The sequence below is a fragment of the Rhinoderma darwinii genome, chromosome 3 (assembly GCF_050947455.1).
Source record: "Rhinoderma darwinii isolate aRhiDar2 chromosome 3, aRhiDar2.hap1, whole genome shotgun sequence".
Lineage (NCBI taxonomy): Eukaryota > Metazoa > Chordata > Amphibia > Anura > Rhinodermatidae > Rhinoderma > Rhinoderma darwinii.
Genome location: NC_134689.1, coordinates 328,323,414 through 328,611,771, shown reverse-complemented (window position 1 = coordinate 328,611,771; position 288,358 = coordinate 328,323,414). Strand labels below are relative to the sequence as shown.

The 288,358-nt window shown below is 43.5% G+C and overlaps 1 protein-coding gene and 1 long non-coding RNA gene across 9 annotated transcripts; one reads left to right on the top strand and one right to left on the bottom strand.

The window, feature by feature from the left end:
• Positions 1 to 92,124: 92,124 nt before the first annotated feature.
• On the bottom strand, positions 92,125 to 93,343 carry LOC142748177 (uncharacterized). Its single transcript, XR_012882169.1, has 2 exons — positions 93,079 to 93,343; positions 92,125 to 92,963 (listed from the first exon to the last, which is right to left on the bottom strand). It is a non-coding gene; the product is annotated as an uncharacterized LOC142748177 (long non-coding RNA).
• An 8,899-nt stretch (positions 93,344 to 102,242) lies between these two features.
• On the top strand, positions 102,243 to 238,712 carry DENND4A (DENN domain containing 4A). Of its 8 annotated transcripts, none has more exons than XM_075858302.1 (35): positions 123,278 to 123,347; positions 127,665 to 127,806; positions 176,804 to 177,136; positions 179,759 to 180,008; positions 181,156 to 181,225; positions 188,963 to 189,132; positions 191,660 to 191,901; positions 192,193 to 192,259; positions 195,784 to 195,842; positions 198,133 to 198,277; positions 200,478 to 200,653; positions 201,113 to 201,213; positions 201,822 to 202,040; positions 202,356 to 202,501; positions 204,015 to 204,053; positions 211,381 to 211,514; positions 212,171 to 212,300; positions 213,797 to 214,003; positions 215,986 to 216,114; positions 218,785 to 218,929; positions 219,018 to 219,146; positions 219,347 to 219,460; positions 219,934 to 220,074; positions 222,325 to 223,427; positions 224,052 to 224,256; positions 224,338 to 224,432; positions 225,663 to 225,838; positions 225,934 to 226,044; positions 227,258 to 227,462; positions 228,659 to 228,907; positions 230,028 to 230,145; positions 230,334 to 230,360; positions 232,373 to 232,535; positions 235,403 to 235,467; positions 235,842 to 238,712. In XM_075858302.1, exons 3-35 carry the CDS (start codon positions 176,826 to 176,828, stop codon positions 235,976 to 235,978), a joined length of 5,778 nt encoding a protein of 1,925 aa, XP_075714417.1. In that variant the 5' UTR covers positions 123,278 to 123,347; positions 127,665 to 127,806; positions 176,804 to 176,825; the 3' UTR covers positions 235,979 to 238,712. The 8 variants fall into 8 exon arrangements, with proteins under 8 accessions (XP_075714421.1, XP_075714415.1, XP_075714419.1 ...); XM_075858303.1 differs by lacking the exon at positions 123,278 to 123,347 and adding an exon at positions 127,521 to 127,570; XM_075858300.1 differs by lacking the exons at positions 123,278 to 123,347; positions 127,665 to 127,806 and adding an exon at positions 102,245 to 102,305.
• Positions 238,713 to 288,358: the final 49,646 nt, after the last annotated feature.

Here is a 288,358-nt window from a genome sequence, read left to right as displayed (position 1 = left end):
GCAGATGACATACTGCTTTTCATATCGACACCTCTCACATCATTGCCGAATCTCTTTTATATTCTTGATCAGTTTGGCAAGCTGTCTGGGCTTAAGGTCAATCACTCCAAGTCGGTGGCAATGAATCTTACATTGCCAATAGGGGTAGTGAAGCTCCTAAAAATTAACTTTGATTTTCATTGGGATGCACGTAGATTGACGTATTTGGGTATTAAATTGACACCTACCATAGAGTCCCTTTACGAGGACAATTTCCCTCCACTTTTTCAACAAATAGCTACGGATCTCACTAGATGGTCCCCTCTTAATCTTTCATGGTTTGGCCGCATTGCCTCCATCAAAATGACGATATTGCCCAGATTGCTATATTATTTTCGCACGCTCCCTATTGTGGTCCCTCAGAAGGCGCTTAGACAAATCCAAGGGCTCATCATGGGGTTTATTTGGGGTTCTAAAAGACCGAGAATACAGAGACAAACTTTATTCACCCCTAAAACGGCGGGGGGTCTGGGGGTTCCCAATATCCAACAATACTATCACGCAGCACGTCTGGCGCAATTTACAGATATGTATGCGAGACCATACTGTCCCCAGTGGACACAAATTGAGACGGCCGCATGTACCAGTTTCCCGCTGGAAACGCTACTGTGGATGGAGTCCTCGGACAGGCCTCCGGTTCTCTCCCCTGTGCTTTCTCAGATGTTACAGCTGTGGGACTCGCTTAGAAAGAGATTCCATATTAAATCACCCCATAATCCGCTCATGACCATCACGGGTAATTCTGCCTTTCCTCCGGGTCTGCGTAGAATGGAATTCCGGTGGTGGCTCAATAAGGGGTTTTACAGGATTAAGGACTTTTTTGTAGGGGGGGACATCAGAACTCTGGATTACTTTAAGGACTCACACTCGATGCCCCCATCGGAGCATTTTAGATATATCCAGATACACCACTTCTTGTTGAACTGGAAATCCAGGAGGGGGGACATCAGCACATTGACCACTTTTGAACGGCTGTGTTGGCTTTCTGGCTTACGACATAAAATTTCCACGATATATTCCGATCTGGTTACTCCGGAAGGTAAACTCCCTTACATGACACGATGGGAACATGATCTAGGTACGGGAGTGGAATTGGAGCAGTGGCGGGAGATGGCATGTACGACCTCAAAACTATCTATCAACACATCCTTGGTGGAAGCGGGTTATAAAGTATTAATGAGATGGTATATGGTCCCTACTCGTATAGCTCGCTTTAACCCATTGGTGGATAAGCACTGCTTTAGACAATGTGGTGCGGAGGGTACACTAATGCATATTCTATGGGAGTGTCCAGTGGTTGCCACATTTTGGAACCAGGTATACCAGCTTATTAACACAGTGATCCAAGTCAAACCCCCCAGGGATGTGATTACGGCTCTGCTATGCGGTCCTATTCCCGAGGTTCGGGCCCCCGCATGTAAATTTCTCCGATATGTGTTTCTGGCAGCTAAAATAACTATTGCTAGGGCCTGGCGAACACCCACGTTGTCTATGGATATGTTGATCGCTAAGATCTCATGGATAATGGTTAATGACCGCCTAACACATCAGCTGGCGGGTACATTAGACAAATTTGATGCCATTTGGGACCCATGGAGGAATCACACATTTTCGTGAATACATAGAGATGGTTAGGAGACCCTTCTACCCTACACTTTTCCTTCCCCCCCTCCTTATCCTTCTTTTGTTTATTGTGTGTGTTTTGTTTTTCTCTCTTATATTTTTTCCTTAGAGGCCAAGTTAAGGTACTCTATAAAGCAATGTGATGTCAAGATTGGTTACCTATGTTAGTAATGAAGGCATTTATATACTATATATTTGGCAGAAGTGTTGACATCATGAATGATATATAATGTGAGATTTATTGGAGACCATGTTGGTCTAATACTTTGTTTAATTGTATTATTGATATGCAAAAGTTGAGACTCTGCGAGTCTGTGTTATTATTATATTACAAAAAACTGTTTAATAAAAAACTATTGAAAACAAAGCCTTCCTTTCCTTTCTAGACAGATTTGAATTGATCCTAGTATCATGGATTGTACTCTCTTTTAATATCCTTATCTCTTCTAGCACAATCTTGGAGAATGTCTCAATGACTGGGCTAGAGGGAGGTATATATGTGCTAATTGGTCTAAGACCTAATTTGTTAGACTGAAAAATACAATTCGAATCAACTTTATCACAAACAGTAACACTCTCTTTAGAAAACAGCACTTTAAGGTTCAGACGTCTAAAAAAACCTTTGAGGTCCAAATCTAATTGGAACCAATCAACATTAGTATCAAGGCAAAATGAAAGTCCCTTCTGTAATACTTGTAGTTGGTCATTCGTAAGATCAATAGAAGAGATATTTACCACTATGTTTTCGTTCTTGGGGGATTCCTCCTCATCGGGGGTCTCGATCTCGAGCGAAATTGGCCTCTTACGTTGCCGTTGATGTTTCCGTCCCCCCCTCCTAGACCGTCCATGTTTCCAAGTGGGCCTTTGTCTAAAAAAGGTACGTGGTTAGCTTCATCAGTGGAATCGGAATCGCCTGTGGTATACAGAAAATTGCCACTCCCCTGTTTCCTTGATTTTCTGCGTCTCTGGGGAGGACCATATGCATTGGTGCTTTGCCAATTATAGATTTTACCATTTCGATAGTCCTCCAAATCACGATGCCATTTATCTCTCTTCGTTCTCTCTATTTCCATCTTCACTCTATCCAAATTAGTAGAGATTTTCTCCTTTAGAGAACCAAAGATCTGCTCATTAGAGGATTGGACGATCAATGCTTCAACTTCCTTTAATTTATTATCAATCGACACAATTTCCGATTGTAGATACTCCACATTTAGAAGAATCAAATCAAAAGCATATTTGTTAGATATGTGCTCAAACTTCGTACAGAAGTATTCGTTGTTTGGAAAAAGATTCGGGCGTAGATGTGATCTCAAGCCCCTGGGGATCCTCTGTGCCTTGTAGTACTCCAACAATGTAGATAAATGTAACTCAAGTGAAATTCTTCTCTTCGCTTCACTTTCGTATTGCCTTTTGAAGGCATCCATTGATGGTGTGCTCAGGAACGCTGAATCGTACGTTGCACTCTGTACAATCCTCAATGCATCTTCATTGCTGTACGCAAATGTGTTTGACATACCTTGCAAAGGTGGTGCAGTAATATCTCGGGGAATCAGACCCATAGCACTGGGTGGATTCGGATTCATGATCAAAGTGCCTGCTTCTATGGTTTGATATGAAGCAAAAATGAAAGGTTTTGAAGCAGCACAAATCCAGAGTCTGGTGCGGTGCACGCCGTCAAGCCAGGCAAACCCACCCCGGCATGTTGTAGAATTCATAGAAAAATAGTCGAACAACAGCACACGTCTCCAGATAATCAAAGTGGTTTTATTGTCAGAACATCCCGACAAACATGCAACCTTTCGAAAACTAAAAAATACTGACATAATTGCTATTTTTTGGTCACTTTGTCTTCCAAAAATTGAAATAAAAAGTGATCAAAAAGTCGCATGTACCTAAAAATGGTACCTATAAAAATTATAACTCGTCTCGCTAAAAACAAGCCCTCATACAGCTCCGTCGACGAAAAATTTAAAACCGTTATGGCTCTCACAACTTGGCGACAGAAAAAAATCCATTCTCTTTACAAAAGTTATTTCATTGTGCAAAAAGTTGTAAAACATAAAAAGTGCTATAAATTAGGTATCGCCGGAATCGTACTGACCCGCAGAACAACGTGAACATGTCATTTATAATGCGTGGTGAACGCTGTATAAAAAAAAATAAAAAAATATGCCAGAATTTCTGTTTTTTGGTCACCTTGCCTCCCAAAAAAAAAAGGATAACAAGTGATCAAAAAGTCGCATGTACCCCAAAATGGTACCAATAAAAACTACAGCTCGTCACACAAAAAAAAACAGCCCTCATACCACTACGTCTATGAAAAAATAAAATTAGTCAAGGCACCAATAAGCCAGGAAATAAAAATATGCAGTTGTGCCGGCCCGAGGGGAATGTTTCTTCTGTTTCAAGTGGCGAATTATCAAGGCCCCTAAAATTAGGGAACCAGGAAGGGGAGGGCCCAAACATATCTGCTGGAAGTGAGGGTGGCCGTATTATACCAGGACAACACTACCCAGCAAAATTCCCCAAACTTCAAAGGTGTCGAGTGTGGACCAAAAGGGGAATAAGTAAAGACCATTTATTAGTGCGACACCGGCCTGTGCAGAAAGGATTGTGTCACAGCATAACACACACCTATGGATTATTTTATTGTTTTTTTTTACCCCACTATACCACCTGACTATGCCCCTTATATACTCCGCCCGCCTTACATGTACCCCCACATTATAAACGTAAACACCAGTAAGACTCAAAACAAAACTACTACAAGCAAAATCCACGCTCCAAAAGCCAATTGGCGCTACCTCCCTTCTGAACCCTACAGTGTGCCTAAACAACAGTTTACTTCCACATATATGGCATCGCCATACCCGGGAGAACCCTTTTAACAATTTTTAGGGTGTGTGTCTCCAGTGGCACAAGCTGGGCGCCACATATTTGCATATCTATTGAAAAAACATTTTCACTCTGCAACATCGAGTGCACACCAATTTCTGCCAATCAACTGTGGGGTTAATATGCTCACTACACCCCTAGGTGAATACCTTGAGGGGTGTAGTTTCCAAAATGGGGTCACTTCTCGGGGGTTTCCACTGTTTTGGTCCCACAGGGACTTTGCAAATGCGACATAGCGACCGGAAACCAATCCAGCAAAATCTGTACTCCAAAAGCCAAATGGCGCTCCTTCCCTTCTGAGCTCTACTCTGTGCCCAAACAGCAGTTTATGACCACATATGTGGTATTGCCGTACACAGGAGAAGTTGCTTTACAAGTGTTACGGTGCTTTTTTTTCATTTATTTGTTGAGAATATGAAACATTTTCAGCTAAAACTACGTCTTATTGAAGAAAAAGGATTTTTTTTCTTTTCACTGCCCAATTCTAATAAAATCTATGAAACACCTGTGGGGTCAAAATGCTCACTACACCCCTAGATGAATTCCTCAAGGGGTGTATTTTCGTGAATGTAGTCACTTTTGGGGAGTTTTTACTGTACTGGTACCTTAGGAGCTTTGCAAAAGTGACATGGTGTCAAGAAACCAATCCAGCAAAATCTGTGCTCCAAAAGCCAAATGGCGCTCCTTCTCTTCTGATCCTTGCCGTATGCCCAAACAGCAGTTTATGACCACAAATGGGGTATTGCCGTACTCCAGAGAAGTTGCTTTACAAAGGTTGGGGTGCTTTTATTCCTTTATTTGTTGAGAAAATGAAAGATTTTGAGCTAAAGCTACGTCTTATTGGAAAAAAAGGATTTTTTTTATCTTCACTGCCCAATTCTAATAAAATCTATGAAACCCCTGTGGGTTCAAAATGCTCACTACACCCCTAGATGGATTCTTCAAGGGGTGTAGTTTCCTAAATGGAGTCACTTTTTTGGTGTTTACACTGTTTTGGTCCCTCAGGGGCTTTGCAAATGCGACGTGGTCTCCGCAAACCATTCCTGCTAAATTTGAGCTCCAAAAGCCAAATGGCGCTCTTTCCCTTCTAAGCTCCGCCGTGTGTCCAAACAGCCGTTTATGACCACATGCAGGGTATTGTTTTACTCGGGAGAAATTGCTTTACAAAAGTAGTGGTGCATTTTCTCCTTTTAGTCCTTGTGGATATTAGAAAAATTAGCTAAACCTACATTTTCTTTGAAAGAATGTAGATTTTCATTTTCACGGCCTACTTCCAATAATTTCTGCAAAAAACCTGCGGGGTCAAAATGCTCACTATACCCCTAGATAATTTCCTCAAGGGGTATAGTTTCCAAAATCGGGTCACTTTTGGGGGATTTCCACTGTTTTGGCGCCGCAAGAGCCTTTCAGACCCGACATGGAGCCTAAAATATTTTCTAATAAAAAGGAGGCCCCAAAATCCTCTAGGTGCTTCTTTTGTTTCTGAGGCCGGTGCTTCAATCAATAAGTGCACTAGGGCCACATGTGGGGTATTTCTAAAAACTGCAGAATCTGGGCAATAGATATTGAGTTGCGTTTCTCTGGTAAAACTTTCTGTGTTACAAAAAAAATAGATGAAAAATGAATTTCTGCAACAAAAAAAAAGAAATGTGAACATTTCACATCTACTTTGCCTTAATTCCTGTGAAACATCTAAAGGGTTAAGAAACTTTCTAAATGCTGTTTTGAATACTTTGAGGGGTGAAGTTTTTAAAATGGGGTGACTTATCGAGTGTTTCTAATATATAAGGCCCTAAAATCCACTTCACAACTGAACTGGCCCCTGTAAAAATCGCCTTTTGAAATTTTCTTGAAAATGTGAGAAATTGCTGCTAAAGTTCTAAGCCTTGTGATGTCATAGAAAAAAAAAAGGATGTTCAAAAAACGATGCCAATCTAAAGTAGACATATGGGAGATGTTAATTAGCAACAATTTTGTGTGGTATTACTATTTGTCTTACAAGCAGATACATATAAATTTAGAAAAATGCTAATTTTTGCAATTTTTCGCTAAATTTTGGTGTTTTTCACAATTAAATACTTAATGTATCGAGCAAATTTTGCCAGTAACATAAAGTCCAATGTGTCACGAGAAAACAATCTCAGAATCGCTTGGATAGGTAAAAGCATTCCGGAGTTATTACCACATAAAGTGACAAATGTCAGATTTTAAAAAATAGGCTGTGTCCTTAAAGAGGCTCTGTCACCAGATTTTGCAACCCCTATCTGCTATTGCAGCAGATCGGCGCTGCAATGTAGATTACAGTAACGTTTTTATTTTTAAAAAACGAGCATTTTTGGCCAAGTTATGACCATTTTTGTATTTATGCAAATGAGGCTTGCAAAAGTCCAAGTGGGCGTGTTTAAAGTAAAAGTCCAAGTGGGCGTGTATTATGTGCGTACATCGGGGCGTGTTTACTACTTTTACTAGCTGGGCGTTCTGATGAGAAGTATCATCCACTTCTCTTCAGAACGCCCAGCTTCTGGCAGTGCAGATCTGTGACGTCACTCACAGGTCCTGCATCGTGTCGGCACCAGAGGCTACAGTTGATTCTGCAGCAGCATCAGCATTTGCAGGTAAGTAGCTACATGGACTTACCTGCAAACGCCGATGCTGCTGCAGAATCAACTGTAGCCTCTGGTGCCGACACGATGCAGGACCTGTGAGTGACGTCACAGATCTGCACTGCCAGAAGCTGGGCGTTCTGAAGAGAAGTGGATGATACTTCTCATCAGAAAGCCCAGCTAGTAAAAGTAGTAAACACGCCCCGATGTACGCACATAATACACGCCCAGTTGTACTTTTACTTTTCAACACGCCGAGTTGTACTTTTGCAAGCCTCATTTGCATAAATACGAAAATGGTCATAACTTGGCCAAAAATGCTCGTTTTTTAAAAATAAAAACGTTACTGTAATCTACATTGCAGCGCCTATCTGCTGCAATAGCAGATAGGGGTTGCAAAATCTGGTGACAGAGCCTCTTTAAAGGAATAGTGTCACGAAAAATTTTTTTTTAACATCAGTTTGATTTTAGTCTTTTATTAAAAACATTTATATTTATTTGTGTGTTTGTGTTTCACTTTTTTTTATTTTTACACTTTTTCTTCCCTATGGGGGCTGCCATTTTTTACTCCATTTCTGTATGTGTCGATTAACGACACATACAGACATGGAATACGGCAGCTCCAGTCCCATAGTGAATGCGAACGGGGCCCGTTCCATCCACTATGGTGTACGCCGTCTGTGTGGGAACGGCGCATGCGCCGCTCCCACACAGCACAAGTTGAACTGTGCGCCGTCCGGCGCCATTTTCCTGTGGACCGGAAGTCGCGGCCGGACAGTAAAATTACTACTTCCGGTCGCGGCTTCCGGACTTGTGCACATGGAGCAGCAGCAGCAGACGGAGCGGACGGACTGGAGGGAGCGGCGGCGACTGGAGCGAGTGAGTTTTTCCCAATTTTGCAGCATAAAGCAATGTGGTTACTTTACCACATGCAATGCTGCAATTTTGGGAATTACTCCATCTAGTGACCAGCACTGGGAAATATTATAAATTAGAATCTAATTTATAATATTTCCTGACTCGTGAAAAAAATAAAAAAAATTAGAACAATGTTTAATCACCCACACACTAATTGTTTAACAAAAAAAATAAATACATTTTTTGCTAGCAACACATTCCCTTTAAGGCCAAAACAGGCTCAGTCCTTAAGGGGTTAAGCACATTTTAACCCCTTAGTAACCTATCTAATTTTAGCCCAGAGGACCAGTAAACATTATTCCTCTCTATTTAGCTGTAGGATTCCTTGTGGGATGAGTTTTATTTTTTATTTTTTTATAGAAATAATTTTGCGGTATATTTAATGTATTGATTAACTATTTTTGGGGGAGAATTTAAAAAAAAAAAACAGCAATTTCGCTATTGTATTTTGGGATTTATCTTTTACAGTTTCTATTGTGCTGTATAAATGTCATAACTTTATTCTATGGGTCGTTATGATTCTGGCGATACCAAATTTTTTTTTTTTTTTACAGAATCGTTTGTATTTTTGTGTTTCCACATTCAAAGACCGATATCCTCTTTATTTTTCTGTCAAAGGAACTGCGTGAGGGCTTGTTTTTTCTGAATAACTTGTAGTTTTCATTAATACCAATTTGGGGTACATACGACATTTTGATCACTTTTATTTCTGTTTATGGGAGACAAGATGAAGAGAACCGCTATTCTGGCATTATTTTACAGCATTTACCATGCAGGTTTTATATTATACGTCATTCCTGATGCGGCGAGACCAATTATGTATTTTTCTTCATTCTTAATTTTTTTCAATAATAAAACATTTTATAGGTTTTGTGGTTTTTCTTTTTACAAAAATTTTTAAATACTGTTTTACTTATTTGACAGGGTTGAGGAGTTAACAAGTTAATGTTTTAATGTTACCCCACCCGTAGGGTCATCTGAAGCCATACAAGGACAGAAGAAAGATCACAGATTCCCTGCACTGCTGTCCGCACGTCTCCCACTGACTGCTGTTTCCACCTTCTGCTCATCACATAGGTAAAGTGAGAGATGCATTGCAGCTGCCACTTCAACCAGCTCGGGTGCAGGGGTGGCACGAGTGCAGAAGCCATCTTTGTCTAAGGCCTCATGCACACGACCGTAGCCCGACCGTAGCCGTGTGCACGCCCGTGATTTTCGTGTCGGCCGGCTGCGGACTGTCAGCGGACTGTCAGCCGCAAGCCGCCCGCACATGCACATGGCCGGGCCATTGTTTTCAATGAGCCCGGACCGCAACTCCGGACCATAATAGGACATGTCCGTACTTTCTGCGGTCCGGGTTCCCGGGCCGTGCACGGACCGCAAAAACTACGGTCGTGTGCACGGCCCCATAGAAAAGAATGGGTCCGCAATTCTCCCGTGGATTTGCGGGGGAATTGCGGACGCAAAAACACGGTCGTGTGCATGAGGCCTAAGTGTCATATTGTCAGTGTCCTGGCAGTTATACATGGCACAGATCTAACATCCATCTCTCTTCTCTTCATACAGGGACATAATCAATTCCAATATATTAAACCGAAAAGAAAAATCTCGACATAATAATATTATATAAAAATATTTTTATTTTTACTTAATTAAACATCAATAAATACATACAAAATTAACCCCCTCCCAAGTATATACTATAGACATATAAAATATAATTAAAAGAAAGTGTACCAGGTTCACAAAATACAGTATCAAAAATAGTTATATATAGAGAAATAATTCCTCCCAATAGAGAATCACATCCCAGGTAAGTAATAGCTTATATCATGTGTATGAGTATCAGACTGACAGGTCCCTCCAAACAGTAAAGTATAGCAACCATGCTTAAGATAATGGAGACCTAATCAGAAACAAGCTATAGGCAGTTAGAAATAGAACACAATACCTGTTGAGGACATGATACTGGTGGGATAGGACACCTGGACACCAAGCACCTCGACGCGCGTTTCGCAACCTTCGTCAGGAGGTTGACCTGGTCTTCGCTTGACCTGGTCTTCCGTCTCTGCTCAGTTTCTGACTTTATTAACTCTCCTATCCCGCTTTCTGACCACAACCTTCTCTCCTTTACTATCAAATATTCTCTGCCTCCTCAGGTCATGCCTATGTATCAGACATACAGAAATCTACATGCCATCAACACTGGGCAATTCATACAGTCCTCATTGTCCCCCATCAACCCCCTCTCCTGTCCCAATCTGGCTGCCAAACTTTACAATAACACTCTCAAAAATGAATTGGACGAAGCAGCCCCCCCTACACTCCAAACCACCCGACAAAGACTACGACAACCCTGGCACACTCCTCAATCCTGCTTTCTTCAGCGGTGCTTGAGGTGTGGAGAAAATCTCATTTGGCTGCAGACTTCCTCCATTCCAAATTTATGCTCAAAACGAACTACCGACCAGTCTCTAATCTGCCCTTCAGCTCCAAACTCCTGGAACGCTTGGTCTACTCTCGCCTTATATGCAATCTCTCTGCTACCTCCATTCTAGACCCCTTACAATCTGGTTTTCATACTCCACAGAAACTGCACTTACTAAAGTCTCAAATTATCTCTTGTCGGCTAAATCAGTTGATAAATACTCTCTACTGATTCTTCTGGATCTCTCTGCAGCCTTTGACCCTAGACCACCAACTACTACTTAACATGCTCCACTCTATTGGCCTCAAGGACACAGCTCTCTTGGTTTTCCTCCTATCTCTCTGACCGCTCGTTCAGTGTGTCATTTGCTAGTTCTACTTCTCCTCTTCCCTTTGCTATCGGGGTTCCTCAAAGATCAGTCCTAGTTCCGCTCCTCTTTTCTCTCTACACAGCCCCTATTGGACGAACCATCAGCAGATTTGGCTTCCAGTACCATCTCTACACTGACACCCAATTATATGCCTCTTCCGATGACATCACCCCTGCTCTAATACAAAACACCAGTGATTGTCTATCTGCTGTCTCGAACATTATGTATTCTCTATATCTGAAACTGAATCTTTCTAAAACTGACCTCCTCATGTTCCCACCATCTAGTAACCTACCTAAACCAGATGTCTCCATCTCAGTGTGTGGCACTACCATAACTCCTAAGCAGCACGCCCGCTGTTTTGGGCCTATTTTTTACTCCGATCTTTCCTTTACTCCTCACATTCAATCACTTTCACGCTCCTGTCATTTTGACCTCAAACATCTCCAGAATCTGTCCTTTTCTTACTGTGGAAGCAGCCAAAACTCTCATTGTCTCTGATTTAAACTCTTCTTGACTACTGTAACGCATTACTAGTCGGTCTTCCCCCTCCTCCCTAAACTCTCCCCTCTCCAATCTATCCTTAATTCAGCAGCCAGGCTCATTCTGACCAACCGCTACACCAACGCCTCTACCCTGTGCAAATCACTACACTAGTTGCCCATCCCCTTCAGAATTAAATTCAAACGTATTACTCTCACCCACAAAGCTCTCCAGTGCTGCACCTCCTTACATCTCCACCCTCATCTGTCTACCACCCTACTCGTGCTCTATGTTCTGCCAACGACCTTAGATTAAAATCCTCCATAATCCGAACCTCCCACTCCCATCTCCAAGACTTTTCTCGTGCTGCTCCAGTCCTCTGGAATGTGCTACCCCAGACAATCAGATTAATTCCCAATATCCACAGATTTAAACGTGCCCTGAAAACACATCTCTTTAGACAGGCCTGTAACATTCCCTAATCTGACTCCTTTCCATGGCCCCCCTTTTACATTAGTCATCAGAATAAGATTCCCTCACACTCCTTGCACTTCATGTCCATCATACACAGACACTGGCTGGTGACCGGCTCATGCAGCTTTGTGTAACACCCCATGTGTATAAAAGATGGCTGTGCCATTGTACTGAACAAGCACTTTTACATTGTCTTCCTTTTTTCCCTCATAGATTGCTCCAGCAGCACCTAAGTGTGTTTTGGCACTAAAAGCTCTCTGATGTGCGGCTGCTGCGGCGGAGGGGGGGACCCTCCCTAATTTACCACTGTAATGTCAGGACGAAACGAAGTTGCGCGGCCGCACTTCCGGTTTAATCCTGACATCGGCATAATACAAAATGCTATTTAAGCAGGGGTCTGGACCAGTGGCGGACACAGACAGCTGAAGGCCCCTGTGCAAGAACAGTATATAGGCCCCTTGCTCTTCAATGTTTCATCCCTTATGTATCTCTTACAATCTGAGTAATTGTTATCCACAAAATTCATTAGCTCAGGCCTTTACATGCAAGCTAATAGACAGAAACTGCTTTTTAAGGTGACAGTGGGTCCCCTTACCTACTGGGCCCCTATGCAGCTGCACAGGGAATACCAATGGTATGTCCGCCCCTGGCTTGGACAACTGGCCGTGGTCCGGGTTCTAACTGTGGTCCGCGAGTTTAGGACCCCTGGTCTAGACCACCTTTGAACTTAAAAGGGTTGTTTCATAATAGCGCATACAGACCCCTTTAAAACAGCAGCAAAAATATCTCTCCTGTCCTGAACTCTTGGCCGACAATGTGTAGGTGTATATTCTAAATAAATATTCTAAATAAATATATTGCCAAATTTGTCACACTGGTTTTGTTTTTTTGTCTTGATATACAATGTTAACAAAGACATAGGGGACCTGAGTAAACAAAAATGTTTACATTCACGTTGGAGGCTCTGGCCAGAGCCTGTGTCGCAGATTCCATCACACTTGATAGAAAATAAATAAATAAATAGTGCAGCATATAGTGCTATTTTCGGCAAAACAACTTACACTGTGACTGAACCTGACAGACACTTTTATACGTCAAGGGGGTATGATGGGTTCAGTGACAGTATCCATTGCTTTGCGCAATTGGTGCCCATAGTGTAATGAATCCTTCAAAGCTTAAAGAATTTTTTTTCTGTTCCTATAACGTAACAGGTAAAAGGAATTCATAACTCAGATGTGAACTGAGGCTTAAATTAAAGGGGTTTTCTGTTTTATTTTTATTTCTAAAGCTTGATCAATGAATACATGAACAGTTATGCAACTTTCTATTATACTTTGTTTAAATTTCTCACTATTTTGCAGATATTTGTTTGAAAATTATTGAATGAGAACACTCTTATTTACATTCATAGGCAGCAAGACTGGCAGCAGATACAATCACGTGGAAACGAAACCTCCCAAGGACCCTTGACCGCTAAACAAATAACTAAATAAATGTTTAAAAAAAACAGCAATTCTAATTGTGGGTATGTGGGGGTAGGCCACAGATTTATTAAACTAAATAAATTGCCTATGGAGAATCTTGCCCGTGGTTATTTAGAGACTTTGCAACCGCGGTGAACATGTCCTAGCTCATCTGTCAGGTGGCGTCTGCAATTACCTCTTGGCCTGAAAGGGCTAAGGTCTTACCATACGCCTTAAAGGGAATGTGTTGCCAGCAAAACATGTTGTTTTTTTTTTAGTTAAACAATTAGTGTGTAGGTGATTAAACATTGTTCTAATTTTTTTTATTTTTTTCACGAGTCAGGAAATATTATAAATTGGATTCAATTTATAATATTTCCCAGCACTGGTCACTAGATGGAGCAATTCCCAAAATTGCAGCATTGCATGTGGTAAAGCAACCACATTGCTTTATGCTGCAAAATTGGGAAAAAATTCCTCGCTCTAGTGAGCTCTCAGAATCCCCCCCTCCTTTATCCTGGCTAGTGCCGGGAGAAACGAGGGGATTGAACGGTCTAACCTCCTACACTGTGTGTCGCCATTTTTTGAGCTAACACACAGTGTAGAAGGTTTACATACACTAGTAAACACACTCTGAAACACGAACATACATAGAAATCACTTACCTGCTCCAGTCGCCGCCGCTCCCTCCGGTCCGTCCGCTCCGTCTGCTGCCGCTGCTCCATGTGCACAAGTCCGGAAGCCGCGACCGGAAGTAGTAATCTTACTGTCTGGCCGCGACTTCCGGTCCACAGGAAAATGGCGCCGGACGGCGCGCATTTCAAATTGGACTGTGTGGGAGCGGCGCATGCACCGTTCCCACACACACGGCGTACACCATAGTGGATGGAACGGGCCCCGTTCGCAGTCCCTATGGGACTGGAGCTGCCGTATTCCATGTCTGTATGTGTCGTTAATCGACACATACAGAAATGGAAAAAAAAATGGCAGCCCCCATAGGGAAGAAAATGTGTAAAAATAGAAAAAAGTAACACACAAACACACAAATAAATATAAACGTTTTTAATAAAACCCTAACATAAAACTGATATTAAAAAAAAAAAATTGTGACACTGTTCCTTTAAGAGTGCGTGTACCCCTACACAGAGCTCCTACCCCCACCCATCCAAATAAAAATTGCCTTATCTATAGCGTCTTACAGACCCGAAAGAAATATGTCCAAACCTATATCATTTAAATGCGCCCCGTCCTGCAACATGAGACTCCTATTATCTCCTTCGAGCTGGTGATGTCCGATAACTACCCCGCCAAGAGATCTCACATGTCGCGAGACGCGCATATTAAGAATGCGTCTAGCACGTACAATGGAATCATGGTTACGAGCGCCAGACCATCCCACCCTAGGGACAATTTCTGACCATATTACTATTACCTCCTGGAAGAAGGCAGAAAAGCGATTAATATCGGAATGAATGACTGAAATAAATTCAGCCAAATGCGTGGAGCATAAATCATTGCCGCCGGCTTGATTGAGCAGCACCACTGGGTCATGAGTGGTCTTGCTAACTGACACTATCTTGGGTCGCACCTGAAGCCATTTTAAACCACGGACCCCCCACCAGGAGAGATCCGCATTGGTGAAACCCAGATTCAAACCAATGGGCCGTATAGTGGCCCGTTGAGCTGCCCAATACACATATGAGTGCCCGAACAACCAAACCTTCGGGCGATGCAAACCTGAAAGAGAGAATAACAAAGGTAATGTACATAAATAATTAACAGGTCAATAAATTAGGACGAATATATTGTTTAAAATAATCCTATTTCCATCTACCCAAGCATTTTACGTCCGACTCAGACAAGCCCAAAGCATCAACTGCGCCAATGCGGAAAGAGTGAGTCCCAAAATCGGATGCCGGGATGCCCGCTACATAGAAACATGTTTTATAAATGGATTTGAACTGGAATTTCATCAGAGGTAGACCGTTGTTGTGTGCCAAAAAACAAACTGAAGCCGGTTGTATAGTGGAATATTTTGAAACCAAAGCCACAGGGCAAGCAAAGTCATGGATACTATTAACAGTCAACCAGAAACCCCGACCGTATATATCAGTTTTTGACTGACTAATGCGAATCTTGCTGGAAGCTGGGAGAACCACCACATCGTCGGATAAAAGGTCAGAAACCTTAGAGCGCGAAGAAGCTAGCCCGCCGACCCTCAGGGCACAAAAGAAAGCAATGGAGAATGCTCATTGCAATAGGAGGGCTTCATAGTCAGAAACACAGATGACAGCAGTAGCCGCAATGAGACGTCTGAGTAGGGGAAGAGAAATTGGACGTCTGTCATCAACCCTTACTGTCTCTTCTTTCCAAATTCGAACCAAATTCTTTGTGATGTCACCCAACCCCCATAATTTCAACACAAATGAAACCCCAACAAATCGTTTTTGTACCACCGCGGAGGAAGCGCCACTGACTTTCATAGTTACCACATCCAGTACCTGCTCGGCTCAGTCGCAGGCCAACCATTCAGACCAAGCCTTACCGTGACGAGACCATGTCGAAGACACCAGCAAATTCTCCAGCATCGGTGTCAATGAGGCGTTGCCAAATCCCACAGAGAAGGGGGGCAAGGGAACCCCTCTGGGTCCGCCAGTGGATGAAAATCCATGAAACAAGGCAACTGAGAACGAGAGAGCATCAGTTACCACATTAACCACACCTGGCACATGTTTAGCTCTAAAAATGATATTAAACTGTAAACATCTCAACACTGTATTAGCGTTAAAACAGGTAATGAACTCGAGGTAAGATTGTTGATCGCAGAAACTGCTGCTTCATTGTCCGACGAGAACATGATGCATTTATTGGCCATGTCCTGGCCCCACAACTCAATAGCTACGATGATAGGGAACAACTCTAAAAGGGTCACCTTTTTGTGAAAACCCTCAACCAGCCAGCGTTAAGGCCATGGCTCTGCTTACCAATGATGACCAAATATAGCACCGTAACCTACGCAGCCAGCCGCATCTGTAAAAAGCTTGTGATCGTCACTAGTAATCTCCGGCTCTGGGAAACATGATACACCGTCATAGTCTAAAAGAAAAGATTTCCAAACCCACAAGTCTTCCCTCAATATCCTGGTGATACGGATGTAATGGTTAGGACGTTTTACGCCAGCCGTCACCATGGACAACCGCCACGAAAATACTCTGCCCCTAGGAAAAATCTTGCAGGCAAATATTAATTGACCTAATAGTGACTGTAGCTGAAATAAAGTGAGCTTCCTAGATGTAATGCCGACATCCAAATCAGTGCGCAAACGAGACAGTTTGTCACCGGGTAGTCGGAGCAACATACGCTCCGTATCAATCAATATCCCTAAAAATGACAAACATCGAACTGTTCCTTCTGTCTTCTCCTCAGACAAGGGGACACCAAACAATTGAGCAAAATAACGGAACGAATCCAATAAATACTCGCACTGCTGGGAATCGGAGGAGCCTATAAACAGAAAATCATCAAGGTAGTGTATTATTGATGAAAAACCAGTCTCATAACGCACTACCCATTCAAGAAAACAACTGAACATCTTAAAATAATGGCATGAAATGGAGCAGCCCATAGGCAAACACATGTTGAAATAAAAGGAACCTTCTAAATGACAACCCAACAAGTGAAAACAATCGGGATGAACTAGAAGGAGGCGAATAGCAGATTCAACATCAGACTTAGTTGGCATGGCGCCGGCCTCTGCTGCGACTACGATAGACATCGCCCTATCAAAGTATGTATAGTAAACCGCTACATCTTCGCGGGGTATGCCATCATTCACCGACTCACCAGGAGGGTAAGATAGATGGTGAATGAGCCAAAATTTTCCCAACCCTTTTTTAGGGACCAGACCCAATGGGGAAACTCTCAAGTTCAGGTAAGGCTAGCAATTCTGCCCAGCTCAACCTCTTTAACTAATTTTTCCCTAACTACATCACATCTATCAACTGCAGATTTTAAATTACCTGCTAAAAAGAGAGCAGTATGGGGAATATGAGGAATATAAAAACCTGCAGATAAACCGCTAGTTAACATGTCTGCCTCCTGTTTCCTGGGATACAGGTCGAGCCACAGGAGCATCCTTGCTACGCTCACCGGCGTCCTCTGATTTTCCCGTGGAAGCGGCAATTTTCCCCTCTTATAACAGCGAAGGGCTGAATGTGACCCCCCCCCCCCACCAATAGAGCATTAGTGTTTGAACTTACATGAAGCAAAAGGTTTACAGTGCACTTCATTGAAGAGCAAACAGGCCCCCGGACGTCTAGTTCCTTCCGCCGAGGAGGAGGGTCCCACGGAGGCACTAGCATGAAAGGGGTTCTGTTGTTTTTGAACTAGCATAAGCTGTATCCAGACATCTGTGGCTTTAGTAGCCCAACCCACTTCGGGCTTCAGAGCTAACCTACGCCTATACTCCTCGTCTTAACTACACCAGGCTGATTCGCCATGTAACTTATGCACAGAAAAAATAGTATCCAAATAAGTAAACAATTCGTGAGAAATTTTTGGTTTTCGAAGACATAAAATACTTGACATAATGGAAAAGGCTTGTAGCAAATTCCCAAAAGTTTTTGCCACTTTAGGCTTTTTATCATCCGATTTTATTAAAGCGCCTCTCTTTGTCTATGGTTAACTGATCAACAGAAACTAACGACCATGTCCACAAATGCCATTTTTTATATTTTTTCTTGGACATCCTCAGAGATGTGTGTACCCAGCGGGGCCACCCCGCAAATATACGAATCCCTGAATAACATACCTGCGGGATTCGAAACCAACTCAAGCTGCGACGAAGTCGTACCTAGTCGAGATTATACGTTTGCCATATCAATTTTAGCTAAAACAGTTTTTAATACATCTGATATCTCGTTATTGGTATTATCAGAAAAATTAACACATGCGTTCGAACGTGGAGACTCACCACTTGGAAGGACAGGGGATTGCGCAACTGCTGTCGGGAGTGAAGGCAACGGAGGCACCACAGTCACAGAAACTGATGGAACTGGCAGTACAACAGGATCTACACGCCTGCTGGAATGAGTACACCGCCTTAGTCGCCGACCATTGCGGCTCCTCCTTGAATGACAACTAACTCTACTACTCGTAGAAGAAGAGGAATGACGAGAAACAGACTGTCCCCTGCGCAAACTCCTGGATCGCACGCTCATTAGTTTGTGAGCCCTGGCGCTTCTACGGGAATGTCTGCACTCGTATAGACATGAGCGCCAATCTCGGTCGAAGCTAAAATCATCTGGGGATTGGGATCTGGACACCCAAGAATGGGTGTCATAACTAGGCAGGGGCAGCGGGTCACGGGATACGTGACGTGACTGCGAACTCCTTGTGAGAACAGGTGCAGGTGCTATACTCTGCAGAGTTCCGGTATAAACTCCATGTCGAAGAGGTCCTCATTGCTATTATTCCCATCCCCCACTGGTGACCTAGGAGGGGAAATTGTGGGGCCACCAGATCCGGTGGTATGAAGCTCATCAGGGGAAGCTACAGGGGGGGGCAGCAGGTAGGGCCACATTACTCCTACCAAACCACCTGGCAAACCTGCCTGGCGGACTATGGGGAGGCATAACCTCATTATTGGGAGCCTGACTAGCGCTCCCTGCAGCCACAGTAGCCGCCATTACGTGCTGTGCTGATGCAGCCGATACCCTGGGAGAGTGGGCGGAGCTACCGCCCAGCGTGTCTGAAGCTTGCTCCGCCGGAGCAGGCAAGCGGCGAGCGTGTGATGCAGCCGGCCGAGCAGTAGCTGCCTGCTGCGTCCTTGGGAGGGAACTACCAGTGGTGGCAGGGTGGTTAGGACCCTAGTATCGCCGCCTAGCACCTGGGGGGAAGGGCTGAGCCGAACAGGCGGTTGGCCACTGCGCACAGACCGCGCCACAGCGGGAGCTGTGTCAGGGAGTGCTGGGCTCACTAAAGAGCCAACCAAAAGAGGAGTCGGCCATGCTGAACCGTCCCTTGCTAACTTATCTTGTAACAGGGCCATCAAAGCAGCATCAGCCATGGTAAATGCTGGTCAGTGCAGTGTGCAAAAAACTCTTATACAGCTTGCTGTGCAGGGGTCCAAATAGGCAGATACAAGCATGCAGTAAACATTTAGGCTGGGTTCACACGACCTATTTTCAGGCGTAAACGAGGCGTATTATGCCTCGTTTTACGTCTGAAAATAGGGCTACAATACATCGGCAAACATCTGCCCATTCATTTGAATCGGTTTGCCGACGTATTGTGCAGATGACCTGTAATTTACGCGTCGTCGTTTGACAGCTGTCAAACGACGACGCGTAAATGGACTGCCTCGGCAAAGAAGTGCAGGGCACTTCTTTGGCACGTAATTTGAGCTGTTCTTCATTGAACTCAATGAAGCACAGCTCAAGATTTACGAGCGTCTCAGACGGCTCGCAAAATGCGAGGAGGAGCATTTACGTGTGAAACGAGGCAGCTGTTAACAGTCTGTCTTTTCACACGTAAATGCCTCTCATCGTGTGAACATACCCTTATTCAAGAACTTAAGCGACGCCAACCCAACTGTGTGAACCAATACAACGTTTGTCATGTGGAGGGGAGACAAAGGGAGGGGGCCTCCCTGAAATTAATTTAACCCCCGCGCTTCCAGTCAACAGGTCCATGGCTTATACAGCCAAGGAGCCGGGCAACGTGTACTTACCTAATTCTGATTTCAGGAGTGGATACAATTGTTGTTAAGGATCTGCCAGGCACAGCTTCGGGGTTAACTCCCTTAATTAATCAGTCAGCACCTGAATCTACATCCCTGAGACTGACTCCAGCTTCCACCACTCAGGCTGGCAGGCTTAGGAGTGGGAGAGCCTATCGCAGCCTGGCCAGACTGAGCTAGCTCCCGCCCTCTGTCTATTTATACCTGCATTTCCTGTTCCTCCTTGCTTGTTATTCTTTTTCGTGTGGTTTCCTGGCCCAGCTACAGCTCCTTCTATTTTGCTCCTGCTCCATACAGACCCTGGCTTACTGACTACTCTTCTGCTCTTCGTTTGGTACCTCGCACACTCCTGGCTTGACTCGGCTCGTTCACCACTCTGGTTGCTCACGGTGTTGCCGTGGGCAACTGCCCCTTTCCCTTGCTTGTATTCCCTTGTATGTTTGTCGTGTTTGTCGTGCACTTACTGAGTGCAGGGACCGCCGCCCAGTTGTACCCCGTCGCCTAGGGCGGGTCGTTGCAAGTAGGCAGGGACAGAGTGGCGGGTAGATTAGGGCTCACTTGTCCGTTTCCCTACCCCCCGGTCATTACATAATAACAAGCCCATACCTAGTCTACCCTGGTCCCTGACACCACTATGGACCCCCGTGAGACCCTGGCTCAGCAAATGCAGGGTCTCTCCCTACAGGTCCAGGCCCTGGCTCAGAGGGTCAACCAGCCTGATGCTACCTTGGTAGTTCCCCTCACCGCACCTCTTGAACCCCACCTCAAGTTGCCCGACCGGTTCTCAGGGGACCGGAGGGCTTTTCTCTCCTTTCGGGAGAGTTGTAGGCTTTACTTTCGTTTAAAGCCTCATTCCTCAGGTTCTGAGAGCCAGCGGGTGGGTATAATTATGTCCCGGCTCCAGGAAGGGCCCCAAGAGTGGGCCTTCTCCTTGGCTCCTGACGCCCCTGAACTTTCCTCCGTTGATTGTTTCTTTTCTGCTCTCGGACTTATTTATGACGAGACTGACAGGACTGCCTTTGCCGAGAGTCAGCTGGTGACCTTACGTCAGGGTAAGAGACCTGTTGAGGAGTATTGCTCTGACTTTAGGAAGTGGTGCGTAGCTTCTCGGTGGAATGACCCTGCCTTAAGGTGCCAGTTTAGGTTGGGTCTGTCGAATGCCCTGAAAGACCTGCTAGTTAGCTATCCCTCTTCTGACTCCCTAGACCAGGCTATGGCTTTAGCGGTACGACTTGACCGACGTCTCAGGGAACGACAACATGAACGTTTATGTGTTTTCTCCTCCGACTCCCCCATGATGCCTCCCGAAGTTCCGTTGCTTCGTTCCTCCAGGAAAGACTCAGAGATACCTATGCAACTCGAGGCCTCCGTGTCCCCCCAACAACGTAGAGAATTCCGCAGGAAGAATGGTCTCTGCTTCTACTGTGGGGATGACAAGCATCAAGTGAACAACTGTCCTAAGCGTAAGAATGCAGCCAGAGAACTTCCGCGCCTAAGTGATCATCGGGGAGGTCACTTGGGCGCACAGGTATTTCCAGTAAATAGGAAACGTACTAAGATCTTGCTTCCCTTTCAGGTCTCTTTTGGTGGTAGGTCTGCTACCGGCAGTGCCTTCGTGGATTCAGGGTACTCTACTAATATTATGTCTGTGGAATTTGCTATGTCTCTTGCTATGCCTCTGATTGATTTGCCTAAACTTGTCCCGGTAGTGGGTATCGACTCCACTCCTCTTGCTAATGGTTATTTTACACAGCATACCCCTGTTTTTGAACTCCTTGTTGGCTCCATGCATTTGGAGCAATGCTCTGTACTGTTGATGCAGGGATTATCGTACGATTTGGTTCTAGGTCTTCCCTGGTTGCAGTTGCATAATCCCACGTTTGACTGGAATACTGGGGAGCTAACCAAATGGGGTAATGAATGTTGTACGTCATGTTTTTCTGTTAATTCTATTTCTCTCCCTGAGGAGGCGAATACGCTACCCGAGTTTGTTCAGGACTTCGCTGATGTTTTCTCTAGGGAGGCCTCCGAAGTGTTACCTCCTCATAGAGAATACGATTGCGCTATCGAATTGGTACCAGGAGCTAAGCTTCCTAAGGGTAGGATATTTAATCTTTCTTGTCCCGAACGTGAAGCCATGAGAGAGTATATCCAGGAATGCCTGGCCAAGGGTTACATTCGTCCCTCTTCTTCTCCGGTAGGTGCTGGCTTCTTCTTCGTGGGGAAGAAGGATGGTGGTCTTAGGCCATGCATTGACTACCGTAGCCTGAATAAGGTCACGGTAAGGAACCAGTATCCCCTTCCTTTGATTCCTGATCTCTTTAATCAGGTTCAGGGGGCCCAATGGTTCTCTAAATTGGATCTACGGGGGGCGTATAACCTTATGCGCATCAAAGAGCGGGATGAGTGGAAGACTGCGTTTAACACGCCCGAAGGCCATTTCGAATACCTCGTCATGCCCTTTGGGTTGTGTAATGCCCCTGCGGTCTTCCAGAATTTCATAAATGAGATTTTGAGAAATTACCTGGGGATATTTCTTGTAGTGTACCTTGATGACATACTGGTGTTTTCCAAGGACTGGTCCTCCCACATTGAGCATGTCAGGAAGGTGCTCCAGGTCCTTCGGGAAAACAAACTGTTTGCCAAAACCGAAAAATGTGTGTTTGGGGTACAGGAGATACCATTTTTGGGTCAAATCCTCACTCCTCATGAATTCCACATGGACCCCGCCAAGGTTCAGGCTGTGGCGGAATGGGTCCAACCTGCCTCCCTGAAGGCGTTACAGTGTTTTTTGGGGTTCGCTAATTATTACAGGAGATTTATTGCTAACTTCTCGGTCATCGCTAAGCCTCTTACGGACCTCACTCGCAAAGGTGCTGATCTCCTCCACTGGCCTCCTGAGGCTGTCCAGGCTTTTGAGGTCCTTAAGAAGTGCTTTATCTCGGCCCCGGTGCTGGTTCAGCCCAACCAAATGGAGCCATTTATCGTGGAAGTTGACGCATCTGAGGTGGGAGTGGGGGCTGTCTTGTCCCAGGGTACCAGGTCCCTCACCCATCTCCGCCCCTGTGCCTACTTCTCCAGGAAGTTTTCGCCAACTGAGAGTAACTATGATATTGGCAACCGCGAACTCTTAGCCATTAAATGGGCATTTGAAGAGTGGCACCACTTCCTGGAGGGTGCTAGACACCAGGTAACGGTCCTTACCGACCACAAGAATCTGGTTTTCCTAGAATCTGCCCGGAGGCTAAACCCGAGACAAGCTCGATGGGCGTTATTTTTTACCAGATTCAATTTTTTGGTTACCTATAGGGCTGGGTCTAAAAATATTAAGGCTGATGCACTGTCGCGTAGCTTCATGGCCAGCCCTCCTTCGGAGGAAGATCCTGCTTGTATTTTGCCTCCAGGTATAATCATTTCCTCGATCGATTCTGATTTAGTCTCTGAAATTGCTGCTGCTCAAGGTTCAGCTCCCGGGAACCTTCCTGAGAACAAGCTGTTTGTTCCCCTGCAATTCCGGCTAAGGGTACTTAGGGAAAATCATGACTCCGCACTATCTGGTCATCCAGGCATCCTGGGTACCAAACACCTCATTACCAGAAATTATTGGTGGCCTGGGTTGCCTAAAGACGTTAAGGCCTACGTCGCCGCTTGTGAGGTTTGTGCTAGGTCCAAGACTCCCAGGTCCCGACCAGCGGGCTTACTGCGTTCGTTGCCCATTCCCCAGAGACCTTGGACACATATCTCCATGCATTTTATCACCGATTTGCCTCCATCCCAAGGCAAGTCGGTGGTGTGGGTGGTGGTAGACCGCTTCAGTAAGATGTGCCACTTTGTGCCCCTCAAGAAACTACCCAACGCCAAGACGTTGGCTACCTTGTTTGTCAAACACATCCTGCGTCTCCATGGGGTCCCTGTCAATATTGTTTCGGACAGAGGGGTACAATTTGTTTCATTGTTTTGGAGAGCCTTCTGTATGAAGTTGGGGATTGATCTGTCCTTCTCCTCTGCCTTCTATCCTGAAACCAATGGTCAAACGGAGAGGACTAATCAATCTCTAGAACAATACTTAAGGTGTTTTGTCTCTGACTTTCAATATGATTGGGTCTCATTCATTCCCCTCGCCGAATTTTCCCTTAATAACCGGGTCAGTAACTCGTCAGGGGTCTCTCCCTTTTTCTGTAATTTTGGGTTTAATCCACGGTTCTCCTCTGTTTCACCTGGTAGTTCCAACAATCCCGAGGTAGAGGTCGTTCATCGGGAACTGTGCACAGTCTGGGCCCAGGTTCAGAAGAACCTAGAGGCGTCCCAGAGCGTACAAAAAACTCAGGCTGATAGAAAACGTTCTGCTAACCCCCTGTTTATGGTCGGGGATCTGGTGTGGTTGTCGTCTAGGAACTTGCGTCTCAAGGTTCCGTCCAAGAAGTTTGCTCCCCGGTTTATTGGGCCGTATAAGGTCATTGATGTCCTCAATCCTGTCTCCTTCCGGCTGGAGTTACCCCCGTCTTTTCGTATACACGACGTGTTTCATGCCTCCCTCCTTAAACGCTGCTCCCCGTCCTTGGCTCCCTCGAGGAGACCTCCTGTTCCCGTCCTCACCCCTGAGGGGGTGGAATTCGAGGTGGCCAGGATTGTGGACAGCAAGATGGTCCAAGGCTCCCTCCAGTACCTGGTCCATTGGAGAGGTTACGGGCCTGAGGAGAGGACTTGGGTACCCGCCCGGGATGTTCACGCTGGGGTATTGGTCAGGAGGTTCCACCTGCGTTTCCCCAGTAAGCCAGGTCCACTTAGAAAGGGTCCGGTGGCCCCTCATAAAAGGGGGGTACTGTTAAGGATCTGCCAGGCACAGCTTCGGGGTTAACTCCCTTAATTAATCAGTCAGCACCTGAATCTACATCCCTGAGACTGACTCCAGCTTCCACCACTCAGGCTGGCAGGCTTAGGAGTGGGAGAGCCTATCGCAGCCTGGCCAGACTGAGCTAGCTCCCGCCCTCTGTCTATTTATACCTGCATTTCCTGTTCCTCCTTGCTTGTTATTCTTTTTCGTGTGGTTTCCTGGCCCAGCTACAGCTCCTTCTATTTTGCTCCTGCTCCATACAGACCCTGGCTTACTGACTACTCTTCTGCTCTTCGTTTGGTACCTCGCACACTCCTGGCTTGACTCGGCTCGTTCACCACTCTGGTTGCTCACGGTGTTGCCGTGGGCAACTGCCCCTTTCCCTTGCTTGTATTCCCTTGTATGTTTGTCGTGTTTGTCGTGCACTTACTGAGTGCAGGGACCGCCGCCCAGTTGTACCCCGTCGCCTAGGGCGGGTCGTTGCAAGTAGGCAGGGACAGAGTGGCGGGTAGATTAGGGCTCACTTGTCCGTTTCCCTACCCCCCGGTCATTACAATTGTTGTCTAGGTGAGGCCGTATTCATACAAATAGGTGTCAAATCTGCCATGAAAAACTGCCGTTTTTTATGGCCAATTTGTATCCGCGAGGGACCCGTTTTCACGGATCCCTCATAGAGCTAAGTCTATTGAGGGATCCGGGAAAACGGGCAAAAATAGGAAAAAAATCAATCCTATTTTTTCATGGGCCATTCACACAGTCCAGTAAAAAAATGGTCGTGTGAATAGCCCCATAGATGTGCATTAATTTTAATGCAGCTGTGTGATGGCCGTTAAAAAAAAACGTCTGATGCTCTGTGAACTAAACAGCCTGGTCTCCAGACTACTACATTGTAGCAAACTACCAGAGAGATTTGCGCAGGTGCTGCTAAGTCTATTGGAGGGAAAACAGCAATAGGCAAAATTATGCTCACCAGATGCATCTTGTGGTATCTGTAGTTCCTCAATAGTGGAGTGCAACAGAGGGGAGCTTGAAGGCTAACAAGAAACATCCATGAATGGGAAAAGAATAAGAAACGAATTTCTCCAGTACATCCGTAAAAAAGTATACGTTTTTTATTCAATAATCAAATTAAAATCCAGAACAGAACATAAGTTAGGCGTGTAGACGCTTATGCGTTTTGAAAAGAAGTGTTCTTACTCATAGCATACTCACTAATTGAATGCATGTGTTCTAAAACCAGAATTAGCCAATCCTAACTACTCCCAACATTAAATTTCACACGGGTTTGAGACGCAGAAGTGTTCACATTATTTCACATTGATAGTATACATGTGTGAGTGGCCAAAAAATTTACTAGTTTATACAATGTTTTTTCGTAACAGAAAATCACATTTAAATATATATTTTAAATTCATAATATAAATAAAGAAAAAACAGAAAAAACATGTTTGTATTATTTAGCGCTCATTTTACATTTATAAGTTGAATACAAATATATAGACAGAAGCGATTATTAGTTATTATGTTTTTTTCATTGCATAAAAATCTAATTTAACCATATATAATGAATACATAACTTAAATAAAGAAAAATCAAAATAATTACATTATTACGTTCTGTAACAGTACCATTTGAGATGCACATATAGTGAAATTAGAGTTCATTTAATAAAAATATAGTAAATTTCCTTTCCAATTGAAACATTTGGGGAATCTAGTTTCGGAATCCAAAGAGAAAAAGAAAGCAGCACAGCTTCAGTGGTCGGGTGCAAGTCAATCCTCCCAGACTTTGGCTTGGAGGATTAACTTGTCCAAAAAGTCAAAAAAGATTCCAATGGCAAAAAAATAGAGGCAGCACTCCAATAGTGTGGAAAAACTGGTTAATTCACCCCAGTAGCAACGTTTCAATCCGTCTCAGTGGGATCTTGATCAAGCATTTTTTATTTTGTGTTTCAATCATTTTTATTGAAGGATTTCAAGAAATAAAAAAAGTATATTAAACAATACAAGTAGCATCCGGGGGCAGGCCCCATAAATCGAACCATAACAATCAAATATATACCAATTATTGATACATGTGAAAAAAAGGGGGGAAGAATGAAAGAAGGAACAAAAGGGAGGGAGAAATAGAATGGGAATAGGGGGGAAAGGTAGGAGAATGAGGGTCAATTATCTTATAGGCAAAATAAACCTAAGAGATCGTCCCAAGGTATCTGAGCCATGGCTGCGAAACCTGGGAGTCTTGGACCTAGCACAAACCTCGCAAGCGGCGACGTAGGCCTTAACGTCTTTAGGCAACCCAGGCCACCAATAGTTTCTGGCAATGAGATGCTTGGTACCCAGGATGCCTGGATGGCCAGATAGTGCAGAGTCATGATTTTCCCTGAGTACCCTTATCCGGAATTGCAGGGGAACAAACAGCTTGTTCTCAGGAAGGTTCCCGGGAGCTGAACCTTGATCAGCCGCAATTTCGGAGACTAAGTCAGAATCAACAGAGGAAATGATTATACCTGGAGGCAAAACACATGCAGGATCTTCCTCCGAAGGAGGACTGGCCATGAAGCTACGCGACAGTGCATCAGCTTTAATTTTTTAGACCCAGGCCTGTAGGTGACCAAAAAGTTGAATCTAGTAAAAAATAACGCACATCGAGCTTGTCTCGGGTTTAGCCCCCGGGCAGATTCTAAGAAAACCAGATTCTTGTGGTCGGTAAGGACCGTTACCTGGTGCCTAGCCCCCTCCAGGAAGTGGCGCCACTCTTCAAATGCCCATTTAATGGCTAAGAGTTCGCGGTTGCCAATATCATAGTTACTCTCAGTGGGCGAGAACTTCCTGGAGAAGTAGGCACAGGGACGGAGATGGGTGAGGGACCTGGTACCCTGGGACAAGACAGCACCCACTCCCACCTCGGAGGCGTCAACCTCCACGATGAATGGCTCCATTTGGTTAGGCTGAATCAGCACAGGGGCCGAGATAAAGCACTTCTTAAGGACCTCAAAAGCCTGGACCGCCTCTGGAGGCCAGTGGAGGAGGTCAGCACCTTTGCGAGTAAGATCCGTAAGAGGCTTAGCGATGACTGAGAAGTTAGCAATAAATCTCCTGTAATAATTAGCAAACCCCAGGAAGCACTGTAACGCCTTCAGGGAGGCAGGTTGGACCCATTCAGCCACAGCCTGAACCTTGGCAGGGTCCATGCGGAATTCATGAGGAGTGAGGATTTCACCCAAAAATGGTATCTCCTGCACCCCAAACACACATTTTTCGGTTTTAGCAAACAGTTTGTTTTCCTGAAGGGCCTGGAGCACCTTCCTGACATGCTCAATATGGGAGGACCAGTCCTTGGAAAACACAAGTATGTCATCAAGGTACACTACAGGAAATACCGCCAGGTAGTCTCTTAAAATCTCATTTATGAAATTCTCGAAGACCGCGGGAGCATTACACAACCCAAAGGGCATGACGAGGTATTCTAAATGACCTTCGGGCGTGTTAAACGCAGTCTTCCACTCATCCCCCTCTTTGATGCGGATAAGGTTATAAGCCCCCCGTAGATCAAACTTGGAGAACCATTGGGCCCCCTGAACCTGATTGAAGAGATCAGGAATCAAAGGAAGGGGATACTGGTTCCTTACAGTGACCTTATTCAAGTTTCGGTAGTCAATGCACTGCCTAAGACCACCATCCTTCTTCCCTACGAAGAAGAAGCTAGCACCTACCGGAGAAGTAGAGGGGCGAATGTAACCCTTGGCCAGGCATTCCTGGATATACTCTCTCATGGCTTCACGTTCGGGACAAGAGAGATTAAATATCCTACCCTTAGGGAGCTTAGCTCCTGGTACCAAATCGATTGCGCAATCAAATTCTCTATGAGGAGGTAACACTTCGGAGGCCTTTTTAGAAAAAACCATCAGCGAAGTCCTGAATAAACTCAGGTAGAGTGTTCACCTCCTCAGGGAGAGAGATAAAATTAACAGAAAAACATGACGTCATGCATTCATTACCCCATTTGGTAAGATCCCCAGTATTCCAGTTAAACGTGGGATTATGCATCTGCAACCAGGGAAGGCCTAAAACCAAATCGGACGATAATCCCTGCATCACCAGTACAGAGCACTGCTCCAAATGCATGGAGCCAACAAGGAGTTCAAAAACAGGGGTATGCTGTGTAAAATAACCATTAGCAAGAGGAGTGGAGTCGATACCCACTACCGGGACAGGTTTAGGCAAGTCAATCAATGGCATAGCTAGAGACATAGCAAATTCCACAGACATAATATTAGCAGAACACCCTGAATCCATGAAGGCACTGCCAGTGGCAGACCTACCCTCAAAAGAGACCTGAAAGGGAAGCAAGATCTTATTAGGTTTCATATATACGGGAAATACCTGTGCGCCCAAATGACCTCCCCGATGGTCACATAGGCGCGGAAGTTCTTCCGGCTGCTTATTCTTACGCCTAGGACAGTTGTTCACTTGATGCTTGTCATCCCCACAGTAGAAGCAGAGACCATTCTTCCTGCGGAACTCTCTACGTTGTTGGGGAGAGATGGAGGCCCCGAGTTGCATAGGTTCATCCGAGTTTTCCGTGGAAGAATGAAGCAACGGAACCTCGGGAGCCATCATGGGGGGGTCAGAGGGGAAGGCACAAAAACATTCCAGTCGTCGTTCCCTGAGACGTCGGTCAAGATGTACCGCTAAAGCCATAACCTGATCTAGGGAGTCAGAAGAGGGATAGCTAACTAACAGGCCTTTCAGGGCGTTCGACAGACCCAATCTAAACTGGCACCTCAAGGCAGGATCATTCCACCGAGAAGCTACACACCACTTCCTAAAGTCAGAACAGTACTCCTCAACGGGTCTCTTACCCTGACGTAAGGTCACCAGCTGACTCTCGGCAAAGGCAGTCTTGTCAGTCTCGTCATATATGAGCCCGAGAGCAGAAAAAAAAAGATCAACAGAGGAAAGTTCAGGGGCGTCAGGAGCCAAGGAGAAGGCCCATTCTTGGGGCCCGTCCTGGAGCTGGGACATAATTATACCCACTCGCTGGCTCTCAGAACCTGAGGAGTGGGGCTTTAAACGGATATAGAGCCTACAACTCTCCCGAAAGGAGAAAAAAGTCTTCCGGTCCCCTGAGAACCGGTCAGGCAACTTGAGGTGGGGTTCAAGAGGTGAGGTGGGGGGCACTACCAGGGTAGCATCATGCTGGTTGCCCTTCTGAGCCAGGGCTTGGACCTGTAGGGAGAGGCCCTGCATTTGCTGAGCCAGGGTCTCAAGGGGGTCCATAGTTGTGTCAGGGACCAGGGTAGAAAAGGTATATGGGCCTGTGATTATGTAATGACGGGGTAGGGAGACAGACAGATGAGCCCTAATCTACCCGCCACTCAGTCCCTGCCTACTTGCAACGGCCCGTCCTAGGCGACGGCGCACAACTGGGCGACGGTCCCTACGCTCAATAAGTGCACGACAGACAAACAGACAAGGGTACACAGAAGCTAAGAGAAATGGGGCAGCTGCCCACGGCAACACAGCGAGCAACAAGAGTAGTGAACGAGCCGAGTCAAACCAGGAGTGCACGAGGTACAAATCGCAGAGCAGGAGCGTAGTCAGTAAAGCCAGGGTCAAAAATGAAACAAGGTCAATAATCATAGCAGGAGCAGCAGAGCCAGGAAACAGAAAAGAATCACAGGCAAAGGAGGAGCAGGAAATGCAGGTATAAATAGACAGAGGGCGGGTGCTAGCTCCATCTCGCCAGGCTGTGATAGGCTCTCCCACTCCTCAGCCTCCCAGCCTGACTGGTAGAAGATCGTGTCACTCTCTCAGACTTAGGAGCAGGTGCAGACTGATTACCCACGGGCGTCGACACAGAAGCTGTGTCTGGCAGATCCTTTACAGCAATGTAAAATTAAATGTCAATAGTAAGCAGCAAAGGGAACTGTTACGTGGAGAAAGTTCCAATCACAGGATCCTATGAGAGGTGCATCAAGATGTCATCAAGGATATGCGAATTCAGATAGCAGAAGTCGAAGGCTGGGATGAAGATCTGGAGCTCCAGAGTGGTCGAATATGTGCTGTAGAAGAGGAGGAAGCAGGCGGTGGTTATTTCCTCGACGGAGGCGTACCATCTTTTGAAAGAAGACCCAAACGTTCCATAAGGGCCTCTCCTTCTTGGGAGAAGCAAAACTGTATGACCGATTGCGATACGAAAATTTGAGACGACAGGGGAAGGCCCATCTGTATCTAATCTCCTGGCGAATCAGGACTTGGAGGACTGGTTTTAATAAGCGACGCCTCTGGATCATGTGAGGAGCCAAATCAGCGAAGATCTGTATGTCACAGCTACGCAATCACAGCTGTTATGCAGACCTGAAAGCCTTCATGACCTTTTCCTTCACAGAGTAATAATTAGGCTTCACCAACACATCTCTGGGCAGACCATCCGAGCAGGGAGCAGTAAGCGCCCTATGCACTCTGTCAACATCAAAATAGCGTTCAGGTAAATCAGGAAGGAGCTATTTGAAAAGATTGTGTACCGCAGTTTCTAAATCCAGGACATTTTCTGATCTATTTTACATATCTTCCAGCTTAGATTGGGCTTCTTCAAGCTGTTGGTATATGTTGTCAATACAATCAGAGTGCTGATTAACGGTCGTCACTGTATTGTCAATTTTAGTCTCCATTGCTTCCATTCTAGACCCCAGAGCATGAAAGTCAGCTTTAAAGAGGCTCTGTCATCAGATTTTGCAACCCCTATCTGCTATTGCAGCAGATCGGCGCTGCAATGTAGATTACAGTAACGTTTTTATTTTTAAAAAACGAGAATTTTTGGCCAAGTTATGACCATTTTTGTATTTATGCAAATGAGGCTTGCAAAAGTCCAAGTGGGCGTGTTTAAAGTAAAAGTCCAAGTGGGCGTGTATTATGTGCGTACATCGGGGCGTTTTTACTACTTTTACTAGCTGGGCGTTCTGACGAGAAGTATCATCCACTTCTCTTCAGAACGCCCAGCTTCTGGCAGTGCAGACAGCGTGTTCTCGAGAGATCACGCTGTGTCGTCACTCACATGTCTTGCATCGTGTCGGACGAGCGAGGACACATGCACCAGAGGCTACAGTTGATTCTGCAGCAGCATCGGCGTTTGCAGGTAAGTCGATGTAGCTACTTACCTGCAAACGCTGATGCTGCTGCAGAATCAACTGTAGCCTCTGGTGCCGATGTGTCCTCGCTCGTCCGACACGATGCAGGACCTGGGGCAGGAAGTGAGTGACGTCACAGCGTGATCTCTCGAGAACACGCTGTGTGTCTGTGCACTGCCAGAAGCTGGGCGTTGTGAAGAGAAGTGGATGATGCTGATTCGTCAGCATCATACACTTCTATTCACAACGCCCAGCTAGTAAAAGAAGTAAAAACGCCCAGATGTACATACACAATACACGCCCGGTTGTACTTTAACTTTAAACACGCCCAGTTGTACTTTAGAAAGCCTCATTTGCATAAATATAAAAATGGTCATAACTTGGCCAAAAATGCTCGTTTTAAAAAAACAAAAACGTTACTCTTATCTACATTGCAGCGCCGATCTGCTGCAATAGGAGATAGGGGTTGCAAAATCTGGTGACAGAGCCTCTTTAAGTAACGCCTGTGTCGGGGACAGAGTCAAATTAATCTGAGTTATGGAATACAACATATTAAAGATTTTCCGCCAAAATCGGCGTACCTTCGGGCAACCCTACCATACCTGCAGAGGGTCTCCCACACATCCACAGTGTCTGATGCACAACAATGAGGAAAAAGGGAACATCTTGGCCAGTCTAGAGGGAACTAAGTACCATCGTAAAAATACTTTATAATTAGTTTCGACCAGCGAAGCATTAACAGACAATTTCACAGAACGTTCTGCCATATCCTGCCATTCCCTAACAGTAAAGGATGTGTGTAAGTCCCTCTCCCACATAGACAAATATGACAATTTGTCCGATGGAGACACCAAACATGAGTAAATATTAGACAAGCGGTGATGACCACTGGAATTATTCAAGCATACATTTTCAAATACAGACGTACTTTGCAGAACCGAAGCAGGTTTAAATAAGGACATAAAATGGGTGAATCTGGTGAAAGCTAAAAATCTCAGAGTCCGGCATATGGTGGATAGATTGATAAAAATGACAGGGTTTTTACGCCTAGTCTATCAAAAAAAATGTCCAATTCGGTACAGACCTTTGTCCAGCCACCATTGAAATGCTGATGGCTGCATTCCAGGAGCAGAAATAGGCTGAGCAAACAATCTTGCTGCAGGCATGTGTACAGAACAGAGCCGAAACCTGTGACTTAGCCTATCCCACAGCGCCAAGAAAGAAGAGAGGAGTGGACACAATACAGGTGGTCTATGTTTTGGCTTCAACCATAACAACTGGTCTACAGGAACATCAGCGGTAGCTGCCTGTTCAATAGAAATCCTACGTGTTTGGCTACTGCTACTATGGAGTGAGACTAAGGGTGTAAGACGAGCAGCATAATAATATTTAGTGAGGTTCGGTAAACCCAGACCCCTGGAGGATTTAGGAGCATATATACATATATACAGTACTTTGTGGGACTCTACAACGTTTAGGACCCCAAACGAAGGACAATATAAGCCTTTGAGGTCTTTTAAATAGGGGGCAGGGATATCAACTGGTAAAGTGCGGAAGAAATATAAGATTCTGGGAAGAACCGTCATCATAATAGTTGCTATCCTGCCAAACCAGGAAAGAGGCATAGAAGCCCAGTGCAACAGGTCTGCTTTAAATTTTTGCTTAAGAGGGAGGAAATTTGTGCAAAAAAGGGTGGAATAGTAAGGAGTGAAGTGAACTCCCAGATTGGAGATTTTGTCTTCCCTCCATCTCAGCTCAAAGTTCAGTTGTATCAGCTTGGCCATGGAATGTGGAACGTTGATGTTCAAAACCTCAGACCTGTTACTCGGCTATCAATCCTGAGATTTGGGAAAATTGGTCTAGGATGTGATAAGGATTCGGGAGGGTCGTCAGTGGGATGACAACACCACATAGTGAGTATTTATGTGTCTGACCCCTAACCTCAATTCCCTTGATGTCCTTATTCAGCCTGATCAGGTGGGCCAGGGGATCAATTGCCAAAACAAAAAGGATAGGGGAGAGAGGGCACCCCTGTCTCGTCCCCGGGGCTATGAATATATATGATCTGAGAAAAAACCCTTGATCATTACCTAGGCAAATAGAGTTGAGTATAGACTTCTCAAATAGTAATACATTTATCACCAAACCCCCAACGCTGTAATACAAAGAATAAGTAGTCCCAGGTTAGGGAATCAAAAGCAGGTCCAGCGACAGGCACAACGCACCCGTTGTAATGCACAAGTATTTTCATGTCAACATTAATTAGTGATATTAGCCTATAATTTTTACAGGAAGAGGCTTCTTGCCTGGTTTGGGAATCACCGAAATGTATGCCTTGAGGGCTTCAGGTCCAGGAGAGCCCCCATCCTTCAAATCACTAAAAAGTGTGACCGAGTGAGGTGCCAAAACATCCGCATATTTTTTATAGTAAAGATTAGAGGACCCATCTGGTCCTGGGGATTTAGCTGATTTGAGGGATTTAATCGCAGCCAAAACTTCCTGAATCGATATAGGGGACTCCATATTATCCCTGTGAGAGTCCTTCAACACAATCAAGGAGATATCCTAAAATAAAGCATTCACTTTATCTAACTGGGGAGGTGATTTATACAGGGAGGAGTAGAATGCAAAGAAACTATTGAGAACCTCTTTAGGATGTTGAGTGAGATTGCCGTTCGCTAGCCGTAGTTTAGGGACCATAAAGTTACGAGACAATGGAGCAAGTTTGGAAGCTAAAAGGGTGCCTGGTTTGTCACTTTGGGCAAAAGAATCGATATTGCATCCAACGAATGTAATGTTCTACGATAGTCGTAAGACACAAGTTAAGTTCCGTACGGGCATCCTCAAGTTTGGACCGTAAGTCAAGGGTATTGTCTGCCATTTGCCATAAGTCGCTTCCTTAGCCTTAAGAAGTTGTTCTCTAGCTCTCTTTGGACAATGGGCAATCTGAATAAGTTTCCCTCTAGGGGTAACTTTATGGGTCTCCCAATTAATAGCTGGGGAAGTGTTAGTTGCGCAATTAATTTGTAAATAGTGCTCAATTTCGGTTGCAATTTCTTTGAATATTTGGGGATTTGTCAGACGGGACTCATTTAAATGCCATGAGGTAGACCGAGGTTTAAGCCAGAAGCAATCCAATGTAAACAACACAAAGTCATGATCTGACCATAAAATGGGGGGTATTTTGACCCGTAACAAACTATTTAAGAGCTGAGATAGAAGGAAGAGATGGTCTATGCGAGAGTAAGATGAATGGTCATGAGAATAAAAGGTGTAATCCCTGGTGGATAGATTCACAGATCTCCAGGCGTCAACAAAATCATGGGAGTGTAAGAGTTTGGCTAGGTGGAACCCCTGTTTAGGGGCGTGGGCAAAGGGAGGAGGGACCTGCGTTCGTTTTGTCAAGGAGGTTATCCAATGCTACATTAGAATCCTCACCTAAAAACACTTTACCAAAAAAATGAGGAAGTAAATGTCTGAACATGGCAGTAAAAAAAAATATTTGGCCTTCGTTTGGTGCATAATAAGAAATAAATGTGACCTGAGTGACCTGCAATGTACCATTTATGAGCAAATACCTGCCCTCAAGGTCCGCTACCATGGCTTGATGTGTGAAGGGGAGGTTTCTTTTGAAAAAAATGCCCACTCTTCTCTTCTTTTCCGCAGCCACCACTAAGTAATACAAAGGATAATGATTATGCATAAATTTAGGACAAGAGTTAGTGGAGAAATGCATTTCTTGTAGGAACATAACATCACAATGCAAGGATTTATATGTCTGTATGGCTTGCCGCCGTTTAGTCTGCGAGTTGAGGCCTTGAACGTTGTGAGTAACAATCTTAAAGGAAGACGGAGGGTCAGCCATTCCCAAAATGTTCACAGAAAGCAAAATTTCCAAGACACTCGACCATCAGAAGAGGGGGACAGGAAAGAAGGGTAGAGGAGCAAAAGTAAAAAAGAAAAGACAATAGACATAAATTATTTTGGTACAAAGAGTACAATGTAAAGCATCGCCCAAACAGGGCCATGGGGGATGTTGAGAGAGCACCACCCAAGAACAATATAATATCAGTGGTGTCTCTCAAGATCCCAAGGAGGGCATGCCATCACCCAGCGGGAGGGCCAACTCACGATAACTCAGCCCATAGCTAGCTGAAAAACAACAGCATAAAATATCACAGCATTAAAGACATTAGCAATTGTAATGACGGGGTAGGGAGACAGAGAGGTGAGCCCTAATCTACCCGCCACTCAGTCCCTGCCTACTTGCAACGGCCCGTCCTAGGCGACGGCGCACAACTGGGCGACGGTCCCTACGCTCAATAAGTGCACGACAGACAAACAGACAAGGGTACACAGAAGCTAAGGGAAATGGGGCAGCTGCCCACGGCAACACAGCGAGCAACAAAAGTAGTGAACGAACCGAGTCAAACCAGGAGTGCACAAGGTACAAATCGCAGAGCAGGAGCGTAGTCAGTAAAGCCAGGGTCAAAAATAAAGCAAGGTCAATAATCATAGCAGGAGCAGCAGAGCCAGGAAACAGAATAGAATCACAGGCAAAGGAGGAGCAGGAAATGCAGGTATAAATAGACAGATGGCGGGAGCTAGCTCCGTCTGGCCAGACAGTGATAGGCTCTCCCACTCCTCAGCCTCCCAGACTGACTGGTAGAAGATCGTGTCACTCTCTCAGACTTAGGAGCAGGTGCAGACTGATTACCCACGGGCGTCGACACAGAAGCTGTGTCTGGCAGATCCTTTACAGTACCCCCCCTTTTAAGAGGGGCCACTCGACCCTTTCTAGGTGGACCTGGCTTATTGGGGAAGCGAAGATGGAACCTCCTGAGCAATACCCCAGCGTGAACATCCCGGGTGGGTACCCAAGTCCTCTCCTCAGGCCCGTATCCTCTCCAATGGACCAGGTACTGGAGGGAGCCTTGGACCATCCTGCTGTCCACAATCTTGGCCACCTCAAATTCTACCCCTTCAGGGGTGAGAACAGGGACCGGAGGTTTCCTCGAGGGAGCCAAGGACGGGGAGCAGCGTTTAAGGAGGGAGGCATGAAACACGTCGTGTACTCGAAAAGACGGGGGTAACTCCAGTCGGATGGAGACAGGGTTAAGGACTTCAATGACCATTTACGGCCCTATATATCGGGGAGCAAATTTTTTGGACGGGACTTTAAGGCGCAAATTTTTAGAAGATAGCCACACCAGATCCCCGACCACAAACAAGGGGTTAGCAGAACGTCTTCTATCTGCCTGAGTCTTTTGTATGCTCTGGGACGCCTCTAGGTTCTTCTGAACCTGGGCCCAGACTGTGCACAGTTCCTGATGAACGACATCTACCTCGGGATTGTTGGAACTACCAGGTGAAACGGAGGAGAACCGTGGATTAAACCCAAAATTACAGAAAAAGGGGGAGACTCCTAATGAGTTACTGACCCGGTTATTAAGGGAAAATTCGGCGAGGGGAATGAAGGAGACCCAATAATATTGACAGTCAGAGATAAAACACCTTAAATATTGTTCTAGAGACTGATTAGTCCTCTCAGTTTGGCCATTAGTTTCAGGATGGAAGGCCGAGGAGAAGGACAGATCAATCTCCAACTTTTTACAGAAGGCTCTCCAAAACAATGGAACAAATTGTACCCCTTTGTCAGAAACAATATTGACAGGAACCCCATGGAGACGCAGGATGTGTTTGACAAACAAGGTAGCTAACGTCTTAGCATTGGGTAGTTTCTTGAGGGGCACAAAGTGGCACATCTTACTGAAACGGTCTACTACAACCCACACCACCGACTTGCCTTGAGATGGAGGCAAATCGGTGATAAAATCCATGGAGATATGGGTCCAAGGTCTCTGGGGAACGGGCAAAGAACATAGTAAGCCCGCTGGTCGGGACCTGGGAGTCTTGGACCTAGCACAAACCTCACAAGCGGCGACGTAGGCCTTAACGTCTTTAGGCAACCCAGGCCACCAATAGTTTCTGGCAATGAGATGCTTGGTACCCAGGATGCCTGGATGGCCAGATAGTGCAGAGTCATGATTTTCCCTGAGTACCCTTATCCGGAATTGCAGGGGAACAAACAGCTTGTTCTCAGGAAGGTTCCCGGGAGCTGAACCTTGATCAGCCGCAATTTCGGAGACTAAGTCAGAATCAACAGAGGAAATGATTATACCTGGAGGCAAAACACATGCAGGATCTTCCTCCGAAAGAGGACTGGCCATGAAGCTACGCGACAGTGCATCAGCTTTAATTTTTTAGACCCAGGCCTGTAGGTGACCAAAAAGTTGAATCTAGTAAAAAATAACGCACATCGAGCTTGTCTCGGGTTTAGCCCCCGGGCAGATTCTAAGAAAACCAGATTCTTGTGGTCGGTAAGGACCGTTACCTGGTGCCTAGCCCCCTCCAGGAAGTGGCGCCACTCTTCAAATGCCCATTTAATGGCTAAGAGTTCGCGGTTGCCAATATCATAGTTACTCTCAGTGGGCGAGAACTTCCTGGAGAAGTAGGCACAGGGACGGAGATGGGTGAGGGACCTGGTACCCTGGGACAAGACAGCACCCACTCCCACCTCGGAGGCGTCAACCTCCACGATGAATGGCTCCATTTGGTTAGGCTGAATCAGCACAGGGGCCGAGATAAAGCACTTCTTAAGGACCTCAAAAGCCTGGACCGCCTCTGGAGGCCAGTGGAGGAGGTCAGCACCTTTGCGAGTAAGATCCGTAAGAGGCTTAGCGATGACTGAGAAGTTAGCAATAAATCTCCTGTAATAATTAGCAAACCCCAGGAAGCACTGTAACGCCTTCAGGGAGGCAGGTTGGACCCATTCAGCCACAGCCTGAACCTTGGCAGGGTCCATGCGGAATTCATGAGGAGTGAGGATTTCACCCAAAAATGGTATCTCCTGCACCCCAAACACACATTTTTCGGTTTTAGCAAACAGTTTGTTTTCCTGAAGGGCCTGGAGCACCTTCCTGACATGCTCAATATGGGAGGACCAGTCCTTGGAAAACACAAGTATGTCATCAAGGTACACTACAGGAAATACCGCCAGGTAGTCTCTTAAAATCTCATTTATGAAATTCTCGAAGACCGCGGGAGCATTACACAACCCAAAGGGCATGACGAGGTATTCTAAATGACCTTCGGGCGTGTTAAACGCAGTCTTCCACTCATCCCCCTCTTTGATGCGGATAAGGTTATAAGCCCCCCGTAGATCAAACTTGGAGAACCATTGGGCCCCCTGAACCTGATTGAAGAGATCAGGAATCAAAGGAAGGGGATACTGGTTCCTTACAGTGACCTTATTCAAGTTTCGGTAGTCAATGCACTGCCTAAGACCACCATCCTTCTTCCCTACGAAGAAGAAGCTAGCACCTACCGGAGAAGTAGAGGGGCGAATGTAACCCTTGGCCAGGCATTCCTGGATATACTCTCTCATGGCTTCACGTTCGGGACAAGAGAGATTAAATATCCTACCCTTAGGGAGCTTAGCTCCTGGTACCAAATCGATTGCGCAATCAAATTCTCTATGAGGAGGTAACACTTCGGAGGCCTTTTTAGAAAAAACCATCAGCGAAGTCCTGAATAAACTCAGGTAGAGTGTTCACCTCCTCAGGGAGAGAGATAAAATTAACAGAAAAACATGACGTCATGCATTCATTACCCCATTTGGTAAGATCCCCAGTATTCCAGTTAAACGTGGGATTATGCATCTGCAACCAGGGAAGGCCTAAAACCAAATCGGACGATAATCCCTGCATCACCAGTACAGAGCACTGCTCCAAATGCATGGAGCCAACAAGGAGTTCAAAAACAGGGGTATGCTGTGTAAAATAACCATTAGCAAGAGGAGTGGAGTCGATACCCACTACCGGGACAGGTTTAGGCAAGTCAATCAATGGCATAGCTAGAGACATAGCAAATTCCACAGACATAATATTAGCAGAACACCCTGAATCCATGAAGGCACTGCCAGTGGCAGACCTACCCTCAAAAGAGACCTGAAAGGGAAGCAAGATCTTATTAGGTTTCATATATACGGGAAATACCTGTGCGCCCAAATGACCTCCCCGATGGTCACATAGGCGCGGAAGTTCTTCCGGCTGCTTATTCTTACGCCTAGGACAGTTGTTCACTTGATGCTTGTCATCCCCACAGTAGAAGCAGAGACCATTCTTCCTGCGGAACTCTCTACGTTGTTGGGGAGAGATGGAGGCCCCGAGTTGCATAGGTTCATCCGAGTTTTCCGTGGAAGAATGAAGCAACGGAACCTCGGGAGCCATCATGGGGGGGTCAGAGGGGAAGGCACAAAAACATTCCAGTCGTCGTTCCCTGAGACGTCGGTCAAGATGTACCGCTAAAGCCATAACCTGATCTAGGGAGTCAGAAGAGGGATAGCTAACTAACAGGCCTTTCAGGGCGTTCGACAGACCCAATCTAAACTGGCACCTCAAGGCAGGATCATTCCACCGAGAAGCTACACACCACTTCCTAAAGTCAGAACAGTACTCCTCAACGGGTCTCTTACCCTGACGTAAGGTCACCAGCTGACTCTCGGCAAAGGCAGTCTTGTCAGTCTCGTCATATATGAGCCCGAGAGCAGAAAAAAAAAGATCAACAGAGGAAAGTTCAGGGGCGTCAGGAGCCAAGGAGAAGGCCCATTCTTGGGGCCCGTCCTGGAGCTGGGACATAATTATACCCACTCGCTGGCTCTCAGAACCTGAGGAGTGGGGCTTTAAACGGATATAGAGCCTACAACTCTCCCGAAAGGAGAAAAAAGTCTTCCGGTCCCCTGAGAACCGGTCAGGCAACTTGAGGTGGGGTTCAAGAGGTGAGGTGGGGGGCACTACCAGGGTAGCATCATGCTGGTTGCCCTTCTGAGCCAGGGCTTGGACCTGTAGGGAGAGGCCCTGCATTTGCTGAGCCAGGGTCTCAAGGGGGTCCATAGTTGTGTCAGGGACCAGGGTAGAAAAGGTATATGGGCCTGTGATTATGTAATGACGGGGTAGGGAGACAGACAGATGAGCCCTAATCTACCCGCCACTCAGTCCCTGCCTACTTGCAACGGCCCGTCCTAGGCGACGGCGCACAACTGGGCGACGGTCCCTACGCTCAATAAGTGCACGACAGACAAACAGACAAGGGTACACAGAAGCTAAGAGAAATGGGGCAGCTGCCCACGGCAACACAGCGAGCAACAAGAGTAGTGAACGAGCCGAGTCAAACCAGGAGTGCACGAGGTACAAATCGCAGAGCAGGAGCGTAGTCAGTAAAGCCAGGGTCAAAAATGAAACAAGGTCAATAATCATAGCAGGAGCAGCAGAGCCAGGAAACAGAAAAGAATCACAGGCAAAGGAGGAGCAGGAAATGCAGGTATAAATAGACAGAGGGCGGGTGCTAGCTCCGTCTCGCCAGGCTGTGATAGGCTCTCCCACTCCTCAGCCTCCCAGCCTGACTGGTAGAAGATCGTGTCACTCTCTCAGACTTAGGAGCAGGTGCAGACTGATTACCCACGGGCATCGACACAGAAGCTGTGTCTGGCAGATCCTTTACAGCAATGTAAAATTAAATGTCAATAGTAAGCAGCAAAGGGAACTGTTACGTGGAGAAAGTTCCAATCACAGGATCCTATGAGAGGTGCATCAAGATGTCATCAAGGATATGCGAATTCAGATAGCAGAAGTCGAAGGCTGGGATGAAGATCTGGAGCTCCAGAGTGGTCGAATATGTGCTGTAGAAGAGGAGGAAGCAGGCGGTGGTTATTTCCTCGACGGAGGCGTACCATCTTTTGAAAGAAGACCCAAACGTTCCATAAGGGCCTCTCCTTCTTGGGAGAAGCAAAACTGTATGACCGATTGCGATACGAAAATTTGAGACGACAGGGGAAGGCCCATCTGTATCTAATCTCCTGGCGAATCAGGACTTGGAGGACTGGTTTTAATAAGCGACGCCTCTGGATCATGTGAGGAGCCAAATCAGCGAAGATCTGTATGTCACAGCTACGCAATCACAGCTGTTATGCAGACCTGAAAGCCTTCATGACCTTTTCCTTCACAGAGTAATAATTAGGCTTCACCAACACATCTCTGGGCAGACCATCCGAGCAGGGAGCAGTAAGCGCCCTATGCACTCTGTCAACATCAAAATAGCGTTCAGGTAAATCAGGAAGGAGCTATTTGAAAAGATTGTGTACCGCAGTTTCTAAATCCAGGACATTTTCTGATCTATTTTACATATCTTCCAGCTTAGATTGGGCTTCTTCAAGCTGTTGGTATATGTTGTCAATACAATCAGAGTGCTGATTAACGGTCGTCACTGTATTGTCAATTTTAGTCTCCATTGCTTCCATTCTAGACCCCAGAGCATGAAAGTCAGCTTTAAAGAGGCTCTGTCATCAGATTTTGCAACCCCTATCTGCTATTGCAGCAGATCGGCGCTGCAATGTAGATTACAGTAACGTTTTTATTTTTAAAAAACGAGAATTTTTGGCCAAGTTATGACCATTTTTGTATTTATGCAAATGAGGCTTGCAAAAGTCCAAGTGGGCGTGTTTAAAGTAAAAGTCCAAGTGGGCGTGTATTATGTGCGTACATCGGGGCGTTTTTACTACTTTTACTAGCTGGGCGTTCTGACGAGAAGTATCATCCACTTCTCTTCAGAACGCCCAGCTTCTGGCAGTGCAGACAGCGTGTTCTCGAGAGATCACGCTGTGTCGTCACTCACATGTCTTGCATCGTGTCGGACGAGCGAGGACACATGCACCAGAGGCTACAGTTGATTCTGCAGCAGCATCGGCGTTTGCAGGTAAGTCGATGTAGCTACTTACCTGCAAACGCTGATGCTGCTGCAGAATCAACTGTAGCCTCTGGTGCCGATGTGTCCTCGCTCGTCCGACACGATGCAGGACCTGGGGCAGGAAGTGAGTGACGTCACAGTGTGATCTCTCGAGAACACGCTGTGTGTCTGTGCACTGCCAGAAGCTGGGCGTTGTGAAGAGAAGTGGATGATGCTGATTCGTCAGCATCATACACTTCTATTCACAACGCCCAGCTAGTAAAAGAAGTAAAAACGCCCAGATGTACATACACAATACACGCCCAGTTGTACTTTAACTTTAAACACGCCCAGTTGTACTTTAGAAAGCCTCATTTGCATAAATATAAAAATGGTCATAACTTGGCCAAAAATGCTCGTTTTAAAAAAACAAAAACGTTACTCTTATCTACATTGCAGCGCCGATCTGCTGCAATAGGAGATAGGGGTTGCAAAATCTGGTGACAGAGCCTCTTTAAGTAACGCCTGTGTCGGGGACAGAGTCAAATTAATCTGAGTTATGGAATACAACATATTAAAGATTTTCCGCCAAAATCGGCGTACCTTCGGGCAACCCCACCATACCTGCAGAGGGTCTCCCACACATCCACAGTGTCTGATGCACAACAATGAGGAAAAAGGGAACATCTTGGCCAGTCTAGAGGGAACTAAGTACCATCGTAAAAATACTTTATAATTAGTTTCGACCAGCGAAGCATTAACAGACAATTTCACAGAACGTTCTGCCATATCCTGCCATTCCCTAACAGTAAAGGATGTGTGTAAGTCCCTCTCCCACATAGACAAATATGACAATTTGTCCGATGGAGACACCAAACATGAGTAAATATTAGACAAGCGGTGATGACCACTGGAATTATTCAAGCATACATTTTCAAATACAGACGTACTTTGCAGAACCGAAGCAGGTTTAAATAAGGACATAAAATGGGTGAATCTGGTGAAAGCTAAAAATCTCAGAGTCCGGCATATGGTGGATAGATTGATAAAAATGACAGGGTTTTTACGCCTAGTCTATCAAAAAAAATGTCCAATTCGGTACAGACCTTTGTCCAGCCACCATTGAAATGCTGATGGCTGCATTCCAGGAGCAGAAATAGGCTGAGCAAACAATCTTGCTGCAGGCATGTGTACAGAACAGAGCCGAAACCTGTGACTTAGCCTATCCCACAGCGCCAAGAAAGAAGAGAGGAGTGGACACAATACAGGTGGTCTATGTTTTGGCTTCAACCATAACAACTGGTCTACAGGAACATCAGCGGTAGCTGCCTGTTCAATAGAAATCCAACGTGTTTGGCTACTGCTACTATGGAGTGAGACTAAGGGTGTAAGACGAGCAGCATAATAATATTTAGTGAGGTTCGGTAAACCCAGACCCCTGGAGGATTTAGGAGCATATATACAGTACTTTGTGGGACTCTACAACGTTTAGGACCCCAAACGAAGGACAATATAAGCCTTTGAGGTCTTTTAAATAGGGGGCAGGGATATCAACTTGTAAAGTGCGGAAGAAATATAAGATTCTGGGAAGAACCGTCATCATAATAGTTGCTATCCTGCCAAACCAGGAAAGAGGCATAGAAGCCCAGTGCAACAGGTCTGCTTTAAATTTTTGCTTAAGAGGGAGGAAATTTGTGCAAAAAAGGGTGGAATAGTAAGGAGTGAAGTGAACTCCCAGATTGGAGATTTTGTCTTCCCTCCATCTCAGCTCAAAGTTCAGTTGTATCAGCTTGGCCATGGAATGTGGAACGTTGATGTTCAAAACCTCAGACCTGTTACTCGGCTATCAATCCTGAGATTTGGGAAAATTGGTCTAGGATGTGATAAGGATTCGGGAGGGTCGTCAGTGGGATGACAACACCACATAGTGAGTATTTATGTGTCTGACCCCTAACCTCAATTCCCTTGATGTCCTTATTCAGCCTGATCAGGTGGGCCAGGGGATCAATTGCCAAAACAAAAAGGATAGGGGAGAGAGGGCACCCCTGTCTCGTCCCCGGGGCTATGAATATATATGATCTGAGAAAAAACCCTTGATCATTACCTAGGCAAATAGAGTTGAGTATAGACTTCTCAAATAGTAATACATTTATCACCAAACCCCCAACGCTGTAATACAAAGAATAAGTAGTCCCAGGTTAGGGAATCAAAAGCAGGTCCAGCGACAGGCACAACGCACCCGTTGTAATGCACAAGTATTTTCATGTCAACATTAATTAGTGATATTAGCCTATAATTTTTACAGGAAGAGGCTTCTTGCCTGGTTTGGGAATCACCGAAATGTATGCCTTGAGGGCTTCAGGTCCAGGAGAGCCCCCATCCTTCAAATCACTAAAAAGTGTGACCGAGTGAGGTGCCAAAACATCCGCATATTTTTTATAGTAAAGATTAGAGGACCCATCTGGTCCTGGGGATTTAGCTGATTTGAGGGATTTAATCGCAGCCAAAACTTCCTGAATCGATATAGGGGACTCCATATTATCCCTGTGAGAGTCCTTCAACACAATCAAGGAGATATCCTAAAATAAAGCATTCACTTTATCTAACTGGGGAGGTGATTTATACAGGGAGGAGTAGAATGCAAAGAAACTATTGAGAACCTCTTTAGGATGTTGAGTGAGATTGCCGTTCGCTAGCCGTAGTTTAGGGACCATAAAGTTACGAGACAATGGAGCAAGTTTGGAAGCTAAAAGGGTGCCTGGTTTGTCACTTTGGGCAAAAGAATCGATATTGCATCCAACGAATGTAATGTTCTACGATAGTCGTAAGACACAAGTTAAGTTCCGTACGGGCATCCTCAAGTTTGGACCGTAAGTCAAGGGTATTGTCTGCCATTTGCCATAAGTCGCTTCCTTAGCCTTAAGAAGTTGTTCTCTAGCTCTCTTTGGACAATGGGCAATCTGAATAAGTTTCCCTCTAGGGGTAACTTTATGGGTCTCCCAATTAATAGCTGGGGAAGTGTTAGTTGCGCAATTAATTTGTAAATAGTGCTCAATTTCGGTTGCAATTTCTTTGAATATTTGGGGATTTGTCAGACGGGACTCATTTAAATGCCATGAGGTAGACCGAGGTTTAAGCCAGAAGCAATCCAATGTAAACAACACAAAGTCATGATCTGACCATAAAATGGGGGGTATTTTGACCCGTAACAAACTATTTAAGAGCTGAGATAGAAGGAAGAGATGGTCTATGCGAGAGTAAGATGAATGGTCATGAGAATAAAAGGTGTAATCCCTGGTGGATAGATTCACAGATCTCCAGGCGTCAACAAAATCATGGGAGTGTAAGAGTTTGGCTAGGTGGAACCCCTGTTTAGGGGCGTGGGCAAAGGGAGGAGGGACCTGCGTTCGTTTTGTCAAGGAGGTCATCCAATGCTACATTAGAATCCTCACCTAAAAACACTTTACCAAAAAAATGAGGAAGTAAATGTCTGAACATGGCAGTAAAAAAAAATATTTGGCCTTCGTTTGGTGCATAATAAGAAATAAATGTGACCTGAGTGACCTGCAATGTACCATTTATGAGCAAATACCTGCCCTCAAGGTCCGCTACCGTGGCTTGATGTGTGAAGGGGAGGTTTCTTTTGAAAAAAATGCCCACTCTTCTCTTCTTTTCCGCAGCCACCACTAAGTAATACAAAGGATAATGATTATGCATAAATTTAGGACAAGAGTTAGTGGAGAAATGCATTTCTTGTAGGAACATAACATCACAATGCAAGGATTTATATGTCTGTATGGCTTGCCGCCGTTTAGTCTGCGAGTTGAGGCCTTGAACGTTGTGAGTAACAATCTTAAAGGAAGACGGAGGGTCAGCCATTCCCAAAATGTTCACAGAAAGCAAAATTTCCAAGACACTCGACCATCAGAAGAGGGGGACAGGAAAGAAGGGTAGAGGAGCAAAAGTAAAAAAGAAAAGACAATAGACATAAATTATTTTGGTACAAAGAGTACAATGTAAAGCATCGCCCAAACAGGGCCATGGGGGATGTTGAGAGAGCACCACCCAAGAACAATATAATATCAGTGGTGTCTCTCAAGATCCCAAGGAGGGCATGCCATCACCCAGCGGGAGGGCCAACTCACGATAACTCAGCCCATAGCTAGCTGAAAAACAACAGCATAAAATATCACAGCATTAAAGACATTAGCAATTGTAATGACGGGGTAGGGAGACAGAGAGGTGAGCCCTAATCTACCCGCCACTCAGTCCCTGCCTACTTGCAACGGCCCGTCCTAGGCGACGGCGCACAACTGGGCGACGGTCCCTACGCTCAATAAGTGCACGACAGACAAACAGACAAGGGTACACAGAAGCTAAGGGAAATGGGGCAGCTGCCCACGGCAACACAGCGAGCAACAAAAGTAGTGAACGAACCGAGTCAAACCAGGAGTGCACAAGGTACAAATCGCAGAGCAGGAGCGTAGTCAGTAAAGCCAGGGTCAAAAATAAAGCAAGGTCAATAATCATAGCAGGAGCAGCAGAGCCAGGAAACAGAATAGAATCACAGGCAAAGGAGGAGCAGGAAATGCAGGTATAAATAGACAGATGGCGGGAGCTAGCTCCGTCTGGCCAGACTGTGATAGGCTCTCCCACTCCTCAGCCTCCCAGACTGACTGGTAGAAGATCGTGTCACTCTCTCAGACTTAGGAGCAGGTGCAGACTGATTACCCACGGGCGTCGACACAGAAGCTGTGTCTGGCAGATCCTTTACAGTACCCCCCCTTTTAAGAGGGGCCACTCGACCCTTTCTAGGTGGACCTGGCTTATTGGGGAAGCGAAGATGGAACCTCCTGAGCAATACCCCAGCGTGAACATCCCGGGTGGGTACCCAAGTCCTCTCCTCAGGCCCGTATCCTCTCCAATGGACCAGGTACTGGAGGGAGCCTTGGACCATCCTGCTGTCCACAATCTTGGCCACCTCAAATTCTACCCCTTCAGGGGTGAGAACAGGGACCGGAGGTTTCCTCGAGGGAGCCAAGGACGGGGAGCAGCGTTTAAGGAGGGAGGCATGAAACACGTCGTGTACTCGAAAAGACGGGGGTAACTCCAGTCGGATGGAGACAGGGTTAAGGACTTCAATGACCATTTACGGCCCTATATATCGGGGAGCAAATTTTTTGGACGGGACTTTAAGGCGCAAATTTTTAGAAGATAGCCACACCAGATCCCCGACCACAAACAAGGGGTTAGCAGAACGTCTTCTATCTGCCTGAGTCTTTTGTATGCTCTGGGACGCCTCTAGGTTCTTCTGAACCTGGGCCCAGACTGTGCACAGTTCCTGATGAACGACATCTACCTCGGGATTGTTGGAACTACCAGGTGAAACGGAGGAGAACCGTGGATTAAACCCAAAATTACAGAAAAAGGGGGAGACTCCTAATGAGTTACTGACCCGGTTATTAAGGGAAAATTCGGCGAGGGGAATGAAGGAGACCCAATAATATTGACAGTCAGAGATAAAACACCTTAAATATTGTTCTAGAGACTGATTAGTCCTCTCAGTTTGGCCATTAGTTTCAGGATGGAAGGCCGAGGAGAAGGACAGATCAATCTCCAACTTTTTACAGAAGGCTCTCCAAAACAATGGAACAAATTGTACCCCTTTGTCAGAAACAATATTGACAGGAACCCCATGGAGACGCAGGATGTGTTTGACAAACAAGGTAGCTAACGTCTTAGCATTGGGTAGTTTCTTGAGGGGCACAAAGTGGCACATCTTACTGAAACGGTCTACTACAACCCACACCACCGACTTGCCTTGAGATGGAGGCAAATCGGTGATAAAATCCATGGAGATATGGGTCCAAGGTCTCTGGGGAACGGGCAAAGAACATAGTAAGCCCGCTGGTCGGGACCTGGGAGTCTTGGACCTAGCACAAACCTCACAAGCGGCGACGTAGGCCTTAACGTCTTTAGGCAACCCAGGCCACCAATAGTTTCTGGCAATGAGATGCTTGGTACCCAGGATGCCTGGATGGCCAGATAGTGCAGAGTCATGATTTTCCCTGAGTACCCTTATCCGGAATTGCAGGGGAACAAACAGCTTGTTCTCAGGAAGGTTCCCGGGAGCTGAACCTTGATCAGCCGCAATTTCGGAGACTAAGTCAGAATCAACAGAGGAAATGATTATACCTGGAGGCAAAACACATGCAGGATCTTCCTCCGAAGGAGGACTGGCCATGAAGCTACGCGACAGTGCATCAGCTTTAATTTTTTAGACCCAGGCCTGTAGGTGACCAAAAAGTTGAATCTAGTAAAAAATAACGCACATCGAGCTTGTCTCGGGTTTAGCCCCCGGGCAGATTCTAAGAAAACCAGATTCTTGTGGTCGGTAAGGACCGTTACCTGGTGCCTAGCCCCCTCCAGGAAGTGGCGCCACTCTTCAAATGCCCATTTAATGGCTAAGAGTTCGCGGTTGCCAATATCATAGTTACTCTCAGTGGGCGAGAACTTCCTGGAGAAGTAGGCACAGGGACGGAGATGGGTGAGGGACCTGGTACCCTGGGACAAGACAGCACCCACTCCCACCTCGGAGGCGTCAACCTCCACGATGAATGGCTCCATTTGGTTAGGCTGAATCAGCACAGGGGCCGAGATAAAGCACTTCTTAAGGACCTCAAAAGCCTGGACCGCCTCTGGAGGCCAGTGGAGGAGGTCAGCACCTTTGCGAGTAAGATCCGTAAGAGGCTTAGCGATGACTGAGAAGTTAGCAATAAATCTCCTGTAATAATTAGCAAACCCCAGGAAGCACTGTAACGCCTTCAGGGAGGCAGGTTGGACCCATTCAGCCACAGCCTGAACCTTGGCAGGGTCCATGCGGAATTCATGAGGAGTGAGGATTTCACCCAAAAATGGTATCTCCTGCACCCCAAACACACATTTTTCGGTTTTAGCAAACAGTTTGTTTTCCTGAAGGGCCTGGAGCACCTTCCTGACATGCTCAATATGGGAGGACCAGTCCTTGGAAAACACAAGTATGTCATCAAGGTACACTACAGGAAATACCGCCAGGTAGTCTCTTAAAATCTCATTTATGAAATTCTCGAAGACCGCGGGAGCATTACACAACCCAAAGGGCATGACGAGGTATTCTAAATGACCTTCGGGCGTGTTAAACGCAGTCTTCCACTCATCCCCCTCTTTGATGCGGATAAGGTTATAAGCCCCACGTAGATCAAACTTGGAGAACCATTGGGCCCCCTGAACCTGATTGAAGAGATCAGGAATCAAAGGAAGGGGATACTGGTTCCTTACAGTGACCTTATTCAAGTTTCGGTAGTCAATGCACTGCCTAAGACCACCATCCTTCTTCCCTACGAAGAAGAAGCTAGCACCTACCGGAGAAGTAGAGGGGCGAATGTAACCCTTGGCCAGGCATTCCTGGATATACTCTCTCATGGCTTCACGTTCGGGACAAGAGAGATTAAATATCCTATCCTTAGGGAGCTTAGCTCCTGGTACCAAATCGATTGCGCAATCAAATTCTCTATGAGGAGGTAACACTTCGGAGGCCTTTTTAGAAAAAAACATCAGCGAAGTCCTGAATAAACTCAGGTAGAGTGTTCACCTCCTCAGGGAGAGAGATAAAATTAACAGAAAAACATGACGTCATGCATTCATTACCCCATTTGGTAAGATCCCCAGTATTCCAGTTAAACGTGGGATTATGCATCTGCAACCAGGGAAGGCCTAAAACCAAATCGGACGATAATCCCTGCATCACCAGTACAGAGCACTGCTCCAAATGCATGGAGCCAACAAGGAGTTCAAAAACAGGGGTATGCTGTGTAAAATAACCATTAGCAAGAGGAGTGGAGTCGATACCCACTACCGGGACAGGTTTAGGCAAGTCAATCAATGGCATAGCTAGAGACATAGCAAATTCCACAGACATAATATTAGCAGAACACCCTGAATCCATGAAGGCACTGCCAGTGGCAGACCTACCCTCAAAAGAGACCTGAAAGGGAAGCAAGATCTTATTAGGTTTCATATATACGGGAAATACCTGTGCGCCCAAATGACCTCCCCGATGGTCACATAGGCGCGGAAGTTCTTCCGGCTGCTTATTCTTACGCCTAGGACAGTTGTTCACTTGATACTTGTCATCCCCACAGTAGAAGCAGAGACCATTCTTCCTGCAGAACTCTCTACGTTGTTGGGGAGAGATGGAGGCCCCGAGTTGCATAGGTTCATCCGAGTTTTCCGTGGAAGAATGAAGCAACGGAACCTCGGGAGCCATCATGGGGGGGTCAGAGGGGAAGGCACAAAAACATTCCAGTCGTCGTTCCCTGAGACGTCGGTCAAGATGTACCGCTAAAGCCATAACCTGATCTAGGGAGTCAGAAGAGGGATAGCTAACTAACAGGCCTTTCAGGGCGTTCGACAGACCCAATCTAAACTGGCACCTCAAGGCAGGATCATTCCACCGAGAAGCTACACACCACTTCCTAAAGTCAGAACAGTACTCCTCAACGGGTCTCTTACCCTGACGTAAGGTCACCAGCTGACTCTCGGCAAAGGCAGTCTTGTCAGTCTCGTCATATATGAGCCCGAGAGCAGAAAAAAAAAGATCAACAGAGGAAAGTTCAGGGGCGTCAGGAGCCAAGGAGAAGGCCCATTCTTGGGGCCCGTCCTGGAGCTGGGACATAATTATACCCACTCGCTGGCTCTCAGAACCTGAGGAGTGGGGCTTTAAACGGATATAGAGCCTACAACTCTCCCGAAAGGAGAAAAAAGTCTTCCGGTCCCCTGAGAACCGGTCAGGCAACTTGAGGTGGGGTTCAAGAGGTGAGGTGGGGGGCACTACCAGGGTAGCATCATGCTGGTTGCCCTTCTGAGCCAGGGCTTGGACCTGTAGGGAGAGGCCCTGCATTTGCTGAGCCAGGGTCTCAAGGGGGTCCATAGTTGTGTCAGGGACCAGGGTAGAAAAGGTATATGGGCCTGTGATTATGTAATGACGGGGTAGGGAGACAGACAGATGAGCCCTAATCTACCCGCCACTCAGTCCCTGCCTACTTGCAACGGCCCGTCCTAGGCGACGGCGCACAACTGGGCGACGGTCCCTACGCTCAATAAGTGCACGACAGACAAACAGACAAGGGTACACAGAAGCTAAGAGAAATGGGGCAGCTGCCCACGGCAACACAGCGAGCAACAAGAGTAGTGAACGAGCCGAGTCAAACCAGGAGTGCACGAGGTACAAATCGCAGAGCAGGAGCGTAGTCAGTAAAGCCAGGGTCAAAAATGAAACAAGGTCAATAATCATAGCAGGAGCAGCAGAGCCAGGAAACAGAAAAGAATCACAGGCAAAGGAGGAGCAGGAAATGCAGGTATAAATAGACAGAGGGCGGGTGCTAGCTCCGTCTCGCCAGGCTGTGATAGGCTCTCCCACTCCTCAGCCTCCCAGCCTGACTGGTAGAAGATCGTGTCACTCTCTCAGACTTAGGAGCAGGTGCAGACTGATTACCCACGGGCGTCGACACAGAAGCTGTGTCTGGCAGATCCTTTACAGCAATGTAAAATTAAATGTCAATAGTAAGCAGCAAAGGGAACTGTTACGTGGAGAAAGTTCCAATCACAGGATCCTATGAGAGGTGCATCAAGATGTCATCAAGGATATGCGAATTCAGATAGCAGAAGTCGAAGGCTGGGATGAAGATCTGGAGCTCCAGAGTGGTCGAATATGTGCTGTAGAAGAGGAGGAAGCAGGCGGTGGTTATTTCCTCGACGGAGGCGTACCATCTTTTGAAAGAAGACCCAAACGTTCCATAAGGGCCTCTCCTTCTTGGGAGAAGCAAAACTGTATGACCGATTGCGATACGAAAATTTGAGACGACAGGGGAAGGCCCATCTGTATCTAATCTCCTGGCGAATCAGGACTTGGAGGACTGGTTTTAATAAGCGACGCCTCTGGATCATGTGAGGAGCCAAATCAGCGAAGATCTGTATGTCACAGCTACGCAATCACAGCTGTTATGCAGACCTGAAAGCCTTCATGACCTTTTCCTTCACAGAGTAATAATTAGGCTTCACCAACACATCTCTGGGCAGACCATCCGAGCAGGGAGCAGTAAGCGCCCTATGCACTCTGTCAACATCAAAATAGCGTTCAGGTAAATCAGGAAGGAGCTATTTGAAAAGATTGTGTACCGCAGTTTCTAAATCCAGGACATTTTCTGATCTATTTTACATATCTTCCAGCTTAGATTGGGCTTCTTCAAGCTGTTGGTATATGTTGTCAATACAATCAGAGTGCTGATTAACGGTCGTCACTGTATTGTCAATTTTAGTCTCCATTGCTTCCATTCTAGACCCCAGAGCATGAAAGTCAGCTTTAAAGAGGCTCTGTCATCAGATTTTGCAACCCCTATCTGCTATTGCAGCAGATCGGCGCTGCAATGTAGATTACAGTAACGTTTTTATTTTTAAAAAACGAGAATTTTTGGCCAAGTTATGACCATTTTTGTATTTATGCAAATGAGGCTTGCAAAAGTCCAAGTGGGCGTGTTTAAAGTAAAAGTCCAAGTGGGCGTGTATTATGTGCGTACATCGGGGCGTTTTTACTACTTTTACTAGCTGGGCGTTCTGACGAGAAGTATCATCCACTTCTCTTCAGAACGCCCAGCTTCTGGCAGTGCAGACAGCGTGTTCTCGAGAGATCACGCTGTGTCGTCACTCACATGTCTTGCATCGTGTCGGACGAGCGAGGACACATGCACCAGAGGCTACAGTTGATTCTGCAGCAGCATCGGCGTTTGCAGGTAAGTCGATGTAGCTACTTACCTGCAAACGCTGATGCTGCTGCAGAATCAACTGTAGCCTCTGGTGCCGATGTGGCCGACACGATGCAGGACCTGGGGCAGGAAGTGAGTGACGTCACAGCGTGATCTCTCGAGAACACGGCTGTGTCTGCACTGTCAGAAGCTGGGCGTTCTGAAGAGAAGTGGATGATACTTCTCGTCAGAACGCCCAGCTAGTAAAAGTAGTAAAAACGCCCCGATGTACGCACATAATACACGCCCACTTGGACTTTTACTTTAAACACGCCCACTTGGACTTTTGCAAGCCTCATTTGCATAAATACAAAAATGGTCATAACTTGGCCAAAAATGCTCGTTTTTTAAAAATAAAAATGTTACTGTAATCTACATTGCAGCGCCTATCTGCTGGAATAGCAGATAGGGGTTGCAAAATCTGGTGACAGAGCCTCTTTAAGTTTGCGTGCGCAAAAGGCACTTGACAGCTCCGTGTGTCATCCGTGTATGATGCGCGGCTGCGTGATTTTCGCACAGCCGCCATCATAGAGATGAGGCTAGTCGACGTCAGTCACTGTCCATGGTGCTGAAAGAGTGAACTGATCGGCAGTAACTCTTTCAGCACCCTCGACAGTGCATTCCGATCACCATATCGAGTAACCTGTTTAAAAAAAAAGAGGTTCGTACTTACCGAGAACTTCCCGGCCGTTGCCGTGGTGACGCGTCCTTGGTGACGCGTCCTTGGTGACGCGCCTCTCTTGACATCTGGCCCCACCTCCCTGGATGACGCGGCAGTCCATGTGACCGCTGCAGCCTGTGCTTGGCTTGTGATTGGCTGCAGCTGTCACTTGGACTGAATTGTCATCCCGGGAGGTCAGACTGGAGGAAGAAGCCGGGAGTTATCGGTAAGTGAGAACTTTTTTTTTTTTTTACACGTTCACGTATATTGAAATCGGAAGTCACTGTCCAGGGTGCTGAACCAGTTTAAACTCTTTCAGCACCCTGCATAGTGACTGTCTCCTGCCGGGTTCGGTCAAAACGAGTTCGGCCGAACCCGGTAAATTTCGGTTCGCTCATGTCTAAGACACTCCGTTCAGATGTTTGTAAACAGAAAAGCACGTGGTGCTTTTCTGTTTACATTCAGTTTGACAGCTCTTGCGCGAATCACGCAGTTCGCACGGAAATGCTTCCATGCGACCTTCGTGGTTTTCACGCACCCATTGACTTCAATGGGTGCGTGATGCGCGAAAAATGCACGATTATAGAACATGTCGTGAGTTTTACGCAACGCACTCGCGCTGCGCAAAATTCACGCATCGTCTGCACTGCCCCATAGAGTAATATAGGTGCGTATGACACGCGTGAAAAGCACGCGCGTCGCACGCGCGTATATTACGCTCGTGTAAATGAGGCCTTACACACATTTTTTTACGTTTTTGCTGTAAGAGTTGTGAAAAGCATGCAATAAGAACTTTGTCACCAAAATACGCCCCAGTGTCAGATTGTAGCTGCGGGGAGGATAATTGAGAGGCCCCATCTTGCCCGGCCTGGTTGTATGAAAACCCCCTTACCGCACCTTCTGCGGAGGAAGCATTGGAGTCATCGTCCCCGAATAAATCTAAGGCAGGGCTCGGGCTCTGAAAACAAGGGGTACCTCCATCCATATTGTGCATTGGTTCCTGCAAGGTTGCTTGCAACTGAGGAGAGTGAGGCGGGTCCGGCGCCATCATGGCCTGCTCCGCGTGTACAATCTGCAATGGAGGGTCTGACTCAACAGCAGTAGATCTGGTCACGATCCCAGACTTTTTGACGTTCCCTATCGCCATCAAAAGAACCCTGAGAGGAAGCGGAGGAATTCCGGTGGAATGTGAGAGAGGTGAGCGGCTGAAAATCTCTAAAACTAGCTGGATACTCCCGCTAAGGTGCGGAACTCTAGGGAAACAGGTCCACCATTAGCCCCGCGCACATGCGCCTAGCATTTTTTATTATGGCAGCTTTTTTATCATTGCCACTAGTTGTAGAATCCAGTATTCTTCCCTATTTAAAAGATGTTTCCTCCATTCTCCTCCCGTGATAGGCCTTCTCACAAGCTCCAGTCCATGGAATCTAAAAAAATTCCAAAGAACTACCATGTTTCCCTGTAAAAACGTTTTGCAGCACCAGTAGTGTTAGGGCTCATTCAGACGAGTGTAATACTCGTGCATGTGCTGTGCATGGAAATCACTCACAGCGCGGCACTGACCCATGTAATTCAATGGGGCCATTCACACATGCATTGTTTTTCACACAGCGTGTCCGCTGCGTGAAACTCACTGCATGTCCTATATATGTACGTTTTTATGCACCTAGTCGCCTATTGAAGTCTATGGGTGCGTGAAAACCACAGACAGCACACTGACGACATCCATGTGCTGTCCTTGTTTCACGCATCAAATACATTGAAAAGCAGAGAAATAAATAAAAAAAATAAAAAAATGAAGTGCTTGCACGGACGTGAAAAAATGCCTGCCACACGCAAAGCACACTGATGCCAATAGGCAACGCCGGACAAGAAGTGTAGGAAAAACGCTGCATTTTTTTCCGCACGCAAATCGGACACGCTCGGCTGAATGTAGCCCTAGAAGATTTTTTATTTATGTCTGATATAAGTTCCGCTATGCAGATTTTTAATTTTCTAATTGTGCATCCTATATAAATTAAGTTGCAATGAATACATTTGATGGCATAAACTACATGATGCGTATCACAGTTCATAAACGCATCGATTTTATGGCTTCTTTTTTTGGGGACATAAATTCTTTTTTTTAGTGCTATATATGCATACATTGCACTGCTGCCTCCACACTTGAAGAATCCTTTTTGGGACAACCAAATTTTGTTAGTAGTGTTGGAAGAAAAGGCTATGGGAAAGTGTATCACCCAAAGTTCTTCCCCTTTGGGCTACATATCTAGAGCCTTGGTCAATGATGTGTTAGTATCGTATCCTGATTTAACATAGGTTTTCTTTATAGTTGGAACTGTGAGCAGTGGAAAAGACCACAGGGGACGAGACCGGAGGATAACCTTCTTTATTTTTTCGTTCTGATAAAAATGAATCCTGGGTTTATGCTTTATATAATTAGCTCCCTTATTCATCATTCATTTTTTGTAGCCTCTTTGTTAGTTTCCCTTCTATATCCTGACATTGTATGGAGAGGGTGTCATTGTTTGAACAGGCTCTTCTAGCCCTAACAAATTCCCCCTGCGGTATTGACTTAATGGCGTGAATAGGGTGACAGCTAGGTGCATCCAAAATGGTATTGCCAGCTATAGGTTTACGGTAGAAAGAAGTAGTAACACATTTATTTTGAGCATCACCACTCCAAAATATGTCCAAAAAGGAGATATGCAATGTGGACGTAATAAAAGTGAACTTTAAAGTTGTTTTTATTGAAGTGCACAAACTGTGGTATGGACGCTACATCTTTGCCCCATATAATTTTTTTTTCTTTATTATGAATTTATTAAATATATTTAAATGTAATTTTTCTGTAACGAAAAAACAATGTATCAACTAGTGACTTTTTTGGCCACTCACACATGTATACTATAAAATATGAATGAGCGTTAAATAATGTGAACACTTCTGCGTCTCAAACCTGTGTGAAGTTGAACGTTGGGAGTAGTCATGATTGGCTAATTATTCATTAGCTTAGTGTCGTATGCTATGAGTAAGAAAACTTCTGAAACGCGTAAGTGTCTACACGTGTAACCTATGCGCTGTTCTAAATTTTTATTTTATTTGATTATCGAATAAAAATTTATACATTTTTACGGATGTGCTGGAGAAATTTGTTCCTTTTCCCATTCATGCTGCTAAGGCTATGTTTACATCTGTGATGTTATTTCCGTTATTATGTTTCATCATAGGAACAGAATAACGAAAATAACGGAAGTGGAAAATCCGTTACATGACTGATACCAAGGCGCCCGACGGAACCCATTGACTTTAATGGGTTCCATGGGGTTTACATCATGGTGCCCATCATTTTACTGGACAGAATAGCGTGTTGCGCTGTTTTATCTGGGATTTTTGGCGGATTCTGTGATGGATGCTCTTAACGGTGCCTCAAAGGCAGATGTGCAGGTAGCCTAATGTGTTTAACTCACAGCATTAAATAGACTGGATACAAATTCATCCACTTCTCAATTGAGAGCAGGACTTGCTATGTACAGGTTTGCTGCTTCTGAATGCATAAGAGAGCGCACTCATTCACTGACAGCAAACAAATATCCTGAAAAATGGTGAGGAATTGAGACACGAAGTTTATTAAAACATTGTAAAGCTTTTCATTTATACAGGGATTAAGCTTTATTATTCTAAAATCAGAAAACCCCTTTAACGCTAAACTTTAGATTATGTAACTTCAAAGGCCATACAAATGAAAGTTATGCACATGTCAAATTTATAGTATTCCCAATTTAATTCACATCTCCAGTGTTTTTTATTTTTGTTGAAGTGCGTCATCGTATTTGACCGCTGCTGCAGCCAATGACAGTTTGGTGTGGCTTTTCGCCCGGAATTCCCTGCGACACACAAGGCGTATACGCTACGTGATTTTATGCAGCGTATCCGCCTTATATATATATCAGCCTTATACTATACTTCTGCACTGTAGAGCTGTACTGTTAAGGTCTTTTAAGGAAAATATAAAATGGTTTGTTGCTAAGCTGAGGTGGCACAGGCCACAATCTAACTGGTAACTACTGTGTTTAGTTTATTTTTGTTACAACACTTATTTTTTGTGTCCATGGCAATGTTCAGAGTTAAAAGTGTGACGTTTTGGGAAGTGGGCAGGAAGTGACTTATATCCGATTTAAGTCAAGTGATACACTGCACTGCGCGTTTCTGGCCACCACCTTATCACTATCACAACACATGTGCACCAAATACAATTCACTGATGTTTGGTGTTGTAGTACTGTTTATTTTAGTGTCACCATGACACAGTGCTATATAGATTATGTATCCCCTAGAATAAAGTAACAATCTCAATGAATACCTACTTGTGCTCTGTATATGAAAATTGTACTGTAGCTAAACAGATATCAAAAGTATTCATGATCCTAAGGCTGGATTCACACGAGCATGTTCGGTCCGTAATGGACGGAACGTATTTCGGCCGCAAGTCCCGGACCGAACACACTGCAGGGAGCCGGGCTCCTAGCATCATAGTTATGTACGACGCTAGGAGTCCCTGCCTCGCTGCAGGACAACTGTCCCGTACTGTAATCATGTTTTCAGTACGGGACAGCAGTTCCACGGAGAGGCAGGGACTCCTAGCGTCGTACATAACTATGATGCTAGGAGCCCGGCTCCCTGCAGTGTGTTCGGTCTGGGACTTGCGGCCGAAATACTTTCCGACCATTATGGACGTAACATGCTCGTGTGAACCCAGCCTAACAGTGACCCTTCGAACCGAAATGGCGAGGAACAAAAAAATCCTTGATTTATCTTTTAGATGTGACATTAGGGGAAACAAATTACAGACAGTTGTCACATGTACACCTTATAAGCAATGGCTAACTGGACTATATTATATGCAGGACTGCAAAAGATATTAACCCCTTGCTGCCGCAGTCATTTTTCTGATTTTTACTTTTGTTTTTTCCTCCCCACCTTCCAAAACCCGTAACTTTTTTATTTTTCCATCAATATTGCCGTAGGAGGGCTTGTTTTTTGCGGGGACGAGTTGTAGATTTTCATAGCACCATTTATTGTACCATATAATGTAGTGGGAAACAAAATATTTATGGGGTGGAATAGGAAAAAAACAGCGATTCCTGACTACCCTTGGTGATTTACCCCTACAATTTTTGAGTACACTTATACCTGAGTTGGACCTTCTAAATTGGCATGCAGCTGGTTTAGAGAAAATTGGACTCTTATGCTCAGGTTCTTCCTTGAACACTTATGAATATATTTCCCACACTTATTCCCTTCATGCAAGAGACTTTTACAAGTTTCTCCAAATACGTCATGCATTATATAATACCACAATTCATTCACCAACACTCGCATCGATTTATATATCAGGTTTTTTTTCCCTCATGTAGTCTTAATTTACAAGGGATCTCCTTGTTTTACAAACTACTAATGCAACCACAATTGGTACTCAAGCCCTTCTATATATTAAAATGGGAACAAGATTTGAATATAACTATAGATATGGAAGAATGGTATAGTGCTATTGAGGCACTCAAGGGGATATCCAAAAGTGCAAGCTATTGGGAAACATCCTTTAAGATTATGTTGCGCTGGTATCTCACCCCCGCGCATATATTTAGACTGAATCCTTCTTACCCTCACTATTGATCGAGAGGTTGTGGGTTAATCGGTACATACATGCATGTTTGGTCACCATTCCGGCAGATTTCCGTTTTTCTGACGGAATCAATTACGGAGTCGACTCCGCTATTGATTCCGTCGTTAAAACGAAAACCTGCCGGAATGGTGACGGACAGAAACCATTAGCGATGTTTCCGTCACCATTGATATCAATGGTGACTGAAACGGAAGCTGTGGTTTCACTTTCACATTCCGTTGCGGGGTTCACCCGACGGAAACATCCGACGGAAACCCGGAACGGAAATCGAATGGTGATGTGAACAGGCCCTTAATCTGTCACTGGGCTTTCCATTCACATTCAACCTACATTGGCATTGTATTTTATCTGAATATCTGACTTACCTGCAGACATGCGAACTGTAATAGGTCATATCATCCTCGCTGCTAGGTCCATGATTGCGAAAACTTGGAAGTCCAGTACTCCCCTAACTACTAAAGAACTCTGTCAGTCTGTACAATTTGCACATGGTATGGAAAAACTATTAGCTATAACAACTCATTCCACATCCCAGTTTGAGATCATAGATGGGAGATATGGGATTTGTATTATTCGAAACGGGCCCCTCATACCCGCTAATTCTATTACACGATTTCCTATTGCTTCAATCTTTTTTAGGCGTGGTTGGACGGTTCTCCTCTGGTCTAGGGTCCTATTGCTTATGGTCTTTAAAATGCATAACTATTATTATTTTCTAATGCGGTACTTCTTATGTCGACTAACGTGAGTTTCTACATGAGATGTTTTGTTCTCCTACTTATGTACGTACTTTTACATGCAAAGCTATACAGTAGCGCTTTGTAATTTTGGGTTCCTGCGCGAACACCTTATCTTTAGGCTTCTGTATCGCATGTTGATGTATGTTTATTTTCTCTGTACTTTAAAATCAATAAAAATTAAATTCTAAAAGGAACAGCGATTCCTCAATCTTTTGGGTGGTATTTCGGGCATTCACTATGCGGTAAAACGTAATGTTAACTTTATTCTGCAGGTCAATACGATTACAGTGATACAAAATTTATCTAGTTTTTTTTATGTTTTACTACTTTTACAAGGAAAAGACTGATTATTAAAAATAAAATTTGGGGGGCGTGGCCTGGATGCTGACTGTGGCGGACGCTTAGTTCTAAGCCCTGTCTTAAGACCTCCAAGCGACTGATTAATAGCATACTCGCGGCTATTTGCGTGCTCTTCTTCGACTGCCCTGTTCAGGGGGAAGATGATGACCAGAAAGAGGGGTAACAAGTCCGGTCCGAAGCGACTGACGGACTTCTTCTCCAGGCGCAGCATGCGGAGAGACGGGATCCAAGATGGCGTCGACTCCAACTCCTCCGGATACTCCTGTGCTTGTGGCAGGGAATCGGGTCCGTCTTCCCCCTCTGCCTCTCTCGGTGAGTCCTCACATGTTCCTGATTGCCCCAAGCTTACCTCTCCGGATAGTCGGGGAGAGAAGGTGCTTCCTTCTTCTGATTCTCCCCATGCGGCACACGCTTGTCACGCTGTCATGGCGGATGAACGACAGCAAGATATTGGGGATGATCTGCTTGCAGGTAGTCCTGCCAGGCAGAGGCCTAAATTCTCTGCATTAGAGGATTTACAGTCAGAGTCATTTTTGTCTGGGGGCAACCCAATCTCTAGTCTCCCCACCACGGATCAGGTGGCATCGGAAACATTTATTAAAGGCCTTGTAATGGCGCTTAGTGAGTCCCTGCCAGGGGCGTAACTAGGAAAGACTGGGCCCCATAGCAAACTTTTGACTGGGGCCCCCCCTAGAGAGGGGGCTGTATGGCGTTCTCTACAGAGGGGGCTGTATGGCGTTCTCTACAGAGGGGGCTGTATGGCGTTATCTACAAAGGGGGCTGTATGCCGTTATCTACAGGGGGGCTGTGTGGCGTTATCTACAGGGGGGCTGTGTGGCGTTATCTACAGGGGGGACTCTGTATGGCGTTCTCTACAGTGGGGGCTATATGGCGTTATCTACAGAGGGGGGGGCTGTATGGCGTTATCTACAGATGGGGGGGGCTGTATGGCATTATCTACAGAGGGGGGCTGTATGGCATTCCCTACGGGGGGGCTGTATGGCGTTATCTACAGAGGGGGCTGTATGGCGTTATCTACAGGGGGGCTGTATGGCGTTATTTACAGAGGGGGCTGTATGGCGTTCTCTACAGTGGGGGCTGTATGGCGTTATCTACAGAGGGGGCTGTATGGCGTTATCTACAGGGGGCTGTATGGCGTTCTCTACAGGGGGGGCTGTATGGCGTTCTCTACAGGGGGGGTTGTATGGCGTTATCTACAGAGGCGGCTATATGGTGCTAACGCCATACAGCCCCCCCTGTAGAGAACACCATACAGCCCCCACCTGTAGGGAACGCCATACAGCCCCCCCTGTAGGGAACGCCATACAGCCCCCCCTGTAGGGAACGCCATACAGCGTCCCCCGTGTAGGGAACGCCATACAGCGTCCCCCCTCCCAAAAAAATGTGACCTACAGTGTGTCCTACAAAAGACATGTATCCCCTATCCACTGGTCGAAGAAAGCTGATTCACGCTAAGGTACTTTATTTTCTTCCGTGTTACATGAGGTCGAGTCTCATTTGGTCGAACTTTCGTCCCCAGAGCTCTTTACAGGATCGCTGAGTTCTTCTGGATCCTGCTGGAACTATCTCTGCCTTCAGGGAATGTTGTTTTTCCAATACCTCTGTTTGTTACTTTGGCTCTACTTTTCCCTGTTTTTTTTTACCTAAGGTGCTTCACCAAGTGTACTCTTTTCTGTATTTTCCAAGATGTCAGTATGGAAATTATAATATATATTAATTACTTTCCATTGCAGCTCTGTAAATTTGATTATGGCAGTTAAGATTGTCTCGCTTAATGTTAAAGGCTTGAATAGCCCATTTAAAAGGATGTCTGCCTGGAAGGAGGCTCTGACTTCTGGTGCGGATATCTTGTGTTTGCAGGAAACGAATTTTCATCTATCTAAGTGTCCTACCTTTGTGAATGCTAAATTTCCTCATATATTTATGGCCAACTCTGACCGTAAAAGAGCTGGGGTCTTGGTAGCGATTATGGATACTCTGGATTTTAAACTTATTGATTCCTTGGTTGATGAGATTTCTTGCTCTGATATGTTCTATCAATGATACATTACTTACCTTAGTCAATATATATGCTCCCAATGCTTCTCAGATCCGATTTCTAAACAAAACCATGCGGAAAATTCGCAAAATTCAACAAGGCCAACTTATTTTCTGTGGAGATTTTAACATTATTCCGGACAGGGTTCTGGATACTACCAGTAGGAGAAAGAGGTCCCTCCCTACCTTATCGCCATGGGCTCAGCGGGAGGATGTTTATGATGTATTTAGATGTCATAATGTTTCGTCCAGAGAATTCACCTTTTATTCGTACTGTCACCACACCTTTTCTAGGATAGATTTGTTCCTGGTGGATAAATGGTTGCTTCGGGCGGTTGTTAGGGCTGAGGTGGGGGAGATCACCTGGTCAGACAATGCCCCCATTTCCATACAAATAGCGCTGTCGCCCTTGTCTCGTCCTTACAGGTCTTGGCGTAATAATACCTTCTTAATGGCCCTTGCCCGGTATAAAGGGCATATTTCCTCTCAATTGCAGAAATATTTTGATCTGAATGATTCCCCAGACATAGACCGCTTTGTATTGTGGAATGCCCATAAAGCGGTAATGCGAGACCTTTTGATTCAACAGAGTTCCCATTTTAAAAAGCAAAAACAGGCGGATACGGACAGAGTACTGGTCCAGTTTAAGGCCCCGGAGTCCCAAAAACAATCCTCCCCTTCAATCACTTTACATGACGCTTTGACTAAACTCAGACAGGAATTGAGGGAGCTTTTAATAGCAGACTTTGACAAACATTTATCCTCCCTTCGCATGACCTATTACACTTCACATAACAAAGTTCGTAAATTTATGGCAAGAAGAGTTAAACAGAAACAGCAAAAATCCAAGATACCGTTTTTTTTAGCGGAAGGTAGTGATCCAAAAATGTTGAGTCCCCAGGATATTGCAGACCGATTTAGCTTGTTCTATTCCAAACGTTATAATTTAAAGGACGACCCTAATACACCTCACTCCACTTCGGAGGCAATAGAAAATTTTCTAGATCAGATACATTTGCCTAAAATATCTCCTCTTCAACTTGACCAGCTGAACGCTCCTATCCACACTGAAGAGGTGACTAAAGTTATTAGACTAGCCAAAGCACATAAAGCTCCCGGGCCGGATGGGTTCTCCTCCGAATATTTTAAATTTAATGAGTCTATTTTAGCCTCTTATCTGGCCCGTATTTTTAATGTCGCAATGTCCAGAGGTAGTCTTCCCGCTGAGATGCTGCAGGCCACCATTGTGACTATTCCTAAACAGGGGAAGCCTCCTACTCTTCCGGCTAACTTTAGGCCCATATCGTTGCTAAATTGTGATACAAAACTTTATGCAAAAATATTGGCCCAACGTCTCTTGACTATATTGCCTACTGTTATTCATAACGATCAGGTGGGTTTTACTCAGGGGCGACAGACCCCAGATGGTACCAGACGAATTATTAATTTGATTTCTATGGTGGAGGCTAGTTGGACGCCTTCTCTCCTCTTTACCCTGGATGCGGAGGAGGCGTTCGACAGGATACACTGGGAGTTTGCCTTTTTGACTATGAAGAGGTTTGGCTTTCACCGGCTCTATACTTGGGGTGATTGGGGCCCTTTACTCCTCCCCTTCTGCTCGGGTATTAGCGAATGATATGTTGTCTAAGCCGTTCCATATCACTAATGGTATGAGGCAGGGGTGTCCGTTATCCCCCTAACTTTTCATTATGGTAATTGAACCTATGGCAGAGATGATACACATGGATATGGAAGTGCGTGGTATTTCTGTATTTGCTGACGATGGCATATTGACTCCTACGAACCCGTTGGTTTCACTCAGAAGAGTCTCAGAGATTTGGTAGGGTTTCATATTATAAAATTAATGCCTCCAAGTCTCAGATATTGGGTGTATCAATCCCCCTAGCATTGCGCCAGGACATTCAGAGGGAGTTCCCGCTCGGATGGGAGGTGTCGATTCCCTACTTAGGTATTAAATTATGTTCCCCAACTTCTAGGCTAGCTCATCTTAACATTCTCCCCCTACATGCTAAATTGCAAGACGAATTGAAACGCCTATCAGACACTGAGCCTTCCTGGATGGTACTATATAAAATGCTTATCCTCCCTAAGATACTTTACATTTTTAGGACTGTTATGCTATGCCTGGATCCCTACTCCGGAAGTTACAGGATCAATTGATGAGATTTATATGGAATAATGGTTGGCCTCGTATAGCTCGGCATCGACTTTATATACATCGGCAGAGGGGGGGGGGTATGGGTGTGCCAAACCTTGATGCATATCACAAGGCTATAGTGGTGCGTCAGTTGAGATACTGGTGTCTCCCGTTCTCAGGCTCTAGTTGGCCTACGATTGAAAGACATTTGATAGGAGATGTTTCTCTTCCCTTGTTACTTTTGACCCATGCGAAATTTCCTAATAGCTTGATGCAAAAATTTCCTACAGTGCAGGTTTAGCTTCATTGCAATATATCGTGATTCTGACAGTCTTCTATGAAGCCCTGCCAGAGTACAAAGATGGCGGACCTGGGGATCTTCATCAGGCCCCCAGGCTGCCATGCCAACCAACGGCACCCACCGATCGTGCCACGGGGGGCCGTTGTAACATTACAGGGGGTTGCCCCCTGTTTTTAGTCATTTAAATTGCGTGGTCACTATAGACCGCGATATTTAACGGGTTAAACGAGCCGACACGCTCATTCTATGGTGCGGGCTCAGCCTGTGAGCCCGCTCCATACTCCCCCACCCTACGTGCGCCGTATATATACATGGCGGATGTCAGGAAGGGGTTAAAGGTTATGTACACCTTTTGAAATCGTTATTTTTTATGTAAAAATGTCTTATCAGTCTGTTTTGTGCAACTTTTTAAAATACTTTCTATTTATTTATTTTTACAGTTTGATTTACAGCTGCTTTGTATCCTGTGTACAGAGCAGTTGTATCGTGCGCTGAGAGCTGAATCCATCAGGTCAGCGGCACTGATAGGTTCAGTGACAGCGGGTCCTGCATGTCTCTGACTTTAAGAGTTTGCACTCTTATTTTATTTTGAATCCGATGCTGTTATCCTTTGAATGCTCCAGATTTGTTATCTCATGGGGAATACAAGTATTTACTAAAACAGATACACTACCATTCAAAAGTTTAGGGTCACTTAGAAATTTCCTTATTTTTGAAAGAAAAGCACAGTTTTTTTCAATGAAGATAACATTAAATTAATCAGAAAGACACTCTATACATTGTTAATGTGCTAAATGACTATTCTAGCTGCAAACGTCTGGTTTTTAATGCAATATTTACATAGGTGTATAGAGGCCCATTTCCAGCAACCATCACTCCAGTGTTCTAACGGTACATTGTGTTTGCTAACTGTGTTAGAAGGCTAATGGATGATTAGAAAACACTTGAAAACCCTTGTGCAATTATGTTAGCACCGCTGTAAACAGTTTTGCTGTTTAGAGGAGCTATAAAATTGACCTTCCTTTGAGCTAGTTGAGAATCTGGAGCATTACATTTGTGGGTTCGATTAAACTCTCAAAATGGCTAGAAAAAGAGAGCTTTCATGTGAAACTCGACAGTCTATTCTTGTTCTTAGAAATGAAGGCTATTCCATGCGAGAAATTGCCAAGAAACTGAAGATTTCCTACAACGGTGTGTACTACTCCCTTCAGAGGACAGCACACACAGGCTCTAAGCAGAGTAGAAAGAGCAGTGGGAGGCCCTGCTGCACAACTGAGCAACAAGACAAGTACATTAGAGTCTCTAGTTTGAAAAATAGACGCCTCACAGGTCCTCAACTGGCAGCTTCATTAAATAGTACCCGCAAAACGCCAGTGTCAACGTCTACAGTGAAGAGGCGACTCCGGGATGCTGGCCTTCAGGGCAGAGTGGCAAAGAAAAAGCCATATCTGAGACTGGCTAATAAAAGGAAAAGATTAATATGGGCAAAAGCACATAGACATTGGACAGAGGAAGATTGGAATAAAGTAGCAGAGGAAATGTGGTCCAGCGCTTGGGTAGAAGTAAAATAGAAAAATATTTTTCCAAGTTTAATTAAATTGCGTTAAAAAGTCCATTGTAGTATGGTCTCGGTGTGTGGATAGAAGGAAGAATGATCCTGTTAGGTTAGCCTACGCGTTTCGGACGAGGCACCGTCCTTAGTCTTGGCTGTAGTGTAGTTTGAACTTGGCGCTCTGGCTGATTTATACTGTGTCCGGGATTACAGCTGAGCCCTGATTGCGTTTCACGTCTCTTTGTCACTTGGACCGCAATCCGGAAGTAGAGCAATGCCGGTGTTAGGTGTGCCTATTCTGGTGTTACGTAAGTTGTCATTTCGTATGGGCAACTTATCCTATGAAGCAAATATGTGTTACTTAGTTAGACTGTAATATAGGTAGTGTACAGTATGTAACACTGAAGTATATGAGGGTGCTTGTGAGATGGATCTTGATACATGGTCATGTGTGCGTTCCAGATCACATGACCAAATGGAACGCAAACATGCAAGACGGATCAGAGGCATGCAGTCTAGGATGAAACTGTATCATCCCGATTCAACTAAATATGGTAAGTAATTATTTAGATATTTAATTTCTGTATGATTAACAGGGCTTGTACTTGGAAGGTACCATTGAGGAAATATTGATATTTAATGTCTGTACCTATGCCCATAGCTGATTGTCGTTCAGGTCACAGTATCATGTGGTGTTAAAATTAGGACAGAATAGGCCAGATTAGGACATTTTTGCGTATCTAAAGTTCAATTTTTACTAGTTAAGGATGATTGGATCATAAGTGCACTAGTTAGGAAAGTGAAATGAAGAAAACATATAAAACGTGAAAATGTAATGCATAACAGTCAGCATATATTATGTATGCACCACGGGGAGTGATTGGTTAAAATTGTGATTGTATGGAGAAATTCCTGTAAAGACAAGATGTCAATGTATATTAAGTTATATCATGAATTCATGGGACTCTGTATGGGGAGGTGATACGATGATGAATCACTTTATTAAACGGTTTAATATTGGAACATGAGTTCTTTTTTCAAATTTAAGCCGTCTGGAAATCTAGTTTTCAGTCTATAAATCCAAAAGGCTTCTCTTAGGTGGGTTTTGTTTTTTATGTCACCTCCTCTTTTTGGCATGTGAATTTTTTCGATAGCGTAGCATCGGAAAGTTTTGATTGTCCTATTATGTTTGTGTATAAAGTGTTTTGATGCGTTAGAGATGTTCACAATATTTGGATTTCTGACATAACTCAGATGTTCCAGTATTCTGGTTTTTAATTTCCGGTTGGTGCATCCCACATATTTTAAAAGGCACTCTGTGCATTCAATAATATAAATAACAGATTCCGTGTTACAATTTATATAATTTTGAATGGTAAATGTGTCTGATTGAGTAGAGTTACTAAAATTTTTAGTGGGATATGCATAGGAACAAACTTTACAGGGGTTTTGACCACACCTGTAAAAGCCTTTTGTTTCTAACCATGTGGTATTTGTTTTGTCGTGTGAACTGAAATAGGACGGGGATAGGACGCTGCCTAGGGACGGTGCTTTGCGAGCTACTATCCTGATACCTCCTGCCAAAATGGTGCGCAAACTGTCATCCTCCATGAGAATTGGTAAGTATCGATTTACTAGATTTTTAATTTGAGAGAATTGATTACTCTGTTGTAAAATTAATGTGGGCTGACTGTTGGTATTTGGCTTAATAGTGGTCTTATTGTAGTACTCAAGTAATTGTGTTCTGGGTTTTTTGGACATAATGTCACTTGCTCTATTCAGTGTCCATTGTGGATATCCTCTTTTGGAGAGTCTTGATTTTATCTGCTCTTCTTCTAGTAAGAACCGATTGTGTGAACTGCAGTTCCGTTTCGCTCGGTGCATCTCCCCCACCGGTATGGCCCGAATGGTTTGCCTGGAATGGTTACTTCTAGCATGGAGTATATTGTTGGATGCTGTTGGTTTGCGATGTGTTTCGGTACATATTGTTTGACCCACTTTGCCGCTTAGTTTTAGGTCCAGGAAGATAATCTCAGTGGTGTTATGGTTATGAGTGAATTTGAGATTACAGTTGTTATGGTTTAAGCTCTCAACAAAAACTGGGATGATGTTAATGTCTCCCTTCCAGATAAGTAAAATGTCATCAATGTATCTACCGTACCATTCGATACAATTGCCATATATGTTGTTACTGGAAAAAATGTGGGACTGCTCCCACCACGACATGACCAAATTCGCCACTGAGGGGGAAAATTTAGCCCCCATGGATACACCTCTTAATTGGAGATAATATTTTCCATCGAATAAGAAATAATTATTTGTCATTAAAAACACCAAAACTTCCAGTATGTAGACTTGAAATTTCTTGTCGTAGCAACTGTGTGTAGATATATGTTCTTCCAAGGCAGTGTAGGCTATTTGGTGGGGAATTGAGGTGTATAATGAGACCACGTCACAAGTGAGCCATGTGTAATTTTCTTGCCACTTTAGGTTACTTAGTGAGTTTAGGACATTTTTAGTGTCACTAAGAAAGCCGGGTGTTCTTTGTACTAGAGGTTGCAACAAAGTGTCAAGCCATTCCGATAGTCTCTCAAGTATTGAACCTATACCTGAGACTATGGGTCTCATCGGTGGAGGGAAAATTTCTTTGTGTATTTTTGGAAGTGCGTGGATTATTGGAGTGATGGGTTGATCAATATATATAAAATCCAGCTGTTTTTGAGTGATAAAGCCTTGTTGAAGGCCATCAGTAAGTAATTTTTTCATATTGGTTTTGATGTTATCCAATGGATTTTTGTCTAAAATTTTATAGGTTGTATCGTCTGCCAGCATGGTCAGAATGGATGATTTGTAGTCGTGTTTATTCAGGACTGTGACATTGCCTCCTTTATCCGACATTTTAATGATTAATTCTTTATTGACTTGTAACGATTTGGCAGCCTTTTTCTGGCCGGCTGTCATATTGTTATGTGGTTGCTGAGATTTTGTTATGTCTGCCAGATTTTGTAATTCCTTTTCTAACACCATCTGGAATTGGTCCATAGAGTCTGTGCGTGAGCCTATTGGATAGAACTTGGGGTTTGATGTTTCAAAATTTCTAGCAGTCGTGACTGTTTGGTTTGGTTTTTCAGTACACAGATGGTCCAGGCAAACAATGGTCTTTAATTCTTGAAACGAGAAATTGGATGGGATGTAAGATATGTCTACTGGTAAATCTTCGGTACCGTTAATTGTGTTCGATGGAGATATCATGATATCAGTGGCAGTTACTGGTGCTGAGAAATGTCTTTTGACCGTTAAGTTGCGGATGAATTTATTGATATCGAGTATGGTGTTAAACAAGTTGAAATTGTTTTTCGGGGCAAAATTGAGGCCCAATGAAAGAACTTGATTTTGTTCCTTGGTTAACGTGGTAGAAGATAAGTTGGTGACATTAGTTTCTAATAATGCTGAAATTTTCGGGGGCGGAGGCGGCGATTTGGATCTTGATTTGGTCTGTTTGTGTTTCCTACCGCCCCTCCTTCCTCGTTTTTTGACTGATGACCTGGGGCATTATGTCTGTGGTTGGAGTAGGACCGTGTTCTCATATTCTCATCTTCTGAAAAACCCTCTGCTGAGTCTGGCTCAGTGGAGCTGAAGCTTACTCTGTTGGGTAGATCTTTGTACTGTTTTTGTTGATAATTCCGTTTTTTGAGAATAGGTCTTGGTCTATTATAATTTCTTTCTCTCTTGTTCCAGGTGTAAATTTCATTTAATGCATAATCCTTGGTATCTCGTTTGAATTTGCTTTTTTTCGTTTCTGCTATAGATCGATCAAGTTTGTCGATCGCTGATGATGTGCGCAGATGAAGAGAAGAAAAGGAAGGTAAGCTGGAGAATGACTCTATCTGTTTCCTACTGTCCAAAATTTCTGAGTCCAATTCCAATAATTTTAGTTCTTCCTGTTTTGTAATCAATTTCATTAGTTTAATAGAGCAATCAGATAATGTTTCATTCCATTCTTTGAGAAAATCTTCAGTATAGATGAAGGTGGGTGTTTTTCTCAGTCTCAGACCTCTTGGTATCATGTCCTTTGAGATGTAATTTTTGAGAGTGGTGAGGTCCCACCATATTTTGGCTTGTTGGGCCAATTGCTTTTCCAAGCCATGGAAAAGTTCCTCCATATTGGATTCATTTTCAGTGAGGTTGTTGTTACCACCAAAAACTTTCTCTGCTAATTCTGTTCTGGTTAACTGATTTTCATTCGCCATGTGAAAGTGAATTATGCATACAGTCCCGTGTGTCCAACAAGGGTCTCCAAATGTTGGCAAAATAGCCGCAGTGAGTTAAAATCAAAATAGCAGGGATAGCCAACGTATGTAAATTGTTATGCTTCAATTGTTGCAAACTGAAATCCAACGTGAACGTAATGTCACGTGTGCATTTAGGGTATGCTTATTCCTTGATTCGAGCAGACTTTTATCAACACCTCTACCACACACTATCAGGTATAGTGAGAAATGGCAACAGTATGCACATATATTGTGTGGAGCTCACTGTTGTTCAATTATGGACATATTTTGACAGATGGGAGCACGTGAGAAATGCCGATATCACAATAGTAGGAAACAAGGGGAGAGAAATCCTCCAGCTCACCTGACACAAGGATTGGGTGTCGCTGTCAGCGCCTGGATCTTTTTCGTGTCGGCACACGATGCAGGAACAGAAGTAGCAGAGGAAATGTGGTCCAGCGCTTGGGTAGAAGTAAAATAGAAAAATATTTTTCCAAGTTTAATTAAATTGCGTTAAAAAGTCCATTGTAGTATGGTCTCGGTGTGTGGATAGAAGGAAGAATGATCCTGTTAGGTTAGCCTACGTGTTTCGGACGAGGCACCGTCCTTAGTCTTGGCTGTAGTGTAGTTTGAACTTGGCGCTCTGGCTGATTTATACTGTGTCCGGGATTACAGCTGAGCCCTGATTGCGTTTCACGTCTCTTTGTCACTTGGACCGCAATCCGGAAGTAGAGCAATGCCGGTGTTAGGTGTGCCTATTCTGGTGTTACGTAAGTTGTCATTTCGTATGGGCAACTTATCCTATGAAGCAAATATGTGTTACTTAGTTAGACTGTAATATAGGTAGTGTACAGTATGTAACACTGAAGTATATGAGGGTGCTTGTGAGATGGATCTTGATACATGGTCATGTGTGCGTTCCAGATCACATGACCAAATGGAACGCAAACATGCAAGACGGATCAGAGGCATGCAGTCTAGGATGAAACTGTATCATCCCGATTCAACTAAATATGGTAAGTAATTATTTAGATATTTAATTTCTGTATGATTAACAGGGCTTGTACTTGGAAGGTACCATTGAGGAAATATTGATATTTAATGTCTGTACCTATGCCCATAGCTGATTGTCGTTCAGGTCACAGTATCATGTGGTGTTAAAATTAGGACAGAATAGGCCAGATTAGGACATTTTTGCGTATCTAAAGTTCAATTTTTACTAGTTAAGGATGATTGGATCATAAGTGCACTAGTTAGGAAAGTGAAATGAAGAAAACATATAAAACGTGAAAATGTAATGCATAACAGTCAGCATATATTATGTATGCACCACGGGGAGTGATTGGTTAAAATTGTGATTGTATGGAGAAATTCCTGTAAAGACAAGATGTCAATGTATATTAAGTTATATCATGAATTCATGGGACTCTGTATGGGGAGGTGATACGATGATGAATCACTTTATTAAACGGTTTAATATTGGAACATGAGTTCTTTTTTCAAATTTAAGCCGTCTGGAAATCTAGTTTTCAGTCTATAAATCCAAAAGGCTTCTCTTAGGTGGGTTTTGTTTTTTATGTCACCTCCTCTTTTTGGCATGTGAATTTTTTCGATAGCGTAGCATCGGAAAGTTTTGATTGTCCTATTATGTTTGTGTATAAAGTGTTTTGATGCGTTAGAGATGTTCACAATATTTGGATTTCTGACATAACTCAGATGTTCCAGTATTCTGGTTTTTAATTTCCGGTTGGTGCATCCCACATATTTTAAAAGGCACTCTGTGCATTCAATAATATAAATAACAGATTCCGTGTTACAATTTATATAATTTTGAATGGTAAATGTGTCTGATTGAGTAGAGTTACTAAAATTTTTAGTGGGATATGCATAGGAACAAACTTTACAGGGGTTTTGACCACACCTGTAAAAGCCTTTTGTTTCTAACCATGTGGTATTTGTTTTGTCGTGTGAACTGAAATAGGACGGGGATAGGACGCTGCCTAGGGACGGTGCTTTGCGAGCTACTATCCTGATACCTCCTGCCAAAATGGTGCGCAAACTGTCATCCTCCATGAGAATTGGTAAGTATCGATTTACTAGATTTTTAATTTGAGAGAATTGATTACTCTGTTGTAAAATTAATGTGGGCTGACTGTTGGTATTTGGCTTAATAGTGGTCTTATTGTAGTACTCAAGTAATTGTGTTCTGGGTTTTTTGGACATAATGTCACTTGCTCTATTCAGTGTCCATTGTGGATATCCTCTTTTGGAGAGTCTTGATTTTATCTGCTCTTCTTCTAGTAAGAACCGATTGTGTGAACTGCAGTTCCGTTTCGCTCGGTGCATCTCCCCCACCGGTATGGCCCGAATGGTTTGCCTGGAATGGTTACTTCTAGCATGGAGTATATTGTTGGATGCTGTTGGTTTGCGATGTGTTTCGGTACATATTGTTTGACCCACTTTGCCGCTTAGTTTTAGGTCCAGGAAGATAATCTCAGTGGTGTTATGGTTATGAGTGAATTTGAGATTACAGTTGTTATGGTTTAAGCTCTCAACAAAAACTGGGATGATGTTAATGTCTCCCTTCCAGATAAGTAAAATGTCATCAATGTATCTACCGTACCATTCGATACAATTGCCATATATGTTGTTACTGGAAAAAATGTGGGACTGCTCCCACCACGACATGACCAAATTCGCCACTGAGGGGGAAAATTTAGCCCCCATGGATACACCTCTTAATTGGAGATAATATTTTCCATCGAATAAGAAATAATTATTTGTCATTAAAAACACCAAAACTTCCAGTATGTAGACTTGAAATTTCTTGTCGTAGCAACTGTGTGTAGATATATGTTCTTCCAAGGCAGTGTAGGCTATTTGGTGGGGAATTGAGGTGTATAATGAGACCACGTCACAAGTGAGCCATGTGTAATTTTCTTGCCACTTTAGGTTACTTAGTGAGTTTAGGACATTTTTAGTGTCACTAAGAAAGCCGGGTGTTCTTTGTACTAGAGGTTGCAACAAAGTGTCAAGCCATTCCGATAGTCTCTCAAGTATTGAACCTATACCTGAGACTATGGGTCTCATCGGTGGAGGGAAAATTTCTTTGTGTATTTTTGGAAGTGCGTGGATTATTGGAGTGATGGGTTGATCAATATATATAAAATCCAGCTGTTTTTGAGTGATAAAGCCTTGTTGAAGGCCATCAGTAAGTAATTTTTTCATATTGGTTTTGATGTTATCCAATGGATTTTTGTCTAAAATTTTATAGGTTGTATCGTCTGCCAGCATGGTCAGAATGGATGATTTGTAGTCGTGTTTATTCAGGACTGTGACATTGCCTCCTTTATCCGACATTTTAATGATTAATTCTTTATTGACTTGTAACGATTTGGCAGCCTTTTTCTGGCCGGCTGTCATATTGTTATGTGGTTGCTGAGATTTTGTTATGTCTGCCAGATTTTGTAATTCCTTTTCTAACACCATCTGGAATTGGTCCATAGAGTCTGTGCGTGAGCCTATTGGATAGAACTTGGGGTTTGATGTTTCAAAATTTCTAGCAGTCGTGACTGTTTGGTTTGGTTTTTCAGTACACAGATGGTCCAGGCAAACAATGGTCTTTAATTCTTGAAACGAGAAATTGGATGGGATGTAAGATATGTCTACTGGTAAATCTTCGGTACCGTTAATTGTGTTCGATGGAGATATCATGATATCAGTGGCAGTTACTGGTGCTGAGAAATGTCTTTTGACCGTTAAGTTGCGGATGAATTTATTGATATCGAGTATGGTGTTAAACAAGTTGAAATTGTTTTTCGGGGCAAAATTGAGGCCCAATTCACATGGCGAATGAAAATCAGTTAACCAGAACAGAATTAGCACAGAAAGTTTTTGGTGGTAACAACAACCTCACTGAAAATGAATCCAATATGGAGGAACTTTTCCATGGCTTGGAAAAGCAATTGGCCCAACAAGCCAAAATATGGTGGGACCTCACCACTCTCAAAAATTACATCTCAAAGGACATGATACCAAGAGGTCTGAGACTGAGAAAAACACCCACCTTCATCTATACTGAAGATTTTCTCAAAGAATGGAATGAAACATTATCTGATTGCTCTATTAAACTAATGAAATTGATTACAAAACAGGAAGAACTAAAATTATTGGAATTGGACTCAGAAATTTTGGACAGTAGGAAACAGATAGAGTCATTCTCCAGCTTACCTTCCTTTTCTTCTCTTCATCTGCGCACATCATCAGCGATCGACAAACTTGATCGATCTATAGCAGAAACGAAAAAAAGAAAATTCAAACGAGATACCAAGGATTATGCATTAAATGAAATTTACACCTGGAACAAGAGAGAAAGAAATTATAATAGACCAAGACCTATTCTCAAAAAACGGAATTATCAACAAAAACAGTACAAAGATCTACCCAACAGAGTAAGCTTCAGCTCCACTGAGCCAGACTCAGCAGAGGGTTTTTCAGAAGATGAGAATATGAGAACACGGTCCTACTCCAACCACAGACATAATGCCCCAGGTCATCAGTCAAAAAACGAGGAAGGAGGGGCGGTAGGAAACACAAACAGACCAAATCAAGATCCAAATCGCCGCCTCCGCCCCCGAAAATTTCAGCATTATTAGAAACTAATGTCACCAACTTATCTTCTACCACGTTAACCAAGGAACAAAATCAAGTTCTTTCATTGGGCCTCAATTTTGCCCCGAAAAACAATTTCAACTTGTTTAACACCATACTCGATATCAATAAATTCATCCGCAACTTAACGGTCAAAAGACATTTCTCAGCACCAGTAACTGCCACTGATATCATGATATCTCCATCGAACACAATTAACGGTACCGAAGATTTACCAGTAGACATATCTTACATCCCATCCAATTTCTCGTTTCAAGAATTAAAGACCATTGTTTGCCTGGACCATCTGTGTACTGAAAAACCAAACCAAACAGTCACGACTGCTAGAAATTTTGAAACATCAAACCCCAAGTTCTATCCAATAGGCTCACGCACAGACTCTATGGACCAATTCCAGATGGTGTTAGAAAAGGAATTACAAAATCTGGCAGACATAACAAAATCTCAGCAACCACATAACAATATGACAGCCGGCCAGAAAAAGGCTGCCAAATCGTTACAAGTCAATAAAGAATTAATCATTAAAATGTCGGATAAAGGAGGCAATGTCACAGTCCTGAATAAACACGACTACAAATCATCCATTCTGACCATGCTGGCAGACGATACAACCTATAAAATTTTAGACAAAAATCCATTGGATAACATCAAAACCAATATGAAAAAATTACTTACTGATGGCCTTCAACAAGGCTTTATCACTCAAAAACAGCTGGATTTTATATATATTGATCAACCCATCACTCCAATAATCCACGCACTTCCAAAAATACACAAAGAAATTTTCCCTCCACCGATGAGACCCATAGTCTCAGGTATAGGTTCAATACTTGAGAGACTATCGGAATGGCTTGACACTTTGTTGCAACCTCTAGTACAAAGAACACCCGGCTTTCTTAGTGACACTAAAAATGTCCTAAACTCACTAAGTAACCTAAAGTGGCAAGAAAATTACACATGGCTCACTTGTGACGTGGTCTCATTATACACCTCAATTCCCCACCAAATAGCCTACACTGCCTTGGAAGAACATATATCTACACACAGTTGCTACGACAAGAAATTTCAAGTCTACATACTGGAAGTTTTGGTGTTTTTAATGACAAATAATTATTTCTTATTCGATGGAAAATATTATCTCCAATTAAGAGGTGTATCCATGGGGGCTAAATTTTCCCCCTCAGTGGCGAATTTGGTCATGTCGTGGTGGGAGCAGTCCCACATTTTTTCCAGTAACAACATATATGGCAATTGTATCGAATGGTACGGTAGATACATTGATGACATTTTACTTATCTGGAAGGGAGACATTAACATCATCCCAGTTTTTGTTGAGAGCTTAAACCATAACAACTGTAATCTCAAATTCACTCATAACCATAACACCACTGAGATTATCTTCCTGGACCTAAAACTAAGCGGCAAAGTGGGTCAAACAATATGTACCGAAACACATCGCAAACCAACAGCATCCAACAATATACTCCATGCTAGAAGTAACCATTCCAGGCAAACCATTCGGGCCATACCGGTGGGGGAGATGCACCGAGCGAAACGGAACTGCAGTTCACACAATCGGTTCTTACTAGAAGAAGAGCAGATAAAATCAAGACTCTCCAAAAGAGGATATCCACAATGGACACTGAATAGAGCAAGTGACATTATGTCCAAAAAACCCAGAACACAATTACTTGAGTACTACAATAAGACCACTATTAAGCCAAATACCAACAGTCAGCCCACATTAATTTTACAACAGAGTAATCAATTCTCTCAAATTAAAAATCTAGTAAATCGATACTTACCAATTCTCATGGAGGATGACAGTTTGCGCACCATTTTGGCAGGAGGTATCAGGATAGTAGCTCGCAAAGCACCGTCCCTAGGCAGCGTCCTATCCCCGTCCTATTTCAGTTCACACGACAAAACAAATACCACATGGTTAGAAACAAAAGGCTTTTACAGGTGTGGTCAAAACCCCTGTAAAGTTTGTTCCTATGCATATCCCACTAAAAATTTTAGTAACTCTACTCAATCAGACACATTTACCATTCAAAATTATATAAATTGTAACACGGAATCTGTTATTTATATTATTGAATGCACAGAGTGCCTTTTAAAATATGTGGGATGCACCAACCGGAAATTAAAAACCAGAATACTGGAACATCTGAGTTATGTCAGAAATCCAAATATTGTGAACATCTCTAACGCATCAAAACACTTTATACACAAACATAATAGGACAATCAAAACTTTCCGATGCTACGCTATCGAAAAAATTCACATGCCAAAAAGAGGAGGTGACATAAAAAACAAAACCCACCTAAGAGAAGCCTTTTGGATTTATAGACTGAAAACTAGATTTCCAGACGGCTTAAATTTGAAAAAAGAACTCATGTTCCAATATTAAACCGTTTAATAAAGTGATTCATCATCGTATCACCTCCCCATACAGAGTCCCATGAATTCATGATATAACTTAATATACATTGACATCTTGTCTTTACAGGAATTTCTCCATACAATCACAATTTTAACCAATCACTCCCCGTGGTGCATACATAATATATGCTGACTGTTATGCATTACATTTTCACGTTTTATATGTTTTCTTCATTTCACTTTCCTAACTAGTGCACTTATGATCCAATCATCCTTAACTAGTAAAAATTGAACTTTAGATACGCAAAAATGTCCTAATCTGGCCTATTCTGTCCTAATTTTAACACCACATGATACTGTGACCTGAACGACAATCAGCTATGGGCATAGGTACAGACATTAAATATCAATATTTCCTCAATGGTACCTTCCAAGTACAAGCCCTGTTAATCATACAGAAATTAAATATCTAAATAATTACTTACCATATTTAGTTGAATCGGGATGATACAGTTTCATCCTAGACTGCATGCCTCTGATCCGTCTTGCATGTTTGCGTTCCATTTGGTCATGTGATCTGGAACGCACACATGACCATGTATCAAGATCCATCTCACAAGCACCCTCATATACTTCAGTGTTACATACTGTACACTACCTATATTACAGTCTAACTAAGTAACACATATTTGCTTCATAGGATAAGTTGCCCATACGAAATGACAACTTACGTAACACCAGAATAGGCACACCTAACACCGGCATTGCTCTACTTCCGGATTGCGGTCCAAGTGACAAAGAGACGTGAAACGCAATCAGGGCTCAGCTGTAATCCCGGACACAGTATAAATCAGCCAGAGCGCCAAGTTCAAACTACACTACAGCCAAGACTAAGGACGGTGCCTCGTCCGAAACGCGTAGGCTAACCTAACAGGATCATTCTTCCTTCTATCCACACACCGAGACCATACTACAATGGACTTTTTAACGCAATTTAATTAAACTTGGAAAAATATTTTTCTATTTTACTTCTACCCAAGCGCTGGACCACATTTCCTCTGCTACTTCTGTTCCTGCATCGTGTGCCGACACGAAAAAGATCCAGGCGCTGACAGCGACACCCAATCCTTGTGTCAGGTGAGCTGGAGGATTTCTCTCCCCTTGTTTCCTACTATTGTGATATCGGCATTTCTCACGTGCTCCCATCTGTCAAAATATGTCCATAATTGAACAACAGTGAGCTCCACACAATATATGTGCATACTGTTGCCATTTCTCACTATACCTGATAGTGTGTGGTAGAGGTGTTGATAAAAGTCTGCTCGAATCAAGGAATAAGCATACCCTAAATGCACACGTGACATTACGTTCACGTTGGATTTCAGTTTGCAACAATTGAAGCATAACAATTTACATACGTTGGCTATCCCTGCTATTTTGATTTTAACTCACTGCGGCTATTTTGCCAACATTTGGAGACCCTTGTTGGACACACGGGACTGTATGCATAATTCACTTTCACATGGCGAATGAAAATCAGTTAACCAGAACAGAATTAGCAGAGAAAGTTTTTGGTGGTAACAACAACCTCACTGAAAATGAATCCAATATGGAGGAACTTTTCCATGGCTTGGAAAAGCAATTGGCCCAACAAGCCAAAATATGGTGGGACCTCACCACTCTCAAAAATTACATCTCAAAGGACATGATACCAAGAGGTCTGAGACTGAGAAAAACACCCACCTTCATCTATACTGAAGATTTTCTCAAAGAATGGAATGAAACATTATCTGATTGCTCTATTAAACTAATGAAATTGATTACAAAACAGGAAGAACTAAAATTATTGGAATTGGACTCAGAAATTTTGGACAGTAGGAAACAGATAGAGTCATTCTCCAGCTTACCTTCCTTGTCTTCTCTTCATCTGCGCACATCATCAGCGATCGACAAACTTGATCGATCTATAGCAGAAACGAAAAAAAGCAAATTCAAACGAGATACCAAGGATTATGCATTAAATGAAATTTACACCTGGAACAAGAGAGAAAGAAATTATAATAGACCAAGACCTATTCTCAAAAAACGGAATTATCAACAAAAACAGTACAAAGATCTACCCAACAGAGTAAGCTTCAGCTCCACTGAGCCAGACTCAGCAGAGGGTTTTTCAGAAGATGAGAATATGAGAACACGGTCCTACTCCAACCACAGACATAATGCCCCAGGTCATCAGTCAAAAAACGAGGAAGGAGGGGCGGTAGGAAACACAAACAGACCAAATCAAGATCCAAATCGCCGCCTCCGCCCCCGAAAATTTCAGCATTATTAGAAACTAATGTCACCAACTTATCTTCTACCACGTTAACCAAGGAACAAAATCAAGTTCTTTCATTGGGCCTCAATTTTGCCCCGAAAAACAATTTCAACTTGTTTAACACCATACTCGATATCAATAAATTCATCCGCAACTTAACGGTCAAAAGACATTTCTCAGCACCAGTAACTGCCACTGATATCATGATATCTCCATCGAACACAATTAACGGTACCGAAGATTTACCAGTAGACATATCTTACATCCCATCCAATTTCTCGTTTCAAGAATTAAAGACCATTGTTTGCCTGGACCATCTGTGTACTGAAAAACCAAACCAAACAGTCACGACTGCTAGAAATTTTGAAACATCAAACCCCAAGTTCTATCCAATAGGCTCACGCACAGACTCTATGGACCAATTCCAGATGGTGTTAGAAAAGGAATTACAAAATCTGGCAGACATAACAAAATCTCAGCAACCACATAACAATATGACAGCCGGCCAGAAAAAGGCTGCCAAATCGTTACAAGTCAATAAAGAATTAATCATTAAAATGTCGGATAAAGGAGGCAATGTCACAGTCCTGAATAAACACGACTACAAATCATCCATTCTGACCATGCTGGCAGACGATACAACCTATAAAATTTTAGACAAAAATCCATTGGATAACATCAAAACCAATATGAAAAAATTACTTACTGATGGCCTTCAACAAGGCTTTATCACTCAAAAACAGCTGGATTTTATATATATTGATCAACCCATCACTCCAATAATCCACGCACTTCCAAAAATACACAAAGAAATTTTCCCTCCACCGATGAGACCCATAGTCTCAGGTATAGGTTCAATACTTGAGAGACTATCGGAATGGCTTGACACTTTGTTGCAACCTCTAGTACAAAGAACACCCGGCTTTCTTAGTGACACTAAAAATGTCCTAAACTCACTAAGTAACCTAAAGTGGCAAGAAAATTACACATGGCTCACTTGTGACGTGGTCTCATTATACACCTCAATTCCCCACCAAATAGCCTACACTGCCTTGGAAGAACATATATCTACACACAGTTGCTACGACAAGAAATTTCAAGTCTACATACTGGAAGTTTTGGTGTTTTTAATGACAAATAATTATTTCTTATTCGATGGAAAATATTATCTCCAATTAAGAGGTGTATCCATGGGGGCTAAATTTTCCCCCTCAGTGGCGAATTTGGTCATGTCGTGGTGGGAGCAGTCCCACATTTTTTCCAGTAACAACATATATGGCAATTGTATCGAATGGTACGGTAGATACATTGATGACATTTTACTTATCTGGAAGGGAGACATTAACATCATCCCAGTTTTTGTTGAGAGCTTAAACCATAACAACTGTAATCTCAAATTCACTCATAACCATAACACCACTGAGATTATCTTCCTGGACCTAAAACTAAGCGGCAAAGTGGGTCAAACAATATGTACCGAAACACATCGCAAACCAACAGCATCCAACAATATACTCCATGCTAGAAGTAACCATTCCAGGCAAACCATTCGGGCCATACCGGTGGGGGAGATGCACCGAGCGAAACGGAACTGCAGTTCACACAATCGGTTCTTACTAGAAGAAGAGCAGATAAAATCAAGACTCTCCAAAAGAGGATATCCACAATGGACACTGAATAGAGCAAGTGACATTATGTCCAAAAAACCCAGAACACAATTACTTGAGTACTACAATAAGACCACTATTAAGCCAAATACCAACAGTCAGCCCACATTAATTTTACAACAGAGTAATCAATTCTCTCAAATTAAAAATCTAGTAAATCGATACTTACCAATTCTCATGGAGGATGACAGTTTGCGCACCATTTTGGCAGGAGGTATCAGGATAGTAGCTCGCAAAGCACCGTCCCTAGGCAGCGTCCTATCCCCGTCCTATTTCAGTTCACACGACAAAACAAATACCACATGGTTAGAAACAAAAGGCTTTTACAGGTGTGGTCAAAACCCCTGTAAAGTTTGTTCCTATGCATATCCCACTAAAAATTTTAGTAACTCTACTCAATCAGACACATTTACCATTCAAAATTATATAAATTGTAACACGGAATCTGTTATTTATATTATTGAATGCACAGAGTGCCTTTTAAAATATGTGGGATGCACCAACCGGAAATTAAAAACCAGAATACTGGAACATCTGAGTTATGTCAGAAATCCAAATATTGTGAACATCTCTAACGCATCAAAACACTTTATACACAAACATAATAGGACAATCAAAACTTTCCGATGCTACGCTATCGAAAAAATTCACATGCCAAAAAGAGGAGGTGACATAAAAAACAAAACCCACCTAAGAGAAGCCTTTTGGATTTATAGACTGAAAACTAGATTTCCAGACGGCTTAAATTTGAAAAAAGAACTCATGTTCCAATATTAAACCGTTTAATAAAGTGATTCATCATCGTATCACCTCCCCATACAGAGTCCCATGAATTCATGATATAACTTAATATACATTGACATCTTGTCTTTACAGGAATTTCTCCATACAATCACAATTTTAACCAATCACTCCCCGTGGTGCATACATAATATATGCTGACTGTTATGCATTACATTTTCACGTTTTATATGTTTTCTTCATTTCACTTTCCTAACTAGTGCACTTATGATCCAATCATCCTTTACTAGTAAAAATTGAACTTTAGATACGCAAAAATGTCCTAATCTGGCCTATTCTGTCCTAATTTTAACACCACATGATACTGTGACCTGAACGACAATCAGCTATGGGCATAGGTACAGACATTAAATATCAATATTTCCTCAATGGTACCTTCCAAGTACAAGCCCTGTTAATCATACAGAAATTAAATATCTAAATAATTACTTACCATATTTAGTTGAATCGGGATGATACAGTTTCATCCTAGACTGCATGCCTCTGATCCGTCTTGCATGTTTGCGTTCCATTTGGTCATGTGATCTGGAACGCACACATGACCATGTATCAAGATCCATCTCACAAGCACCCTCATATACTTCAGTGTTACATACTGTACACTACCTATATTACAGTCTAACTAAGTAACACATATTTGCTTCATAGGATAAGTTGCCCATACGAAATGACAACTTACGTAACACCAGAATAGGCACACCTAACACCGGCATTGCTCTACTTCCGGATTGCGGTCCAAGTGACAAAGAGACGTGAAACGCAATCAGGGCTCAGCTGTAATCCCGGACACAGTATAAATCAGCCAGAGCGCCAAGTTCAAACTACACTACAGCCAAGACTAAGGACGGTGCCTCGTCCGAAACGCGTAGGCTAACCTAACAGGATCATTCTTCCTTCTATCCACACACCGAGACCATACTACAATGGACTTTTTAACGCAATTTAATTAAACTTGGAAAAATATTTTTCTATTTTACTTCTACCCAAGCGCTGGACCACATTTCCTCTGCTACTTCTGTTCCTGCATCGTGTGCCGACACGAAAAAGATCCAGGCGCTGACAGCGACACCCAATCCTTGTGTCAGGTGAGCTGGAGGATTTCTCTCCCCTTGTTTCCTACTATTGGAATAAAGTGTTATGGACAGACGAATCGAAGTATGAGGTGTTTGGATCACACAGAAGAACATTTGTGAGACGCAGAACAACTGAAAAGATGCTGGAAGAGTGCCTGATGCCATCTATCAAGCATGGTGGAGGTAATGTGATGGTCTGGGGTTGCTTTGGTGCTGGTAAAGTGGGAGATTTGTACAAGGTAAAAGGGATTTTGAATAAGGAAGGCTATCACTCCATTTTGCAACGCCATGCAATACCCTGTGGACAGCGCTTGATTGGAGCCAATTTAATCCTACAACAGGACAATGACCCAAAGCACACCTCCAAATTATGCATGAACTATTTAGGGAAGAAGCAGGCAGCTGGTATTCTATCTGTAATGGTGTGGCCAGCGCAGTCACCAGATCTCAACCCCATAGAGCTGTTGTGGGAGCAGCTTGACCGTATGGTACGCAAGAAGTGCACATCAAGCCAATCCAACTTGTGGGAGGGCCTTCTGGAAGCATGGGGTGAAATTTCTCCCGATTACCTCAGCAAATTAACAGCTAGAATGCCAAAGGTCTGCAATGCTGTAATTGCTGCAAATGGAGCATTCTTTGATGAAAGCAAAGTTTGAAGGAGAAAATTATTATTTCAAATAAAAATCATTATTTCTAACCTTGTCAATGTCTTGACTATATTTTCTAGTCATTTTGCAACTCATTTGATAAATAGAAGTGTGAGTTTTCATGGAAAACACAAAATTGTCTGGGTGACCCCAAACTTTTGAACGGTAGTGTATGTCAGGAAAGGTGACAGGTCCTGTTTATTGAACATTTTCCCTAAATACAAATTCAACAATAGAATCTCCTGACAAGGTCTTACATTTCTTTTTATCCGTTTCTTGGAAGCTGACAGAAAACCATTATGGCTGCCACTGCAGCTCTTACATCGATTGTCACTCAGCTATAGTCCTTAAGCGTGTATTTTTGACTAGATATGTAGGAGTTGCTGATTTTTCTGCTGTACGTTTGCCACTTAGGGAAGCTTAGTGAAAACCCTGTGGGATCTGTAATGGTAGCTATATTTGTTGGCACTCAGATTGTATGGGGAACAGAAACAATTGAGTACAGCGCTTGGCTGTTTCTATCATTCTCATAGACATTAAATGGAGCGGTTGGTGGTGGTCCGAGCGGTGGGGCCCCAAGCGATCTGAAAATTATTACCTATCCTGTGGATAGGTGATAATTTACGATTCTGGGAAAACACCAAGCCTGCCACAGACATTATTGGTGGAAAGATCTGCCAGCCTACAGCTATCTTCCATGTCTGCACCATTAACATGTCTGTGATTCCAGGGAGGAGTGGAGATAAGTGGCTATCAGCCACCTCTGGTACTACTTATTATAAACAAAAATCAGGTAAAAAAAATAAACCTGCCATAATCCTGTTTTATCTGTTGGGAGACATCAAAGAACAAATACGCTGTTGACATAGACATTAGGGCCTGTTCACATCAGCGTTGTTTTTCTGTTGAGGGGTTATATCGGAGGTTTCCATTGGGGGAACCCCTCAATGGAAAGGCAAATGGAAACCTTAGCTTCCATTTGCATCACCATTGATCTCAATGAACACAAAAGTTTGAACAGGACATTCCAACAAAATGTGTATGCAAGTGCAAAAATGCCTGTGACTGCAAATTTATACAGCACACAATGGTGACGGAAACTTTGCTAAAGTTCTTCTTGGGCCCCATCCCCCAACTTCTCATGGCCAACAATGCAGCACAAGCAGCCAGGGGCATCGCAAAGGTCTTAAAAAGTCAGGGGCAATACATATGCCCCCTAGCTTTAAAAGTATAAAAATTTGAAAATAATAATTTGAAAATAAAAATATAAAATTTTAAATTAAACGGTTAAATTTTCATTCCCAATGGGGAATATGAATACTATATGGTGCCAACACATGGATCTATCGGTTTTCCCTATCTTTTCCCTATGGCCTCTTTGAATAAATGGTAATCCCAGTATATTTGAAATATTCTTATTCAAAGGCTACAACTTTATGATGAAAAGGGATATGATGAAAAAGGAAAAGAATCTGTATTTGTATTTGTTTTCCCTACGGTTCCCTTAAACAAATGATAATTCCAGTAGATACCAAATATCTCTATCTAAAGGCTCTAATTTTGGAATATGATGAAAACAAAAATAATCAAAATCAATGGAAAATATTGTTCTTGGAAATATGGAATATTTGTATAGATGGTCCTATTTTGGCCTTTTGAAATTTATATTAAAAGATCATGAAATAATTAGATTGCACCATAATACAAATAATTCCTCCTCTTTATAAGTAGGCACCTGACATATCGATCAGAGAATATCTTATTGGTTTCATATAGAATGGTAATATAAATGAAAATTATGTATTAAGATTGCGTTATTGAAAGAATTTTCTTTCTGATAGATTGGCGGTGGTTTTGCGGACTCTCGGGGTGGGTGGGGACACAGGTTATATTGCCCTTTGGCATGAGACGTGTTTCCCTGCCCTCCCCGAGAGACTGTATGATCTGGTCAATGCATGACGCTAAAAAAGGTGAGAAATTGGCTATATGATTAGAACGGACGCATTGGGGGAAGGGAAGAAATGTTTTCCGTCTTTCCATGATCCGGGAATAAATTATAATCTGGAATATTTCTTTTGTAAAAAAGCATACTGTCCTATGCTATTCGTGTCTGATTAAACAGATTATCTGTACTGATTTTCGAGACATACCACTGATCCCCCATTACTATAAATCAAATATCATATAGATGTGGGTTAACGATAAAAGGAATTATCTATTTATTTATTTGTTCTGATTAAAATGTAAGGTAAAAGTTTTTTCCTTTTTTGAATTGTAAATTACAAATAAATATATTGTGCAAAGATGACATAATATAATCTATACACATCTGTGTTTATATATATATATGAAATAAAGCCTCTTTAAACTTGCAATTGAGGAACCAATGAATAACTGTTGGGACACTATAAATATAAAGCCCTTGGCTACACTTGCTAAAACGGCTCTGAGGAAATCCCGTGTAGGGATGAAACGCGTCAGCTGACTTAATTAAGTTGGGCAGGTAGTGACGTCTATACCTGGCCCTGCGAATCCCTGACCAAACTTGGAGACATGATTTGGAAGGAGACATCATGTGAATTGTAATTCACTTTATTGCCGGCCTATGCTCTTGCCTTCCCGGACCTCGTACCGCCTTGTGCACGGTGTGGAATAAGCGGGTATTCAGAAGAAAACCTAAAGCCATCTGACCTCGCGGTGGAGCTCTCAAGTGGGTTGATAAACAGAGGAATATATAACCTGGAATTTGCCGTTGGAAGATCTTTTCGTCCCACCTGTTAACAGATTGCTCCCGCACATGGATTACAGAGGCTCACCGGAACATTAGAGGTAAAAATACAAGTTATTTTACGAAATCTTGGAAAACTGATTGCCTTTTGAACAAAGAGGATCGAGGGGGATATATTTAAACCTTGCGTCTACTGAATAGACTGCCTATTACTTATTATCCCCAAAATCCAATGCTATATGCAATAGGAGGGAAGAGCTAAATAATATAAGGATCCGCCGTCAAGACAGTTCATGTGCTGTGGGATGAGTATTCTCCCAGGATTGGAATTCCACTATATAGGAGACTATAAAGATAAAAATATTCCCACTTGTTATGAATAGGCATGGTGGCCACCTTGAGCATATAAAATTTATTCTGTTCAAAAACGCAAGTGTGAACACAACCTAGCGATTGTTCCAAATTTATTATCTGTCCCTATGCTTAGGGAGAACAAACGTATTATATGAGCGATTTAATGAATATGTTAAAGGTGTATCAGATTATATGTCATCCTTCATCTTTTGGCCAGGAGATTTTCTTTTAAAACCTTTTGTATGTATATATTAATGTACCTGAAAATATTCGGAGGTTTAAATTAATAAAATTGACTTTATATAAATTATAGTTACCTGAGAGTGCCTTGATAGATTTCTGGATCTTTTTTCTTTTCTTTTTTGGTATATATCTTCTTCAGAAATGGCACCGTGCTATATGTATATTGCATTTTTGGGTATGATTTTTGGGTATGGTTTAGCCATAACCTGTTTCTTTTTTGTGGCAATACATATACCCCCCCAAAAAAGTGTGTGTATGTGCCCGAGAAGGACTTTTACATCGGGGCCCATGGGCCTTTAGCTACACCCCTGCCAAGAAACAGCCAGTGTCCGCCCTCATCTTCTTCTGGCTCCTCCTGCCCCCGCTCCTCCTCAGAGATGCGACGTGCATTTGCATCACTAGAAGGAGGCGGAGCTCCCTTTGTGGCGGGCCGCAACAACGGGAGTCTTTAGTGCTTGCTAATGTCACTTTGTGTCCCCCATAACATTTCACATGGCCCCTGTAACTCTTCCTCCACAGAATGCCTTCCACCTTCTGTGCACCTCTTCCTCACTGCGCTATTGATTCCGTCAAAAACAAAGGAACCCTGTCACAACGGTGACAAACGGAAACCATTAGCAAAGTTTCCATCACCATTGAGATAAATGGTGATGCAAATGGAAGCTATAGTTTCCGTTTCTCAAAAATCTCTTATGATGATTATGTCAATGACATAGGAAACATACAATAGTGCGTGGCTTTATGAGAGGTGACAGACCCAATGAAGACATTTCCTGCAGGTGAGGTAAGGAATTACTACTCCCATAAGTTAACGTATGACATAAACCGACCCTGTATGATAATATGAGGGGACTTAAGGTGGCTATCAGGGAAGTACTAGTGGTACTGCCGTTTGGGGCCCGGAGGCAATTGTATTAAGAATGGATTCGGGGGGCTTTATGGGTGGCAACGGTCACAATTGCGACCGGGGCCCAAAGCCAGGGTGCCCGCGGCCCCCCCGCACCACATCTATAAAAAGTTACTATAGTAACAGGGGCCTATCTAATAAAAGACTACTTCGATGACGGCGTTTTTTTTATTCTCAATAAAATTATTAACGAGGATTGTGTGGGGGTCTTTATTTCAATAAAAAAAAAAATTCTATGTCCTTGTATTTTTTTAAAACTTGATTTTCAGCGACCATTACTAAGGCAGGGCTTAAAGAGGCTCTGTCACTAGATTATAAGTGCCCTAACTCCTACATAATCTGATCGGCGCTGTAATGTAGATAACAACAGTGGTTTTTATTTTGAAAAACGATCATTTTTTACAAAGTTATGAACAATTTTAGATTTATGCTAATTCCTTTCTTAATAGACAACTGGGCGTGTTTTTACTTTTTACCAACTGGGCGTTGTACAGAGGAGTGTATGACGTTGACCAATCAGTGACCAATCAGCGTCATACACTTCTCATTGTTCCAGCCCAGCCTCTTTCACTGCACAATCACTCTGTAACAATTGGCCGGAACAATGAGAAGCGTATGACGCTGATTGGTCACTGATTGGTCACTGATTGGTCAGCGTCATACACTTCTCTTCACAATGCCCACTTGGTAAAAAGAAAAAACACGCCCAGTTGTCTATTAAGAAACGAATTAGCATAAATCTAAAATTGTTTATAACTTGGTCAAAAATGATCGCCAATCAGATTATGTAGGAGATAGGACACTTATAATATGGTGACAGAGCCTCTTTAATATTAGCCGGTGAAAAGGCTAACACTAAGGCCTGATTTACACGAGCGTGTGCGTTTTGCGCGCGCAAAAAACGCTGCGTTTTGCCCGCGTTTGTACTGCGTATGCACTGCGTATACGCAGCGTTGGTGCGTTTTAAATGCGCGCACGACTAGCGTTTGCATCGCGCGTAAAAAACGCAGAGGGGATTAGTGGGACGCCCGCCTACAAATAGGCCAGCTGGCCCAACCCCTGCTTGCTGGTAGAAGTCTGTTTCGAACCTTATTTCCGCCTCTGCAGAAACCACAGTGTGTGTTTTTCCCTTCACGTTGGAATCGCCTTGACACCCAACTATTATGGCTTCGCCAGCGCTGGCGCGTGTGCTTCTTGTCTGGATGATCTCACGTCGGTTTGGCGAGCGCCGACACATGCTGCAGCACCAGTCGCCTGGAAGAAGTCGCATTTGGGTTCATCCACTTGTGGCCCAACGTACAATAAAAGGCCATTTCCATACCCTGTATGAGGACTTACGCCGGCATCCAGACAAATTTCGAGCCTTCTGCCGCATGTCTGTGGCCACATTTGAACTTCTGCTTGAGCAAACTCGCTCTGGTCTCACCTACCAGAATACCAACATGAGACGCTGCATTTCGGCCGAGGAACGGCTGCTTGTGACCTTGAGGTATGTGTGAAGCTGCTAGAACTTAGTCCTGTCTGCTTCACCAGCCCCCCACTAACATGTGTTCTGCCTTTCTTTTTCTTTCTCGTTCTTTTCTAGATTTCTGGCCACAGGCAATAGTTATCATTCGTTGCATTTTGAATTTCTTTTGGGAGTCACCACCATTTCCTTAATTGTCATATCCACCTGTGTCGTGTTGTGGCAGAGGTTAAAGAGCACGGTCATGCCTCAACCCACGACAGAACAGTGGCTAAGTATTTCAGAGGGATTTCTTAGAGCTACTGAATTTCCAAATTGCATTGGTGCCCTTGACGGCAAACACATTCGTGTGAGAAAGCCCCCACGCAGTGGCTCGCAATACTATAACTACAAGCAGTATTTTTCTATGGTATTGTTAGCCTTGGCGGACACTAATTATTGTTTCACTATTGTTGACATTGGCTCGTATGGAAGCTCGGCAGATGCACGCATATTCCGTACATCAAGAATGGGGAAGCGACTCGTGAATAGGCGACTGGCGGTGCCGGAACTATCCATCCTCCCGGGCTCCAGCGGGCCCCCAATCCCGTATGTAATCGTGGCGGATGAGGGGTTTGCACTCACAAGGCAAGTCATGCGTCCCTTTGCAAGAAGGGGCTTGGATGACAGTCGGCGCATGTTCAATCTCCGCCTGGGCCGAGCTCGACGATGTGTGGAATGTGCCTTTGGCATTATGTCAAACAGGTGGCGTGTCTTTCTGTCAACAATGCAATTATCCATGCAGAATGTCACACGTGTTATACAAGCGGGTGTAGTTCTGCATAACTTCTGCCGCATTAATGATGCTAACTTTGATGCAGAATATATCCTAACACATGCAGGCACCACTGACAATGTCCCGGTGATTCCTCTCGGCCGATCTGTCTCCTCCGGCCTTCGAGTGCGTGATACTTTGGCGGCATATTTTGAGTGCCCATCTGGACCAGCACCGTGGGGGGCTGATGACCTTTGAAGGGGTGTATGTTGTTTGGCGGCTTCACTACCCACGTCACATGTGACCATTTTTGAATTTTGTGTTTTTTTGGGGTTGGTGTTGGGTTAGGGACTCGCAAAACATGAGGACCCTTGACGCGGGTTGCGAGCTTACATCTCTCGAGGTTTGAGCAGGACTTTAGACAGTTGCCGACTTACTTTCCCCAGATATCCTGTTGTGCCGACTACAGTTAGGAAAGTCCAATTGCAAGTGTACTTAGTTTGCTTTGGGGCCCATGGCAGGACCTAAACTTTTCCATCGCTTGCAAGCCATGTCAAACCCCGAGAGATTAACTAAAACCTCATATCACGTGGGCATGCATTGGCCCAAAAGGCCAGAAGTGTGTGAGAGTGTAGGCAAAGGAAATGTGTTGTAAACCTTGTGTTGTGTGGTATAAATGAATAACAACACGAATTCAAACCATTAACCATGAAACATTTTATTTATGTCTTAGGACCAAACACAAACTTTTAGTAGCAAAGCATAGACACCAACATGGTGTAAAGTAATCCAAATCAAAAACATGAGCCCACAACAAACGTGGCCAGGCCTGCACCACACACAACTGTGGCGTCCAAATCTATTGGCACCAACACACTCAGAGGTGTTGGTATTGTTGTCCTGGGGAGGCATACGCCTGCATTTCAGCACCACTATGCTGGACCTGGAGCTGGGTAGGTTGTTCCTCGCCAGCATAGTGGTGCTGATGTTGTGGGTGGAATGTTGGCCCTGCGAAGTGGGGAGCCATAGGGCGCATGTACGGATGCGGCCGGCCCATCTGGGGGACAGGGTGGAATTGGGCAGGCACCTGGGGCGTGGATGGCGGCATGTATGCACTGCGCCATTGCTCTATCGCCGTGAAACAGATGTTTGGATTGTGGGGCGGTCTGCAAGCGTCGATCAATGTGACTATCGACGCCTGCAGACGGCCCATACGGTCCATGGGCACCAGGCGTAGGAGGGGGACTATGCTGCGGCCGAAGGCATCATTCCCGTCCTCTTCTGAGGCTCGCCTAAGATAGTCGAGGACCCGAGTATCGACCTGGGCAGCTGTGGAGGGCTGTGGTGCACGAACACGGCGACTGCGGGCACGCACGGGGCGCTCCTGTGCTGGAGAGGCGACGGGCCCTGCAGACTGGCCAGGTGCGGGCTCCTGGGGTGTCGGCTCGGGGCTGGGCGGCAGGACATTGGGAGCAGGAGGTTCTCGCAGAGACTCCCCCACGTCAGTCTCCTCTGCGGTGTCCTCCAAATTGTCGGTGGTTCTACAAGGAGAAAAAAACGTAAGAATACAATATAGAACATTTCCCACACCAACACGTTGGCAAACAGGACATTGCCAAACACACATTAGACACATGCAAAGGCATAAACTCTTACGTGCGCATATCCATGATGTCCTTCAAGAACATGAGCTGCTTGGTGTAAATGTATGGGCGTTTGCGAGATGCCCCATCTCCGCTGCGACCCTTGTCACCCATCTCTCGCCTAAATTGATCACGGCAGCTCCGCCACCGTGTCTTGATATCTTGGACTGTTGGATGTAACAAAAACATAACACGCCATCAGAACTATCACCTCTCACTTCTAAATGAAGGGCCCTGCAGTGCCAATGACGTGGGACACGGGGATGCACCTGCTCCACCTAAGTTTCTCGTGCTAATGAGCGGACTAGACATACAGGGCCCCAGGTCTTCTATAGGGATGACAGGCATTGACAGAAAATGCGTGGTACTCACCCAACCGAGTGCGATCCCGGGTTCGGCCAGTCTCCCACTCTTGCTCAAACAGGTTCTGGGCAACCAACTCCCATGCGTCCTCCTTTACCGTCCTGTTGTGGTACTCCTCTGATCGGGTGTCCCATATTGCAGGATGGTCCTGGACAAACAGGATGAGGCGCTCGACATCCATCCCGCGCGGCATGGCAGTAGAATAGATGACACGCTGAAAGCAACCTTGACAGAGTCTCCAGGCACTGGCTAGGCTTGCCCCCTCGCACTGGAAACGCAGGCACTTCCTGGTTTGGGTTTGCTTTGTCTAGCTTTATAGACTCTTTTGCATGGACATAACAGCTCTTGCGTGATTTTCGCGCATGCAACGCAGGAGCGTCCGTGTGTCATGCGTTGTTTTCACGCACCCATTGACTTCAATAGGTGCGTGTTGCGTGAAAAACGCACGATTATAGAACATGTCGTGAGTTTTACGCAACGCACTCACGCTGCGCAAAATTCACGCATCGTCTAAACTGCCCCATAGAGTAATATAGGTGCGTACGACACGCGTGAAAAGCACGCGCGTCGCACGCGCGTATATTACGCTCGTGTAAATGAGGCCTTAGGCCTCATTATTACCCCGGTATCACACAGGGTATCAGCCTTGCATCTAAGGTAGGCTTAGATACAGGGCCCAGCAGACAGGATCACACCATGTGGGATCCTGCCTGATGGGACCTGTAGCTAAGCCTTCCACATGGTACACCTAAATACAGCAGAGAGTAATGTTTTACTTACCCTCCACTTCGACTCTAGGTGCAGCGGAGGTCCTGACGCCATCCAATGCCGCGACGTCGTGTGTGGCGCACAGTATCGTGAAGTCATGCATGGCACACAGCGTCATGACGTCATGCCATGAAGAGACACTAGGACCGGCGCTGAACTCAGGAACGAGGAGGGTAAGTATATTGTTGTCACTATAGTAACAGGGGCCCGTGTACTTTATTACAAAGGCCCCAGTTACTAATATAACTTCTTATAGTCCTGATGCAGGGGTCCGCGGGCCCCCTGGCTCTGGGGCCCGGTCGCAATTGTGACCCCTATAGCCTGCCGTGCCCCTTATTATATTTGCATCTGAGTCCCAAATGGCAGTACCACTAGTACTGCCCTGATAGCCACCTTAAAGAGGCTCTGTCACCACATTATAAGTGCCCTGTCTCCTACATAAGGAGATCGGCGCTATAATGTAGGTGACAGTAATGCTTTTTATTTAAAAAAACGATCTGTTTTCACCCCTTTATTAGCTATTTTAGTTTTATGCTAATGAGTTGCTTAATGCCCAAGTGGGCGTGTTTTTACTTTAGACCAAGTGGGCGTTGTACAGAGGAGTGTATGACGCTGACCAATCAGCGTCATGCACTCCTCTCCATTCATTTACTCAGCGCATAGGGATCCTGCTAGATCCTTATGTGCTGTCTTATACTAACACATTAACAATACTGAAGTGTTTAGACAGTGAATAGACATTACACGGGATGTCTATTCACAATCTCTGCACTTCGTTACTCTGTCTGTGGTAGTTACAGCAGAGGACGCGTAATCTCGCGAGATTACGCAGTAAATGACAGATTACAATGAGATTACGTGTCCTCTGCTGTAACTACCACAGACAGAGTAACGAAGTGCAGAGATTGTGAATAGACATCCCATGGAATGTCTATTCACTGTCTAAACACTTCAGTATTGTTAATGTGTTAGTATAAGACAGCACATAAGGATCTAGCAGGATCCCTATGTGCTGCCTAAATGAATGGAGAGGAGTGTATGACGCTGATTGGTCAGCGTCATACACTCCTCTGTACAACGCCCACTTGGTCTAAAGTAAAAACACGCCCACTTGGGCATTAATCAACTCATTAGCATAAATCTAAAATTGCTAATAAAGTGGTGAAAATAGATCGTTTTTTCAAATAAAAAGCATTACTGTCACCTACATTATAGCGACCATCTCCTTATGTAGAAGACAGGGCACTTATAATGTGGTGACAGAGCCTCTTTAAGTCCCGCCATATTATCATACAGGATCGGTTTATGCCATACGTTAACTTATGGGAATAGTAATTCCTTACCGCACCTGCAGGAAATGTCTTTCATTAGGTCTGTCACCTCTCACAAAGCCAAGCACTATTATATGTTTCCTACATCATTGACATAATCATCATAAGAGATGTTTGAGAAACGTGTGAGGTGCCATGACATCTTTTTCCTCGGATTCAGCAGAAACGCTGTAAACAATAACATAGTCAGAAAACAATGAACACCATCCACAAGTGTAAAGGAATAAAAGGAAACTGTGGTCACACTGGCAAACATATTCTGCCCTATATTATTTTTCATTTCCTTGTCTTGATATACAGAAATTAATATTTGTAAGCAAAGGTTACTCTTTACGTGTCTGCCAACAAATAACCATATACTATGCAGCTGTGTGACTCTTCTATACTGGTACATTTTGGGTATGAGATCTGTTCATAATTAGTTTGTTATTTTAGGAAGGCCATGGTTTTTGGGGGTGATCATTTCCCCAGGGAAAATTAAACATTATATAGAAAAAGATGTGGTTATAACTAAACCATACCCAATATGAAAACCCAAAAATGCAATGATAATATAGCATGGTGCCATTTCTGATAGGAAATTATGAAAAAGAGAAAGAAAAAAGAAAAGAAAATATTCCAGAAATATGACTAGGCACTCTTGGGTTAATAGAAAATTATCAAAAGTATTTTATTTTGAACTCCAGATATAATCGGAAGTATAAATATACATATACACAAATTTTAAAAGAAAATCTCCTGGCCAGGAAAACCATACAATTGGAACTTCTGTACATAAACCAAGTTCTCTAGGATAAATAACATTCACAATGTATATATATTATTTCGAAAGAATTTCAGTAAAACCGCTGGGTTATATTCACACTTGCGGTTTTTGACAAATATATTTTTTATCCTTGGAATGGCCAGAGTTCCCATTCCATGTGGTTGGTAACAATTTTTTGGAGAGAATCTTGTTATATAGTATGATACTCATCACAGGAAGATAGCCCTCGTATATTAGGGAACCAGATTTTACAGCATGTTTTTTTCCCCTCCATTTCAATAAAAAGATCCTTGATTTTTGTGAGGATCTATAGTAGTAAGCAGTCTATTCATAGACCCATAGGTCAATATATAGCCTTCCGGATTTTTTATATTCAGCAAGCCCAATTTTTATTCCTTATACAGGTTTTACCTCCAAACATCCAGCAAGCTTCAGGGAACCATGCGGAGAGGCAGCCAGCCAGGCAGGTGGGATAGAGGGCCTTCAACGGGTGAGTACCGACATGTATGGCCATATATTTCCTTTGAAGCCTCCAAAACTTCCCAATGGTGGGAATCCTTTACAAACCATCCCATTACTAATCAAACACGGGGATATCAACACACTTAATTCGTCCTTCACCAAATTCATATGGGAAGGGAAGAAAACCGAGAATAGCACTAGCAAAACTTATGCTACGAAAAGAAGAGGGAGGCATCAACTTTCCTAACATCCGGGGATACAACCTGGCATGCTTGAGCAGGCACTTACTGGATTGGCAACATGGCACCGGATGCCATTCCAACATCAACCTAGAAAGGCAGCTAGCGGAACCATGGGATCTTATGGCCCTAGTTCACACAGCCTTTGCATGCCTTCCCACAACCATTAAGAGATTGTCCCTATTACGAGACACCATTATCACATGGAAAGTACTGCGTAAACATTACGGTCTTCCATACCGCATCTCAAAACACATGCCCATATGGAAGCACCCAGATTTGATGGCGGGAAGACATAGTCAGTTACTTCAGAGATGGAGAGAGAGAGAGGGATAGCGACATTGGGAGACATGTTTCAGGAGCAGGAAGGGAGATGGCTGACCTTACAGGAAGTATAGACAAAATACAACTTCGAACATCCCCAACACCTACAGTATTATCAAATACTATCTTCCTGTAAAACTAAACTTGCCGACATCTCCTGCGAGATTCCCCCTAACCTGTTTGACTCATGGTTCTTAGGCACGCATCACAGATCTATATCACAACTGTATAACACTCTGAAACCACTGCTATTAAAGGTAACACCCGCCCAGGCATTTGTGAGATGGGAAAAATTATTTGGCTTGCCAGACATTGCCAAGCATGTGGAAATGGGGTTGGTAGATCTCAGAAAACATATAACGAATGAGAAATGGAGGGAAACTCATCTAAAAATTCTTCATCATGCCATATATGCTTTTACTTTGCCCCCTTCGATAACCAAACCAGATAGAAATACTTCGTGCCCGAGATGCAGTTCACCTCGCACAGACATGTATCATGGGTTCTGGGCATGCAATAACATACAGCCATTCTGGAAAGAAATGGCATCTTTACTGCAACAAGTAAGCAGATTTAAGGGGCTCCTGGGGCCAATGGAAGTTTTTTTACATGTTCAGCATGATGGAGAGTTGGAAGATGCAGAAGTAACCCATTTGCCCCCCATTTCACATGTTGCACTGATGGTGGCAAAACGATGCATACTCCAAAAATGGTTGGTACCGGATATCCCGCAATTGAGCGAGGTTGTTCAGGGGATGAGAAACCTGTTCTATCTGGATAGAATCGATGTTTTAAAACACAAGGACGCCCAAGGGGAAAAAAAATTTGGGAAATGGAAATTGTTCATAACAGAGCATTTCTCAGGGGAGGAGATACGCAAAATGATCGATCCATTCATTGGATCACCCTGGTACTTGATAGAAGACCTCAAAGGCACCTTAGGAGTGTTAAAAATATGTAGAACATAATATCTATGGTTTTGAAATAATATATTGGCCGATTCGGTTAGGGATGTAGCTTCATGTGGCTCCAGTTTATGGTTTTTTTAATGTTTATATTTATATTTATACTTAAAAAAAAAAAAGTTTTGTATGCATTGTTCCTCAGGGATATTCATCAATAACGCTGTTCACCTAATGTTATGGAAATTCTTGTGACGACCTCCAATAACTGCCTCATAATGATGTAAACAATTATGATCTCTATGTCATTGTAAGAATGTGATTTCTGTAACTTCTGCAACATATGATTATATCCCTGTAACAGTTTGCTGTATATTATGTTATGTGAAAACTCTTCAGAAAATTAATAAATATATGTTTTAAAAAAAAAAAAAAAGCTTGGGTGAGTGCTGAGCCGCTTGGTTTCTGATCGGCTTTTTTTGGGCAGCCAATGTAACGGCGTACAGACTCAATAGAAAGTCTATGGGCCCGTACATCTGCTTTCCGAAAAAGTAGTTCAGAAACTAAGTGGCTCAGTACTCATCCGTGCGCTTATGCTGCATCGTTTTAGTGATCGGTGGGGGTCTCAGTGCTCGGACGCCCACCGATCAAAATTTCTGACATGTCACTATGACATGTCAGAAGTTTGTTGAAAGTTTAGTTACCCAGAGTTTAGTTTGCTAGAAACTTAAAGGGGTTATATAAGATCAGAAAAGCATACTTGCTTTTTCCAAAAACAGTCAATGAGCTTTGTTCACACTTGTATATTTCCTCAGTTTTCCATTGCTCTTTGATAGTCAGAGTAGCATGCTGAGCTGTTCTATCCAGTAAAAACTTGAAACCCCTTGTAAGTCAATGTAGGAAAAAAACAGTTCATAACTGATCTGTAAAAAGGACCATAACAAGTCATGATGGATCATAACAGATCAATCATATCCATCATGGATCCTGAAGAGGGACGCCATGATGTCAAAGTGAACAGAGCCTAAATGTATTTTGTGGTTCTTTTTATAGAAAATAATTGAATTACTACCAGTATGCAGAATAATGTATCTCTGAATGTGAATTATAATAATCCTAGAAGCTGAGACATTGACTAGCTCTATGATTATCTGTGATAAGTATATGGCAAGAGGTTGTTATACAGGATATGGAAAACTGTGATAACTATTATATCATCGGTGCCGGACTCCGGCTGAATATCTATCCAAATTAACATTGAACTATTATTTTTTACTGACTATCATTCTTATAAACACTAGAATGAAAACTTCTATTAGCAGAAGCCACTGTTTGTAATGGACTGTTTATAATAAAACAAATGTCGCAGATCTGAATTTGTAGTAAGTTTGAATGCAGGTATACCCTCAGTAAAAAACGCGGACATCATGATGAGATGTGCCAAATCACATAGTCAGCTCACCTACATCTGTATTACACTTTCATCAACCTGCAGTCAATAACTGTCCTCTTGTTGCACTAGTACAGCATTACCGATCATGATGGGGGTTTATAAATAAATAATGACTCTATATATAGTTGTGCACGAGGCTCATTAGAAAGCAGGATTGTTCAGTCCAATCTATTCTTATTTATAGGTAAGCAGTTTTACTAAATCCCAACAGGCAGCACTTGTCGCCTGGAAAGCTCATTAACAGTGGCAGAATACAGACCATCCAACATCATTAGAGAGAAAAACTACCCATCCCCCTTTCCTCCAAAATATTTTGATGTCAACAATGCCTCTGGCTTTTACTCTTCAACAAAGTTTACCTGCATGCCCTTTCCATGTCATTCGTGCCCACCTTTCCATCAGTGCCACTGACTGCTATTTTCCTGACATTACTGAACCTTTCAATCAACTTAATTTGCAACAATGAGGCAATACACATTATAATAATAGTCATTGATTCGACTGGAAAAGATTATATTTAACAATTATCATTATGTTTATGTTTCCAAATCATTTGTTACTGCAGAACTTTACCATTTCTCACAGTTGTAAACACAACAATAGTGCCAGGGTCCGCCTGGCACTATTATAGTCATACCTCCAAACAATGGTCATACTTCCCAACAATCCCACAGGATTGTCCTGCAAAACGGACCTCAAGGGGACATGCAAATGAGCCCTAAAAGGGACGATTTTGTGGGTGTTTCTGGGCAGATCGGTTGGGGATTCAAATGTTGGAGTAAGCCAGCCTAAGGCCCCATGCACACGACCGTAAAAAACGGACCCATTCACTTCCATTGAACGCGGACACCTTTCCGTATCGCTACGGATGAGTGTCCGTTCTGCAGAACTGTGCCGGGAATTATGGAGCATGTCCGTTTTTGGTCACGGACTCCTCCATAGAAGTCTATGGGGGAACCCAAAATTGCGTATGGCTACGGAGGTGCGTCCGCACATACGGATAGCCATCCGCAAATACAGAAGTTTTGCTAAGCGACACAAAGGGGATTTTCCATCAACCAGACCTCTTTTTTTTTGCGGATCCGTATATACGGATGTAATACGGATGCACTACAGACCGTATTTGCGGATACCATTCAGCAGAAATGGGTACATTGCTGATGATTTGCTGATGACTATAAAGCAATACGGAACCGTATTTGCGGTCAGCATTTGCGGATACGGTCGTGTGCATGAGGCCTTAGGCCCCATGCACACGACCGTGCCCGCAATCACGGCCCGCGATTGCGGGCACGGCCGGCCGCTGACTGACAGCCGCATTTTCGGGCCGTGCTCCCATACAAAGTATGGGAGCACGGCCCGCAAAATGCGAAAGAACGGACATGTTCCATAATTCCCGTAACATTTCCACGGCACTGACACCCTTCCGTAGTGCTACGGAAAGGTGTCAGTGTTCAATGAAAGTGAATGGCTCCGTTTTTGCGGACCGCAGTTGCGGTCCGCAAAAACGGAGGTTTTTTGCTGTCGTGTGCATGGGGCCTTAGGTTAGATAATGACCGACGCAGTACCTTCTTATAGAGTACCATATACCTCCTTATAGAGTACTATATACCTCCTTATAGAGTACCATATACTGCAGCACCAGGGCAAAAAAACCAGAACAAAAACAGATCCTAATAAATCATAACAGATCTTTCAAACAAATCAAAATGCATCCCTCATATCTGACATGAATCCTGTTAAAAACGGAAGTCATGTGAATAGAGCCTAAGATATCCAATGTGCCAAGTTCAAATGGCAAATAAAGATGAACTAACGACTTGAACTAAAGTAAACTTGTATAATAGTTTTGTAAAGCCAAGATAGGGGAATGGTCTGGTCCTATAATGGATAGTTAAAGGAGTTGTTCCCTTATGGCACTTTTACCCACACAGCTGAGGGTATATTTAATGGCTACATAAAGATATGTTTCGCACTTACAGTGCCCGTAATCACGGCCGGCCGTCGCGAACGGCCAGCCACGGGCCACATTTTTGTAAAATACAAAAAGTAGGACATGCTCCATAATTCCCGGCACCGTTCTACGGCACGGACACCTATCCGTAGCGATATGGAAAGGTGTCTGCGCCCAATAGAACCGAACAGGTCCGTAATTGCGGACCATATTACGGTCTGCAATTACGGTGATTTTTCACGGTCGTGTGCATGGGGCCTTACTCTTGGTTACAGTGATCCATCACTGTGAATTTCTTCAGCTGTTTGAACCTCTGCCTCTTTCCTCCCAGCAGCCGCCTAAGAGTTTTAGCAGCTGTTCCCTTTTGTTTTCCAAGAAGAACATTCCTGAGCCCTGGGCAGGAACCAGCCCAGCATGGACCTGGACAACATGCCAAGAACATGAGCAGAAAGTGGCAATTCTGTGTGCACTTGAAGACTTCCTCCACCTCCCATCTATAATCTCAGCATGTTACAAAGACCTGGTGCGTGTACAGCTAACCACAGGGTTTCCCCATCACATAGCTGGGCTGTCAGAGAACTGTGACAGACATTTCATTCAGAGCGGAGTCTACAAGGGAGCTGGACTGATCACTGAGGACACAGAGGACCTTTAAGAGACAATTCTTCCAATGAACAGGTAAAACAATGCTAATGCGTCTACTTGAACTAGTTAACTCTTACCTACTATAGCTGTCTGTACATCTTCATTCTTAAAAAAAGGTTCAAATTTCATTTTTTAATTATTAAAAGCCAAAAATAAGGGTCAAACTTTCTTAAAGAGTGTTTTTTTTTTGCCTGTTAAGTTAATTGTAAGTGTTATAATTTAGATAGATGCAATGTAATTGTTCATACAATATTACAATACATATAAAACCTCATATAATAATCATGACCATTCAGTTTCTTTAAGTATCTTTACTTTCTTAATCTGTAGATTTATATGGCTATAACTGTAATAAGAAATCTCGTTTGGTCATTGTCTCCAACTTTATGGGGCATGTTTTGTATATTGGGGATCACAAGTGGTCAGGGCTAGATCAAAGTTGGTGGACGCCTCAGGACAAAGAATTTAGTGGGAGCCCTCCCCAGTAATACAATGTTTGCATAATGTAAGCTGGGCATACACATTGAACATACATACCACATATGTCGAAAGGATCTGCCAACAATGTAATAAGTATAAAGAAGCTGTAATGTTCCCCAATATCTGTTGGGGGAAGAAGAATCGGGCATGATGAATATTAACATACTCAATCCTTTGATCAACCCTGAGATAAGCAGAGCCAGAGGTGTGTGGCAACCACTTATCCCCATCTACCTATGGCATTAAACATGCAAACTCTGCCAAGAAGACGGGACCTCTAACGTTTAGTAATATCAATTAGTAAAAACGTCATAATCACCTCTTCCGCCATATATTAAACTTCTATATTGTGAAAGTACACTTAAAATTTTGTTAAAACTCTCATGTCTTACTGCTTAGTGTCTGGGAAACACTGGAGGGAACTGAATGGAGGAGTCCCTAAGGAAGGTGGAGGGCCCCCTTGGCAATAGCCCCTTTGGGCCTCCCTATAATCTGGGCCTATTAGTGACATGGAACGTATGGTTAATGTGTGTTCATGTTTATTTTGGAGATCGTGAATTAGATAGATCACAATATTATGACCAACCTTGTGGACCTCTTTTGCCCCCATCTCAACTTGAATTTACCATAAAATGGATGTCAATCTGTTGAAATTAACAGGTCGTTGTAAAATGGAAAACTCGCTGACAGTCTGAGACACCATTTGCTTTATAGCATTAAACATGGCCTTTAACATAGGGGGGGAGGGGGGAGAAATTATGACTGGCTGAATCTGGTCCTTTGGTGGTAAATGCTTTGTACTCCTTCCCAAAATTGTTTAATTTATTGTTGTATTTATTGCTGTAATGGATCTAAAATGAAAAAGAAAACAACTTTAAAATGTCTATTGTTTTATGTCTACAGCTCCGATCCATGCTTACAGACAACAAACAAACCAGGCACACTCTGATCTTGCAGTTCCATTCTCTTCCATCTGTCCCCTACTTCTTATTAATCTACAGAATGCATGTCAGGAATAAGTATGCGATAGATGGAAGGGAGTTTGACTGCAAGATTAGACTACACATGGTTTGTTTGTAGTCTGTTACCATGGAAACGCATAGGTCTGTATTTGGAACTGTAGATATTTGTTTAATCAAGACTGTTTGCAAAGTTTCTTCATATTTAATTTCAGATGTTTCATGAGAATAAAAAAAAAATGGGTTGCTAAGGTATGTTCTAACATTAGGACATTGATTTACTGTGACCAAAAGTCTTCTAAGAAAATGTCCAATGCCAGCATGTTGCCTTTCTTATCCAGTAGTGTGGTCACCCAGAAGGATAGGTTAATGACTTCATGCTGTTGTTTTTCCACTACAATCCGCTCCACTCTCCACCTGGTGCATTTTAAAGGAGAATTTATCTGACTCTTCTTTGTTTGGGACTCAATTTATGGGTAGCATAGTATTTCATCAGCCAAATGATCGATGTTAAATCAGCCAATACTCATAGTATACTGAGATAATGTATAGTATATGCAAATCTTGTATTAGTGTTATTCAGATATAAAGAATTTTTACATTACAAAATACTAATTACACAATTAATTCATTCATTCTTGTATATAAAATATATTCTCAAGGCAAATAAGCAATATAGAAATTACTCAGGTTCTATTATAATTTCACAGAAATACAAGCTGACAAGTATATATATAAAATATATATATATATATATATATATATATATATATATATATATATATATGATGTCTTGTGTAGATCTTATAGGAACTAGATAAAGTGCTGACTGTTTTATGATCATATTGCACATCTAAATACTGTTTTGTACTTTCTGATAGTGGAGAGCAGAAAAATTCTTCATTATGGCCAAGAACATTTCAATACACGTGTCCTACACAATTCCTTTTTACATAGCATAGTGAAGCTCTTCATGGGCTCCTAATATAATATACAAACAGACGCCAACTAATTGCACACACAAGTAGTATATATAATACACTCATTTTCTTCCCAAAATCTCTGTGCATATACTAGATTGCTGACTGTCAATATTTCATCCCATTTGACCATTTATTTTGACACTCAGACCAAGTCCTGTATGGTCTCCTTATTTACCATAAGGTCTTATGTCCATAAATGGTGAAAATCTCATCTGAGGTAACAACATTTTCAAGCAGTGCAGAGCAGTGTTTCATTAACTTTCTGAGGTCGGGAGCCACTTTTGGCCAAGACTTTTGTTTGAGACCCCCCACTACCGTACTTAGCCCCATCTCGTCTCTCGTATGCCAACGTTTTTCGTAGCTATATATCCGGTACTTAAATCCATTAGAAAAATAAGTCCATGCAACATTGAAAACAACGATATCTGTGTGGGGCAGAAAGGAGCAGGCCAGGGGCGTAGCTAAAGACTCATGGGCCCCGATGCAAAAGTTCTTATTGGGCCCCCCCCCCCCCGCAAACTCCTCATGGCCGACGGTCTCCCAAGTGACCCAACAATGCAGCACTAGCAGCCGGGGCGTCACTAAGGCTGGGTTCACACACCCTATTTACGGACGTAATTCGGACGTTTTAGCATTGAATTACGTCCAAAAATGCGGCTCAAAAGCGTTGGCAAACATCTGCCCATTCATTTGAATGGGTCTTACGATGTTCTGTGCCGACGGTCATTTTTTTTACGCGCCGCTGTCAAAAGGCGGCGCGTAAAAAAAGACGCCCGCGTCAAAGAAGTGCCTGTCGCTTCTTCAGACGTAAATGGAGCCGTTTTCCATGGACTCCATAGAAAAACAGCTCCAATTACGTCCGTAATGGACGCAGCGAAAGACGCCTGCACATACCATTACGGCTGAAATTACGGTGCTGTTTTCTCCTGAAAACAGCACCGTAATTTCAGCCGTAACGGACGCTGCCGTGTGAACATACCCTCAGGGCTTAAAATGTCAGGGGAAATAGCCCCAATACATATGTGTCTGCCCAAAAAAAAATGTGTGTATAGGAGACAGCATAGCATATCTATAGCACTACGACCCTATAAACTATGGATAGGATTAGATACATTGGCTCAGCAGACAGTATCACACATGTAGGATTAGATACAATGACTCAGCAGACAGTATCACACATGATAGGATTAGATACAGTGGCTCAGCAGACAGTATCACACATGATAGGATTAGATACAATGACTCAGCAGACAGTATCACACATGATAGGATTAGATACAGTGGCTCAGCAGACAGTACCACACATGATAGGATTAGATACAGTGGCTCAGCAGACAGTATCACACATGATAGGATTAGATACAGTGGCTCAGCAGACAGTATCACACATGATAGGATTAGATACAGTGGCTGAGCAGACAGTATCACACATGATAGGATTAGATACAGTGGCTCAGCAGACAGTATCACACATGATAGGATTAGATACAGTGGCTGAGCAGACAGTATCACACATGATCGGATTAGATACAGTGGCTCGGAAGGCAGTATCACACATGATAGGATTAGATACAGCGGCTCAGCAGACAGTATCACACATGATAGGATTAGAGATAGGGCCCAGCAGACAGTATCACACATGATTGGATTAGATATAGGGCCCAGCAGACCGTATCACACATGATAGGATTAGATACAGTGGCTCAGCAGACAGTATCACACATGATAGGATTAGATATAGGGCCCATCAGACAGTATCACACATGATACGATTAGATACAGGGCCCAGCAGACAGCATCACACATGATTGGATTAGATACAGGGCTCAGCTCGCTGACATTGCGGCTCCAGCGTTGGACCCAGGAAAGGTAAGAATAATAATTTAGCTTCTTTATGTGTTACTGATTATTTTTGTGTGTTTGTGTTTTTTTTACAGGTTCGGTTGTTGGACTTCGGATACGAGGACTTCAATGACGGCGTTTTTTTATTCTCAATAAAATGGTTAATGAGGGTTGTTTTTTTATTTCAATAAAATATTTTTTCTATGTGCTTGTATCTTTTTAAAGTTTATTATCACTGCCTTAGTAATGGCCGCTGGCTGATTGACAACCTCCATTACTAAGGCGGGGCTTAATGTTAGCAGGTGCAGAGGCCAACACTAACCCCCATTATTACCCCGGTACCCACCACCACCAGGGGTACTGGGAAGAGCCGGGTACGAACCAGTACCCGACCATCTGTAGCGACGGTTAGGTACCAGGGCGGACGCAGGCTGGTAGTATTAGGCTGGGGAAGGCCAAAAACAGTGGCCCTTCCCACACTGGTAATGCTGCCTGCTGCTGCTCTGTTGTATCTGGCTGGTTATGAAAATTGGGGGGGGGACCCCACATCGTTCTTTCCAATTATTATTATTTTTTTTTTAAATGACGTGGGGTCCCCCCCATTTTTCATAACCAGCCAGATACAATAAAGCAGCAGCAGCAGGCAGTATTACCAGGGTGGGAAGGGCCACTGTATCTGGCCTTTCCCCTCCTGTTACTACCAGCCTGCGGCCGCCCCAGTGCCCGGCCATCACTACAGATGGTCAAGTACTCGATGGTACCCGGCTCTTCCCAGCAGCCCTGGTGGCGGTGGGTACCGGGGCAATAAAGGGGATTAGTGTTAGCCTCTGCACCGGCTAACACTAAGCCCCGCCTTAGCAATGGATGCTGTCAATCAGCCGGCGGCCATTACTAAGGCGGTAGTAATATAGTTTTTTTTAAAAACAGACATAGAAAAAATATTTTATTGAAATTTTAAAAAAAACCACACAACCCTCATTAACCATTTTATTGATAATAAAAAAAAAGCCGTCATCTAAATAGTCCTGGAATCCGACGTAGTCCAACGACCGAACCTGTAAGAAAACACACAAAAAAACGATTAGTAACACATGTGTTAGGCTTAGATACAGGGCCCATGTGTGATACTGTCTGTGGGACCCTGTATCTAAACCTACCACAACGTAGGCTTAGATACAGGGTCCAGCAGACAGTAATCTTATACAGTATAAGTTTACTGTGTGCTGGGGCCCTGTATCTAAGCCTACAGTGTGGTAGGCTTAAATACAGGACCCATCAGACAGGATCACACATGGGCCATGTATCTAAGCCTACTATGTGATTGGCTTAGATACAGGGCCCAGCAGACAGGATCACGCATGGGCCATGTATCTAAGCCTACCATGTGATTGGCTAAGATACAGGGCCCAGCAGACAGGATCACACAATCTGTTGTGCAGTCCCTAAACATTGATGGCCTATCCACAGGATAGGCCATCAATAGCTGATGTGTCTCCCGGGAAACGCAGATCAGCTGTTTTGAAGAGGCCCCAGCACTCGTACGAGAGCTGCTTCCCCTTCATTTCACTACTCGCTCACACTGTGAATCGCCGACACCGATTCACAGTGTGACCGGAATGAAGGGGGGCAGTTCTCGTACGAGTGCTGCGGCCCCTTCAAAAAAGCTGATTGGCGGGTGCCAGGAGTCGGACCCCGCCAGTCAGAGCTACTACTCTTACCTTCCTCTTCAGCCGCGGTGGAAGTTCTGACCACTCTCGATGTTGTGCGCGGAGCATAGCGCTGGGACGTCATGCGCTGCGCACAGCGCTTGACGTCAGGACCTCCGCTGCGATCTGGTACCAGGAAGGTAAGTACAGTCTGTTACTATAGTAACAGGGGCCCGCGGCCCGAGTTACTATAGTAACTTTTTATTGATGTGGTGCGGGGGGCTGTGGGCCCCCCTGGCTTCGGGGCCCGGTCGCAATTGCGACCGCTGCGACCCCTATAGCTACGCCAGTGGAGCAGGCTCAAGGTATCCTGCTGCTGCGCATTGCTAAGGCCTGAATATGGCCGCTGATGGTGGGTCATGTGACCCGACCCGTCCATCAGAGGCGTAGCTAGGTGATTAACACAGGGGGGTGAAACACATTTGAGTGGGCCCCAACCCAGTGGGCCCCCACACAGTATAATGAGCCCTTAGTGGCCCCCATACAGTATAATGTCCTTACAGCTTCCCCCACACAGTATAATGCCCTTACAGCTGCCCCCACACAGTATAATGCACCTATAGTGCCTCCCTACACAGTATAATGCACCTAAAGCTGCCCCCACACAGTATAATGCCCCTACAGTGCCTCCCTACACATTATAATGTCCCTGTAGTGCCTCCCTACACAGAATAATGCTCCTAAAGCTGCCCCACACAGTATAATGCCCCTATAGCTGCCCACAGTATAATGCCCCTATAGTGCCTCACTACAGAGTATAATGTACCTAAACTTGCCCCCATACAGGATAAGGCCCTTATAGTGCCTCCCTACACAGAATAATGCTTCTAAAGCTGCCGCCCACACAGTATAATGCCCCATAGCTGCCCCATACAGTGTAATGATCCCTTAGTGCCCCTCACAGTATAATACCCCTATAGTGCCTCCCCACAGTATAATGCCCCCTTAGCTGCCTCAACACAGGATAATGCCCCGACACAGGATAATGCCTCCTTAGCTGCCCCCAAACAGTACGATGCCCCTACAAAGTATAATGCCACATAGCTGCCCCCACAGTATAATGCTCCGATAGCTGCCCCTACAGTATAATGCGCCTATAGCTACCCACACACATGATAATGCCCCTATGGTGCCTCCCCACACAGTATAATGTCCCTATAGCTGCCCACATGGGATAATGCCTCTAAAGCTGCACCCACACAGTATAATGCCCTTATAGCAGCCCCCAAACAGAATAATGCCCCTATAGCTGCCTCCATTCAGTATATTGGCCCATAGTGCCTAATAGAAAAATAAATAATTACTTACCTATCCCCATTCCCGCCATGAGTGGAGAACCTTTTCTTCCTTTGGTCTGTGCTATGAATGACTCGGCGCAGACAGGCATGATGACGTCACTAGATTGCGCCTGTCTGCGCTAAGCCGCTCACGGCTCACCGCATAGTAAATGATGTAGCACGGAGATGTCAGCTCCTTGCTCCAGCACTGAATTCAACTGTATCTGCGTCCTGAGGATACAGTTACATAGTTACATAGTTACATAGTTAGTACGGCTGAAAAAAGACACATGTCCATCAAGTTCAAACAAGGGAAGGGAAAAGGGAAGGAAAAATTTCTACACATAGGAGCTAATATTTTTTTGTTCTAGGAAATTATCTAACCCTTTTTTAAAGCCATCTACTGTCCCTGCTGTGACCAGCTCCTGCGGTAGGCTATTCCATAAATTCACCGTTCTTACTGTAAAGAAGCCTTGTCGCCTCTGCAGCTTGAACCTTTTTTTCTCCAGACGGAGGGACTGCCCCCTTGTTTTTTGAGCGGGTTTTACAAGGAACAGGATATCACCATATTTTTTGTATGTGCCATTAATATATTTATATAAGTTAATCATGTCCCCCCTTAGTCGTCTTTTTTCAAGGCTAAATAGGTTTCATTCTTTCAATCTTTCCTCATAACTTAAATTCTCCATGCCCCTTATTAGCTTCGTTGCTCTTCTTTGTATTTTTTCCAACTCCAGGGCATCCTTTCTATGAACTGGAGCCCAGAACTGAACTGCATATTCTAGATGAGGCCTCACTAATGCTTTGTAAAGTGGCATTATTACATCCCTGTCCCGCGAGTCCATGCCTCTTTTAATACACGACAATATCCTGCTGGCCTTTGAAGCAGCTGATTGACACTGCATGCTGTTATTGAGTTTATGATTTACAAGTACACCCAGATCCTTCTCAACAAGTGAATCCGCCAGTGTAGCGCCCCCTAGGACATATGATGCATGCAGGTTGTTGGTACCCAGATGCATAACTTTACATTTATCTACATTAAACTTCATTTGCCAAGTGGACGCCCAAACACTTAGTTTGTTTAAATCTGCCTGTAATTCATGAACATCTTCCATAGTCTGAACTATATTACATAGCTTGGTGTCATCTGCAAAAATAGAAATAGTGCTATTAATCCCTTCCTCTATATCATTAATAAATAAGTTGAATAATAGTGGTCCCAGCACTGAACCCTGGGGTACACCACTTATAACCGGTGACCATTCAGAGAAGGAATCATTGACCACAACTCTCTGGATACGGTCCTTGAGCCAATTCTCAATCCAATTACAAACTATATTTTCTAAACCTATAGTCCTTAATTTACCCATTAGGCGTCTATGGGGGACAGTGTCAAATGCCTTTGCAAAGTCCAAAAACACTAAATCCACAGCGGCCCCTCTGTCTAGACTTCTGCTCACCTCTTCATAAAAACAGATTAGGTTAGTTTGACAACTTCTGTCCTTAGTAAAACCGTGCTGGCTGTCACTTATAATGCTATTTATTGTCACATAATCCTGTATATAGTCCCTCAATAGCCCCTCAAACATTTTCCCCACGATGGATGTTAAGCTTACTGGTCTATAATTACCCGGGGAAGACCTAGAGCCCTTTTTGAAAATAGGCACCACATTTGCCCTGCGCCAGTCCCTTGGCACTATACCAGTCACTAGAGATTCTCTGAATATTATGAAAAGGGGGACAGAAATAACTGAACTAAGCTCTTTAAGAATTCTAGGGTGTAACCCATCTGGTCCCGGAGCCTTGTGCACATTTATTTTATTTAATTTAGCTTGGACCATCTCTACATTCATCCAATTCAGTATATCAACTGATATATTAACAGCACTGGCACCGGCTACATCAGCTGCTCTTTCTTCTGTTGTATATACAGAGCTAAAGAACGCATTTAGTAACTCTGCCTTCTCTTGATCCCCTGTGATCAACTCCCCATTACCATTATCTAGGGGTCCTACATGTTCAGACCTTAGCTTTTTTGCATTTATATGCTTGAAGAATTTTTTAGGATTTGTTTTACTATCCTTGGCCACCTGCCTTTCATTTTGTATTTTTGCTAATTTTATTACATTTTTACAGATTTTATTAAGCTCTTTATATTTTACAAAGGCTACAGCTGTACCCTCAGATTTGTATTTTTTAAATGCCCTTTTTTTGTCATGTATTGCCCCTTTCACAGAAGGTGTAAGCCATGTGGGGTTTAATTTGAGTCGTTTATACTTATTACCTGTAGGAATAAATTTTGCACTATAATAACTCAAAGTAGATTTGAAAATCTCCCATTTATCATTTGTTACATTATTTGACATTAGTTCTTCCCAGTCTATATCCTGAATTGCAGCCCTCATCCTGGGGAAATTGGCTTTCTTAAAATTAAATGTTTTTTCCCTCCCAGCCTGCGTTTGTTTTTTACAGTATAGGTAAAATGTAACTATATTGTGATCACTGTTACCGAGGTTTTCACGAACATTGACATTCCCAACAAGATCTGCATTATTAGAAATGACCAGATCCAACAGAGCTTCACCTCTAGTCGGGTCTTCCACAAACTGGCCCATAAAATTTTCCTGCAACAGGTTGAGGAAATGTCTCCCCTTTGCAGTTGAAGCCGAACCATGACACCAATTAATATCCCGGAAATTAAAATCTCCCATTATCACTACAGTACCCGCCTGTGCAGCCCGCTCCATCTGTTTATATATCTGACCTTCCATCTCCTCAGTTATATTGGGGGGTCTATAGATTACACCAAAAGTAATTTTTTCAGTGTTTACCTCCCTTTCTAGTTCCACCCACAAGGTTTCAACCTCCTCACAGTCTTCACCCACTATTGTCTCTTTCACACTCGCCTTCATATCACTTCTCACATACAGACATACACCACCACCTTTCCTATTTGTCCTGTCTTTACGAAAAAGTGTAAAACCCTGTAGATTTACAGCCCAGTCATGTGAAGAGTCCAGCCATGTTTCAGCAACACCAACTATATCTATATTTTCTTCCAGTATTAAGGCCTCCAGCTCCCCCATTTTGCTTGCTAGACTTCTGGCATTTGTGAACATACACTTTAACTTGCCTGTCAGTTTTTCACTTTTATTATCAGAAATGTGATTTGACATTAATCGGGCCTTTTTATTTACACTGATGTTTTGTAACGAAAGGATCTCCTTATCTTGTTGTCTAGTCCTCTCCCCACATTCTGTTTCTCCCCCCACCAATATAGTCTGACCCCTCTCTAACCTGGCTACCCCTTTTTTTTCTATATTGACCTCCCTCCTCAGCCCTAGTTTAAATACTCCGCCACCCCAGCTAGAATTCTCTCCCCCAGCACAGCGGACTCCCTTCCATTTAGGTGCAAATCATCTGCAGAATACAGTTTGTACCCCAATGAAAAGTCAGCCCAGTGCTCTAGGAACCCAAATCCTTCTCCTCTACACCAAGACTTCAGCCATGCATTTAACTCCCTAAGCTCCCGCTGTCTTTCCTGTGATGCGCATGGCACAGGCAGTATTTCTGAGAATACAACCTTGGAGGTCCTTCCCTTCAGCTTGTAGCCTAGTTCTTTAAAATTATTCTTAAGGCTCCTCCACCTACCATTTATTCTGTCGTTGGTACCGACATGGACCACGACAGCGGGATCATCACCAGCCCCTCCCAGCAATTTGTCCACCCGTTCCACCACATGCCGAACCCTGGCACCAGGGAGACAGCAAACCATTCGGTTGAGGTGGTCTTGGCGACAAATAATTCTATCCGTCTTCCTGATTATAGAATCCCCTACGACTATCAATTGTCTTGGCTTACCTGCATTACCATCCCGCCGACTACTAGCTGGGCTGTTCTCCCGGCTGTTAGGGAGATCAGTATCCACTAGGGCTGCCATTTCTGAGACTGACACCCTTGCATCATCACCCAACTTGGCAATTTTGCCTGGAATGTCAGAAACCGGATCGGCCTTCCTTGTCTTTGACCCCTTTCTACTGCCCCTAACTACATTAACACAGCTACTTACCTGATCCTGCTCACCCATGTCTTCACCCTCCAGTTGTAACCCACTAACTGCATGCTCTGTGAGCAGCAAGCTCCATTCAAAATTGTCTATCCTCCTCAGTGTTGCATTCTGCTCCTCCAGATCTCTAATACGAGCTTCCAGGTGAACAATATGCTCACATCTGCCACAGAGATATTCACCCTGGAACTCCGGCTCCAGTCGTGCATACATATGGCAAACTGTGCACTGAAGAAAACCTCCAATCTTGCTGTCCATTATCCCAGTTACAAAAAAAACAGCGAACAGGTGTTAATCAAAAAGATAAAGAAGTAGAAGAGCACTTACTTGGGCTTTAACTCCTCTTTTGAACTCCGGTTTTTGGAACTCCACTTAATATACAAACCACTTGCTATTCAAGCCACAGAGCAGCTGGAACCGGGACATCGGTGAGTGGTTCAAGACCAGTGGGGGCATCATTTAGTCAGTCAGTCGTGAGGTACATAGCACTTGGGATAGTATTTATGGTTAATATTCAAATGTAAATGTGATCTCATTGGTAATGGTGTTTACCTACAGTAAGTGTAAAAGATTTATATCTGTGCTATATTTGTCAATTTATTTTCATGAACTATATGACTGGTAATGGCGTATATTTTGGTTATACAGAGCATGCAGAAAGCCTTTATACCCTTTCACTTTTTGAAATTTTATGTTGAGGCCTTGTGCTAAAATAAAAAAAAAATCACGTTTTTCCCCATCATTCTGCACTTAATACCCCATAATGTCAAAGTGAAAACAGAATTTTCAATTTTTTTCAAATGTATTAAAAATGAAGAACTCTAAATTTCGCATGGACATAAGTATTCAGGCCCTTTTTCTATGACACTTGAAATGTACCTCTGGGGCCTCCTATTTCTCTAGATCATCTTTGAAATGTTTCTACGCCTTGATTGGAGTCCACCTGTGGTAAATTATTATTATTATTATTTTTTTTTATGTATGTATTTTTTATTTTTCCAAACATTACAGACAAGTGAACAAAAATTCAACAATTCAGCAACATGTCCCATGGCAATAACATCTCTGAACACTAATATCATTATGTTGCGTAGATATAATCTTCAATTCGTATACATTACTTCAAAGGGTCCTAGTTGGAACACGGACATAATTAGAGATTTTACCCCAAAGACAAAAAGTGTCAATATTCATAGGACATGTAACACACTAAATAAACCATAAAGCAGGGGGAAGGGAAGGATAGAGGGGAATGGACACATGTATCCCCCATCAGTACCACGATTCCACACTAATGCTTAAAGAGGCTCTGTCACCAGATTATCAAATCCCTATCTCCTATTGAATGTGATCAGCGCTGCAATGTAGATAACAGCAAAGTTGTTTTGTTTTTTTAAAACGGTCATTTTTGCCCAAGTTATGAGCAATTTTATATTTATGCAAATGAGCTTTTCAATGGACAACTGGGCATGTTTTCTCGTTTTACCAACTGGGCGTGTATTGTGTTTTTACCAACTGGGCGTGTATTGTGTTTTTCATAGCTTTGATTAGGGACCCTAGCGGTCTGAAACGCGTAAGCGTGGTCCCGGGATTTTTGTTTTATCCTTGGTTTTAACATGACTTAAATAAAATTGGAATTTTAATATTCGAGTGCTGGATCTGCCTTTTCTACACACCATTTTTTGCTTCAATTGCCTGCAGTCGACACAGGATTAGTCTAGGAGCATCTACAAGCACCCACAGCGTTTGGATTAACTACATATCCTTTTGCATCAGTCAAGCATCATGAAAAACGCATTGGAAAAGGCAACTATAGCGTGGTGGTTATGAGGTTACATAGTTACATAGTTACATAGTTACATAGTTACATAGTTAGTACGGCTGAAAAAAGACACATGTCCATCAAGTTCAACCAAGGGAAGGGAAAAGGGAAGGAAAAATTTCTACACATAGGAGCTAATATTTTTTTGTTCTAGGAAATTATCTAACCCTTTTTTAAAGCCATCTACTGTCCCTGCTGTGACCAGCTCCTGCGGTAGGCTATTCCATAAATTCACAGTTCTCACTGTAAAGAAGCCTTGTCGCCTCTGCAGCTTGAACCTTTTTTTCTCCAGACGGAGGGAGTGCCCCCTTGTTTTTTGAGGGGGTTTTACAAGGAACAGGATTTCACCATATTTTTTGTATGTGCCATTAATATATTTATATAAGTTAATCATGTCCCCCCTTAGTCTTCTTTTTTCAAGGCTAAATAGGTTTAATTCTTTCAATCTTTCCTCATAACTTAAATTCTCCATGCCCCTTATTAGCTTCGTTGCTCTTCTTTGTATTTTTTCCAACTCCAGGGCATCCTTTCTATGAACTGGAGCCCAGAACTGAACTGCATATTCTAGATGGGGCCTCACTAATGCTTTGTAAAGTGGCAATATTACATCTCTGTCCCGCGAGTCCATGCCTCTTTTAATACACGACAATATCCTGCTGGCCTTTGAAGCAGCTGATTGACACTGCATGCTGTTATTGAGTTTATGATTTACAAGTACACCCAGATCCTTCTCAACAAGTGAATCCGCCAGTGTAGCGCCCCCTAGGACATATGATGCATGCAGGTTGTTGGTACCAAGATGCATAACTTTACATTTATCTACATTAAACTTCATTTGCCAAGTGGACGCCCAAACACTTAGTTTGTTTAAATCTGCCTGTAATTCATGAACATCTTCCATAGTCTGAACTATATTACATAGCTTGGTGTCATCTGCAAAAATAGAAATAGTGCTATTAATCCCTTCCTCTATATCATTAATAAATAAGTTGAATAATAGTGGTCCCAGCACTGAACCCTGGGGTACACCACTTATAACCGGGGACCATTCAGAGAAGGAATCATTGACCACAACCCTCTGGATACGGTCCTTGAGCCAATTCTCAATCCAATTACAAACTATGTTTTCTAAACCTATAGTCCTTAATTTACCCATTAGGCGTCTATGGGGGACAGTGTCAAATGCCTTTGCAAAGTCCAAAAACACTAAATCCACAGCGGCCCCTCTGTCTAGACTTCTGCTCACCTCTTCATAAAAACAGATTAGGTTAGTTTGACAACTTCTGTCCTTAGTAACTTTTAGTAAAAATTTTTTTTTTTCATTTTCTCACTTTAAAGGCTAAGTAAACCTTCGAAAGCAATTTTTTTAAAATAAAAGGTCAATGTGTTTTGTGCAACTTTATAATTAGTTTTATTAAAAATAATTTTTAATTTTGAGAAACAGCTGGTTTGTATTCTGTATACAGACAGAGCAGCTGTTATATCGTGCGCTAAGACCTGAATCTATCAGGTCAGCGGGACTGACGGGCTCAGTGTTAGCGGATCCTGCATGTCTCTGACATGCAGGATCCACCTGTAATTCATCACATCAAAGTTATGTACCTAGATGTGATAGATAAGAGGTGGATCCTGTGGACGCGCTGACACTGAACCCATCATTCAAGCGGACCTAAAGGGTACAGGATTCAGCGTAAGATACAGCTGCTCTGTATACAGGATACAGAGCAGCTGTATCTCAAAAAGATTTTAAAAAAATAATAAAAAAAGGAATATTAAGGTGCACAAAATACACTGATTGACCTTTTTGTTAAAAAAAATTGCTTTCAAAGGTTTACATATCCTTCAAGTCTATATAAAGGCATCTAAAGTTGCAGCTGGAGTCCATCACCATTTTTTAGTGTGCCAGGTATACCTAGTATAAAGGTAATAAATTTGCACAATGGCTAATAATTCCACAGCAGTCTATAGTGTCATAGCATGCCCACATGAATATTAGCAATGCCCCCTGGTGATTTCCAATTTCTTTTTACCATTCGCTGTGTAGGAAATATAATTTTATCCAAGCAGGATATTCATTGTAGCAGCATGTTCATTGAAATCTTTTACTCTTTAATACATTCATTTTGTAACAAGCGACATTAAAGCACAGTTTGCTTCAGTGAAGCAGTAGATGCTGCATTTACTTTCTGTAATGATATAATTGTAAAATATTACGCGTTATGACAATGGCAGTAAAAAGCCATAATCTTGTATAGACAAACCCTGCGAAAACAGTTTGTACAAACATACAGGTTAGGCTGTGTTCACACCTGTGTTGTCACATTCCGTTGTTCCGTTTAGTCAGCAGAGCAGAACAAGGGAATAACAAAAGCAACAGTTCTGTTGCACAACAAACACTGTCGGCGGCCAACAGAACCCATTGACTTCAATGGGTTCCTTAGGCTCTCTGTTGGGGTGCCTGTGATTTTACCGGACACTGTCTCAAAGTTTGGGTAGTTGTGGGGGCAATTATACACACGTCTCCCTTCTCTCCCCCCACTATATACTCTTAGACATAATCTGGTTCTAGACATAACTTTTCCCTCAATCATTAAGTCTCAGATGTGACAGCTCATTTTTTTGAAGCATAAGACTTCTGAACATTTTGATCCATTCATAGGTAGATGTCAGTATGTTACAAGCAGTGTGGTACTGAACCACCTGAGTCAGGGCCGCACCGTCCATGAGGCGAGATGAGCTTCTCGCCTCAGTTTCCGTGCCCTACCATTCAGCGCCTTTCAATGATGCAAGCGGCGGAATGATGTCATCATGCCACTTGCATCATTGAAAGGCCCTGGTTGGCAGGGCAGAATGACTTGCCCTGTCATTCATCGCCGCTTGCGTCGTTCAGCCCCAGCAGACCTGCTCAGAAGAGAGCAGGCCTGCATTGCAAGAGGACGGCACGGGAACAGGTTCAGGTGAGTACGTACAGTTTTTGTTTTTTTTCTTAAAAGTGTAAGTGGCATAATCTACAGGGGGGCACTAGCTACACGGGGGCTACATGTGGGGCACTATTCACAGGGGGGGCAATATGTGGGGCACTAGCCACAATGGGCTATATGTGGGGCACTATCTACAGGGGGCTATATGTAGGGCACTATCTTCAGGGGGGCTATATGTAGGGCACTGTCTACATGGGGGCTTTAAGTGGGAAACTATCTGCAGAATGCTATATGTGGGGCACTATCTACAGGGGCAACTATCTACAGGGGATCTATGGGAGCCACTATCTACAGGAGGATCTATGTAGGGCACTATTTACAGGGAGCTCCATGGGGTTACTATTTACAGGGGGATCTATGTAGGGCACTATCTACAGGGGGCTCTATAGGGGTGATATCTACAGGGGGCTCTAATGGGGGCTACTATCTACAGTGTGTGTGTGTGTGTGTGTGTGTGTTTGTGTGTGTGTGTGTGTGTATGTGTGTGACAGTGTAAGGTGCTCTTATAATCAGGGACACAATGTATGGCGCTATTATAATTAGAGGTGCAGTATATCTATTATATTTAGGGGCGTAGTGTGTGGCACTGTGAGAATTTTATCTTCATTTATAGGTGCAGAAATGTTTGGAAAGTGAGCAGCTGAAGATATTGGAGCGGCAAACTGCAGAAATGGGCTGTGGCCGTGAAGAGCCATAATAGAGGTGTCTACCAGATGGAGAAGAAAAGAGAAAAAGAACAACTAGAATCTGGGAAGACGTCACCTGTGAGTCACTTAATGTAAATGTCTATTCTGCCTCTAATCAGCACTGTAGTCACTGTATCATCTGCAGTAAAATAATGGGTGGTATGATTTTTGTTTGTGAAACAGCAACTCCCAGCATATCGTTACCATTGTTCGTGCCATGCTGGGAGCTGTAGTTTTAAGCTGTAGAGCTTTGTTCTAGTACTGTATATATGTACTGAGCTTGGTTCTGGTACTGTATTTATGTACTGAGCTTGGTTCTGGGGCTGTATTTATGTACTGAGCTTGGTTCTGGTGTTGTATTTATGTACTGAGCTTTGTTCTGGTGCTGTATATATGTACTGCGCTTGGTTCTAGTACTGTATTTACAGATAGGTCTCGAATTATTTGGAGAGTGACACAAGTTTTGGCATTTTAGCAGTTTACCTAAACATATTGAATATACAGTTATATAATCAATATGGGCTTAAAGTGCAGACTCTCAGCATTCATTTGAAGGTATTCACATCCTAATTTGAGGAAGGGTTTAGGAATTACAGCTATTTAATAAGGGTCCAAATGTAACAGTCATTGCCTGGTGCTGTATTTATACACTGAGCCTGGTTCTCGTATTGTATATATGTACTGAGCTTAGTTCTGAAGCTGTATTTATGTACTGAGCTTTGTTCTGGTGCTGTATTTATGTACTGAGCTTTATTCTGGTGTTGTATATATGTACTGATCTTGTTTATGGTGCTGTATATATGTATTGAGCTTGGTTGTGGTACTGTATATATGTCAGAGCTTGATTCTAGTGCTGTATATATATCAGAGTTTGGTTCTAGTGCTGTATAAATGTATTGAGCTTGGTTCTGGAGCTGTAATTATATAGGATATATTTATAATAACAAAATTGCAGGGCAGATGGAATTGTTTTCAGTTCATTGTATATTTAATGGGAACCTGTCTGGTAGTTTTAACCCCTTGAACCGCCCCCATGCGGTAATACATGACCTGACAATATTTCCAAACATTCCCTTGTATGTTTTTTCAGATGCAGCAAAATCTATATAATCAGCTTTTAACCCCTTAATGACCAGCCTATTTTAGTAGGCCTTAATGAGCAAGCCATTTTTTAAGTTTTTCCAGCATCTCATTCCAAAAGCTATAACTTTTTTATTATTGCGTAGACATAGCTGTATAAGGTCTTGTTTTTTGCAGGACGTTGTAATTTTTAATAGCACCATTTTGGGGTACATAGATTTTATTGATTAACTTTTATTAACTTTTTTGGGGAGGGAATAGAAAAAAAACTGCAATTTCGCCACACTTTTTTGCGTCCTAAATTTACGCCATTTACCTTGTGGTATAAATAACACAATAACGCTATTCAGCGGGTTGTTGCGATTGCAAAGATACCAAATTTATATAGATTTTGTATGTTTTACTACTTTTACACAGTGAAAATACATTTTTTCAAAATTATTTGTTTTTGCGTCTCCATATTTGAAGAGCCATAACGTTTTTATTTTTTCGCCGATGCGGTTGTATGAGGGCTTTTTTTTTGTGGGACGACTTGTAGTTTTTATCGGTACCATTTTGGAGTAGATGCGACTTTTTGATCACTTTCTATCAAATTTTTTTTTAGGCTAGATTCAAAGAAAACCGCAATTTTTGCATGTTTTTTTTTTTTTTGCGACGTTCACCGTGCGGGTTAAATGATGTAATAACTTTATAGTCGGGGTCGTTACGGACGCGGCGATACCAAATATGTGTAACTTTTTAACTTTATTTTGTTTTTTAATAAAGCAGTATGTAAGGGGAAAAAGTGTGTTTTTAATTTTTTTTTTCACTTTTTATTAAACTTTTTTTTACTAGTCCCACTAGGGGACTTCACTATGCTATTATACGATCGCATTTATAATACACTGCAATACTTCTGTATTGCAGTGTATTATGCCTGTCCGTGTAAAACGGACAGGCATCTGCTAGGTCATGCCTCAAGCATGACCTAGCAGGCATTACACTAGAGGCAGACCTGGGGGCTTTTATTAGGCCCCCGGCTGCCATCGGAGACACTGACACTCAGTGATCTTATCGCCGGGTGTCAGTGGGATGAGTGGGAGCTCCCTCCCTCTCTCCAAAACCACTCAGATGCGGCACACGCTATTGAGCACTGCATCTGAGGGGTTAAACGGGTGAGATCGTTACTAATATCGATCTCACACGTTCAAGCAGGGATGCCCCCAGCCCTCAGCTGCCAGAGGTAGGGAGATTTAACAGCTCCCTGCTCTGTTTATTTATTCCGATGCAGCGCTGTAAAAAGGCTATTGCATCGGAATAAAGCCCATTAGTGGCCGCCGTAAAAACACTATGGGGCGGGTACTAACGGGTTAAACCGGCGACACTATATGCTAATTACTCAGTAAAGGGTCATGGGGTGGTGCCTCTATCCTGAAGAGTCACATACCACCTTTTCATGCTTGATTGACATCCCCCTAGCTGTTATACATCACTACCAGTCTTCTCCAACTTTCTCAGATATGCCATTGCCTTGTTCTACTTGGGCACACACCGTGCAGCGAGGTTTACACTGCCCGGCTTCATCGCTACACCGAGCATGCCAGGGCAGTACAAGGCAACGGCGCATCCACAAGAGTTGGAGGAGGCTGATAGTGATGTAGAACAGCCATGGGGATGTCAATCAAGATCTATGGGGTGCCGTTTCAATTTTCGCATCTATTTGGTGCCAATCACTTAACTCTGGGTCTATTTCTTATGGAATAATTCACAAATAACCTATTAGTCTTTATTTATGATATCTCCTGTCTGTGCAATGATAACAGCAAAGACCACAATGCAATTAAGAGGACCCCTACATTAATTTAGACCCCAAGCAGACCGCTGAGCTCTTCTTCACAAGTCTGACACTGGTGTCAGGATGTAGTGTGTGTTGGCACATACATCATGATGCCAGCATCAGGACGTTATATGCGTCATCGCACATAACGTTGAGGTGCTACCCAGCGTCAGTCTTAATGAAGACCCCAGTGTTAGTGACTTTGGAGAAGGAAACGAGCTCTGCAACATAATGGGGCCCGTTCCTTTCTCTAAATTAACTTTACGTGGCGGCTGACAGTGGTGGCGGGCTCTTCTACTTTCTTTTTTTGTCCGAGCACTTGACAGGAGTACCAGCAGTACTGCCCTGTTGGTGGGCCTGTGTACATGTTTTGTATAGATGGAGGGTGGGCACTCAGAATCATTTCCTCTGGTGGGTCCAAGAAAATTCTAGTCACTACACTGATCCCAAGTCATTTGGTTACCTTAATAAAGTGAACAAAGGACCACCGGCGCTGCTATGGTAAACAATGTAAAGGCTTAGACAGGCATGAAGAGAAAGTATTTAATTGTAAATATCAGAGGCTACGCGTTTCAACGCCGGTTCGGCGTCTTCATCAGTCATTTGGTTGACAGAGTACTGTTATATATCTTCTAGATTTGTTATTTTACTTATGTATACCCTCTAAATCTGCTCTAAAAGTATATAACATTAACTTTTAAGTTGCCCCTGATCATAGAACCCATAAATGTCGCAGGGAAATGTAGACTTACATGAAGCCTAATTAAAAGAATATGAGTAACCACGTAATACACGGTCGTGAAGAATCGTATAGCCTAGTCACCCTTCCCGGTGGCACAACGCTCTGAAAAATAAAAGGGGGTCTCGAGTTGACGACCACTTATCTTCATGACAACAATGTGCCCTAATAGGGTCCTGTAAGCAAGTGCATGAAATGTGAAACCTTCTGAAGCTTATTATCAGAACCCTTCATCATATGATCTGTCCCAAGAATTCACTATAAAGGAGGCAGTATGACATTGGGGTGTCAGCCACATCAAAACTAAAGGAAACCTGTCAGCAGTTTGAAGGTTTCAAAACTGCTGTCAGGGCGATATACGGGAGGGGCTATTGAGGAAATGACTGGTGGTCATGAAGGATCGGGTCATCTATAGGTATTTGGTACAATGTGTCAGGCACTACAGCTGCGCGGTATAGGGAGACGCCGCACAACACACATACAGCCCGGAGAATGACGTCGTGCGGGAAATCGGAGCCACGTGTCGCCAGCCTACTGTCACGTGACGCCGCTGTCCCTCCCACTACTGGTCCAAACACAAGATGGCGTGGAGAGGCAACGGGAGACGCTGATCACCGGGAGAGAACCCGGGAGAGGTGAGAGCGCACTGCATGCCGGGTGAAGAGGGAGGGGTCAGACCTCTGTCCGGTATGTTAGGGGGATGGTTAGCTTTAATAATACTCATATAAGGGGTGAGGGCGGACGAGGCGGCTGCAGATAACGGGATCTGTGCTCACGGCTCTCTGACATGGTTTCCGCCGCGCTCCCGCTTCTCTCTGCGATCATCGGGTCACCGGTCAGAGCTCCAGTTTGCTTTATTTACCGGCGTCGTGACTGCGCAGAATGAGGGATGTGACAGCGATCATCAGTGTCCTGTCCCCGCACTGTCACAGCGGCCGGCGGCAACACTTGTCAACTTGTAATGCAGTGCAGAGGCTGTGCAGTGTGTAATAGGGTTATAGTGATAGCAGTGGTTATTATCGGGGTGACCAGTACGTGTTTCTCTGGCTGACATGTTATCGGGGTGACCAGTACGTGTTTCTCCGGCTGACATAGTGGTGATGCTGTTGAGTGACAGCTCCAGTCATGTGACTTACGTTTATCTTTCATGTGTTTTTGTTCGTGCCGTGTCCTACTGCTGTTTTACTCCATGTATTCCTATAACCATGTCCTGTCTATAGCGCCGGCCTCGTATGTGTGGAATACCACAAATAGCATTTACGTATATAGGGTTTGCTATATGTCTGGCCATTGGACTCAAAACGTGCATGCGCAGTCCTAGCATATGTGGTCTACGTGAATGCGCGGTCCCATTGTATGTGGTCTACGTGAATGCGTTGTATGTGGTCTACGTGAATGCGCGGTCCCATTGTATGTGGTCTACGTGAATGCGCGGTCCAATTGTATGTGGTCTACGTGAATGCGCGGTCCAATTGTATGTGGTCTACGTGAATGCGCGGTCCCATTGTATGTGGTCTACGTGAATGCGCGGTCCCATTGTATGTGGTCTACGTGCATGCGCGGTCCCATTGTATGTGGTCTACGTGCATGCGCGGTCCCGGCGTGTGTGGTCTACGTGAATGCGCGGTCCCGGCGTGTGTGGTCTACGTGAATGCGCGGTCCCATTGTATGTGGTCTACGTGCATGCGCGGTCCCATTGTATGTGGTCTACGTGCATGCGCGGTCCCGGCGTGTGTGGTCTACGTGAATGCGCGGTCCCGGCGTGTGTGGTCTACGTGCATGCGCGGTCCCAGCGTGTGTGGTCTACGTGCATGCGCAGTCCCAGCGTTTGTGGTCTATGCTAGGGAAATAACTGGGTGTGTTTGTACTGGGCACCAAGATTCCCAGTGGTCCTACCCCCCCCATCAGAAATTTTATAGCATATCCTATTGATGTTTTATGGGAAAACCCTCCATGGCACCGCTGTCAAGTATTGTGATGTTGAATAACTTCACTTCATCCATTTGTGATACGTAGCCTAGCTTATGTGCCTCACCCATAGGGTGCAGGGGTAATGTCACGGCCATGTTCAGGAGGTGGTTATTTCATGTATCTGTAACCTTAGGCAAAAGCACAATATACATTAAAGTGGTTGTCTAAACTGGGGACAAAGGATAGGTCATCGGTATATGATTGGTGGGGGTCCAACGCCGCACTGGTCAGATGTTTCAGCTACCTCCGGAAGCTATGTAGGGTCGGCGCAGGGAGCAGAGGGCTCTGACCACTGTATAGCGGCCGTGCTGTAGTACTGCTGCTCAGCCCCTATTCACTTGATTCTTGAGGAAGAGTTGTATGTGATACGGCTGTTGTCTGACACTGTCTTTGTCGTCGTTCCCCCCTCTTTGCTCCATGGGCTGTAAGACCAGGTTCACACAAGCGTGTTCGGTCTGTGATATTTGGTCCGTATGTTGGCCGCATTTCCCGGACCTAACACACTGCTGGGGGCTGGGCTCTTAAGCCTCGTGCACACTTTCAACACCTTTTTCACTGACGTTTTTGACGGATCTGTGTGCCCATTGTAGCGGCCGTGTGCACTTTTTCAGTTTCCCAGCGCCGAGCATGGTACTGTCCAGGGTGCTGAAAGAGCATGGTTCTTCAACACTAGTCACTGTCCAGGGTGCTGAAAGAGTTAATGGGCTGCACTGATCAGCAGTAACTCTTTCAGCACCCTGGACAGTGACTAGTGCTGAAGAACCATGCTCTTTCAGAACCCTGGACAGTACCATGCTCGGAAAATACAATTTTAATTGATCCGGCCTCCAGGGATGACGTTTCATCCCATGTCACCGCTGCAGCCAATCACAGGCTGTAGTGGCGGTCATGCAAGTCAGGATGACGTTAGAAGGCCGGCCTCCAGGGATAACGCTTCATCCCACGTGACCGCCTCTGCAGCCAATCACAGGCTGCAGCGGCCTCTGCAGCCAAACACAGGCTGCCGCGTCATACAGGAAGGTCGGAATGGAGGAAGAAGAGGGATTCGTCACCAAGACAACGACCGGGTACGTATGAACTGCTTTTTATTTTATTTTTAATCAGCAGCCTCTTCTCTCAGTCAATCAGTGATTGATAGAGACAAGTGGCTGCCGATTAGTGTAATATTTCTGTAATGTATTTCTGCCTGCCTGGCCGTTGCTAGGCAACGGCTCCGTCACACACGGACGGCACACGGATGCCTTCCGTGTGCCTTCAGTTTTTTTGATGGCCCCATTGACTTGCATGGGCCGCACGGTCACGGAATCTCGGACCAAAGTAGGACATGCTCTACTTTGGATCGGAGTGGAGCAACGGGACCGTCAAAAAAAACTGAAGTGTGCATGGCCCCATTGAAATGAATGGGTCAGGGTGCTAGCAGTCAGAAAACGGCAAGCACCCTGAAGAAAAAGACTGAAGTGGGCATGAGGCCTAAGCATCATAGTTATCTATGACGCTAGGAGTCAATGCCTCGCTGCGGGAAAACTGTCCCGTACTGTAATCATGTTTTCAATACAGGACAGTTTTCCATGGAGAGGTAGGGACTCCTAGCATCATAAATAACTATGATGCTAGGAGCCCGGCCCCCTGCAGTGTGCTTGGTCCGGGAAATGCGGCCGACATGTGCACCGTATATCACGGACCGAACACGCTCTTATGAATCTGGCCTAAGGGAGCAGTCACGTGTGATGTAAAAATTTGCAAACTATAATTGCTCAGCAAGTTCTGCAGTGGAATTACTGTTTCGGATCTTATGGTGTATTTTCTGCGTACTTGAGTTGCAGATCTCCTGAGATGACGTTTCATCCCAAGTGACTGCGGCAGCCAATCGCAGGCCGCAGCGGTCACATGGACTACAGCATCATCCCAGGAGGCCGGACTGCATGGACAATGGAGGGACACATCACCATGAATACGGCCTGGGCTAAGTATGAATTTTTTTTTTTTTGCAAGCGCTGCTATCTGCAGCCAAAATTCCACCCGAAAAAGCACACCACAATCTGTTTTTTCGGACAAGATTTTCTGCGGGTTCTAGGTCGGATACGCTGCGTACTTTTACTCAGCGTATCCGAGTCGAAGGAACCCAACCTTAAGCCCAGTTCATACTGTTTTTTTTGGCACTGATTTTGGCGTGCAAACCACGTCGAAATCCACGCCAAAGAAAACGTCCGAAACCGCCTCTAATAGATTTCAATCAGAGGCAGGTTTTTTCCATAGCGGCTTTTTAGCCGCTGGCGGTAAAAAAAAAAGCGACATGCTCTTTCTTGCCATGGTTCCACCTCTGACCTCCCATTGAAATCAATGGGAGGCAGAGAAAGTGGATTTTGCCGCAGCGCTCAATGGTTTGCGGCTGAAAAACGACACGTAAGTCGCGGCAAGAAATTGCAGGCAGGTCAAAATCTGCCTCAAAATTCCTGAAGGAGTTTTGAGGCAGATTTTTCTGCCTGAAAATAGAACTCTGTGTGAACAGGGCCTTAGGGTTGTGTCTGATGGCAAGAGTTTCCATTTTCAACCAGTAGAATGGTGAATGCTCTGGACGATAAGGAGAGGTTTAGGCTGTTGTCACATCCACGTTGGAAGGTCTGTTCAGAGCCGCTGTCGCAGATTCTGCTATATTTGTCGCAAACAAATAGCGCAGCGTGGAGCACTATTTTTTTCCGTCAAAACTATGGACGTCGTGGCATTGTTAGTTACTTTGTCCATCGGGCATTGTTAGTTACTTTGCTTTTACTGTATGCATCTTCACTTCACTTTTCCACTGGTGTTGTCTAATGGATCCCGGTATGGCAATGGCGGTAAACATTCTGCACTGCAAAATATAGTAGATGTTTCCATTGAAATATAGAAAGTAAGTATGGCTGACGTCCGAACTGGACTGTCTCTTTATAGAACCGTATGATGGACTTGGTTTGGAATATTGATACGTTTTTATATCCCTGCAGTTTTCAGACTTCCAAACTCATATCTGTCCGCCATTCATTGATGTAACTCGAGGTAACAAGCATGCATTAACCCATAAGATGCCGTAGGCTGCTTTAGGACACTAGGAAGCAGCGGATATTCCCCAGCCTCTATACGCTGCCAGTAAGTGTTATGTGCTCAGAGACCATGAATGATGAAACCCATGAAATCTGACAGTACAGCACAGTTAAGGGGATGCGGTGTTTGCTCATCCCATTCTGTCAAAATGTCTTCTGCTAAAATTTGGGTGTGGGGTTGACCTTTTAATCAGTTTTTGCAAAATGTACAGATGGCCATTACTGAAATATATGCTTTATCTTAGAATCCGCATTCATATGGATTTATGTAATATATGTTATGTTAGACGCTGCTTAATGTGCAATACTAGGTTATAAGCCAAGAGGTGGCTTATCGCAAACCTTTAGATGTTTGCATTCATTCTCTCCTGGACTGCAAATTTTTTTAAAAAACGGGCTAGAATTTGCCGTGGGCAGCATCAATGCTGCTTGTTGTAAATGTCATGGTCTAGCTTGTTGGGTAATGTGATTTGTTATTGAATTATTATATAGAGCTTCGGATGTGTTCCCACTATTTAAAAAGTAGGAGGACGGGTCCTATTCATTTCTTTGGGACTCAATCTGATTGCTAAAGTGCATTCGATGTCATCAGTATCTGCCATTATGAAGTTGTTGTGGTGTTTTTTTTTTGTTTTGTTTTTTTTAGTGATGGATTAAAAAACTGAAGCAAACAAATGTCTATTAATCTACAGGTTTTCAGTCTTGGTTTAGATCAGTTGCTTACAAAAAAAAGAAAAGTAACCAATTAAAATGGGACTGGGTCCAAAACAGAAGAGGTGCAACTCTTTCCATTATATCTTCTCAGCTTATTCTCCACTCCCGGTTATGGCTTCCTAATACTGATGCCATATACTGACCAAAATCACAAAGCCTGTAATAGACTTAAAGGCCACTTGCACACGTCGGTGTCTTGCCATGATCGATATCTATCAGTAGTTGACTAGATAAAACATTCTGTGCCGTCTTTGCTTCCCGCGTCCAGCTTCGGTACCGCGCAATGTGTGGAGAGCCCTATCCGTCGCTGGTTTTCTTTCAGTCAGCATCTTTAATGGTGTCCCACCGTAACATTTTCTAGAAGTTGCTCTTACGCATATAATACATTTCTTTTGGATTACTGGTTTATTAAGTGGGAAAACTGCCAACTGTGTTGCTGGAAAAATACAGTGTATTAATACCAGGTTTATTAACTGTAGCCATGAAAGCGACTTTCTGTCCCTGAAACTGAAGGCATAAACACTAGAGCTCAAGAAAACGACTTTCAAGTAAGGATTCAGGAGCACAGACTAGTTTTGGCTTGTGGTACAATAGAAGGCCGTGGAGCCGGTACGGTGGCGCCCAGAGTCCCTGTGAGTCTGTAATACAGAACTGCTGCTGTAGGGTGCCTGAGTTCCGCATTTCTGCCCGGACTCTTGTGGCGCCTTCTGGCTCAGAGGATTGGGGAATATGTTAAGGGCTGCTTTCCTTTTCGAGAGACCTGTGCAATAGACTGTGCACTTATTTTTCTGTGTGTGCGTGAGCGCGCACAAACACTGGATTAAGTAGACCATAGACCCTGGGCTGTTACCCAAACTTGGGCCCCCCCTTCACCGCCGCCGCCCCTGCCGCGTCGTAATTATTAACACTACCTTTTTGTGCAAGCATTAACAAATGGGTGTTACGATTCCCTTTGTCCCTACTTACTGACAGTCTCCAACCATCGCTGACAGTATCACAAATGTGCAGGGACACATCCTCTTGACAAGGGGAATGGTGGCCTGAGAACGCAAATACAAGTGAATGTGGCTGTTAGCACCAGGGCCCTCTTTGGTGCTAGCGACACCACCGGGCATGAGGGGATCCAACCCAGCCCATAAATGCTTACCCCGAACGGCCCTTAAAAAAACCACACACACACACTTTTTTTGACTGCAAGCAGGCTTTCTAGGGGACAATACCTCTATAATATGGCATGTTGGAGCACGCTCCTTTTTTTTTTTTAAATACAGCTTTTATGTATCCTGTATACAAATGTATATGCAGCTGTATCTTGCACTCAAACCTGAATTTGTCAGATCATTTCATTGGAACTGATGGCATCGGTGACAATGGATTCTGCGTGTCTCTGACACGCAGGATCCAGCTGTTATCAATCACATCTAAGATTATGAACTTAAATGTGATCGATAACCGGTGGATCCTGCGTGTCCGAGCCATGTAAGACCTGCTGTCACTGAAGCTGCCAGTCCTGCTGACCTGACAGAAGCTGTATCTTGTGTATTGTGGTGCGTACTGTGAATTTTCAGCATCCTATATTCATTTAGTCTCTAGTCATGGTGGTTTTGTACTTGACAAGTAAGAACACTCTCCCTGTGACTGGTCAATGAATGCAAATAACTAAATGGAGTTATAAAATATTAAAAAGGAAAATAAAAGCTAAATCTTCAGAAGCAGTGCTCATTTCTGTCAGACTGCGGAATAAAGAAAGTTTTTTTTCTTGGACCAGATATCCCATTCAGCTGTTAACCCTCTCCTTGCCTGTTTAAATCCCTTTATCCATTTAATGTGTTGCCATGTCCACTCGATAATTGTTTGGTTCTGGGTTTTTAATTTTATTTTACAATAATAAAGAAATACATCTAAAAATGAAAATAGTATTTTTAAACTTTGACATTGCATGTTCGTAAAGCTGGTAACGCGCACTGCCCATACAGCGGCTATCTCTGAGACCAGGCCCATGTTATTAAATACAGTAAATTGTAGTTCTATAACATTAGTATCCAAAACCATAGAGCCTCTTTAATACGTCTTCGCAATTACATCTTATGTTCGTTGCCAAGTGTCCTTGTATTGTTTCAAGATGTTAGGTAGAGAGTGAATTTTCTTTTTAAATGTCAGATGTTAAGTGTCAAACTTCCCACCAGCAGCAGTTTCTTTGTTATAACCAGTGATTTATAGAGCCAACCAGCCGGACTTCAATTTACATTTGAGTTTCTATAAACGGTTAACAGTTTCATGAGTACCTCAGGACATATCGCAGATTTATATGCTGTGGTCGTATATTTAGGATTTAAAGGGTTACTAATCGTTCAACAATGTTCTGACATGTCAGAAGTTTTGATCGTCCAAACGCTGAGACCCCCACCAATTGCTAAAACGAAGCTGCAGAATTGCTCGTGTAAGTACTGAGCCGCTTCGTTTCTGATCAACTTTTCTCGGAAAGCCGATGTAGCAGTGTACGGACACAATAGAGGGTCTGTGGGCGTGTACACCTCTACATCCGCTTTCCGAAAGAAGTTGAACAGAAACTAAGCGGTTGAGCGCTCATATGAGCGTTTCTGCCGCTTCGTTTTAGCGATTGGTAGGGGTCTCTGCTCGGACCCCCACCAATCAAAACTTCTGACATGTCAGAAGTTTGAATGTTTCGTTACCCTTTTAAGATTACGTACTGAATGAACAGACCCTGTCTGGCGGAAGCCCCTACAGGTCTGGGTCTGTATTACATCAAATGTAGGAATAGGTCCTAGTACCAAGGCGAAGGAGAAACATTCCAAAATCCTTCCATAGGGTCTGTTTACAGGGTCTGTTTCTATCCATTAAAGAGGGAAAGGGCAATAAAAAAAAACACCTACAATGAGGCTTACCTATCATAGAAAAATAGTATACAAATCATAGACCAGATAAAGTTCGACAAAGCATTAAAAATTGTGTGTGGCTGTGTTGACATCTGTGTCGGAGGCTCAATTCAAAGCCTCTTGTCGCAGATTAGAGCGGAAGATTGCACGACAGACACAGCACTGCACTCTGGTTTCTATTCTAAACAGAAACTAGGACACAGATGTGTGCTGCATTCTATTACCATGGGTAGATAAAGCAGGTGGATGGTTTATACCAGTCCTGTAATAAGCAGATGTAGGCATGGGCCATAGAGAGAATAAACTGGCTGAGGGCAAAGAAAGTTGAAGGCTTTCATCCAAAGAGGGAAATCCCGACATTTCTAATGTTTCTTTGGTAGACATGACCTCTCCTTGAGTCCTGATAGCTGGAGTTGTAAAGTTGTTGGCGCAAGTCCATTATGGGGCGTCAATGCCAGGTAAGTGCACGGCACAGATAATCAGAAAGGTCCATCGGGTTGCAAAGAGCCCAAATATTATCGCCGGTTGTCACTAACCGGACAATAGGGAATTCCCCACAGTAATGTACCCCCTTCTTTAGTAGATAGAGGATTAGTGGATGCAGGGCTCCCTGTTGCTGTAGGGCTGTGCTGCGGGAGATTTCAAGGAGCAAATGTAGTTTAAAGAGCACCTGTCGGGGGCGGGGCTTAGCCATGGCGGAGTGAAGTCGTGCTTTGGGGGAGCTCCGTGCAGCGGTGGAGTAAAGAGCAGTTAGATCCCGTTTTGTACCGGCAGGAGATGCCCGGAAAGCGCCGGGGACTAGGCTCAACACCCTCCCGCTCCTTATCGCGCTCTGACGCGCAGCACAAGCGTGGAGCGCTTCTTTCAAGCGTCGCAAACTACACCGATGCCTCCAGGTGTCATGGCGGATCCCACACAGCAGCCGGCCACGAGGAGAGCAGACGGCACACTGAACATGCCAGCAGGCTCCTGCACGCTGGGACACAGGACCGCATCACAGCATGGAGTCACTTCTATTGAGGTACCGCCTGTGTCCCCTGCCCTCCCTCTCTGTGTGCTACCGACAGCTTCTGTGCCCCTGCCTAACATTGCAGAAGATCTGCCAATATAGCCATCCCTGCATGCGGATTTACATGCACTTAGGGCACTGATTCAGGCTCTCCCCACCAGACAGGACTTAGATACCCTGGTCACAAGAATAGAGCAATCCCACCAACAAGATATCGCTGCTTTAAAACAAGAAGTGGAAAGGGTGGACAGTAGGATTAATACCACTGACCACACGGTTTCTTCTATTGATATCAGAGTGCTAGCTCTGGAGCAGGCGGCCATTTCCAACAGATCACACATGCAGTCCCTAGCACTCCAGTTGGATGATCAGGAAAACAGGGGCCGTAGAAACAATGTACGCTTGAAGGGCCTCCCAGATCTGGGCCTCAGAGATGATCTCTTGACCAGGATTACCGCCATCTTTAATACGGTCACCAATAGACCCCTCGATGCTACATTCTTACTAGACCGTGTTCACAGAGTCTCCCGTCCCGGCCCGCACGACCCTTCAAATCCCCGGGACGTCCTATGCCGCCTACATTACTATTCTGACAAGGATCTAATTGTCAGAGGAGCATGGTCACATGGGCCGGTGTCCATTGATGGCTGCAGGGTTTCGGTCTATCCGGACGTTTCCCCGCGTACACTCTACATGAGACGTCTCCTACACCCATTATTGGAAAAGATCAAAGCGACAGGAGCCACCTATAGATGGGGACACCCGTTCCACGTGGTCGTCAGGAAAGAAGCATCTACTTTTCTTCTTCGCCATTTCTCGGATCTGGATGCACTATTCAGGTTCCTACAGATTGAGCCGTTTCCGGTACCGGATTGGTTGGCATTGGAGCGGCCTGAACCGCCTCAACGTCGGCGCAATAGACGCCCTAGCCTACCCCGCATCAGGCCCCCGTTCCGAGAGACACCGGGGTCTCAACCGGACCTGTCGCTGCCGATACCGCCAGAGGCCTGACGGGATTCCCTTCTGGAGATTTCGCCTTGACCACGTGGCAACGTATTGACTGCACCTAGTATCTTTTTGCCCCCTACAGTGCCTAGTGGTTCTTTTTCTCTGTCACAGGTGCCTTTAACAACCACTCCAAAGAAGGGGTTTTTCTCTTTTAGCGGAACTTTGAGAGCTGCCTCGCTTCTACTACAGCGGAGCGCTGAGACTCCCCTGGGACTCATGATGCAGCAGTTGATTCCACAACTATACTCAAATGTAGATATACACTGGCTTACATTGTAACCTTCCGTTGTTCCTTGTCGTCGCTCCCCTCACCCCCCCCCTCATTTTTATCATGTCTTGTTGCATAATATGTGTCTGGATCCCCTCCCTCTCCCTCCCGCTCTCCTAACGGTGATCGGATGGGGAATGGCACAGTGGTCTGGACCTTGTCGACACTACTTCGCCAGTCTCCATTACTGTATATCGGGCTGTTTTAATGTATTTTCTAGGGCTGAATTCTTTTCCTGTTAACTAATAGGTTATAAGATTGGCTGACGGGTACACTAATGGGGTAAGTGATGTATACGCCTCTATCGACTTTCTCAGCCTTCTTCCGCATCTCCCATTCCTTGTTCCTCCGCTCTCGTCTGTCGCCTAGGTGTACCCCTTTCCCTCCCCCTTTTTACCTATCAAATGTCCCTTTAGCTTTACTGCCCTCATCGTAGGCAACGGTATCTGGTGGATATCACACGTATACGATAATTTTGAATGGGTATTCTTTGTGGTTATTTACTATTGTTCTTGGGGAAAAGGTAATTGGTCATTGTACATAGGGCCCTGCTTGCAGAGCCAGGGTCTATAAAGTGTCGTTACCTCCCTTACTCATCTCTTGGTGGGTATCGGACGAGTTTGAATTTGTTTATGTTATTGTGCTGCCTGCTGCATGGGGCTCCCCCCCCCCCCACTGTGCCTTTGGTTCTCCCTATCCCCGTTCTGTTACTAACTTTTTCTCCACAGGTTTCCACACCGATAAGGAGCCGGCCTTTGGGCCCCTGTTCTATTCCCCCCCTCCTTCCCTTGGTCTTTCGCTTTTACCCTCTTTGCCCTCTCTCCCCTCCCCCTCCCCTCTCCCCGCCAGGGACATGGCAAGTCAATCCCAGAAAGAGCTGCGGATAGGTTCTCTGAATGTCAAGGGTCTGCATGGTCCTGGGAAACGATCCATTCTGTTTAACTTGTTGAAGGCTAGACACTTGCATGTAGCTTTTCTTCAAGAAACGCATCTGAGTGAGCAGAAACCCTTCAAGTTGTCTAATCTATGGTTTCCTCACGCTTATCATAGTTTCTCCCCTGACCCGAAATCCAGGGGGACGAGTATCCTTCTTTCCCGCTCTCTACCATGGGAACTCCTGGACTCTCGCAGTGATGTGATGGGGCGAATGCTCTTAGTCAAGGGGAACATAGACTCCCAGATTTATACCTTTGCGTCCTTCTACATGCCCAATGTGGGACAAGGTTCTGCCTTGATCGGCTTTCTGGATGTGCTGGAGGAGTTTGGAGAGGGTACCATCGTTTTGGGGGGGATTTCAATGTTGCTTTAGAGCCTACCATGGATGTTTCAACGGGACATTCGTCAATTCCACACTCCCAGCTGCGCTGTATTAAACGCACGCTTCACGAACACAACTTCGTGGACACGTGGCGCTTACTACATCCAGCAGACAAAGACTTCTCCTTTTACTCGCCTGTTCATGATGTCTACTCCAGACTGGACTTGTTCTTTGTCAAACACCGGTCTCTTCCAACCGTTCAAGCGGCCGACATTGACTCAATATCTTTCTCTGACCATGCCCTTGTCACATTGTCTTTGACTTTGCAAACTCCTATATTGCATCAATCCCAATGGAGACTCAATCCCTCGCTTCTCCAGGATTCCCTGGCCTCTTCTGACGTGGCGCGCACGCTTGACGACTACTTCGTCACTAATAACTCCTCAGATACGAATCCACGGGTACTATGGGAGGCCCACAAGTGTGTGGTAAGGGGTACCTTCATTAAGCATGGGTCCCGGTTGAAAAAGGAGCGCGCGGTGGCCATTACCCGGCTCCTAACGGAAATTAAGGCACTGGAGTTCACGCATAAACGGTCCCACGAACTGGAATGCAAAGTGGCGCTAATTCAAAAACGGGAGGAGCTACGCACCTTACTCCTTTCCAAGGCGAAGGCAACTCTCGCCAAATGCAAACGGCACTTTTATGAGTACGGAAACAAATGTAGCAAGTCTCTTGCCAGAGCATTGCGCCTCCAACAAGCGCACACGTATGTACCTTTTATTACAACCTCTCCTACCACTCGAGTTAATCTGCCTTTGGACATAGCGTCGCAATTCCGTGACTTTTATGCTTCACTCTATGACACCGACTCTACCAATCCGGCCACGCTCTCGAGAGATTTCCGTGCAAATATTAAGTCCTATATTGCGGAGTCGGGCCTCCCCTCCCTGTCTGAGGAGGTTCTCAATGCACTAGAGGTCCCAATTACCGCGCCAGAACTATCCGACGCTCTCAAGAACTCCGCCTCTGGTAAGGCACCTGGACCTGATGGGTTTACGCTTCCCTATTATAAAAAATTCCTCGCTGTCCTTAGTCCGCATCTCTTAGCGTCCTTGAATTCTTTCTCTTCCGCTGCTCGCATCCCACCTGATGCGCTCAGGGCACATATTGCAGTGATCCCCAAGACAGTGAAAGATCCCTCTCAATGCGCAAGTTATAGGCCGATTTCCCTTCTTAATGCAGACGTCAAACTCTTTGCAAAGATTTTGGCAGGGCGTTTGGCCCCATTACTCAGCGGTGTCATACATCTTGACCAGGCAGGGTTCATGTTGGGCAGAGAGGCCCGGGATAATACAACAAGGGCAATCAATCTCATTCATAAGGCTAAACTATCTCGAGTTCCGCTTATGCTCTTGTCAACAGATGCTGAAAAAGCATTTGACAGAGTCAATTGGACATATATGGAGGAAACCCTTCTCCGGCTTGGTCTTGGTCCACAAATGATGGGATGGATAATGTCGTTATACTCTTGCCCGTCTGCGAGGGTACGCGTGAATGGGATCCTTTCGGAAGAATTCAACATCCACAACGGGACCCGACAGGGTTGCCCCTTATCCCCCTTGATTTTCATCCTGACCTTGGAACCATTCCTACGGCATGTCAGAGCGCACGTTGACATTAAGGGCCTAGAGGTGGGAGCTCGGGTCGACAAGGTTGCAGCGTACGCAGATGACTTGTTGTTTTTCCTGACTAACCCGTCTATCTCCCTCCCGAATCTGATGCAGGAATTTCGTCGCTTTTCCAGTCTATCCAATTTTAAAATAAACTTTTCCAAATCCGAGGCCATGAATGTCTCCATCCCCTCCTCCCTTCTACGCACACTGGAACAATCCTTTAGCTTTAAATGGAACTCGATGGCGCTCAAATACCTGGGAGTGCGCATCCCGGCGGATCTTAAGGAGCTTTTTAATTTGAACTTCCCAGTGTTTCTTACCGAAGTGAAAACGGATTGTGCCAGATGGAGGAGGGGCACATTCACGTGGATGGGTCGCTGCATTATTTTTAAAATGAATATTCTTCCCCGATTACTTTACTTATTCCAAGCGCTGCCTATAGCAATTCCACCCTCGTTCTTCAAAGCAGTCAACTCTTTACAAATTTCCTTTGTATGGAATGGTAAGCCCTTACGCCTTAGTGGAACGCTCTTGTGTCGGACACGGGAGTCGGGGGGACTGGCACTTCCTGACATTCGTTCATACTACATAGCAACTCACCTAGCGCGCGTTGTGGATTGGTGTAGACACGCCCCCTACAAGTCTTGGGTGGGTCTTGAGCAAAGCTTCACGGAGGCCCCTCTTCAGGTGGTTCCGTGGTTGCAAAGCGGACTTCTTAAATCCATTCACCAACATCCCACTATCAGCCCCACATTGCGATGTTGTTCTCTTCATAAGGTCCGATCAAGCCTTTTGCCCATCTGCTCCCCCATGTTTCCGATTCCGGGGAATCCTGCTTTCCCTTCAGGGTTGACAGATTCGGTCTTCCGGGCTTGGTTCACGTCTGGTATATTTAGGGCAGCGCACTTCCTTAAGAATGCGGAGTGGCTCTCCCTTTCGGAGCTGTCTCATCTGCCTGAACTCCAACCTCTAGGCTATTGGCGCATATTTCAGCTCCGCCACTTTTTCTCTTCATTAGCGTCTCTGGCTTTATTTCAAGAGTCTAGATCCCCGTTGGAGGAGATGTGTGTTGGCTCCGAGCCAGCCCGTCACACACTGTCCACGATCTACCATCTCCTTCTAAACCCGCCGGATCTCCCCCCGCCAGGATACATCGCGGAGTGGGAAGCAGACTTGGGCATCATCTTTACCGCAAGTCAATGTACCCGCATCCTTACTTTGGCTCATAAAACCTCGATCAGCTCGCGTTACCAAGAAGCCAGTTTTAAACTGCTCTCGCGATGGTACAGGACCCCGGTCCGTTTATATCGTATTTTCCCGACCGTTTCACCTCTTTGTTGGAGATGCGGGCGGGAAGATGGTACCCTCATCCACACCTTTTTGGTCTTGTCCGCTGCTCGCAGAGTTCTGGGAAGGAGTGAAGAGAGTGATCTCCGAGGTAACAGATACCAGTTCTCGTTTGGACGCGGCCTTCTTCCTCCTACATCACTGCGACATCCCAACAAATATCTACAAAAGCTCGCTGCTTCACTTTTTAGTGATGGCCGCTAGACATTGCATTCCATTAAGATGGAAAAACGTCTCGCCACCTACTCTGTCCCTCTGGGTTTCGAAGGTCAACGACCTAATGCACATGGAGGATCTGACCTCAAGCATTCATGATACTAACGCTAGGTTTTGCCTAACGTGGTCCCCTTGGATAGTGTTCCAGGACACTGACACCTATAAAGACATTCTGGGTGCGTTGGAAGTTGGTTGATAACCCGCAATGGATCTTCTTGGGTGCTGCAGGATCTCCTCGGTGGGGAGTGTTGCCCCTTCCTCCTCCCTTTACCCTTCTCATTTATCTTTCTTTATCTCGCTTAGTCTCTCTTGCTCCTTTCTCTCAGAGGGGAATGTCAATCAGATCAAGTGGGAGATGTTATATGTGGTTATACCTCCCTTGAGGTTTTCAGTATGTGGTTAAACACTATGTATCTTCATTATTGGTTATGTGCTTCATTTTCCTTTCTGTATTTGCTGTAATCTTGTTTTTATTATGTAAAAATATGGTTGTCGGCCATGAAAATAAAGAATTAAAAAAAAAAAAAAAGAGCACCTGTCAGAAGGTTATATAAGTTTAACTGGTTAACTGACCTGAAAAACGAAATTTATTTTTTTTCCCCTGAACCCCCCTCCCCCTGTTGCAGAAATATGGCACGTTGTCTTGGTTCCCTATTTGCTGTGGTTAGCCAATGGGGGGGGGGGGGGGGGCTAGCTTCCCTGCCTCTGATTTGAACCAATCAGCACGTGGCAGCTTGTGGCTAATTTGCACCCGATGTCTAACTGCAGCAAATTGGCATATAGGGAGCCATTACCACAGGGTGCCGTATGTCTGGAATGGGGGTCTGTTGGGAAAAAAATCAAAAACTGCGCTGGAATCAGGGAGACAGCGCTATTCAGGTCAGTAAACCAGTTCAGCTTAGAAGACCTAGTGACCGGTTCTCTTCAAGACCTCCGTGTTCCAGAGATGACCTTCAATGGGACGAATTCAGCATTTATATGAATTCCATTCAGGTTTTGCTCTTCTTTTAAGAGGATTAAAATGTAAAACTGGCCATATATTAGTAAATCAATTGATGTAGCAATTGACAAAAGTTTGATAATTGTTTGTTTTTTGCCCCCTCTTTTTTTTTTTTTGTAGAAGTGACAATGGGAAGTGTATCCATAATTGTTCGATAATATTATTGCAAATGATACATCAGAAAGACTTCTCTAGAAGTTAAACCTATTGCATTACACGTAAAACTATCTGTTTTGAGGACTGATCTTGTGCAGGCAAATAGCAATTGGCCTAGTTAGTAAAAACGATCGTTGTACTGTGCAGGTGCAGGCCCCCTGAGAATATACACCGTATAGATCATATCTGAAATCTATCTGTCAACAATGTGAAGATCGCTGTATCTGTCTAGTGACTACTCTCGTATTCGACGTAACCAGCTCTGTCCTTCGTGATAAAGTCTGGGTGTATGGCTGATTTTTTTTTTTTTTAAAGAAACACACCTGGCAGGAATATTTTTTATTTCTTCCAATACTAATGTAGAGGAGGTAAACAGTAGTGCAGTTCTTTTTACTACCAGCACTTAATTCCTGAGTTATCTGCTCCGTCCTAGTCCTTCCGCTGTCCCACGTGACTGCGCTCCGATGCCTACGTGTCCGTACCGGAAGTCAGTTTCTCTATGCATTCAGACGCTCATTGTGGCTCTCGCTATTTGTTATGTTTTGCCGTAAGCAGGTGGCAGAATTATTTTTAAGACCAATCTGATTAAAACCGCGCTTCTCAGTTTACTTCGTGGCAGATGGCGTAGTTCTAAGAAGTGAAGGGGTTGCTTCGGGTCTATATGGACATGCATTTGTCAATATACAGGTCTCTTTCCTGTAGCTGCGGTCCCCGAGATCTCCACTCATGGACTATATTAGGCTATACAATATGGAAAGGAAATTCCTTAGTGCTGATTTTGGTTATTTATGAAAAAGTATAAAACCCCTTTAATGACGATTTGTGTAAATGGATTGTTTTATTGCTGAGTGATGAAGATTGGACTGGACGTAGAACATTTGAGGGTGATCTATCTGTGGTTTCATAGCTTCTGTTGATGGTGCAGGCGGAGGAGAATAGGCCTCACTTCTTCACTGTCCAGTACGAACATGAGGTAAAGTTTGTTCTAGCACATTGGGGATTTAACTGGCAGATCACGTATTGTTAAAGGATTATACATGTTATACATTCCATACTAGTAATACACCGTCATTAAGCGCTTACAAGTAGGCAACTTGCGGAGCATCAGGTGACCATTTCCACCAATTCCATCACGTCCAATTTACTTTTTTCCTTTATACCACAATACTTTTTATAATTTTTATATTCAATATAAATCATTAATTGGGGTCCAATATAACTAGAAAATTATTTGTAGTGATATTAGAAAGTGTCCTGTTCCTAACCAATCTTCCCAGAAATTATTCTATACATATACTATCATAGCTGAAGCAGCCACCACAACCTGCTCGATACCGGTCGTATGTGGATATTGTTTCCTCTATTGTAAATCTTCACTTCAAAAGGGCCCACAAGTTCTCAATCTGGTATAAATCGGGCGAGAAAGAAGGCTGGGTGATGAATTGGGTGTTGTTTTTTTTAAACCTTTTTCTGTCCGGTCGAATGTGAACTATTTAGGTATGTGAAGGAGAATTGTCCTGTTTAAGGCTAGAGCTGTATGGCAATATGAAACTGCCTGCAAGTGGCGGTAAAATCGCTTACTAAAGTGCCATGGGTGACGCCAGCTGAATTTGCATAGAAATTGTGCCTTCTTGCACTCTACAAAAGGATTTTGGAGGGAGAGAAATTGGCAGGTCAGGATCACCTGCTTTTCTGTTAGGGCCTGTTCAAACATTGCTAATGGTTTCTGTTCGTCACCATTCCGGCATGTTTCCGGTTTTCCGACGGAATCAATAGCGCAGTCGACTCCGCTATTGATTCCGGTGTTAAAACGAAAATCTGCCGGAATGGTGACGAACAGAAACCATTAGCGATGTTTCCGTCACCATTGATATCAATGGTGACTGAAACGGATGCTGTGGTTTCACTTTCCGTTGCGGGGTTCACCCGACGGAAACCTCCGACGGAACCCTGGAACGGGAAAGCGAATGGTGATGTGAACAGACCCTTAGTCATCTCTTCGGTGAAGTGTCACTTTTAAATGTTTCCTTTTTGTACCACATTTTGAAGAAAGCGTCTTCTGGAATCTGCCATCTAATTTCCATCTAGTTTATTGTTAACGATCGCAGCCCATACCAACACCTTTACCCACCTTACTAGATCCTGTCTCAAATAGATGCCTATGTTCTTTAGTGAACCAGCTACAGGCCCATGCAACTGAAGAATTTCTCTCATCTTAACTTTTCATAAGGCCTTTGCACCAGAATCGACAATTATCACCTATCCACAAGATAGTGTTTGTGTTCAAGAAAGGCTATAAGCCAAAACGTGTCTTGTCGAAATAAAAGAAACCGACATCAGATCTAGTGAGTTACGGGATTTTTTTAGTTTTACTATCCACAGGATAGGTGATAATTGTCTGATCACTGTGGGGCCCCACCGCTGGGACCCATAACAATCATTGTCCTGAACCCCCATTCTTACTCACTGCACCTCCTGCAGTGGGAAGGAACTTTAACAGAGTGCGGTCGAGCGTTATTTGTTCAATGCCGCTACATGCAATGTACTCACTTTGTTTGCGCAGTGAGGAGGAGCCACCTGCTTGCGATAATTGTGGGGGTCCCAGTGGTGGGGTATCCAGGGATCAAACCATTATCCCCTATCATGTGGATAGGTGGAAATAGATTCTGTTACAACCCCTTTTAAAGCCTATCTCCATTACCAAAGCCACTTTTCTGTCATTTGTAACAAGAAGTTACCTTGCCATAGGCTTCTCAGCGTGGTCCTCTCAGATCCTCCCTTCTGTATGATCTAATGCCTACTTCTCCCCTGTCGTCAATGACTTCCTGTATAGGCAATTATACACTGTCTAGACATTGATTTAACGTACTGTATGCAAAAATAGTGTCATAGCAGACCACGCGCATCAGTAAAAAAACAAACCATATACCGCATGTGGCGACTTATACCTCCGACAGGAGACTCAAATGTGCTGACCACAAAGCCTAATGGATTTGCGCCTCTCTCTGTAGAAGCAGTCATCTGAAAATGACTACTCACTATTTTGGTTGTTTATCATCGTGGTTGGGAAAAATCTGCTTGGATGTAAGTGATCAGGTCATGTTTAGCTGCTGTTTTTCTTCACAGGTGCATTGCAGATTCCTTGTTTTCCTCTTTCTTCCTCTCAGCAGACACAGCCTTCGTTCTGCTGATAGGAGAAATGTCCCGCCTCTATTATCCGAATTCTCCCAAGTGTAAATCATTTGTATGTTGCATTTTATTTCTTTTTCGTCATTCGAAACTGTGTGACAGATATGCAGTAGTGACCATCTGGAAGGGGGCAGTTATTCTTCTTTCACCGCAATGCATATGGAATTTCCTAATATATAAGTGTAGGTTCACCAAAGGTGATGTCTGTTTGTACAAGTGTTTCAGTGTGTGTTGTCAGACTTTTTGTAGAGGTCGTATCCCTCTACCTTACTGAACTTCACCCTTTTTTTTAACCGCTTGTTTTCCCCATACTTGCATTGGTAGATTTGTCTATTTTGTAATCTGGATTTTCGGTCGGATTGACTTCAGCGTTCAGGTACGGCTGTAATGCTGTCCCTATCATCAAAATGTTGTATTGGCTGTAAGGACGGATGGGATTTAGCAATTCTATTGATTAACTTTGATACAATAGATCCTATAGTGTTTTTTTTAAATAAAAAACAGAAGGCTAAAATGTCAGAGCATGCCTAATTCAATCTTCGTAATTTCATCTGGATTATAATTTGGCGCCTGAAATTTGGTCTCCGACACTGTTGTTGCAGGGAAAGTATGGCCTTTTTATCTACGCTCCCTTACAGTCTTCTCTGGATGTATGGGATGCCTACTTTGCTCTTCCTGTTCCGCATGTTAAACGGGTTATGTGGGGACGGAAAAGTATTACCAATGTGTACACTTGCTAATATACATTCCGGTCCTCCCGTCACACTGATTATGAGATTTTCATTGATTTTTATAACGCTGGTGGGGGACCGAAATTCTAGTGGCGCAGTCTTTCTTCATGACGACAATATTTTAGCCATATTTACAAGTAAAGCTTCTTCAACTATAGAACGCCTTTTATTACTGAACTAAGAAGCAACTTGGTGGAACTGATTTGTTGGCACTTCACTGCCCCTTAAAGGAATCGTCTTATGGCAAGGCAATTCTATGGATATGTGCAGACAGCTACTCAGAGAGCGGCTCTTGCAGACGTAGGCCATCTATACGTGGTCGTAGCTGGGTGCTGCCATGGAAATATATGGCCGGCTGCACCTTTTTTCTCGACAATAACAGCTGGTCACGAGGGGTTTCTGAAGCTGGACCCCCTAGTGATCAGCTGATCGCCGGGATGGCCATAAACGGAAAATGTTTTGTCTTTAAATGATCCCTTCATGTTTATACTGTATTCGTGCAATGTCTGTTAGCGTAGATGGCTACATAAATAATAGGATTTTATTATGGAATTGCTATGCCAGCAGTTTCCTAATACCTTCTAAAAGGGTCAATCACGCTGACCCTTCCATTTTAACATGGTATAGCTTTATAAGTTGTATATTGTCTAGCTAGCTGCAGTCAGATGGAGTAAAACCTAAGCGCCTTTCATCAATGGACAAAACACTTCCGTTTGTATCTTTATAGGGCAGCCCGGGTCTGAAACCTCTGACCCCTGTAACCTATGGAATATTGTGCTATTGGATGTTTCATCCGGCCATGAAAAGGTCTATTATTGTGGTTTGGTTGTTATTTCTGGGGACATTTTCACAGTATTTGTACCATCTGGTCTAGAAGAGTATAAGCAATGCAGAAATGTGGCCACATAAACTGCTTAAATTGCCAGTGGTGCATTTTTTTTTTTGTTAGCTATGTTTATTTTTTATTTTTTAACATGTTACTATTAATACATTGGCAGTCATTTTGCTCATGTGTTTCTATGCTCTGTATTTAAAAGATCTTTAAAACGGAGTCAATTCTGCTATTCACATGGCTGTATTATTTATATATATATATATATATATATATATATATATATATATATATATATTTCATGTTGTATTTGTTATTGTCTCTCCCCTATATGATTATTAGAGTGTCCAGCCTCCTGTAGGCATCTACATTTACATCTGTGTCTTTAATTCATATTTGTGGCTGCGATTTGGGATAAAATATGGCTGGAAAAACTTCACTGACACCGAGCTTTAAAAAGCAACTTGGACAAAGTATGAACATCACTACAAATGTAAATCTGGCAAAAAACAACAACAAATGGATCGTACATGTCCATGTGTAAGTCACGATTTCATCAATATTTCTGCACACTTGGTGAATACGGCCTCTGAATTGCACTTTTGTTGTAGGCTGGAGCTCCATGATGACTCTGGGTAGAGTAAATGCAAGACCAGCTTAAAAAAAATTCTTGCCCCAATGGAGTTTTTTTGTAATCTTATTAGACCATGTTCACATAGGGCGGATACGCTGCGTAATAGAACACCGTGTATCAGTCCTGTAACTCGCAGGAAATTCCGCCCCGAAAAAAAACCGCACCAAATTGTGGTGCCGTCTTTTTGGGTGAAATGTTGGCTGCGAAAAACAGTTGTTGGAAGGAAAAAAAAAAAGTTTATGCTTATCCCGTACTTTGTTGTCAAGGCGACACGTCCCTCTGTTGTGCAGTCTGGCTTCCTGGTATGACGCTGCAGCCTGTGATTGGCTGCAGCAGTGACATGGTACGGAACATCATCCCAGGAGGCCAGCCTGGACGGAGAACAGAAGAAAGCGTCGCTATGACAACGCCCGGGTGGTAAGTATAAACATTTTTTTATTGATTTCAAATCAACAAAGTTTTTTTAATTAATTTTTTCTGAGTAGCGATTTTTGCAGCGGAATCGCAGCGGTGTTACCACAAAAATTGCAACATCTGCTATTTGTTGCAAGTTTTACCTCCCATTAAAATCAATTCAATTGGTGAAACCCACAACAAAAAAGTAGCGATTCCAAAGCAGAAATTGATATGCTGCGGATTAAAAATTTGCATCCGCAGGTCAATTTGTAAAAGTTTTTTCGGCTGATTTTATTATTTCTTTTTTTTTTACAGAGTGGATGAGATTTTTGAAATCTCACCCACGCTGCTGCTACTGTAATGTGCCATTTAAGTAATTTGGGCGATGAAAGAATACAGTACGCTCATAGTTATAAGTTCGCTGCATTCCTTAATCGCTCCTATTACCTAAATGGCACAACGTTTTTTTGTACCCGTTTGGATAACTGGAACACAGACCTGTAGCTGCATTAGGCCTCCCTTACATAGGGCAGCATATTCTGCTGACAGATCCACTTTAATATTGTCATTTTATCTTGTCATTTCAGCTGCTTCCGGTCTGTTTTATTTTCCTCCCCATTTATAATTTCTGGTAGCTGATAAAAAAAAAAAAAAAAAGATAAACTATTAGGAAATCTAGAATTTAGGACATTTAATTAACAATACACATGCTATTAATTATTAATTTTTTTCCGAACCGTGCCCTGTTGAACCAAAAGCCAAAATACAAAGCTCCTACGTATAATTCTGCTACATGCATTGAGTGGATGATAGACATTTCTTAGTTTATATACGACATTGGATGGGTATAGGATGGTTCTTACCCCTCATATAGATATGATTATAGTAAAAGTAAGTCCAACATCTGTACCAAAGCGATACTCAACTTGTTTCCCGAATTGTTGGGCATTGTTTACTGTCTGTTTAGAAAAAAGTCTTTAGTTTTCATGTCCTCTAGAAAAAGGGGGTGCTTGATGGAAGCCCCTGTGAAAACTATGCCATATATTTATAAAAGGGTTGGCTATAGCTCTTCCAAATGTGTTTTAATCAGAAATAAAGGATTTAATAGTAGTGACTGTCACGGGCCTACAGAGGATGGTGTGGACCCACTGTGTTGCCAACGGATTGGGCGTGGGGCTAAACTGGGGAGTGGAGTCTTGGGGATAGGTAGATGTTTACCCTTTAACCCCTGTATGAACCTGTGGTCTTGACTGCTAGTATCCCCAGGTTGCTAACACTTGAGTAGTCTTTGTTGGAAACGGCCGGCATGGACAGACGAGGTATTACAACAGCAGCCAAGATGCAGAGTCTGGTGTACAGTAGGTCGCGGCAGGCTATCGTCACGGTAAACAGACAAATAGGGAGTCGGTAACAGATAATTCAAATACAAGTTTCAGGAGAATACAACTAGAGTATGGAACCTAATTGCTCAGACACTGAGCGATGTGGAAAGTACCCTGGGTGCAATTTGGCACGAGCTGGCCCTTTAGGACGAGAAGGGTCAGCACGCACTAGAGGCAGCAACAGGAGAACTAGGAGGAGAGCGCCTGGAGTGTGGGAGGCCGCGAGCAGAATGATGTTAGAGGAATGAAGAATATCAGTCCAGATGTGGAGCTGGAGTTAACATGGTAAATTGTAAATGCAGTGTATGCCTTTCCTACGAATTAATTCTTAACATGGCGCTGACATAGGATGTCACCTTTGCCACAAGTCTGTTTTAGTCAGTGAAACTTCTGAGACCGAGGCCTGCCTATTTTATGTTACATCACTCACTACGGGATTTCAAACTGCCTCTGGAAGTGACATCCGCACAAGAACTGTGGAGCTTCATGAAATGGGTTTCCATGGTCGAAGAAGAACATTATCTAGCGCAATGCATAGTGCCTACTGTGAAATTTGGTGGAGGAGGAATAATGTTACGCGGTCGCTATTTAGGGTTTGGGCCAGGCCCCTTATTTCCAGTAAAAAGTAATGTTAATGCTACAGCATACAACGACATTATAGACGTATGTGTCTTAATTTGTGGCAACAGTTTAGAGAAGGCCCTTGACAACGTGAGGTCCTTAATGATGTGTTTTGACGAGTTTGATGTGGTGGAACTTGTGTGCCCTGACTTCACCCCATTGAACACCTTTTGAGATGTATTGTAAGGCTGATTGCGAGCCCGGCTTTCTCGTCCAACATCCGTGCCTGACCTCACAAATGCTCTTTTGGCTAAATGGACACACAAATTACCACACACTCCAAAAGAAGCTGTCAAAACTACAAAAGGGGCCTAAATTACATATTCACGTCTATGGTTTTGGACTAGGATCTCCAACAAACACATTCAGCTGTGATGGTCCGGTTTACTCCTTTTTTTGGCTAGATAGTGTATTTTATGGAATCCAGACGCTGTGAAGATAATATAGCACTTGCAATACTTTTAATTGCTTGAGGAATATAATCACTTACATGCCATAGAAATTATTAAAAAAGAACATTTGGCACTAGCCGCCATTTTTGAGAATGTGATCTGGTTGATACCTTTATCTTTGGTTAAAAGATGTGGCATCTGATGATGATGGTGACCATAAGCAGACGCACATGCCTCGCATCATCTGTACTGCACGTTTGTTAGGGACTATTTCTTATCAACTACGATTGAGTGAAAGAATAAGGCTCGAGCAGAATTCAGTAGGGATCATGTGTTCTTCTCTTCCTACCCAAGTGTCATTCACGTGTTCTCTCAAGCACGGCTGGTGTAAGCATATTCTTGTTGAGAAAATGGAAGTAGATTTCCGGACATACTGTAAGAGACTAAGATGTAAGGCAGAAGTTGCAAGGAGGAAATGAGCCGTCCAGGAACATGTGGATTACAGTTCTCCGAATCTGTAGGAAACCAGTACTTGTGTAAAGAGCTTTTGAACTTCTTTCTAGTACAGTATTCTGTGGGGGATAAGCGGAAAACACAAAATCTTCACTTATTATTCGAACCATGTTTTTCCTGAAAAGATCAAAGTAAAAAAATATTAACAGGTTAGCTGTAAATGTTTATAGCTAATGGTATATTTAACTATAGTTTTAATTTAAAATTCCCTTTATACTTCGAGCATATTTCCAGAAATAAGTTGGCGCACTATAAAACATTTTTTTGTCAAAAATACATCTATCTAATCTTCCTTTTTTAATGCAGTTATGTCCACACATGCCAGGTGTATTAATTTCTATTAAAAGTAGGAGGAGATGCTAGCTACTTCCTCAATCACTGCCATGATGTCACCATCAAACTATACTTTTAAGTAGTTGTTTTTTTTGTTTTTTTTTTACTTTTATGTGTTTTAAAAATTTTAAGACACTCTGTATGACGGCGAATGCCCATGATTGCTAATATGGCTGACAATGGTAGCAGTCCTTTAGCTACATCCCAGAAACCGTCCTATAAGATGTAGAAGCGCAATCTTAGATTACACAGTTTATAGTCACAGTTTTAATTTTTGGCTGGAGATATGCTTTAATATTGCGAGTCCCACAATTTATTGGCTATGTTCTCAGCTTCTTTGGGCTATATGTGTCATATATACATTTATATGCTAGAAAAGGTAACGGTATACAAACATATAGGTTTCTATGGAGGAACATTTTACTTTTTGTCATACATTTAACGGATTTGCGCCTGGATAGAATTTGCCCGAATGTACTATTCTCTGCTATATATATATATATATATATATATATATATATATATATATATATATATATCGCACTCCTGGAGAGCTGTCTCTTTGTTTGAATTTTTTATATCTACAAGGGTTCTTAGCCTCAACCCAGGAGGTTTGCACCCACTACTGTAGCTGTGCGGCGTAACTATTTTTAATTTTTTTTAATTATATATATATATATATATATAATGTAAAATCTTTCAAATTGGCCTCTGCACCTTTCCAAATCAGCCTAATTGTTAATTAAGTCACTATCCACAGTTTTTATACATCATTTATTCACATATATTGAGTTTTTTATATCCATCTACTGTGAAATTCATGCACTTTAAATAATTGTCTTTTTATATGGGTTGGAATCCATATCCATATACTCTTTTTATATAAACTGTACATCAAATATGCTTTTGTGAATTGCTGTATGTACGTCCTTTTTTTTTTTTAAGCAATTTATTTTTTGGTCACCTGACCTCCCAAAAAGGCAATAAAAAGCAATCACAATGTTGTAGGTGCCCCAAAATTGGACCAATGAAAACTACAACTTGTTTGGCAAAAAAATAAGTTCTGGCTCTCAGAATGCAGCGAACCAATAACAAATTTATTTAAAACAAATGTTCTTATTGTGCAAAAGTAGTTAAACGTTTATAAAAACCATACATTTGGTATTGGCGCAATCATAATGAGCCGCAAAATAAAAATAAGTAATTTATAGCACAAGGTGAATGCTGTAGTAACAAATTGCAAAAAAAATTGCCCCCCCCCCCCCCCAAAAAAAATTGTGCCTTCGAGAAAATCAAATAATCCTTCCTGAAAAAAAGCCCGCATACAGCTACGTTAATGGAAAAATAAAGTTATGGCTTTCGGAATGCGGCGATGGGAAAAAAAATAACAAAATCACTAGGCTCAAACTAGGCGGTGTCCTTAACACCTTCCTGACATCCGCTGTATATTTACGACAACATCGGAAAGGGATTCACGCAAATTGCAGTATAGTTACGTCGCGGTGACAGTGCAGGCTCAGAAGTGGAGCTCGCACCATCACAGCCGGGTGTCCGCTGTATAATACAGCTGACACCTGCCTATAACGACCAGGACCGTAGCTAGTCTCCGATCCGGTCGATTAACCTCTCAGATGCTGCTCTCAATAGAGAGGGGTGAGGATGGTTGATATGGCAACTGTTGGCATAATAATGGCCTCAGTGTCTGCATTGTTCGGAGGCGGGTCCTCATAGGCTTACTGTCAATGAATAACGAGCAGCTCTAATACACTGTGCTACGTATGTATCGCAGTGTATTAGAATAGCGATTAGGGCTTCAGGCCTTCAAGTCCCCCAGTGGGACAAAAAAAAAGTTGTTAAAAATAAAACTTTCACGTTTGAAAAAACGTAAAAAATAAAAAAAACTATACATAATTGGTATCGCGCCATCCGTAATGACAAACACTATTCCGTAAGTTAACCCGCACGGTGAACGCTGTAAAAAAATTAAAATGAAAAACAACGCCAGAGTTGCTGTTTTTAGGTCACATCTCCTCCCAAAAAATGTAATAAAAAGTGATCAAAATGTCACATTTACCCCCAAACAGTACAAAAGTAAAAAAAAGTTATGGGTCTTAGAATATGGCGACACAGAATTATTATTTTATTAATTTTTTATTGTGCAAAAGCTGCAATACACGAAAAAAACTATATAAAGTTGGTATCGCCGTAATTGTGTAGACCCGCAGAATAAAGTTAATATGTAACTTCTAGTGCACGGTGAATGCCGAAAAATCCCAATTAATAAAAACTCCAGATTTACTTGTTTTTTGGTCATTTCCTCTTCCAAAAACTGAAATAGTGATCAAAAAGTCATATGTGTCAGGGTATGAGCACACGTAACGTTTTTTTAGGCGTATTTCGGGACATCTACGCCTAAAACGCCTACAAATGTCTGGCCATTGACTTCAATGGGAAATACAGCGTTCTGTTCTGACATGGCGTTTTTTTACGCCTCGTTTTCTAAAAACGGCACGTAAAAATTCACCCGCGAAAAAGGAAGTGCATGTCACTTCTTGGGACGTTTTTTTGGCCAGTTTTTCATTCGCTCTATAGAAAAACCGCTCCAAAAACGGCCGTAAAAAAGGCAGCGAAAATCGCGAGTGGCTTAAAAAACGCCGCAAAATCAGGAGCTGTTTTCCCTTTGAAAATACAGAGCGGTTTTCAACGTTTTTGATTTTGTGTGTGCACGTACCCTAACATTCCTTCAGTTTCAGGGCCCTAATATTTGGGAACCAGGAAGGGAAGGGACGTAGCACATATGCTGGAAGCGAGGGTGCCCGTGATATACTAAGGCAACACTTTCCCAGCAAAATGTCCCAAACTACAGAGGAAAAGTCCCCAAAAGGGGGATAAGAAAGGACACCGTTTATTAGTGCGACACTGGCCTGTGCATAAAGGATTGCTTCACAGTGTACCACACATCTATGGATAGTTTTATTATTTACCATATTATTATGCCCTGAAATACTCCGCACAGCTTACATATGGCCCCCACATTATAAACTGAAATACCAGTAATACTCGAACACTACTACCAAGCAAAAATCCACGCTCCACATGGTGCTCCCTCCCTTAAAAGCCCTACTGTCATGAAGGGTCTGTTGACCCACTAGGCCGTACCGCCTTGGCGGTAAGGCAGCTCGCCAACAGGGAGCAGGTGATTGTCTATAGGTACCTGTGGCAGCTCAGACAGCAGCAGGGCAGGCTCGGCTGGGACTTAGGTAGCAGGCGGACGTCAGGCGAGGTGAAGCAGGTCAGACGTGGATGTAGCGCAGCACGACTTTGGCACAGCTCCGTGCTCGACCAGGAAGGTATGGATTGCTAGGAACAGGGACTGGAACAGGGAACACACTAGGAGGCCATCACATAGACAAACTTTAGGGAACACAACAACGCTCAGGCATAGAACTAGGGGGCTGGACCCCTCTTATAGTCCAGGGTACTCACGGGTCAAAGTTCGTCCATGAGGTCCACTGCGCGTGTTGCCCCTTTAAGAGTGGGCACGAGCGTGTGCGCGCACCCTACGGGATCCGGCAGAGGTGAGTGGACATGAGCGCTGGCGTCTCCTGAGGAGGCTGGGGCCAGCTCTTGCCAACTCGCGGCTGTCAGGGGGAGGTTGGAGCTGACAGCCCGCAGCCACGGACATTACACCTACAGTGTACCCAAACAGAAGTTTACGTCCATATATATGGCATCGCCATACCCGGGAGAACCTGCTTAACACTTTATGGGGTAAGGCCTCATGCACACGACCGTAGCCATGTGCACGGCCTTGATTTTCGGGCCAGCCGCGAGCCGCCCGCAAATTGCGGGCCATGCACATGGCCGCGGCCATTATTTTCAATGAGCCCGGACCGCAGAACACGGCCGTAATAAGACATGTTCGTTCTTTCTGCGGTGTGGGCTCCCCGGCCATGCACGGACCGTAAAAACTACGGTCGAGTGCATGGCCCCATAGAAATTAATGGGGCCACAGTTCTCCCGTGGATTTTCGGGGGAATTGCGGCTGCAAAAGCACGTTCGTGTGCATGAGGCCTAAGATTCTCCAGTGGCACAAGTTGGGCACAACATATTGAGCAGTGAAATGGCGGATCAGTGGAAAAAATGAAATTTTCACTTTGCATCATCCACGGCGTATTAATTTCTGAAAAACACCTGTGGGGTCTAAATTCTCACTACACCCCTTGATAAATGTCTTTAGGGGTGTAGTTTCTAAAATGGGGTCACATATTTATTTTTATTTTTTTGGTAGATCAAGGGTTTTGCAAATGCTCAAAGTCAAATTCCACTCCTTTGTGTTCTGAACCCTCCCATTTGTGTAAACAGCAATTTATAACCACATATGGAGTATTACCGTACTCGGGAGAAATAGCTTTACAAATGTTGGGGTCTTTTTTTTTTCTTCTTTATTCCTTGTGAAAATGAAAAATGTTTGTCTACAACTACATCTTATTGGAAAAAAATAAATAAATTTCATTTTCATGGCTTAACGGGGTTTTCCGAGTAAAAACTTTCGCTGGAATGTTTTGTGGAGCCCATGTCGCATTTGCAAAGCCCCTGAGGGTATGTGCACACAAAATCAAAAATGTCTGAAAATACGGAGCTGTTTTCAAGGGAAAACATCTCCTCCTGATTTTCAGGCGTTGTTTTTTTAAGCCACTCGCAATTTTCGCTGCGTTTTTTACGTCCGTTTTTGGAGCTGGTTTTCTATAGAGTCCTAGAAAAACTGCTCCAAAAACATCCCAAGAAGTGACATGCACTTCTTTTTCGCGGGCGTCTTTTTACGTGCCATTTTTGGAAAATGAGGCGTAAAAAAACGCCCCGTGCTTCAGTTTTTTCAGGTGTTTTTCGAGGCGTAAACTCCCCAAAATACGCCTGAAAATGCTACGGGTGCCTCGAGCCTGAAAAGGTTGGGAAACTCTGCTGTAGATAGTACCCACCTTTAGTGCCACACAGCCCAGCTATAGTGCCACCCCCCCATATAGTTCCACAGTGCCCATGTAGATAGTGTCACACCCCTTTGCAGATAGCACCCCCTCACTTGTAGATTGCACCCCCTCCCTTGTAGATCACAGCACCCCCTCCCTTGTAGATCGCACCCCCCTTCTTCCTTGTAGATAAATCTCTGCAAAAAAATGTGTACATTTCACATCCACTTTGCTTTATTACTGTCAAATAGCTAATGAGTTAAACTGTCTAAATTCAGTTTTGAATATTTTGAGGGGTGCAGTTTTTAAAATGGGGTTGTTTGTAAGGTAGGGGGCCCCTCAAAGCCACTTCAGAACTGAACTGGTCCCTGAAAAAATAGCCTTTTGGAATTTTCTTGAAAATGTGAGAAATTGCTGCTAAAGTTCTAAGCCTTGTAACGTTGCCAATCTGAAGTAGACATATGGGAAATGTTAACTAGTAACTATTTTGTGTGGTATTACTATTTGTTTTACAAGCAGATACATTTAAATTTAGAAAACTGCACATTTTTGCAATTTTTCACTACATTTTGCTGTTTTTCACAAATAAATACTGAATGTAACGACCAAATTTTACCACTAACTAAGTCCAATGTGTCATGAGAAAACAATCTCGGAATCGCTTGGACAGGTAAAAGCATTCCAAAGTTATTACCGAAAAAATGTGACACATGTCAGATTTGAAAAATTGGGTTCCGTCAGGAAGGTCAAAACTAGCCGCAGCGGGAAGGGGTTAACTTCTACACATTTTTCAATATTGTTCTGTGAAATTTAACACTATTTACAACCCACGTCTTCATCCTTTTCTCCACCAATACAAAGACAGAGGGAGATTTATCAAAACTAGGGCAAAGTAAATGCAAGTGTTGACTATATCAACCAATCGTTCTGCAGCTTCCACGTTCCTAAGGATCCTGAAAAATCAGTGCTGTAATCTGATTGGTTGCTGTAGGATACTTCTCCGCTGTCCCTTGTATTCGTCTTGATAAATCTTCCTCAATGTCGTTTGTCAACAAAATTTTAGATCTTCAAAACAGAGATAAAGAGGGAAGAGACTTTGGACTTCTTGGACCATGAATATGAAGCATATGGAACTAAAGCCCCATCAATAATAACTTAAAAAGCGCCTGGCTTCTCCAGCTGTCTGAAATATGGAAGCAGTAATGATTAGGATTGCACAATGCATCGAAACTTCGATACTGTTTCGATGCTGTGCACGCTCAAACGGTTCAATACCGTTTTCATGCGGCCGCACAGCTTAACATTGTAACACATGAATGTAGTGAGCCGGCTGCGATTGTGTGATACAGCCATTGCCCCGCTCCTGAGTCCTGACAAGTGCGCGAGCGGTCAGCACGATGTGATGCGACCAGCGCTGCACTAATGAGCGCCGGCACTGAAGACCGAACATGGTGGGCGCACTGCAAAACACCCCCATGTTCTGTCTTTAGTGGCTGCGCCGGCCGCATCACATCATGCTGACCGCGTGCACACTTATTGTCAGGGGCAGGGCAATGGATGTATTACACAGCCGCAGCCCCGTTCTAACGGCGGAGATCAGAGAAATCTCTAATCTCCACCGTTATTACCCTGAATGCTGCGATCAAAGCTGATCGCAGAATTCAAGGGGTAAATGAGAAGGGGATGCCCTTTGGATGACGTCACAGGGAATCCCTGTGGCTCGATCGTGGGGCATACCATATATGGGCAGACAGCCCAGGGTCCACTGAAGGACCCGAGCGCTGTCTAACCATATTTCCTGTTAGGGCATACTTAGGTATGTCCTAACAACTGCCTGTTTATAGCAAAAAGAGGGTTGGATCCAGCGTAATTTAAAGTTAAAATGGAACCTGGTTCCAAGTTTAATTAGTCCAGTTAAAACAGGATCAAAAATAGGAGAGTGAGGTCCTGGAGTATGAGGAGAGGTATTGTAGGTATGAAGAGCCTACGCGTTTCAGACGCTTCCTGCGTCCTTAGTCATGGCACGTCCTGTTTTAACTGGACTAATTAAACTTGGAACCAGGTTCCATTTTAACTTTAAATTACGCTGGATCCAACCCTCTTTTTGCTATTCACACATCGTGTGCCGACACGAGGATCCGTGCGGGATCTTTTTTGCAAGTCTTCATCTAAGGTGAGCTGGGGGTTTCCCTCTAACCATTATCAACTGCCTGTTTACTATCAGTATATGTATATATGACAGTACATTAAAGTTTAAAAACAAAAAGTAAAACTAAAGTAATGTTAAATTTAAAAAAAAGCACACATTTTTTACAATAAACATTAAAATAAGTCTCAACACGTATTCGGTATCGTCGCGATAAGTTTATAGCGTCATTTATGATGTTTACGCTGTTAGAAAATAAAACCTGCTTTCTTTCACTTATTAATGTGAGGCACGAGGTATTATGAATTTTGAACCTGCATGTGCCTCACATTAATAGTAATTAACCCCATTATGTACCTCACACAATAACCCAATGTTGTCCATTATGACTGAGGTACATGATGGGGTTAATTACTATCTGCCCATTGATTTCAGTGGGTAAAACTGCAGTCCGTTCCAGCGGGACGTTTCTTACGCGGCTGTTTTCTAAAGACGGCCACGTAAAAAACCGCCTCGTAAAAAGAAGTGCATGTCACTTCTCGAGTCATTTTTGGAGCCGTTTTCCATTGTTTCAATAGACATAAAAAATCGCTTGATGCTTAATAAACGGCTGAAAATCAGAGGCTGTTTTCCCTTGAAAACAGCTCCGTATTTTCAGCCGTTTTTTGTTAAGGTTGTGAACGTATCCTAAGGCCCTATTCACACGACCGGGTTTCCCGGCCGTAAGACGACCGTTCATAAAACGGTCGTCCCACGGCCACAGTAGGAACAATAGACCTCAAATAGGGCTATTCACACGATTGATTTTCCTGGGCCCTCAAAAAATGAGACATGCCCTATTTTCGGCCGACCGCCCAGCTCCCATAGAATTCTATGGGGCCGGTTAATACACGTCGCTCGCTCTCTCCTCCTCACAGTGGGAAGTGCATGTGAGGAGGAAGAGGGGGAGGAGGAGGAGGAGGGGGGTACTTTTTTTTTCTCCCTTTAGGAGCGCAATCCCCGGCCACAGCTTTGGCAATGCTGTGGCTGGGGATTGGGGATTCCGCTCCAGGAGAAGTGCCTGACTTCACTGTCCATATATGGACACAGTGACGTCAGGGACTTCTGAAGCGAAATCCCCGGCGCTGTGGCCGGTGTTTCCGCCCCAGGAGAAGTCCCTGACTCCACTGTCCATATATGTACATTGAAGTCAGGGACTTCTCCTGGAACGGTGATGCTATCTACAGAAAGCTAGCAGGGGTGCCATCTATAGGGGGTGGGGGTGCTGTGTAGAACTACCTATGGGGGGCTGTGTGGCATTACCTCCAGGGGGGCTGTGTAGCACTACCTACAGGGGGGCTGTGGCAGTATCTACAGAGGGCAGTGTGTGGCAGAAAAAATTAAATTCATCCATTTTTAAATTTGACAGGGAAAAAAGATTCAAAACAGGTCAAAATCGGCCATTTAAAACGGAAACGTGGAACGGAAACGAAACGGATGAGAAAAACTGACTACAACTGCCCTTTTTATCGGCCGACACTCAGATCCTGTCGTGTGAACTCCATTTGGCACTCTGGGCTCGTCTGTGAAACGTACTTTTTTTTCATTAGTAAATCCTGAAGCCGTCTCATACACATGAAAACCATGAGGCGATGTTCTGTGCTCATTAGAATCCTGAGCGCTGGCAGGTCGGTGGAGCACATGAAAGCGCTGTCACCTGCTTATTTTATGTCAGTACCTTGTATTGCTGGCAGCACTTTGAGGTTATTATAATGGGGACTCTTCTTGCTTCGTTTCACAGATATTTATTCTACAGTCTGCACTCTACTTTTTTTTTTTCCTTTTGATATACATGATAAACAACAAATATAGCACGTTGGATTGGAATTTGTTTGCTAGATGATTATGTACATTTATGGTATCTTTTATGCTCAAAGGTAAACTGTCACCAAGAGAGGTTCATCTTACAGCTACAATTGAATCAGGCCCCTCTAAAGTATCATTTAAAGGCTAGTAAAAGTGAACCCCCCCCCCCCCCCATGACTCTTTGTGAACTACATATGGCATGTGCGCAGGTAATACAGAATGTATCCATAGAGGCCCCATTTACCCAGCATATACGTACGCTGATCCGTTCCATCCCTCTTTTGTTATTTTTTTTGGGCTAGAATAGAAAACTACGCTATTCTATATAGAGTAATGCAGTAAGGTAGGGATACAGTGGCATGCATCACAGCCTTCCAGCGGAGGTATATGTTCGGAAATCTTTCTGACGTACAGTATACTCCTGATGACTGCCTCAGATGGTGTGTGAACATGAGTCCTAAGTCAGTTTTACAGAGTGTCATGTTACACTGCCGGCTCTGCTGAATGGCTGAGAGGTCTTAGGCCTTCACACGACAGGGTTTTTCCCGACCGCTTTGCATCCGTTCCGGGCCGTGTTGCCGTTTTTAACGGACGATTTTGACCCGTTTTAAAATCGGATGAATTTCATTTGTAAATTTTTTGCCACACACTTCCTGCTGTAGGTAGTGCCACACAGCCCCGCTGTAGGTAGTGCAACACAGCCCCGCTGTAGGTAGTTCTACACAGCACCCCCCCATAGATGGGCCCCCCCCTCCCTACCTGTTTGTAGATAGCGCCACCGTTCCAGGAGAAGTCCCTGACTTCAATGTCCATATATGGAAAGTGAAGTCAGGGACTTCTGGAGCGGAAACACTGGCCACAGGGTCGGGGATTCTGCTTCAGAAGTGCCTGACGTCGCTATGTCCAGTAACGTCAGGCACTTTTGAAGTGGAATCCCTGACCCTGTGGCCGGTGTTTCTGCTCCTGGAGAAGCCCCTGACTTCCCTGAGTCCATATATGGACACAGTGACGTCAAGCGCTTCTGAAGCGGAATCCCCTGGCCACAGCGTTGCCAAAGCTGTGGCCGGGGATTGGGGATTCCGCTCCTACAGGGAGCAAACAAACTCCCTCCTCCTCCTCGCATGCACTGTGAGAAAGAGAAGAAGTGAGAGCGAGCGACGGAAGACACGGCCGTCACTCGGGACACATTCCAGTGATGGCCGTGTAATACCCGGCCCCATAGACTTCTATAGGGCATGTCCCATTTTTTGACGGCTGGGTTTTCCGGGCCGTCAAAAAATCTGTAGTGTGAATAGCCCCATCAGGGGTCTATTGTTCCTACTGCGGCCGTGTGACGGCCGTTTTATGAACGGCCATCACACGGCCGGGAAACCCTGTCGTGTGAATAAGGTCTTAGACTTACATACTACCATCTAACTATAAGTGGTGATCACCTCTATTTGAAAAGTGTTTTTCTTTATTAAATAACCTCTATAACACTTCATTCACATACTTTGTGTGGTGTTTTTTAGGCTAAAAAAAAAAACGCATCCCCAAAAACTTTTTGCAAAATGGTACGTGCGTTTTTTGCTATTACAGTGTTTATACTACCTGTTTTTTTTTTTTTCAAGTAGTGTTTTTTACATTGCAATGTCTGTAACGCTCGTGAACAAACAGGGCAACGATCAGACGATGAACAAGCAAACGCTCGTTCATCTGCTGATCGTATCGTTTATGCAGCACAAAAAATTATCATTGTCGGCAGCACATCTACCTATGTAAGCAGGGAGATGTGCTGCCGACGTGATGGAAATGCATGGGGAGGAGCGATCGTAGTAACAAACGCTGGTCTTTACTGATCATAGCACCTTGGGGAAGGAGCAAATGAGCGCCGATCAGTGAGTTGTCTCATTGATCAGCGCTTGCTGTTACGGCCAAAATTGGCCTGTATAATATAAAAAGTCCCTTTAGGGTAGGTTCACACAGCATTTTTTGGAAAGCAGGCATAATTCCTTCTGGATTTTTGAGGCAGACTTTGAAATGCAAGCTTTTTTTTTATTTAAGTTTTTATGGTTTTTTTTAAGTTTGTTTTTTTTTTTTTTAAATTAAGCAAATGCAAAAACTTTTTTTTTTTTTTCTTTCTCCCATTGATTTTAGTTTAGGTTTAGAGGTGGAATCCACTCCAAGATAGGGCATGCCACTTTTTTTCTTTTTCTGTGAGCGGTCAAAAACCACCAGGGAAAAAAGAAAACTGCCTCTACCTTCCATTGAAATGAATGGAAGGAGATTTGGGGCATTTTTTGTTTTTTTTTTGGCGCTGATTCAGACAAGGTTTCTATGAAAAGATGCGGTAAACTGAGCATTAATACCACCTTTGATTTGGCTTAGTTTGCAACAGAATTTTGTTCCAGTTTTTTGGGCACACGATGGCACATCTTAAGCCACGCCGCTTTTTCTGAACACTTTTAAAAAGTGAGGTGCAAACTTCTGGTTTAACAAGAAATGCGCCAACCTTAGCCAGATTTTGCCGCAAAGTACGTCACATTCTATCTCTAACTCTTGATTTGCTAATGTACGTATTTGTTTTTACATTATGAGCGAAAAACGTACACTTTATTGTGTGTTCACATCAGCGTTCGGTTCCATTGATGGGTTCCATCAGACCTTTCCGTCGGAGGAACCCATCAATGGAAAGACAAACGGAAACCATAGCTTTTGCATTACAAAATCATTTTAAAATTAATTATTCTTAATTTCAATGGTAACTCTTCCGTTTGTCTCTGTTCCATAAGGTTTCCGTTTTTTTTTTTTTGGCCAGAAACAGTAGTGCAGTCGACTACGCTGTGGATTCCGCCAAAGCAACGGAAACCTTACGGAATGGAGACAAACGTGAACCATTTGCAACGGAAGCATTACCATTGAAATCAATGGTAATTCAAATGGAAGCTATGGTTTCCGTTTACCTTTCCGTTGATGGGTTCCTCTGACTGAAAGGTCCGATGGAACCCATGAACGGAACCAATGCTGATGTGAACACACTCTTAGGCCTCATTTACACGAGCGTGTGCGTTTTGCGCGCGCAAAAAACGCTGCGTTTTGCGCGCGCAAAAGGCACTTGGCAGCTCCGTGTGTCATCCGTGTATGATGCGCGGCTGCGTGATTTTCGCGCAGCCGCCATCATAGAGATGAGGCTAGTCGACGCCCGTCACTGTCCAAGGTGCTGAAAGAGCTAACTGATCGGCAGTAACTCTTTCAGCACCCTCGACAGTGAATGCCGAACACAATATACACCAACCTGTGAATAAAAAAAGACTTTCATACTTACCAAGAACTTCCTGCTTCCCCCAGTCCGGGCTCCCGGCCGTTGCCTTGGTGACGCGTCCCACTCTTGTCATCCGGCCCCACCTCCCAGGATGACGCCGCAGTCCATGAGACCGCTGCAGCCTGTGATTGGCTGCAGCCTGTGCTTGGCCTGTGATTGGCTGCAGCTGTCACTTGGACTTAACTGTCATCCCGGGAGGTCGGACCGGAGTTATCGGTAAGTCAGAACTTTTTTTTTTTTTTTTACAGGTTCATGGATTTTCGGAGCGGAAGTCACTGTCCATGGTGCTGAACCAGTTTAACGCTTTCAGCACCGTGGACAGTGACTGTCTCCTGACGTCGCGTACCCGAACATTTTTTACCGGTTTCGGTCAAAACGAGTTTGGCCGAACCCGGTGAAGTTCGGTGCGCTCATCTCGAATTTGACACTCCGTTTGGATGTTTGTAACCAGAAAAGCACGTGGTGCTTTTCTGTTTACATTCAGGAGTTTGACAGCTCTTGCGTGATTTTCGCGCATGCAACGCAGGACCGTCAGTGTGGCATGCGTTGTTTTCACGCACCCATTGAAGTCAATGGGTGCGTGTTGCGTGAAAAACGCAAGAATATAGAACATGTCGTGAGTTTTACGCAACGCACTCACGCAGCGCAAAATTCACGCATCGTCTAAACAGCCCCATAGACTATTATAGGTGCGTACGACACGCGTGAAAAGCACGCGCGTCGCACGCGCGTATAATACGCTCGTGTAAATGAGGCCTTATTCTCACATTCAGCATTTTGTTTTGTTGTACTGGAAAAATGTATTTTATAATTTTTTATTTACATACAGTAATATGTCACTGTGCCCAGGGAATAAACCACAAAAATTATCTATATATTTGGTAAACTGGGAAAAAAAATACAATTTATTTTAGGTATCGTTTCTTAAGAAGTGTGATTTATATTTTCCTACCAATAAGAAAAAACAGAAGTTGTTCTCTGAAATCTGCTGCGTTCTAAAATATTTCTATTAACATCCGTCCCATTTTCTTTTTTACTGAGAAATAAGACTTCTCTTTTCAGTTAGTACGATTGTGTGTTATATTTTTATTTGCACTCGGTGCTACCCGGCAGTGGCCACTCAAAGCCGATCTACAATTGGCCCAATTTGTACAGTCTGGTCCAGAATTATTTGGACAGTGACACAAGTTTTGGCAGTTTTGCTGTTTAAGCCCATATTGATTATATAACTGTATATTCAATATGTTTTGGTAAAGTGTAGACTCTCAACTTTAATTTGAGGGTATTCACATCCTAATTTGAGGAAGGGTTTAGGAATTACAGATCTTTAATATGTATCTGCCTCTTTTTCAAGGGACCAAAGGTATTGGACAATTACACTACCGTTCAAAAGTTTGGGGTCACCCAGACAATTTTGTGTTTTCCATGAAAACTCACACTTCTATTTATCAAATGAGTTGGAAAATGACTAGAAAATATAGTCAAGACATTGACAAGGTTAGAAATAATGATTTTTATTTGAAATAATAATTTTCTCCTTCAAACTTTGCTTTCGTCAAAGAATGCTCCATTTGCAGCAATTACAGCATTGCAGAACTTTGGCATTCTAGCTGTTAATTTGCTGAAGTAATCGGGAGAAATTTCACCCCATGCTTCCAGAAGCCCCTCCCACAAGTTGGATTGGCTTGATGGGCACTTCTTGCGTACCATACGGTCAAGCTGCTCCCACAACAGCTCTATGGGGTTGAGATCTGGTGACTGCGCTGGCCTCTCCATTACAGATAGAATACCAGCTGCCTGCTTCTTCCCTAAATAGTTCTTGCATAATTTGGAGGTGTGCTTTGGGTCATTGTCCTGTTGTAGGATGAAATTGGCTCCAATCAAGCGCTGTCCACAGGGTATGGCATGGCGTTGCAAAATGGAGTGATCGCCTTCCTTATTCAAAATCCCTTTTACCTTGTACAAATCTCCCACTTTACCAGCACCAAAGCAACCCCAGACCATCACATTACCTCCACCATGCTTGACAGAGGGCGTCAGGCACTCTTCCAGCATCTTTTCAGTTGTTCTGCGTCTCACAAATGTTCTTCTGTGTGATCCAAACACCTCAAACTTCGATTTGTCTGTCCATAACACTTTTTTCCAATCTTCCTCTGTCCAATGTCTGTGTGCTTTTGCCCATATTAATCTTTTCCTTTTATTAGCCAGTCTCAGATATGGCTTTTTCTTTGCCACTCTGCTCTGAAGGCCAGCATCCCGGAGTCGCCTCTTCACTGTAGACGTTGACACTGGCGTTTTGCGGGTACTATTTAATGAAGCTGCCAGTTGAGGACCTGTGAGGCGTCTATTTCTCAAACTAGAGACTCTAATGTACTTGTCTTGTTGCTCAGTTGTGCAGCGGGGCCTCCCACTTCTCTTTCTACTCTGGTTAGAGCCTGTTTGTTCTGTCCTCTGAAGGGAGTAGTACACACCGTTGTAGGAAATCTTCAGTTTCTTGGAAATTTCTTGCATGGAATAGCCTTCATTTCTAAGAACAAGAATAGACTGTCGAGTTTCACATGAACGCTCTCTTTTTCTAGCCATTTTGAGAGTTTAATCGAACCCACAAATGTAATGCTCCAGATTCTCAACTAGCTCCAAGGAAGGTAAGTTTTATAGCTCCTCTAAACAGCAAAACTGTTTACAGCGGTGCTAACATAATTGCACAAGGGTTTTCAAGTGTTTTCTAATCATCCATTAGCCTTCTAACACAGTTAGCAAACGCAATGTACCATTAGAACACTGGAGTGATGGTTGCTGGAAATGGGCCTCTATACACCTATGTAGATATTGCATTAAAAACCAGACGTTTGCAGCTAGAATAGTCATTTAGCACATTAACAATGTATAGAGTGTATTTCTGATTAATTTAATGTTATCTTCATTGAAAAAAACTGTGCTTTTCTTGCAAAAATAAGGAAATTTCTAAGTGACCCTAAAGTTTTGAACGGTAGTTTATCTCAAAAGCTATTTAATGGGCTGCATGGGCTATTCCCTCTTTAATCCATCATCAATTAAAGAGGCTCGGTCACCAGATTATAAGTGCCCTATCTCCTACATAATCTGATTGGTGCTGTAGTGTAGATAACAGCAGTGGTTTTTATTTTGAAAAACGATCATTTTTGAGCAAGTTATGAGCTAGTTTAGATTTATTCTAATGAGTTTCTCAATGGACAACTGGACGTGTTTTTAGTTTTTACCAACTGGGTGTTGTACAGAGAAGTGTATGAGGCTGACCAATCAGCGACCAATCAGCGTCATATACTTCTCATTGTTCCAGCCCAGCATGATCCACAGCACAGTGTGATTGTGCAGTGAAAGAAGTAAACACGCCCAGTTGCTAAAAACACAATACGCGCCCAGTTGTCCATTAGAAAGGCTCATTTGCATAAATATAAAATTGCTCATAACTTAGCCAAAAAATATTGTTTTTAAAAAAAAACAACACGTTACTGTTATATACATTGCAGCGCCGATCACATGCAATAGGAGATAGGGATTTGATAATCTGGCGACAGAGCCTCTTTAACCCCTTAAGGACGCAGCCTAGTTTTGGCCTTAAGGCTCAGAGCCCATTTTTCAAATCTGACATATTTCACTTTATGTGGTAATAACGTCGGAATGCTTAAACCTACCCAAGCTATTCTGAGATTATTTTCTCGTGACACATTGGGCTTCATGTTCGTGGTAAAATTTGGTCGATATATTCAGTGTTTATTGTTGAAAATGTGCAAAATTTAGAGAAAATGTTGAAAAAATAGCATTTTTCTAAATTTAAATGCATCTGCTTGTAAAACAGACGGTTATACCACCCAAAATAGTTACTAGTTCACATTTCCCATATGTCTACTTTAGATTGGCATCGTTTTTTGAACATTATTTTATTTTTCTTGGACGTTACAAGACTTAGAACATAAACAGCAATTTCTCATATTTTTAAGAAAATTTCAAAAGCCTTTTTTTTAAGGTACCTCTTGAGTTCTGAAGTAGCTTTGAGGGGCCTATGTATTAGAAACCCTGATAAAACACCCCATTTTAAAAACTAGACCCCCTCAAAGTATTCAAAACAGCATTTAGAAAGTTTTTTAACCCTTCATGCATTTCACAGGAATTAAAGCAAAGTGGAGGTGAAATTTGCAAATTTCATTTTTCTTGCTGAATTTCAATTTTATTTTTCTGTAACAGTAGGTTTTACCAGAGAAACACTACTAAATATGTATTGTCCAGATTCTGCAGTTTTTAGAAATGTCCCACATGTGGCTCTAGTGCGCTCGTGAAATAAAACACAAGCCCTAGAAGCAAAGAAGCACCTAGTGCATTTTGAGTCCTCTTTTTTATTAGAATATATTTTAGGCAGCATGCCAGGTTTGAAGAGGTGTTGAGGTGCCAAAACAGTAGGAATCCCCCAATAGTGACCCCATTTTGGAAACTACACCCCTCAAGGAATTCATTTATGGTTGTTGTTAGCATTTTGACCGCACAGTTTTTTCACAGCACCTATTTCAATTGGGCTGTGACATTAAAAAAATGTCATTTTTTCCAATAAGATTTAATTTTTTTATCAAAATTTCTTATTTTCACAGGGAACAAAATACTCCATTTTGTTGCCCAATTTGTCCTGAGTGCGGCAATACCCCATTTGTGGTGATAAACTGCCGTTTGGGCCCATGGGAGGGCTCAGAAGTAAAGGAGCGCTATTTGTTCTTTGGAGTCCAGATTTTGCTGGATTGGTTTTCGGGTGCCATTTCGCATTTGCAGAGCCCTAGAGGTATCAAAGCAATGGAAACCCACCACAAATGACCCCATTTTGGAAACTACACCCCTCAAGGAATTCATTTATGGGTGTTGTGACCATTTTGACCCCATAGTTTTTTCACAGAACTTATTTGAATTGGTCTGGGAATGAAAACAAAATTATTTTTTTCAAATAATATGTAGTTTTGGCTGAAAATTTCTTATTTTCACAAGAAACAAAATACCCCATTCTGTTGCGCAATTTGTTCTGAGTGCCGCAATACCCCATTTGTGGTGATAAACTGCCGTTTGGGCCCATGGGAGGGCTCAGAAGGAAAGGACGACCATTTGGCCTACTGGGGATTTTCTAGTGTGAAGTCATGTATGCAGAAGCCCCTGAGGTACCAGTACAATTGAAACCCGCAAGAAGTGACCCCGTTTTAAAAACTACACCCTTAAGGCATTCATCTAGAGGTGTAGTGAGCATTTTGACCGGAGACCTACACCCCATAAACTGTAATGTGGGTTCTCCCGGGTATGGCAATACCCTACATGTGGCTGTTATCAGCTGCCTGGGCACACAGCAGGGCTCAGAGGGGAAAGACGAGGGGGGATAAGCTGTGCAGAGTGCATCAGGGTAAGTAAAATTGGGGTAAATTATAAACCAAGGGATGTATGATAAATTTTAAAACACTCTTTCATACAGAGCTCCCTCTGGCCTGTACATCGATGTAGCACGTATGCATTGTACAAAGCCATCTGTATGATGTGCACGGCCAGCTTCTTATACCACACCGCATGGCGCTGTAGGGCTTCAGGATTTGATCTGACAAGTCCATCCCTCCCATGTACCTATTGTAGTCCAGGATGCAGTCTGGTTTGGGGGTGGCCTTTCCTTCATATATCCTAAACCTGTAGGTATACCCTGATGCCCTCTCGCACAGCTTATACATCTTCACGCCATACCTTGCCCTCTTACCCGGCAGGTACTCGCGGAATTGAACCCTCCCTTTAAAATGTACCAGGGACTCCTCAATAGAAATACACTTCTCGGGGGTGCATGCTGGGAAAACCGGGCACTGAAACGGTCTAATAGGGGTCTCTGTTTATACAAACGGTCAAAACTGGGGTCATCTCGGGGTGGGCACGGCTCATTATCAGTATAATGTAAGAAGCGAAGTATTGCCTCATTTATTAATTTTTTTAGGTTACAGTTCAGTTCTGAAGTTGCTCTGAGGGGCCTATATATTAGAAACCCCTATCAAACACCCCATTTTAGAAACTAGACCCCTCAAAGTATTCACAACAGCATTTAGAAAGTTTATGAACCCTTTAGGTGTTTCACAGAAATTTAGAGCAAAGTTGAGGTGAAATTTACGTTTATTTTTTTTGTCAGAAAATCCTCTTTATACCATTTTTTTTATAACACAAAAGGATTTATCAGATAAACGCAACATAATACGTATTGCACAGATTCTGCAGTTTAGAGAAATATCCCACATGTGGCCCTAGTGCGGTAATGGACAGAAGCACCGGCCTCCGAAGCAAAGGAGCACCTAGTGGATTTTGAGGCCTCTTTTTTTATTAGGCACCATGTCCGGTTTGAAGAGGTCTTGTGGTGCCAAAACATTGGAAACCCCCCAAAAGTGACCCCAATTTGGAAACTAGACCCCTTGAGGAATTCATTGTAGTTTTCTTGGGGTGCATGCGACTTTTTGATCAGTTTTTATTCTATTTTTAGGTGGCGCGGTGACTAAAAAACAGCAATTCTACTATTGGTTTTCTATTCTATTTTTTTTACAGCGTTCACCGTGCGCTATAAATGACATTCACTTTATTCTGCGGGGCGATACGATTACGGCGATACCCTATGTTTTTATAGGTTTTTTTTTATGTCTTATGGCGTTTGCACAATAAAATACGTTTTGTAAAAAATCATTCACTTTTTGTGTTACCTTATTCTAAGCGCCAGAACTTTTTTATTTTTCAATCAATAAAGCCGTGCGAGGACTTATTTTTTGCGTAACGAACTGTAGTTTCGATCAGGACCATTTTTCGGTACATGCGACTTTTTGATCTCTTTTTATTCCATTTTTTGGGAGGTGAAGTGACCAAACAATTGTGATTGTGGTACGGTTTATTATTAATTTCTTTTACGGCGTTCACCTTGCGGGATAAATAACTACATCATTTTGTAGTTCAGGCCGTTACGGACGCGGCGATACCAATTATGTATAGTTTATTATTTTATTTATATATTTTTATTAATAATAAAGGACTGATAAGGGAAAAGGGGGGATTTTTACTTTTATTACTTTTAAAACTTTTATTTTCTTATTTTTACACATCTTTTTTTTTTTACTTTATTACTTTGTCCCACTAGGGGACTTGAGCGCAGGAGGCCCTGATCGCTATTCTAATACACTGCACTACATGTGTAGTGCAGTGTATTAGAGCTGTCAGCTACTCACTGACAGCAAGCATAGTGGGTCCTGACTTCGTCAGGACCCACTAGGCTTCCGTCTATGGCATAGCCGGACGCCATTGTTTGGGGTCCGGTTGCCATAGTCACCATCGCCGGCCGCTATCGTGTAGCAGGCCGGCGATGGCAGCTTAACCCCTAAAAAGCCGCGATTTCTATAGAACGCGGCTTTTAAGGGGTTAATCAGCGGGGACACAGCGATCGGTCCCCGCTGTAGGAGCTGTTACGGCTGCTGTACGAGACAGCAGCTGTCACATCTCCTGTATGTGTCGGGAAGACGGCCGAAACGGCCGTTACTCCCGAGACGTATTATTAGGTCATGGAGCGCAAACGATACAGCTGCCATGACCTAATAGTACGTCCAGGAGCGGGAAGGGGTTAAGCAGGTAAAAGGCTTGGAGTGGATTCCATGTGTGGCATTTGCATTTGGAAGTTGTTGCTGTGAACCCACAACATGAGGTCAAAGGAGCTCTCAATGCAAGTGAAACAGACCATCGTTAGGCTAAAAAAAAATGATGAAATCCATCAGAGAGATAGCACAAATGTTAGAAGTGGCTAAATCAACAGTTTGGTACATTCTTGAAAAAGAAGAGCGCACTGGTGATCTCGTGAACTCCAAAAGGCCTGGACGTCCATGGATGAAAACAGTGGTGGATGATCTCAGAATCCTTTCCCTGGTGAAGAAAACCCTCCTCACAACATCTACCCAAGTGAAGAACACACTCCTGGAAGTAGGTGTATCAGTATCTAAGTCTACCATCAAGAGAAGACTTCGAGAGAGCAAATACAGAGGTGCAAACCATTAATCATCCTCAAAAATAAAAAGGCCAGATTAGACTTTGCCAAACAACCTCTGAAGAAGGCGCCCCAGTTCTGGAACAGCATTCTTAGGACAGATGAAACTAACATCAACCTGTAGCAGAATGATGGGAGGAAGAAAGTACAGAGAAGGCTTGGAACGGCTCCAAAGCACACCACATCCTCTGTAAAACATGGTGGAGACAGTGTGACCATGCGGCACTCACCCATTCAGTAAAACTTAGTTTTTTATTGTGGCATCTTAAAATAGGACACTTCTTAGGGAGGACATTGCAGACAGCAGGCAGGTAACAGCCTGTTTCACACTGTACAGCGCTTCTTTTGACTTAACTCACATAGAGCGACTGGTGTGGTTTATAGCCCCGCCTGGCGCCATCACCATAGCAACCACTCAAACTTCCAGAGTGCACCAGTTAAATGGGAGACAAATTGCCTTAGAACGTCGTAACACTATGTGACGACGCGATGACCCCATCGTGCCGGTCATGTGACCGCTCCACCACGCTCCATGTACATTTCAGGGCGGAACTAGTATAATAGGGCAGCAATAGACATTGCCCACTATCATCTCACTTAGAACCACCCAAGTGACTCCTTCGATAGTGCCAACTTCTTCTCCCTGCCCTAAGTAAGGGCAGCATATTACTTGGAGAGTTACGTTCTCCTGTTAGCCAAAACTCCACAATAAAAATATTGTGCCGTTTGGCTAATGGAAGTGATGAAAGAATAGATCAATAGGTATGAGTCCAGTGAATTCATGAGGAGAGTGTTCCATCCACCCCCTCCCATCGCTGTCTGCCATAATTGACGGACTACTTTGAATACAGATAGCTCTCGTTTATGAATACACCGGACTCCTAACTATTGATATATATTTTTTTTTTTTGTGCTGGGCGATTATGACGTAAATCAAATTCACGATTAATCGAACATGTAACCTCGATTAATGAACGATTATTTAGGCCACAGCCCTTTTTGCATACCATGCATCCTATTTGTCTGCTACGCCATTGAATTAATATTTATTCGCTGAGCTTGCTGTATACTACTGTTTTTAATATACACCCTGACATGGCTCCCCCACAGTATAATGCCCCATAGCTGCCCACACACAGTATAATGCCCCTACACAGCCCCAATAGTGCCTAATAAAATACGTACTCCCCTAACCCTGTTTCAATGACAAGTGGAGGCGATAACTGTGGCTCGCTCCTGTTCGCGCCGAGCTGTGATCGTCCGGCAATACATAGTGAATGGTAAAGCAGGGACCATCTGAGGACACAGATACAGTTGAAACCAGGAAAAATTATCGGTGAAACCGAAATGCACAAGATGACGTTGGTTAATTGCGCTGAATTTCAGTTTAGTTTTTTGTATTGCAAGGTGTCGCTGGTATTCAGCGTACGACGCAAGTGTAAACAGCATTCACCCACAGCAGAGTCCCTGCATCTCCGTACTGCAGAGCCTTAGACACTTCCTAGAGAGCCACCATGCAGCATGGTTTTAAACTTTGGATGTACCATGCCACGATTTGCCATGGAATCCAACAGAAAAAAAACCTTGTATGTCTTCTAAGTAGGAAATCTGAGGCATACAGTGGGGCCCCATAGATTTTCATGGATTCTGTATTGCAGCTACATACAACTCCGAGCCATAGGCCTTTATTCACATGAGCATGTCTGATTTGCTTCCGCAAAAAAGGAATAAAAAAAAAATGGCCTTGTTTCATCTATATGAATGGCCGTGTGGTTTTTGTGCTTCGCCTGATTTTCTCCTCCCCCCCCCAACATTTGTTTTAGCAACTGATATGTTTAAAACCGAACAGAACACGGATATCGTACATGTGCTGTCTGTTTTTTCCACGCGTCCATAGGCTTTCAAGGGTGAGTGTTTTGCAGAAAGGAACCAGAATAAGAATTTCTCCCAACAGACACATGCTCTGTGGAAAAATATCACTTGCAGGTTTTTCTGTGTGGTACTTGGCCCCAACTGCACCTCACCCGCAACATATGAATACATCCTTAGGCTCAGTTCACACAGTTTTTTGGCGCTGATTTTGATGTGAAAACTGCGTTTGAATCTGCGCCAAAAATCATCCAAAGCCACCTTCCTTTGATTTCAGCCACTCGTGGGAAAAGAAAGCGGCATGTCCTTTCTTGCCGCGGTTTTGCCTCTGACCTCTCATTGAATTCAATGGTAGGCAGAAAAAGTATTTTTCACAGAATTTTTTGCCCGCGGTATTCAATGGCTGCAGGCGACAAACGTGGCAAGAAGGTCAAAATCTGCCTCAAAAATTCCTGAAGGAATTTTGAGGCAGATTTTTTTTCTACCTGCAAAATACTCCGTGCACACGCTGCAGATTTTGTTGCAGATTTTATTCTTGCTTCAGAAACAACTCCTTTTCAGGTCCGTTCAGATTTTCAGTCCCAGAAGTTTCTGCATTGAAGTCTGCAGGGGGCCTTAAACTGCACATTCGCACATCCATATTTACAATTCTATTTTGTGCTAAAACCGGGAGCAGAGGACTAAATCCCAATAGAGGGAAGCCGGGCCCCTTTTTTGAGACAAAGGTCACAAAATAGATGGACCTCACATGGACTGCAAATATAACCATGTGAAAGCAGCCTTAGGCCTCATGCACATGGCCGTGCCCGTAATCACAGTCCGCGATTACGGGCACTGTCGGACGTGGAAAGCCATCCGCATTTTCGGCTCCTGCTCCCATACAAAGTATGGGAGCACGGTCTGTAAAAAGCAAGATAGGACATGTCCTATCTTTTGTGGAGGCTTTCTACGGCCCGGACACCTTCCTGCAAATATACGGGAAGGTGTCCGTGGTCAATAGAAATTAATGGGGCCATAACTTCAGTCTTCAATTACGGACGAATTATACGGTGTGCATGGGGGCCCTAAAGAAGCACTCCAGGAAAAGCTGAAAATGTATCTTTTGTTTGAAGCCTCTATCAATCCTTACTTCAGCTTGGTCTGGACCGTTTAATGAAATCATTATAGGCTTGCGTTTGGGGGAAAAAAAGGTATGAGAAGGGAGCTTACCAACCTTATCTAGGCGAGAAAAACCATTGTGGAGGAGACACTAGAACAAAGTCTGGAAGTTTGATAGAAATAAAGTATTTTTGTCTGATCCCTGGCCTGTCAGTCGCTAGTGGTGAGCAATCCCTGAGATTGTGACTATACTTGACTTGGATATAAGGTGTTTTTGGGGGATATTATTTGTGGACAACTTATATTCAGGTTATTTCCTATGAAGCTCCTGGTCTGATTATCTAAGATGAAGTTTTTCAATTTTCCTCACTACATTCCGATAGCCATAACTTTTTTATTTTTTCAATTTACCTAAATATATGAGGAATTGTTTTTTGCGGGCTGAGTTGTATTATCTAAAAGCAGCATTTTGGGGTACATATATCTTCGGCTTCCTTCACGTTTTCCGTCTGACCTTTTGGTCGGGAACCCATGAACGGAATCCAAACGGAAACCTATGATTTCAAATGGTTTCTGTTTGTAACCGTTGTGTAAGCAATGAAAACCTACAATAGTATCCCAAAAACAGAAGGATAGCACGCCTGAGTAATAGTACAAATATAACTTTAATAGAAAAATTGATCATAGCTCTGCGAAGCTATAAATGCTCTCGACGTGTGGGAATATATACTGATTTATCATGTCTTTTTTCTTTGTCAAAAAGTTAAAAAAAAAAAGAAAAATTGGCAAAGTACATAAAATCACCAATACAGTTAAAAAATGGGAGAGCAAGACATAAGACACAGAAAATAGGTGCCTATACAATATCCAGTACAAAATAAATATGTGCCTGAACCACAATGAACACGGGCAATGGATAATACCAGTTAGAACATAGCCATACCCAAGTAAAGCATATATCAGAAATGCAACATCGCACTATTGCATATCAACAAATGACAAAGAATATATAACTAGGTATAGCAAGTGGGGAGATAACACCACTATATGTAAGATGGATATACCCTAGATAGAAATACCTAATCAGAGACAATACAGTCTGAAACTCAAAAAGTCAGACATAGATAATATACAGGACATATGAATGACTAAAAAAAAATCAAAGCATACCCTTAGTCATGATGGATGCAGAAAAATACGAGATAAGGCTGGACAGGATAGGAACACCCCAGGAGATGCCTCGACGCACGTTGCGCCCACGGCTTCGTCCGCTTACCATTGCGTAAGGGTTCCGTCGTTTTGATGGAATCAATACCGTAGTCGACTGCGCTATTCATTCCGTCAAAACAAGGGAACCCTTAAACAACGGTGACAAACGTAAACCATTTGCACTTGATCCGTCACCATTAAAATCCATGGTGATGCAAATGGAAACCTTTCTATTTCTTTCAGTTTTTGATTCCATTCATGGGTTCCCCGACGGAATCCATAAACTGAGTCCCAACGCAGATGAGAATGAAGCCTAAGGCCTCAATCACACAACCGTAGCCATGTGCACGGCCAGTGGCGTAACTACCACTATAGCAGCCGTAGCGGCTGCTACGGGGCCCGCGGCATGAGGGGGCCCGTGTCGCCCGCCGGCACGTGCCCCCACCATGGCCGGAGGCTCCGCTAGCAGCCGCTATGGCTGCTACAGCGCGACGCCACTTAACACTATGGCAGAGCATGGAGTTATCTCCCCGCTCTGCCATTAAACAAAAGACCTGTATCCCCTATCCACAGGGGTCGCTGGCAGTGATAGGGAGAACGGGGGACTGAAAGTCCCCTGAAGTTCTCCATCACAAACCTCTGATTTCCGGGGTCTGTGTCGGCAGCTCCGTAGAAATGAATGGAGCGCCGGTCGCGCTTGTGCGCATGCGTGACCAGCGCTCCTTTCATTTTTATTGAGCTGCGCAGACTCCGGAAGTCAGAGGTTAGTCATGGAGAACTTCAGGGGACTTTCAGTCCCCCGTTCTCCCTATCAATGCCAGCGATCACACATGTATCCCCTATCCTGTGGAGATCCTGTGGAGAGGGGATACATGTCTTTTAGTAGGACACACTGTAGGTCAGACTTTTTTGGGAGGGGGGACGCTGTATGGCGTTCCCTACAGGGGGGGACGCTGTATGGCGTTCCCTACAGGGGGGGACGCTGTATGGCGTTCCCTACAGGGGGGGATGCTGTATGGCGTTCCCTACAGGGGGGGGACGCTGTATGGCGTTCCCTACAGGGGGGGACGCTGTATGGCGTTCCCTACAGGGGGGGGACGCATGGCGTTCTCTACAGGGGGGGGGGCTCTATGGCGTTCCCTACAGGGGGCTGTATGGCGTTCCCTACAGGGGGCTGTATGGTTTTCTCTACAGGGGGGGCTGTATGGCGTTCCCTACAGGGGGGGCTGTATGGCGTTCCCTACAGGGGGGGGCTGTATGGCGTTCCCTACAGGGGGGGCTGTATGGCGTTCCCTACAGGGGGGGCTGTATGGCGTTCCCTACAGGGGGGGCTGTATGGCGTTCTCTACAGGGGGGGCTGTATGGCGTTCTCTACAGGGGGGGCTGTATGGCGTTCTCTACAGGGGGGCTGTATGGCGTTCCCTACAGGGGGGGTTGTATGGCGTTCCCTACAGGGGTGGGGGCTGTATGGCATGCTCTACAGGGGGGCTGTATGGCGTTAGCGCCATACAGCCCCCTCTGTAGATAACGCCATACAGCCCACCCTGTAGAGAATGCCATACAGCCCCCCCTGTAGAGAATGCCATACAGCCCCCCCTGTAGAGAATGCCATACAGCCCCCCCTGTAGAGCATGCCATACAGCCCCCCCTGTAGAGCATGCCATACAGCCCCCCCTGTAGAGCATGCCATACAGCCCCCCCCTGTACAGAATGCCATACAGCCCCCCCTGTAGAGAATGCCATACAGCCCCCCCTGTAGAGAATGCCATACAGCCCCCCCTTTAGGGAACGCCATACAGCCCCCCCTGTAGGGAACGCCATACAGCCCCCCCCTGTAGGGAACGCCATACAGCCCCCCCCCCTGTAGGGAACGCCATACAGCCCCCCCCTGTAGGGAACGCCATACAGCCCCCCCCCTGTAGGGAACGCCATACAGCCCCCCCCTGTAGGGAACGCCATACAGCCCCCCCCTGTAGAAAACGCCATACAGCCCCCCCCTGTAGAAAACGCCATACAGCCCCCCCTGTAGAGAACGCCATACAGCCCCCCTGTAGAGAACGCCATACAGCCCCCCCTGTAGAGAACGCCATACAGCCCCCCCTGTAGAGAACGCCATACAGCCCCCCCTGTAGAGAACGCCATACAGCCCCCCCTGTAGAGAACGCCATACAGCCCCCCCTGTAGAGAACGCCATACAGCCCCCCCCTGTAGAGAACGCCATACAGCCCCCCCCTGTAGAGAACGCCATACAGCCCCCCTGTAGAGAACGCCATACAGCCCCCCCTTTAGAGAACGCCATACAGCCCCCCCCTGTAGAGAACGCCATACAGCCCCCCCTGTAGATCACGCCATACAGCCCCCTTTCTAGATATCTACAGGGGGGGCTGTAAAAAAGGCACTATCTACAAGGGGGGGGGGTTGTGTGACACCCAGGGGAGGGGGGGGCCCCCAGTCAAAAGTTTGCTATGGGGCCCAGTCTTTCCTAGTTACGCCCCTGTGCACGGCCGTGATTTTCGGGTTGGCCGGCCACGGAATGTCAGCTGCGACCTGCCCGCAAATCGCGGGCTGTGCACATGGCCGCGGCCATTATTTTCAATGTGCCCGGGCCGTAATAAGGCTTGTCCGTTCTTTCTGCGGTCCGGGCTCCAGGGACAGGGACGGACCGTGGAAACCATGGTCGTGTGCATGGCCCCATAGGAATGAATGGGGCCGCAATTCTCCCGTGGATTTTCGGTGGAATTGCGGCTGCAAAAGCACGTTTGTGTGCATGGGGCCTTAGCATTTAACATTATTAAACATTTTTTTTTGTGGTTATACAAAAAATAGAAATAAAATGATTCTGCCATTTATTGTGATTTTTTTTTTTTTTTTTTTTGTTTTTATTTTCTTTTCTATCTTATTTACCATGTGGCATAAATAATGTGTTAAGTGTAATGACCTGCAGCAGTATAAAGCCATCGGGATACCAAATACGTATAGGTTTTCCTTTTTGTTATGTTTAATCACTTTTAATTAATAAATTCTATTTGTAGGGAAAAAAATATATTTTTTGTTTTGTCTCTTATGTTTTGTTTTTTCAAACAACGTTTATTAAACTTTTCCACTTTTTTTATTGTTCCGCTAGGGGACTTTTACTTTGAACTAATAATGCATTGGAATACCTTTTGTAACGCATTAGTGCCTGTCAGTGAAAAACTGACAGGCACATATTAGGCCATGGCTAAGGCACAGCCTAGAAGGCAACTACGTATACCAGCCATGGGGCCTTTTTTAGGACCCTGGCTGCCATAGTTATCTGTCGCCCCTGCAATCGTGTTGCGGGGGGTTAACGATGGGCGCTCAAAGTCGCCTCCCTTTTGTTTTTATCACATAGATGCCCTGGTCAATTCTAACTGCAACATCTAAGGGGATAAACGGGCGAGATTTGAGTTATCACCTATCTAGGCCGTTGCCGGGAGAGGCCAGCTGTCAGAATTGACCGCAGCATTTAAGTAATAAAAACATCACTGTGCTGTATATTTACGACGCTGGTTCTCAATGACAGGATTACTGCACAATAAATGGACGGCGGATGGCGCCAAGGGGTTAAAGGGGTTATCTCATTTCTTATTGTTAGGGAAGATCTGATGTACACGCTTGAGCAGTGCTGCAATATTTACATGCAGCAGCGCTCATTTCTGTGGATACCAGAGGGAGGAAGTTTATTTTAATACATATAATTAAAAAATAATATCCCGGGTGACCCCCCTTTAACTTTTCCCACAATGCACTGTTCTCAGGTAACCGGAAATCAGCAGAATTGTGAATTTAGCTCTTAAACTATTGGAGAAGAAAACATCATATAACTCAAATCGGTAGTAGATAAAAGTGAAGCAACGTATTTACAAAGTTACTCCACATGTTAAGTGCTATAGATTCTTCTGTATTATCTCGCGCAGTCTTACTAAACGGGATGATAACATTTACTATTCCCTTTGTGATTTCAGCTGTCTCATCCCAACGCGGAAGATGATGGAAGACAAAGGACCTCGTGTTGCCGACTACTTTGTCGTTGCAGGATTAACAGATTCATCCAAACCACTTGAGGAGGAAATCCACTTTAATGATGCCTGCCATAAAATAGCCAAACCAAAGGAACCAATCACGGATATTACAGTGATCATTAAATCCCTTGGGGAAGAGGTGCCTCATGGGTATATCTGTATGGACACTACCCCGACTGGCCTATCAGCTGACCTCAATAATGGCAGCATCCGAGGCCCTCAGATATATTTGTGTTATAGGAGAGGAAGAGACAAGCCACCACTAACCGATCTGGGGTGAGTCCACGTAATATCAGGATTTTCTATTGTGAGCGATGAATCTGGGTGGGCAGAATGACACATTAGTCCTTGTGTCTGCTTCCCAGCCTCTCTCTTTACAATGGATTCTGTTTTGGATACATACAATGTATTATCTGGGAACATTCACTTATATCCCTTGCTTGAAAAAAAGTATTATGTGTTCTGCCGATAATCCTCTGTTCTTACTAGGTGTGAATAGGAGCCAAAATTAGTCTGTAAAAAAAAAGTAACATTCCCAAACATTTCTTTCCCTAGGCTTCTTTATGTTGTGATTTCTGATGGGGTAAAAAAAAAGAGAGAGAGGAGATGGGAGAGAGGATCAACTAAAATCAGTGTGACTAACGTTTAATCCGCACCTGTATCTCTTTTCATCCTGAGCCTCCTGATTCATGAACAGGATGACGGGACGACACATGCAGTGCAGTATTCCTCAGTCTTCACTGACACATTACTTTTACTTCTGCATAACAACCAGCATATTTACTGCGTAGTAGAGCAAAATAATCGAGAAATGCCTGGATGGAAAATTAAAGGAACTTAAGCTGAACTATATTATTTTGATATTTTGGCCACACTTCTATAGTATGTACCAGGGATGGACAAATAACCGTAGAATTCAAAAGCCAACTGGACCACTTGAACAGCCGATTTTAACTTGTCTAGTTGCAATACTTAGGTTTCATAGACATTAATGGAAATCAAACTAAAATGGGATTTGTCCAGTTCTGCCATAAACGACAGTGGGGCAGATTTACTAAGCTGTTTAAGTTTTAGACGGTGTTCAAGGCAATGTAAACCTTTGAAAGCGATTTTTATTTATCTTTTTTGTAATAAGGTCAAGAATTATGTTTTGTGCAACTTTATAATAAGTTTTTATTAAAAATTCATTTTACTTTTTGAGATACAGCTGCTTTGTATCCTGTATACAGAGCAGCTGTATTGTGCACTAAGACCTGAATCCGTCTGGTTCGCAGAACTGACTGGTTCAGTGTCAGCAGGTCATCCAGGATTCACCTATAATCTATCACATCTAAGTTATGAACTTAGATGTGACGGATAACAGGTGGATCCATCTAACACTGAACCAGTCAATCCCACAGGCCTGACGGGTACAGGATTCAGCGTAAGATACAGCCGCTCTGTATACAGAATACAAAGCAGCTGTATCTCAACAAGTAAAAATAATTTTTAATAAAAACGAATTATAACGTTTCACAAAACCTACTGATTGACCTTTTTATTTAAAAAAGAAATAAAAATCGCTTTCACAGGTTTACATAGTTTTCAACTTAGACCAGGCAGTCAGAAGATCTACCAAATTTATCACAGTGGTGCATGCTGTATGATAAGTTTAGAGCATGTCACACTTTTCTCCTCCTTTTACCTAGTGAGGTGCAAACCTCTGGTCTAAAATTAAATGCACCATATTTGCCAAAATTTGGCGCATTTTTGGACACATTCTATACGCAGACCTAGTAGTCTATCTGTCCCAGTATGTTTTTGCTCTGTAGTCCTGTAGTTTTGCTTCTGCTTTCCAACTATCATATACAGTAAATGGAAATCTCTCGTGTGCATATTCGTCTGTGCTTTATTTCCTCTATTGTAGATTCACACTTCTTGAACTATATTAACTTCTTGCTTACCTCTTCCGAGCCTTACTAAACAGTCACATTTTAACAAAGATACAAAGTTGACTTACTCGAATACTGTCAATTGTGGTATTTCTCAGTTACGGATTGAGATGTAAATTAGTAAAAACCCATTGGAAAGGCTGGTTAAAGGGGCCAGGGCGCTGTGACCTCTACATTGCTTGCCAGGCACAACTCTGTCATTCAGTAGTGGGTGTGCTTGGTAGTGCAGCTTTTTGCAGGTCCGTTCCATTCAAGAGAATGGAACTGAGCTGCAGCAGCAGGCTCCGGCACTACCGACTGTACGGAACTGTGCCTGGTAAGCAAAGAAGAGATCGCAGCCCTCACCAGAGCTTCGTGGCCTCTACAATCAGCTGATTGGTGAGGGTTCCGAGAGTCGGACCCCTACTGATCTGATATTGAATACCTGTATAAGGATAGGTCATCAATATGGAAACCCCCATAATGATCCGATACTCGTATAACATTTAATGCAGCATTTCTTGTATTAGAGTAAATTCTTATAAGCCAGCCAGGGTTATAGGAAAGTTACTACCCTTGTGGTTGTTGTTGTTATGTTGACCAAACTGTTTGTTTGTCACTCAGCTTTCCCACAAACTGAGCAATATAAAATAAAATATGTAAACTTGGTGGAAGAGGACAACTGGAGGATTTTTTTTCGTATACGTAGCGGTATGTAAGAAGTAGTGAAAATTACTTGTACCATATAATTCGTTACACGCTTTAGCAGAGAAGTAAAACGAAAAGACGCTTCCCGTCTGAGGAGATGACACCATCTGGATAACCTTGGGGGAAATTGTTGCCTGCCAACCTTATTGAAGGCTTGATGCCAACCAGCTATGTCTAAAATGGTATAAATTAGCTTGAACTTCATTTCCAGAGGAGTTTGGCAGTGCCATCCAACAGCCTCTCAGGATGTAGAGCAGTAATTCTAAGCTTTCTTTTTCAGGGTCCTGTATGAATGGAAAGAGAGGCTGAAACAGGGTTGTCACATCATCCAGACTACACCGAATGGACGTCCTGCCAATATAAGTAGTAGCACTTCCTCACAGAAAGCATACATTACCTACCGACGAGCCTCCGAAAATATGACGCAGAATACCTTGGCTGTTACTGACATTTGTATAATCATCCCCAGCAAAGGGGAGACTCCGCCGCATACCTTCTGTAAGGTGGAAAACAATCTTAATAGCAGCATGGTAAGACTTAACCACTACATTTAAAAGAACATTTTACATTTCTCCAATGATATATATATATTATTGATAATTAGTGTCCTGTCACTCAAGATAGTGCTGCCCCCTCCCCCCTTGATTTTTTTAATGTTGGGAACTATTCAATGTTTTAGGGTTGTGTTTTTAGTCTTTTTTTTTTTTACCCAGTAGCTAGTAGTTCTATGTGTGTAAAATAATTTATTAAAGGGGTTGTCTCTATGAGCCATACATAGAGGGGAACTACTGACAAATTTCTAAGTATTCCATTTTATTTGAATGGCTGGTGTGTTAGGCTACGTTTCCCCTGCATCAGCCACTCCCCCAATAAATTCAGCTGATTTCAGGGGTTTCTGAATCTGATCACTGGACCTGAGGCGATCATCTGACCTTCGCCTTCAGGATAAAAAAAAATAATTTTTTTTTATGATGAGATCTTTAAATACCCAAATCTAAGCACACTGTGGTAGCATGTCCCTCCTGGAATTTTTTTGGTATTTAATGCAAACAAAAAACTACATGTTTGCTGCATTTTTCTTTTTTATTATTATTTTTACTGTGTGTATATATAAATGTCGTGTATATTAGCCACACCATTGCAGCCAAATGTGAATGGGGTCTTATTTTTAACTAGGCAGTGAAACAATTAGCTGGTATACCAGGGAATGCGTCAGTATAGTTTTGATTCCAGGAGAGTCCCCATAAGTATATCTTGTGGACAGGCCATTCTTTTTGGGTAGTTTTCTGTTGACCTATAGAAGCAAATATAAAACCGCAATAAAAAAAAAAAATACCAAAGCTTGTATAAATGAAATATGTAGGAGGAAATAAAAAAAACACCTAGCTCTGCTTCATATTACTCCCAAGCAGATACACAACTAAGGCTAATAATAGTGACGTTTCTGCCCACAAATCCTCCCGCTATAGATGGAAAGTCTAAAGATAAACCTGTAGATTGGATCTTTCCTAGTTGAACAATAGAGATTTAGCAGCTGCCGCCCGCAGAACCTGCTCTATATAATAATTACCAAGTCTGATTTATTTATAGTAGGGAGACTGTAGTGGATGTCCCCTTTTTTTTAAAAATTTGTTATTTTTTTTAAACATAATTTAGTATCTTTTTTTTCTTTTTCAGTGGGGCTCAGCAGTGTACCTCTGTTACAAAAAGTCAGTTGTTAAAGCCAATGCAGTATCTTATAAAGCTGGTAAGTCATTTTCAGTTCTATGTTGGCCATATACATGTTGTAATTATCAATCCAATATTAAAGTGGTACTACGTTTATATTAAACGCCATCGAATTGTGAGAGCAGTTGTAGGGCTTGTACTGTGTAATATAATAGGTCTAATTTATCATAGGATGCACACGTTTACTAGACCGCGTACTTTAATGCATTTATCAAAATAGTGATATATTTGGCGGATCTCTAGACATGTTATACACTGTTTTTCCTTTAATATTTTGCGCCAAAAAATGGTACATCCTTTGCTTAGTAAGGCCTGTGTGGTGGCACACTGACTCCCTACGGTTCTGTATTACAGAACCATAGACACTTAGCACGCTCCTGTTTGGTGACTCCATAAGGCAACGTTTTCTTCCCTTTAAGCACAACTCCACTAGAAGTGTATCACGACATCCAATGGAAGATTTGTTTTTGTCTTCCTATGATTGAAGGTACACGGAGGAAGAATATGGGCCCGTGGTCATGTTGCATGATCCCTTGATCCTGCCAATGCGTGAGTGTCACCCTGAGAAAGTAGGCTGGAATGGTTTTATACCATGTGTGGGTGATATTTAAAGGGGTTTTCCCATCAGGGACATTTATGACATATCCACAGGATATGCCATAAATGTCAGATAGATACAGGTCCCGCCCTGATGGGCAAACCCCTTTAAGGATGATCTGCTTGCTTTAATTTCTATATATACAGCACTATTCTCTAGAGCCGTGAGCACGGACGTGGCTATAGAAATGGATTTTCTGTCGTTTTTTTTGTAAATGAAGATTAAAGGTGGTGTTCAACCGTTTATTATTATTTATTGTATAGATCATGAAAAATTAACAGTGTTTGCCATTTACATGCTGTTAAAAACACGTGTGAAGAGTTATAACATAGTATAGCGCAACCTGGTGTTCAAAGTGTATAACAATGTGCACGTCCACCTAATGACCTGAGTGCTGGTGGTCACTCTTCCCACAGTCCATTCTCTGCATAATGATCCTCTGTTCATTGCAGAGCAGCCAAAAGAAATCGCTTTTTGCCTTGCTTGTCAGGAAAGGTGCAGAGCGTCTGCAGTAGCATGGCAGTAAAGCTGCGGAGACTCCTTCTGCAGTGGAAGTAATAAGGGACTATATCAGAGGGGGAAGGCGACGGACTCTGCTTAGAGCCCCTCCCAGAACAGCACAGATTAGCAGCAGCCGCCAGGGGGACACATGGGAGCAAAAGAAAGGTGGTAAAGGTTGTTTTTAAAAAAAAAATATTCTGGAAATACTACTTAAAGAAAACTATTAACAGCATTTCTGGACTTTTGGTATGAAACTGATTTATGCAATAAACCCTTTAATAACTGTTCGGCTAGATTCACACGACCGAGTGCAAACTCAAATGTGAAAAACCTGCAGTTTTTCACGTCAAAGTTGCACCCGTGCGTGACCGGTTATCACGGATCCCTCATAGACTTGAGTCTATTGAGGGATCTGTGAAAACTGAAGAAAATAGGACTATTTTTCCAAGGACCCTTTACACGGTCCGTTAAAACAACGGCCGTGTGAACAGCCCCATTGAAATACATGCGTCCGTGTGACGGCCGTTTTAACGGCTGTCATACGGACGTATACTACAGTCGTGTGAATAAGCCCTAAGGGAATGAAGAATTCTTCAACTTTCTTTAAGATCTCTGCCTACTGTCAGTGAATGTAAATTCTTTGTGTTTTTGTTGCTTTTTTTTTTTTATGGTTGTGCAAGAATCAAAGCAAAAGTGTAATGTTCACAACTACTTCAGGGGCTCTGTCGGCAGTTGCAGCACTATTCTTGCCACTACTGTTTCAGCGTTATTCTTGCTATCGGTGAGGTCCATTAAGTGCCATTTGGATATGCCTTATGACTGATTCGGAATTGCATTGTGGCTTTCATTATGACAGAAGCCGTAATTCAGATGTGAACAGAGCCTTATTCCCATTTCACGGCGCCTTGAGTTTTCTCTTGTGTTGAGCAGTAGTACATGATCAAGATTGGTTTTCAGCCTCTGAACGTAATAAAGAAGGTTTCCAATCACTGACCGCAAGCATTGATTTGAAAATTCAGAGGAATTGAAACTCTGTGTATTTGAAAGCTAGAGAACCTTTTGTTTTACAATGAAAAAGCCTTATATACATAAACCCCTTTAAACGCTCTTCAATTTATTCTCAACACGGTACTTTACATTTGCTCTGAACAGGCACATGAATAAAAAATAAAGTCCTAAAGAGGAGACTTTCCTATAAATCGAGTTTTGACAGATCTTCCGCAGCGTCTCCTGCCATATATTATGTGTAAATAACACATGTCTGTATGTGCCGCATGACTAAGTGGATAGTTTGTGTTAAGCCGTGAGAAAAAGTTTACGTATAATCCAGCTGTCTGGTAAGGATCAGGTTAAAACCCATTTGGACCTCATTCCATATGTTACTCAATGTGAATCCCTTCATTTTGGTTTTGTTCCTTTGCCAGCAGCATATTTGGTTGATGACCATCATAAAGGCATTTTGGAAGTTCAAAGCACCAATTACACTGTTAACGAAGTGGGTGCCAAAGCCTTTTTACTATCCCGAGATAATTCCCTATGGTTACTGTCAATGAGCGGAATGTTCCTATTATCCGTGATTGCTTCTGAAATACTGGGCTGTAACTTTAGTACAACTGATTTATAAATCTGCTTAAATGATATAAGATTATATGTGTATTTTGTTATGCGGGCGGATCTATCTACTTTTGCTTTCCTTAGGCCCCATTCACATCACATTTTTTGCCTTCGTTTAATGTATCTGCCGGGAAAATCTCGGCGAATACATTAAACGTAGGCTGTGACGAACGCCTAACAGTGGCATCCATTACCCATAGACTATAATAGTATCTGTTTAATGAATATGTAATGAAAAGCTGTTGAAATGCTCATGCTGTATATATGTTTCATTGATGCCTGTGACATATGCCATACAGTGTCATACATTACGCATAGAGTCCCATGTTTAAAAAGAACAAAACATATACCGCACAGTATAGGTTTTTCTTTACAGGATCCGGTTGTATGGAGTAGCATAGTCTACTATGCTATTCCATACCGGTATACTGTAGGAGGCCAAAAGGACCTTTCTGGTGCTAAAACATAATGTGAACCGGGCCTTAGGTTTCATTCCGTTTTTTTATTTAAAGAAAAGTGATCACCAATATGGCTGCCTTTACAGCTTTTACAGCTTTCCTGGATGTCTGAGCAGCATATGTGTCTAGCGATTCAATTACTGGGGAGGGGAATCTGAGTAAATACCTATAAAAATCTTCTCCGGAGCTGTGCGGACACACAAGACCAGTTTTCACCGGAGCCGTCAGTCCTGCTGACCTGACGAATTCAGCTTTGACGGCAATATAAGGCTTCTATGTATGCAGCTGTATATCAAAAAGTGGAACTTTTTTTTAATAAAAACCTATTGAAAGCTTGCATAAAATCACATAATGCGTAGTTTTCTTTAAAAAAAAAAAAAAATAACAAAAGAAAAAAAAACAATTGACTTCAAAGGCTTCCATAGTTTTTAACAGGTTCCCGACCGCTGGCCGTAAGTATACGGCCAGCGGTCAGGGTCTCTAAAGTCCGCCGTATAGACTATTTACGGCGGCACTTCAGAGACTGTGCACGCGCGATCGCGTGCACACAGCTCTGTGCCCTGGCTGTTGCTAACAGCCATGGGCACTGGGCAGAATGTCAGGGGTCAATCTTTTGGCCCCTGAACATGTGATCGCTGTGACAACCAATCACAGCGATCACATGCATTTCTGCATAGAAAACAGTGTGCACGCGATCGCGTGCACACAGCCCTGTGCCCACGCTGTTACCAACAGCTCTGGGCACTGGGCAGAGTATCAGGGACCAATCTGATGGTCCCTGAACATGTGGTCGCTGTGAAAACCTATCACAGCGACCACATTTGTTTTATTTTGACTTTTCTGGCAGTAAATCTCCTGCCTCTTTTCTTCTCCTCAAACATTGTTTCAGTTTGAGGAGAAGAAGAGACTCGGGAGAATTGCTGCCAGAAGATTACAGTTAGTTACAAAAAAATACAGTTACACTCTAAAACACTCTGTATAGATAGATTTCTATCTATCTATACAATCTATCCATCTATCTTTTTTTCTATCTATCTACCTTTCTATCTTTTATTCTATTAGAATAGGCAGGTAGGGAGTATATAATTATATATATATCCACATATATATAATATATATAGCAATAGCGGTTTATTTTTTTGTTAGCGGTAGTGTAGATATATATACCAGTTAGTTTGTGTGTTTTATATTTTAAAAAAAAACAATTTGTTTAGTTACTGTTAGTTACGTTATGGCGAGGAAGTTGTTTAGCGCCGAGGAGGCATACGCCATGCTGTGGTCTGAGTCGGAGACCGCATCAGAGATGGCGTCCGAGATGGAACCTGTTTTAGGTAGTGACGATGACAGCGTCACTTCAGGTTCATCTTCAGGGGACGTTGTCCCTGATGCAGTTGAAACTGCAGAACTTGAAAGCGCAGGGCCAAGTAGCGCTGTAGCATGGGACAGCCTGGTCCCTTCAGTCCAGGCTCTTGTATGGGCACCTGCCCCATCTTTTGGGCCTAGAATCCACGGATTTACTGCCACTCCTGGCATAACCGTGGACAATACAAATTTTGTCCAAATGGATTACTTCCATTTATTTATAACGGACGACATCCTAAATCAGATTGTCCACGAAACAAATTTATATGCCACTCAATATATAAGGCAGAAACCTTCATCCACCCATGCCAGAGATTGGACGCCCACCAATTTGCTGGAATTAAAAAAAAATTTGGGGCTCACCCTAAATATGGGTATTGTCAAAAAGCCCTCCATTAGGTCTTACTGGTCAACAAGACCCGCCCAAGCCACCCCAGTATATTCTGCAGTAATGCCCAGGTCTCGTTATGAGACAATGATGAGGTTCCTCCACTTCAATGACAACGCACAGGCCCCCCCAAGTACCGATGCAAACCGGGATCGGTTGTTCAAAATAAGACCGCTAATAAATTCCCTGAATAATTTATTTCTGCAACTCTACACCCCTGAGCAGAATGTAAGTGTGGACGAATCCCTCCTCAACTTTCATGGCAGACTTAGCTTTCGCCAATATCTACCTTCCAAAAGGGCAAGATATGGCGTTAAGCTCTACAAATTGTGTGAAAGCGGGTCAGGATATACCACCGCCTTCAGGATTTATGAAGGGCGGGACCGCACAATAAATGTTCCTGGATGCCCCCCTGATCTTTCCACCAGCAGTAAGATCGTGTGGGAGATAATGCAGCCTCTGCTTCACAAGGGGTACCACCTGTACTGCGATCATTTTTATTCCAGTGTGCCCCTGTTTAGGCATTTGCATGCTGCAAGGACTGGGGCATGTGGTACCATGCGCAAAAACCGAATTGGTTTTCCACAGCAATTAGTGGGGAAGCGCATGGTAAAGGGGGACTCCTGTGCTTATGCATCTGAGGAATTGCTGGCGGTCAAGTTCAGGGATCGCAAAGACGTGTATGTGCTAAGCACGATTCATACCGCAGGAACAGTGGCAGTGAGGGAAAGAGGGGCAACATCGGACAAGCACAAACCAGTGAGCGTGTCCGAATATAACAAGTACATGGGGGGGGGGGTGGATTTAAGCGACCAGGTTTTACAGCCCTATTTAGTAAAACGCAAAACTAAAACCTGGTACAAAAAAGTGGCCATTTATTTGTTACAGGTGGCAATCCACAATTCATTTGTGCTCTACAAAAAAAACAGAGGCAGACACACATACCTGGATTTCCAGGAAAAAATTATTGAAGGCCTCATTTTTGATGTTCAGGACACCCGAGAATGCCCCCAGTCTGAGGATTTCACGCGACTGACTGAAAGACACTTCATCAGTCGGATTCCCCCAACACCAACCAGAAGCAACCCCCAGAAAAAGTGCCGCGTCTGCACAAAAGACGGGCACCGCAAAGATTCCCGATATTTCTGTCCCTCATGTCCCTCGCAACCAGGCCTGTGCATTGAGCCATGTTTTAAAAAATACCACACTGTTCTGCATTATTAGATTTTAGTTAATTCGTTGAAAATATATTTGCCCTACATTACGTTTTTATTTTTCCCCTGATTTTACTCCAAGGGTGAGGGAGGGAATGGGGGGGGGGGGGGTGGATGTCATGTTTGCATATTCTCTAAAGTTCATCTGCTGGAGAGCTCCATTTGCATAAACCTGCAATTTCTTATTTTAGAAAACCCCAAAAAATAAATTCCCATTATACCCCTAGATAAATATTTTTGGATTTCTGCTTCAAGAGCAGATATTTTGGAAGTGTTATAGAAACTCTGTTGAGTTTTGTAAAACCAGCTTTGAAAAAAAGCGATTTGTGAAATAATCTTCTTCCATCGTCCGCCCTCCTACTTCTCTATGTGATAAATAAGACACACATATTTGGTATCCCCGTGCACGGGAGAAGTGGCAGAATGTGAACGGAGATTAATTTTGGCCGTGGTCTATACTGTGTGTGAAAAATGCTAGTATAAACTGACGCATTTGCTAAAAAATTGCTAATTTTATTTTGATCCATCTTATTCAAGAAACTTTCAGAAGAAAACTGGACTGTCTAAAAATATGATAAACCCCTTGAAGGAAACCTTGTGGGGTCTACTTGTGCGAATGAAGTCATTTATGGGGTGATTCTAATCTTTCAGTAGCATTACACCCCCCAGAAAACGGTATGCTGCTATAAAATCAAATGCAAAATTCCTGGACCGAAAAGGCCGAAAAGCCTCCTTTTATGCCAAGCCCTGGCACATGCCCGCACAGTGAATAAGGAACACATATTTGGTATCCCCATGCACGGGAGAAGTGAAAGAATGTGAAAGGAGATGAATTTTGGCCGTGGTCTATGCCGTATGTGAAAAATACTAGCCTAAACTGACGCATTTGCTAAAAAATAGCTGATTTTTTTTTGTTCCATCTTATTCAAGAAACTTTCAGAAGAAAACTGGACTTGCTAAAAATATGATAAACCCCTTGAAGGAAACCTTGTGGGGTCTACTTGTGTGAATGAAGTCATTTATGGGGTGATTCTAATGTTTCAGCAGCATTACGCCCCCCAGAAAACAGTATGCGGCTATAAAATCAAATGCAAAATTCCTGGACCGAAAAGGCCGAAAAGCCTCCTTTTATGCCAAGCCCTGGCACATGCCCGCACAGTGAATAAGGCACACATATTTGGTATCCCCATGCACGGGAGAAGTGGAAGAATGTGAAAGGAGATTAATTTTGTCCGTGGTCCATACCGTGTGTGAAAAATGCTAGCATAAACTGGCGCAATTGCTAAATTCTTGCATTTTTTTCCAATTTTGCCCACTTTAGAGAAAAAAATAAAAATGATATATACTGACAAATGGCACTAAAACAAAGCCCTATCTGTCCTTTAAAAAGAGTGTAAAATTCAAAGATGAACTTTATTCACCTGCAGAGTTATAGTCATCTAAAGAAGCGCATAGCAAAATTGTGACATTTGCTCTGGTCATTTAGCTGTAAAACAGCCTAGTCCTTAACCGGTTAATTCAGTCAATCCCAGCAATAGCCTTTAAAAAATATGGAGAATTGTGAATTGGTTATAAAGCTGTAATTGTGTTACAGTGATCAGTGTATTTGTTTTGTTTGTAGGTTTGATATGCAGGTATCCAGAAGAGGATTATGAGTCCTTTCCTTTGCCAGAGTCTGTGCCCCTCTTCTGCCTGCCCATGGGGGCGACCATAGAATGCTGGCCGTCCAATAGTAATTATCCGCTTCCAGTCTTCTCTACCTTTGTTTTAACTGGAGCATCTGCTGAAAAGGTACAAGACATTAGGACACGACACATACGTGTATATTTTACTGGGTTACAGCTTTTTCTTCCTCCAGTAATGGCTTTATATACATTAGGTATAGATGAACTTTTTGCTATCCTCTTTTCTTTGGGTACAGGTGGACCAGACATCATGGTCGCCTGTCTCCCACATAAAATGACAACTTTTTGTAATACAAGTTTGCTCTGTGGGATGGCTGCTGCAGGGTGTGGGGGATTGTTGTTTTTTTTTTTGCACAGTGCTGTAAAAATGTATTTGCCCCCTTCCCAATTTCTTCTATGTTTGCATACTTGTCACACTTGAATGTTTCAGATTATCAAACAACAAAGATAACCCAAGTAAACACAAAATACTGTTTTTAAATGATTAATTTATTTATTGAAAGACAAAAGTTTTTCATCCCTACCTGATGCTATGTGAAAAAAGTAATTGCCCCCGATGCTACTAAATCAACCAGATAAATGTAAAAGAAAATTGGGTTCAATTTCCCTACCCACAACCAGACATGATTATTTCCAGACCTGATGAATATAAACATCACCTAATTAGAACCTGTCTGGCAATGTGTAGCCGGCTAGAAGGTCTGAAAAAGCCGCACATGATGCCACATCCTACAGAGATTCAAATACAGATGCCAAACAAAGTCATTGAAAGCTACCAGTCTGGAAAGGGTTACAAAGCCATTGCTAAATCTCTGGGACTCCAGTGGATCACTGTGAGAGGCATTATCCACAAATGGAGAAAACTTAGAACAGTGGTGGCCGGCCTACCAAAATTTTATCAGAAGCGCGTCAACCTCCAGTTGGTCACAAAAGAACCCAGTCGAATATTTATAGAACTACGGGCCTCACTTGCCTCAGTTAAGGTCAATTTCCACGATTCCACAACAAGAAGGACATTGGGCGTCCATGGGAGACCTGTGTTCTTTTTGGTCAGTAGTGGTTTGCGCCTTACATTTGCTCTTGCCCAAAAAAAAAGTTGGGTTATGCAGCAGGACAATGAACTGAAGTACACAAGAAAGTCACCTCTGAATGACTCAAAAGAAACAAACGTAACGTTTTGGAGTGGGCGAATCAATGTAATGACTTGAATCCCATTGAAATGCTGTGGCAAGACCTTAAACAGGCAGTTCATGCTCGAAAACCCCCAATGTAGCCAAAATAAAACTATTCTGCAAAGAAGACTCTACCAAAATTCCTCCATAGTGATGTAAGAGACTCATCGCAAGTTATCACAAATGTTTGGTTGCAATTGTTACTGCCAAGGGTGGCACAACCAGTTATTACATTTGGGCCTCATGCACACGACCGTGCTAATTGTGGCATCAATTTGTCCACATTTTTGCAGATAAATTGCGAACACGTTCTTTTCTATGACCCCATGCACACAACCGAGGTTTACATGGATCCGAGCAGGGGCCGCAAATTCAGACCGCGAAAACTCAGGACAAGTCATTTTACAGTCCGGATTTGCGGATTCGCCAATACTGGTGAATTGTTGTGGATCCGTGAGTCCTGATGACACATGGATGCAGGACAAGGGACATGCGGTCGTGTGCAGGAGGCCTTAGGGGGGCAAGTACTATTCCACATGGGTGATAAAGGTTTTGAATAAATCCTCAATAAATGGAATGATCATTTAAAATCTTTATTTTGTGTTTACTCGTGTTGTCTTTGGATGATCTGAAACATTTAAATTGGACAAATTAGCAAAAATAGAAAAAAACAGGTGAGGGGCAAATACTTTTCATCAGCACTGTATATGCTATCCCCCTACACCCCCTATGGATACATTCATAAGGATCTATATATGTAGCACAACCGAGTTTGGTTTGTCACACTTGGAATCACAATGTTTTGTTGCATTGCGTGCAACGTTTCTTGGCATGGCTGTAGCCATTTATTAAGGAAGGAATAGATGGGAACTCTGAGTCTGTTGTTCCCATCTGGGAAGGAGGAGAGAACTGTTCTTAAAGGGAAACAAACTTCTGACGTCATAGTTTTGATTGGTGGGGGTCCGACCACTGATACCCCCACCATTCGCTAAAACGAAGCGGCAGAAGCGCTTGTGTGAACGCTGAGCTGCTTAGTTTCTATTCGTCTTTTTTCGGAAAGCCGACGTAGCGGTGTAAGGGCCCATAGACTTTCTATTGAGTCCGTACACCGCTACATCGGCTTTCCGAGAAAAGCTGATCAGAAACTAAGCGGCTCAGCGCACACCCGAGCAATTCTGCAGTTTCGTTTTAGCGATTGATCGGGGTCTCAGTGCTTGGACCCCCACTGATCAAAACTTCTGACATGTCACAAGTTTGAATGTTTAGTTACCCTTTAAGTGTGCTCAAGTTTTCCGCTACGTGTGGTTGGGGTTTGTATTGTACTGTGATTTGCAGTGGATTTTTCCATGCAGAATCTGCGCCGCATATCCTCAGATACTCTGCTGTGAAACCTATCTTTGTTCTAGTTATTTTGGCTTTTTTTTTTTCTTGTGAGATTTTCACAAACTTCATTACTTCTAGGTGTATGGAGGGGCCATACAGTTCTATGAGCCATATTGTCATGAGCAGTTGACTGATAAACAAAAATCACAATTAGGACTGGCAAACAACGCAGAGGAAAGGCTGGACGCCTCTAAAAACATCCATGTCAGCAAGTGCATCTGCCTCCTGTCTCACTGGCCTTTCTTTGATGCGTTCAAGAAATTTCTCACTTTCCTCTATCGTTATTCCATCTCCGGACCTCACGTGCTCCCGATAGAGAAGTAAGTTATCCTTACCGGAGGCTGTAAATAATTCACCACATTGTCTTGTTCTGTCTGCTCACATGAATACACACTGTTCTGAACAACTATTACTTACTGTATGTCTGCTGCGTATCATCTCTCAGACCTTCTGTGTGAGCCGGGTCCTTGCCCTGTATTTTTTAAAGGGGGATGCTTAGTGTATTTGATTTACTGGATTCCTTTTCTTTAAAAAAATGGTTGTTGCTTTAAATTATAATTGATATTTCATGTTGGTGATTTTTTTTTTTACCTTTCCCTTCTCTCGTCCAGACACATTTCCCACTTCATGCACAAAGTTCCATTCCCTTCTCCTCAGAGGCCAAGAATATTGGTACAGGTAAATCATCTTCACTTACAAAGTTACATGGACTAAAATGTTAGCCAATCTTGACAGCTACTTCTGTGTCAGCACTGATCAATCCATACTTAAAGAGGCTCTGTCACCACATTATAAGTGCCCTGTCTCCTATATAAGAAGATGGGCGCTATAATGTAGGTGACAGTAATGCTTTTTATTTAGAAAAACTATTTTAAACCACTTTATTAGCGATTTTTAGATTTATGCTAATGAGTTTCTTAATGCCCAAGTGGGCATGTTTTTACTTTCGACCGAGCGGGTGTTGTACAGAGGAGTGTATGACGCTGACCAATCAGCGTCATACACTCCTCTCCATTCATTTACACAGCAGCATCGTGTTACTAGAACACGATGTGCAGCCACATACACAGACGCTAACGTTAATCAAGTGTCTTGATAATGAATATACATGACCTCCAGCCAGGACGTCATGTGTATTCAGAATCCTGACACTTCTGAATCTTTTCTGTGAGATTCCAGCAAGCCACGCGTAATCTCGCGAGATTACGATGTAAACGAGATTTCGTTTCCCTTGCTGGAAATCTCACAGAAAAGATTCAGAAGTGTCAAGATTCTGAATACACATGACGTCCTGGCTGGAGGTCGTGTATTCATTATCAGGACACTGGATTAACGTTAATGTCTGTGTATGTGGCTGCACATCGTGTTCTAGTAAGAACGCGATGCTGCTGTGTAAATGAATGGAGAGGAGTGTATGACGCTGACTGGTCACTGATTGGTCAGCGTTATACACTCCTCTGTACAACGCCCACTTGGTCGAAAGTAAAAACACGCCCACTTGGGCATTAAGAAACTCAGCATAAAGCTAAAAATCGCTAATAAAGTGGTTTAAAATAGATCGTTTTTCTAAATAAAAAGCGTCACTGTCACCTACATTATAGCGCCGATCTCCTTATATAGGAGATAGGGCACTTATAATGACAGAGCCTCTTTAAAAGTGTTAAAGGGGTTGTGCAATCAATAGAAATGGCAAAATATAAACTCAATATACATTTTAGAGTAACTTTGTAAAGTATTGTTATTTTTAAAAAAATATTTCACAGAAATATGGTAATTATCTGCTTGTAATCGCCCCCCCTGGTGTTCAAATGTATAGGTCTCTGTACGTCTAACAGAGCTTTACTAGTATGATCTACAGAGACCTTCTGCTCTTATCATTGAAACCAACAGACAGAAAGCCCAGCATGGGTAGTAAGAGGTATACAGACTGCAAGCAGTGAGGAAAAAAAGCCATTAGATCAGCACAAGCAGTGAAGTGTTTAACGATAGTTCTTATCTCTGTCCCTGATAAGGAGGAGAGCAGCACGGATTGGTGAGGAGGTTATCTAATGGCTTTAACCCTTATTGCTTGAAGTCTGTGTACTCTGAGATGTAGAAGTAAGGCATATGTCTAGCCTTAAAGATATGCCTGTTTCTTTAACTGTATTGTACTGTGCATGCACATCTGACATTCTCTAGAATGACGTGCAGAGACCTATACATTTGAACACCAGGGGGGCTATTACAAGCAGAAAATTACCATATTTCTGCAAGGAAGCATTTTTTTTTTTAACAATACTTTACAGTTACTGTAAAATGTATATTGAGTTTATATATTGCCATTTCTACTGATAGCACAAACCCTTTAAATCGTTTTATAGGTGTCATTTACTTAGACTGGGATCGTGGGTAGACCTAATAAACATAAATCCTCACAGCTTAAAAAAAAAAAAAACAAAAGGTATTTGTAGCGTCTTCACAAAGTATTTGGACTATCTATTTTGTTTTGTTTTTTTATGTAACAACATTGAAACATGGTGGATTTAAATCGGCTTTTCTGACCCAATTCATCTGAGAGACCCCATCGAAGAGAACTTACGTTTTCAAAAACCGGAGGTACACTGTAGAGAATCTGGGACCAGGGCCACCCACTGATCGCTAGTTCTAAGTTTCTAACGAGCCGTGCAGCTGTGTGTCCATAAGACACAGCTCTGATAACTACTGTAACGAGCTGTGCAGCTGTGTGTCCATAACACAGCTCCGATAACTACTGTATAGAGCCGTGCAGCTGTGTGTCCATAAGACACAGCTCGGATAACTACTGTAACGAGCTGTGCAGCTGTGTGTCCGTAAGACACCGCTCTGATAACTTCTGTAACGATTCGTGCACCTGTGTGTTTATCACATGACCTGGAGGGGTTTTTTTTATCCACTAAAAGTAAACCATGAAGCTTTCTACTGAATGACAACAAGTAGAGATGTGGTCAGAATTGTACAGAAAATATATTGGAAAATGTAATAACTTAATTTGCTGAAGCTAAAATTTCCCTTTAAGTAAAAATAAATCAAAGTGTTTTAACATTCATTACAATTATTGAAGGCAAATAATGAAATGTATAGCTATATAAATAACTGGTGGCATTAGTGGCAGCAAATATAGACTTGGGTTTCCGTGGATAAACCTCCATTAAAATTCCTCTGGCAAGAAAGAGTGGGACTTTAAAGGGGTTGTCCAGTTGTTGGGAAAAAAAACACTTCTCACCTCTTCAATCCCGCACGAATAATGGGGCATACCACCATGTGACCGTTGTATTCAGTGGCCTTCATAGTCGCCTGTCATACCGGCATCATCGAGTGGGGCTGTTGGCTCGCTGTAGTGCTGTGATCCTTTCAATGTATACTCAGTCACTGACGCTTGGCTATATATGCAGCTGTAAACAGCTGGGGAAATAATAAAGGGGCCTCGACGCTCAATGCACTGCTGTGGACCCTTTATTCTGCTGATCATTGGGGTCTCAGGATTGGACCCCCACCAATCTAACCTAAGGAAAGGCCATCGTTGTTTTAGTCCTGGAAAACTCATTTAGGCCAGAATCACACACAGTTTTGATGCAGTTTTTGTTGTAGTTTTTAGCTCAGTTTTTTTTAGCCAAACACAGTAGTAGACACAAAAGAAAGGAGATCCGCCAGTCACTTCTTTATACCTTTCCTTCCTTTTGGATCCACTTCTGGCTTTGGCTAAAAAGAAAAAAAAATTAACCAAAAACTGCAATAACAACTGCATCAAAACTTTGTGTGAGAGTTGCCAGACCGCTTGTCTCCTTTTCTTTTGTCAGACGGTGTCACTTTAGCTTTCAACTGAATAGCTGAGCCAGGTCTGATGGTCTTTGGTTGTCGGGCATCTCATTCCTAGCCACCAGTCTGTCTCCGTTACTCAGGTCTTCAGGATATCGCCACATCATTTCTCGATCACTTTATGCTGCATTTATCCTGCTTTTAGTAGAATACATTTTAGTTGAAGAAACTTTTCAAGACTTATGGGTTAAATGCCGTTTTTACACTGGAATGATTAGTTTTTGCTGTTCTGCTTCATCATGTTGCAATGTTCATTATAATAACAGCCAGTGTTTATTGTGCTGCTTGCTCTGTATGTTTGTCCTCTCATGTAAATCCAGTTCTTTTTGCTTTGCTGATCAAACACAATTTGCTGTCTTTCCCAATAGCTGTCCCCGCACGATACCCTGATCCTGAGCCAACCTGTGTCCTCTCCGCTTCCACTGAGGCAAGTACATGTTATTCTGTGCCAGCTCGGACACCTACAGGTGCACTAGTAGAATTCCAGCTTCCCATGGATCAGCATTGCATAATACTGCTCCACTAAAGCTAATTGAATGTGATGGGTGATGTCATGTGACGGGCATGCTTTGTAAGCCTCCCGGCACAGTTGGAGTTTGGTTACTTTAGCAACCTCCTTCCCCGCAGTGCGACGTCTCTCCTTCCAGTCTGTCATGGGATACAGCGCTAGGACCAGTCTAGGACTGTGAGCTGAAGTTCATTAGTGCACCAGGGAGGATATTGAAAGGACGGTGATTTGTCATTCTCCGCTGCTGCATAATAGCGGCGACATTTATATTTAATTACTGGAAAATTAATTAGTCTTGAATAATTATCTCTTTTTGTTCCAGTAGCTTGCCGTTCCTGGCAGGGTCCCACGACCTTCACTACAGAAGCAGTGTATCCCTCATTTAATTACTCCGCTGCAATGCCCCTTGTTGGTTTCATTCCTAGTCCCATTATAGCTATAGATTTTGCTAAATCATTTATATAGCAACAATTTGACATACATGAGCGTTAAATAAACAAGCATAGTATTATAGCTTAAACTGGACTCTAACCTGGGTCGAACATCGGGCAAATATACATTGGTGAATGGAACAAAACACTAGATGCTGAATCAAAACACTGTCCTTGTGTATTGGTGGGTACGTCTGAATCATAAACTAGATGGTCAATGCCGCAACTTATTAATGAACAGACAAGGTCACATCTGATGCAAAAGCCTTGAAGTATTTACTACGAAAATTGCAAAAAAAAACAACACTTCAGTTAATATAAGTCACTGACACCAGGTTATATCTGTTTGTGGGAACAACAAACATGGCCACCAATACAGCTCCTACAGGGGTTGTCGTCCTGCTATCCTAGTCTCCTGAACAGTAACGTTACCCAGTTAGGCCACAATCAAAGGTGGCAGATTTTAGGTGCGGGTTCCAAAGCGAAAATTCACAACATATTACAGTACAATGCTAGTGAACCCCGGAAAAATTCAAGGACCTGCAGCAAAATCCACAGCGGGAAAATGCCCCTCTTTCTGAACGTAGCCTTAGGCTTCCACTGCTCCTGTATTCATGAAAAGCTGGGCATATTTTCCATTCAGGGGTCTTTGTCACCCAACTTTCCAGAAACGGTCATAATTAACCCACAGCTGAACAGATTTATAACAACTTAACAGCTCTATTGAATTTATTAACTGGTCGTTTTAGTTTTTTCCTTTTAAGGGTTAAATGCTATGTACATCTTTTGTGAGCAAAATTATTATTTTTTTTAAATTAATGTCTTATGTGTTTTGTGTTTTTGAGGCAAGTTTTAAATTCCCTTTTATTAAAAATTTTTTTTTACTTTTTACGATACAGCTTCTATGTATACCGTACATAGAAGCTGTATTGTTTTCTCTCAGCCGAATCCGTCAGTTTAGCTGAGTTATGAACTTAGATCGTTATTAGGCCTTATTTACACGAGCGTTGCGCACCTCGGACGTGAAAAACGACTGTTTTTCACGGCCGAGGTGCATCCGTGCTCAGCGCTGCAGGACGCGATGCCACGCATCCCCATTAGATGGGAGTCTATGGAGGGATGCGTGATGCGTGAAAAGATAGGACATGTTCTGTATTCCCATGGACCCTTCACACGGTCCGTTGAAACAACGGCTGTGTGAACGGCCACATTGAATTACATAGGTCCGTGGGACGACCGCTGTTTCAACGGCCTTCCCATGGACGTTTAACACGCTCGTGTAAATAAGGCCTTAGCTGGATCCTGTGTGTCAGACACACGCAGGACCCACTCTCACCTGAGCCGTCAGTTCAGCTGAACTGACTGATTCGGCTGTGAGAGAACAATTCATCTTCTATGTATACAAGATACATAGAAGCTGTATTGCAAAAAGTAAAAAATGTTTTTAATAAAAGTGAATTTAAAACTTGCTTAAAAACAGATAAGACATTGTTTTATTAATAAAAAAAATTGGTTACAAAGGTGTACATAGCCTTGTTGTAAAGTTACTGCGAGAAATATTAGCCATTGTAAGTCTATGGCAAAGTTATGTGTTACTGTTTGTACTTTAGAGGTTGTGCGCCAAACAGGTGAGCATTTGGCACTTAGTACAGGGAAATAGTTCAGTCAATAATGCCCTTGCACATGGTACTATGTAACAGCTGGGTGCTATATGGCTGCAGATTGTGCATTCTTCTATCTTTGTGTGGCCTGTTTTAACAAACCTTTGTTTTGAACAGCGGAGGGAAGTTTTCTACACTACTGCAGAATTTGGGCCCTGAGAATTCAGTGACTCTATTGGTCTTTGCTGTCACAGAACACAAAATTCTCATCCATTCTTTACGGCCATCTGTTCTCACCAGTGTAACTGAAGCTTTGGTCTCTGTAAGTGTATTATATTAGTCAAATTCACTCACGTTCGTGCTTTGTTAAAACGCTCTTATTTCTATAAGAAACAAAAATAAGTTAAAGGGGTTGATCACTATCGGACAACTGATGACCTATCCATCAGATAGGTCATCAGTACTTGATCTGTGGGGGTCCGACACCCGGAGCCCGCACCGTTAAGTCGCACCGTTAAGTCTGCCTGCGAGCACCGGACGTACATGCCGGAAAGCCTCCGGCCACTGAATAGCAGCCTAGCCGCAGTACTGCAGTGTTCAAGTGAATAGGAGCAGAGCTGCAGTTCGGCAGCACGGCCACTGTGCTATGTACGGAGCCAACTGCTTCCGGCTCCGTACATCGAATAATGGGCCGTAACATCCGGTACCCGGAGGAAAATGGAGTGGCTTAATGGTGCAGGGGGTCCAGGTGTTGGACATACTGATGACCTATCCGGTGGATAGGTCATCAGTTGTTCAGTAGTGGACAACCCCTTTAATCTAATTTATCCCAAGTCTCACCTGGATATTTGTTTAAAAGCGACATACCCAAAGAGAATTACTGGTTTGAAACCTAATTCTGTTTTCCTGAGAGATCCTGATGATAACATGTCATCCCTTGGTTGAACTTGATGGACATGTGTCTTTTTTTCAACCGTACTAACTATGTAACTATGTCCCCATCTGATTTCGGTCAGGGGCAGTGTTGTCATGGAGACTGTGTGAATCCAAATCATCAAACATGATATCTGCTTACCACGCAGCGGGTCTTGGCAGACGTATGTATATGTAGTCACATCAATGTATTTGGTGATTTGGATCTTCACAAGGTCTCCATGACAATACGGCAGCTTACGAGAACTGTCTGAATCCGAGTCTCTAAGGAGTACAGCATTAGGCTTTGCGCCTGTAACATCGAGCGATCCTATCTCAGCATAAAAATGTTAAATAGTCTCTTCTTTAAGGGGTTGTTCCACAACTATCCTTTTTTTATGTTTATGACCTGTCAATTAGACGTTATCACTAAGCATGACGGCATTGATTGTTATAATCACCGCAGCACACAAAGTCCTTTTCCATCTCAAATTCAATCAATGACCTCAGAATAATCCAATATCAGAGCATATCACAAAATTTGCATGCAGATCCTTAATGCAGAATTCTGTTGATCTTCCCGTGGTAGCGGGCCTTTACTCTGACACGTATAAGATCCAGTGCATTTACTTGCAGAGCATTATTACGCACATTAAAGATAAAAGTCGAGTCCTTCAATAAATGATTTTACTTCAGTTGTCCCTTTGCGTTCCATAATAATGAACCTGGTTTTCCACATCATCGTTCTAGCACCTTAAGCCAGTACAAGTATCCGTATACTATGCAGCTCCTGATCCCGCAGGTATTTCTGGCAAGGCCTGCATGGTAACGTTAGAAACAGATTGAGATGATCCACGGTCTAATTTACATCACATTAACTGGCTGCTCTCAGGCTCTTGTCACTGGCCTGAATCCAAATGCAGCAGTTCTGAGCCAGCCTGTAAAGTGTGTGTGAATGAGGCATATGGTGGCGGAGCTTATCACTGCTTTACCATTCTACTTCTCATGCAGGAGCCTATTGCAGAGAGTTCATGTAAATCGCAGCCAGTTCCAATGAGCCAGAATGAAATCTATTACTTGAAACCTGTAACTATGACACATTTGTAATGTTCCTAAATGGTAAATGTTCATTCTAACTGGATACTTCTATATAATACATTGACAAAACTGCTAGGCCAAGAACACACATTTCAAAAACGCAATGACTCGCTGTAAAACCGTTCGCTGTTGCAATTTTCAGCCACACCACAGTGGTAGATCATCCAAACCGTGGCCTCACCCCTAATATACAGCTTTCTGAATGCAGTCTAGTCCTGATTGTGGACACCCGCTATTGCTATTATTTGTATGGACAGAGTGGTCACTGATACAGGAAATCCTTGATCGCGGGGGAGAACATGCAGAAGGATTGCTGTACGGCGTTTTATTGTGAGATTACAGAAAACGGCTTTTATAAGTGCAGTTGGGCTCTAAATACACAGAGAATCGTGGCCTATGAGTTTTGGACATGTATGATATCTTTGTCTCATTGCTGCGTATATGACACTGTTAACGAAAATAACTAGCCGCAAAAACATTTGAATCTTTTTTTTTTTTTTTTCTCCATAAAGATGATTTTTCCCTTCCATTGGCCGTGCCCATATATTCCTCTTTGCCCTTTGGCCCTAGCGGATGTTCTAAGTGCTCCATGCCCTTTCATTGTGGGGATTGATTCTCGCTACTTTGATTTGTATGAGCCCCCTCCGGACGTCAGCTGTGTTGACCTAGATACCAACACCATCTTTCAGTAAGTCTTCCTTGATTGGAACTTTCTGTGCGACAACAAAAGGAGATTGTCATGTTATTTAAAATACCTCAACCCTCCAGCAAAGGCGGACTTAAGTAATTTCCTATAGACTGATGGTTGAGCACAATGTCATTGTGGATTACTTCCTATTCATTCTGTGGTGGTCAGGAGCAAACGATTTAATAATTCAATAACCTTCAAAGCTGAATAAATGATAGTACATGCATTGTGCTTGATTATCTTCAGCAATTACATCAGAAGGTTGGCGCTAGTGCAGGTGGTCCATGAGCTGGCGCCAGATAAAATGAAACATTGATACTTAGACATTGATGCAATGTAAACAAAATTGGCGATGAGGTTTGTCTTTTTTAATGATTTTAATGTTAGAAATGTTTGTACATGTCTGATTTTGAAATTATGCTTATGGCTGGAATTATAATTGTATCTGTAATTTTATAGGACCGAGTGTAAGAGGAATGTCACCTGGAAGAACCTTCCTAAAAAGGCCTGCAAGAATCTCCTGAATACACTCAGCAACCTGTACCAGCAACTGGCAGAGTGTAAGTGTATAAGATGTGTGGTCTTGAATCTATGCTGTCTCTGCCTTAGGGCCTGTTCACATCAGCGTTGGCTCTCCGTTGAGGGGTTCCGTCGGAGGTTTCCACGACGGAAACCTCAGATGGAACCCCTCAACGGAAAGGGAACGCTAATGTGAACTGGACCTTAAAGAGCTTTGCGCCCCTTAAGTGAATGTAAATATGTCCTTGTCTTCTTATAAAGGGTAACTAAAAAAAAGTCTATAAGCCCGTAAAAGTGTATGAGCCTGTACACCACTGGCTCAGATTTTCGAAAATGCCTTTCAGAAACGTAGCGGCACAGCGCTCACCCGAGCACTTCTGCTGCTTTGTATTGGGGATGAGTGGAGGTTTCAGTGCTTGGACCCTCCCACCGATCAAAACTTCTGACAGTTCACTATGACATGTCAAAAGCCCGCTAGCTGACATTACACTTGCCACCACTCACCTCTCCCCCTGCTAGAACTAGTGCCGATGCTGCTGTGATCACAGGACTTTATTAGCTAGCAAGTTCCCTATACACACACATACAGCTTGTAATTCCCTGTTTGGGTGTTTATTGTGGATCAATAAATTTACATTTTTCCTCTTAGTACAGCAAAGACCTAGAGATGATGCTCTGCTTGAACTGGCTATGAATGATCATGACCTCAGTTCGGGAAAGAAACTCCATCAGCTGGATATGGAGATTCAAGAAGCCTTCTTATGCTTCATGGCATCCATTTTGAAGGGCTACAGAGCCTACCTTCGACCCATCACACAGGCCCCCTCTGAGACTGCCACAGATGCCAGCTCCCTTTTTGAGCTCCAAGGTAACAGCATAATAGTCATTTTGTTTCTCTCTTTTGTGTTCCCTTCATTCATCCTCTTCTGTTATGTTGTTAAGCATGCAGTCAGCTATTTGTTAGTTATTTCTGTTTCGGGGTAATCTGCCATGCGGTTAACACACACAAGTTGGTTAGGGCCAAGATCGGCTTTCTCCAATTTCCAGAAATCGGTATAACTAAGAAATGACTGCTCTTTTAATAAAATATTCTTATAAATTACAGTTTTTGAGTCTTTATAAATACTTGAGATATGAATCCCGATTGAGTAATATAATTGTTATCTGTTCTCTTCTTCTGTAGGTTTTTTAAAAAGCCGTGATCGTTCCCACCACAAATTCTACAATACGATGACTAAAACTCAAATGTTTATCCGTTTCATTGAGGAGTGCTCATTTGTTAGTGATAAGGATGCCAGTTTGGCCTTCTTCGATGACTGTGTTGAGAAGGTATGTATTTGACAATTTCTATATGATAAAGCTCTATGTTCTTCTTTTTATTACAAGCAGTAACATATATTTAAAGAAGACGTGTCACCTTTCCTCACAGGTCTATTTCAATACATACTTGTATTCCCAGTGAGATCACAATCCTGGAATATATTTTCTTACAACTCTGCATTGGGCTGTTCCTCTCTTATTCCTCCAAGAAATCTATGAATAAAATGACAAATAGGTGTTACCATTCCTCTTGTTAAAGGGGCGTGTCCCCAGTCTCAGTCTGTCGGCACTGATAGGACAATGTCAGCCTGTGTAGGGACACACCCCCAACTGGTAACACCCAGTTATGAATTTATTCAATAATTTCTAGAAAGAATAAAAAAGGAACGGCACAACGTCTAGTTCTATGAAAAGATGCTCCAGAGTTGATATTTCATGGGGAATACAATTATTTACTAAAACGGACATCTCAGGAGAGGTAACAGGTCCTTTTTGAAAGTTATGGCAGTCCTCTAGAATTTGCCATAAATTTCTGATCGGTGGTGTTTGACCTCTGGGACTCAGATACCGAGAATTAAGTAGCCCTGTTGCCCCTTCATTCTGTGGATCAGTGGGGGGCCGACGGAACTCCACCAATGAGATATGTCACCAATTCTTCTCGTCGTGGGAAAACCCCTTTAACATTAACAGCCATAGTTGCCGTCGGTTATTTTTACGCAGTGTAGTATAAGCTCGCACATCTCCAGAAATTTTTTGCATGCACCTTACCATGGATTTGACAAGGGCAGCATTTCAATGGTCATTATAGCGAACTGCAGCAGTTTTTGTCTTTTCTTATACCCACAAATTGTGGATTGTACAAGGAACTATAATTTACTCGTAATTCCACCTTGAGGCATGGCGTTTGCGCGGCATTTATACTTCATACCACGCACCAGTGAGAATCTTTGGACCCTTGCTTTTTTAATTTGCTAAGCAAAATGCACCAGAATTCTGGCGCAAAAAGCCGCCGTGCATTCTGTGCTCCAAATTTATTATGTGTTTTAGACACTTTTTACCCCTGACCCCTTACATCAAAATATTGATGTAAAGTTCGCCAGTCAAGAGGTGGTGTATGGATGAGAAAACTGCCTAATATGTCTTGCACCAAATTTCTCATGCAGTGTGTACCACTGTGATAAATTTGTTGTGGTTTCTGACTGCCTGGTCTAGTTTAATCTTTAGCTTTGACAGTATTATTAAATCTCCCCCATTATGTTTTATCCCTATTGCTATTGATTCAGTCAGCAATCTCATGTTTATTTTTTAAAATCCTGTTCCACTTACGTCTCCAACACTAAACAATTTTTGGGACAAACCCTAATGACCTCAAAACCCTCCATGTGCATTAGTTGGCTGTTTCTCATTCATACTACTCGATGTTCCAGTGTGAACCCGACTAAATACATGTTCTCATATGTTGGCAAGTTGCAACACAGGGCCACGTTCTGATCCTTTATTGCTTTGTTCTTTCATTAACAAGCTGTTCTCAGAAAGGAATTGTGCAGAAAAAGGTGTCAAGGTAAGAGGTGTCATTGGTTCATTGACGTCTGGTTTGGGTTTACTACAAAATGAGTTACTGTGGTTGAATCCACTTAAATGTATTGAAGTTTTTTTTTCCCCACGGATATGCCTTAATTGCCTGAGTGGCGGAGGACCCACCTCTGGGACTCCCACCAGTTTGGAGAGCGCGGCCTTCTCACGCCCGGTCACTAATTAAAAATGGTCGATTGTACCATTGAAATCAACAGAGAGGTGGCCATGCATGCACGTGGTTCTCCTTTTGAAGTCTATAAGAGTTATGGAAAAGGCAGAGCAATCATTACTCTTATTTCAATATGCCCTATTAAAGGGGTTGTCCAGGAAATAAAAATTCTTTTTAAAACGGCTCATTGCTGCAGCTGGATGGGAACTGTGGAGCAGCGGAACGGGATCAGCAGAGATGGGATGAATGTTTTGGGCTTTTTTTAAGCTTGGTAACCTTCGTGATCTGTTTGAAAAAATATTTTTTATTCCTCTGACAACCCCTTTAATGCAAATGGACATCATAGTGGTCGATCCCCCTGCTTGGGATCTCCCTTTATTAGCCAGAGTTTAGAGCCAATCTTGAGGAATCGCGATACCATTAATTTTAGAATTTGCGGCCTACCACTGCCTCTCCCGGCTAGAATAGCTGAACAGCAGTGGATCTGCGTTTAGAAAAGGGGTTCCCGTCAGAATTTTTGAGCTATTAGTCTGGCGGTTTGGTTGTTTTATATAGAATCAATATTCTTATTAATGTTTTGGTGATATATATTCTTATTTCTGCATGTTATTATGGCTTAGATTAAATCTTGCATCAAATTTAGGTTAATGTAATTCATTTCTACTGATCATTTTAATGAGTACGTAGACATTGACAATCTGTATTTGAGTACCTAGACCCCATCTATCATGTTGCTTCTGTTAAGAGATTTCTGTCTGTAATTATATCTGCATTTCACAGAAATTCCATGGAATTAATTCTTTCATTTCATGTTTTGCTCATTACAGTAACTGTTTCCATACCATTATGTCACTATATTAAAGCTGATTTCCATGATCCCCATTACTACGGCAGTTACCTGATGATAATTTTTTTCCGTACTGGTGGTTTAGTCACTTGTAGTTTATAATCATTACAGTCTGTGCTGTAATGGAAATCAACAAAAAATATGCCATATGAAACATTGACCACCAAAAGTAAGACTGTAAATGCACCCTGTACCAGTAAGACTCCACATATGTGTATCTTTGCATCCACTTTGTTACAGTATCTTCATGTAAAAATCTCTTTAACCCCTTTAGGACGCAGCCTGTTTTGGCCTTGTGGACACAGCCTATTTTTTCAAATCTGACATGTGTCACTTTATGTGGTAATAACTCCGTAATGCTTTTACCTATCCAAGCGATTCTGAGATTGTTTTCTCGTGACATATTGTACTTTATGTTAGTGAAAAAATTTGGTCGATAAATTCAATATTTATTTGTGAAAAACTTCAAATTTTAGCAAAAATTTGCAAACATTAGCATTTTTCTAAATTTAAATGTATTTGCTTGTGAAACAGATAGTAATACCACACAAAATAGTTACTAGTTAACATCCCCCATATGTCTACTTTAGTTTGGCATCATTTTTTTTTCACGTACTTTTATTTTTCTAGGACGTTACGAGGCTTAGAACTTTAGCAGCAATTTCTCATATTTTCAATAAAATTTCAAAAGGCTATTTTTTCAGGGACCAGTTCAGTTCTGAAGTGGCTTTGAGGGCCTTATATATTAGAAAGTCCCCATAAATCACCCCATTTTGAAAACTGTACCCCTCAAGGTATTCAAAACCACATTCAGAAAATATTTTAACCCTTTAGGCGTTTCACAGGAATTAAGGCAAAGTAGAGGTGAAATTTACAAATTTCATTTTTTTTGCCGAAATTCATTTGTAATAAAAAAAAATCTGTAACACAGAAGGTTTTACCAGGGAAACGCAACTCAATATTTATTGCCCAAATTCTGCAGATTTTAGAAATATCCAACATGTGGCCCTAGTGTCCTAATGGACTGAAGCACCGGCCTCAGAAGCAAAGGAGCACCTAGTGGATTTTGGGGCCTCCTTTTTTTAGGAATATATTTTAGGCACCATGTCAGGTTTGAGGAGGTCTTGTGGTACCTAAACAGCCGAAACCCCCCCCAAAGTGACCCCATTTTGGAAACTACACCCCTCAAGGCATTTTTCTAGGGGTATAGTTAGCATGTTGACCCCACAGTTTTTTTGCAGAATTTAGTGGAATTAGTCTGTGAAGATGAAAATCACCTATTTTTCTGTGGAAACATAGAATTTTTTCATTTTTACAAGGAATAAAGGAGGAAAAGCACCCCAAAATTTGTAAAGCAATTTCTCCCGATTACGGCAATACCCCATATGTGGTCGTAAACTGATGTTTGGACCCACAGCAGGGATCAGAAGGGAGGGAGCGCCTTTTGGATTTTGGAGTGCAGATTTTGCTGGATTGGTTTTCAGTGCCATGTCGGGTTTGCAACGCCCCGGAGCGACCAAAACAGTGGAAACCCGCCAAAAGTGACCCCATTTTGGAATCTACACCCCTCAAGGAATTTTTGTAGGCGTATAGTGAGCATTTTGGCCCCTCAGGATCTTTTTTAGAGCTAGGGTGACCAAAAAACAGCGATTTTGGCGCTTTAAATTCTTTATTTATTACAGCGTTCACCGTGCGCAATAAATTACGTTTTAATTTATTCTGCCGGTCGGTACGATTACGCCGATACCATATGTGTATAGGTTTTTTTAAGTTTTGCAGCGTTTGCACAATAAAATTAAGTTTCTATAAAATAATTTATTTTCTGAGACACGCTATTCTGAGCCGTAACTTTTTTATTTTTTTGTCAAAAAAGCTGTGGGAGGTCTTGTTTTTTGCGGGACGGGTTGTAGTTTTTATTGGTACCATTTTGGGGTAAATGCGACTTTTTGATCACTTTTTATTCTATATCTTGGGAGGGGTGGTGACCAAAAAATAGCGATGCTGACTGTTTTCCGTTTATTTTGTTTGCGGCGTTCACCGTGCGGAAAAATTAACATTATAGTTTCATAGATTGGGTCGTTACGAACGCGGCGATACCAAATATGTGTACTTTTTTTTTACGTTTTCATTTTTTCCCTATAATAAATGACTTATTATAGGAAAACAAAACCTTTTATTTTTACACTTTTATAAAACATTTTTATTAACTTTTTTTTACTTTTTACACTTTATATTTTTGTTTATTAACTTTTTACACTTTCTTTTTTTGACCTGCAGCTCTGATCGCTGCTAGAATACATTACACTACCTAGGTAGTGTAATGTATTCCAACTGTCAGTGTGACGTCACAGTCACTCTGACAGTTGGTCTACGAGGATCAGCAGAGGCTGATCCTCATAGGCTGACATACATGGCAGACCTGGGGGCCGTTGTCTGGCCCCCGGGTGCCATCACAAGCATCAGAAGCCCCCACGATTGCATGGGGGCTGCTGATGCGCTACAAACCCGCTACATGCGGAGATCGCAATCGAGCCCCGCATGTAACGGGTTAATTGCCGAAATCAGCGGCGATGAGCCGCTGATCGGCAACACTGGAGAGTGTCAGCTGTCGGGGACAGCTGATCTCCAAGTTCCCGATGCACACTGTCGCCGACAGTGTGCATCGGGAACGGCACAGTGACTTTCTGTCACTCTGACAGGAAGCCTATCAGGACCAGCCGAAGGTTGGTCCTGATGGGCTTCCGTCCATGGCAGACCCGGAAGCCATTGTTTGGCTTCCGTTTGCCATACTAACTATCGGCAGACCCCGCGATTTCGGACGGGGGTCTGCCGATATGTTAGAAACCCCTAAAATTCGGCGATTGCACCCGATCTCCGAATTTAAGGGGTTAATGCGCCGAAATCAGCGGCAAAGGACCGCTGGCCGGCAAGAGGGGAGTGTCAGCTGTCGGCGACAGCTGACCTCCTGGTTCCCGGTGCACACTGTCGCCGACAGTGTGCACCGGGATTAACTCAGTAACTGTACGTCCTCGTGCGGGAAGTAACTTCCCGCAACGACGGACAGTTACGTCCTGGTGCGGATAGGGGTTAAATGAGCCTGAGAGTCCGGCTACCCCCGCCCACACAGGGTGATTGACAGTTCTTCCTATACAAAGTCTTACTGTAAGAGCTGTCAATCACTGTGTGGGTGTGGGAAGCAGGACTCACAGGCTTTCTCTATGATTACCTGCAGCATTTAAATCACTGTTTACCTAAGGAAATTAAATAAAACTATATGCCCCAGCTTAACAGCTCCCTTGTATCCTATGCTGCTCTCTGATGGGGTAGCAGAGGAGACCGGACAAAGCTGCTTTAGGTACCATTATCTTGAATTCACTCAAGGCTTCTCATGTTAAAGTGTAGCTAACATGATGTATGATTACATTTCCATGAGCTGCAGAGAGTAAATGTATTGATTTAGGAGGGAGGTATATTGTTCCAGACACTGCAGTTTTAAGAAGATTAATCCATAATGTTGGATTCCCGGAAAACTGGGTCACCTTCTGTCCTTTCAGCAGGAATTAATGCAGATTACATAATGCGTAGTACTAAAAGTCTGTATTACAGAAACGAATATGGAAGTTTATAACTAGCTGCAAATTGTGCATTACTCCAAAGCTTTAAAGGGTTATTCTTATCTTAATGATTGGATACAGCCAAGATGTATATCTCATTTACTACCGTTTTATGACCTGGCCGTCCATTACCAGCGCTCGCTTCATTTCGATGTTGGTATCTCACAAAGCTTTATTGTTGATGATTAATCTTTACGTTTTAAGGGAAGTTTTTACAGCAAGAGAAGATATATTCCAGAAATTTAGATCAATGTCTTCAATGACCTTCCTGGCATTAAGGAGATTAAAAGAATTTGCTTGACCACTGAATGTTCTCTGCACTCAGAAGTTGTATGTTGGGATAGCAGATCAATCCATTTTAGAGCTACCTAAATAGCTGAAACCTTTCCTTTGGACAGTAAGGACCAAGAGATATTTTGCAACAAACACTTAAAGAAGCACTCTAGGTTTTATTGTTCTAGCATTCGGTACATATCTCCCCAATATATACACTCAGCCAGTATTACCTTATTTAGTTATTCCTTTCTATTTGAATTCTTCGGTCATGTGACCTCACTCTGACCTGATAAAATCTACGGCAGTTAATGTAATTGAGAGGCAGCCTCTTTACTTCCTGATTTGTACCAAACAGGTTCTCCACAGAGGGGATACAGAAACTTATGTCACTAACTACTGATAAGCAGACACAGAGCGATCATACAGTTATAATGAAGGAGGTCGCAGCTCAGCCTCCTGGTCTTGCAAGATTGTATGAACCATCTGTAATGTGAACAGAGGAACGTGTGAACATTACATACAGTATATACAGAACCTGTTTGCATTAATATGACAGGGACCTGGTGTTTAACTCCTTAATGACCGCCCACCGTCTTTTGACAGCAGGCGGTGCAGGTGCTGAGTCTACAGCGACTTCTTTTGGCATCGCTGTAGAAGAAGCTGATGAGCGCTCCTGTGAGCACTCTTCCTCTAAGCAGGAGCTGTAACTTACAGCTCCTGATCTTAGAGCAGCCTTCTAAAAACAGCTGGGGTCGGAAAACATTCCAACCCCGACTGTTTTACCCTCTGATCGCCGCGGTCCGTGACCGCAGGAAAGATCAAAGGGAACTCCCTTCTTTGATCTCATCATCGGAAACCCAGTGACGTGATCAAAGACCGGGTAATCGATCTGCAGTCAGCTCCCGGGACCTAGAAAGGACCCCAGGGCTGTCTGTTCATTTTACCTGTGGCTCGGGCACACTATGTGCTTCCCTGACAGAAGTATGCTAATACATTATAAGTAAAAAATAAAGTTTTTAGTAAAGTTATCCCTTAATGGGATTAAAAAAAAAAGTAACAAAAAAATAAATAAAATCAATGTCCCCAAATAAGTTATTATTTTGCATAAAATATATTTTATTTCCCCTACATTACATAAAAACAAAAAACCTACTCATATTAGGTATCGACACGACTGTAGTAACCTTAAGAATTTATTTAACAGGTTATTTAGCGTGAAATGTGAACGGGATAAAAAAAATAAACAAAAACAATGCAGAGAATCGCTTTTTCCTATATTTACAATGCCAAACTGCGGAAAAAAAAAATACGATTTCTCTCGCATAGAACAAGGCCTCATACAGACATGTCAATTAAATTTAAAAAAAAGCTATGGCTGCTGAAAGACAGAGGCAAAAACAGAAATTCAGCTGGTCATTAAGGCCTTTTCAGGCCCGGTCATTGAGGGGTTAGGCTGCATGTTTTGTTTGAGGGTGTACCCAGGGGGGAAAATGCTGATTCTGATCATTCATACAATGCGCAATTGAAACACTTATTTATCATAGTCCTTAAAAGGACTATGATAGACAAGACTGCATCTTGCTAGTAAGTGTTATATCTCACCCTAGTGCTGGATTCACAGCTACACTACGCATTACTGCTGTATAATCTCCTCCATGCTGTTGCGACTTCTATTTATATGTGATAGAAGAAGAGAATCATGCTCCCTTTTTTCTATCTATGTGTGCTATGTATAGCAAACATGATAGCAATTAGGCCCCACCCACTAGCTCAGAGACACCTGAGAATTCGAGAGTGCCTGCAGAGGGGAAACCTGCTAAATAATGCCACATACAAGTCATATAATGGTCAGAAATAGTGTTATTCCTCATGTACATACGTATGACCGCTTATTCTGAAAAGTCACCTGGAAAAGTTAGGTACACTTTAAAACTCTGTCCCCTATTTCTTGCTAACCTACCAAATTTATTTTAGTCTGAGAGAGATGGGGACCCTGTCTTTGAAGTCTTTATGGAAAGGGCTTGTCCAGTGGGAACACCTCCTTGATGAATTGCATGTACACTAACAAGGTTTTCCATAGTATTATGGAAAACCTTATGCCGGTTGTAAAAAAAAAAAAAAAAAAACATTCAAAATTTCCACAGTATCCACTCTCCTAGGTAGTAAATGTTTTTCTTTTATTACGTGCCCAACCATTGGGTTTTAGATGAAACATTTTTTATTAAAAAGGAATTCTTAGCTGGATCTCAATAAGTTTCCCTATGAATATAGGCATACTGGATCCTGTGCTCCGTATCAGATTGACATCTAGGACGAGTAATTCACAGAAAGGCAAACCGAATCATATCAAGTGGATATATACCATTGGCATATTCAAAATTTTCTTTTTTGCTGTTCTGTCTTTCAGGTGGATGTAGACAAGTCTGGGGACGTGCGTCTCATTGAGTTGGATGAGTCCCACCGTAGTGAGCACACAGTGTTTATTACACCCCCTGAGATCCCTCATTTACCAAATGGGGAGGAGCACCCAAAGAAATACAGGTGGGCACCCACTTCACAAAGACCTGCCCATTGGTGATTTCTATCATATTGTCTCATCTAGTCCCTTGTCTAGCCCAACTTTTAGGGGGACCATCAGTCATATATTTACAGTACAATACACTTCTTCACTGCCCTATATTTAATGCACACTCATAGTATTGTAAATTATATGAAATTAAATGTTGTATATAATGTCTAGGTACGGACATCCCAAAAATATTGTGTTATTCTTGGCATTTAATAGAACAATTTTGTTTTAGGTGTCATTCCAGAAATCTTTTTATTAAACATTGACTTCCTATTAGTAGCGGAAACTTTGCCAAGTCTAAATACTAGGGTATTGACATATTTTAAAAGAACAGTTTTGTCTATGGTGAATGTTCGGTATCTTTTATCAGTTGGAGAATGCTTGAATCCAGAAATCTGAGTCCGAAGACAGAATCGAGCCAGCTGTAAATACATGTGTGTTTCTCATATGTAAAGCACCGGTTTTCATTAATTGTATTTGTTTTCCTCATGAACAAATCCCATTAAAGGTTTTTCTGAGAACATGTGATAGTCTTAATATAAGTGATCTTTAGTTGAATGGTTTTGTTATACCTGTGAGTTGTCTGATAATAAAGACATTCTATATAACGATTATTCCTCATCTACAGTTATAATGGGTTTCCTGTTCTCACAATGGACCTTTTTGACACTCCGGATGGGCTTTTGAAAACCCATAGACTTTTCACTAAAGTTACAGCACCCTGCAGTCCTTCTCCAATGTTCAGGAGAACTAAACAGGTATGTTTGCTGGGGAAGCCGTGCAATGAAAAGTAGTGGTCAAAAGTGAAAGTCTCAATATCTATATGATAGTAATGTCTCTGTGTTGCTGCTGAATTTCGTTTTTTCTTATAGGAGCTCATGTGAAAGTCTATGGAGGGAACTTAAAAATGGGCTTACGACCTTTTTCTGGTGTTAAAAATCCCAAATTATGTGTGACGAATTTTGCGACTTTTAGCAGTTTAAAAAAAAAAAATGGGAAAGATTAGCAGGACGAGCCATTTGTGGCCCGTCAGATTTACTATAATTTACACCACTTTGTACGGACAGCCCAAGATGTGACAAATTTATTAAGAAGTGTGCGCCAATTAATACATTTGTTGCATCTTATTCCTGTGGGCTGCAGCCTAAGATGGGCGTTTAAATTGCCAGTCTTCATAAATCTGCCTCTGTGTGTTTGGGATGGATATCAGTGGATATCTGGAATATGGGTTGACAATCATTATAACATGACAATAATGTTCTGTGTTCAGTAAGGCAAGAGTTCTACTTATTTGAACTACAGTCAGTGATATATCAAGTGACGTATTGTAAATGTTCCAAATATGAATTATTATAGTATCAGGGAATGTTTGTCTATGGCAAGATTTAAATACTTGTGTCTTAAGGGGGTTTTACACTGGGCAATTATTGGGAAAACGATCGTTCATAGAACGCTCATTGCCGATAATTTCCCTGTGTAAACAGGTCAGCGATCAGCAGATGAGCGAGCAAACGCTTCATCATCTGCTGATCGTATTGTTTTAAAAAAGTAAAATATTATCGTTGTAGGCAGCATATCACCCTGTGTAAGCAGGGAGACGTACTACCGACATGATAATAATGTATGGGGACGAGCGATCGGAGTAACGACTGCTCGTCCCCATCCATAGCTCCGAGTGACAGGAGCAGACGAGCGCCGATCAACAAGTTGTCTCGTTCATCAGTACTCGCTGCACCAGCCAAAATTGGCCGGTGTAATAGGGCCTTTAGGGTCTATTTACAATGTGTTCGCGGTGTACGTCCTAGGGGTAAACATCAGGAAGAATGCCTGATGCATACATCTGCCAAAAGCCTCAAACCTAGGCCACGGTATAGGCATATAATACCATACAATGCTCATAAGCTCCCATGTTAAAAAATAAAAAAGTATACTGTGCGGTATAAGTTTTTCTGCAGGATGTCTCTGTATAGTATAGCGTAGTCTATAAAGTTTAAAATAAGGTATACCAGCGTATACCACCCACACAGATGTGAATTGGGCCCTATAGATACGCTCATCGAATGCTCCGGGAACCTTCCTGAGACATACTGCGACCACAGTGTGAATAGACCCTAACTCCCATAGAGGTGCTTTCCTATTAGTAACCTGCAAGTCATGTACTGTTAGACCAACTTGTGGAAAGCAGGTTATTACTAAAGATAACCTAATGCTGGTCTGATCTACCACAGTAAATCTGCTGTTTCACCTTTTGTAGGAGATCAAGTCCGCTCATAAAATAGCGAAGCAGTACTCGTCTATCCCCCAAATGTGGTCCAGATGTCTGTTAAAGCACTGCTATGGCCTGTGGTTTATATGCCTACCCGCATATGTCAAAGTCTGCCATTCCAAAGTAAGAGCTCTGCGTACTGCATACGACATCCTGCGGAAAATGCAGGCCAAGAAAATCGACTCTCCTGATGAGGTAATACGGGTGCAATTGCATTTTTATATTGGAAAAGATGTCTGTGATCATCTATAACTAATCTTCATTTTGTACTGGAATACATAAAGGGTTATTTCCATCTCAGACATTTATAGCATATCCACACGTCTAATAGATGTGGGTCCCAGCTCTGGGACACACACCTATATCGAGAACGGGGGTCCCGTAACCTCTGTCCTGCCTGGTAATGCAGTCGCTGGCTTGCCGATTCCAGGCGAAGACTAACTGGAGAGGCGGTCACTCATGCGCGCGGCTCTCACTTTTCTATTCTATGGGAGTTACGGGACGTCCGAGCAGCTCTTGCTTGGCTGTTTCTGTAACTCCCATAGAATTAGAGATGCGCGATGCATCGAAACTTCGATACTGTTTCGATACCGTGCACCCTCAAACTGTTCGATAACGTTATTTCATGTATTTCGATATGAAGCTGTTCCCCCGCACAGCTTAGCATTGTAACACCTGAATGTAGTTAGAGCAGGGCTGCGGCTGTGTAATGCAGCCATTGCCCCGCTCCTGAGTCCTGACAAGTGTGCGCAGTCCGCATGATGTGATGCATCCAGTGCTGCACTAATGATTTCCGCCACTGAAGACAGAACATGGCGGGCGCACTGCAAAACACCCCCATGTTCTGTCTTCAGTGCCTGCACTCATTAGTGCAGCACCGGCCGCATCACCTCATGCTGGCCGCGCGCGCACTTGTTGTCAAGTCCGGGGCAACGGCTGTATTACACAGCCGCAGCCCCGCTCCAACGGCGGAGATCAGAGAAACCTCTCCTCTCCGCCGCTTTTCCCCTGAATGCTGTGATCAAAGTTGACCACCACCGCAGCATTCAAGGGGTAAATGAGAAGGGGGGATTCCCCTTGGAGCGCATCACAGGGAATCCCTGTGACGCGATTTAGGGACATACCATATATGGGCAGACAGCCCAGGATCCATTGAAGGACCACAGGGATGTCTTACCATATTTCCTGTTAGGGCATACTTAGGTATGTCCTAACAACTGCCTGTGTACTATCAGTACACAGGCTAATGTACTTGTATATAGATATATGCCGGTGTACTATCAGTATATAGATAAATGCCAGTACATTAAAGTTTAAAAATAAAAAAGTAAAAACATAAAGTAATGTTAAATAAAATTTAAAAAAACATACACATTTTTTACAATAAACATTAAATAATTCTCAATACATAAAATATACACCTTCGGTATTGGCGCGGCCGTAATAACCTGCACAACAATTTTTTTTAGTGTCATTTATGATATGTACGCTGTAAAAAAATAAAATAAAACCGTCTTTCTTTCACTTATTAATGTAAGGCACGAGGTGTGATGAATTTAACCTCCATGCGGTTAACATCAACTTTGAATGTGTCTCGCATTAATAGTAATTAACCCCATCATGTACCTTACACATTAACCCAATATTGTCCATTATGTCTGAGAAACATGATGAGGTTAATTACTATTAATGTGAGTCACATTCAAAATTCATCATCACACCTCGCGCCTCACATCAGAAAATTGAACAACTTAGGTTTTTTTTATATTACTGTTGGCAAAGTATAGTTTTGGTATAAAAAATCGCAATACTACACAAAGTGTCGGTATGGAAGTCCAAATTCTGGTATCGTGACAACCCTGCATAGAATAGAATGGACTTTACCTGTCTGGATGTGGAAGCCAGCGGCTCCCACACTAGACGGGATTGGGGTGAGGGGACTCCCGATCTCCACATACATTGGGTCTTAGAGCTGGGACCAACACCTATCACACATTTGTGACAGATCCTGTAGATATGCCTTAAATGTGTGAGATAAGAATAACCCTTTAATGCATTGTATAATATTTAAGAACACATATTCCATGCATATTTTCTGAAGCGCTGCACAGCCGTGTGTAATAACTAGTAAATAAGTTACTGTATATTAACTGGATACTTGTCTTTGTCCGTTCTAGGTCTGCTATCGAGTTCTCATGCAGTTGTGTGGTCAGTATGGTCAGCCTGTTCTTGCAGTTAAAGTTTTATTTGAAATGAAGAAAGCAGGAGTACAACCCAATGCCATAACCTATGGATACTATAACAAGGTATGTAGCCCAGTATTAGTGGTATAATAAACTTGAATGTTCCTTCTTTATCTGCTTCTCTCCTGTAGCTGCAACATAGTTTTGTCCAGTTTGAACATATGCAGTATATATTTTGTGAAATTTGGGCCGCACGGAGCCTCAGTGATTAAAACGGGTTGACGAAGAGTATAAGAAAAAAAACGAGCAGCAGGAAATAAGATAAAATTGCAATCCAAACATTACTCGCCTATTAAAACCCACGCCGCTCCAGTGCCAATGCTGCGGTGGTCCCCACGGTCTCTGTTCACTTTTCCTTCAGCGATGATGTGCCATACATCCATGTGACCGCTGAAGCGAATCACTGATCTCAGCGGTAATTCTTGCATGTCTGGCATGTGACCACAGAGGCAAATTATTGGCTGCAGTGGTCACGTGGATGTACGGCATGTCATCGCTGCAGGAAGAGTCAATAGAGACCAGCGGAGGCCTTCGGAGCTACGGCGCAGGAGCGGCAGGTGATTTAATAGTTGTGATGTTTGGTTTGCTATTTTTTTCACATTTACTACAGCTAGTTTGTTTTCTTGTACTCTCGGACAACCCCTTTAACACTGGCACTTTCCAGCACTGAGGTCCTAGGGTAGAATTCAACCAAGGGCAACATCTGCATGGAGTTTTCAAGTTTGACCTGTTTGTGTGGGTTTAATCCAAGTCCCCCCTCCCCCAGATCCCAAACACACACAAAAAATACTGATAAAATAGTGACAATATCTGCAGATTATATTGGCGCTATAAAACTTCTGGTAGTATTACCGCTATGCTATGTAAATGAGTGACCGGGGCTACATCATGACGCACCGCACAGGAAGATGCAGGGGGGCAGTACTGTCTTTGCCTGCATTATTTTATAGGTGAAAGGATGAAGTGACCACCACATTACACTGCAACCGAAAGATAGGGATGGTGGTCACCTTATTGTCACATATGCCCCCAGCCAATGTAAGTGTATATTCTAATATAAAATAATAATAATGCAAAGAATATAACACTAAATGTGGAAGAGATGATTTATAATGCTGAAAAAAATAATTCAACATTTTAATGTTTTTACATTATTGTATTTTTTATAGTCTAATGCACATAAGTAAACGGGTAAAACATTTCTGTTTTGGCTCCACTTTCATTGCTCCCTTGCTACATGAATAGGAAATTGATGCGGATTCCAGAAACATGGATACAACGTAAACATACCAGAGTGGCGAGGATATATGAAAGTCAAGCCACAAATAGTTTATCTCAGATACATGATGAATTGCATAGAACTCAACCCACGACATTACAAACTTTAGATTTTTCATGTACATGTCAAAGGTCTATGACCACCCCTGGCACACAAAAGGGAGAGCCGACATGGTTAGAAAATGATGTATTGCAAGAGGTTTCTCTCTAAGGTGTCCTCGGGTTTGTTATCTAGTCTGCCTTTTATAACTCCAAATTATTGGACGGCCTGGGAGGGGGAGTTAAGGAGTTTTTGCGCCGGAAGAGGCTTCCGGAATTCTCAGACATTCACATGGCTTTTCCAGGTGTGTGCGGATACAGGAAAATTCTTTTAAAATCCCCACACGCTGGTATAAAAGCCCAGAATTTTTATTTAAATTTCACCTTTTCACATACATCTCTTTGTTGGAGATGTGAAGAAGAGATAGGTAATATGTCACATATCTGGTGGTCTTGTTCACGAATTAGACCCTTTTGGCAACAAGTAGAACAGCTTATAAATGAAGTGCCTTCTCAATTACAAGGGAACTGGTCTTATTGTGGACACCCACAACAGATGTTATGCCCTCTTCTAAGAATCTTCCCACTTATATCATGGCAGCGGCTAAATTGTTGATTCCAACAAAATGGAGAGACGTCTCCAACAAAAGACCACCTTATTTCCAAAATGCATCAATTGTGCAGGTTGGAGGAACCAGCGGCATGGGAAAATAAAAATAGACCCTTGTTCTTGCAGGTTTGGCAACCTTGGTTAGACTACAGAAAACGATTATATCCAACATCCGTTTCTAACGCTCAGTAATGAGATTTACAAATGGGTTAATATTCCCGGCTCCACAATATTTGAATACTGATGTTGTATCAATATGTTATTATGGGCATGTGATGACCTTTGTTAGATTTAACGGCTTTTCATCCATTTTACGACCACAACAGTTAAAATATATGTGATCTGGCTTCCAAGACCTGTGTCAAACAGCTTATTTGTCTAGAGAAACCCAAGGCTAAAGAGACATTTCCCCTGCTGCTGGTACTGCATGGTAAATGTATGGCCTGAATATCCTGAACCTGCCAGATCGAAAGGTGCTGCTTGTTAACGTGTTTCCGCTGGGGAATATAGAGGAGGGTCCCAAGTGGGGGGACACCCCCTTATGAGGTCCATATGACCTAACAGGTCAACCCCTTTTAGAGGCTTTTTGAGAACCTGCTGTTGACTTAGATAAGGTCCACCTAAATTGGAGCAAGAGAGAGAGAGAGAGCTTCTCTGATCTGTTTGGGTCTTAGAGGACCTGCTGAGTTCGTAAATGTTTCCAATATATATTGTCTTCAATAATTCTACACTAAACGAAATGTTCATTCTTAAATATCGTTGCTTCTATGCATGTTGCTAAATCTTCAAATGACTTCTTTATGCAGGCTGTTCTGGAAAGCGTGTGGCCCTCTGGGAACCGAGGAGGCTATTTCCTATGGATAAAGGTTAGGAATGTCCTTCATGGAGTAGCCCAGTTTAAAAGAGCCTTGAAAAAGCCGCAATCTTTAGCACCACATGCTACACCCTCCGGTAATTCCAGCCTACATTTTAGTACTGTCACTAGTTAGTGCGACATTGACAATTATTAACCGTTTCCTCTTTCATACGTTCTCATTAGATGGCAGTGATCTGGACGCAGTTAGTCATGGCAGTATGGACAGCTCTATTGATATGAATGCCACAGATCAGCCTTCATTCAGTACAGATGTTACGAGCACTGACCCCGCAGATGACAGATCTAGCACAGGTTTGTGAAGGGCGGACTATGATAATTTTTTGTTCTGGGTATATTTACGAAAAAAAAATGTGTTCATTTTTTTTTGCAATGATTTTCGGATTTACGTCTAAAACTACAAAAATATAAAATTAAAATGGCTCGATATCTAAATCTAGCCTTTCCCGTGGCATGCTGAGATGTATACTAATATGAGCTGCTTGGCTCTGTAGGTGGTCAGTCTGATCTGGGATACAGCTCTTTATCCAAGGAAGAGGTTCGCAGAGGAGCAGTGCATGATATACAAGAAGAGCAGGAAGACTCTAGAGGAAGTGATTCTAGCTCATGTACGTTCACACGTAACTTTTACAGATAATTGCCAAACTCAATCCTTTAAGACTAAACTTGCGCTACCCTTTACTTGCTGCAGGAGTCAAGATCTTGTTTATATTGGGTTGTCATTTTTTTGGATACATCTGTATTAGTACACCATGTATTTATTTTAAGTACCATGGTTACTGTGAGACAGCGGCACATTAAATAAGGGCTTCTATCAGATACCCATAGAGGCCTAAAATAGCGGGCGCACAGGGCTGCTGCTGTAATGCCCCCTGAACAAGAGCTGAGTGGGAACATCACCCACATATTCTTCTTAGGATTGCAGAAGCAGCATTTAAAACACAGGTCAATTTGCTAGTCAGGCGTTTTGGAGCTGTTAACACATTATGGGTAACTTATAGATACGCTTATTTACAATGTTTCTGTCTCATACTGTGACTGGCATGCTAAAAAATAGGTTTTGTTTCTATTTTCTCTGCAGTATCAGAGACAGAAAGTTCTAAGGGCAGCCGAGATGGCCTTCCCCAGCTACAGAGTCCCATTTCTCCAGCCGCCATGTCCACATCCAGTATTGTTCGGAAAGATGTCAAGCCAGACAAGATGACTGAAACAGTTCGTGAAGGCAAGTAAACACCGCAATATTATATTGTGTACAGACACCTGAGTGGTCCGCCAAAGACCACCAATGCAATGCTCTATTATTCTCTGTCTTTGAATGATCATTTCTTTGTTTTTGATTGGATATAATAAGGAGAATGTAATCCACTGAAAAACTAGTTAACATCACATTTATAGCGAAATTCCTTTAATCCAGCATCAGGGGGACCTAATAGGTGCCATTCTTACATTTCCTCCATTAAAAAAAAAAAATAAAAAAATACCAATTATTATATTGACCCTTTTCTGTCAAGCTATTAAAGGAGTATTCCCAGAATCAACAATTCACCTATCCACAGGATAGGTGATCATTGTCTGATCTCTGGGGGCCCCGAACGCCTCCATTCCTTCTTACTGCACCCCCAGTAGCGAGGAGGAACTTGAATCGAGCGGCGGTCGAGCGAGCGCACTCCTCTTCATTTAATGTCCACGGCACTGACTGAAACAGCCAATCGTTATACTCGGCTGTTTCCGTTATTTCCATAGACTTTGAATAGAGCACCAGTGCATATGCTCAACTGCCGCTCCATTCAATGTCCTCCTCACTGCGGTTGAGTAGTGAGACAAAGTAGTGAATTTCGGAGCCCCCATTTTCGTGACCAGTGGGGGTCACAGTGATGAGACAATTATCACCTATTATGTGGATAGGTGATAATAGTTGATTCTAGGAAAACCCCTTTTAAACTTTTCAGGCATTTTTTTAGTTATATCGGTTTCCAGAGTTCCTTTGTGACAACCAATATGGCTGCTATTACAGCTCCCATAGCGGCAGTAGGATTGTAGTCTAGCTGTAAATCTGCCTAGTTAATGTGAAACATCGCCCACTCTTGTACAACTGTATAACTTTTATATATTGGTAGTAATCCAGCTATGCCCTTTGGTTTTTAGTCCACTAGTTCACAGTATACTTTATAGCGAGTAGTGAGGAAAATGAAAAAATGGCACTCAGCCATATAGTAATAGTTCTTTCTCTTATTGTGGCATCCAGCGAAAAATTAAAAGCGTTCAAGGGAGGACATAGCAGATAGCATGGCAGGTAACAGCCTGTTTCGCGCTAGGAAAAGCGCTTCTTCTGACCAGAAGGTTAAGAAGAAGTTCTGGGGTCAGAAGAAGCGCTTTTTCCTAGGGTCAAAAGAAGCGCTACATTCACACAAGCGTGACAGATTTACGCGCGTAAATCTGTCTGTGTGCGTTGCGTTATACATCAGTGTGCTGTGCGAGTGGCATGCGTTTTTTCACACACTCGCAAAGCACTTTTTTTTTTTTTTCAAAGGTATTGATACGCAAATCACGCACCCATTGACTTCAATGGGAGCGTAGGTGCGTGAAAACGCACGAATATAGGACGTTCTGTGAGTTTCACACAGCGGACTCTTGCTGCGTCACAACTCCTGCATGTGTGAACGGCCCCATTAAAATCAATGGGTCCGTGTGCCGTGCGTGATTTCCATGCAAAGCACACGGTCGAGATTCACGTTCGTGTGAATGGGCCTTTACTTATATGGACAGTAGCATTTAAAGACTTTTGATAACTTCATTGAATGCAATGCAATATTTGTAAAATATACACACACCGTTCTTGGATCTAAGTGCTGAGACTATCACCAATCTGACTTTCATGGCATGTTCAGCAAAGCTGATCACTACCATCAAATTGGACAAAATTTCAAGCAATGTCACATATAAAATAACACACCTTTTTTTTTTTTTTTTTTTTTTTTTTTTTTTAATTCTCCTTAATAGCCACCCCCATAAATATAAGATTGGCAGTAGAGAACTATGGGATCCTCCTGACTTTGATCCAATGTCTGCAGTCACTTTTGGTTGCTAGACTTCACCTCCATACAAATCTTACTATCTTAAAGAGCCCCCCTCCTTTTTATATTTTTTCTCTTGAGACATTTCAAGACTCTTGCACAATCTCCTGGCTCGTACTGACCAGACACATGATTTTTAGTCTGTAATGTGAGCGCATAGAGGAGAGCAGTGTGGGATAGACACCGTTTATGCAGAGCCGGCCAAAAATAGCAAATTCAAAATGGTGGCACACACAGGAGCCAGCAAATTAATTTTATACATTAAACATATAGTCCATCTTAAATAACGATTGTACCTAGTTGTGTAGCATATAAACTATTACAAATATCGAGATGTGTCAAAGTTTGTCATTTCTGGGATACATTTCTGTAATCCAATATTTTTTACCTAATTTAAGGAAATGCCGCTGGACTACTATTTGCTTCCTCCTTTGAAGATGCCAGGGAAAGTGAGATCTACCAAAGCTGGAGTTTACGGAAGAGGCACAAAAGTGCCATAGAACCAGGTTTGGAAAATCAATTAGAATGGGAAGCTCACAATGGACAATACAAAGAAGAAAATATTGCAGGGTTAATAATCGGTGGCGCAAACCAAGAAGAAAAAGCCGGAAAAATCCTGCATAAACTAGGAGCTGATGCAAAGATACTTAGTGGAGCACTCCAAAAAAGTTTTCCTCGGCCAAAGACCTTGGACATCAAAAGGGTAATCCCAAGGAAGGAGATTGTGAGTATGACCAAGGAGTGGAGTGATGATGAGTCTCCAGTTGGAGAAGAGGGTTACCCAGACAAAACTGACTCTCCAGTGATTTTTGACCTTGAAGATCTTGACAATGACAATGTTGAAAGCAAGTCACTTAAAACAAATGCCCAAAAGGGGAAATTCATAGAGAGGACCATGAGCACAAGTTCATCAACATCAGTGTTTCCGGCCAAGCCCGTGGAGAAGACTGATGTAAAAGTAGGATTAGACCCTCTATCAATGCTAGCAGCAGAGACCGAAGAAGAAGAAACTGAGGAAGTAACGGACAAAGCCCTGTTGACGCCATCTACTAAAAGGGAACTTGCAGAAGAGATTGAGATGTACATGAATAACATGAGCAGTCCATTGGCCAGTAGGGCTCCAAGCATGGACCTACAAAGAAATACCTCTGATCAGTATAAAAGCTCTAAAGCTATACCACTCTGCAGGCGCTCAAGTCTTCCCTCAACATCTCCACAGGCACCAAGATTAACAAAGTCAAAAACTTACCATGCAAAAGGTGAGGACCGGCAACGTGGCCGGCTCTGGTCCTCTCCTGCTTACTCACTGGGAAGTCCAAAAACAGGACACCCTTCAGATTCTACAGTTGCATTGATGTCACCAACATCTTTTAACTTAGACACAATTCTTACTCCCAAGCTTGATGTGCTGAAGAGCAGTATGTTCTCTGCTGGGAAAGGAGTAGCTGAGAAGGCCACCAAATGGTACTCAAAGATTGCGAACTACACCGGCCCACTGAAGGTAACTCAATTCAAGCTAATACTCCTATGTATTTGTTACACATTTTTATGTAGATATTCCCTTTTCTTAACGTTGCCAGTGCTGGGAGGATGTCAAGGAGGTTGTAATAATTTCATATCATGCTTTTGCTACAGTCTATTCGGGTCTCTTGTGTAAGCTGCCAAACCATTTAAATGGGGAAACCCATTCAAACTGATGTTCTGATATGTCAAAGAAAAAATGTTGGAATGTCACCAGAACACCACTGATTTCCAGAGATATTGCAGGGAGTGCATCCATATTGGTTATTACTTATGAATGATCTTCTCAGCAGCTGATGGTAAACTATCATATTGTCAGCATGTTCTATAAATAACAAGTAGCAGTTTTACGATCGGTTGCTGAGAGGCCAATTCACAAATGACAATCAATATGGCTGCACCTCCTATTGCCACTGCAAAAATGGCCGCCGCGGCTGAAATAAAAATACCAACGTCTCTGTAAGTAAAGCAGCATAATTACCAAAATTAGAATATCGCAACAACTTTTGATTTCTTTATTTATGGCTATTTTTTTCATTTTATTTTTTATGTTGGATATGTACAAGGAAATACAATACCGTATTATGTGTTGAATATCATGCAGGATCAGAATTCAGACCGTATGAGCCTATGTTCGAGTGGTGCAGGAGATGCAGAATCAGGCTCTCTCAATGAAGATGACTTTGAAGGTATCACCTCTTCACGTGACAACGACCTCACTACTGTCAACCGCTCAATGGGCATGAGTAGAACCAGCCTGGAGAGCAACGCCTCCCAAGAGGGCAGCTCAAAGCAGCTTTACAACAGTAGTAAGCAATAATGACCGCAAACTTTCTGAGGAGGATTAGGTGGACATTTTGATACTGACCAATGTCTTCTCTTAAACACAGACTCCCCTTCTAGGATCACTATAAACTACAAACCCGAGCCTCTTTCTTCCTGCAATTCCAGCAGTACCAGTGTCTTTCAGAACTATGCCATGGAGGTACGCTGTGTCAATTACTACTACATTCATTTTCATTTACACATTTCCTCATCTGTTCTGTCCAGAAAACGTAACCACAGGGTAAACAGAACATCACTGCAAATAGCGATCCGTAAATCCCGTACGCAATGCTCAAAAGGCTTTATATAATCATTTTTTGGAGTGTACAGTGTTCAGACCAAATGTAAGTTGAGGCACGTTAGGTGCAAGCTAAAGGGTTGTTGCACTATGACAACCCCTTTACATGCTCCCATTAGGGGATTTAGACATCATAGAGCGGGATCTCCCCCCTCTATTAGCTATAATGAAAAGCTACCGCAAAGAGCAGCTCCCGCTTTGGAGGACGCGACTGGACCATGTATTACATGGTCACTCATTCATTTGAATGGGAACCATGTAATATCTAATTTTTACTGCAGAAGTGTACGGCTGCCAGCTCTCAGGCCCACAGCGATGACTAGAACGCCAGTCAAATGTACGTAGTAAAAATAATAATTATGCAGCGAAAATGCATTTTTGCCAAAATGAAAATGAATATAAATTAAACTCTAATGCATATGTACTAAAAATGGCACAATACATCACGTCACACAAAACACAAAGCCGCATACAGCTACATTTAACAAAAAAATAGACGTTATGACCGTGAGAACGCAAAATAGCAAAATAAATTGTTCACGACCTCAAGGACAAAATTGTTACAGTCCTCAAGGGGTTTTGCACTCGAGAAAACAAGTCTATCATAGATCTTGTTAAACACTCTTCTGAAGAGATCACAATAAAATAAATGTTCACTGCATTACCAATTTACTCCATTATTAATAAGAACAAATGAAATAACCAAAAATCTCCCACTTTTACTGTACCGGTGGTTTTGTCATGAATCTGTTATATGATCCTGTCTCAGGAGCCAAATTTCAGAGAAACCTTCATAGCCTGGTATCAATTACCTGTAACCTATTTCTGAGCCAGTGGCAAGTTTCTGCAGTGATATGACCCTCTTAATGACATTGTTGTACTATAATATCTGCCTACTATGTGGCACACATGAGACTGGGGGAACCTTGTGGTGGACAATGCCAGCCTTTTCTTTTTGCGTACTTCTTCCTAAACAACCCTGACTTCTCAGTCTTAAAATACAATACAGATATATTAAAATTATAAACCTCATTGTTTTAAGATGTTCTTCTAAAGTTGCAATTTGATGTATTTATGTATTTTTCTTTGAAGGTCCTTATCTCTAGCTGCTCGCGGTGTCTTACCTGTGATTGTCTGGTTCACGATGAAGAGATTATGGCCGGCTGGACAGCAGATGACTCAAATCTCAACACAACATGTCCCTTCTGCAGCAATCCCTTCCTACCATTCCTAAATATTGAAATCCGAGATTTGCGCCGCCCTGGCAGGTAAGGTTCCCATTGTTGGAACAGTACATACCTTGTAAGTCTGTCTGTTGTTGTTTTACCCTTTGCCAAAATTCTTATCACTGTCTCTCCATTAGATACTTCATGAAAGCTAGTCCATCTGCAGAAACCATGCCGATTCCTTCTGTATCATCGCAGAGACCAAAGTCTGAAATTATTACTCCTACTTTTTCTCTTAATCGTCCAAGGTCAGTACTATAGTTTGCAAAGTAATTTTAAAGTGAGGATATATCTTTAAACATCTTCTGACATGTCACTGGCTTATGCAGTAGCTTACAGTGAATGGGAGACTGACTACACACTCAGGGATCCAAAGATCTGAGTCAGAAGACAAAGTTGTACGGTACTCAGAGGAGGGGTATGTCGCTCATACTAGCAAACTGTGGGGTTCACAGGACACAGACCTGTAAGAAGTTTGAAAATCAACAGTCCATTTAATCATTAACTCGATACTAGATGCCCCATAATGTTACTTATCGGTTTTATAAGAACCAGCTGGAGTACAGGCACCAGTATCTATTAGCAATGAATGCATCGATTGCCTGCAGGCTCCTGTATGTTCCCTATACCTCTGAATGAATTATTATAGTATGACCTCTACTTGGTTGCGATACTGATAACTGCTTTATACTAAGGTATTACTTGTTATGTAGTTACCCGTATATAATCATTTAAGCGTGGAATAATGAACGCACTGCATATTGAAAATCTGCAGCATGTTAAAGGGGTTGTCCACTACCGGACAACTGATGACCCATTCACTGGATAGGTCAACAGTATATGATCGGTGGGGGTCCAACACCCGGACCCCACACCGATCAGCTGCTCTGGCTGCCTCCGGGCACCAGACGTCTATGCCGGAAGCAGTTGGCTCCAGCCACAGAATAGCGGCAGTTCGGCTGCTTCTGGTTCCATACATTGCATACTGTGCAATGACATCTGGTGCCCGCAGGCAGCTGGAGCAGCTGATTGGTGCGGGGTCCGGGTGTCGGGTGGATAGGTCATTAGTTGTCCTGTAGTGGACAACCCCTTTAATTATTGGCGTGGATTCTGCACTAGAAAGCCTGCAGCATTAGGTCCACTGAATTACAATAGGGCGAATCCACTAGCCAATCCGACAAGCATACCCTTATGAGGGCGGTGTCTTGTGACGGGTTTGCACCTGTGTGTCCATCACATGACCACGACTGGTTTTTAGCCACTGGGAGTAAACAATGAATGTTCGTAGCGGAGATCTAGAAAGCTTTAAGGAATTGATACAGAAAGTATATTGATATATTGTATAACTTTTTATTAAACGATGATTAACCTTTTATTTATTTTTTTTAAACCAGAATACCCCTTTAATTACTTATGATTCTTACTGCATATAAATATACCTTTTCTATGTTTTTATTTTAGTAACAAAACAAAATCAGAGGAGACTAATGTCAGGATTATACACATCCCGACTGGAAGGAGGAAGAACAATAGCAGTGACTCAACGTCTCCAAGTCTCCCTGTAGTGAGAAGCATCAGTACGTTCAGCCCTTTGGATGAGAAGCCATCTTGCAATCTGAGCCATGTTTCGACTGGCAGCCTGCCTACTAACTTTCAAACATCCGCTGTATGTGACCCTGTAATTCTACATTAACATTCTCATATAACAATGTCTGGGCATCTGCTCTTCTAACAAATTGTAGTTCAAAAGGCCGTTTTATGTGACATATACAGTATTTTCATGTAGAGAATAGAGTGCTTCTCCTGTCAGAATGTAGACACAAGGGCTCTGTGTGTAACGTACATGCCCCTTTCTAAATAGTGTCCTCAACACATCAATGTTATATGAAAACTCATTTATATTCCTTCGCATATCATTGTATGCCAACTGTGCCAACCTTAAGACGAGACTCTTCGGGCATCGTATAGTTAGCTTAGCAATTGTACCGTCCTGTGTGTTCCCTGCTTCTCTTCTTGCCTGATGTAAGATAGGGCCGGAGATAAGTACAGTGACGCTTTAAATGATGTCAGTCTCAGGATTTGCATCGCCTCAGCTTCCCATTAGTCAGCGTGAGTCCGTTATAAGGATAGTATAGAAGAATTGGCTATGAATACAGAGATCCCCCAAATTACAATATTAATCAGTTCCAGATTGATCATTGTAACTTAATATTGAGACCATGACTCTATATAGTGGACAGGCGCTTCTTCAGGGTCCTTGTGTACCGTAAAAATAAAATGGAGCAGTTCATCCTGACACATGTAGCTAACTATTAGACTGGCAATCTGTGCGTGCCGTAATACTGCCCCCACTGATTAGCTCTACTTACCCTTAATGTAAAAAGCTGATTGGATGTTCACTGTGGCCAATCCGTAGTGTTATCAGTGAAATGCGCATGCTGATTGGCTGGATCTTTGAGCCAATTGCACGCACCATAGTTCTGCACTGCCCGTGGCATGGTAAAATATTACATCCTGAAGCCATAGTAAGTCATGGGAACACTATATGAATAACCCATTTAGACTTCCATCAATGTGTTTAAGTGTGTACTTGGTAAATAGCATTAGTTAAAAGCTGGCAATTATCAGGTCCAATTCTTACCAGATTAGGGACATTTTACTGTATTTAGCTTTATTGTAAATCCTCATAAACCCATAAACCTGTCCTACATGTTAGTGAATCAAAGCTAATAGAAATGTTCCTATTGTCGTATAACGTAACATAAAGATAGTAGTATTTGTACAACAAAGATGGCGTCATGCTGTGTAGCTGTATGTAGATAATAACACGTCTACCCTCTGTGCTCTCACCACTGATATCAGGATTCTCTGGACTGGAGGATGTCGCACCCTGAGCCAATCACCGTCCCTTACCTCAGCCCCCTTGTAGTGTGGAAAGAACTGGAAAGCCTGCTGGAGAATGAGGGTGACCCAGCTATTACTGTGCCGGGTTTTGTGGACCATCACCCCATTGTATTCTGGAACTTGGTGTGGTATTTTAGGAGACTAAATCTTCCTAGTAATCTGCCTGGATTGATTTTATCTTCAGAACACTGCAACAGATATTCCAAGGTGAGCTGAGACCTGCATCTGAACATGGACACATAGTGGCTATCATGTCTTATCTCTTGCTAAAAAGGTTAGCAAAACATGGCTACTCTCTTCCAAAAACAGCACCACACCTGTTTACAGGTTGTGTGTGATATTGCAGCCCAGTCACATTCACTTCAATGGAGCTGAGCTGCAATACCAGACACAACCCATGGACATGTGTGTTGCTGTTTTTGGAAGAAATCAGCCATGTTTTTTTAATCCTGGATAACCCCTTTAAAGAGGACCTCCAGTTAAGGTCTGAAATATGCTATCTTAGCCACTGCCCCATGTATTGGTTGCTTTTTAGCAGTATATCAGTGACTGTGCCTTAAATGTATGGAAGTCTGAGATACAAGACTATGGCGGTTTGAACCACGCCTTCTGTCACTTTGGTGGCTCAGGCTGTTGCTCTAGTCTTCCCTCTTGCTTTACACTGCAGCTCTTCTTGTTCAGATTGGCTGCTGTGTATAAGGTATATCTGCAAATATAGATGTCATCTGGTTATCGCTTTATCCTGCTGTACTTTATTTTAATATTAGCACGACCTTCTTCATTTCAATGACAGGTTAATGAGTAGCCAGTATGACTGAACCAGCTTGCACAGTATAGTTAAAGGGGTTTTCCCATCTTAGACATTTATAGAATTTCCACAGGATATAGGACTTGCACCTATATCGAGAACGGGGATCCCCCGATCCCCGTTTTGCCTGGTGTGGTTTCCGCAGAATCCAGCCAGGCGCCTGTGGGAAAGACAGTCATGCATGCAGACTGCTATCTCCATTCTGTTCAATGGGTGTTACGGAAACAGCCGAGCATGCGCTGCTCGGCTGTTTCTATTGAACAACCATACAGCAGAATGGAGATAGCTGCACGCATGAATCCACTAGTCCTAGATTCTACGGCCAGTGGTTGCCGCACCAGGCGAAACAGAGTTTGGAAGACCTCCCCATTGTTGATATAGCTGGGGATTCCAGAGCTGGACCCGCGTCTTTCATAAATGTCTGAAATGGGTAAAACTCCTTTAAGGGCAAGAACTACATTGGATTTATTGAGCCTTAGTCATAATTGTTGTTTTTTTTACTTTGATTATTCCACACAGATTCCTAGGACCTCAATGTCTGAGGACAGCAAGCACGTCCTTATTCAAGTCTTGTGGGACAATCTGAAGCTACACCAGGATCCACGACCGCCTCTGTACATCCTGTGGAACACATTAAGTAGGTTTTATTGCTAATTTGGTTGTTAATATGGCTGCATTCACACTGGCGTTTCTTTGAGAATGTTCCCTTCTGCCCTGTGCTGATAGACAGGGGACTGGATCTCCCACACCCCAGTGTAAATGCAGATTTAATGTGTTAATTCTGGCTATAGGTTATAATGATTTTTAATCTTGTCTTATCTACAGGTCAACACTGCACTGTAGTTTATCAGAGTGAGTTCCAGGTGTTAGATGGGCTTTTTGGTGAAATGTGTCTGGTTTTGCATGGCTATTCTGTTTCTGGAGAACGAAGTGTTAATTGTCCTTCCCAAGATGAGCAGATACACCATGCACATGGCACCTCATATGGCCAAATGATTCCTAACTATATCATGTAGAGCATCTAATCCAATTTTATTCTAACAAACTCAACAGTAGTTTTAAAGAGAAACTCTACATCTGGTTAACATTGGCTATACAGTCAGGACATGTAAAATCTAGAATCTATGTAATATATCCTTATTCTTTTTGGGGGGATGTTTGCATTTAACAAAAATTTAGTTTTTACTCTTTGAAGTGTAGAAACAAATCTAGTGTTGCAGACCGGAAACAACCAGCAAGCTGCTGTTGACAGATCTATCTTGCTTTTATTTAGTATTTTGAGTGTATAAATGTATGTCAAGTTATGTTTTTGTGAATTTTTTTTGTTAATGGGCCCAGCTTCCCAGGGTTGTCGCAAAAGTCATATTTAGAATGAAATGAAGCCATAATAGGATCTGTTTGCAGCTGCTAACCTGCTTGTTGATGGTCTAAGTAAGAGCAAACAGTCAACTGAACAATAAGTGAAGCCACAAAGGAAAAAAATAAAGAAGAATCTACCATTTATGTAATATATTGTCTGCAGAGATGTTGCTCCACTTTAAACTATATAACAAAGGTGATCTTCCAAATAAACGTTCCGTCACTGTGATTGCTGTCTGCACGGGTATACAGCTCTACCTGCTAAAGGTCCCTGTCTGTCAGCCTCCCGGCTCCACTCTGCAGGTTTTCTGGATATTCACTATTGATGACTGCGATCCTGGAAGCCTGCACCGTTTCCCATATTTGAAGTCTAGCGTCTATAATGAAGTGTTTTTTATTTATATTTATTTTTCTTTTTTTTATGTGACTGTTGTGTGTAACAAAATGACAGATGAATTACTGCACATGCTGCACACCCTCGTCCTTATTTCTAAAACTAGACGCAAACACAATGGAGGCTTTGCCCGTAGCAACCAGTCCGATTACTGCGCGGGAATTTATTTGCTATGGACAACACCTCCAACTTGTCTTTGCACTGGATTTATAGCAAAGAGAAATGGTAGCAATCCACAGATCGTGACCGTCATCATTTCAAAGTGACGCTGAAGCAATGCCATCTTATTGGTCAAGATGAGATTACTATCCGGAGGAAGACAAAACCCTGAAATAATGGCCATGTTTCTTCTCGTGCAGATGACCATAGATGGTCTGGTATCGTTAGTAGAATTGGAGGAATATTCAATATGCTTATATTCTTGGAGCCGGGGAATGAATGGCTACATTTTTATGGGATCTCTTTATGAGGCTTTTTTGTCGTATTCTTTATGCTTATTGCTCTGTAAACAGTAGCAGACATGGTTTAGCCGTCCAATGTCCGGTCATGTGCATCATTGACATTTGGGTAAAACAACCATGCTGATATATTACTTTTTTTTTTTTTTAATTATTATTATTTTGTTGTATGCTATCATTGAATCGCTGTGGATTTAATTCGACTTTAAAGTCTATATTTAGGGTCACATTGAGCAGCAATAATAGCCTTGGGTCTGTGTGATTACCTATCGTTTTTCCACGAGTGGACCATCTATTTTTTTTGCCCAATCTTGGCAAAACATACATGTTTACCAACATCATGGTTTCCCAAAATGATGTATGTGGATGTATCTGTGTATGTATTTGTGTATATATGTATTTGTGTGTATGTATATATATATGTGTGTGTGTGTGTGTGTGTGTATGTATGTGTATATATATATATATATATATATATATATATATATATATATAGATTTATGTATGTGTGTGTGTATGTATGTGTATATATATATATATATTAGTGTGTGTGTATATACCCTAAAAATAAACATTTGGTTCTGGTTTTAATCTTCTAAAAAAGCATTAGGGTAAATAACGCAGCACATCTAACATCTTATTGCTTTTTGCAGCCCAGGAGCATCCACTGGCACTTGCCCAGCATAAACAGCAGGAGATTTTAAATCAGGAGTTTCTCCAAGGTCTGGTGAGGAGCATTAAGAGCAACAATGTGTATGGTCCTATGAGCTATATACTGGAGTCCCTGCAGCATAGTCCAAAGAATCCGCGACAGAGGTACAGCAGCTACTATTGCATTGTATTCCTTTCTAGCTGGTTAATCTCCCAGTGTATAAGGACAATTTTTATGACGGAAAGGCTTTGGCCTTGTTCTAAAAAAAGTTATCCCTTTCATCAGTGATGGCATTGGTTGCTATTGACATAATAAGCTAGTTCTTTAACCAACAATTTGGGGGATATTCAGGAAGCTGCCAAATGTAGCAGGTTCAGGGATAGCCAACTGATTAAGGAGAACCTGTCCGCTCTCCTGGCATGACTTCTATAGTAAATACTTCTATTCCTCATGAATAACAATTCCGGATCATCTTTTCTTGCATTTGCACTGTTCCTCTGTTATTCTTCTAGAAATTTATGAATAAACTGACAACTGGATGGTGCTATTCCCCTTGTCAATAACGTCCCTACACACTGACATACTATCCAATCAATTCTGACAGTGTCAGACGGTGTAGGGACATTCCCTACTGATGGGAAATGGGAACACCCAGTTGTCAGCTTATTCATACATTTCCAGGAGGAACAGCAGAGGAAGGGCACAATGAAGAGTTCTAAGAAAGGATGCTTTTTTTTTCATGGGGAATTACTAAAACATTTCCAGAGTACTCTTTAATCCACTGTGGCTATTTTGTAGAATGTTTCTTGCTTTTTATATTATTTAAATGAGAATTCATTAATAATTACAGAATGTGTAAGGGCTCTTGCACACGATCAAGTGCCACTCGGGCTATTTTTCACTACATCCGAGTGGCACTCGATAGTTTTCATGGACACTTTCACCTCAGTGGGTGAATCGGGTCTGTGAAAACGGACCCGAATGTCCAAACCGTGGAAAGATAGAACATGTTCTATCTTGCTACGGATCACGGATGGGACTTGGGCTTCACACACGGTCGTGTGCAAGAGCCTTAAGGCTGCGTTCACATCTGCGTCAGGACGACGTTCCGTCTAAATTTTCTGTCAGAACGGAGCCCTGACTGACAAACGAAAACCAGAGGTTTCCATCACCAGTGATTTCAATGGTGACGGATCCGGCGCCTATGGTTTCCATTTGTCTCCGTTGCACAGGGTTTCCTTCGTTTTGACGGAATCAATAGCGTAGTCGAAACTTCTGGTTTTCGTTTGTGTCAGTCAGGGCTTCGTTCCGACGGAAAGCTCTGTCGGAACGGAGCCCTGACGCAGATGTGAACGCAGCCTAAGACATGTGATATATTTTATATTTTTATTTGTTTATTCATTTTGTAAGAGAAACATGTAAATAAAAGACTAGGACATGAAAATGTCACATCCATGCACCCTGGTCAGCAGAAAAACAAAAGGAGACGTTTTAAATGTACTACCCACTATATGAGACCGAGTTCTTCGTCCAACAATTTATAAACCCAAATATCCTCCATACATGTTACATAAAGAAATCCGAGACCTCTTCTCATATAGGCAGGGTGATTTCTTATTAGATGCCATTTCTGATCGAGCTGTCGTGAGAATCCGATTAATAACCAATCTGAATTTATATGATATTTGTTCAAATGTGTGATTCAAAAGAGTTCGCTCTGGTGGGGGAAACCGCCTAGATATCCGGCAAAATACTACCTGCCAAAACGTCACTATTTTAGGGCATTCCCACCAGATATGGAACAAGCTGCATGTCATATGGCACTGGCACCAACACAGATTGGGATAGCTGGCATACTATTTAGCTGGAGTTAAATTCCATCTAAGGCCCCATGCACACGACAGCAAAAAACTTCCGTTTCTGCGGACCGCAATTGCGGTCCGCAAAAACGGAGCCATTCACTTTCATTGAACACTGACACCTTTCCGTAGCACTACGGAAGGGTGTCAGTGCCGTGGAAATGTTCCGGGAATTATGGAACATGTCCGTTCTTTCGCATTTTGCGGGCCGTGCTCCCATACTTTGTATGGGAGCACGGCCCGAAAATGCGGCTGTCAGTCAGCGGCCGGCCGTGCCCGCAATCGCGGGCCGTGATTGCGGGCACGGTCGTGTGCATGGGGCCTTAGCCGTAGTTTACGAATAGCCCCTTTTTGGTTATACGGTGATAAAGTTACTGGACCACCTCAATGCATGATGCCAGCTTTGTAAAGAGAATTATTTATTTAAATCATTTTCCTAGCTGATCATATGATTTATTTTGTTCCTAGTTTTATACATTATTGATCATAGCTCCTTGTGAAAGGAGCAAACGAGTGCCGATCAACGAGCTGTCTTATTGATCGGCGCTCATTTTTACGATCAAAATCGGCCAGTGTAAAAGACTGAGCCTGGAAAATTGTATGTGGAAGTTAAATCCGCAAATGTTCTATGATGTCGACAACTGCATGTGATTTCTAAGGCCCCATGCACACAATGGTATTTTCAGTAGGCATCCGTATTTCATCAGTACATACGGAAGGGTGTCCGTATATACGGCCCGTATTACATCCGTATATACAGATCCTTACAAAAAGAGGGAGGTTGCAAAATGATGTCATCAACATGTTGCCTAGCAATTCTTCAGTAAATACGGACGGTATACGGATGCACATCAGTAGCCGTCCGTATTTACGGAAGCTCCTATAGACTTCTTTGGGAGAGTCCTTGCCGTAATTACTGACAAGAGGACAGGTTCTATGATTTATTTCAGCACGGACATCCATCAGTAAAAATACTGAAAGCTGTCCGTGGGCAATAGAAATTATTAGGTCCTTTTTTACTGATGAAAAATACTGTTGTGTGCATGGAGCCTAAAGGCATTTATATAGTTGATGGGTTTTTTTTTTTCCCCCATTTTAAACCTTCTATAAATAATGACCATGAAAACACAATAATAATAATAATTAACCCTTTATTTATTGTTATATTGTAGGAGTTTGTACAGAGAAATTCTGTTCCTGTCTCTTGTGTCTCTGGGGAGAGAGAACATTGACATAGGTAAGGGTTCTGTAACCTGTGCTTATATATGTATCTACTTGAATGCTCACAGGGATTTCCATGATTAAAAAAAAATATTTGTTTTCCCCCCACAAATAGTGCCACAATTGTCACTCCTCTCTTGCTTTATGTCCTTGTGTCCTGCTTGAACGGTCACTGGTGCTATTGGGTAAAATCCCTACATAATGGGATGAAAAATTACTATATCAACTGAAAAATGTGAAAGTTATGGCTTTTGGAAGGTGGGGAGGAAAAAATGAAATTGAAAAATGGCTGCGGCGGGACGGGGTTATTGTTAGGGGAATGTCGAGGATTCCCTATACTTACGCTGTAAATTGGTGTCCCTGTATTAATCATTTACCACTTTCTAACAGATGTGTTTGACCGGGAATACAAAACGGCTTATGATCGTCTTACCCCTGAGCAGGTGAAGTGCACCCAGATCTGTGACCGTCCCCCAAGTGCAGGCGTCACAGAATGCAGGAAGACTTTCGGGCAGCCGTTCCTCTGAGGGCCTTCTGATCCGCCACAACTTCATGGATACTGGAGACAAATCTCAACACATGCTTGTGTGTTTTAGGAGATCCAGCATTGAGAACAAGCAATATGGGAGATTCTCATGCTAGCATGAGGACTGTGTGTAATATGAATGATGACCGACAGATGGGGCCTATGGTCTACATGCCCTCGTCTATCCACAGCTGGAAGTTCAGGTCTTTTATAGAGAGATTTACATCATTCCGAGTGTTGTAGTTTACACAGAATATTTATAATTAATGTTATATAAAATCTTTGTGTACATGAGGTTGAAATGCCTAGTAAGTCCTTACCGTTTCATTTTATGATGAAAATACTGAGCAATGAACATGTTTTATGGGCAATATGTTACTGTGCCTCATAGTGTAGGCACCAACTTTATCTTTAGCTATCATCTCTTAATTTATTAGTTCTGGGTTCCGTGTTCTTTTTACAGCGGAGAAAATGAGTTCTGAAAAATATCCATTTAGACGTCACCAACTTTAGCACTCCGCTGGCTGTGGATTACCGTATGCGGAGGATAATTTTTGCATTGGAGAAATCATATGTACACTAATCCTGTTCCCATTTGAATGATTCAGTAAGTTTGGCTATGATGGTGGTTCAATGACCCTGCTGGAGCTAGAATATTGCAATATGCCACATGTTTCCGTCTCCATTCTTTCAATGTTTGGAATGCTTCCTTAATATGGTACTTTAAAAAGAAAGTTGGTTCATGTAAACAAACGTTGTATGCAGCAGATCTTGGTTGTAAAACTGACGAACAAGCATATAATGCTATCGCCATACGTGGGTTTGTCTGGTTTAGTGCTGACTGGGACACCTACGTCTCTCTTCTCTGGAAGACCACATGACTTCTATTGACTTCATCAGGCTCCCTACCATCTCAGAGAGGCTTATATAGCACCCCACACACACTAATGTACAGCATTAGTCCAAGAGATCAGCAAACTGCTGGGTTGAATTGTGTTAATTTCCAGGAGAGCTACTCGCACGTTCCGGTTATCTTTTCAGTCCTACCAAAAACGCAATATGTAGCAGTGACCACATATGAACTGTTGCCCAGTCTCGTACCTACGTAGTCCATGAACCCTCAGGTGGCTTATTGTTTACACACTCAGATGTACTTATTGGTGATATGAATTAATCCTAGTGCACTTAAACAAAGCTGTTACATTCCCAATATTAATAATTCTACAGTTTATATAAGGCGCTTACTTTGCACTATAAATACTGTTCTGTAATAACAGTATATAATGCTTACAGTTCACTGAAAATATCAAACCTAGGAAATAACCTTTAATAGATATCCTTAAAAGACAGACCTACATCTGGTCCTTATTCAAAATTAAAACCAAAACAGCAACACAAAATATAGATGTCCAGAAATAGAAAAGAAAATAGCAACTACTCACGTTGGAGTGGAGAGACGGAAGAAGGATAAGGCTATGTTCACATTTGCATTGCCCTATACGTTTTAATATAACCCATTATTTTTTTAACGGATGGTATCAAAATATCGGATGCAAACGGATTACAATAAATCTGTATCCGTTTTACATTGATCCCAATGATAAAAACAACCCATCCGTAGAGACATCTGTGTTTTTGAAGGAAGAAAAGTCATGTACTTTTATGTTCGGCAAAGAAAATGGATGACTAACAAAACGAACGCTAACGGATGCAATTAAAAAACACATTGTTTTCAATGAGATTTTTAGTGAATCTGTTTTTATCTGTTGTTCTGATCTAAAAACGGGTCAGGGTAACGCATTATACATCGCAAGTGTGAACTTAGTCTGAGGATACTAAATACAGTCTTACTATTTCTTACCTAAATGGACCAGAACCTTTTCCATCAATACCCTGAAAATCCATAAGGGGTAGCGCCGCACAGGAAGCTGTCCTTACAACACCTTAGAAAAACCAAGGACCAGTTGTAGGTCTGTCTTTTAAGGATATGTATTTAGGATTATTTCTTAGGGCATTTCAGTGATTATTTGATTTTATTTGCTGACCTATATCTTTTCAGTTGATATAAGGCTTAGGTTTAAAACTGTTGTAGAAAAGCCCATTTCCTGTGTGATGAATTAATACACCGTTACCTGTACGGCACGTTACCGCCATACTTTGAACATACCATTGTTGGCTTCATTCCTTTACAATGGACGTTCAATGAAATATATTGCTCTGCAAAGGGTTAATTCTTCTCTGGTCTTCATCTCATTCCTCTGCGTAATGGTACTGTCTGGAGCTGTACATTCTGTAGATTTGTAATATTTCCAGAAATAATATACTGAGAAGAGATGAGTTTATTATAGAAATCCCCTTTATTTTTGTGGTAAGGGACTAGTTTACATAGGTCGGACATTTCGGTTATAAAGGTTATTGGTTTAGAATGCAGCACATAGATCAGGAGTGGAATCCGCTCAGCGTCCCTTCTTTTGCTACACTATGTCATATGAGAGGTCATTTCTGATGTAGCGCTGTTACTACCCAGGCCCGATGTGCTGTACATAGCACTGTAAAGATTCTACCGATCCCTTCTGGTTTACAAGCGCACTGGCACCGCCAGGAACCACTAGTGTACTACAAGATATGGTATATATAAAGTTGGTTTACTGGTGACTTAAGATCTGTTCATGGCTGTTACTATGTGACCTTTTGTTGTGTTGCTCTTCTTGAATTAAATGTCTTTTAAAATTGGAGTTTGTGTATTGTTTTATTGCCTTTTTTTCCATACCTATGATTGTTTTTCTTCCTAAATCAATAGTGCATGCTTTGGAATATATCTTCCTAAAGAAAATGCATTGTTCTCCTCTTATCAGAAGCAAATTTTCTTCTATACCTGGCCTTTGCACTATCTGTAACTGTTCAGAAACTCTGCACTCACTGAAACCGTTACATCACTAGGGCTACCACAGGGACGTTCCAGTGACGTAGGTTCCCTGGCCTATGAGATAAGCAGCCGAGGCTATAGATAGATATTCTTAAGCTAAAGATGCGCCAAATTTTTCAATACACTGCTCGCTGATAGATTTGGCACATCTCGGCCCATTGGGTAGTATACGTTAAACCAGTATTTTTGTTCCACAAAACTGGCGCACGCAAGTGATAAATCTGGAGCATTTCGATATATCCACAGCCATATTCTAAGTATGTGACCCAATGTGAGCATGTCGCAAATCAATGTTCTTTCTGACGCACAAATTAATAAATTCGGCCAACAATATATGCGCAAGAAAATTAATACACAACTACAAAATCAAGGAGCAAAGACAAAAATAAATCTGCCCCAATATATTCAGTCCTACCTTGGTGTATAGATATAGAATGGTCTAGGCGTTAACGATGATATCATTGGTAGTCAAGGAGTTAATAATAACATTGCTAGTCAGCCTATCACAGTCTGATCATATTCACATTCCGCTTATTATTCCAGCACTCCTCATACGGATTGATACAGGACAGAAAACTGTCTTTAAAATGTACCTATTATCACCGATGGGGTACTTGTTTTAGTAAACTCCATCCTGACATCTGCCGTGTATATATATGGCGATGTTGGCAAGGGGTTCCCGCAAACTGCCTTACACTTATGGCGGGATGATTTCGCAGGTTTAGAAGCGGAGTCTACCATCACCAGCTAGTAAGTTTCAGCTGTATACTACATCTGACACCCTGCAGTAATAGCCGGGATCGGCCATTTAACCCCTTAGATGCTGCAGTCAATAGCAAATAATAAAAAAACAATTCTAGAATTGCGGTCTTTTTGTCATTTTGCCTCGCAAAAAAATTCAATAAAAAGTGATCGCAAAGTTGCATGTACCCCAAAAATTGTGCCAATGAAAGCTACAACTTGTCACGCAAAAAACAAGCTCTCATACGGAACGCCGATGAAAAAATAAAAAGTTCTGACTCTAGTAAGGTGGGAATGAAAAAATTGACCTGCGGTGCGGAATTCAATCGGGAAGTAAATCCCGCAACAAATAGCAGTTGTGTTTTTTGCGGCGGGTTCGCAGTGATCCCACCGCAAAAAACTCATACTTACACAGAAGTCTGTGTTCCCTCCAGCGCAGCCTCCTGGGACAACGTTTCATCCCATGTGATCGCTGCAGCCAATCACAGGCTGAAGGGGCTGTCACATGGGATGAAACATCCCAGGAGGCCGGCCTGGATGATGTCAGAGGGCCGGCCTCCTAGGATGACGCATCATCCCATGTGACCCCCCCGCTGCAGCCAATCACAGGCTGCAGCATTCTCCTAGGATAAAACGTCATCCCAGGAAGCCGGCCTGCTAGCAAGTGCTGCAGTTTTCCACAGCAGACATTCCGGGCGAAAAACTGCACTACAGTTTAGTGCGCTTTTTTTGCCCGGAATTCCCTGCGGCGCACATGGCGGATACGCTGCGAGCTTTTATGCAGCATTTCCTCGCCGTGTGAACTCAGCCTAACAGTCTAATTCTAATAAAATAGATCAAATACATGTGGGGTCAAAATGCTCACGACATCCCAAGCTGAATTCCTTGAGAGGTGTAGACACTTCTAAGGGGCACAGTCATGCTGGAACAGAAAGGGGCCTTCCTGGAACTGTTCCCACAAAGTTGGAAGCATATACAATTTCAGTTCGGCAGTTCACATTCTCCAGGCATACGCCAAACCCAGACTCATCTGTCAGATTGCCAGATAGAGAAGCGTGATTTATTACTCCACAGAACATGTTTCCACTGCTCCAGAGTCCAGTGGCGGTGTACTTTACACCACTCCATCCGATGCTTTGCGTTGTGCTTGGTGATGTAAGACTTGCATGCAGCTGTTCAGCCATGGAAACCCATGCCATGAAGCTCCCGGCGCACAGTTTTTGTGCTGATGTTAATGCCAGAGGAGGTTTGGAGCTCTGCAGTTATTGAGTCAGCAGAGCGTTGGCGACCTTTTTGCACCATCCGCCTCAGCACTCGGTGACCCCGCTCTGTAACTTTACGTCTGAGTTGCTGTGATTCCTAAATGCTTCCACTTAGTAATAACATGACTCACAGTTGATCGTGGAATATCTAGAAGGGAAGAAATTTCACAAACTGACTTGCTGCAATGATGACATTCTATCACAGGACCACGCTGGAATTCAGTGAGCTCTTTAGAACGACCCATTCTTACACAAATGCTTGTAGAGTCAGACTGCATGGCTAGTTGCTGGATTTTATACACCTGTGGCAAAGGGACTGAATGAAACCCCTGAATTCAATGATTAAGAAGTGTGTCCCAATACTTTGGTCTCAAGCCCATGTATTATGTGTACCGTCTATGGCCACGGCCCGTCATTCTGACTTACCCCTTGACGGCCGTGGCCATGGACATGTGAGTTCTCTGCAGCGTCGTCCCCCTGTGAGGCGCCGGCACTCACTTCCTGGTATCGAGACTGTCTCCCGGAGGGCGCGTGCCTGCGTGTGCACGGTCTTAAAGGGCCAGTGCATGCATAATTGCAGGAAGTCTGCAATCAAGCCCAGAATGCTACTGGACTATAAAAAGGGCTCTGCCCTCTTGTTTTTTGCCTGAGCGTTGTTCGTTACCCAAAGTTTGTCTTGCAAATGGTCTCCTAGTTTCTTCCAGTTCCCAAGTGTTCCCTGTACCTGTATCCCGTGCTATCCTGGTCAAGTGCTGTGCTGAGTTGTTGTCGTGTTTTGCTGTATTCCACACCTGTTCTGCTACACCACGCCTGACGTCTACCTGCTGTCTGGTCCCAGGTGAGCCTGCCTTGCTACTGGCCGAGTTGCCACAGGTACACTTTCTGGACTATACACCGTGTTCCAAATTATTATGCACATTGGATTTAAGTGTCATAAACCTTTAATTATTAGTTTTTCAATTAAACTCATGGATGGTATTGTGTCTTAGGGCTCTTTGGATCATTGTAATCAATCTCAGACACCTGTGATAATTAGTTTGCCAGGTGTGCCCAATCAAAGGAAAACTACTTAAGAAGGACGTTCCACATTATTAAGCAGGCCACAGGTTTCAAGCAATATGGGAAAGAAAAAGGATCTCTCTGCTGACGAAAAGCGTGAAATAGTGCAATACCTTGGGCAAGGTATGAAAACATTGGATATTTCAAGAAAACTTAAGCGTGATCATCGTACTGTGAAAAGATTTGTGGCTGATTCAGAGCACAGACGGGTTCGTTCAGATAAAGGCATAATGAGGAAGGTTTCTGCCAGACAAATTAATAGTATTAGGAGAGCAGCTGCTAAAATGCCATTGCAAAGCAGCAAACAGGTATTTGAAGCCGCTGGTGCCTCTGGAGTCCCGCGAATCTCAAGGTGTAGGATCCTCCAGAGGTTTGCAAGTGTGCATAAAGCTATTATTCGGCCACCCCTAAACAATGCTCACAAGCAGAAACAGTTGCAGTGGGCTCAGAAATACATGAAGATTAATTTTCAAACCGTATTGTTTACTGATGAGTGCCGTGCAACCCTGGATGGTCCAGATGGATGGAGTAGTGGATGGTTGGTGAATGACCACCATGTCCCAACAAGGCTGCGACGTCAGCAAGGAGGTGGCAGAGTCATGTTTTGGGCTGGAATCATGGGGAGAGAGCTGGTAGGCCCCTTTAGGGTCCCTGACGGTGTGAAAATGACCTCTGCAAAGTACGTAGAGTTTATCACTGACCACTTTCTTCCGTGGTACAAAAAGAAGAACCGTGCCTTCCGTAGCAAAATTATCTTCATGCATGACAATGCACCATCTCATGCTGCAAAGAATACCTCTGTGTCATTGGCTGCTGTGGGCATAAAAGGAGAGAAACTCATGGGGTGGCCACCATGTTCCCCTGACCTCAACCCTATTGAGAACCTTTGGAGCATCCTCAAGCAAAATATCTATGAGGGTGGGAGGCAGTTCACATCAAAACATAAGCTCTGGGAGGCTATTCTGACATCCTGCAAAGATATTCAAGCAGAAACTGTCCAAATACTCACAAATTCAATGGATGCAAGAATTGTTACATAGTTACATAGTACGGCTGAAAAAAGACACATGTCCATCAAGTTCAACCAAGGGACGGGAAAAGGGAAGGAAAAATTTCTACACATAGGAGCTAATATTTTTTTGTTCTAGGAAATTATCTAACCCTTTTTTAAAGCCATCTACTGTCCCTGCTGTGACCAGCTCCTGCGGTAGACTATTCCATAGATTCACAGTTCTCACGGTAAAGAAGGCTTGTCGCCTCTGCAGCTTGAACCTTTTTTTCTCCAGACGGAGGGAGTGCCCCCTTGTTTTTTGAGGGGGTTTTACAAGGAACAGGATTTCACCATATTTTTTGTATGTGCCATTAATATATTTATATAAGTTAATCATGTCCCCCCTTAGTCGTCTTTTTTCAAGGCTAAATAGGTTTAATTCTTTCAATCTTTCCTCATAACTTAAATTCTCCATGCCCCTAATTAGCTTCGTTGCTCTTCTTTGTATTTTTTCCAACTCCAGGGCATCCTTTCTATGAACTGGAGCCCAGAACTGAACTGCATATTCTAGATGAGGCCTCACCAGTGGCGTAACTACCGCCGTAGCAGCAGTAGCGGCTGCTACGGGGCCCGCGGCATGAGGGGGCCAGAGTCGCCCGCCGGCACGGGCCCCCACCATGGCCGGAGGCTCCGATAGCAGCCGCTATGGCTGCTACAGCGGGACGCCACTGAACACTACGGCAGAGCAGGGAGGTATCTCCCCGCTCTGCCATTAACTGGTTCCCGACCGCTGGCTGTATTTTTACGGCCAGCGGTCAGGGTCCTTAAAACCCGAGCCATAGACTTTCTACGGCTCGGGTTTTAACTTGCTGCCCGCGCGATCGGGCAGCTGAATGTCGGGTCTCCGGCAGTCAGTGACTGCCGAGGAACCTTAGGAGAGGATAGAAGCAGCTTTCGCTGCTTCTGTCTTCTCCGATGTCTTCTTACACAATGAACGCTATGTATATGAATAGAGACAGCAGCAGTGGCGCTGTCTATTCCTCCCGGTGATCATGTGACTGGTCACATGATCGCCGGGTGCCGGTAGTGGCAGGCTGCTGCTGGGTCTTACTAGACCCAGCACAGCCCAGTTAGTGACAATCGTCACTATGAGAGGGCTGATTTCCCCTGTAACTGGGGCTGCTGTGCAGCTCCAGTTACAGTGGAAAAACATGGTGTAAAAGAAAGAAAAAAAATATATAAAGTTCCCCAAAGGTCTTTTTTGACCTTTGGGGGACAGACCATAATAATAAAAAAAGAATAAAGTAAAGTGCAAAAAACATGTAAATAATAAATACACATAAAATACCCACCAAAAAAAAAAACGTTCCCCCCCCGCCAATCATTTTTGTAACGCTAGCGCTGACCCAATTACCCTAATGTAGACATGTAATATATAAAAATTTACGGTAGACAATGACGATCACAAATAAAAGGTCTATTTTAGGGTAAAACTATGTTATTACCTAAAAAAAAATAGCTGAAATGTAAAAAAGCTTATTTTTTTACTATTATTTTCAAAGTTTATGAATAAAAATTCTAAAATAGCAAAAAAGGTGTGTATAAAAACGATAAAAAATGAAACCTGCATTGTCTACGGAAAAAACGTCGCAAAAATCACGTCGTTAGCCCAACAAATAAAAAAGTTATAGCCGTTTAACGAACACGTGCTAAAAATGGCTAAACGGTGTCTGGTCCTGAAGGCGCAAAATAGAGCAAAAGACATGTATCCCCTCTCCACAGGACATGTATCCCCTCTCCACAGGATCTCCACAGGACATGTATCCCCTCTCCACAGGACATGTATCCCCTCTCCGCAGGATCTCCACAGGATAGGGGATACATGTGTGATCGCTGGCATTGATAGGGAGAACGGGGGACTGAAAGTCCCCTCAAGTTCTCCATCACAAACCTCGGACTTCCGGGGTCTGTGTCGGCAGCTCCGTAGAAATGAATGGAGCGCCGGTCGTGCTTGTGCGCATGCGTGACCAGCGCTCCTTTCATTTTTATTGAGCTGCGCAGACGCCGGAAGTCAGACGTTTGTCATGGAGAAGTTCAGGGGACTTTCAGTCCCCCGTTCTCCCTATCGCTGCAAGCGATCACACATGTATCCCCTATCCTGTGGAGATCCTGTGGATAGGGGATACATGTATCTTGTACGGCACACTGTAGGTCACATTTTTTTGGGAGGGGGGACGCTGTATGGCGTTCCCTACAGGGGGGGAGCGCTGTATGGCGTTCCCTACAGGGGGGGGGTGACTGTATGGCGTTCCCTACAGGGGGGGAGCTGTATGGTGTTCCCTACAGGGGGGGGGCTGTATGGCGTTCTCTACAGGGGGGGCTGTATGGCGTTCCCTACAGGGGGGGCTGTATGGTGTTCTCTACAGGGGGGGCTGTATGGTGTTCTCTGCAGGGGGGCTGTATGGCGTTATCTGCAGGGGGCTGTATGGCGCTATCTACAGAGGGGGGGCTGTATGGTGTTATCTACAGGGGGGGCTGTAAAAAAGGCACTATCTACAAGGGGGGGGGGTTGTGTGACACCCAGGGGAGGGGGGGCCCCAGTCAAAAGTTTGCTATGGGGCCCAGTCTTTCCTAGTTACGCCCCTGGGCCTCACTAATGCTTTGTAAAGTGGTAATATTACATCCCTGTCCCGTGAGTCCATGCCTCTTTTAATACACGACAATATCCTGCTGGCCTTTGAAGCAGCTGATTGACACTGCATGCTGTTATTGAGTTTATGATTTACAAGTACACCCAGATCCTTCTCAACAAGTGAATCCGCCAGTGTAGCTCCCCCTAGGACATATGGTGCATGCAGGTTGTTGGTACCCAGATGCATAACTTTACATTTATCTACATTAAACTTCATCTGCCAAGTGGACGCCCAAACACTTAGTTTGTTTAAATCTGCCTGCAATTCATGAACATCTTCCATAGACTGAACTATATTACATAGCTTGGTGTCATCTGCAAAAATAGAAATAGTGCTACTAATCCCTTCCTCTATATCATTAATAAATAAGTTGAATAATAGTGGTCCCAGCACTGAACCCTGGGGTACACCACTTATTACCGGGGACCATTCAAAGTAATCATTGACCACAACCCTCTGGATACGGTCCTTGAGCCAATTCTCAATCCAATTACAAACTATATTTTCTAAACCTATAGTCCTTAATTTACCCATTAGATGTCTATGGGGGACAGTGTCAAATGCCTTTGCAAAGTCCAAAAACACTAAATCCACAGCGGCCCCTCTGTCTAGACTTCTGCTCACCTCTTCATAAAAACAGATTAGGTTAGTTTGACAACTTCTGTCCATGAAGGTGTGAAGGCGATATCAAAGAAGGGGTCCTATGTTAACATGTAACTTGGCCTGTTAAGTTTTTTTTGATTGAAAGAGCTTTTGATTTCTGTAAATATGACCTCCTGATGCTGCAAATTCAACAAATTACCATTTTAGTTCTCTTTACAACCTTTAAAGTGTTTTGATCTCTGTTGTGCATAATAATTTGAAACAATGCATTTTGAGTTTTTTACTTCTAAAAAAAAATCTGTTATCATTAGGAGATTTGTTCAATAAAATTTGCATTATACTCCAACGGTTGATGGCTTGAAGATTATACTGACTGTCATTTGCATCGACTATTTAGGAAAATCAGCGAAAAATAACATTTGCATAATAATTTGGAACGCGGTGTAGACTCTGTACTATACCTGTTTGGCTAGCTGCCATCCCGCTACGCGGTACGGCCCAGTGGGTCCACACCCCACATCGTGACATTATGTATGTGCATAGAATAAAGACAAAACTATTTTGGTAATTTGGTGCAGTGGCAATTCTTCTTATAGGGATACTATTATCTTGTAAAGTTATGGCACATCGCTAGGATATGCCATCACTCAATGATCAGTGGGAATGTGACCTCTGGGACCCCCACCAATCCTGAGAATAAAGGGCTGCAGCGCTGATTTCACACTTCTACCCCTTCACTGTTTTTCCCTGCACAGCGGTCCCCCGGCCACCTGGCTTTGCGCACCCCAAAGGCAGCTGGGCAAGAAAAAACAGTAAATAGTATCAGACTATACGGTGGTGTCCAGTGGGGGATTTATTTTTGCCCACCTCCTGGTCACTTCCGCTGTGAATAACACTTGGATGCTGCTGACCGGTTTGTCTTGGCTTCCTGGTTCCTACGGTATCTGTACATGCAGCACATTAACTGAGGATTTACCAAAATGGATTTAATTGAGGAACATCTGCAGCACAGTACAGCAGCAGCAAAATAGATGAGATTTGCGCAAATCTCATTCACATGCGTGGGAAAAAAAATCTGCTAAAAAAACGACCATAAATTGAACTGCAGTGCAAACTTTTAATCCACTGCATATCAATTTAAGCTGCAGAAACGCTGCACTTTTGTTGTGGTTGTTCCCTACTGAGATCAATAGGGAGGTAAAAGCCGCACCAAATAGCAAATGTTGCGTTTCTGCTGCAAAAAAACACAAATCAGAAAAAAAACACCTTTTTCTTGTTTAAATTTAATTTAAAAAAGTCTATACTTACCTTCCTGTAATAGTGATGGCTCCTTGTTCCCCCGGTTGTACTCCATACTGATGGCCTCATGGGATGACGTTTCATCCCATGTGACTGCTGCAGCCAATCACTGACTGTAGCGGTCACATTGGCTGCCGCATCATTGCAGGAGGCCAGGCTACACAGAGAGCAGAGGTGGGGAGCAGCTACGCATCACTATGAGAATGCCAGTGAAGGTAAATAATGAATTTTTCATGCTCTTCTTTCTGCAGCTGAGGTTCTGGCCAAAAATCTGCACCACAATTTTCAGCTCGAATACCCTGCGGGTTCTAGGTCGGATACGCTGCATACTTTTTCACAGTGTATCCGACTTGCATGATCATAGCCTACATCTTCACTGTTTTTCTTGTTTTGTTTTTTTTGCAGTGTGAGTTGTGGATCCAGGTGGATTTCTGTTTTACCTTGATGGTTGTCAGCAGGACTTAATATGGTTTTTCCCATCTGTCAAAAAGTGATTGTATTAGGGTATGTGCACACGTAGTGACCAAAAACGTCTGAAAATACAGAGCTGTTTTCAAGGGAAAACAGCCCCTGATTTTCAGACGTTTTTTGAGCAACTCGCGTTTTTCGCGCCGTTTTCGCAGCGTTTTTTACGTCCGTTTTTGGAGCTGTTTTCATTGGAGTCTATGAGAAAACAGCTCCAAAAACGTCCAAAGAAGTGTCCTGCACTTCTTTTGACGAGGCTGTATTTTTACGCGTCGTCGTTTGACAGCTGTCAAATGACGACGCGTAAATGACAGGTTGTCTGCACAGTACGTCGGCAAACCCATTCAAATGAATGGGCAGATGTTTGCCGACGTATTGGAGCCCTATTTTCAGATGTAAAACGAGGCATAATACGCCTCGTTTACGTCTGAAAATAGGTCGTGTGAACCCAGCCTAATAATCATCGTATAATCTGTGTTCAGTTCATGACAAGCATCTTTTATTGGCTCTTCTGAATCTGCCTGTGTGCGTCAGAGATGAAGTTGCTTATTTTGGTGAGCCATTGGCATAAGGCTGGATTCACACGTGCGTTGCGTTTTTGCGCGCGCAAACAACGCAGCGTTTTGCGCGCGCAAAAACCATTTGACAGCTGCGTGTGTCATCCGTGTCTGATGCGCGGCTGCGTGATTTTCGCGCAGCCGGCATCATAGAGATGAGGCTTGTCGACGCCCGTCACTGTCCAAGGTGCTGAAAGAGCTAAATCTTTCAGCACCCTCGACAGTGAATGCCGAACACAACAGCGAAAAACCTGTAAAAAAAAAGATAAAGTTCCTACTTACCGAGAACTTCCCGGCCGTTGCCTTGGTGACGCGTCCTTGGTGACGCGCCTCTCTTGACATCGGGCCCCACCTCCCTGGATGACGCGGCAGTCCAAGTGACCGCTGCAGCCTGTGATTGGCTGCAGCCTGTGCTTGGCCTGTGATTGGCTGGAGCTGTCACTTGAACTGAAGTGTCATCCCGGGAGGTCGGACTGCAGGAAGGAGACAGGAGTAATCGGTAAGTTAGAACTTCGTTTTTTTTTTACAGGTTCATGTATTTTGGAATCGCAAGTCACTGTCCATGGTGCTGAAACAGTTTAACTCTTTCAGCACCATGCACAGTGAATGTCTCCTGACGTCGCGGACCGGAATTTTTTTTGCGAGTTTGGCCGAACCCGGTGAAGTTAGCTTCGGTTGTCGGGGTTCGCTAATCGCAAAGACACTCCGTTTGGATGTTCGGAAACAGAAAAGCACGTGGTGCTTTTCTGTTTACATTCATCCTTTTGACAGCTGTTGCGCAAACACGCAGTTCGCACGGAAGTGCTTCCGTGCGACATGCAGGGTTTTCACGCACCCATTGACTTCAATGGGTGCGTGATGCGTTGAAAACGCTGAATCAACGGACATGTCGTGAGTTTTTGGCAACGGAGCAACGCTGCGCAAAAAACGCTGCCATGTCTGCACGGCCCCATTGACTAATATAGCTACGGGCAACGCACGTGAAAATCACGCGCATTGCACGCGCGTATTTTACGTTCGTCTGAATAAAGCCTAAGTCTGCTGACACTTGTTGGGGACACAACATTGGTAATTTTCCAAACAAATGTTCATATGGTGACAGTTTGTCACAAACAGCGCAGATTGCGCTATTACTTACCTCTCCACGCTCCAAAATTCTTTCCTCGTAGCGGTCGTGCAGTGTCTCTAGGTGATCAGTGCACCCTACTGGCGTCACTGCCAAAACATAATTTAAACCTGCTGACATCCTTAGGCCCCATGCACACGACAGCAAAAAATCTCCGTTTTTGCGGACCGCAATTGCGGTCCGCAAAAACGGAGCCATTCGCTTTCATTGAACACTGACACCTTTCCGTAGCACTACGGAAGGGTGTCAGTGCCGTGGAAATGTTCCGGGAATTATGGAACATGTCCGTTCTTTCGCATTTTGCGGGCCGTGCTCCCATACTTTGTATGGGAGCACGGCCCGAAAATGCGGCTGTCAGTCAGCGGCCGGCCGTGCCCGCAATCGTGGGCCGTGATTGCGGGCACGGTCGTGTGCATGGGGCCTTAATCAGTGTTAGGCCCCATGCACACGACAGTATTTTTCATCAGTAATTACGGACCCATTCATTTGTATTGGCCACGGACACCTTTCAGTATTTTTACTTATGGATGTCCGTGCTGAAAAAATCATAGAACCTGTCCTATTCTTGTCAGTAATTACGGCAAGGACTCTCCCATAGAAGTCTATAGGAGCTTCTGTAAAAACGGACGGCTACTGATGTGCATCCGTAAACAGTCCATATTTACTGAAGCATTGCTAGGCAACATGTTGATGACCTCATTTGCAACCTCCCTCTTTCTGCAAGGATCCGTATATACTGATGAAATACGGATGCCTACTGATCCATATTTACTGACAGTATTTCAGGATAGATGAAAATACTGTCGTGTGCATGGTGCCATAAGGTGCACTTTCACACTGAGGTGGCCGCATGCAGACGAAACCACACCCACATGTGGTGGCCAATGAGCTTGCGTTTTTGCTGGTAACACTGGTATTGCCAGCAAAATCTTGCGGCCATTGGCCACTGCATGTGGTTGTGGCTTCAACCGCATGCGGCCACTGCAGTGTGAGCATGCACCCTTATGCGTCTCTAAAATCCTTGGGCTTGTGAACACACCCTAATTGCTTCAGCTCAGCAATGGTTAAACCCTGCTCCACCTCTTTCACACCGTTTTTCCAGGCTACTTAAGGTACCCCCTCCCTTTACTCTGCCAGGGCAATTTGGTTTATTCAGTCCTTGTGTTGTGCATTGGCGCACTTGTGTGTTGTATTTACTGTTATTGGCCTGTTTCCTGACTACACTTATGCAGCCTGCCCTGACCTTCTGCCTGTCTACTATAGTGAACAAACTCTGCCTGCCCTGATCTTCTGCCAGCCTTATCTTGGTGATCGTTCTCCACCTGCCCTGACCTCTGCCTATCTGATCGAGATTTTCGTCTGCCATCGAGGAATATCACATTTTATCTTCTGTGTTCTGCACATTGGCCGTTGCCAATAAAGACTACTCTAGGGGTAGTGACTGGGGGAAATCCTAGCAGCGAAGTCCACATCTCTGTACGGAGGGTTCACATCATCCACTGCTGGTCCAGTAACCGTTTGCTCTGGCCATGGACCCCACTGACATTCCTTTGAACTTTGTGCCACTCTATTTCCCTTTGACTGTGTAAAAATTGCCCTATTCTCTGGAGAGGTCCTGGCCTGGGCATCACCTCTCTGGGAATGTGGTTATCCTACTTTTTCTCCTTTACAAAGTTTTTAGTAGACCTTCCCAAAAATTTATGAGGAACGCTTTGTTGCACCTGAAACAGGGAACTTTCGGTCAATACACAATAAAATTTCGCACCTTGGTTTCAGATTTGGCTTGTAATATTGAAGCCCTGCGGGTTACCTTCTGGGGGGGGGGGGTACTGGCAGCTCATTTCAAAGATGACCTAGTTGGGCGACATATTCTCTCTTCCATGTTTGACATTATTTCCCTTGCTACTCAGGTGGATCTTCGTTTCAGGGAGAAAGATAAGGAAAAGGAGTGTTTGCCTCGTTTACCACATAAGGTTCTAGACCGCAACAAACCACAAATGTCTTATACAATGGATGAGCCATCTTTTTCTGACGAGGCCATGCTAATTGGTCATTCTGTCCTCGGTGGAGAGGTTCAGGAGCTTATTTCAAGACCTGTGTCATTATTGTGGTCAGAGGTGTCATCAATGCCTAAACTATCTGTGCTCCCTGGATAGATCTCTCTCCCAGGCAAAGTTTATACCCTCTTAGAGTATGTTCACACGTAGTGTTTTCAGCCGTTTTTCGGGCCGTAAACGTCCCGAAAAAAGGCTGAAAAATCGGAAGCAGAACGCCTACAAACATTTGCCCACTGATTTCAATGGGAAATGTGGTATTCTGTTCCGACCGGGCGTTTTTTTATGCCTCGTTTTCTGAAAACGGCGCGTAAAAAGACGTCTGCGAAAAAGAAGTGCATGTCACTTCTTGGGATCTTTTTTGAGCCGTTTTTCATTGACTCTATTGAAAAACAGCTCCAAAAATGTCCATAAAAAACGCAGCCAAAAATGCGAGTGGCTTAAAAAAGTCTGAAAATCAGGAGCTGTTTTCCCTTGAAAACAGCTCCGTATTTTGAGAAGTTTTTTATTTTGTGTGTGCACATACCCTTACTTCTCTTAGGCTGGGTTCACACGACCTATTTTCAGGCGTAAACGAGGCATATTATGCCTCGATTTAAGCCTGAAAATACGGCTCCAGTACGTCGGCAAACATCTGCCCATTCATTTGAATGGGTTTGCCGACGTACTGTGCCGAAGACCTGCAATTTACGCGTCATCGTTTGACAGCTGTCAAAAGACGACGCGTAAAATTACAGCCTCGTCAAAAGAAGTGCAGGACACTTCTTGGGACGTTTTTGGAGCCGTTTTCTCATAGACTCTATTGAAAACAGCTCCAAAAACGGCGCGAAAACGGCTGATAAAACGGCGCGAAAAACGCAGCGAAAAACGTGAGTTGCTCAAAAAACGTCTGAAAATCAGGTGCTGTTTTCCCTTGAAAACAGCTCCGTATTTTCAGACGTTTTTGGCTCAGCGTGTGAACATACCCTAAGGGTATGTTCAAACTGAAAATGTCTGAAAAGAAGCTGTGTGAACATACCTTTACTGTTGGTGCTATCTCTTTTGTACCTTGTCATGTATCTAAACCTGCATCATCAGATAAATAGAAAAAAGGAAAAAAGTAGCAATAAGCCACAGTGTGCTTACCAGATATGTTCATTCTGATATCTGTAGTTCCTCATTGAAGTGCAGCGAAGAGGGGACTTGCAGGCTGGCAAGAAGTTCACATAAGGAACAAAGTCTAAAAACGGTTCCCCGGCACATCCATAAAATATTTAAAAAACTTCTATTCGTGCATCACATTAAAATCCAGGGAGAGCACAGGTTGGGCTTACAAAGGCTTACGCGTCAATGCATTGAGTAAGAACAGTCTTGTTCGAAATGTGTAAGCCTTTGTATGCCAAACCTGTGCTCTCCATGGATTTTAATGTGATGCACAAACAAGGCTTTTTCTTATATTTTATGGATGTGCCGAGGAACTTTTTTTCTGCTTTATCAGAGCCTGTGTCTGTTCTATAATGCTGTAAAAGTAATCTTAAGTCCTGTCAGGTGGATGTCCGCTCTGGGAAAAGCGCATAGAAGAAGCGTTCTCGGATGCTGTTTGTATCCACATTGCTCAGAACGGGTATGCGATAGTCAGGCAAGCTTGAGGCAAAACATGTTAGGTCAACATATCTATTAAGAAGTAGAACTAACACACAAAGTAAACGGGAGAAAGACACGTCTCTGGGGCCCTGAAGGTAAGTATATTCCAAATATGCTAATTTGCAGTTAAATGTAATAATAAGTAGATTTCTGCCGAAGAGACCTGGGTTGAGGCATGAACGGGACTAAGGCAGGTGGCTGATGAGGGCAGTGAGAAAAATACTTAGGGCACATATCTGTGTAGAAAATGAGGACATGATAATGTTTCCCTGGTGCTATTCCTCATCAATAACCTACACTGTTGATCTCACACAGAATAATCTCGTGTCCATATGATAGACGTTGGCTGGCCAAGCAGCAGACGACTTTATTCCGGATGTGCGCTATCTACATGGTTGCAATTGCCCTAAGGTGGGTGAATGGGATGACACTTGGACTGGTGTGGTTCAGTGCTTTTGAGAACAGTTCTTATGATCAATCAATAGAAGCCGATGGAGACTTTGGCTGAAGATAGTGGTACTGGATGGTGTTCGCTGTGGCTGGTTGGGCTTCCATAGGCTGACACTGGTAAATTCCCTGACTGACACTGGTAAGTTCCCTGGTTGACACTGGTAAGTACCCTGGCTGACATTTGTAAGTTCCCTGTCTGACACGAGTAAGTTCCCTGGCTGACACTGGTAAATTCCCTGACTGACACTAGTAAGTTCCCTGGTTGACACTGGTAAGTTCCCTGGTTGACACTGGTAAGTTCCCTGGCTGACATTTGTAAGTTCCCTGGCTGACATTTGTAAGTTCCCTGGCTGACATTTGTAAATTCCCTGGCTGACATTTGTAAGTTCCCTGGCTGACATTTGTAAGTTCCCTGTCTGACACGAGTAAGTTCCCTGGCTGACACTAGTAAGTTCCCTGGCTGACACTGGTAAGTTCCCTGGCTGACATTAGTAAGTTCCCTGGCTGACATTGGTAAGTTCCCTGGCTGACATTAGTAAGTTCCCTGGCTGACACTGGTAAGGTCCCTCGCTGACATTGGTAAGTTCCCTGGCTCACACTGGTAAGGTCCCTGGCTGACATTAGTAAGTTCCCTGGCTGACATTGGTAAGTTCCCTGGCTCACACTGGTAAGTTCCCTGGCTGACATTGGTAAGTTCCCTGGCTCACACTGGTAAGGTCCCTGGCTGACATTAGTAAGTTCCCTGGTTGACACTGGTAAGTTCCCTGGTTGACACTGGTAAGTTCCCTGGCTGACATTGGTAAGTTCCCTGGCTCACACTAGTAAGTTCCTTGGTTGACACTAGTAAGTTCCTTGGCTGACACTGGTAAGTTCCCTGGCTGACATTGGTAAGTTCCCTGGCTCACACTGGTAAGTTCCCTGGCTGACACTGGTAAGTTCCCTGGCTGACACTGGTAAGTTCCCTGGCTGACATTAGTAAATTCCCTGGCTCACACTGGTAAGTTCCCTGGCTGACATTGGTAAGTTCCCTGGCTCACACTAGTAAGTTCCTTGGTTGACACTAGTAAGTTCCTTGGCTGACACTAGTAAGTTCCTTGGCTGACACTGGTAAGTTCCCTGGCTGACATTGGTAAGTTCCCTGGCTCACACTGGTAAGTTCCCTGGCTGACACTGGTAAGTTCCCTGGCTGACACTGGTAAGTTCCCTGGCTGACACTGGTAAGTTCCCTGGCTGACACTGGTAAGTTCCCTGGCTGACACTGGTAAGTTCCCTGGCTGACACTGGTAAATTCCCTGGCTCACACTGGTAAGTTCCCTGGCTGACATTGGTAAGTTCCCTGGCTCACACTAGTAAGTTTATTGGTTGACACTAGTAAGTTCCCTGGTTGACACTGGTAAGTTCCCTGGCTGACATTGGTAAGTTCCCTGGCTCACACTAGTAAGTTCCTTGGTTGACACTAGTAAGTTCCTTGGCTGACACTGGTAAGTTCCCTGGCTGACATTGGTAAGTTCCCTGGCTCACACTGGTAAGTTCCCTGGCTGACACTGGTAAGTTCCCTGGCTGACACTGGTAAGTTCCCTGGCTGACATTAGTAAATTCCCTGGCTCACACTGGTAAGTTCCCTGGCTGACATTGGTAAGTTCCCTGGCTCACACTAGTAAGTTCCTTGGTTGACACTAGTAAGTTCCTTGGCTGACACTGGTAAGTTCCCTGGCTGACATTGGTAAGTTCCCTGGCTCACACTGGTAAGTTCCCTGGCTGACACTGGTAAGTTCCCTGGCTGACACTGGTAAGTTCCCTGGCTGACACTGGTAAGTTCCCTGGCTGACACTGGTAAGTTCCCTGGCTGACACTGGTAAGTTCCCTGGCTGACACTGGTAAGTTCCCTGGCTGACACTGGTAAATTCCCTGGCTCACACTGGTAAGTTCCCTGGCTGACATTGGTAAGTTCCCTGGCTCACACTAGTAAGTTTATTGGTTGACACTAGTAAGTTCCTTGGCTGACACTGGTAAGTTCCCTGGCTGACATTAGTAAGTTCCCTGGCTGACATTGGTAAGTTCCCTGGCTCACACTGGTAAGTTCCCTGGCTGACATTGGTAAGTTCCCTGGCTCACACTGGTAAGGTCCCTGGCTGACATTAGTAAGTTTCCTGGCTGACATTAGTAAGTTCCCTGGCTGACATTGGTAAGTTCCCTGGCTGACACTGGTAAGTTCCCTGGCTCACACTGGTAAGTTCCCTGGCTGACACTGGTAAGTTCCCTGGCTGACACTGGTAAGTTCCCTGGCTGACACTGGTAAGTTCCCTGGCTGACACTGGTAAGTTCCCTGGCTGACACTGGTAAGTTCCCTGGCTGACACTGGTAAGTTCCCTGGCTGACACTGGTAAGTTCCCTGGCTGACACTGGTAAATTCCCTGGCTCACACTGGTAAGTTCCCTGGCTGACATTGGTAAGTTCCCTGGCTCACACTAGTAAGTTTATTGGTTGACACTAGTAAGTTCCCTGGTTGACACTGGTAAGTTCCCTGGCTGACATTGGTAAGTTCCCTGGCTCACACTAGTAAGTTCCTTGGTTGACACTAGTAAGTTCCTTGGCTGACACTGGTAAGTTCCCTGGCTGACATTTGTAAGTTCCCTGGCTCACACTGGTAAGTTCCCTGGCTGACACTGGTAAGTTCCCTGGCTGACACTGGTAAGTTCCCTGGCTGACATTAGTAAATTCCCTGGCTCACACTGGTAAGTTCCCTGGCTGACATTGGTAAGTTCCCTGGCTCACACTAGTAAGTTCCTTGGTTGACACTAGTAAGTTCCTTGGCTGACACTGGTAAGTTCCCTGGCTGACATTGGTAAGTTCCCTGGCTCACACTGGTAAGTTCCCTGGCTGACACTGGTAAGTTCCCTGGCTGACACTGGTAAGTTCCCTGGCTGACACTGGTAAGTTCCCTGGCTGACACTGGTAAGTTCCCTGGCTGACACTGGTAAGTTCCCTGGCTGACACTGGTAAGTTCCCTGGCTGACACTGGTAAATTCCCTGGCTCACACTGGTAAGTTCCCTGGCTGACATTGGTAAGTTCCCTGGCTCACACTAGTAAGTTTATTGGTTGACACTAGTAAGTTCCTTGGCTGACACTGGTAAGTTCCCTGGCTGACATTAGTAAGTTCCCTGGCTGACATTGGTAAGTTCCCTGGCTCACACTGGTAAGTTCCCTGGCTGACATTGGTAAGTTCCCTGGCTCACACTGGTAAGGTCCCTGGCTGACATTAGTAAGTTTCCTGGCTGACATTAGTAAGTTCCCTGGCTGACATTGGTAAGTTCCCTGGCTGACATTGGTAAGTTCCCTGGCTCACACTGGTAAGTTCCCTGGCTCACACTGGTAAGTTCCCTGGCTGACATTGGTAAGGTCCCTGACTGACACTGGTAAGTTCCCTGACTGACATTGGTAAAAACCCTGGCTGACATTGGTAAGTTCCCTGTCTGTTGTTGACAGCAACTCCTGCACAATCACTGGATACTATTTCTCCAGGTTAGTAAAGAGAACAATCAGACAGGACCGCTATCAGAATCTTAAAGGCATTGTCCATTTTGGACAATTTCTACTTGTTAGAGGGGTCCCTTGACAAGAAGTTGATTACAAAGTGTCCCCGTGCTGGGCCCCCCTGAGATCACCCGTAATTTGCGGCAGTAAGTGTTCAATTTCTCTTCAACGCCACCACAGGGGACACTTAGCATTACATAGTGCACATTTAAATCAATGGGCTGTCTCTGTAATACAGGACAGGTCTCTGGCCAAAAAATTAGGACCCTCTCTATTAATTCAGAGTTCCCTAAAGAATATATAAAAATGGGTTTTCTAAACTTGACAACCTCTATAACATACTATCAAAGCATTCAGGATATTTGTTGTTGGGAGTTTGGAGTTGAAGATTTCTCTTTTGTATTCAAGTTTCTTTTCTTGCAAGGCAATTAATAAAAGTGAAACCTTCAAACGCGTGTCACAGTATAGGCTACCTGAATATCCCATACATATTACTTGGCCTGTTTGCTGCTGCTCATTTATATAGCTATATATTTATCACATAAATGGATTATTCATACTTCCATAATATAACTTGAATTGTAGCAAAGTACATGAGTAATGTAACTTTTAACTTTAGATTTTTTATATATGGCTTATCATTTTAAACATTTCTTTTTTTTATTGAGTTTAATGTGATATAAATAAAATTATGTTTTATAGCACTATGTTATATTTTTTTTCTTCTTTCTTTGAGTTTAGGGGCTCTCACCCTCACATTGTCAAGCTTAGAGCCTGTTCATTATGGCTCACTCTAGACGAGTGGGCCCTGGCATCGCTTTGGATCTGCCCAGCGCTAATGGCACCCCTGATCACCTGGACTGGCCACTCTGATACTCATGAGTAGAGATGAGCGAACCGGGACAACCGAACCCGGTTTCGGTCCGAACTTCCGGAAAAGTTCGGTTCGCAGCGAATCCGAACTTCACCGGGTTCGGCCGAACCCGTTTTGACCGAACCCGGTCAAAAACATTATACAAATCGGCAGCCACTTATCTCTATCAATCACTGATAGAGAAAAGAGGCTGCTGATTAAAAATAAAATAAAAAGCATTTCATACGTACCCGGTCGTTGTCTTGGTGACGAGTCCCTCTTCTTCCTCCAGTCCGACCTTTTCTGACGCGGCAGCCTGTGATTGGCTGCAGAGGCCTCTGCAGCCTGTGATTGGCTGCAGCGCTCACATGGGCTGCATCGTCATCAAGGAATGTCGGGCCGGATGTCGAGAGGGACGCGTCACCAAGGCAACGGCCAGGAGACCGGACTGGAGGAAGCAGGGAGTTCCCGGTAAGTATGAACGTCTTTTTTTTTTACAGGTACTGTGATCGGTAGTCACTGTCCAGGGTACTGAAACAGTTACTGCCGATCAGTTAACTCTTTCAGCACCCTGGACAGTGACTATTTAGGGTATGTGCACACACACTAATTACGTCCGTAATTGACGGACGTATTTCGGCCGCAAGTACCGGACCGAACACAGTGCAGGGAGCCGGGCTCCTAGCATCATAGTTATGTACGATGCTAGGAGTCCCTGCCTCTCTGCAGGACAACTGTCCCGTACTGTAATCATGTTTTCAGTACGGGACAGTAGTTCCACGGAGAGGCAGGGACTCCTAGCATCGTACATAAATATGATGCTAGGAGCCCGGCTCCCTGCATTGTGTTCGGTCCGGTACTTGCGGCCGAAATACGTCCGTCAATTACGGACGTAATTAGTGTGTGTGCACATACCCTTACTGACGTCGCCTAGCAACGCTGCCGTAATGACGGGTGCACACATGTAGCCACCCGTCATTACGGGGCCTCATGCACACGACCATAAAAACACCCGTTATCACGGGTCGTAATTACGACCCGAAATAGCGGGCCCATAGACTTCTGTTAGCCACGGGTACCTTCCCGTTTTCTCACGGGAAGGTGCCCGTGCCGTTAAAAAGATAGAACATGTTCTATTTTTTTATTTTACGGGCCGTGCTCGTAATTACGACTCGTAATTACGAGCACGGCCGGCCACGGGCAGTCGGCCGCTTTTGCGAACCGTGCTGTCATTATAATTATAGCAGCACGGCCTGTAAAATAGAAAAATAGAACATGTTCTATTTTTTTAACGGCACGAGCACCTTCCCGTGAGAAAACGGAAAGGTACCCGTGGGTAACAGAAGCCTATGAGCCCGTTATTGCGGGTCGTAATTACGACCCGCAATAACGGGTGTTTTTACGGTCGTGTGCATAATGGGAGCACGGCTCGGAAAAACTAACGGCTGCCCGTGCTCATCTCCTGAAATACTCTGTGCTGCCTTAAACTCTGTGGACAGGTCAGGATCCTGTTTCTTTTAAATGCTGCTAGGGAACCCGCTCGATCCACTATATAAGGCTACGCTACAGTGCAGCATTTAAAAGAAACAGGATCCTGACCTGTCCACAGAGTTTAAGGCAGCACAGAGTATTTCAGGAGATGAGCGTGCAGATTCAGTGCTGCTGTGAACTCTGCTCTTACCATTACGTAGCTCTCAGTCTGTTACCTCTCCTCCACTCCTGTCCTCAAGAACACCTTCACATGATTGGCAAGTCACCACGTAATGGTAAGAGCAGAGTTCACAGCAGCACAGAGTATTTCAGGAGATGAGCGTGCGGATCTTGTGCGTGGTGGTGACTTGCCAATCATGTGAACGTGTTATAGAGGACAGGAGTGGAGTAGATGTAACAGACTGAGCTACGTAATGGTAAGAACAGAGTTCACAGCAGCACAGAGTATTTCAGGAGAGGAGCGTGCAGATTCAGTGCTGCTGTGAACTCTGCTCTTACCATTACGTAGCTCAGTCTGTTACCTCTCCTCGACTCCTGTCCTCAATAACACCTTCACATGATTGGCAAGTCACCACCCCGCACAAGATCCGCACGCTCATCTCCTGAAATACTCTGTGCTGCTGTGAACTCTGCTCTTACCATTACGTGGTGACTTGCCAATCATGTGAAGGTGTTCTGGAGGACAGGAGTGGAGGAGAGGTAACAGACTGAGAGCTACGTAATGGTAAGAGCAGAGTTCACAGCAGCACTGATTCTGCACGCTCATCTCCTGAAATACTCTGTGCTGCCTTAAACTCTATGGACAGGTCAGGATCCTGTTTCTTTTAAATGCTGCACTGTAGCGCAGCCTTATATAGTGGATCGAGCGGGTTCCCCAGCAGCATTTAAAAGAAACCGTGTTTGTGTATGTGTGTGTTTGTGTATATATGTGTGTTTGGGTATGTGACTTTGTCTGTTTTTGTTTTTATATGTGTGTTTGTGTATATGTGTGTGTGTGTATATATGGGTGTGTTTGTGTATATGTGTTTGTGTATATGTTTGTGTATATATGGGTGTATTTGTGTATATGTTTGTGTGTAGATGTTTGTGTGTGTTTTTGTATATGTGTGTGTTTGTGTATATGTGTGTATATGGGTGTGTGTTTGTGTGTATATATGGGTGTGTTTGTGTATATGTGTTTGTGTATATGTGTGTTTGGGTATGTGTGTTTTTGTTTGTATATGTGTTTGTGTATATGTGTTCGTGTATGTGTGTGTATAACTGTGTGTGTGTGTGTTTGGATATGTGTGTTTTTGTTTGTATATGTGTGAGTTCGTGTATATGTGTGTGTGTTTGTCTGTTTATGTGTGTGTGTGTGTGTGTGTGTGTGTGTGTGTGTGTGTGTGTATATCTTGTTGTGTTTGTGTATATATGTGTGTGTCTGTGTATGGTTGTTTGTTTGTGTGTGCGTGTATATATGTGTGTAGGTGAGTAGAAGTATTGGTATTGTTCACATTGATAACTGTTTTTTTATGTTGTTGCAGATTTTGATGTACCGATTGGACTACATCTTCGATTCGTTGGACTACTGCGTAGATCTACGTTTTTTCAAATTTTAATAAAATGGTTAACGAGGGTTTTGTTGGGGATTTCTTATTTCAATAAAAAAGAATTGTCTTTGTGTTTTTTTTAAACTTTATTAGTGCCTAGATAATGGCAGTTGGCTGATTGACAGCGTCCATTATAAAGGCGGTACTTAGTGTTAGCCGGTGCAGAAGCTAGCACTAACCACCCATTATTACCCCGGTACCCACCACCACCAGGGGTGCCGGGAAGAGCTTGGTACGATCCAGTACCCGACCATCTGTTGTGATGGTCGGGTACTGGGGCGGCCGTAGGCTGGTATTATGAGGCTGGGAAGGGCCAAAATCAGTGGACCTTCCCACCCTTGTAATGCTAGGCTGCTGCTGCTGTGTTTTATCGGGCTGGTTATAAAAATGGGGGGGACCCCCACGTCGTTTTTTTTTTTTGAATTTAACAAATTTAGCAATAGACGGGTACCCCACATTTTTAATAACCAGCCATATACAAGGCCGCAGCAGTCTGGCATTACATGGATGGGAAGGGCCACTGGTTTTGTCCATTCCCAGGCTAATAACACTGTGTTGTATGTGGCTGGTTATGATAAATTGGGTGGAACCCCATGTCTTTTTTTAAAAAAAATATTTAAATAAATAAATAATAAAAAAAAATGACGTGGGGTCCCCCCCACTTTTATAACCAGCCAGATACAACACAGCAGCAGCAGCCTAGCATTACAAGGGTGGGAAGGTCCACTGTTTTTGGCCCTTCCCAGCCTCATAATACCAGCCTGCGGCCGCCCCAGAGCCCGACCATCACAACAGATGGTCGGGTACTTGATCGTACCTGGCTCTTCCCGGCACCCCTGGTGGTGGTGGGTACCGGGGTAATAATGGTGGTTAGTGTTAGCCTCTGCACCGGCTAACACTAAGCCTCGCCTTAGTAATGGATGTTGTCACTCAGACAGCGGCCATTACTAAAGTGGTAGTAATAAAATTTGAAAAGAAAAAGACAAAGATATAGATAAAATATTTTATTGAAATAAAGCACCCCCAACACAACCCTCATTAACCATTTTATTGTAGAAAAAAACGTCATCTAAGTAGTCCTCGAAACCGACGTAGTCCAAACCCCAAACCTGTAAAAAAATTAAAAAAATGAAATAAAACATGTCGTAGGCTTAGATTCAGTTTAATGTGTGATACTGACTGTTATACCATGTATAGAAGCCTGCCGCGAAGTTGACTTAGATACAGGGCGCCAGCAGACAGTATCATACATGGCCATACATACATATATACAAACATACATACAAGCATGCACATATATACATGCAAATATACATACATGCAAACATACACACATATATACATGCAAACTATCATACATACATGCATACACACACACATGAAAACATACATACATACAAACAAACATGCAAAGATACATACATACATATATACAAGCATGCACAAATATACATGCAAACATAAATACATGCAAACATAATTACATACATGCACATATATATAAACATACATGCAAACATACATGCAAAAGTAAAAACATGCAAACATACATACATGCACATATATACATACATACATGACAACATACATACAAACATACATGACAACATACATACATGCAAACATACATACATACATGCAAACATACATACACACATGCAAACATATATACATGCAAATATACATACAAACATGCACATGTATACATACATGCCAACATACATGCACATATATACATACGTATATACATACATACATACATACATGACAACATACATACATGCAAATATATACATGCAAATATACATACATACACACATGCACATATATACATGCCAACATACATGCACATATATACATACATGACAACATACATACATACATACATACATGACAACATACATACATACATACATACATATATATACACACATGCAAATATACATACAAACATGCATACATACATACATGCAAACATACATTCATGCAAACACACATACATGCAAACATACATTCATGCAAACATACATACATATATACATACACACATGCACATATATACATACATACATGACAACATACATACATACATACATGACAACATACATGCAAAAATACATATATGCAAACATACACACATGCAAACATACATACATACATACATACATGCAAATATATACATGCAAATATACATACAAACATGCACATATATACATACATGCCAACATACATGCACAGATATACATACATACATACATACATGACAACATACATACATGCCAACATACCAACATACATACATACATACATGCCAACATACATACATGCCAAAAAAAAATAATAATACGTTCATACTTACTTTCCTCCTGTCCGGCCTCCAGCGATGACGTTTCATCCATGTCGCCGCTGCAGCCTGTGATTGGCTGCAGAGGCGGTCACGTGGGATGAAGCGTCATCCTGACGTGCGTGACCGCCACTACAGCCTGTGATTGGCTGCAGCGGCGAAAGGGATGAAACGTTATCGCTGGAGGCCGGACAGGAGGAAAGTAAGTACGAACGTATAATTTTTATTTTTTTATTACATTTAAATTGTATTTTCCGCGCGCCGAGCATGTACTGTCAAGGTTGCTGAAAGAGTTAGTGCAGCCCATTAACTCTATCAGCACCCCGGACAGTAGCATGCTCGGCGCACGGAAGTGACAGGTTCGGTCCGAACTAGTTCGGTCCGAACCGAACTTTTTTGTGAAATTCGGCGAACTAGCCGAACCGAACTTTTGATAAGTTCGCTCATCTCTACTCATGAGGCCTGGTATGATGGCCTAGCAACCTGTTGGTCTCAGATTCAATCATCTTGAGGCAGAATTACAAGTAAACTTAGGACGGAGACCTGGAGACGAGGATAGGCAGAACTTAGTCCATGGCTTATTGTCTATCTCTTGCTGACATATTTATTTTTATAAAAATAGTATAATGGAAGGGAAAGGGAAAAGTGTGTGGGTATATAACAGTAAGTATTAAAATTAAAACTTTATTAACCGGGACGAGAGGTGGGACGCACTAAAGGTTAGGTCCTAGCTAGATTTAGGACTATACACCAATGTTGATTGTTTAAAAAACTATTGTGCCCGACGCGCGTTTCGCCGGTATTTCCGGCATATTCTAGGGGCGGGGATTGCTGAATTGACTCCCTTTTTATGTGTCATAGAATGATTGATACCAAGATGGGCCAATAAAATTTATTTCAAAGTGTGAATGTGTATCAATGTGCAACAACATAGCTTGTTGGATACAAGGCTATGGCTATGGTCTGTATTTACAAATACTGGCTAGTGAAATGGGCAAGAAGGTAACAATAACCCACTTACTAAGCTATGAATATTTTGACACTGTGGCATACATCACTGCTATTCTGAGAGATGGTAAGATAATAAAGAATGTGTGTATGCATACTCATTGAAAGTGGAAATACATATAGTATATTTAAAAAGAAGAAATAATAAATGCTGAATCTGTTATAACAAACAAAAACAAAGTTGTCAGATATATACTGATTAAGAATTTGTCCATATAAAAATTACCAATTTTTTTATTGATTTCATATTTACTTTATTGTTGTATTACCCATAAATGCAATATGATCTAGAATTAGGTTGGTGTAGATATAGGTTCGACAATTATCCTTGTGATTCTACTGGGATATATCTTAAATAGAGGAGAGGAATGTGAACCTTAAAATCCCCATATAATGGTCACTATAATCCTTTCAATTAGGCAAAAAAGAAAAAACATCACAGAGATTTTAGATTATGAAGACAGTAAGTAAAGGAAACATCCAAAATTGAAGTTCTCATTTAAGCCACGGGGATTAACAGAGTACATACGGAAAATCCAGAGACTCTCCCTTTTTTTATAGGGCCTCATCCAAATCCCCTCCTCTGATGCCAAGATGTAATTGGCAGATTGCCCAACCTTTAAGAATGTGCACAATTCAGATTGGACCAATCTTATAGTGCCTAGCATTTGGAGTTGGGGTAAAGGGCTTATTTTGGACCATACTTTCTCGTTTTTGTCAAAGTTCATGTCACGTTGGGTGCGTGGACCCACTGGGCCATACCGCCTTGACGGTATGGCAGCTGGCCAACAGGACGCAGGTCACAGTCTATAGTTCGTATAGTGTACCTGTGGCAGCACAGACAGCAGCAATGACAGGCTCGGCTGGGACTTAGGCAGCAGGCAGACGTCAGGCGTGGTGTAGCAGGACAGGTGTGGAATACAGTACAGCACGACTACAGCTCAGTACGGCACTTGACCAAGTAGCACGGGATACAGGGTGCAGGAACGGGGAACACTGGGAACTGGAAAACACTAGGAAACCATTTGCTTAGACAAACTTAGGGAACGACAATAACGCTCAGGCATGGGAGAAAGGGTCTGGGCCCTTCTTATAGTCCAGGGTACTCATGGGCTAAATTTGACATTTAACTCTGGTGCGCGCTGGCCCTTTAAGAGCGGGCACGAGCACCCTACGGGACATGGCCAAGGTAAGCAAAAGTGAACGCTGGCTTCTCCTAAGAAGGAGACTGTGGCCAGCGCTTGCAGACCCATGGCTGCGGCCGTCAGGAGGTGAATGAGCCTGACGGCCCACGGCCATGGACATTACAGTGTCCCCCCCTCTTACGCCCCCTCCTCTTGGGGCCAGAGCAGAAGAGAAACTTCTTCAGAAGAGTAGGAGCATTGAGGTTCTCCTCTGGCTCCCAGGACCACTCTTCAGGGCCAAACCCCCTCCAGTCCACCAAATAAAAAGTTCTTCCTCTTACCCTCTTGGCGTCCAAGATCTCCTTAACCTCGAAGGTGTCTGAAGGGCCGCTGGAGGCAACCGCAGGCCTAGGAGTCTTGGTATAGCGGTTCAGAACCACCGGCTTCAGGAGGGAGACATGGAAGGAGTTGGGAATCTTGAGGGTAGGAGGCAGCCGAAGCTTGTAGGCGACAGAGTTGATCTGCTGTAGGATCTCGAAGGGTCCGAGGAGCCTGGGAGCAAATTTGTATGATGGCACCCTCAGTCAGATATTCCTAGAGGACAGCGAGACCTTCGTGCCAGGGAGAAATTGAGGAGGTTCTGTTCTCCTTATGTCTGCCTTCCGTTTCATGCGGTTGACTGCCAGTAGGATGGACGATTGAGTCTGCTGCCAGATCTGCAGGAAGTCCCTAAAAGCAGTGTCAGTTGCTGGTACCTCGGACGTATCAGGCACCGGAAGTGGAATTCGTGGGTGTTGGCCATGGACAATGAAGAACGGTGTATTCCTTGTGGACTCGCTGGTGTGATTATTATATGCGAATTCAGCCCACGGAAGCAGCTACTTGGAGATGAAGTGGCGTAGGTAGTTCTCCAAGATCTGATTGATCCTCTCGATCTGACCGTTGGACTGAGGATGGTAGGCTGAGGAAAAGTCCAACTTCACACCTAGGAGTTCGCAGAGGGCTCTCCAGAACTTCGAGGTGAACTGAACCCCCCGATGAGACACAATATGCCGCGGAAAGCCGTGCAGGCGGAAGATGTGTTGGATGAAAAGGTTTGCCAGTTGAGGAGCAGAAGGAAGGCCTGTCAGTGGAACGAAGTGAGTCATTTTCGAAAATCGGTCCACCACCACCCAGACAGCACTGCATCCCGCAGAGAGAGGCAGGTCAGTAATAAAGTCCATAGCTATATGCTGCCAGGGAGCATCGGGCACAGGCAGCTGCTGGAGCAGACCCGCAGGTCTGGAGTGAGCAACCTTGTTAGCTGCACACACTGAGCAGGAAGAAACAAAGTGCATGATGTCTTTGGGCAGCGTGGGCCACCAGAAGTGACGGGCAATCAGGTCTCGGGTCTTACGGGTACCCGCGTGACCTGCAGGTCTAGAGCAGTGTCCCCAGCGGAGTATTCTCCTTCTGTCAGCCAGGCGCAAAAAAGGTCCTCTCCGGAGGGATGTCCCTAACTTGCATGGGGTTGACAGAGACAATTCAAGACGGATCAATAATATTGTAAAGGATCTGCCAGACACAGCTTCTGTGTCGACGCCCGTGGTTAATCAGTCTGCATCTGCTCCTAGGTCTGATAGAGTGATTCGATCTGCTACCACTCAGGCTGGTAGGCTGAGGAGTGGGAGAACCTATCACAGCCTGGCCAGATGGTTCTAGCTCCCGCCCTCGGTCTATTTATACCTTCATTTGCTTCTTGTCTTTGCCTGTGATTCTCTCTTGTTTCCTGGCTCTGCTGTTCCTGCTTATACTATTGACCTCTGCTTCATATCGACCCTGGCTTTACTGACTACGCTCCTGCTCTGCGTTTGGTACCTCGTACACTCCTGGTTTGACTCGGCTCGTTCACTACTCTTGTTGCTCACGGTGTTGCCATGTGCAACTGCCCCATTTCCCTTAGCTTCTGTGTACCCTTGTCTGTTTGTCGTTCGTGCACATATTGAGCGTAGGGACCGTCGCCCAGTACGCCGTCGCCTAGGACGGGCCGTGCAAGTAAGCAGGGACTGAGTGGCGGGTAGATTAGGGCACACCTGTCTGTCTCCCTACCCCGACATTACAAAATCACAGGCCAATATACCTTTTCTACCCTGGTTCCTACACTACTATGGACCCCCTTGAGACCCTGGCTCAGCAAATGCAGGGTCTCTCCCTACAGGTCCAAGCCCTGACTCAGAGGTGCGACCAGTGTGATGCTAACCAGGTAGTGCCCTCCACCTCACCTCTTGAACCCCACCTCAAGTTGCCTGACCGGTTCTCAGGGGACCGGAAGACTTTTTTCTCCTTTCGGGAGAGTTGTAGGCTCTATTTCCGTCTAAGGCCCCACTCCTCAGGTTCTGAGAGCCAGCGAGTGGGTATAATTATGTCCCGGCTCCAAGACGGCCCCCAAGAATGGGCCTTCTCCTTGGCTCCTGACGCCCCTGAACTTTCCTCTGTTGACTTTTTTTTTCTGCTCTCGGGCTCATCTATGACGAGACTGACAAGACTGCCTTTGCCGAGAGTCAGCTGGTGACCTTACGTCAGGGTAAGAGACCCGTTGAGGAGTACTGTTCTGACTTTAGAAAGTGGTGTGTAGCTTCTCGGTGGAATGACCCTGCCTTCAGGTGCCAGTTTAGATTGGGTCTGTCGAACGCCCTGAAAGACCTGCTAGTTTGCTATCCCTCTTCAGACTCCATAGATCAGGTTATGGCTTTAGCGGTATGACTTGACCGACGTCTCAGGGAACGACGATTTGAACGTTTTTGTGCCTTCTCCTCTGGCTCCTCCATAATGGCTCCCGAGGTTCCGTTGCTTCATTCTTCCACAGAAAACTCGGATGAACCAATGCAACTCGGGGCCTCCGTGTCTCCCCAACAAAGTAGAGAGCTCCGCAGGAAGAATGGTCTCTGCTTCTACTGTGGGGATGACAAGCATTAAGTGAACTACTGTCCTAAGCGTAAGAATAAGCAGCCGGAAAACTTCCGTGCCTAAGTGACCATCGGGGAGGTCGCTTGGGCGCACAGGTATTTCCCGTAAATATGAAACCTAATAAGATCTTGCTTCCCTTTCAGGTCTCTTTTGAGGGTAGGTCTGTCACCGGCAGTGCCTTCGTGGATTCAGGGTCTTCTGCTAATATTATGTCTGTGGAATTTGCTATGTCTCTAGCTATGCCATTGATTGATTTGCCTAAACCTGTCCCGGTAGTGGGTATCGACTCCACTCCACTTGCTAATAGTTATTTTACGCAGCATACCCCTGTTTTTGAACCCATTGTTGGCTCCATTCATTCGGAGCAGTGCTCTGTACTGGTGATGCAGGGATTATCGTCCGATTTGGTTTTAGGCCTTCCCTGGTTGCAGATGCATAATCCCAAGTTTAACTGGAATACTGGGGATCTTACTAAATGGGGTAATGAATGCATGACGTCCTGTTTTTCTGTTAATTTTATTTCTCTCCCTGAGGAGGTGAACACTCTACCTGAATTTATTCAGGACTTCGCTGATGTTTTTTCTAAAAAGGCCTCCGAAGTGTTACCTCCTCATAGAGAATACGATTGCGCAATCGATTTGGTACCAGGAGCTAAGCTCCCTAAGGGTAGGATATTTAGTCTCTCTTGTCCCGAACGTGAGGCCATGAGAGAATATATCCAGGAAAGCCTGGCCAAGGGTTACATTTGCCCCTCTACTTCTCCGGTAGGTGCTGGCTTCTTCTTTGTGGGGAAGAAGGATGGTGGTCTTAGGAACCAGTATCCCCTTCCTTTGATTCCTGATCTCTTCAATCAGGTTCAGGGGGCCCAATGGTTCCCTAAGTTTGATCTTCGGGGGGCTTATAACCTTATCCGAGTCAGAGAAGGGGATGAGTGGAAGACTGCGTATAACACGCCCGAAGGTCATTTCGAATACCTTGTCATGCCCTTTGGGTTGTGTAATGCTCCCGCGGTCTTCCAGAATTTCATAAATGAGATTTTAAGAGACTGCCTGGGGGCATTTCTTGTAGTGTACCTTGATGACATACTTGTGTTTTCCAAGGACTGGTCCTCCCACATTGAGCATGTCAGGAAGGTGCTCCAGGCCCTTCGGGAAAACAAACTCTTTGCTAAATCAGAAAAATGTGTGTTTGGGGTGCAGGAGATACCATTTTTGGGTCAAATCCTCACTCCTAATTAATTCCGCATGGATCCTGCCAAGGTTCAGGCTGTGGCTGAATGGGTCCAACCTGCCTCCCTGAAGGCGTTACAGTGGCTTCCTGGGCTTTGCTAATTATTACAGGAGATTTATTGCTAACTTCTCGGTCATCGCTAAGCCTCTTACGGATCTTACTCGCAAAGGTGCTGATCTCCTCCACTGGCCTCCGGAGGCGGTTCAGGCTTTTGAGATCCTTAAGAAGTGCTTTATCTCTGCCCCAGTACTGATTCAGCCTAACCAAATGGAGCCATTCATCGTGGAGGTTGACGCCTCCGAGATGGGAGTGGCTGCTGTCTTGTCCCAGGGTACCAGGTACCTCACCCATCTCCGTCCCTGTGCCTACTTCTCCAGGAAGTTCTCGCCCACTGAGAGTAACTATGACATGAGCAACCACGAACTCTTAGCCATTAAATGGGCATTTGAAGAGTGGCGCCGCTTCTAGGAGGGGGCTAGGCACCAGGTAACGGTCCTTATCGACCACAAGAATCTGGTTTTCCTAGAATCTGGCCGGAGGCTAAACCCGAGACAAGCTTGATGGGCTTTGTTTTTTACTATATTCAACTTTGTGGTCACCTATAGGGCTGGGTCTAAAAATATTAAAGCTGATGCACTGTTGCGTAGCTTCATGGCCAGCCCTCCTTCGGAGGAAGATCCTGCTTGTGTTTTGCCCCCAGGTATAATAATATCCTCTGTTGATTCTGACTTAGTCTCCGAAATTGCGGCTGATCAAGGTTCAGCTCCCGGGAACCCTCCTGAGAACAAGCTGTTTGTTCCCCTGCAATTCCGGCTAAGGGTACTCAGGGAAAATCATGACTCTGCACTATCTGGCCATCCAGGCATCCTGGGTACCAAGCACCTCATTGCTAGAAACTATTGGTGGCCTGGGTTGCCTAAAGACGTTAAGGCCTACGTCGCCGCTTGTGAAATTTGTGCTAGGTCCAAGACTCCCAGGTCCCGACAGCGGGCTTACTATGTTCTTTGATCCATTCCCCAGAGACCTTGGACCCATATCTCCATGGATTTTATCACCGATCTGCCTCCATCTCAAGGCAAGTCGGTGGTGTGGGTTGTAGTAGACCGCTTCAGTAAGATGTGCCACTTTGTGCCACTCAAGAAACTACCCAATGACAAGACGTTAGCTACCTTGTTTGTCAAACACATCCTGCATCTCCATGGGGTTCCTGTCCATATTGTTTCTGACAGAGAGGTACAATTTGTTTCATTGTTTTGGAGAGCTTTCTGTAAAAAGTTGGAGATTGATCTGTCCTTCTCCTCGGCCTTACATTCTGAAACTAATGGCCAAACTGAGAGGACTAATCAGTCTCTAGAACAATATTTAAGGTATTTTATCTCTGACTGTCAATATGATTGGGTCTCCTTCATTCCCCTCGCCGAATTTTCCCTTAATAACTGGGTCAGTAACTCGTCAGGGGTCTCCCCCTTTTTCGGTAATTTTGGGTTTAATCCACGGTTCTCCTCCGTTTCGCCTGATGGTTCCACTTCCAACAATCCCGAGGTAGATGTCGTTCATCGGGAACTGTGCACAGTCTGGGCCCAGGTTCAGAAGAACCTAGAGGCGTCCCAGAGCATACAAAAGACTCAGGCAGATAGAAGACGTTCTGCTAACCCCTTGTTTGTGGTCGGAGATCTGGTGTGGCTGTCTTCAAAAAATTTGCGCCTTAAAGTTCCGTCCAAAAAATTTGCTCCCCGGTATATAGGGCCGTACAAGGTCATTGAGGTCCTTAACCCTGTCTCCTTCCGGCTGGAGTTACCCCCGTCTTTTCAAATACACGACGTGTTTCATGCCTCCCTCCTGAAACGCTGCTCCCCGACCTTGGTTACCTCGAGGAAACCTCCGGTCCCTGTTCTCACCCCTGAAGGGGTAGAATTCGAGGTGGCCAAGATTGTGGACAGCAGGATGGTCCAAGGCTCCCTCCAGTACCTGGTCCATTGGAGAGGATACGGGCCTGATGAGAGGACTTGGGTACCTGCCCGGGATGTTCACGCTGGGGTATTTCTCAGGAGGTTTGATCTTCGGTTCCCCAATAAGCCAGGTCCACCTAAGAAGGGTCCAGTGGCCCCTCATAAAAGGGGGGGGGTACTGTAAAGGATCTGCCAGACACAGCTTCTATGTCGACGCCCGTGGTTAATCAGTCTGCATCTGTTCCTAGGTCTGATAGAGTGACTCGATCGGCTACCACTCAGGCTGGTAGGCTGAGGAGTGGGAGAACCTATCACAGCCTGGCCAGACGGTTCTAGCTCCCGCCCTCGATCTATTTATACCTTCATTTGCTTCTTGTCTTTGCCTGTGATTCTCTCTTGTTTCCTGGCTCTGCTGTTCCTGCTTATACTATTAACCTCTGCTTCATATCGACCCTACTAAGGGAGAAGAAAAAGAGATACACGGCGCCACATAGTGCAATAAAGCAAGGGAGTACAAGGAGCAATCTAATGTAAGAAAATTGCTCACCTTTGTTAGTGGATACCGTTAAGTATCTCAAAAGCCAGAAAGCTGCAGCCAGGTCCGTGCACAAGCAAAACGAGTTTTGCTGTCAAATGGATCAATAATAGTGGAAAAAAAGGGGACCACCGGCGCTGCTATAGACGATGTCGAGGCAAGAGATGATGATTAATGTTTTAATGAAAGAGGCTACGCGTTCGGCGTCGAAACGCGTAGCCTCTTTCATTAAAACATTAATCATCATCTCTTGCCTCGACATCGTCTATAGCAGCGCCGGTGGTCCCCTTTTTTTCCACTATTATTGATTCATATCGACCCTGGCTTTACTGACTACGCTCCTGCTCTGCGTTTGGTACCTCGTACACTCCTGGTTTGACTTGGCTCGTTCACTACTCTTGTTGCTCACGGTGTTGCCGTGGGCAACTGCTCCATTTCCCTTAGCTTCTGTGTACCCTTGTCTGTTTGTCGTTCATGCACATATTGAGCGTAGGGACCGTCGCCCAGTTGTACGCAGTCGCCTAGGATGGGCCGTGCAAGTAAGCAGGGACTGAGTGGCGGGTAGATTAGGGCACACCTGTCTGTCTCCCTACCCCGACATGACAAAATCACAGGCCCATATACCTTTTCTACCCTGGTTCCTACACTACTATGGACCCCCTTGAGACCCTGGCTCAACAAATGCAGGGTCTCTCCCTACAGGTCCAAGCCCTGACTCAGAGGTGCGACCAGTGTGATGCTAACCAGATAGTGCCCTCCACCTCACCTCTTGAACCCCACCTCAAGTTGCCTGACCGGTTCTCAGGGGACCGGAAGACTTTTTTCTCCTTTCGGGAGAGTTGTAGGCTCTATTTCCGTCTAAGGCCCCACTCCTCAGGTTCTGAGAGCCAGCGAGTGGGTATAATTATGTCCCGGCTCCAGGACGGCCCCCAAAAATGGGCCTTCTCCTTGGCTCCTGACGCCCCTGAACTTTCCACATATTGAGCGTAGGGACCGTTGCCCAGTTGTACGCTGTCGCCTAGGACGGGCCGAGCAAGTAGGCAGGGACTGAGTGGCAGGTAGATTAGGGCTCACCTGTCTGTCTCCCTACCCCGACATTACAAATATTCTGTGGAAACTCCACGGTGTCCTCTGTCTCGAATGACCTGGACAAGGCATTGGCCCTCACATTCTTGTCGGCCGGGCGATAATGGAGCTCAAACTGGAACCTGGTAAAGAACAGCGACCACCTGGCCTGACGAGGGTTCAGCCGTTGGGCCGTCTGGAGATAGGTGAGATTCTTGTGGTCCGTAAAAATCAGGATGGAATGAGCTGCGCCCTCTAGTAGATGTCTCCATTCCTCCAGGGCCAATTTGATGGCCAGTAACTCCCGATCCCCAATCGAGTAATTGTGTTCTCCGGAAGAGAAGAGCTTAGAGAAATATCCACATACCATTGACTTGCCCTTGGAACCTTTCTGGAACAGGATTGCACCAGCACCGACAGAGGAGGCATCCACCTCCAACGAGAACTGTCGAGAAACATCTGGAGGATGGAGGGTAGAGGCTGACGTGAAGGCACTCTTCAGGCTATTGAATGCGGACTCAGGAGTTCACACCTTGGCGTTCATGTCCTTCTCGGTGAGGTTAGAAATAGGAGATGTCAGTGAGAAGTTTGGAATGAACTGTCTGTAAAAATTGGCGAATCCCAGAAAGCGCTGTACGGCCCTCAAGGCTTGGGGGCGTGACCATTCCTGGACGGACTTTACCTTTTCAGGATCTATATTGACACCTCGATTTGAGACGATGTAGCCCAGGAAGGGTGGAGCATCTCTTTCAAACACGCACTTCTCTAACTTGGCGTACAGGCGATTCTCCCTTAACCACAGCAAAACTTGATGGACATGTCTCTGATGACTTATAGGATCTGGAGAAAAAAATTAAAATGTCATCAAGATAGACCACAACACAAACATAGAGGAGGTCACGGAAGATGTCATTAATGAACCCCTGGAAGACCACGGGAGCATTACACAGGCCGCAGGGCATTACTAGATATTCATTACACGGGTGTTAAATGCAGTCTTCTATTCGTCACCCTGGCGAATCCGGATTAGATTTTAAGCCCCACGCAGGTCTAGTTTAGAAAAAATATTGGCACCACGTATACGATCAAGCAGTTCTGAGATGAGTGGCAACGGATACTTATTTTTCACCGTGATCTGGTTGAGACCCCGGTAGTCAATACAAGGACGCAGGGAACCATCCTTCTTATATGCCATCATTTTCTCATGAGAACAAGTACTATTGACATGTGCAATAATTTCCTGCATAGGAGGGATTATCGAGCTTTTCCAATATCTAGTTATTACCAGTTTGGTCGCGATGAATACCTGTGCTGATATAATTCTATACTCAGCCGGTATATTGTTAATGTTTAGAAAAAGCAATGCTAGCGATGGGGAAGGAGCAATGGGAGTCCCTATAAGTCTTGACAACAAAAGGAACGAAGAGTCCCAAAGATTTTTGAGCATCGGTTAATTCCATAGAATGTTGAGAAGGGTGCCTCGGCCCCCACAATTTCTCCAACAATAGTGGGAAGCATTAGGATACATATGCTGAATTCTATCAGGAGTATAATACCATCGAAGCATAGTCTTCATCATTGACTCATAATGCAAAGTACACTTCAGGTGTTTTGCTGCAAAGGAGAGAGAATATGTCCATGTAGATGGGGAATAAACTCGTGCGAGCTCCCTCTCCCAGGCCAGGAAAGGGGAATACTTTTCAAATTTAGCTTTTAATCCTAAGAGGTCATATAAAGGACGCAAGCCTTTAAGTTGTATAGCAGGCTGAGACCATAACTGGAATATATCAGAATTAGCTGTGACCGTAAATGGACAATCAGATTGTAATAGATGTCTAATTCGAAGAAATTTGTAAAACTCGGAATGTGGAATACCAAACCTGTCGTGGAGGGAGCTAAATTGTAGCAATTGGTCATTTACTATAAGGGATATCATTTGAGTCAAGCCCCCATTATTTCAGGAACAGAGATCCAAGTCAGGGAGAAGGAGCTCGAGAGCCTCTATGGGTGAACAAGGGAGTAGAGAAAATGAAAATGTTATACAATAGGAATGGAATTTTATCCAGTTCTGTAGAAATGTTGACAGAAAATATGGTAGAGATAATTTTGGCGAGCAAGGATTTAATCCGATTATTAAAAGAGCTTTTACATTATGTATATGTGCTAGTGAGATTTCAATATGGACCCAATGTTGGGAAGAGTCACCCCTCCACCACTGCTTCAATTGAGATATCTGAGTGGCCAGGTAATAATGGTGAATATTGGGCAAGCTCAGGCCTCCAGTTGTTTTCCCGTTGTTCAATAGTCTTCCTGCTATACGTGGTCTACACCCCTTCTAGATATACGAGGTAAGCAATCTATGAGCCTTAGTGAAAAAAGATAAGGGCATTTTGATCGTTAGCGTCCGAAAAAGATACAATAATTTCGGAAGCACCAACGCAGCTATTCTGCCTATCCATGAGACTTCATGCGTTGCCAACTGCATCAAGTCAAGTTCTATTTGCGACAACATAGAAGAATAATTGGTCTGATATAACTGCGAAACTTTGGAAGTGATATTTATCCCCAAGTACTTAATTTGGTTCTGTTGCCAATCTAGAGAAAAGCTGGAAAGCAGGAACCGCAGATCCGAAGGTGAGCAATTTAAAGGCATAGCCTGTGATTTTCCTATATTAACCTTGTAAAATGATGACACTAAATTCTTGTATGAGCTTAAAGGCCGCTAATAAGGATAATTCCAGTTTTTCCAGAGTTAATATTATGTCATGCGCATAAAGAGAAATGCAATGAGAGCGATCTCCTATTCGTACCCCATGAATGTCTGAATGTTGTCTAATAGCTTGAGCTAATGGCTCTATAGAAAGGATGAAAATCAAAGGGGACAGGGGACAACCGTGCCTAGTCCCATTCGTTATCAAAAACTCTTCAGAAAGTTTCATTAACAAAGACCCTCGCTGTGGGGGATGTGTATAGGGCTTTAATTGCATTTACTATTGATCCCCCAAGTCCCATCTCATCCATCACTGAGAAGACGAACGACCAATTTACTCTATCGAATGCCTTTTCGGCATCTAGAGTTATTAGAACAGCCTGAGTCCCCATGTCAAACAAGTGATCTAAAATATGAAGAACCCTCCTAGTATTTTCTGGGGCCTGCTGACCCTTGACAAACCCTACCTGATCCCGATTGACTAGAAAGGGAATCTTGGCAGCTAAACGGTTCGCTAGAACTTTAGCATACATTTTCAGGTCAGAATTGAGTAGGGATATGGGGCGAAAATTTTGTGGTGAATCTGGAGTTTTGCCTGGCTTTGGAAGTGTCACTATCACTGCACTCAGCATCTCCTTAGGGAAGGAACCATGTATATTGGCATGTTGCAAAGTGTCAAATGGGGTAAAAGGGATTCTTCAAACGTTTACTCCGGACAAACCATCTGGGCCAGGAGCTTTATGTAACGGGAGAGATCGGATTATTGTGGAGAGTTCCACTTCCGTTAGAGGAAGATTCAGATCACTCACCACAGTCCTCACTGATCCATCAATGCAAAGAAAAAAGGTTTTATTAGGGGCACTTGTGGCCATTGTGAGGCGACTGCTATGTGTCACAGAGCGCAGGGAATGCAGAGCGTACCCATGTGCTAATGAAGGGTACTTGGGGTGGGGGAGGGGATACACATCAAATGGAAAAACAAAGCGCATAATGGTGTTTGTAATTTATTGAGCAAGCAGACATGACTATTATCTGGAAAGTCTGCCTGCAGGTAGAGCATTAAGCGCAGTTCACGCTGAGGGGTTTTTTTTACGCTGATTTAAACGCGGAAACCGTGTCGGAATCAGCGGCAAAAAATGTCCGAAATCGCCTCCCATTGATTTCAATGGGAGGTGCAGACTTTTTTTCTGCGGCGGTTTTTAGCCACTCGCGGTAAAAAAAAAGCGGCCTGCTCTTTCTTGAAGCAGTTCTGCCTCTGACCTCTCATTGAAATCAATAGGAGGCAGATAAAGCGTTCTTTGCTGCGTTTTGGCCGCGGACAAAAAATGCTGCGAGAATCGTGGCAAGAAATTGCAGGCAGGTCAAAATCTGCCTCAAAATTGAGACCGATTTTTCTGTGTGCAAAAACCTCAGTGTGAACAGGGCCTAACTCTGGGTATGGGTGAGTAACGCTGAATTGTGATTTACTGCAGGGAAAGTATTTGGATTGTAATAAAAACTAGCGTTTCTGTTTGCAATACCATTAATTTCAGTGGTATTTTTTTCATTCAGTTGGTTTCAATTTGTGTCCGTTCCGCTAGGTTTTTGTTTTTCCGACAGGAACAAAAGTACAGTACACTATTCTATTGTTCCCGTCAAAAAAATGGAAACCTAGCGGAACAGACGCAAACTGAAACCAACTGAAAGAAAGAAAATACCATTGAAATCAATGGTATTGCAAATGGAGACACTAATTTTCGTTTGTCTTACTGTTCATCTGTTCCTCTGACGGAACAGATGAACAGAAAGGCCAAACGTGATGTGAACAGGGCTTGAGAATATTGTTATTTATAAATGGCCTTTGAACTTCTCTGAAAAATGTAAAGCTGTTGTGTGATTGATTATTATTGACACAAGGCCAGTCTTTCGATTTCATAATTTTGATAAATGAGGCCCATACACATTGCCCAGGAAATAGTAATGAAACCAGTGTCAACACCAACCATCAAAGGCGCTTGCATGGCATTCGACTACGAGCCAGACGTCCAGCTACAGGTGTTTCATTGACGACACGCTCTCAAAGGCTATCATGGTGCACGGGAAGACGGCGATGGAGGCTGGAATGGAGTCTATCTCTGACGCAATGATAGCCAGAGATTGGTCTCCACATGGGCAACGCCATAAAGAGGCCTTCACAAGAAAGCGTCACACCAGTCCTACTCCCAGGGATATGATATGGGGTGGCATAATGTATGGTAGCCAGACCCCTCCAGTCTTTATTTTAGGTACACTAATAGCTCGGCGTTACATAGTTACATAGTTAGTACGGCTGAAAAAAGACACATGTCCATCAAGTTCAACCAAGGGACGGGAAAAGGGAAGGAAAAATTTCTACACATAGGAGCTAATATTTTTTTGTTCTAGGAAATTATCTAACCCTTTTTTAAAGCCATCTACTGTCCATGCTGTGACCAGCTCCTGCGGTCGGCTATTCCATAGATTCACAGTTCTCACGGTAAAGAAGGCTTGTCGTCTCTGCAGATTGAACCTTTTTTTCTCCAGACGGAGGGAGTGCCCCCTTGTTTTTTGAGGGGGTTTTACAAGGAACAGGATTTCACCATATTTTTTGTATGTGCCATTAATATATTTATATAAGTTAATCATGTCCCCCCTTAGTCGTCTTTTTTCAAGGCTAAATAGGTTTAATTCTTTCAATCTTTCCTCATAACTTAAATTCTCCATGCCCCTAATTAGCTTCGTTGCTCTTCTTTTATTTTTTCCAACTCCAGGGCATCCTTTCTATGAACTGGAGCCCAGAACTGAACTGCATATTCTAGATGAGGCCTCACTAATGCTTTGTAAAGTGGCAATATTACATCCCTGTCCCGTGAGTCCATGCCTCTTTTAATACACGACAATATCCTGCTGGCCTTTGAAGCAGCTGATTGACACTGCATGCTGTTATTGAGTTAATGATTTACAAGTACACCCAGATCCTTCTCAACAAGTGAATCCGCCAGTGTAGCTCCCCCTAGGACATATGATGCATGCAGGTTGTTGGTACCCAGATGCATAACTTTACATTTATCTACATTAAACTTCATCTGCCAAGTGGACGCCCAAACACTTAGTTTGTTTAAATCTGCTTGCAATTCATGAACATCTTCCATAGTCTGAACTATATTACATAGCTTGGTGTCATCTGCAAAAATAGAAATAGTGCTATTAATCCCATCCTCTATATCATTAATAAATAAGTTGAATAATAGTGGTCCCAGCACTGAACCCTGGGGTACACCACTTATTACCGGGGACCATTCAGAGTAGGAATCATTGACCACAACTCTCTGGATACGGTCCTTGAGCCAATTCTCAATCCAATTACAAACTATATTTTCTAAACCTATAGTCCTTAATTTACCCATTAGGCGTCTATGGGGGACAGTGTCAAATGCCTTTGCAAAGTCCAAAAACACTAAATCCACAGCGGCCCCTCTGTCTAGACTTCTGCTCACCTCTTCATAAAAACAGATTAGGTTAGTTTGACAACTTCTGTCCTTAGTAAAACCGTGCTGGCTGTCACTTATAATGCTATTTATTGTCACATAATCCTATATAGTCCCTCAATAGCCCCTCAAACATTTTCCCCACGATGGATGTTAAGCTTACTGGTCTATAATTACCCGGGGAAGACCTAGAGCCCTTTTTGAAAATAGGCACCACATTTGCGCTGCGCCAGTCCCTTGGCACTATACCAGTCACTAGAGATTCTCTGAATATTATGAAAAGGGGGACAGAAATAACTGAACTAAGCTCTTTAAGAATTCTAGGGTGTAACCCATCTGGTCCCGGGGCCTTGTGCACATTTATTTTATTTCATTTAGCTTGGACCATATCTCCATTCATCCAATTCAGTATATCAACTGATATATTAACAGCACTGGCACCGGCTACATCAGCTGCTCTTTCTTCTGTTGTATATACAGAGCTAAAGAACCCATTTAGTAACTCTGCCTTCTCTTGATCCCCTGTGATCAACTCCCCATTACCACTATCTAGGGGTCCTACATGTTCAGACCTTGGCTTTTTAGCATTTATATACTTGAAGAATTTTTGGGGATTTGTTTTACTATCCTTGGCCACCTGCCTTTCATTTAGTATTTTTGCTAATTTTATGACATTTTTACAGATTTTATTAAGATCTTTATATTTTACAAAGGCTACAGCTGTACCCTCAGATTTGTATTTTTTAAATGCCCTTTTTTTGTCGTGTATTGCCCCTTTCACAGAAGGTGTAAGCCATGTGGGGTTTAATTTGAGTAGTTTATACTTGTTACCTATAGGAATAAATTTTGCACTATAATAACTCAAAGTAGATTTGAAAATCTGCCATTTATCATTTGTTCCATTATTTGACATTAGTTCTTCCCAGTCCATATCCTGAATTGCCGCCCTCATCCTGGGGAAATTGGCTTTCTTAAAATTAAATGTTTTTGCCCTCCCAGCCTGCGTTTGTTTTTTACAGTATAGGTAAAATGTAACTATATTATGATCACTGTTACCGAGGTTTTCACGAACATTGACATTCCCAACAAGATCTGCCTTATTAGAAATGACCAGATCCAACAGAGCTTCACCTCTAGTCGTTACATTGATTTGGTCGTGGAACCAGTAGTACGGCCGTTTCTCCAAAGTGTCCAACAAGACAACGCCAGGCCACATGTTGTTCGCACTACTGTGAGCAGCCTGCGTGGCTTAAACATGCTACCATGGCCTGCAGCGTCTCCAGACTTGTCTCCCATCGAGCACATCTGGGACGTCATTGGTGGGCAATTGTAAAGGAAGCTGCCAGCAGTCCATCTTGATGATTTGCGTGCCGAAGTGCATTCAGCGTGTAATAACATTCCTCAGATAACCATTAATAACCTCATTGATAGCATGCCAATGTATGTAAGTGCGTGTGTTTCTGACTGTGGCGCTAAGGGTATGTTCACACGTAGTGACCAAAAACATCTGAAAATATGGAGCTGTTTTCAGGCGAAAACAGCTCCTGATTTTCAGATGTTTTTGTAGCAACTCGCGTTTTTCAATGCGTTTTTACGGCCGTTTTTGGAGCTGTTTTTCAATGGAGTCAATGAAAAACGCCTCCAAAAACATCCCAAGAAGTGTCCTGCACTTCTTTTGACGAGCCGTCTTTTTACGCGCCGTATTTTGACAGCGACGCGTAAAATAAAGGCTCGTGGGAACAGAACATCGTAAATCCCATTGCAAGCAATGGGCAGATATATGTAGGCGTAATGGAGCTGTTTTTTCAGGCATAATGCGAGGCGTAAAACATACCCTTATACTCGATACTGAACAAACCAAGATGTTTGGAATATTTTGTTTCCATTTTTTTTTTTATCATTGGCATATCATTAACTTATCTATCGATCCTGTGATTTCCACAATTTAAAAACTTTTCCTTCATGTTGTTACAATTTTAATGTTTATTTAGTTTATATTTATTTATTCAATAAAATACATATAATGCAATTAAATAATTTCTATAAAGGTGTCCATAGCCTTTAACCCCTTAAGGACGCAGCCTAGTTTTGGCCTTAAAGGGGTTGTCCGAGATACCAACATTTTTTCAAAAACTGTGTCATACATTACCCCTTATACAGACAACCTAAATAAAGCATTATTTTAAAAAAAAATTCTACTTAGCACATTTCTTCTTTGAGTTTAGCACGGTTTGTTTACATGCAGTTCAGCTCTGGTTTGTTGATCTTTCCTTGTGATGAAACTTTTTTCCCGTGCACGCTCATTGCAGGCTGCAATGAGCGTGCACGTACCTTCCAAGAGTTCATGTGAGCTGTCCTTGCTCCTCCCCGCTGACCTCCTTCACTGGACTTGTCTTCTTGCTGACATTCTTGAAGGATGGTGACCGTTCTCCCCCCATTATATTTTTCACATTTATGTTTTCTTTCTCTTTTCAGGTCTATAAACCTCTTCGTGTCTCCCTCACCCTCGCCCACCCTCACCCTCGTCCACCCTCACCCTCGTCCACCCTAACCCTCGTCCACCCTCTTCTATCTCATGTCTCTCTCCACTAAGGCTGGGTTCACACAGAGTTTTTTTGCAGGAGGAATATCTGCCTCAAAATTCCGTCTTGAAGTTTGCGGCAGATTTACCTCTCCCTGCACGTTGATTTTTGCGTCGTTTTTACCCGGCGTTTTTTGTGCGCTGTTTGCGTATTTGTTTGCCGCTTTGTTCGGGTCATTTTTCGCTTCGTTTATCTTGGCGTTTTTTGCTTGTTTGTTTTCGTCTTTTTTTGCGATGTTTTTTGCTGTGTTTTCCATTGCGTTTATCGTAGCCTTTTTCACGTCGTTTATCATTTCTTTTTTTGCGTCGTTGTTTGCGCCTATTTTTGCAGCGTTTTTCGTTGCGTCTTTCGTGGCGTTTTCCCAGTTGATTTTCGCTGCGTTCTTTGCCTCTGTTTGCGGCGTTTCTCGCGTCTTTTTCCGCTATGTTTTTCGCAGCTTTTTCCGTGGCGTTTATCGTAGCCTTTTTTGCGTCGTTTTTCACGTCTTTTTTTGCGGTTTTTTTTCTGCGTTTTTCATTGCGTCTTTCGTGTCGTTTTCCCTGTCGTTTTTCGTGGCGTTCTTTGCCTCTTTGTTCGCGGCTTTATTTGTGATGTTTTTCGCGGCATTTATCGTAGCCTTTTCGGCGATTTTTTTTTGCGTCTGTTTTTTGCGGCATTGTTTGTGGCTTTTTTTGCTGCGTTTTTTGCGTCGTTTTCCGTGGCGTTTTTCGCCCGCGGCAATTGAGCGCCGCAGGCATAAAACAACGCGAAATACGCTTTCTCTGCCTCCCATTGAAGTCAATGGGAGGTCAGAGGCGTAAACACCCAAAGATGGAGCATGTCGCTTCTTTTTCCCGCAAGGCAGTTTTAATGCTCGATTTTAATGCTTGTTACAACAAATTGCAGCATAAATCACGCACCAAACACGCTTGTTTAGTGCATGGTTTTCACGCATGCATCTAGTTGAGTGTAGGTGCATGATAACGCACCAATAGAGGACATGCAGTATGTTTCACGCAGCGGACTCTCGCTGCGTGAAAACGGCCCCATTGAAATAAATGGGTCGCGTGTGCTGTGCGTGGTTTCGACGTGGTGTGAATGGGGCCTTATGCGCGATTTACACTAGCGTGAATCAAGTCTGTGTGCTGTGCTTTGAAAAAACGCACAACACACGCAACCCATTTATTTCAATGGGGCCGTTGACACATGTGTGACTTTTCACGCAGCGAGAGTCCGCTGCGTGAAACATACTGCATGTCCTCTACTGGTGCGTTATCATGCACCTACACTCACATTGAAGTCAATGCATGCGTGAAAACCACAAACAGCACACACGTGTTTGGTGCGTGATTTACACAGCAATTTGTTGTAAAAAAGAAGGTAAAAATGGGCTGGCTTTGTGAGTGCGTGACTAACACATGGCAATCGAAAAGCACACTGATGCATAAGGGCGGATTTAAACGAGCGTGTGCGTTTTGCGCACACAAATACGGTGGCGTTTTGCGTGCGCAAAATGCACTTGACAGCTCCGTGTCATGTTCATACGGATGCGCGGCTGCGGTTTTCGCGCAGCCGCCATCATTATGACACTCTGGATGTTTGTAGCACGTGGTGCTTTTCTGTTTACATTCATTATTTTACTGCTGTTGCGCGAATCACGCTCGTCCCACGGAAGTGCTTCCATGGGATGCGCCTGATTTTCACGTACCTATTGACTTCAATGGGTGCGTGATGCTCGAAAAACGCAGAAATATAGAACATGTCGCGAGTTTACGCAGCGGACTCACGCTGCGTAAAACTCACGGACTGTCTGCACTGCCCCATAGACTTGCATAGGTCTGTGCGACACGCGTGAAAACCACGTGGGTTGCACGGACGTATAGCACGTTCGTGTTAATCCGCCCTAACGCAAACACACGGATGGGATTGACGCAAGCTTTTCACGCGCGGAAAATACACACTCTAGTGTGCATGAAGCCTTACTAATGGACGCTGTTAGACAGTGGCCATTAATAATGCACTAATAATACATTTTTAAATAAATGAGAAGGACATAGAAAAAATATTGTAATAAAATAACACACACAACACTGGTTAACGATTTTATTAAAAATAAAAAAGGTGTCATTGAAGTAGTCCTTGAACTTGCTGTAGTACCAAGGACCCAACCTGTAAAAAACACATAATAACTAAGAAAAAAAAAAAGAGAGGGATGCTTAGATACACTGCTCATGTGTGATACTGTTAGGCCCCATGCACACGACCGTGTTCGGTCCGTGATATACGGTCCGCATGTCGGCTGCATGTCCCGGACCGAACACAGTGCAGGGAGTCGGGCTCCTAGCATCACACTTATCTATGACGATAGGGGTCACTGCCTGTCCGCGGAACTACTGTCCCGTACTGTAATCATGTTTTAGTGTGTGACAGTAGTTACGTGGATAGGCAGTGACACCTAGCGTCATAGATAAGTATGATGCTAGGAGCCCGGCTCCCTGTACTTTGTACGGTCCGGGACAAGCGGCCGACATGCGGACCGTATATCACGGACCGAACACGGTCGTGTGCATGAGGCCTTAGACCATGTATCTAAGCCTACCGCAAGGTAGCCTTAGATACATTACCCAAGCAGACAGTGTCACACATGGGCCATGTATCTAAGAATACCACATGTTAGGCTTAGATACAGGGCCCCAAAACACTAATCTTAGGGTATGTTCACACGGCAGCGTCCATAACGGCCGAAATTACAGGGCTGTTTTCAGGAGAAAACAGCCCTGTCTTTCAGCCGTAACGGCATGTGCAGGCGCTTGAACGCCGCGTCCATTACGGACGTAACTGTAGCTGGTTTTCCATGTAGTCCATGGAAAACGGCTCCATTTACGTCTGAAGAAGTGACATGACACTTCTTTGGCGCGGGCGTCTATTTACGCGCCGTCTTTTGACAGCGACGCGTAAATATACGCCTCGTGTGAACAGACAAACATCAGCCCATTGCTTTCAATGGGCAGATGTTTGCCAACGATTTCAAGCCGTAATTTCGGACGTAATTCGGGGGTTAATACGCCCGAATTACGTCCGTAAATAGGCCATGTGAACATACCCTTATACAGGAATAAAAAGATTGTCATCTGGGGTCCTGTATCTAAGCCTACATTGTGTTAGGCTTAGATACAGGCTCCATGTGTGACACTGTTTGTTAGACCCTGTATCTAAGCCTAACAATGTAGGCTTAGATACAGGACCCCAGAAGATCTTATCTAGTTCAGGACGGGGTACCGTTTAGCCATTTTTAGCACGTTAGTTAAATGGCTATAACTTTTTTATTTGTTGCGCTAACGACGTTATTTTTGCGGCGTTTTTTCCGTAGACAATGCAGGTTTATTTTTTTTATCGTTTTTATACACACCTTTTTTGCCATTTTAGAATTTTCATTCATAAAGTTTGAAAATCATAGTAAAAAAATAAGCTTTTTTACGTTTCAGCTATTTTTTTTGGTAATAACATAGTTTTACCCTAAAATAGACCTTTTATTTGTGATCGTCATTGTCTACCGTACATTTCTATATATTACATGTCTATATTAGGGTAATTGGGTCAGCGCTAGCGTTACAACAATGATTGACAGGGGGAACGGTATTTTTTGGGGGTGGGTATTTTATGTGTATTTATTATTTACTTATTTTTTGTACTTTACTATTTTTTTATTACTATGGTCTGATCCTCAAAGGTCAAAAAAGACCTTTGGGGAACTTTATATTTTTTTTTTCTTTTGTTTTTACACCATCTTTTCCACTGTAACTGGAGCTGCACAGCAGCCCCAGTTACAGGGGAAATCAGCCCTCTCATAGTGACGATTGTCACTAATAGGGCTGTGCTGGGTCTAGTAAGACCCAGCAACAGTCTGTCACTAATGGCACCCGGCGATCATGTGACCAGTCACATGATCACCGGGAGGAATAGAGACAGCGCCGCTGCTGCGGTCTCTATTCCTATACACAGCGTTCATTGAACGCTGTGTAAAAAGACATCGGAGAAGACAGAAGCAGCGAAAGCTGCTTCTATCTTCTCCTCCGGGTCCCCGGCAGTCACTGACAGCCGGAGACCCGACATTCCCGCAGGTGCCGTCCCTCTTCACTTTTTTCACTGTGAACACGCATAGGCGCGCTCACAGTGAAAAAAAGCTGCATAGGCTGGGCGGGCACCCGCAGAAACGACACGTCTCCAGTGACGTGTCGTGTCCCATCCGAGGTCTCGCTGGGGCGAGACCATGTGATCGGGACACGACACGACAGTGGAGGAGGAAGAAAACGTGACGTCAGAAGACAGGTGATCGGAAGAAAAGAGCTGCCAGAACGGAGAACAGAAGCAAGATTGCACAGGTAAGTATATTAGGGAATATTTAATGTGTGTATTGTGTGTTTAACTTTGAAATAAAAATTTATCTCGGACAACCCCTTTAAGGCTCAGAGCCCATTTTTCAAATCTGACATATTTCACTTTATGTGGTAATAACTTCGGGATGCTTAAACCTATCCAAGCGATTCTGAGATTGTTTTCTTGCGACACATTGGGCTTCATGTTCGTGGTAAAATTTGGTCGATATATTCAGTATTTATTGGTGAAAAATTGCAAAATGTAGAGAAAATTTTGAAAAAATAGCATTTTTTTTTTCTGTAACACAGAAGGTTTTACCAGAGAAATACTACTAAGTATGTATTGTCCAGATTCTGCAGTTTTTAGAAATGTCCCACATGTGGCTCTAGTGTGCTCGCGGACTAAAACACAAGCCCTAGAAGCAAAGAAGCACCTAGTGCATTTTGAGGACTCTTTTTTTATTCGAATATATTTTAGGCAGCATGCCAGGTTTGAAGAGGTGTTGAGGTGCCAAAACAGTAGGAATCCCCAAATAGTGACCCCATTTTGGAAACTGCACCCCTCAAGGAATTAATTTATGGTTGTTGTTACCATTTTGACCGCACAGTTATTTCACAGCACCTATTTGAATTGGGCTGTGAAATTAAAAAAATGACATTTTTTCCAATAAGATGTCATTTGTGATCAAAATTTCTTATTTTCACAGGGAACAAAATACCCCATTTTGTTGCCGAATTTGTCCTTAGTGCGGCAATACCCCATTTGTGGTGATAAACTGCCGTTTGGGCCCATGGGAGGCCTCAGAAGGAAAGGAGCGCTATGTGTTTGTTGGAGTCCAGATTTTGCTGGATTGGTATTCAGGTGCCATGTCGCATTTGCAGAGCCCCAGAGGTATCAAAGTAATGGAAACCCACCAGAAGTGACCCCATTTTGGAAACTACACCCCTCAAGGAATTCATTTATGGGTAATGTGACCATTTAGACCCCATAGTTTGTTCACAGAACTTATTTGAATTGGGCTGGGAATTAAAACAAAATTAATTTTTTCCAATAATATGTAGTTTTCGCTGAAAATTTCTTATTTTCACAAGAAACAAAATACCCCATTCTGTTGCACAATTTGTTTTGAGTGCCACAATACCCCATTTGTGGTGATAAATTACGGTTTGGGCCCATGGGAGGGCTCAGAAGGAAAGGACCACCATTTGGCCTACTGGGGATTTTCTGGTGCGAAGTCATGTATGCAGAAGCCCCTGAGGTACCAGTACAGTTGAAACCCGCAAGAAGTGACCCCGTTTTAAAAACTACACCCTTAAGGCATTCATCTAGAGGTGTAGTGAGCATTTGACCGGAGACATACACCCCATGAACTGTAATGTTGGTTCTCCCGGGTACGGCAATACCCTACATGTGGCTGTTAACAGCTGCCTGGGCACACAGCAGGGCTCAGAAGGGAAAGATGAGGGGGATAAGCTGTGCGGAGTGCATCAGGGTAAGTAAAATTGGGGTAAATTATAAACCAAGGGATGTATGATAAATGTGAAAACACTCCTTTTTTTTATTTTTTTATTTGTTTTTATTATTTTTCCGTATAAAACAACAAAATAACAACATAAAGTCATCTCAAGCGACTTAGTGCATTTGAAAAGCATATACTGACTTGCAAGTCAGGCAGGTAGGTACATTCAAATAATACATTATTTTTGCCTATATACAGAACGAGAGTTTAT

Bases quoted from the DNA above. Each gene is read 5' to 3' on its own strand.
- DENND4A (XM_075858300.1), top strand. The intron at 192,260-195,783 runs GTAAATCATCTT...CTTTCCCAATAG, and splicing joins GGCCAAGAATATTGGTACAG to CTGTCCCCGCACGATACCCT. The intron at 226,045-227,257 runs GTCAGTACTATA...TTTTTATTTTAG, and splicing joins TTTTCTCTTAATCGTCCAAG to TAACAAAACAAAATCAGAGG.